General features: G+C 44.9%; 1 protein-coding gene across 1 annotated transcript; it reads right to left on the reverse strand.

Annotated features, from left to right (window-relative positions):
* Nucleotides 1-20232: 20232 nt before the first annotated feature.
* On the reverse strand, nucleotides 20233-214777 carry LOC132834860 (nuclear receptor ROR-alpha A). Its single transcript, XM_060853956.1, has 10 exons — nucleotides 214630-214777; nucleotides 102849-102934; nucleotides 76270-76411; nucleotides 48728-49114; nucleotides 42628-42749; nucleotides 42388-42520; nucleotides 38346-38453; nucleotides 30298-30408; nucleotides 21906-22018; nucleotides 20233-20512 (listed from the first exon to the last, which is right to left on the reverse strand). The coding sequence occupies exons 1-10, from the start codon at nucleotides 214658-214660 to the stop codon at nucleotides 20348-20350; spliced, it is 1398 nt and encodes a 465-aa protein (XP_060709939.1). The 5' UTR covers nucleotides 214661-214777; the 3' UTR covers nucleotides 20233-20347.
* Between the last annotated feature and the right edge of the window lie 73581 nt (nucleotides 214778-288358).

Below are 288358 nucleotides of genomic sequence, written 5' to 3' on the forward strand. Positions count from 1 at the left end.
TTTGTTAGCTTTTTAATAATCTCCGGCAGTTTTCTGACATAAAACACAATTCTGGCTCACCACTAATTTTCGTTGCTTTGTATGCTTAGATTTTGGTCTAGTACTCTCCTTAACAGCATCTGTTAACCTCAGTCACTCATCCTTCTCGGTGACCTTCTTTTTGACTGGAATAAGTATTTGCTGTACATTATATATTTGCTGTATGTTATAAAGGTATCGAGTGCAGGAATAGGAAGGTAGGTCAGATGAATGCATGGCTGGTGCTTTTGTGGATTCACAGGGATAGTGCTTGGGGTAGGTGGGACTTATATAAGCCGGATGGATTTCACCTGAACCAGAATGGCTTCAATACCTTACTGGAAGGTTTGCTCAAACTGTCGGGGAGGTTTTAAACCGATCCAGCAGGGGAATGGAGCACAGAGTAGATATAAAGTCGGGAGTGAGGTCCAATCACTTACAGAAGGAATACCAGGACAGTCCAGTAGGCAAGGAGCACACGAGCAGGATAAAGCACATGGGAGGACCAGAAAGCTAAACTGTATCAATTTTATTGCAAGGAGCCTGCCTGGTAAGGCCAATGAACATAGAGCACTGATCAGCACTTGGGAATATGATACTGTTACAGCCACTGAAGCACAGGACTGGCAGCTCAATATTCCAAGGTATAGAACGTTCAGGTAGGAGGGCGGGGCCATATATGAGAGGTGGAGCCATTGCATTATTGACAATGGAAACCATCAATCCAGGAGCGAGGGAGGATATCCTAGAAGGGTGTTCAAATAAGGCCATCTGGGTAGACCTTAGAAATAAAAAAAAGGTGGTTACTTTGCTGGGATTATGTGATAGGTCTTCCAATAGTCAGAGGCAGATAGGGGATCATACGTAGAGTAAAGAGATGTACAGCATGGAAACAGCCCCTTCAGTCCAACTGCCAACCAGATATCCTAAATTAATTTAGTCCCATTTGCCAGCACTTAGCCCATATCCCTCTAAATTCTTCCTATTCATAAATCCATCCTTTTAAATGTCACCACTTCCTCCGTAGCGTATTCCATACACACACAACCCTCTGCATGATAAAAGTTACCCCTTAGGTCCCTTTTAAATTGCTAAGACTGGCTCTCCCTCTAACAAATCCAAGCTGACTATCCCTGATCATTTATGCCCTCCCTGTTTGGAGTCCCCTTCCCTGGGAACAAAAGACCTTGCCTATTTCCAATATCCATGCCCCTCATGATTTTATAAACCCCTCAGCCTCCGACGCTCCAGCCTATTCAGCCTCTCCCTGTAGCTCAAACCCTCCAACCCTGGCAACATCCTTGTAAATCTTTTCTGAACCCTTTCAAGTTTAACAACATCTTTCTTATAGCAGGGAGACCAGATTTAAAGGCAGAGTAGGTAAATCTCAGAGAGGTTTGAGAGGAATAGAATTATAGCAGGGAGGGGATTTCAACTTTGCTAAGATTAACTGGGATCACCTTAGTGTGAAAGGAGTAGATAGGGTGGAATATTTAAAGCACATCCGGGAGAGCTTTTGTGCCAGCACGTAGATCATCCTAATCGAGATGGGACAGTACTAGACCCAATCCCAGGGAATTAATCTGGTCACGTGGTTGATGTCTGCTGTGTTCCACAAATCCGGGCGACACAAGTTTTCTGCACAACGGCAGGAGCTTTTTTATCGGACAGCCGGTGAGAGATTCAAAATGTCCACAAAGTAGCCATGTGTCTCCTTGTGGTGACACTTCTCCACAAGTTTCTGCCCTACACACACACACACACAGACAGTATATTTTATAGGAATTAAGCATAGGTTTATCAGTCACATGGGCAGTTGTCATCACATAGTTTAAAGTAGGTAATTTTCAAAGCCCGATGAATGTTCATGTCCTGTGATAACGCGTGAATGGATCATAGAAACCGATTGTCTTATTCTTCTTGATTATGTGTTGATGGGAAGAGGTTAAGGCTGAAGGGTTTTGCCTGCCGTAAATGAGGGATTCACATACCTATGCTCATGTGGAGGGGAAAAAGACAATGGGAGTGGGAAGCAGGGTTGTGGCCAAGGCTATCAGTCTTGTCTAGAAATGGCAAGTACTTCTGTCTGTCGCTATAGGGGAACCCACAGGTTGGCTCCACCAGGTTCTATGTTTGAGATTCAGTCAGCCTCCCCCCTACTGAGATGTCCTGTCTGTATTGTAAGAGTACAGGCTTTCAATTGATACTGCAGTTCGTCCTTTGGTAGTGGAATGTTTAACCCTTGAGTTCCCCAATGTGTCCTGAAAGAGAAGTAAAGCATGGAACTGACCCCTCAGTGGCATTTCAACTTCCTCAGAAGAGTCAAATGGTTAGCATTTTGGGAATAGTGATCATAACTCTGTAAGTTTCAAAGTCATAATGGAAAGGGATAAGGATTGTGCGGAAGTTAAGTGTCTAAAGTGTGGAAAGGTCAATCTTAGACATGATCTGGCAAACATAGACTGGGAATAGTTACTTGCGGGTAGGGCTACATTTGAAAAGTGAGCGTTTTAAAAAATTAATAAAATGAGAATTCAGGGCCAGTGTGTTCTTCTAAGAGTGAAGGACAGGGGCAGGAACCCAAGATGTCATGGGATATTAAGAGTTTGATAAAGAAAGAGTAAGAAACTTATGTCAGGTACAAGACATTAAAAACAGGGGAGGCCATTCAGGTGTACAGTGAATGTAGGGGACGGTAAAAACAAAGGATGGCAAAGAGGGGTCACAAAATATCTTTGGCAGCTGGGATTAAGAAAAGCCCCAAGGAATTTTATATGTATATTATGAGCAAGAGGATTGCAAGGGAAAGATTGGGGCCTATTAGGGATCAAAGGGGAAATCTGTGTGGGGAACCACAGGATGTGGGTGAGGTCTTAATATTTCTTACCTTTGTATCGCAGGGCCTGATGGGATGTATCTCAGGCTGTGATGGGAGGCAAGGGAAGAGGTTGCTGGGGCTCTGGCAAAGATATTTAATACTTCACTGGCTACAGTCAGATAACTGGAGGATAGTGGAGGAAAGCTAATGCAGTTCCTATGTTCAAGAAGGGCAGCAGGGATAGAGCAGGTAATTAGAGACCAGTTAGTCTGTCAGCAGGTATTCGGAAATTATTGGAAAAAGTTCTGAGGGAATCAACACTTGGAAAGTCAGAGACTGATAAGGGATAAACAGCTTGGATTTGTTCGAGAGAGAGTCTGTCTTAGCAATTTTTGAGAAGATTTGCAGCTCTGGTTGATGATATTTATGTAAGTTTGCTCACTGAACTGGAAGACCTTTCAGACTTTTTGTCACCATGACTAGGTAGCACCATCGGTGAGAGTCTCTGGTGAAGCGCTGGTGGCATGTCCCACCTCTCTATTTATAGATCTTGGTTTCTTAAGGTGGGTGATGTCATTTCCTCTGACTAATTGAGTTTTTCGAAAAGTGATTAAATATACTGATGAGGGTAATGTAGTTGGTGTGGTTTACATGAACTTCAGTGAGGCCTTTGACAAGGTCCCACATGAAGTCTAGGCCAAAGGTAAGAGCCCATGGGATCCATGGCAAGTTGGAAAAACTCTGCCCCAAACCGGGGGCCAAGGGTGATGGTGGAGGGTTGCTTTTGTAATTGGAAGCCTGTGACCGGTGGTGTACCACAAGAATCAGTGTCGAGACCCTTAAAATATGTTATGCACATTGACAACTTGCATGTGTATGTAGAAGGTTTGCAGATGCCATGAAAATTGGTGGGTGTTGTTTATAGAGAAGAGGATGGTCTCAGGTTACAGTCTGATATTAATCAGCTGGTAAATTTGGCAGAGCAATGACAGTTGGATTTTAATCCTGATAAGCGCGAGGTAATGCATTTGGGAGGTTTAATAGTGAATGGAAAGTCAGAATGAATGAAGAAGTACGAGGAACAAAGGGACCTTGGTGTGTAAGCCTCTAGATCCCTGTAGGTATTAGCACAATTACATTGGATGGTGAAGAAGGCATACGAAACGCTTGTCTTCATTTGCTGGGGTTTGGAATACAGGAGCAAGGATGTCTTGTTATGATTATATAGAGTATTGGTTTGTTCACAGATGGAAGATGGGTTGCGAAGCAGTTTGACGCCAACAGCGTGGGTTCAATCCCCACACCGACTGAAGTCACCATGAAGGACTCTTCATCTCAACCTCTTCCCTTGCCTGAGACATGGTGACGCTCAGGTTAAACCACCACCAGGTGGCTCACTCTCACTCTCCTGCCTCTTCGTAGGATATGTGGAACAGTCCGTCTTCCGCAGCTAAACTGGCACCACTCCCCACCTTTTCCTCCGCTACATCGATGACTGTATCGGCGCTGCCTCATGCTCCCACGAGGAGGTTGAACAGTTCATCCACTTTACAAACACTTTCCACCCCAACCTCAAATTTACCTGGACTGTCTCAGACCCCTCCCTCCCCTTCCTAGACCTCTCCATTTCTATCTCGGGCGACCGAATCAACACGGACATTTACTATAAACCAACCAACTCCCACAGCTACCTAGACTACACCTCCTCCCACACTGCCCCCTGTAAAAAATGCCATCCCATATTCCCAATTCTTTCGCCTCTGCCGCATCTGCTCCCAGGAGGACCAGTTCCAATACCGAACAACCCAGATGGCCTCCTTCTTTAAAGACTGCAATCCCCCCCCGGACGTGGTCGACGATGCTCTCCACCGCATCTCCTCCACTTCCCACTCCTCCACCCTTGAGCCCCGCCCCTCCAATCGCCACCAGGACAGAACCCCACTGGTCCTCACCTACCACCCCACCAACCTCCAAATACATCGTACCATCCGTCGTCATTTCCGCCACCTCCAAACAGACCCCACCACCAGGGATATATTTCCCTCCCCTCCCCTATCAGCATTCCGAAAAGACCACTCCTTCCGTGACTCCCTCATCAGGTCCACACCCCCACCAACCCAACTTCCACTCCCGGCACCTTCCCCTGCAACCGCAAGAAATGCAAAACCTGCGCCCACACCTCCCCCCTTACTTCCCTCCAAGGCCCCAAGGGATCCTTCCATATCCGCCACAAATTAACCTGCACCTCCACACACATCATTTACTGCATCCGCTGCACCCGATGTGGCCTCCTCTATATTGAGGAGACAGGCCGCCTACTTGCGGAACGTTTCACAGAACACCTCTGGGACACCCGGACCAAACAACCCAACCACCCCATGGCTCAACACTTCAACTCCCTCTCCCACTCCACCAAGGACATGCAGGTCCTTGGACTCCTCCATCGCCAGACCATAGCAACACGACGGCTGGAGGAAGAGCGCCTCATCTTCCGCCTAGGAACCCTCTAACCACAAAAGATGAACTCAGATTTCTCCAGTTTCCTCATTCCCCCTCCCCCCCACCTTGTCTCAGTCCCAACCCTCGAACTCAGCACCATCTTCCTAACCTGCAATCTTCTTCCTGACCTCTCCACCCCCACCCCCACTCCAGCCTATCACCCTCACTTTAAACCTCCTTCCACCTGTCGCATTTCCAATGCTCCTCCCTCAAGTCATTCCTCCCTACCTTTATCTCAGCCTGCTGGACACACTTTCCTCATTCCTGAAGAAGGGCTCACGCCCGAAACGTTGAATCTCCTGCTCCTTGGATGCTGCCTGACCTGCTGCGCTTTTCCAGCAACACATTTTCAGCTCTGATCTCCAGCATCTGCAGTCCTCACTTTCTCCTGACTATAAGTCAAGGCTACATTGTGTCTCTCTGACTGAACCCTTCATGTTTTAGCCTCCTTAGTGACGTATGAATGTGGAGAAAATGAAAACATATGCAAAACATTTCTCACAGTCTTGAAAGGAGTGGTGGATTAATTTGTGACATCCCAAACTTTTTTTTCACTGTTAAAATTCATTTGACGATAGATCTCAATGTGTTTCAGATCCAAAGCTTTTACTTTCAGATTTTTCAGTTCACATTTAACTATTTCAATAGCTCACTCTTTTAGATGTAAATTTCTTATGGTTCAATGTCTTAGATTTTGGAGTTCAGTGTTGTGTTTTATTACTCAGTGTTGGTGAATTGATTGACAGGTCAGTAGAGGGGTATATTCATGGACATCTGTTCTTTGGCAAATCCCATGCATCCTGGATGACCAGCTTAAGGTCCGAGACCGTGAGGAAGACTGGAGTCACTGCAGCGCTTCCAGGAGTCTGAGAGTTTTGCAAAGGTAACGTTCCAGGAGCAGCACAGCCCACAATGACAGAAGCTGCAGAGGATGAAAGAATGGTGACCATCAGGAAGGCAGTGCAGGTTTCCTAAGGCTGTAGCACCCACGAGCCAGTTTTCAGATTGGAATTTGTCGAGTTGGAGACCACCTCATGATGAGGTTGAGTTGGATCTTCCAGGAGAAAGTGAGGTCTGCAGATGCTGGAGATCAGAGCTGAAAAATGTGTTGCTGGAAAAGTACAGCAGGTCAGGAAGCATCCAAGGAGCAGGAAATTCGACGTTTCAGGCATAAGCACTTCATCTGGAATTGGATCTTCCACTCAGTATTTCTGGCTGGGTAGTTATTTAGGTTTGTCTCTTGCACTGGTGTGCTGGGCTCCCCATCTTTGGGGATAGAGATATTTGTGGCAAGTCCTCCATCATCATACACAGCTGGATTTGGATAGGCTGAAGAGCTTGGAGCTGATTTATTGGCTGTGGGATCGCTGAGCTGCCTATGGTCGCTTGGAGACCTGAGTTGTATTCCATCCAGGTCGATACATCATTTTTATCCCGTCTGGCCCTACATATAGCGTCAGACCCATGGCAATGTGATTGACTCTTAAATGTCCCTTGAAATGGCCAAACCAGGCACTCAGTTATGGGGAAATTATTTCGGATTCCTCATTCCTCATTCAAACACAGTGGATCCCCTTGGCACTGATGTCAGGGCAAAGTGTGGGACATACTGTTACTGCTAACTGAGCCCAATGCCTTGTGATCGCCAGCTTTGAGTTGCTATATGTTTTCTGAGTCTATCCCATTAGCATGGTGAGAGTACCACATGTCGTAGAGGCTATCCTCAGTGTGAAGACAGGACTTTGCCTCCACAAGGATTTTGAGGTAAAGTCACTCCTACCAATAATGTCAGAGATAGATGCAACTGTGAGGGGTGAAGTGGTGGATGTGAAATCAAACTGGACTTTCTCATTTATTGGTTCCCTTGCCACCTGGGCAGCATGGTGGCACGGTGGTTAGCACTGCTGCCTCACAGCGCCAGAGACCTGGGTTCAATTCCTGACTCAGGCGACTGACTGTGTGGAGTTTGCACGTTCTCCACGTGTCTGCGTGGGTTTCCTCCGGGTGCTCCAGTTTCCTCCCACAGTCCAAAGATGTGCGGGTCAGGTGAATTGGCCATGCTAAATTGCCCGTAGTGTTAGGTGAAGGGGTAAATGTAGGGGTATGGGTGGGTTGCGCTTCGGCGGGTCGGTGTGGACTTGTTGGGCCGAAGGGCCTGTTTCCACACTGTAAGTAATCACTGTTGCACATTCTTTAAGGTACACAAATTCACAAACGTAGCAGGGCACGTTGACAAGGGAGCAGATGATTATTTAGCAATAAAAAATGAAAAGAACAAGTGAGTAATTAGCCATAATTCACAATATTATAGAGAGACAGAATCGCTGGTATAGTTTGAGGAATTCCATTACATCAACCCTGGGACAAGATGAGAAGACAGTCTCTAGGAACAAGTACGATTTGTATAGAGTTTAAACACATTTTGCACCATAGGTAGACTGAGTGGTTAAGACAGCGTTTAGCACGCTTGCTTTCATTGCTCAGACCTTTGAGTATTGGAGTTGGGATGTCATGTTGAGGTTGTATAGGACATTGGTGAGGCCCCTTTTCAAATAGTATCATCAGTTCTCGTGGCCTTATTATAGGAAGGCTATTGTTAAGCTGGAGAGGGTTCAGAAGAGATTTACCAGGATGTGCCGGGAATGGAGGGTTTGAGTTATAAGGAGAGGCTGGATAGGTTGGGACTTATTTCACTGGAGCGTAGGAGGTTGCAGGGTGACCTTATAGAGGTTTATGAAATCATGCAGCTTTTCCCTCGGGTAGTAGGTTTCAACAACGGGGAATATTTTGAGGGTGAGAGGAGAAAGATTTTAAAAAGACAAGGGGGCAACATTTTTCCACAGAGTGGTTCATGTGTGGAGCAAACTTCTAGGCGAAGTGGATGGATGCGGGTGCAGTTACAACATGTAAATGACATTTGGATAAGTGCACGAACAGGAAACATTTGGAGGGATATGGGCCAGGAGCAGGCAGGTGGGATGAGTTTAGTGTGGGATTATGGTCAGCATGGACTGGTTGGACTGAAGGGTCTATTTCTGTGCTGCATGACTCTATGATTCAAAGTGGCTCCACACTTGAAGTTTAAAAGATCATGGTTAGACATGTGTATTTTTCTTTAGTTCAATCACGGATGTTTCTGGCTAAACTTCCATTTCTTGATCATCACTAATTAAGGGTCAACCCCATTGTCAGGTGTAGGCCAGACTGGGTAAGGATAACAAAATTCCTTCCCTAACGAATGTTACTAAACTATCTAAGGTTTTTACCAACCATTAAAGTGGTTGAGAGTAGTTCTGAGGAAGGGCCACTGAACTCGAAACGTTAACTCTGTTTTCTCTCCACAGATGCTGCCAGATCTGTTGAGTTTCTCCAGCACCTTCTGTTTTTGTTTGTTTCTGATCTCCAGCATCCACAGTTCTTCATTTTATATCACCATTAGATTAGTGTTTTACTCCAAATTTTTATTGAATTCAAATTTCATTGTTAGCTGTGGTGGGATTTGAACCCAGGTCACTAAAACAATAATCTGGTTTTCACAATTGATAGTCCCATGACATTATCACTACCCCATCACCTCCTACAGGTAAGAGACTTTAGGAAAGGTGGTAAGGCTTCAGAAAGGGCATAGGTGAGGTTCATCAGGATAGATTACTTACAGTGTGGAAACAGGCCCTTCGGCCCAACAAGTCCACACTGACCCGCCAAAGCACAACCCACCCAGACCCATTCCCCTACATTTACCCTTCACCTAACACTACGGGCAATTTAGCATGGCCAATTCACCTGAACTGCACATCTTTGTGACTGTGGGAGGAAACCGGGGCACCTGGAGGAATCCCACGCAGACACGGGGAGAATGTGCAAACTCCACACAGTCGGTTGCCTGAGGCGGGAATTGAACCCAGGTCTCTGGCGCTGTGAGGCGGCAGTGCTAACCACTCTGCCATCGTGCCAGGAATGAGGGTCTTCAGTTTTGAGGAGAAGGTGGAAGATGTTAAATTGTTCCTCTAGAACAGATTGGAAGAAAGGTTGGATAGACTTGGACTATTTTCACTGGAGTCTCAGAGGGTGACTTTATAGAGGTTTATAAAATCATGAGAGGCATCATGAGAGGTGAGAGAGATTTAAAAAGGAAATGAGCAGCAAGTCTTTTACAGAGACACTGGATTGTGTGTGGAATGAATTTTCTGAGGAAGTCACAACGTTTAAAAGACACTTGGATAGATGCATGGAAAGGTTCGGAGGGATATGGGCCATACAGAGGCAGGTGGGCCCAGTTTAGTTTGGGATTATGTTTGGCATGGACTGGTTGGACCGAAGGGTCTGTTTCCGTGCTGTATGATCCTATGACCTAATCGAGTGAGGAGAGGTTTCAATAGAGAGATAAAAAAAATTTCCTTTGATGTGGGTTTCTAATCGGGGTCATGGATTTAAAATCATTGGTAAAAACTCTAGAGGGGGAGATGAGGAGCATGTAATTCACTTTGGGAGATCTGAAAAGCTTGACCTGAAAAGGGCTGTTTCCATAAATAATGTCAAAAAAGGGGTTAGATAGGGACTTGAGAATGTCAAGGGTCAAAGATAACATATGGAGAACATAGGACCAAGCATGACTTCCTTTAAAGAAACAGCACAGACATGATCACCTTCTTCAATGCTTTTGTAGTAAGTCCCACAAGATGGTGTAGGTTTAGGGTGAGAGGGGAAAGATATAAAAGGGACCTCAGGGGCAACCTTTTCACCCAGGAGTGGTGCATGTATGGAATGAGCTGCCAGAGGAAGTGGTGGAAGCTGGTACAATTACAGCATTTAAAAGTCATTTGAATGTTTATATGAATAGGAAGCTTTTAGAGAGATATGGACCAAGTGCTGGCAAATGTCTGTGTGGAGTTTGCACATTCTCCCTGTGTCTGCGTGGGTTTCCTCTGGATGCTCCGATTTCCTCCCACAGTCCAAAGATTTGCAGGTTAGGTGAATTGGCCATGCTAAATTGCCCGCAGTGTTGGGTGTAGGGGAGTAGGTCTGGGTGGGTTGCTCTTTGGAGGGTCGGTGTGGACTTGTTCGGCCGAAGGGCCTGTTTCCACAGAGCAGTGAATCTAATCTAATCAAATGGGACCAGATTAATCTAGTATATCTGGTCGGAACATACGGGTTGGACCGAAGAGTCAGGTTCTGTTCTGTATATGTCTATAAGCCCCCTTTTAGCCTTCCCTTTCTGAAAGAAGCAAGCTTATTTACTAACTGTTGTGGTTCTGTTCGCCGAGCTGGGAATTGCAGACGTTTCGTCCCTGTCTAGGTGACATCCTCAGTGCTTGGGAGCCTCCTGTGAAGCACTTCTGTGTTGTTTCCTCCGACATTTATAGTGGTTTGTCTCTGCCGCTTCCAGTTGTCAGTTCCAGCTGTCCGTTGCAGTGGCTGGTATACTGGGTCCAGGTCGATGTGTGTCTGTGGATGAGTGCCATGCCTCTAGGGATTTCCTGGCAGTTCTCTGTTTGGCTTGTCCTATAATAGTAGTGTTGTCCCAGTCAAATTCATGTTGCTTGTCATCTCCGTGTGTAGCTACTAAAGATAGCTGGTCGTGTCGTTTCATGGCTAGTTGGTGTTCATGGAAGTGGATCGTTAGCTGTCTTCCTGTTTGTCCTATGTAGTGTTTTGTGCAGTCCTTGCACCAACGTAGTGTACAAAATCCCATTTTGTACACTATAAATAAACCACTATAAATGCCAGATGAAACATCACAGAAGCGCTTCATAGGAGTTGTCACCTAGACAGGGGACGAAACGTCTCCAACACAAATTCCCAGCTCGGCGAACAGAACCACAACAGTTAGTAAATAAGCTTGCTTCTTTCAGAAGGGGAAGGCTAAAAGGGGGCTTATAGACATACACAGCACAGAACCTGACTCTTCGATCCAACACAACGAGCACCCGAGCTACAAATCTTCTCACAAACCTTATTTACTAACGACCTCCCCACTGCCGACAGAGAGGAGAAAATAGACAGACGGAGACAGACAGGGGTACACATGATGGGCCGCAAAGACTGAGAGACCTTTGGGCTGTATTTAAGACAGTTAAGGTGGTTAAAAAGGCAAATTCAGGACAAGGCTAAGGTACCCCCTCAGTTAGGATGTGATCCAAAGACTTAGAATCCAGCACAAGATCAGCAACATTGAGCCAAGTTACTGTGAACAGAGTGAGTAGGATCGAAATAAAAAGACATCAGGCAGAGCCCATTATAAGCAATAATTTTATTATAGGATAACCGCACATAAAGCACATCTAAAATTGATGTGTTGCCTGCAGTTTTTATTAAAGGTAATATTAAAGATAACCATTTCTAAGTACAATATAACAACATTCATATTAGAATGAAAATCTGGGTATTTAAAAGACAACATTAAATCTCTTATATTTTTTACAGTTTTATTTACAAAACAAATCAAAATACTTCTTTATTTAGGAATCAGTGAAGGAGCAACACTACTTAGGATAGGCAGACTGTAGTTAAAGAGAATCTGGAAAGATACAATTAAAGGAAATTGACACTGTCCTTGGCAAAAAAGGACTGGTTTCTTCAGTCCTTGGACATATCCCAAGTCTAGTCCTCTAGATGCACCTATCTGTGGCTGATCTACTCAGTGAAAGTAAGGTGACCGAAGGGTGGCATCGTTTAGGAATAAAGGTATTTGTTCACAAAGCAACTTGTCTATCACCACACAGCAGAAAACACAAAATAGCACACCCTAGTTTGTAACTATGGCTAAGATAGCATATACTGAAAGAGATATAATACACTTATAATAATGCAGTCTTTAATAAACAGGTAAATATTTGCACTGAGCAGCTTGATAATACCATTTCCTCTCTTATCTATACAGAAACAAACAGAGAACTTTAAAAAGATAGCTGTATACAGGGTGATAGAACTTTAAATATTGCGAGAGAAAAGCAGAGAGCGAGGAGAGACTCCAAATGGGCCACTGCAACGTTTTTAGTTAGAAACAAAAGAGTCAGTCATTTATAAGGAAGAAAGTGATAAATAACAGGTTGCATTCACACGCTCAAGTCTAAGTCTTACTATGCACAGAAAGTGATTAATTTTATATTTTATTGCTCAACATGGTGTTATGGCTAGAGTTTTATCTATTATTATTATTATTATTGGTACTTTGGAGACAAGAAAATTGCTAAAATTCCATAAAAAGAGGATTAAATCCTATTTGAAAGTTTCCCACCTGACACAAACAGTAAAAGCCTTGTCTGGGCTTGCCCTATTAACGCATTTCTTTCGACTGGGAAGATATAGTACAACTGGAAAGGTCCACATAGGCCCAAACCCACAACACAGAACAGCTCCTTCACAAGGGGGAAGGAGTAACACACACATAAAGGACACAGAGAGAGAGAAGCAGTCCGCTGAGGTCTGACATGTTAACGACAAAATACCAGGCCATTGTTTGGATGAGTTTAAAATACACAGCAACTCAAACAAATATCTAGTTAAAAATATTTTTTTTTAAAAAAACCCTTTCAACGTTTTCGCCGTATAAAATATTCATTTTTATTGCTCGCGATTGAAAAATCGTTTACGCGCTAAAAATTGTTTTGAAATGTTCTAAAGTCCATATTCTGTTAATGAAAAAGAGACTGACTCTATTGCTCATAGGAACTATCAGAGAACACCTCTATGGATACTTCTTGGGAAGCTTATCATTGCTGAGAGCAGACAGTAGGTGCATGGTAAGGAATATCGATGGAACAATAGTGCTGTGATATAGAGGTCATCTGTTAGAGGTAAGTGACTATGAAAGGGAAAAATGCATCAGTAAAGTTGAGGTGTACATTTGACCTGTAGCATGTCTATGCACAAAGAACTATAGCTGTGAATGGTTGATAAATATCATTTTATGTAGATAAAGGTTTACCATCAGTAAATGTTTAGGGCAGTTGTTAAGAAAAGCAGTGACATTTGAAACAAAATTAATATTGCACACTGCATCCTTTCACCATTCTGGTGGAGAACAGGCATGTGGGCTGGGCTTGCCCTATTATGGGCTTGCCAGTGTTGGGATGCCATATCTGAATTGACACTGTGGTTGGAATTCAAGAACAAATTCAGATTAGTAATACAGAATAATGCAGTGTAACCGAGGTTGCCTTATTTTTCCTTTGCATTTTACAGTCAATCTGTCCCGAAACACCACTGAACAGCTCTGGAGCAGATGGGACTTGAACTCAGGTTTCCTAGCTCAGAGGTAGGTACACTACCACGGTACCACACAAGCTCTATTCACACTGAATTGTTTCAGATTAGATTAGATTAGATCCCCTACAGTGTGGAAACAGGCCACACGGTGGGCGGCACAGTGGCTAGCACTGCTGCCTCACAGCGTCAGAGACCAGGGTTCAATTCCCAACTCAGGCAACTATGTATGGAGTTTGCACATTGTCCCCGTGTCTGTGTGGGTTTCCTCCGGGTGCTCCGGTTTCCTCCCACAGTCCAAAGATGTGCAGGTCAGGTGAATTGGCCAAGCTAAATTGCCCGTAATGTTAGGTAAGGGGTAAATATAGGGTATGGGTGGGTGCGCTTCGGCGGGTCGGTGTGGACTTGTTGGGCCGAAGGGCCTGTTTCCACACTGTAAGTAATCTAATCTAATCTAGGCCCTTTGGCCCAACAAGTCCACATCGACCCTCCGAAGAGTAACCCACCCAGAACCATTCCCCTCTGACTACGAGCGATTTAGCATGGCCAATTCACCTGGCCTGCATATCTTTGGACTGTGGGAGGAAACTGGAGCAAACCCACGCAGACACAGGGGGAAAGTGCAAATTCCACACAGTCAGTCATCCAAGGCTAGAATTGAACCTGGGGCCCTGGTGCTGTGAGGCAGCAGTGCTAACCACTATCTTTAGTCGAATCAACCTGATGTTATTACACACCTCTGGAGCAGATGGGACTTGAACGCTATCCTTGTTAGTCCAGAGGTGGGGGCACTACCACGATGTCACAAGTGCCCCGTCCCAGGTAGCTTTATTATTCAAGTCCAAATCGATCTCAGATGGTCTACTCAGCTGAAAGATTTCTTTTAAAATCAATGTTAATAACTTGACATTACCCACTCTTCAGAACAGCATTTTGCAAAGTCGGCAGACTAACTTCAGCTGTGGATTTGCGCTGTTTGAAAGTAATTACGGAGGCCGGTTGGTAATTTATTGTTGAATAAAATTATTCTTTTTGAGAAGTTGTGTTTCTTCTTGGGGGGGGGGGGGGAAACGGGAGAGCTAACAAATAATTGATAAAAGTGTGAAACAAGAAAAGTCAAAAAACTCTTCCTGCCTCATGTCCCTTCCAGGCCTGGATCTGGAGTCCCCCTCAGGCCTCCTGGATGGCCTGGTCTGTAGTCCTGGCTGCCAGATGCAGACAGTGTGACTCTCAGCCACTGGGGGGCGCTGCTTTATGACCATAGGGCAGGCTTGTTCTGAATTGGTGAGTGCGCTGCTGACTTCTTCAATGGGGGAAGAGAGGTGTAAGCAAGGCATTCGCCCCTCTTTGTGCAATTTTTCCATCCCTCATCAAATGGCGAGGCAGGCTTGAGGGGCCATTTCCTGTTCCTACTTCCTTGTATATCCTTTGTTTCTGTGCACGGCTAGCTCGGTTGGTTGGATGGCTGGTTTGCAATGCAATGTGATGGTGTGGGTCCAATTCCTGCTCCAGCTGGGGTTAGCATGAAGGACCTCTTCACCAACTCCTCTCACCTGAGGCACAGCGACCCTCAGGTTAAACCACCACCAGTCATCTCTCACTCTCGTGACAGAGCAGCCTGATGGTCTGTGGGGACTATGGTGACTTTAACTGTTCATTCACTACCTGCTTCCAGTAGCTTCACCCATCTCAGTTCATGAAGTGTACAGTCAGCATTGAAATCCCACTCACAGGAATGATTGAATATAGATGATTCATGTGAATGTTTAAATATCTCTGGAAAGGCTTGCTCAGTTTATTGCTTATTTGCAGTATCTTTGTTTGGTATAGTTTCAATGAGTTATACATCTGAATCCGTAGGTCTCTCTGTTCCACAACATTGTCCAAGACCCTATTTCTAAACGTGTAAATTCTGCCCTTGGTAAAACAAACAAGGGTAGGACATATACATTTAAATATAGGGTCCTGGGTAGTATTGTATAACAGAGAGACCTAGGGGTTTGGGTACATAATTCTTTGAAATTTGTGTCACATATAGATAGGGAGGAAGAACAGGAAATTCAACGTTTCGGGCATAAGCCCTTCATCAGGAATGAGGAGAGTGTGCAGGAACATATAGATAGGTTGTTTAAGAAGGAGTTTGCCTTCATTGCTCAGACCTTTGAGTACAGGAGTTGGGATTTTATGTTGAGGTTGTACAGGACATTAGTGAGGCCTCTTCTGGAACACTGTGTCCAGTTCAAAACTAGGGAGCATCTTTTTAAGGCGAGAGGAGAAAGATTTACAAAAGACACGAGGGGCAATTTTGTTTACACAAAGAGTGGTTCAGGTGTGGAATGAACATCCAGAGGGAGTGGTGGATGCGGGTACAGTTACAACGTTTAAAAGACATTTTGATAAGTTCATGAATAAGAAAAGTTTGGAGGGATATGGGCCAAGCACAGGTGGGTGGGATGAGTTTAGTTTGGGATTATGGCTGGCGTGGATTGGTTTAGACCGATGGTCTGTATGACTCTATGTTTACTTGCAGTATTGTTGCTTACTTTTCTGTTCTTGTATTAAAGGTGCTGGACTCTCAGGTGACTGTGGAAACACAGGACCAAGGAGCCGGTGACTGTGGAAACACAGGACCGAGGAGTATGTGACTGTGGAAACACAGGACTGAGGAAACACTGGACCGAGGAGCAGGTGACTGTGAAAACACAGGACTGAGGAAACACAGGACCGAGGAGCAGGTGACTGTGGAAACACAGGACTGAGGAGCCGGTGACTGCGGAAAGACAGGACTGAGGAAACACAGGACCGAGGAGCAGGTGACTGTGGAAACACAGGACTGAAGAGCAGGTGATGTGGAAACACAGGACCGAGGGGTATGTGACTGTGGAAACACAGGACTGAGGAAACACAGGACCGAGGAGAGGGTGACTGTGGAAACACAGGACTGAGGAGCCGGTGACTGCGGAAAGACAGGACTGAGGAAACACAGGACCGAGGAGCAGGTGACTGTGGAAACACAGGACTGAGGGGTATGTGACTGTGGAAACACAGGACTGAGGAAACACAGGACCGAGGAGCAGGTGACTGTGGAAACACAGGACCGAGGAGCAGGTGACTGTGGAAACACAGGACCGAGAAGCCGGTGACTGTGGAAACACAGGACTGAGGAAACACAGGGCCGAGGAGCAGGTGACTGTGGAAACACAGGACTGAGGAGCAGGTGATGTGGAAACACAGGACCGAGGAGCCAGTGACTGTGGAAACACAGGACTGAGGAGGAGGTGACTGTGGAAACACAGGACTGTTGAGCAGTGTGGGTCAATCTGCCCTTTGATCTGCTTCCCCAGTCAAAAAAGGTCCTGGTTGATCTGGTTGTGGTCTCAGCTCCACACCCCTTTCTGCCCTCCATAATTCTTGTCGATTAACATTCCACCTAACTCTGTCTTCAATAAATCCCACGACCCAGTCTCCAGTGCTTTCGGTGGAGGAGAACCCACTTCAACCCATTACAAGATGGACTGCCCGCAATGAGGACCTCCCCTCATTGAGGTAGGCAGGTCACCTTTGGGAAGCTAGAGGGGCAAACTTTGAACTACATGTTCGGACTTCTGTCGGTCACATGTCACACAGTCACAACAACCTAATGGGCCAGAAAATTGAGTTCAAGCCCCAGGAGTGGCACAGAAATGGAAACAGTAATTAGAAGAATATGGGTAGTATTGGCTTCTAATGAATGATGAGTTGCTAATGCTCTAAGTTGCTTTGAGAGATTCAGGAATTAAATACTATTCCCTGCGTGCTGCTGCAGACAGCTGAAGGAACAAATGTCATTGTACACAGATAGAGGAATGGGGACCGTTTCCACATTATCTTTGAACACTTCTGATTCTGAGTTACAGAAAATATTTGGTGTGCGGTTAAATGCCAAGTGGGACAACACAGTGGCTCAGTGGTTAGCACTGCGGTCTCACAGAGCCAAGGACCTGGGTTCGATTCCAGCCTCGGTTCCAGTCTGTGTGGACTGTGCACATTCTCCCCGTGTCTGGGTGAGTTTCCTCCATGTGCTCCCACAGTCCAAAGATTGGTGGATTGGCCATGTTCAATTGCCTCATAGTGTCTAGAGATGTGTAGGTTAGGTGGATTAGCCATGGGAGATGCAGGGTTACCAGGATAGGGTGGGATGCTCTTTGGAGGGTTGGTGTGGACGTGATGGGCCAAATGGCCTCCTTCCACACAGTAGGGGATTCTATGGTTGGTTGACTCTCACAGATTATCCACATGTGCAATGAAGAGCCCTTTCACTTGACACTGTGTGCCAGGAGGGGGCGATGTGACCAGTCACTGCATTGGAGCATTGTGAGGGGGAAAGGGTGGCATCAAGGGGTCCAGGCTCCATGAGGAGGGATATTGTGGTGGGTGGGCGCAACAGCAGGTTGCAGGCATGGGGATAGATGGGTTGGGGTAGCAGGAGAGAACAGTTGGAGGAATCAGTATGGAATAAAAGCTTCTGGAAATGCCCAGGTGATGACCCTTGTTGTATAGATAAAATTCCTGGGGAATTTCAGCCTCCTCTAACTGAGAGCTGCACTTCGGTGATAAACAGCTCTAAACCTGTGTGGCTCAGACTTGCTCATTCCACTTAGGGTTAGTTTCTTGGAGATAAAGTTGACACTGGTGACTGGACTCCTTCTCTGCAGGACTGAGTCTACCTGCCACCCTTGCCCCCTCACAGTGCCCCATCGCACCGCTTGGTCATATTTGTCTCCGGGATCTGGATCCTCTGTCCCAGGAGTGGGTAACAGATGAATCCAAGATCCAAATCGATTCTCCACACCGACTTAACTATTCCCTCTTTTTCCAGACGGGATCTTGGGTCTGAATTTGGAAATGCCCATATCGTCAGTTTCCCGGACTCGGGGAGATGGAAAATGCTAGAATGTTGTTGGAGCTGATGCAGTGTTGGTGAACATGAGAAAGATAGGGACCTACATGTGCTCTCATTTAACATGCATCAGTAAATGGTGAAAAGAGCAAATCAAATCTTTTGATTGCTCCAATTACAAATCTAGGGTCAGCCAGTATTCCATAGAAGCCTTCACTAACAGCTCTCCCTCTACAAAAACAAAATTGCAACTGCCTGTAATAACTCTAGTGGATTCCAGACACTGTCCAATAAATTGCCTCCAATATTAATTGTCGGCAATATTCTTGTTGATTCAGTTTGCAACTTCTAAGGGTCTGAATGCCTTTGCTGTGTTTACTGTTACAGGAACTACTGACCATTCCACACCTTCATTATAATCTAAGTTATCCCTGAGCTAAAAAAAAGTTCAAACCCTCTGTCTGATTTCTGTCGGACCTTCAAGATTTTCTTCCTAGGATTCTTATCATTTAATCAGAATTCTGGATTGTCTTTCACAGTAACAGCAGTTGTCAGGAGTGTCGCACAGTTATGGAGCATTTCAAACAAACAGTGGCCTGACTCCTGAATCCAGACTCACTCCAGGATTAGAGCCAGACTGACTGCCTCACACACAGACACACAAAGTGATCTACTCAACAGCCCTTAGCAGAATAAGAGACTGTACAAACAGTTTTTGTTTATCTTCCCTGAGGGGTTAAATGTACACTAGCAAGTACCCTTTGTACATATTGCACTACCAAGGAATGAAGTTAATGTGCAAAAAGCAACAGTGACACAGACTCATCATTCACACACACACACACACACACACACACACGCACGCACACACACACACACACACACACACGCACACACGCACAAACACTTCATTTAAATGTTTCTACATTTTTGCGTGTTTTTTTTGGAATGTTGTTTCACAAGGAAACCTCCATTTCAAGATTAAAAAGACTTGTGTTGCTTCATTAGCAGAAACATACTTACACTGTGGCACATTAATCGAAAAGATTTCACTAGGACCAGACATATTCTCACAAGAAAATAACACCAAGCTCTTAGAAAATAACACTTCTTTCTATTGTTGGCTTGCCTTACAAAAAAACATTGTCTTGCACAAATCACGTCTCTTTTATTGCAGGAATATTTTAAGTGCTTCCTAATATTCATACCAGGGTTATAAAAATAGAACTCTCTCTAAAATGGTCCAGACAAGGCTTCGTTTTTTTATAAATCATTTTGATTCCATTACCCTTCATCGCACCACTCTTAATCTGAATCAATGACACAATAATCAGCCGCACAGACTATGGAAATTGGAGTGCGTTTGTAAATCAAACTAAGTATGTGGGCATTCCTACTATAAACAAATATCAACCTTAAAGCAGCATCTAAAACTCCGAACCTCCCTCCATGTACTCAACTGTTAAACTTGTATTTCTTGTGCACGTCTATTAACAGAACTAATAAATACAACATATCATGTACAAATTGGGAAAAAAGTGCTTAAATTGCAGATTCATATTTTGTCTCACAGCACATCAAGTTTAAAATGATATACTGATAATAACTGTTATGTTCACTGTATTTACTCTATATACCCTGTAAAAGATTTGCTCTAAATTAGCTTCTCAGCATTATAATGTCACTGTGCGCTGTGCTCTACACAAACTAAATGCATGAGAAAAACAAGTTCAACTTTCACGAAGAAACTAATATTAATTCACCCCCCCCGCCCCATCCCCTAAACTCCCCGCCCAAGAAATTTGTTGCTTCATTAATCTCCTAGACTTGTGCACAGCCACTGCAGTGCAGCAAGGGGAAAATGTGAAATATCTTCAATTATCTGATGCAGGTACTTCCAGGGTTTCGATCTCCTCTGATGACAATATCTAACCATCCGTCGGCATCATTTGCTCAAACTCGGAGCTGAACAGCTCCTTATACAACGGAGGGAAATGTACCCGCACAATGTCTGGGTGTATTGCTTTGAACGAGGACAGCTTCTCAATGTGCCGATTACACAGTGTTCGTAACGTAGACACTTTAGATAACAGCTGGGGGAAAGAGGGAAAGCAAAGATTAAAAACAATTAGCAAACATTGTGAAGACTGGACAAACAGAGGTAAATCTGCAGAATGATTCTCACAGATCCTACTCACAGCACGAGGGCTGGGCCCCATCCCCGTGCAGATTTAATTGTTACGTTCCAAAGGGAATTGGATTGTGGGATATGGTAAATTAATGTCACTTCCGCAATTCTCAATTATTAGCTAAAAGCGTATGCGAGAAAGAAATGGGATTGTAAGACAATGGTTAAAAGGGCTTAGTGCTGTGAAGACAGGCCTGTATAAACAATAGGTATAAACATCTGTTTCCCACTTTTACAGAAACACAGGAACAAACCCTAATTAAAAGGGCTTCGTGATAAGATGCTGTGAAAAGGCAGGGATGTGCCCACAGCAGGATGAGGGCAAATGGCCTTGAGAACAACAATGAGCATTTTTGTCACAGACAAGGTCGGATAAGACACGAGATAAACAGGAGTAATGGGTACCGGTCTTAGGGAAGTGGAGGATGTAAACAGGGGAGGAGCAATGAAATAAGAAAAAAAATTGTGGGAACCAAATTATATAAATATCGAGTATTTGTTGAATTCGGTGTGTTTTGTCCCTGTCTTGTGGACATCACACACACTTGCAAGTGTGAAATAAAGGGCACTACTGATTCAGATCTGATCTCGGACTGAAATTATTGCAGTGAGTGAGCTTTGTTTTTCACATGGATGAATATGTAAAGAGGAAAATATTGTTGGTGTCTGGGGAAGAGGCAGTGGGTTGGTCCAACTGAATGGCTCTTTCAGCTTATGTGGACTGAATGGCCCTTTCCATAATTCCATGATTTATTAAACTGGGTGTAAGGTATGGAACTCATTCATCTGGTCCTCAAGGACCTGGTGGGTCAGCAACATGCAATCCCAGAGTAGTCCATGCACGTTCCATATTACTTTGCAGGGGATTTATCAATCTGATCCATAAATACTCAGAAGAACACAAGAAACGTGGGTGACAGTGGTTAGCACTGCTGACTCACAATGCCAGAGGCCTGGTTCGATCCCTCCCCCGGGCAACTGGGTGGGGTTTATACATTCTCCCTGTGTTAAGATCTCCATAAGATATAGGAGCAGAAACAGGCCATTTGGCAAAGCTTTCGGAATTGTGTTTGAGATTCTAGCTTTTAACATTTTGTCAAACTCATACTTTTGCAGCTATCTATTCTATTCTTGAGGTTCACCGGTTTTAAGGCGTGACCCTGAATGAGCAGCGTTCTGGATATAAATCTCTTAAATGCAGAACAGAAGGAAGCCATTCGGCCCATTGAACAGTTGAAGAGTATTCCAGCCAACCCTCTCTTCCCTCATATCCCTGCAGCTTTGAACTTTTTGATTACCTTTGTCAGAATGCCATCCTCTCTGTGATGTTTCTGCAAAATATGCTGGAGTGTTAATTGAATTCTCTGTTGCAGTTTTTCAACTTTTATCTTCTCCTGGAGCCAGAGACGATCTGAGTGGAGATACAATGAAATAACAAACACAGCAATTGAGCCATCAGCTTCCCCCTAATTATTTTCTCAAATTGCTTTCGTTGAGTGATTGCACAGAGCATGTGCCGTTCTGACACACAGTGGGAAATTGAGGATGCATTACTGATGGTCTCCACCTCCAAAGGAATACCTGGTCTGTGCTCGGAACTCAGTCAGCCCATAGTCAGCACTGCCGTGAAACTGCCAGTGATGCCACACCTAAGACAAGGCACCAAGTCCATAGTTGGCAAACACCCAATCGGACATCCAGCATTACTCTAGATCCAGTACGGGAAGGATATTGGCCTAGTTACGTTAACTCTACACTGTGAATCCAGAAACTTAGCTAATGCTCTGGGGACCTAGATTCAAATACTGCTACGTCAGATTTTGTAATTTGAATTCAATTTTAAATAACATTACCTGGAATTCACTCAACTGAAACTATTGATTTTTCTGTGGCTCACTAATGTCCTTCAGGGAAGGAAACTGCCATCTTTACCCTGGTCTGGACCCCCCCTACACGTGACCCCAGAACCACAGCTATGCGGTTGGCTCTCAACTGCCTTCTCAAAGTTACTACATTACACCAATTGCTATGAAATCAACAACATCGAGACACAAACAATAAATCCTGGCCGGCCAGTGATGTCCACATCCTGGGAATTAGTGAAGGAAAAGGTTTTGGGGTCACATCCTCTCCATGTCTCACATCCAGGCTGGAGCATGCTTGGATCAAATGTCTACTGTGGTCACACCTCCCCTCACCCTGCCCCCTATAAAACGCCATCCCATATTCCCAATTCTTTCGTCTCCGCCGCATCTAGTCCCAGGAGGACCAGTTCCAATACCGTACAACCCAGATGGCCTCTTTCTTCAAAGACCGCAATTCCCCCCCAGACGTGGTCGACGATGCTTTCCACCGCATCTCCTCCACTTCCCGCTCCTCCGCCCTTGAGCCCCACCCCTTCAATCGCCACCAGGACAGAACCCCACTGGTCCTCACCTACCACTCCACCAACCTCCATATACAGCGTATCATCCGCCATCATTTCCGCCAACTCCAAACGGACCCCACCACCAGGAATATATTTCCCTTCCTTCCCCTCCCCTATCAGCATTCCGAAAAGACCACTCCCTCCGTGACTCCCTCGTCAGGTCCACACCCCCCACCAACCCAACCTCCACTCCCGGCACCTTCCCCTGCAACCGCAAGAAATGCAAAACTTGCGCCCACACCTCCTCCCTTACTTCCCTCCAAGGCCCCAAGGGATCCTTCCACATCCGTCACAAATTCACCTGCACCTCCACACACATCATTTACTGCATCCGCTGCACCCGATGTAGCTTCCTCTATATTGGGGAGACAGGCCGCTTACTTGCGGAACGTTTCAGAAAACACCTCCGGGACACCCGGACCAACCAACCCAACCACCCCGTGGCTCAACACTTCAACTCCCCCTCCCACTCCACCAAAGACATGCAGGTCCTTGGACTCCTCCATCGCCAGACCATAGCAACACAACAGCTGGCGGAACAGCGCCTCATCTTCCGCCTGAGAACCCTCCAACCACAAGGGATGAACTCAGATTTCTCCGGTTTCCTCATTTCCCCTCCCCCCAGCTTGTCTCAGTCCCAACCCTCGAACTCCGCACCACCTTCCTAACCTGCAATCTTCTTCCTGACCTCTCCGCCCCCACCTCCACTCCGGCCTATCACCCTCACCTTAACCTCCTTCCACCTATCGTATTTCCGACGCCCCTCCCCAAGTCCCTCCCTCCTACCTTTTACCTTAGCCTGCTTGGCACACTCTCCTCATTCCTGAAGAAGGGCTCATGCCTGAAACATCAATTCTCCTGCTTCTTGGATGCTGCCTGACCAGCACCTGCTCTACACCTGGTCCACACACAGTCTATACCTGGTGTGTAGTTGCACTGTACTTATATCTAATCTGTATCCAAACCATGAGCGGTCCATATCCAGTCTGTTTTAACTCTTAATATGCACATAGTCCATTGCCAACTAGTATCTAACATCCAATCTCCAGACATCTCATCCCCAGTGCATTCCCTTACCAAATGTCAACCGCTTGCTGCAGCCAGCTGCCATGTAACACCCAGTTTGTACTCAATCCATACACAATCTTTATAATCTAGACTATCCCATGATTGCCTTAGACCTTAAGTCCCAAAAAAGCTTCCATTAAAATCACATCCTATGTGATTGTGAGCATACGGTAAACTGTCTGTTCTCATCCTTCTTGATATAGAAATCCTTACAGTGCAGGGAGGTGCCACTCAGACCATCCACACCAACCCTCCAAACAGCATCTCCCTCAGACCCATCCCCAGCCTTATCCCTGCAACCCTGTATTTCCTATGGCTAATTCACCTCACCTGTACATCCCTGGACAACTTAGTATGGCTAAATCTAAACCCCCACGGCAGGAGGAAACCGGAGCACCCGGAGGAAACCCACGCAGGCACAGGGAGAATGTGTAAACTCCACACAGACAGCTGGAATCGAACCCAGGTCCGTGGTGCTGTGAGGCAGCAGTGCTAACCACTGGGCCACCGTGCCGCCCACATCTCCGACGCTTGACAAACTTGACCATATCAATCGCCTCAAACACCTCCCCTCCTTATCTTTCCCTAGCACTGACGCCTGCCTCCCATAGCCTCCCTTCACCCACAAAGTTAACAAACAAATCCATCTATCCCTGTACTGAGTATGTGGCTCAGGAAACATTTGAGGTGTTGCTTTTAAATTTGGACTGTAATCCTCAAATTCTCTCAGCAAAACACCATTCCTTGTTATGTCAAAATCATTGGTCCCTGTGTGGACCATGATCCTCTCATTTCCACTCCAAATTCACCTTCAGCTACAAGGAAGGATCTTTAATCCTGGCAAGGGTCAATAACACAGCCTCTGAAGCTCTGTTCATAGCTATACGGAACAGCATGATTTCCACTAACTATCATGACCAGGTATATTTTCACTCGCTCCACTCGAATGGCTTCCTGCAGCCTGGTCAGTTTGCTCATTCACTCTACAGTCCTTGTCCTCAACCACATAGAGTCTTCATACCTCCCACCACTGTGGGGCAGTGTGGTGACTCAGTGGTTAGCACTGATGCCTCACAGCACCAGGGACCTGGGTTCAATTCCAGCCGGCTGCCTGTGTGGAGTTTGCATATTCTCCCTGTGTCTATGTGGATTTCCTCTGTGTCTTCCAGTTTCCTCTCGGAGCCCAAAAATGAGCAAGCTGGGGGGGGGGGTTGGGGTTGGCTATGCTTTCATGTGGGTAAGCCACGGGGATGCAGAGTTACCGGAACGGGGTGAGTCCAAGTCGGATGCTCTTCAGAAGATGAACTTAATGGCTGAATGGCCTGCTTCCACACGATAGGAATTCTAACTTCACTATATTTTGGATGCCATGATCTGCTGGACTCAGAGTCATAGCCTGAACTCCCTGACCACCAACTGCCCAACTCAAATGTTCTGCTCAACCTGAGGAGTGAGTGCATTCTGGAATAAAATGTCCAAGTAGCTCTCCCTCTCTCTGATGCAAGTAGCATAGGCCAACAACCCAGAACTGACATTGTTTGAGGTTCTGGTACTTACTGCAAATAGAGTTGTTCAGTTCATCCCTTATGGTTGGATGGTTGGAGAAACTCAGATTTCTCCAGTTTCCTCATTTCCCCTCCCCCCACCTTGTCTCAGTCCCAACCCTCGAACTCAGCACCACCTTCCTAACCTGCAATCTCCTTCCTGACCTCTCCACCCCCACTCCCACTCCGGCCTATCACCCTCACCTTAACCTCCTTCCATCTATCGCATTTCCAACGCCCCTCCCCTAAGTCCCTCCTCCCTACCTTTTATCTTAGCCTGCTTGGCACACGCTCCTCATTCCTGAAGAAGGGCTCATGCCCGAAACGTCGATTCTCCTGCTCCTTGGAGGCTGCCTGACCTGCTGCGCTTTTCCAGCAACACATTTTCAGCTCTGATCTCCAGTATCTGCAGTCCTCACTTTCTCCTCAAAGATATTTATTTATTTGGCTTGTTAATTTGTTACTTTTTTAAGTCAATTATTTATTAATTAATTAGTTTGCCTTGTTTAAGTAATACATTTTGTGAACTAACAGTGGGATGCATCTTTCTAGTTTAGAGACCAAAGAAAAATACACGCAACAGGAACTTCATTTAAAAACAAGCTCAGAATCCAGCTTCCTCTCCACGTCCGCACGGAGTTGACACTTACACCGAATTCTCCACTTTACCTGCAGCTTATTCCAACAATCCGCGCTGCCATCACACTCTGCTCCCCTTTCCCAGTCAAGCAACAGATTCCTTTTCAAACTCCCATCCTTATTTTCAATTCCTTCCATTGTCCTGGCTTTCCTCACCTCTGTAATCTCATCCACCCAACAGAGTTTGGCAAGATCTCTGGGCATCTCGAATTCTAGCCCCTCAATTTTCACCAGTTTCCACAGTTAGTGCCTTCAGCCTTAAGCTCTGGAGGTCCCTCACTATCTTTCTATCTCTGTTCCCTCCTTGAAGGTGCACTTAAAATCCCTGCCCAAACTTTAGCTCAACTATTATCCCATTATGTGGCTGGACATCAAGTTACGTTTCATTATGCTCCTTATAAAGTTTCTTTATGCATTCATTCATAGTTTTGCTGGCTGGGTCAGCATTTATTACCCACCCCTCACCGTTAAAGACACATTGCTATCACATGTAGGCTAGACTGGGTAAGGGTTTCCTTCCCTGAAGCACATATAATGGGTTTTTAAACATCAATCAACAGTGTTTATATGGACAATACTGGGTTAGCTTGTTACTGCATTCAAATTTCACCACCTGCCTCAGTAGAATTTGAACCCTCACCCCCCCCCCAGAACATTAACATAGCAGTCTGGTTTATTGACCCACGACACTACTGTCTTCCACTTAAATGAATGGGGTACTTTAAACATGGGAGTTGTCAACAAATCTTAACACAGTCAAGATTTGTGACAAAAAAAACCGAGGAAACACAGAGCTATATGTTATCACCTGCCCATCTCAGCTGTACTTCAAATGGAGAAACAGGAAAAATAAGGGTTTAAGTTAAAGGGAGAGGCTGAACAGGCTGGCGTTGTTTTCCCTGGAGCTCTGGGGTGACCTCATAGAGGTTTATAAAATCATGAAGGGTCCGGACAGGGTAAATAGACAAGACCTTTTCCCAGGGGTGGGGGAGTCCAGAACTCGAGGAAAGATGTGTTTAGAGGAAAAATTTAAAAGGGACCTAAAGGGCAACTTTTTCACACAGAGGGTGGTGCGTGTAAAGAATGAACTGTCAGAGGAAGTGGTGGAGGCTGGTACAAATACAACATTTAAAAGGCATCAGGATGGACACATGAATAGGAAGGGTTTAGAGGAATTTGTGCCAAGTGCTGGCAAATGGGACTAGATTAATTTAGGTCGGCATGGACGAGTTGGATTGAAGGGTCTGTTTCCTTGGTGTACATCTCTATGATTCCATGACTCTAAGTGGAAATGGCACTGTGGGTCATGTGCCTGGCATTCTGGCTAATAAATTTATGCATCGGTCTCTCAAGAAGGATTGTGGTTTCACAGAATCAGGCACAAGTTTGATGGCAGTGCCAAACTTTCCAGTAGTTGAAAGGATTGCTCACTGATCAGATCAGCCATGAATTGGCATTGAGGAGAAAGTGAGGACTGCAGATGCTGGAGATCAGAGCTGAAAATGTGTTGCTGAAAAAGTGCAGCAGGTCAGGCAGCATCTAAGGAACAGGAGATTCGACGTTTCGGGCATAAGCCCTTCTTCAGGAATGGGCATTGTCAATTTTCGGTCAGCATTACGCCTTGCAAAAATTCACATTTGACAAAATGCTGCATATTTGACATCTATCAGAACTGCACAATGATGACACTCATTTACACATGTGCAATTGGTTATCCGCAGTGCTTCAAAACATCCAATCCATGCTTCAAGCTCTTTTGCACAATTTGTTGACCTTTCCTCTAAGTCTACGGCCAAATTTAATCAATCAATCACAGTTAGCGTCAATAATAAACAGACTCAACATCAAACACAGATCAATTGAATCACTGAACAGTGCACAAAGCATGAAGGAAAATGAGTGGCAGAGAGGTAATGGGGTGAAATGACTGGAACAAAGTAATTAAATGAGGGTTTACTACTTTAGTCAATTGTGGGGAGTAATGTTAGAAGGTCATAGTTGGGCACTAAGTGAAATACAGGTAATCGGGCAGAGTCTGCATGGTCTCGTGAAAGTCAAATCATGTTTAACCAAGTTATTGGCGTTCTTTGAAGGTGCAGTATACACGGTGCACTAAGGGTGTGGATGCATTTGCAAAAGCATTTGACAGTGTACTACATCACCATTTATTGCAGAAGGTATAAGCTCACAGAAAGTGGGCAGAGATGGGTCTCCCTGATTGGTATGACGCGGGGTCCCTCGGGGTCTGTGCTCGAGCCTCATATTCTTAAAAGTAAAATAAGATAAAACTTTAACACTGAATGATTTTGATTACGGAAACAAAGGTACGGTGGTTAAATTTGCAGGTGATACCGAGTGACTGAAACAAAGGTAGGAGCTGAGATTGTGAAGGTGACATGAGGCAGAAGTAGCTGAGTGAGTGGAAATTGGAACATAACATGGAAAAATGTTATCCAGAGACAAAGAATGAAAAAGCTGTGTATCATTTAAATGGAAAACTACTTTAAAATTCCAAACTGCAGAGGGAGCTAGGTGTTCTGATGAGGAGTCGCATAAAGTCAGTGGGCAGTACAGCAAGTAATTCAAGAAAGCGAATAAAACACTATACCAAGAAAAAAACTGGACACTAATAAAAAGTATGGATGTTATGCTTCAGCTATGGAGGGCATGGGTGAGACCACAACTTGAATATTGTGTGCATTTTTGGTCTCCTTATCAAAGGAAGAAGGTAAATACATGAGAGTCAGTTCAGAGGAGGTTTACTGACTCCTGGGAATGAGCAGGCTGTCTTAGAACATAGAAAAATACAGCGCAGTACAGGCCCTTCGGCCCTCGATGTTGCGCCGACCAAAGTCTACCTAACCTACACTAGCCCAATAACCTCCATATGCTTATCCAATGGACTTATTTAAATCGGCATTTAGAAGAGCGAGGTACAAGATCTTGAATGGTCTTGACAAGGTGGATATAGAAATTAGGTTTCCTTTTGTGGGTGAGAAGAGAAAATTAGGGGGTCACCCTTTAAGGAGGAACGTTGGAGGCTGAGGGGTGACTATGTAGAGGTTTACAAAATCATGAGGAGAATATACCCATCTAAATGTCTTTTAAAGGCTGTACAATTGCAACATTTAAAAGACATTTGGATGGGTATATGAATAGGGAGGGTTTGGAGGGATATGGACCGGATGCTGGCAGGTGGGACTAGATTGGGTTGGGATATCTAGTCAGCATGGACAGGTTGGACCGAAGGGTCTGTTTCCGTGCCGTACATTTCTATGAGTCTATAATAGATAGAGTGAATGGCTAGGGTCTTTTTCCCAAGGTACATGAGTTTAAAACTAGACGACATAGAGTGAGAGAGGAAAGATTTAAAAGGGACCTAAAGGGCAACTTTTTAATGCAGAGGGTGGTGTGTGGAATGAGCTGCCAGAGGACGTGGTGGAGGCTGGTACAATTATATTTAAAAGGCATCTGGATGGGTACATGAATCGGAAAGGTTTAGAGGGATATGGGCCAAATGCTCACAAATAGAACTAGATTATTTGAGGATATCTGGTCGGCATGGACGAGTTGGACCGAAGGGTCTGTTTCCATGCTGTACATCTCTATGACACCAGGTTTTTGTCCAAAAGGTTTATTTGAAATCACAAGCTTTCAGAGTGTCGTTCCTTTTTCAGGTGAAGTTGTTTGACTTCTGACCTTGTCCACACCCGTCCAACACCGGCACCTCCACATCACTCTATCACAGAGCTGAGGAGACTTTGTTTACTCCCAAACGGTGTTGCCTTTGAAACTACCTCCCTCTGATGGCGATGGAGGTGCCGTCTTTGAATATTTTTTAAGGTGGAGGTCGATTATTGTTGGGCTATCAGGAGGGATTGAGGGATATCAGGAACAGATGGGAATGTGGAATTCTGAACACAAGCAGCCATGATCTTAATGAATGGCAGAGCAGGCTTCAAGGCCTACCTCTGCCCCAATTCTTATGTCGCTATGTCACGCAGAGCTCACCTGCAGAGATCAGCACGTAGGCAGAAAACAAGGCGATCTCGTCCTCCACGAGGTGCAACATACACAAACCTTTACCGAATTCAAAGATGGAGTTGATCAAGTCGTCACAACCTGCCAGGACATCAGAACAGGTGAAACACACAGCAAATCAACACATGCCTTAAAGGACCAGTTCTCTGGTACTCATCTAGGTTGGTATAAATGTCAGTCATGAGCTAAATGCAGAATGCCACACGTAGTGCGAACCCTGTGAACAAGATAATATTGAAAGATTGGGAGGATCTCCAAAGGGATGCTTCAACCTACATAGTGGCTTGTTGACGAATTCTCATTCACGATGCATTGGTGTGGCTGGAATAATGAGTGTCAGCCAGTAACTCTGACCCACATGGCTAATCGACTGTTTTATTATGACACGCCACGATTTTTTTCGCACAACTGACATTTTACCCTTTAATTAAATTCTTTGTGGAATGCTAAATCTGCAATTAAAAGGTATGAGTATCTTTTGACAACTTGCTAATCGTTCTTGTAAACTCTATGACTAGAAAAGGTAAAATCTCACCAGCTCATAATCTGTCCTTGGCAATTTTAAAAACATTAATTTAAAAACGTTAATTTGCCTTTTTTTGGCTCTTTTCCTCTTTCAATACTTTTGAGCCAGAGTCGTTTTTGATTCTCTGTACAGTTATCCCCTGTTGAAAACACATTCCAATCGGACATTTTCATTTCAGAGCAGCCTCCATTTTTGTTTTTGTGCGGTTATTGTGCATGGTCAGTCCTTTTTTAAAATCAAACTATTGCTTCACCATTTTCTTCCTCGACCTTCACACTCACTGATCCCCCTTTCCAGTAGATTCTGTCCAGCAATTGTCTCTCTCTCTCTCATTTCCCTCCCTCCAACACTCACTGCTTCAATAGACAATAGGTGCAGGAGTAGGCCATTCAGCCCTTCGAGCCTGCACTGCCATTCAATAGTGGGTGGCACGGTGGCACAGTAGTTAGCACTGCTGCCTCACAGCGCCTGAGACCCAGGTTCAATTCCCGCCTCAGGCGACTGACTGTGTGGAGTTTGCACATTCTCCCCGTGTCTGCGTGGGTTTCCTCCGGGTGTTCCGGTTTCCTCCCACAGTCCAAAGATGTGCGGATCAGGTGAATTGGACATGCTAAATTGCCCGTAGTGTTAGGTAAGGGGTAAATGTAGGGGTTTGGGTGGGTTGCGCTTCGGCAGGTCAGTGTGGACTTGTTGGGCTGAAGGGCCTGTTTCCACACTAAGTCTAATCTAAAAAAAATCTAATCTAATATGATCGTGCTGATCATTCCTAATTAGTATCTTCTCCCTGCCGTATCTCCATAACCCTTGATTCCACTATCTTTGAGAGCTCTATCCAACTCTTTCTTAAATGAATCCAGAGACTGGGCCTCCACTGCCTTCTGGGGCAGAGCATTCCACACAGCCACCACTCTCTGGGTGAAGAAGCTTCTCCTCATCTCTGTCCTAAATGGTCTACCCCGTATTTTTAAGCTGTGTCCTCTGGTTCAGCACTCACCCATCAGCGGAAACATGTTTCCTGCTGCCAGAGTGTCCAATCCTTTCATAATCTTATATGTCTCAATCAGATCCCCTCTCAGTCTTCTCACTCCCAACTCTTCCAACCATTGTTTCCGTCTCTGGACCTTTACATCCTCCGTCCCAGCTCTCACCCTGTCTTCCCAGCTTCCCCCTTCTAAACCCTGACTGTTTCTCCACTTACTTCATTGCCTACCATCCCCCCTCCCTCTCATGGCTTGCTATGGGCGAGAGGGAGGGAATATGCTGAGTGGCGGGAAGTGGAAAGTGCAAGGGCTTGTGAGGGAATTGGAACAAGGAGAGCAGCCAGATCTACATCAATAATTCAGCAGCATTGATTAGCTTTGTTTTATTATTGTCGCATGTACCTAGGTACAGTGAAAAGTTTTGTTTTGCGTGCAGTACAAGCAAATCATACCAAACAAAGAGCATTAGGATAATGAGAGGGATACAATATTACAGCTGCAGAGAAGGTGCACAAAGAATGATGTCAACATTAAATTCAAAAATGTGAGGTCCATTCAGAAGGCTAAAATCAGCGGGGAAGATGCTGTTCTTGAATCTGTTGGTCCGTGTGTTTAAGCTTTTCGATCTTCTTTCTGACAGACGAGGTTGGTAGAGATTATAAATGGGGTGGGAGGGGTCTTTGATGATGTTGGCTGCCTTTCTGAGCAGTGGGACGTGTAGATGGAGGCAGTGGATGGAAGGCTGGCCTGTGTGATGGACTGGGCTGTGTTCACAACTCTCTGTAGATTCTTACATTCCTGGGCAGAGCAGTTACTGTGGCGAGCCGTGATGCATCCAGATAGAATGTTTTCTATGGTGCATCTATAAAAATTGCTTAGAGTCTTTACAGACGTGCCAAGTTTCCCTAACCACTTGAGGAAGTGGAGGCGTTTGCTTTCTTGACCACAGCATCAATGTGGGTGGTGGACCAGGACAGATTGGTGGTGATCATCACTTGTGACAATTGCAGCTACTATCTCCCCAGCAGCGATAAAGATAGAGAGGCCTATCACAGAGCTGCAGCATGAAGGAGATGGTGTCCTTCACCAGGATAGACCATCAGGAGAATCGGCTTCCTCAACATAAACCTTCAGTGCCTCAGAAGGCTCACGCGTTCAGCGATGACATCTTCAACCTCCAGGAACAAGAGCTGCTCTCTCTCTGTTACAGCAACTGGGAAAGCATTGTCACTCGTTATCGTAATCACTAGAGCCCTGAATCTATTTATCTCCGCCTCCGTTCTGGGGTCAGCTGGTGACATCTGCATGATTTCACACGTTGTCTCTCCCAAGCGATCAGCACTGTGTTTGCAAAGGCCTCCACTTGGTCACAGTGAAGCCATATTTACTGCACAGACCCACAGACCTGGGGAAATCGACGGCTTCACACAAAAAGCGGTCAAAGCTCACTCTATTAATCAGAAGAGATTCATGCCCAGCTGGCATGAGGCAACTCAAAGACTGTCTTGCATCTCTGACGAAAATATGTGGACATGTGATGGTTTAGTGACAATATCACAGGACTAGCAGTCCAGAAAGTTAGATTAACGTTCTGGGGAAGTGTTAGATTTGAATTTAATTTTAAAAAAAAACATTTGGAATGCTTATGTCTTATGGTGCCCATGCGAGGAACAGGAAAATCGATGTTTCGACCAAAAACCCTTCATCAGGAAGCATCCATTCCTGATGCAGCGCTTTTGCCTGAAACGGCAATTTTCCTGCTCCTCCAATGCTGCCTCACCTGCTGTGCTTTTCCAGCACCACTCTGATCTCTACTCTGGTTTCCAGCATCTGCAGTCCTCACTTTTGCCCCATGCAAACACATTCTACTGTTGCAAAAACTCATTTGGTTCACAAATGTTCTTCAGGGAAGGAAATCTGCTGTCCTTACCCTGAATGGCCTACATGTGACTCCAGACGCACAGCAATGTGGTTCACTCTTAACTGCACTTGGGGAAATTAGGGATGGGCAATAAATGTTGGCTGGTATCCACATCCTATGAAGGAATCATTTAAAGACACCTGGAAGTAGCCATGGCTCCAGTCGCTTTGCTCACAAAAGGGATCCCTACATCTTTGGAGACATAAGCTACCCTCTGGGGACTGGGCTAATGACAACGGTAAGTAACTCTACCACTGCTCTCTGGGAAAGCTAGAACAGGTACTGTGTCACCGTGACATCAGTAAATAACTCTACCACTGCCCTCTGGGAAAGCTAGAACAGGAGCTGTGTAACCATGACAACGGTAAATAACTCTACCACTGCCCTATGGAAAAGCTAGAATAGGAACTGTGTCACCATGACAACAGTAAATAACTCTACCACTGTCCTATGGAAAAGCAGGAACAATGTCACCGTGACAACGGTAAATAACTCTACCACTGCCCTCTGGGAAAGCTAGAACAGGAACTGTGTCACCGTGACAACAGTAAATAACTCTACCACTGCCATATGAAAAAGCAGGAACTATGTCACCGTGACAACGGTAAATAACTCTACCACTGCCCTCTGGGAAAGCTAGAACAGGAACTGTGTCACCGGGAGGGTCATCTTCGAGCCAGTCATTGGGTTGCTGAGAACGTGACTCAGTACTCTTATTGGACACCCTTCAGTTTGTGCAGCAAAGAATCCACTGAATTCCTACAGTGTGGAAACAGGCCCTTTGTCCCAACAAGTGCACACTGACCCTCCAAAGTTCCTCACTCAGACCCATTCCCCTACCTGACTAATGCACCTAGCCTGCACTTCCCTGAACACAATGAGAAATTTAGCATGGCCAATCCACCTAATCTGCATATCTTTGGACTGTGGGAGGAAACCTGCGCACTCAGAGGAAACCCATGCAGACACGGGGAGAATGTGCAAACTCCGCTCAGACTATCACCTGAGGTTGGAATCAAAACCAGGTCCCTGGCAGAGTGAGGCAGCAGTGCTAACCACTGTGCCGCCCCATGGTGGGCAGAGTAGTCATCCCTTACTGAGAGGAATGGGGCCGTGGAAGGAAACAAGCTGCTGACCACTCAGTGTCCTCTGAGGAGAAAGGTTCTGATGTGCATGTGGTCCCTCCACCGCTTACCTTCCTGCCAGACTGATCCAGGCCTCATTCCAATAACATGAATGTGTTTGAAGATGTGCATTAGAACCTTCTGTTTTTCCAGCCTACTCCTCTTTTCCATCGCCCCGAACACATATTACCGCACAGTCTGAAAGTGCTTCCACATCCCATCACAGCATTTGGCTACTGCCTACTCTGGAGAAAGTGAGGCCTGCAGATGCTGGAGAACAGAGTCGAAGATTGTGGTGCTGGAAAAGCACAGCCTGTCAGGCAGCATCCGAGGGGCAGGAGAGTCGATGTTTTTGGCATAAGCTCTTCATCGGGAATGGAGATCCTCTTTCATAGCTCTTCGAATTAGCGTTCATTAGCAGAGGGATTGAATTCAAGAGTCGTGAGGTGATGTTGCAGCTGTACAGGACCTTGGTAAGGCCACATTTGGAGTACTGTGTGCAGTTCTGGTCGCCTCACTTTAGGAAAGATGTGGAAGCTTTGGAGAGGGTGCAGAGAAGATTTACCAGGATGTTGCCTGGAATAGAGAATAGGTCGTACGAGGATAGGTTGAGAGTGCTAGGCCTTTACTCATTGGAACGGCGAAGGATGAGGGGTGACTTGATAGAGGTTTATAAGATGATCAGGGGAATAGATAGAGTAGACAGTCAGAGACTTTTTCCCTGGGTACAACAGAGTGTTACAAGGGGACGTAAATTTAAGGTGAAGGGTGGAAGGTATGGGGGGATGTCAGGGGTAGGTTCTTTACCCAGAGAGTGGTGGGGGCATGGAAGGCGCTGCCTGTGGGAGTGGCAGAGTCAGAATCATTGGTGACCTTTAAGCGGCAATTGGATAGGTACACGGATAGGTGCTTAAGCTAGGACAACTGTTCGGCACAACATCGTGGGCCGAAGGGCCTGTTCTCTCTGCTGTTTTGTTCTATGTTCTATAAGAGGTAACGTTTGAAACGTCGACTCTTCTGCTCCTCGGATGCTGTCTGACCGGCTGTGCTTTTCCAGCACCACGATCTTCGATTACTGTCTAATCTGGTCGTCCCATCCTCTGAAAGATGAATGCCGCTGTGGAATTCGCAAGAGAGGTGACAGCACTGTGAATAGCCCCAATAAAGTATATGCTTTGTTAAAATTTTCTTCGGCCTGACAACACTGGCATTGCTGTAAACACTCGAGTGAATCCCCTTAAGCAATACAAAGATGACCCTTCCACTTCCCAAAGCTCCTACACGATACCAGTCCCATGGGTTCACTGAAGTTTGAGACTCACAGTTTGGGAGTGTCACGTAGCTACAGCCTAAAGCTGATGGCGACAGAAGTTCCTTGGACAAACCATTATGTTCATGGCCGTTCCCGAGACACTTGCCACCCAGTCAGCTCGACTGAAGGTGGGTTACAAGTACTGAAATTTGCTGACTTATAACACACGCCCGAACTGTTCAGATTAAAAACTGTTACAATGGAGCCCATTACTCGGGCTTAGTATTTCATGGAAGCATTCATTTTCCGTATCTGCTTTGAGTTCCGGGGATCACTTTGTTGCAGTCAGTAGATTTTAAACTGGCTGCAGTCATTTTTCATTTCAACCCATAACTGTCAGAATGAAGATTTCATCGGCTCCTTCCACCACTCACAGTGGCCTCTCTCCTGCAAGGTCGCACCATAATACACTTAAACCTACAGAGATTCCCTCGAGACTGATGGATCAGGTTTACATTAATAGTGTTTTCACATTGCAACCAGCCTCATGTCTTTCATTTGTGGAACTATTCCGGACGTATGTTAGAGATGGTTGAGGCTGCACCATTGGAGATAGAGTTTTTCATTGTCCAGGAAATCTGGACCCAGATCTTCCAGTTGGCGTCAGTGCGTTGCTATTGATGACGAGATCCAGCATTGCCTCAGTGTATTAGCACAGCCTTCAGCCACCTGAGGAAAAGGGTGTCCGAGGACAACAACATCAGCTCCAACACCAAGCTAATGGTATACAGGGCTGTGGTGGTTCCCAGCCTCCTGTATGGCTCCGAGACATGGACTGTCTACAGCAGGGACCTCAAGATGCTGGAGCTGTCCCACCAACGCTGCCTGAGCAAGATCCTGCCAATCCACTGGGATGCACCAACACCAGAGTCCTCGACCAGGCCAACATCCCCACCATCGAGGCACTGACCCCTCCCTCGATCGGCTGGGCACGTCGTCCCCATGACCGACACGAGCCTCCCCAAGCAGGTGCTCTCCTCCCAGCTCCGGAACAGCAGGCCAGCCCCAGGTGGGACAGAGGAAGGGCCTCAGGGATACCCTCAAGGCCTCACTGGGGAAGTGCAGCATTCCCACATTCACCTGGGAATCACTGGCCCCAGACCATCCCAAAGTGGGGGAAAAGCATCCGGGAAGGCATCGTGCTCCTCAAGACTCACCATCGGGAAAAAGCGGATTCCGGGTTGAAACAGTGAAAGGGGCGCGGTGCCACACCAATGCCCCACCCACCCCCTTCCTGTGACCACCACCTGTCCCCAGTGTAACAGAGCCTGGGGTAGCTGCATCGGGCTGTAGAGCCACCTACAGAGTCACCCTGAGAGTGGGAGAGAGTCACTCCTGTTTGCGAGGGACCACTGATAGTGATGATGATGTACTGTTAGCACCAGTGAAAATATCTTCAGCCCATACGTTCGGCTGTGTCGACTGGCTGAGTGCAGCATCCACGGAGAAGACGGGTGAGTCAAGAAAAACTGTCAAAGAGGGAGGATGCATCCCGTTTCCATGACATTGGCCTGTCGCGTTCGGACGCACTCTTACAGCTTTCGAGGTTTTCGGTGAGTGAATGGGTCAATGAATATATGAGTGGGTGGTGAATGAGCAGTCAGGGGTAAGGGAATGGAGGCACGGGGTATCCATGTTCAGAAGGAAGGGGCTATTCCAGTGGGGGAAAACGTAAGAACACAATAAAGAGGAGAGGGAGTAGGTCTGGAGCCTGCTCTGCTATTAATGTACGATCGTGACTGGTCTCATCGCAGCCTCAACTCCACTTTCCTGCCCGCTCCCCATAACTCTTCTACCTAATACTCATTACAAATCAATCTACCTCATCCTTAAATTTACTCAATGTCCCAGTACCTGCCTCACTCTCGTGTGGAGAATTCCACAGATTCACAACCCTTGGGGAGAAGCGATTCCTCCGTACCTCTGGTTTGAAATTTGTCACCCACCCCTTATCCTAAAATTATGATGTGTCATTCTAGATTTCTTGACAATAGGAAATATTTGATGAACAAGGAACACTGAAAATTAGAACTGGCCCATTTAAGTTAGAAAACATAAAGTGCAACATGGTTATTCAGCTGAAAGGATTAAAATATTAAACAATGCTTTAAAAGAGTTAATGTCTGTCTAAGTGTCAGGGATATTTACACCTTACCTAATGATTTGAAGATATCTGGACCAGCATATTTGCCATCAAAATAAACCGTGTTATTCTGTGGGTCAAAGGCTCGACACATTCGGACAAACACAACTTCTAAAGAACCTGTGAAAGTGGAGAACATTTCATAAGTTCACAAGTTGAAGAGATCTTTGTAGGAATTGACAGCATACAGCCATAGAGTCGTAGAGATGTACAGCATGGAACATTTGGTCCAACTCATCCATACTGACCAGATATCCTGAATAAATCTAGTCTCAGCGAGTTTTGAGAAGATTTCTAGTTCAGGGTGAGGTTCTGGATGTAAGTTTGCTCGCTGAGCTGGAAGATTCATTTTCAGACGTTTCATCACCATACTAGGTAACATCCTAACAGATGAAGCACTGGTGGTATGGCCTGCTTTCTATTTATGTGTTTAGGTTTCCTTGGGTTGGTGATGTCATTTCCTGTGGTGATGTCATTTCCTGTTCTTTTTCTCAGGGGATGGTAATGGGATCCAAGTCGATGTGATTGTTGATAGAGTTCTGGTTGGAATGCCATGCTTCTATGAATTCTCACACGTGTCTCTGTTTGACTTGTCCTAGGATGGATGGTGGCCATTAAAAAGTGGGCCAAACCACCAGTGCTTTACTGGAGGTTCACTGGTGATATTACCTAGTATGGTGATGAAATGTCTGAAAACGAACCTTACAGCTCAGCGAGCAAACTTACATCCAAAATCTAGTCCCATCTGACAGCATTTGGTCCACATCCCTCCAAACCCTTCCTATTCATAAAACCATCCAGATGCCTTTTAAATGTTGTCATTGTACCAGCCTCCACCACTTCCTCTGGCAGCTGATTCCATGCACGCACCACCCTGTGTGTGAAAAGGTTGCCCCTTAGGTCCCTTTTATATCTTCCTCCTTTCACCATAAACCTATGTCCTCTAGTTTTGGACTCCCCTACTCTGAGAAAAAGACATTGCCCCCCATGATTTTATAAACCCTTATAAAGTCACCCCTCACCCTCCGAAGCTCCATGGAAAACAGCCCCAGCTTGTTCAGCCTCTCCCTGTAGCTCACATCCTCCAATCCTGGCAACATCCTTGTAAATCTTTTCTGAACTCTTTCAAGTTTCACAACATCCTTCCGAAAGGAGGGATACCAGAATTGCACGCAATATTCCAAATGAAAAACAATAGGCCAGCTAGGTTACAGATCAGATGGATCTCTTTATTCACATCTTTGTCTAAACTGATCTATTTCACCTAAACCCTCATGTCTCAGTCTGAGGTAAAGTCACTGTACTCATAACCAATCATAGGGCTGCTCTCTCATTGAAGGGAAAGAGAGAGATGACTGGTGGTGGTTTAACTTTGAGGGTCACCATGCCTCAGGTAGGGCGGGGTAGTTTGAGAAAGACAGTCCTTCATGCTAACTTCAGCCCGTGCAGGAATTGAACCCATGCTGTTGGCATTATTTTGCATTTCAAACCATATGTACAGCCAACTGAGCTAACCCAAACACCTAATCCTTAGCTACTGATAGCCTAAGCTGATGCAGTGTTGCATGGCACGGTGGCTCAGCAGTTAGCACTGCTGCCTCACAGCACCAGGGACCTGGATTCGTTTCCAACCTCGGGCAACTGTCCGTGTGGAGTTTGCACATTCTCCCTGTGTCTGTGTGGGTTTCCTCTGGGTGCTCCAGTTTCCTCCCACAGTCTAAAGATGTGCAGGTTAGGTGGATTGGCCAGGCTACATTACCCGTAGTGTTAGATACAGTAGTCAGGGGTAAATGTAGGGGAATGGATCTGGATGGGTTACTCTTCGGAGGGTAGGTGTTGGGCCGAAGGGCCTGTTTCCATACTGTCATTAATTAATCTAAATTGCCATAGTGTGCAGGGATGTGTAGGTTAGGTGCGTTAGTTAGTCAGGGGTAAATGTAGAATAATAAGGTAAGGAAATGGGTCTGGATAAGTTTCTCTTCAGAGGGTTGGTGTGGATTGTTGGGCTGAAGGGCCTGTTTCCACACTGTTGGGATTCTATTTTTGTTTTCTTTTAAGAAAAACAGAAACCCAACCACTGATTCTATTTGTTTTTCCTTTTTTTTTAGTTGCTTGTGCATCCAATTACAGCCCAGTAACTGGAGGGATTCTATGAGATGTGCCGGTTAGGGTGATTTAGCCAGGATAAATTGCTCCATAATGTCCAGGGATGTGCAGGCTAGGTGGGTGAGCCATGGGAAACGCAGGGTTACAGGGACAGGGTTGGTTCTGGGCCGGATGATCTCTGGAGGGTCACTGTGGACTTGAACGGCCTGCTTCCACGTTGTAGGGATTCTATGATTCTAAACCTAACCCTATCAGCTTATTCTTAACACTATCATAAGAAGTGGAGGTGGGTACTGCAGATGTTAGATGTTAGGGTCAAGATTAGAGTGGAATTCCTGATGAAGGGTGTTTGCCTGAAATGTCGATTTTCCTGCTAGTTAGATGCTGCCTGACCTGCTGTGCTTTTCCAGCACCACTCTAATCTTGACAATCATATTAAGCCCAACCCTATCATTCTAACTATCATTCATTGTCATGTACTGACCTAGTTTCCCAATAAATGCAGCAATGACCTTCATCTTAGTCACCTCCACCAGCTTTCACCTGATACGGGAGTGTTGTGTGTCGTCCTGATCACTGCGCTATCGCAAGGACGGGATCGCACTGGATAGGGGTGCGGAGAGGATTCACCAGGATGCTACCTGGGATGGAGCGAGGGAGAAGGGCTGGATAAGCTCGAGTTGCTTCCTTCAGAGCAGAGAAGATTGCAGGGCGAACAGACTGAGCTGTTGAGATTATGACAGGCACGGACAGCGGGATTAAAAAGCAGCTGCTGCCCTTGGTTGAAGGGCCAGTAATGAGGCAGCAGAACTTAAGATGAAGAGCAGAGGGGAGTTGAGGAAAAAAAACATCTCTCTCCCAGACGGAAGTGAGGGCAGTAGAGGCTGAAAACCTTATAAGGGCTTTAGAAAATACTTGAATGGGCACTTAAAACATTCTAACACGCAAGGCTATGTAGATTTCAAATCAATGGACCAAAGGACTTCTCTGTGCTCCATCATCTTTTGAGTCTAAAGGAGTATTATTGAGTACTCAAGGTGAGTTAATTGTGATTGTCTCTACTTATTGTCTCTGTTTCTAATGAGTAAAAGAACACTCAGTGTTTAATGCAAGTCTTGCCTACTGGCTGGATAGCCAGTGAAAGTCCTGTGTCACCACATCTGGGGAAGATCCACTGATGTCGACTGCTTCAGGAGTGCAGGCCCGTTTACGGGAGCTGCTAGAGGACTGGAGACCGATAGCCGCCCATTGCAGGCAGGGCCGACTGTGGGAAGCGCACACACCAGGATCAACGGGAAACCCATACCACAGGTAACTGAAGATGGCCTGGAGTTGGACGGGGGTCATAGAAGAGGGATTAGAGGGTAATTGGCAGCATGGGCAGCTGAGGTCCCAATGTTAGGCCCCTTCATCAGGTCCTTGCAATGAGGGCCCACTTAGAAGCCTGTCAGCGAACAGGATAGGGCTTATGCTACGGGCTTCCCAGACAGAGAGAAACATCGGAGTTTGAGTTGAGGTCAATCTGTCGGCATTAAATACGAACATCATGGTGGGACAGGAGGAGTGATTTTATCAAGGCGGAGGTGGGTAGATGATGGGGGTCCCCACCTGCCATCCTCCCATGTAATTAACTGTCCACCCCGCATCTCACCCTGCCTCAGTTTAGAGGGCATTAAATTTTACCCATTGTTGTATGTTAATCCAACCTTTCTATTACACAGCACGGAAACAGACCCTTTGGTCCAACCAGTTCATGTCGAACATAATCCTAAACTAAACGAGTCCCACCTGCCTGCTCCTGGACCATATTTCTCCAACCCTTTCCTATTCACAAACTTATCTAAATGGTCTTTTCACCACTTGAAGCGCCCTTAATCTTCTCAGTTCGAGAGGAAATAAAAAGCCTGTAAAAACCCATAAAGGGCCTATCTTTGACAAGGATGAGTACCTGCTTTCAGAAGTACAATCTGATCGTTTTGACACAGTTCCATGAATCCATCGATCCGTTTCGCAAACTCCACCACATACTGAATCGCTTCAGTTATTTTGATAGCGCAAAGCTGCCACATCACCTCCCGGGGCTGCACGAGAAAGATTATCACGTGAACGTGGGCGTTTGGCGGAGGGAAGTCATGCGTGTCACCCGTGGTACTCACCGTTTTGACCTGGCACTTGTGATTCCCCTTACCTTATTCTGGTAAATCTCCACTTCTTCCTGCACATAGGCTTGCCATGTTATTTGTTGCAACTCTTCCCGCAGGTACTGGCAGGTCTCAATGTGGGACTTGGAGATGTTCTGTGCGAGGTGCTCTGCAGGGCAAAATATGCAGCAATTTATGGAGCATTCATAAAAGCAATTTGTGGTCACAGAATTAGCTAGGGTCAACAATTCTAAGCACATCATTGTCAGAATTTTGCAAGAAGGTAGAATGGCCTGCAGAAGGTATTTTGCTGGGAGCAGCAGTGCTGTGTATGAAAAGACAAAGCAAATGTCATCAGTTGACAATCTTTAACAATTTAATGTATCCTAAATTCCAACTGTTCATGAGACACCCACACACCTAGCATGGCTGCTGCTGTGGCCACTGTATCATAGTAGAGGTGGTATTAGATACACTTAGAACAGTCAATTGCAGAGTGGAAGCAGGCCATTCAACCCACTGACCCGCCAAACAGCATCCCACCCAGTAACCCTGCACTTCCCTCATTCCACCTAGCTTGCACATCCCTGGACACTTTAGCGAGGCCAATCCACCTTGGCTGCACAGATACCCACACAGACGCAGGGAGAATATGCAAATTCCATACAGATGGGATTCCAATGGATTCCAATCCACCCTCCTCTCTGACCTACCACCTTCATCCCTACCTCCATCCACCCATTGTACTCTTTGCTACCTTCTTCTCATGCCCCCACCCCACCATTTATCTCTCCACCCTGGAGGCTCCCTGCCTTCATTCCTGATGAAGGGCTTTTGCCCGAAACGTCGATTTTTCTGCTCCTCGGATGCTGCCTGACCTGCTGTGCTTTTCCAGCACCACTCTAATCAAGACTTTTGCCTTTTGCAAAGAAGGCATACAATGTGTTAGCTTTTATTGGTAGACGGACTGAGATTCGGAGGTCATTTTGCCGCTGTACAAACTCAGCTGTACATACTTGGAGTATTGTGTACACTTCTGGTCACCACATTATAGGAAGGATGTGGAAGATTTGGAAAGGGTTCAAGGATATTTACTAGGATGTTGTCTGGTACGGAGGGAATGTCTTATGTGGAATGGCTGAGGGACTTGAGGCTGTTTCATTACATAAGGTTGAGAGGTGACTTAATTGAGGAGAAAGTGAGGTCTGCAGATGCTGGAGATCAGAGCTGAAAATGTGTTGCTGGAAAAGCGCAGCAGGTCAGGCAGCATCCAAGGAACAGGAGATTCGATGTTTCGGGCATAAGCCTGAAGTAGGGCTTACGCCTGAAACGTCGAATCTCCTGTTCCTTGGATGCTGCCTGACCTGCTGCGCTTTTCCAGCAACACATTTTCAGCAGGTGACTTAATTGAGATATACATGATAAGCAGAGGGTTAGATAAGGTGGACAGTGGGAGCCTTCTTCCTCAGATAGTGATATCTAACACAAGGAGACATAGCTTTAAACTGAAGGGTGATAGACATGGAAGAAAATGAGGACTGCAGATGCTGGAGATCAGTGTCAAGAGTGTGGTGCTGGATGGGCACAGTGGGTAGGGCGGCATCCGGGGCGCAGGAGAATCGACGTTTCGAACATAAGCCAAAGGGAGGTAGATAAAGGACAGATGTCAGAGGTAGTTTCTTTACTCAGCAACAGTAGTAGACTCACCAACTTTAAGGGCCTTGAAATGGTCATTGGATAAACATTTGGATGAATATGGAATAGTGTAGGTTAGATGGGCTTCAGATTGGTTCCACAGGTCGGCGCAACATCGAGGGAGAAAGGGCCTGTAATTTTTTTCAAGCCTTCATTCCTGATGAAGGGACTTTGCCTGAAGCACCGATTTTCCTGCTCCTTGGATGTTGCCTGACCTGCTGTGCTTTTCCAGCACCACTCTAATCTTGACTCTGATCTCCAGCATCTGCAGTCCTCACTTTTGCCTCTCATATACCCCTTGCCAACTCAATGCCAATTCATCAAATTTCCACCACGGGCAAACTTCAGGAGCCGTGTGGAGATGAAAAATAAATAAACTTAAAAATAAACATGCAACTCACTTGAAAACTCCTACTCATGAATGCATCAAAGCTTCAGCTCACCTTAAAAACAAACAGTTGCTCTTACTTCAATCGTTAATAGCCTCTTTGCAGATTGTCATCACAACGTTAACTCAGAATTCTCTGCTGAGAGACCTGTAGCAAACTTAGCCAAATATTCATAGCCTTCAGGCAAAGGTCAACAATTAACTACTGAAACTACATGCAACAACCTCTCATGGTAGTGTCCCAGCCTCTGGATTAAGTTAAAATCCCACCTGGTCCAGAGCTGTGTAATTATGTTTCTGAACAGGCTAAAATAGGTTAATTTTTTTTAAAAAGTAGGCGGTTTAAGGTGTTTCAGATCATGAGAGTTACACAGAACTTAGAAACACTGTTAAATATGTTTACACCTATTGATTTGTGACTCCCACCCAAAGGGGGAAGACCTCCGCAACATCTAGAATTGGACTTGTTTGGACTCAGCACTAACTTCAAGTGACCTGCGGGGGCCAGGTATTTTCAAAACAGATCGATATGCTTTTGATTGTCAAGTGGATGAAACATTACAGGGGAAAGTGGGAGAATGGGGTTGAAAGTGCTTAGCAGCCACGATTGAATAGCAGTGGAGACTCGATGGGCTGAATGGCCTAATTTCTGCTCCTATGTCCTCTGGCCTTATGCAACTCCACAGACTCACTATCCTCCGAGTGAATAAATTCCTCCTCATCTCCTTCCTGAATGAGTGAGCCCTTGCTGGGATTTTATGCCCCCAGTTACAGAGGCTCGCGCAAGGGAAACCAAAGGAACTGGCAACAATATTTATTGCAGACAAGAAAATTGGGAAGGCCGTGGACAGTGAGGCTATCAAATGATGTCGCAGGATAAGGATCAGCTGGAAATTTGGACGGAGAGATGGCAAATTGAGTTTTAAGTTAGACAGGCGTGAGATGGTGCACTTTGGGAGGCCAAATGCAAGAAGAACGTTAGGAGACCGTGGAACTTTGATACTCACGAGGGATCCTGATGCAAGTCCATAGCTCCCTGAAAATGGCATCCCAACTGGGGAAGAAAGCAAATGGCATGCTTGCTTTCATTGGTCGCAGCGTTGAGTATAGAGGTTTACATGTCATGTTGTAACTGTTTGAGACTTTGGTTTGGAGTACTGTCTGTGGTTCCCATTGCCACACGGTAGGAAGGGTGTGGAGGATTTGGAGAGGGTGCAAAAAAGGGTTTACCAGGCATGTTGCCTGTGATAAGCTGTGTTAAGAGTGTAATAGCTACATGGAGAGGCAGGACAAATGTGAGTTGTTTTGTTAGAATATCAGAGGCTGAGGGGTGACCAAGTGCAGCTTTATAACATTAGGAGAGGCAGAGATCTGTCAGAAATGGGGATGGGATTTCTGCACGGGGTCCTACTCACCATTTTAAAGAAATCCGTTCCAGTCTAACCATGGATGATGAAACTGAGGGTGATGTGACAGAGGCTAGCATGAGAGAGAGAGAGAGAGAGGGTCATTTAACAGGAAGTTGTGTTGGCGGGGACAGGTCACTATGATTGCACGATGTGGGGTAGTTTAACAGGCAGACCGAAGCAGGCAAGAGAGGCGATCAAAGGAGGACCCTGAAATAGAGGAGGATGTTCAATCTGTCAGAAACGCAATGGGAGAAGATTGTAACAAGGGGAGAAGATTGTAACAAGGGCAGTGTCAGAGAAATTGAGTTGTCAGGAGTTGAATGGAAATAAGGTCAAAGAGGCTTAAGGTCCCATGAGCTCCTCCCACTTGTTAGAGGAGAGGGTGGAGGGGGCGGGGCTCTCAGAAGATGGTTCAGCAGAGTACAGGAGCACCTGGCATCACATAATTTGCTGGACCACATGAAACAATGAATCACCGAGACCCTAAGACCATCAGATGGAGGAGCGGAAGTAGGCCATTCAGCCCATTGAGAGTGCTCTGCTATTCAATGAGATCAGTGCTGATCTGATAATCCTTAACTCCACTCTCCTGCCTTTTCTCCATAACCCCTGATCCCCTCAATGATTAAAAATCTGTCTCTCTCAGCCTTGAACATACCCAAAGAGCCAGGCTTGACAGCCCCCGGTGGTAAAGAATTTCACATAATCACTACCATCAAAGAGCAGAAATTCTTCCTCAACTCTGTCTTTGATGGATAACCCCTTATTCTGAGGTAATGCCCTGTCCTACAAGGGAAAACAATTGCTCTCTATCTGCCCTGTCAAGCTCCCTAAGAATCTGATACAATTAAATTAGGTTTCCTCTCATTTTTCTAAACTCCAGTGAGTACATGCCCAATCTAAACACTTTTCTAAAAAAAAAACCTATTTTGCTAATCAAGAGATGTTATTATATACCTCTTGAGCAGGTAAGACTTGAACACAGGCCTCCCAGTCCAGGGATAGGGACACTACCACTGTGCCAGGAGAGGAGCCAATCTATGCAACATCTCCTCATAAGAAAATCCTTCCATAGTTGGGATGAAACTTCTTTGGACTGTCACCAATGCTAATATCTTTCCACAGACAATGGGATCAAAACTCTTTGTTATATTCTTGGTGTGGTTAAACCGATGGCTTGAATAGTTTAGAATTCGAATTAGATTCCCTACAGCGTGGAAACAGGCCCTTCGGCCCAACAAGTCCACACCGACTCTCCGCAGAGGAACCCATTCCCCAACATTTACACCTGACTAATGCACCTAACCTCGGCGAAAGTGAGGACTGCAGATCATGGAGATTAGTGTCGAGAGGGTGGTGCTGGAAAAGCACAGCCGGTCAGGTAGCATCCGAGCAGGAGAGTAGACGTTTCGGGCAATAGCCCTTCATCAGGAATGAAGGAATCGTGGTTCTCCTGCTCCTCCCTGACCTGCTGTGCTTTTCTAGCAACACACTCTAATGCGCCTAACCTGAAGAGTCCTGAACACTATGGGCAATTTAACATGGCCAATTAACCCTAACCTGCACCTCTTTGGATTGAGAGGGGAAACTGGAACACCTGAAGGAAAGCCACGCAGACACAGGGAGAACATGCAAACTCCACACAGACTGTCACCCAAGGTTGGGATTGAACCCAGGTACCTGGCACTGTGAGGCAGCAGTGCTAACCACTGAGCCACCGTGCTGCCCACTAGAGAAGTTTAACAAGACTTTTGTCTTCACTCCATCACTTTGAAATAAAGGGCAACATTTTAGTTGCTTCCCCTATTACTGACTGAACTTGATTAATATTTGGCCCGTCCAGGGGTCGACTTTGCAATCACACAAATGATCTTAGGCTCAAAGTCCCAAAGGATATAAATTCTATCCTGAATCAAGATGAAAGGACAATATAAATTTTGGGATGTGTTCTGTTGATCAGGTCTTCCAGATACAGACCTCTGGGTGGGATGCAGCAGTGTTGAGACACATAGGCATTATCCATGGCCAGGGGAGAAATAGCAGAAAGGTTCTGACTAGTGTCAGATTCTCAAAGACTCCTTCCTCCCAGTCAGAAACTTCCACCAATGTCAATGTATCTGAGACCAGCCCATTTGAGCATCCAATCAGTTCATGAACTTGCTGTTCTCACACTCCTTCTTATCTTTTTCATTTGTTCACAGGATAAGGGCACCATTATCTAAGCCAGCATTTAGTGCCCACTGCTCTAGAGGGCAGTTCAAGAGTCAACCACATCACTGTGTGTCTGGAATCACATGTAGGTCAGACCAGGTAAGGATTGCAGCTTCCTTCCCTGAAGGACATTAGTGAACCTGATGAGTTTTTACGACCATGATTTCATGGTCACTCTTAATTCCAGATTTGTAATGAATTCAAAGTCCACCATCTGTTACGGCAGGATTTGAACCTGGATCCCAAGAACATTATCTGCGTCTCTGGACTAACAGGCCAGCGATCCTATGACTAGGCCATCATTGCTCCTGCAAGTGCAGTACTCTTTTGAACATCTTTCCCTGAGGAGCATTTAGATATGGGTCATAAATACTGCCACGTCCCATGAACGAGAAAGAAATGCTTTGTCGTTATGCCTCCCTTTGCTTCAGGGCTGTAGCTTACCTAGTTCTGTCATTGAGACAGTGGGAGAGCTTTCACCGTTTGTGAAGGAGCAGTATGGAAAAAAGTCAGGGACCGCTGCATATTCACATATGGGCTCCTGTTTAATACCATTGATGTCTAGGCCGGACTGGTCGGGGGATGGCTGAATGTCCAGATAGAAGTTGTTCATTCCTGAGTCAGCTTTGCCCACTTCTGGAGTGTGCCCATCCATGTAAAGGTTGCTGAGGTCATTGTTCAGTTCTGTCAGCCCATTGTACGTTGGAGTCAGGGGTTCTGCTTCCCCAGGTTGCTGCTGGTGGTCTCGCTGTTGTTGCTGCAGACGATGTTTCTGGACCTCAGCATACAGACTGTCTCTCTGCTTCTTGGACATCCGACCAAACTTGACAGCTGCAAGAAAGCACACAAACCTCTGAATGAAGCAGCGTCTCCGGCTTGTCTGCAGAACAGAGCTAATCTCATCATCATCGGCTACACTGAAGTACACTTTGGGAAACAGGGAGTTTATATGATGCACCTCTAATAACACCTCGCCAGGTTATAAATAAACATACACACACACACACACCCGTGCGCATACACACACACACACACATACATGCACATGCACAAAGACACACACATATACATGCGTGCACGCACACACTCGCACAAACACATATGTACACGTGAGTGTATACACACACGTACAACACTCGTCCGTGCATGTACACACACACGTATACATGCGTGCACGCACACACTCGCACAAACACATATGTACTTGTGTAAGTGTACACACACGTACACACTCGCCCGTGCGCACGCACAAAGACACACAAACACATATGTACACTTGTGTAAGTGTACACACACATGTATACACTCGCCCGTGCATGTACACATACACGTATGCATGCGTACATGCACTCACACAAACTCATATGTACTTGCGTGAGTGTACACACACGTACACACTCACCCGTGCGCACGCACAAAGACACACATATATACATGCGTGCACGCACACACATAAACACATACGCACACTTGTGTGACAGTATATACACACACACACACAGACACACAGAGTCTTCCCCCGGGTGGATCACCAGCTGAAACGCCATGTTCTGAACTCTGAAACAGCAGTGGACATCATGGAATTCACCTTGCTCTGAACATCCTTCCCCTCCCACCACTTAAAGCCTCCCCACCAACCCCCATCACAACTCTCCCCAGTCTTGCTGAAGAATCCCAAAAATGTTCAAATTGGGCTATAGAGGGGGAGGAATTTAGAAAGCACAGCAATAGAGAATCTCATCTGAAACTAACTTCAAAGTTTTAAGGACATTAAATCCATTGATAACTGGTGTGTAACTTTGAGTATGTGGAGCTTTGTTTGCACTCAACAGTTCCTTGCTGTTATTTCAATTCTTGATAGAAAATTTGATAAGAATTGGGGAAAAATTCCACAATCTATGTCTCATAGTCCTGTGCATACGCTCAACAGTGAAGGTGCAGTGTCTTTCAGATGAGATGTTAAATTGTCATTCCATTCCCCATCTCTCAGAAAAAACACTGAGGCACTATTTAACAGAACAGTGCAGAGTTCCACCCAACATCCTGGTCAATATTAAATCCCACAACACCAGCTTATAGTTCAACAGGTTTATTCGGAGCACTGCTCTTTCATCAGGTAGCTAGTGGGGCGGGATCATAGGATACAGAAAATCTGAGTATTATAACCTGGTGTTGTGTGATTTTTAGGAGAAAGTGAGGACTGCAGATGCTGGAGATCAGAGCTGAAAATGTGTTGCTGGAAAAGCGCAGCAGGTCAGGCAGCATCCAGGGAGGAGAATTGACGTTTCGGGCATGAGCCTGAAGAAGGGCTCATGCCCGAAACGTCAATTCTCCTCCCTGGATGCTGCCTGACCTGCTGCGCTTTTCCAGCAACACATTTTCAGCTTGTGTGATTTTTAACTTTGTCCACTCCAGTCCAACACCGGACCTCCACATCAATACTAAACGTATAAGTAACATCGTTAAAAATGTATACTTGCCCGTTTATTGCTATGCAGTTTGTGAGAGCTGGCAGTGAGCAAATTGGTTACAACATTTTGTTCATGACACAGCAATCATGAAAGCTCAGAAAATAGTTCATTGATTAGAAAATGCTTAGGAACATGGTAAAAGTGCGATATAAATAAAAGTCACACTTTGAGATTAAAAGTAGTCAGAAACCCCGAAGGTTCAATGTTTACCTCTTGCAAAACTTACAAGGAACTATTGCCCATGTTAAAACTGAGCAAGAGGAGTGTCACTGAGAGACAGGTTTATCGACTAGCGCTATCATGATTCATTTCTACGCTATCTGTTTATTATTCCTCTTCTCTCCTGGTTATTCCTGGGACCAGACTTCGAGAAGCCTCCAGTATCTCATCCCTTCTCCACACAGGAACCAGTCCAACGGGCAGCACGGCCAAAGTCCAATTCTGGGATCTCACCAGACTCTCACTGAACTGTGACCTGAAGATGTCAGAGCAGAAACAGACCATTCAGCCCATTGAGTCCACTCGGCCATTCAATGAAGTGGATGCTCAGGCAGAACTGTATTTTCTTAATCATCTTTAGGCTAATTCCTGTGGCATTTTTTATTTCATAAGACCATAAGGCATAGGAGTGGAAGTAAGGCCATTCGGCCCATCGAGTCCACTCCGCCATTCAATCATGGCTGATGGGCATTTCAACTCCACTTACCCGCATTCTCCCCGTAGCCCTTAATTCCTCGTGACATCAAGAATTTATCAATCTCTGCCTTGAAGACGTTTAGCGTCCCGGCCTCCACTGCACTCTGCGGCAATGAATTCCACAGGCCCACCACTCTCTGGCTGAAGAAATGTCTCCACATTTCTGTTCTGGATTGACCTCCTCTAATTCTAAGGCTGTGTCCATGGGTCCTAGTCTCCTCGTCTAACAGAAACAATTTCCTAGCGTCCACCCTTTCCTAGCCATGTTTTATCTTGTACGTCTCTATTAGATCTCCCCTTAATCTTCTAAACTCCGATGAATACAATCCCAGGATCCTCAGCCGTTCCACGTATGTTAGACCAACTGTTCCAGGGATCATCCGTGTGAATCTCCGCTCGACACGTTCCAGTGCCAGTATGTCCTTCCTGAGGTGTGGGGACCAAAACTGGACACAGTACTCCAAATGGGGCCTAACCAGAGCTTTATAAAGTCTCAGTAGCACATTGGTGCTTTTATATTCCAACCCTCTTGAGATAAATGACAACATTGCATTCGCTTTCTTAATCACAATTCAACCTGCATGTTTACCTTTAGAGAATCCTGGACTATCACTCCCAGATCCCTTTGTTACTTTGGCTTTATGAATTTTCTCACTGTTTAGAAAGTAGTTCATGCTTGTATTCTTTTTTCCAAAGTGCAAGACCTCGCGTTTGATTTCAGTTTGAAGAACAAAAGTGAAGATGTCTGGCCAGTATAAAAACAGTACATTAGTAGATACAGCAGGTGAGATTTGACCTTTCTCAGAGAGGGGAGGGTGTTGGATAGAAATCCAATTGGTCCATTCACTCTGTCCTAGCCCACCAAACATTAGAAGGCCAATTAGTAACCATCCAGCAGCCAGGAGGCCCATAAAAGGGACCAGGGCTGGGGGACAGGGCTCAATGTCCAACCAAGTATTGTAGGCCAGGAGGCCAAACAACAGAGAGGTCATGCCACGTAGAGGATGTTGGTCACAGTTACAGGTTTAAGGGTCCCTGGCTCTCCGAGTCTTTAATTTTTCACAGCAGAAAATGTAAGCAAGTAAGATTAAACAAGGTCAGGAGTCACATGACATCAGGTTACAGTCCAACAGGTTTATTTGAAATCCCAAGCTCTCGGAGCGCTGCTCCTTAGTCAGGCGGAATCAGGACTTCTGGATCAGTGGTGCTGGAAGAGCACAGCAGTTCAGGCAGCATCCAAAGTGCAACGAAATTGACGTTTCGGGCAAAAGCCCTTCATCAGGAATAAAGGCAGAGAGTCTGAAGCGTGGAGAGATAAGCTAGAGGAGGGTGGGGGTGGGGAGAAAGTAGCATAGAGTACAATGGGTGAGTGGGGGAGGGGATGAAGTTGATAGGTCAGGGAGAGAGGGTGGAGTGGATAGGTGGAAAAGGAGATAGGCAGGTAGGACAAGTCCGGACTCCCCCTCCCACTCTGCCGAGGACATGGAGGTCCTGGACCTCCTTCACCGCCGCTCCCTCACGACCAGGCGCCTGGAGGAAGAACGCCTCATCTTCCGCCTCGGAACACTTCAACCCCAGGGCATCAATGTGGACTTCAACACTTTCCTAATTTCCCCTTACCCCACCTCATCCTAGTTCCAAACTTCCAGCTCAGCACTGTCCCCATGACTTGAACTACCTGCCTAGCTCCTTTTCCACCTACCACTCCACCCTCCTCCCTGACCTATCACCTTCATCCCCTCCCCCACTCACCTATTGTACTCTATGCTACTTTCTCCCCACCCCCACCCTCCTCTAGCTTATCTCTCCACCCTTCACACTCTCTGCCTGTATTCCAGATGAAGGGCTTTTGCCCGAAACGTCAATTTCGTTGCACTTTGGATGCTGCCTGAACTGCTGTGCTCTTCCAGCACCACTGATCCAGAATCTGGTTTCCAGCATCTGCAGTCATTGTTTTTACCTCAGGACTTCTGACCGCGTCCTCCCCAGTCCAACGCTGGCGCTTCCAAATGAGATTAAACAACCAGTTGAGTAAAAAATGAGGTCTGCAGATGCTGGAGATCAGAGCTGAAAATGTGTTGCTGGTTAAAGCACAGCAGGTCAGGCAGCATCCAAGGAGCAGGAAATTCAACGTTTCGGGCCAGAGCCTGATGAAGGGCTCTGGCCCGAAACGTCGAATTTCCTGATCCTTGGATGCTGCCTAACCTGCTGTGCTTTAACCAGCAACACATTTTCAGCTCTAAACAACCATTTGGACTGCCGCCATGGTCCAAGTGGTAGGCATTTTCAACCTCCCTCGTGCCACAACACTCCCCCACTTCTGACGCCCAATCAAACGTAGCGCGGTATCGAAATAAAAAGAACTGCAGGCAATTGGATGTTTGGGTTGTTAGCAAACCCAGTCACTAGTTGGCCATCTCAAAATGAGCTGCTGATTTCTACTGCTCCACTCAAGGTATGTGGTTTCACAGGTTGGCATGATGACCATGTCCTGCCAACCTGATGCCGCTTGTGGCAGTGAAAGTAACATCTGGCCCTGCAGCCAAACGTTGAGCGTTTGCCTTCAGGTAACAAGAACGCAGGGGTAGAGGTGGAGACCATTTTCTCTGAATACAAGCCAACTCTGGAGAGATCGCCTGGTAATAGGAATGTGCTCATTTTGTGCTGTATTGAAGCCAGTGGGTACCTTGCTTATGTTAGCCCGGTATTATCATCTGGTGCCACGAGTTAATTAGGTTTAGACAAATGTTCACTAAGAATTCTGCACTGATGGTTCTTCCCTGCATCAACAGTACCTGATGCAAACAGGATGGCCAGTTCCTATATTCCTTTATCTCTCTCTCTCCCTCCATCATCTGCACGCTTCCTCAATGTTAACCTGCTCTTTGGAACAAATGCATTTCATAACCCAGGAAAACAATTCACCACTTCTCTCACCTAAAACGTTTACTTTTACACCCTCTCTGTTCTACTTCATTGTGAATTTAATTGCAGGTTTGACGGCACACCATCAACAGTGTTCATGAAAAGTCTTATCTGTGATGTTCCTTGGGGGTGTTTAAAGCAAGAGGAATGATAGTATACTTTCTGTTAAAGTGAGGTAGGATTTCATAGTGATTCGATGGTGTGAGTTGGTCTGCATTGTGCAAAAACTCACACCTACAATTTGACTGCATTTGATAAACTTTACACATAACGCTTCCGGGAAAACAAAAACAGAAGCAAAGTTTGGAAAGGAGCCTTTATTTGTAGAAAGAATGTGCACCTTCCACACACCTCCCATACACACACACAAACATCAACATGGATTCCACAAAGGGTTAAAGTTTGTAACAATCTGATGTTATACATTTGCTGAATTGATGGTCCAGGTTTTAGATCTGATGAGACATGAGGTGTATGTCGCATTTGAGATATCGTTAATACCACTGTACAACCAGAGTTAACCATCATGGTTATACCTGCAGCTGGGAAGGAGAGTGCTTCAGGTGGGTCACACTGCCAGTGAAGTTAACTTTAACATGAGCAAGGGCTTCCCTGTTGGGTGAGGCAACTGAAGCTTCGGAAAAGTTCGGAAACTGAATCAAGCGCCCCGCAGTCTGACAATATCATCCTGGCTCAGGGGGGGATCATTTGGGGATCTCATGTATCTCCAAATATCTGATTCACAATGTTTATCACACTTGTATAGATAGCTTTAATCAACCCGCCATTAAACACTTTTGGAGATAAGTCATCCAAGTCCCAGAGGGCTGCTCTCCCATTAGAGAGAGCGATGACTGGTTGGCGGTTGAACCTGAGGGTCAAAGTGCCTCAGGTGAGGGGAGAGGTTGAGAAGGAGGGTCTTTGCAGGTAACCTCAGCCAGTGCGGGAATTGAACCCACACTGATGGCATCGCTCTGCATCCAACCAACTCTCCATGCCATTGCAGCCAGTAGAACTTGAACCTGGGCATCCTGGCTCAGAGGTAGGGACACTACCACCGCACCACAAGAGTTCCCATCTTACTAATATACATTATATGATAGCTATAATACAATGAACTACAGGTCGCTATGCTATAATGCGTTTCTTTAATGCAAATTCACTGTAATGCGATTGATGAATTGGGGACAATGTTTCTACAGTGTGAACTTTTAAAACGTGTGTTGGCGGGAATGCGATTACATTGCCAACACTTTAAATGCTGTTTCTAAAGCACGATTTTTCTGTAACACGAGGTTGTACAAGAACACAACCATTGTGTTATAGAAGAAGCACCTATAGATTATGTTAGATAAGAGCTGCTTCTAGTTCAGGCTAACTGGTGGTTTATATAAACAGGAGTCGAGAGTGTGGTGCTGGTAAAGCACAGCAGGTTAGGCAGCATCCGAGGAGCAGGAGAATCGATGTTTTGGGAATGGCCCATCCTGATGAAGGGCTTTTGCCCGAAATGTCGATTCTACTGCTCCTCGGATGCTGCCTGACCTGCTGTGCTTTTCCAGCACCACTCTCTCAACTCTGACCTCCAGCATCTTCAGCCCTCACTTTCTCCTAGTTTATGTAACCCAACCCTTTGCCCCTGTTACTTGGGTGGCAACACCCTTCCAATACCACATTCCTGATTGGTAAACCTGATGTTTTCTCTCAAGTAACATACACTGGAAAGAAATTTAGACAGAAAGTATTTAAATATGATATTTATTCAGTTCTGCTTGCTTGAACCAGGACAAAGACACACACAAACACATACAATCCAATTATTTTCCATGAAACAGGAAAGATTCCCATTGTGAGCCTCCAACCTTTGGGGAAAACAGGAGCAGATTTAAATAAAACAGAAAATTCAGGAAATATTGGGCCATTCTGGCAGCATTTGTGAAAAGAGAGGACGAAGGAGCAGCACTCCGAAAGCTTGTGTGTTTATGTAAGCCTGTTGGACTATAACCGGGTGGTGGGTGTCTTCTCTCTTTGCCCACCCCAGTCTGACACCGGCACCTCCACATCAATGGTACACTGGGAGTTGCTCAGCCCATGTGACCGTTTTTAATCTAGGGAGAGAGGAAGGGACATCTCAGAAAGACCAAACGGGAAGGTCTGTGATCGGCTGGTGCGGGGGAAGCAGTGAGGAGAGATTAAGTGGCCAAAGGATGATAAGGGAAAGACAGCTGGCAAGATGCACCAGGGGGAGATATAAACGTGAAAACAATCACCAGCAACTGCTTCTGCCACCACCTCCCCCAGCACAACCAAACATGTGAGGGGTCTGACCTAGTGTTGATGGACTCAACGGAGTTTGGAAGCTGTAAAATGCCGAGTGCTAAGATTTGGTTGTTTCTCAGATTTCCAACAAGTTTCACCGGAACAGTGTTGGAGGTCAAGGATAGAAAGTTGGGGGTGGGGGTGGGGGGGGGGGGGGGGGGGGGGGGGGGGAGTATGGTGGTGGTGTGAGGGAGGTGAGGGCTGTGGAGTGTGACAGAAAAGTAAATGGACAAGGCTGAAAGCTTATGGTCATGCCTGTGGAGTGAACAGAGATGGTCAGCGAAGCAACTGACCAGTCCCAAGGGACAGCAGACTACCTGATGGGTAGTAAATATTAAATTGGAAAATATCCCCAAGTACCCAATAAATCACTGTTTCAACAGGAAGGGCTGTTCCAGAACTTAGGTGATAAGAAGCTAGAAGGTAAAAGGGCAGAGATCAATGAGATTATGGATGCTCTGATAATCCTTAACTCCAGTGTCCTGTTTTTTTACCCATAATTCCCTTATTGATTAAAAACTTGTCTCTCTCAACCTTGGCTGTACGGAATGACCCAGCCTCGACAGCCCTCTGTGGAAAGAATTCCACAGATCCAGTCCCTCTGAGCAAGAAAACAATCCTCCTCACTTCGGTCTTTTAAAGGTGTTGTACCCCTGAGGCATTCCCAATCTGACCCAAGAGTCATCAATTTAGGGCGGCTCAGTGGTTAGCATTGCTGCCTCACGGTACCAGGGACCCAGGTTCGATTCCAGCCTCAGTCGACGTGGAACTTACATGTTCTTCCTGAGTCTGCGTGGGTTTGCTCTGGTTTCCTTCCACAGATTAGGTGGATTGGCCCTGGTCAACTAGTGTGTAGGTTAGCCATGGGAAATGCAGGGTCATGGAGATAGGATAGGGGTCTGAGTCTGGGTTGGTTGCCCTTCAGGGGGGGTTGGTGAGACTCAATGGGCTGAGTGACCTTTTTGATTCGAGTGGTGCTGAGAAAGCACAGCTGGTCAGGCAGCATCCGAGGAGCAGGAAACATCGTCCTGATGAAGGGCTTTTGCCCGAAACATCAATTTTTCCTGCTCCTCGGATGCTGCCTGACCTGCTGTGCTTTTTCAGCACCACTCTAATCTCGACTCTGATTTCCAGCATCTGCAGACCTCACTTTTGCCTGAGCGACCTCTTTCCACCCTGTAAGAATTCTACAGGCTTTGAAAATTGTTTCTCACTGCACAGAGATGGACAGACCTGTTCAGTACTTCCAGCATTTTTCTGTTTTGTCTATATCTGCCCTCAGATTCCAAACTCAGCCGTACTTGCAAGGCCAAGACTAAAGTTAGGGTCATAAGCGCTGAATTGGGTAAAGAGAGGAGTACCACCCGCAGTCTGTTGGCACTGCATGCCCAACGGGCAAAATGATGTCACATCTCACCAGCTGGCTCAGTGTTTGCCAACGCTCTGAGGGGATGAAAATGGGCAAACTCTCGCGGGTTTCGACAAACCCAGTCTTGGACCGAAGGCAGACCCTAGTGGCTCACGCCAAGAGCAACTGTTCTCCTTCATGAGAACATCAACTCTTCAAAGGCTGGCAGGAGCTGGCCACCGGGTGCTCCGCACTGCGGGCTCCCCTTTCTGCATCCCACATTCCATGCTGTCTCCTCTCTACCTCTGCCGCAGCCATCTCCTCTCCTCCGGGCCCGAATCTGGGAAAGGGGAAATAAACCATCATATTAATAAAATAATGACATCCACTCAATTCACAACACAACATGTCAAAATTCACTTGGCCAAATTCGAACGGGAGAACCTGCCAAGGCGGGAAGTGGCTTTGAGGCAATTTTTCACAGTCTCTGCTAACAATCCATTCCTGATGAAGGGCTTGTGCCTGAAACGTCGAATCTCCTGCTCCTTGGATGCTGCCTGACCTGCTGCGCTTTTCCAGCAACACATTTTCAGCTAACAATCCATTCCCCCAATATCACAGCAGAGATGCAGATTATGTTTAGAGTACAGGTATCCCCCCACTATCCGAACGTAGAGCGTTCCTACGAAACCTTTCATAAGCCAAAATGACGTAAAGAGAGGGAACATGAATTTATGTGGGAAAAATTCTACAGGTATTATGGGTGGGCAGTCATTTGAAGTGCTCGCCATTTCCACAGTGACATCAGCCTCCCTTCAAAGCCAGCCAGTGGGGGTGGGAGACACTGTCTGTTGACATGGCAGGTATATAGACTCTCATCGCACAGGAGAACAGTTGGCCAATTGTCCATCCCCTGCCTCAGCTCATCTGACACTGAGATCCTCAGCTATGCCTTTGTTAACTCTTGACTTGACCAATTCAAAGCTCCTCCATGTTCTAGTCTGAAAATTCACCCATTCACCCATCACCCCTATGTTTGCTGGCCTACATTGTTAAAGGTGCTATAGTGCTGACCCTTTGAAAATGCAGCTTGTCGGATGGCAGTGTCTGTCCAGGCACATTCCGAAGGGCAGGGAGAGACGGGTGATAAATGCTGACCTTACCAGTGACACTCACGTCTCACAAAACAAGCTCTTGCTGCCTTTCTCTTTTCTAGGAGAGAGCGAGGACTGTGGAATGATTCCTGATGTCCGAAATGTCGATCCTCCTGCTCCTCGGATGCTGCCTGGACCTGCTGCGCTTTCCCAGCACCACGCTCTCGACTCTGATCTCCAGCACCTGCAGTCCTCACTTTCTCCTACATTATTTTAACAAATGCAAGACTCCTGAGCCAAGTGATAACCACGACATTTGCTGAGTTGAGAGTGATTCGTCTGCCACTCCACCTGTAGAGGGGGCACTTCTTGGGAAGGGGCAGCATTGTCTGTGCCTCTCCATGAAGGGGTTTGTGAAGTCCTTGTGGTGGGGGGTGGGGGGTTGGGGGGTTGGGGGGTCGGGGGGTCACGGCGGAGCAGGGCGGGTACTGGCTGTGTGTGGAGTCACTAGTTTATCCAGTTTAGCAAGAACCACTCCCACTTTGGTACCACTCTCTCTGGGTGGCATTAGCGTGCTGCCTCAGACTGCCATTGACCCAGGTTTGATTCAAGCTTTAGGTGCTGGCATTGGTGGCTTTGCGGTAGAATTCTTGTCTGCCACACAGTAGTTTGTTTACCAGCCAATGCTTGGTACTCCTTTGTTAGGCGTGGCACGGTGCCTCAGTGGTTAGCACTGCTATCTCACAGCGCCAGGAACCCAGGTTCAATTCCCGCCTCAGGCGACTGTCTGTGTGGAGTCTGCACATTCTCCCCATCTCTGTGTGGGTTTCCTCCAGGTGCTTTGGTTTCCTCCCACAGTCCAAAGACGTGCGGCTTAGATGGATTGGGCCATGGGAAATTACCCCGTAGTGCCCAGGAATGTGCAGACTAAATGGGTTGGCCATGCGAAATGCAGGGTGATAGGGCAGGGATGTGGGTCTGGGTGGGATGCACTTCGTCGGCGATGGGCCGAATGGCCTGCTTCCACACCGTGGGGATTCTATGACTGCCTGTGTGGAGTTTGCACATTCTCCTCTCATCTGTGTGGGTTTCCTCTGGGTGCTCCGGTTTCCTCCCACAGTCCAAAGATGCGCAGGTTAGGTGGGTTAACCATGGTAAATGTCAGGTTGTGGGGATGGGTGGGGTGATGCCCTTCACAGGGTTGGTGCAGACTTGATGGGCTGAATGGCCATTGACAGGTGAGATTTGTCAAAAGAAAGTGACTTCCCTTGATCCCTTGAGAAGAATGTCCATTGGTGGATCTTGTTCAGGGAATGTGCTGCATATCAGCCACTGAGGCGGGATTTAATAGATCATTACTAAGTGGAAGCTGACGTCATGCTTTATGAAGCTTTGCATAATGTCCTTGCTTTTGGACTCCATACCTCTATTTAAATAGTCCAGGGTGAAGCATGCTCATAAGAATATCAGCATTCAGATTGCTGGTCCAAATGGTTCCTTGAGCTGACTCCAGCATTCAGTCTCAACGTCATTCCCCTCACAATCTCGTGTGTTCACAGGGGCTGGAAACCGGCCAATCCTCAGCCTCAAATGTACTCAAAACACTGAGCATCAACAGCTTTCTGAGCTAAAGAACTTTCACAATTCATAAATTCTGCTCGTCGCCTTCCAAAACTTCAGACCATTCTCCCTCGTTCCACACTTGCAGCCAGAGGAGAACGAATCTCTACATGTCGTTTGGCGCAAGTGAGTTCTGCAGATGCTGGAGATTAGAGTCAAGATTAGAGTGGTGCTGGAAAAGCACAGCAGGTCAGGCAGCATCCGAGGAGCAGGAAAATCGACGTTTCAGGCAAAAGCCCTTTATCAGGATTCCACAGGGAGGTTTTGCTGAGACTACACCAGGAATTTTCTGGACAGGTTAGGGCTCCTGACTGAAGGCAGGATATACACTTAGCTTAGAGCAGATACAATGAAGGTTCTCTCAATCGATTCTTGGGATTGAAGAGTTTTACTGTGAGGAGAAATTAAATCAGATGGGCCTATATTCTACAATTCTATATTCTATTCCTGCTCCTCGGATGCTGCCTGACCTGCTATGCTTTTCCAGCACCACTCTAATCTTGACCCCACATGTAGCTCTCTGAATATATGCTTCAATGACTTGGAGGAGCCAGCGTTGGACTGGGGTCAACAAAGTTAAAAATCACACAACACCAGGTTATAGTCCAACAGGCTTATTTGGAAGCACTAGCTTTCGGAGCGCCGCTCCTTCATCAGGTGGTTGTGGAGAATAAGCAATTCAATGTTTCAATAAGATCACTTTTTATTCTTCTGTACTTCGTAGAATATAGGCCCATCTGATTTAATTTCTCCTCACAGGAAAACGCTTCAATCCCAAGAATCAAGCTTCATTGTATCTGCTCTAAGCTAAGTGTATATCCTGCCTTCAGTCAGGAGTCCTAACCTGTCCAGAAAATTCCTGGTGTAGTCTCAGCAAAACCTCCCTGTGCAATCGCAGCCGGTCACCCTCACTGATTTGCTTTGCAAATTGCTTGATGTACTTTCAAATTAACTTTCTGTCTTTCTGGTAAAGGTCACTCAAACCCCACTATATTAATATTATGTGCCATCAGCACACTTGATTACATTACACTCTGCCCCTTGATCTAAGCCATTAATAATAATTGCAAATCGCTGAGGCCCCAGCACTGATCCTTGCAACATTCCATCAGTAATAACCTGGCAATTTGATCCACTTATTTCTGGTCTCAGTTTCCTGTCCTTCAGTTGATCTCCTTGCATGCTACTATATCACCTTAACGCAAGTCCTTATCTTTCATATGGCATCGGATTCAATGGCTTTTCAAAACTAAATTTTATCACTAGTTGTCCTTTATCCATCCTTACAGTTACACCTTAAAAATAATCCCGTGGTGGATTTTATCAAACATGGTTTTCTTTCCTTAAAAACATGTAGATTCTGTCGAGCCATGTTAGAATTTTGGAAATGCTGTGCTATCACTCGCATGGAGGAATCTCATAATTAGGAACATAGTTCCAGGATAAGGAGGTTCCTGTTTAAGACTGAGGAATTTATTCTCCCCTCGGGACATGAATCTTTGTCATGTCTCACCCCAGAGACTTGGTTACTCAATCACAGATTCAAGGCTGAATTGGACAGATCTTTGGTCCACCAGGAAGAGAACAGTTATGAAGAGTCCAATCAGATCAGCTATCATCCTATTCAATTGGACAGCAGGCTTGAGGGGCCAAATGGCCTACTCCTGACTCATATGCTACTATCATGAACTGCAGCATTTTCCTAATTGCTGACATTATGGCTTGTAGACCTCTGTCATTCTTTTCTCTCTCTCTCTCTCTCTCTCTCTCTCTCTCTCTCTCAGATAGCAGTAAAAATTGTGAACTTCCAAACCATCGGGACCATTCCGGAAGCTCGGAATGTTTAGACACCACAACCAGTGCATCCATTCTCTTTGCACTGTCGTCTTAACAAAGTTAGGATGTCTACCATCTGGGTTGTCAATTTTGAGGGCCATTAATTTGTCCAGTATCGTTTTTTTGCTAATTATTTCAAGTTCTTCACACTGAATGGAGCCATGATTCTCCACTTTTCTTTGAGATCATTAAGGATCTGGGCACTTAGACAAGCTCAAAGTCATGAGGAAAAGCCAGTATTGTTTGTGAAAGGGAAATTACATTTAACCAATTTATTTGAACTCCGAGTTACAGAAGTGTTTGATTTTCTAGTCAATGAATCGCAGAATATTAAGTACGGAGGAACATCAAGTAAATAATACGGTTAATGGAATGTCATCCTTTATTATGAAGATTTGATCCATATCCTTCTAGAACTTTCTATTCATGTACCCATCCAGATGCCTTTTGTACCCAACATCCACCATTTCCTCTGGCAGCTCACTCCATACACGCAGCACCCACTGTGTGAAAAAGTTACCCTTAAGCCCCTTTTAAATCTTTCCTTTCTCACCTTACACCTATGCCCTGTAGTTTTGGACTGCCCCCAGCTAGGGAAAAGACCTTGGCTTTTCAACCAATCCATGTCCCTCATGATTTCATAAACCTCTAGAAAGTGACCCCTCAGCTTCTGCCACTCCAGGGAAAACAGCCCCAATCTGTTCAGCCTCTCCCTGTAGCTCAAACCCTCCAACCTTGGCAACATCCTTGTAAATTTTTTCTGAACCATTTCAAGTTTCACAACATCCGACAGTTGGGAGTTCAGAATTGAATGCAGTGTTCTAAAAATTGCCTCATTAATGTTCTGTACAGCTGCAACATGACCTCTCAATGCCTATACTCAATACACTGACTAATAAAGGAAAGCATACCAAATGCCTTCTTCACTATCCGATCTACCTACGACTCCACCTTCAAGGAACTATGAACCTGCACTCCAAGGTCTCTTTGTTCAGCAACACTCTCCAGATCCTTACCACTAAGTGAATAAGTCCTGCCCTGACTTGCCTTTCCCAAATGCAGCACCTCACATTTATCTAAATTAAACAGATGGGAATATGATATTCAAAACACAGACAGATGTACCTTGAGCTTATTGAATGGCAGAGCCAGACTCAAGAGTTAGAATGGCCAATTTATTTTCCTACTTGCAGGTTTGTACAATATTCTGAGTTTTTAACTTTCGACTGTGAATTCAAACACAAAACATTTGCTTAAAAACGTTATAATTTCTTTTCTCCTAGTGATAATTTCTCCTGTTTCAGACTGTAAGGATGCCATTCTAACTTTAGCTTGATTTTAATATTCCTTGCTAGTTTCCTTACATTTTTGCAAGTCACCCCGTTCTAGTTTCTCAGTCTCTCTGAATCCACAGGCTTGCTACTCTACATCACAAACCCCTTCTTTTTATCCAACACTGACCTTAATCTCTTTAATTTCCTGGGGAAGCTTCATTTCTTAATGAAATATACATGTGTTAAGAATTGTGAAACATCTCACTGAGCATCCAACATTGGTTATCCATTCTCATCTGTTCAAGTACAGCTTCTTCCCTGCTGTTATAGACTGCTGAATGGACCTCTCTAATTTCAAATCTCATGTTGATCTTAGTCTTGTACACCTCTTGGGCATCGAGAATGTTGTCTGCCTCACTCTGTGTAAGCATGTGTGTGTCCTTGTTTGCTGTGATCTGCTTGTATTGCTTGCAAAACAAAACTTCTCACTGTACTTAGGTACCAGTGACACCAATAAATCAAATCAAATCAAAATTCCTCAGTCAATTTTCCCCTTTATACTTATTCAACTGGCTTTAAGTTCAATGCTCTAGTTTCAAACATAGACATGTCAGTCTCAAACTTAGTTATGATCACTCTTCCCCAGAAAACTCCTGACTGTAAGGAATTCAGAACTTAGCATTAGTACAGAACAAGGTCTAAAATATAAATTTAAAGTGGAAGGCGATGGAGAAACTCAGCAGGTCCGGCAGCAGCTGTAGAGAGAAAGCAGGGTTGATGTTTCGAGTCCAGCATGACTTTCCTTTGGTTTGGAAGTTCTGAAGAGGAGTCACATTGGACAAGAAGCATCAACTCTGTTTCTCTCTCCATAAGTGCTGCCAGACCTGCTGAGTTTCTCCTGTACTTTTCGATTTTATTTCACATTTCCAATGTACAAAATATTTTGCTTTTGCTTAAGATCGAAAATAACCTCTCCTGTGATTGGTTCAACGAAATAGTTACCCTGAAATTCTCTTCAATATATTATTTGAACTCACAAACTACGTATTTCCAACATGATTTATGCTGTCTATATGAAGATTAAAATCCCTTATGATGAGAACATTCCCAACATATCTTCACATTTCATGCTGTCCAACAATTTTGACCCAGCAGTTCTGATCTTAATTATTTCTTATCACCATTCACTCTAAATCCAACTCTGATTTTTATAAACTTAAGCCTTTCTGTACTACAGGTTCTAAGTATGTGTCACTTGACCTGAAACATTCACTCAGATTTCTCTCTGCAGATGCTGCCACACCTGCTGAGTTTCTCCAGCAATTTCTGTTTGCATATTTAAGACCATAAGACATAGGAGTGGAAGTAAGGCCATTCGGCCCATCAAGTCCACTCCGCCATTCAATCGTTGCTGATGGGCATTTCAACTCCACTTACCCGCATTCTCCCCGTAGCCCTTAATTCCTTGTGACATCAAGAATTTATCAATCTCTGCCTTGAAGACATTTAGCGTCCCGGCCTCCACTGCACTCTGCGGCAATGAATTCCACAGGCCCCCCAACTCTCTGGCTGAAGAAATGTCTCCGCATTTCTGTTCTGAATTGACCCCCTCTAATTCTAAGGCTGTGTCCATGGGTCCTAGTCTCCTCATCTAACGGAAACAATTTCTTAGCGTTCACCCTTTTTGCTCCTTCCCACACGACTGCTCTGTATTATTGGAACAAACCACTTTCCTTTTGATTTAATCCATGTATTTTCGAAGCACCAAGTGCCACAAAATTTGCCAGCCTTGGTTACATGCGATTCTACAACAGTCTCCTCAACCTTTTTCAGTACGGTGGGCGTGTGTAAACCATTTCATTTTACTAAGGCACCCAAGGGCAACTTGCTACCATTTCTCCCGCACGGCATAAAAGAAATAGCATAGGTTATTTACCTGTCGAAATGAAGAAAAGCCATTCCATTAACTTCTGCAGCAGAATCCATCTTCTTCCATCCATGAGCAGGTTACCACTGTGACATTAAGATTAAGAACACTGCCAGGGCAGTCAGATCTGTTCGGTATTCTGTTTACCAGACCCTCTGCATCCTTCCTTTCTTCTTCCTGTACATTTTAAGGTGGTGGTCCACTTTGAATCAGGATGTTTAGCGAAAAAAAGGTCAGGAGGGTCTCCACACTCTATTTTTGCTAACTTCTTCTGTAAATAAACTACGCTCTCTGCATTAGAAGTAGCTTACAAATAAAACCACACACAGGCATTGTTAACTTCAAAAGTGACAGCTTTACTATGGGACACAAGAGTTTCAGAAAGAATCCCATGGGACAAGTTCCATTTCCAGCCCCTTGCTAAACTGCTGAATTATCTGCATCATGCTGCAAAGAATCCTGATGGTTTCACTCGGTGAAACAACGGGCAGGATGATCCAAAGGTGTGGCGATCACACGCAGATAGAAACTCAGTCCCTTCTCTTTCGTGAAAGCACAGAGCTCTGCATTTTTGCCCAGAGGTTCCACTCAGGGGCTCCCTCAGAAACTGGGGGCCACAATGCCTTTATGACAGTCCTGTCATAGTGTAGGACAGTTACAGGAGGGTGATCCATGACCTTTTTCACAGTGGTCCATATCCTGATAGTGTAAGGAACTGGCAGCCAATTTGACAGCTGCTGTCAAACTGCACGTCTATCAGGTAAGTATAATCTTAGGGCGCTCAGAGGGCAAGGTGCGATAGGGTTAGAGTACCATAGGGTTATTGTGGGATAGGTTTAGGGTGTGATCGCGTTAGGGTGCAATTGAGTTAGGGTGCAATAGTGTGGGGATGTGATCAGATTAGGGTGTGATAGGGTTAGGGTGTGATCAGATTAGAGTGCGATAGGGTCAGGGTGTGATCGGGTTAGGGTGCGACAGGGTTAGGGTGTGATACGGTTAGGGTGCAACTGGGTTATGGGAATGACAGGGTTAGGGTGCGACTGGGTTAGGGTGCGACAGGGTTAGGGTGTGACAGGGTTAGGGTGTGACAGGGTTAGGGTGCGACAGGGTGAGGGTGCGACAGGGTGAGGGTGCGACAGGGTGAGGGTGCGACAGGGTTAGGGAGTGACAGGGTTAGGGAGTGACAGGGTTAGGGTGCGACAGGGTTAGGGTGTGATAGGGTTGGGGTGTGACAGGGTTAGGGTACGATAGGGTTAGGGTGTGACAGGGTTAGGGTGTGATACGGTTAGGGTGTGACAGGGTTAGAGTGCAACTGGGTTAGGGTGCGACTAGGTTAGGGTACGATAGGGTTAGGGTGTGACTGGGTTAGGGTGTGACAGGGTTAGAGTGCGACAGGGTGAAGGTGCGACACGGTTAGGGTGTGATACGGTTAGGGTGTGACAGGGTGAGGGTGCGACAGGGTTAGGGTGCGACTGGATTAGGGTGTGATAGGGTTAGGGTGCGACAGGGTTCGGGTGCGACAGGGTTAGGGAATGATTGGGTTAGGGTACGACAGTGTTAGGGTGTGATACGGTTAGGGTGTGACTGGGTGAGGGTGCGACAGGGTTAGGATGTGACAGGGTTTGGATGTGATTGGGTTAGGGTGTGACAGGGTTAGGGGGCGATTGGGTTAGGGTGTGATAGGGGCAGTGTGTGATAGGGTTAGGGTGCGATAAGGTTCGGGTGTGATAGGGTTCGGGTGCGAATGGATTAGGGTGTGACAGGTTTAGAGTGTGATAGGGTTAGTGTGAGATAGCATCAGAGTGTGACAGGGTGAGGGTGTAATTGGGTTAGAGTGTGATAGGTTTAGAATGTGATAAGGTCAGAGTGTGATAGGGTTATGGTGTAATAGGGTTAGAGTGTGATAGGGTCAGGGTGTAATAGGGATAGGGTGTATTTGCAGTAGACAGTGGAAAGCACAGCAGGTCAGGCAGCATCTGAGGAGCAGGAGAATTGACGTTTTGTGCATAATCTCTTCATCAGGAATGAGCCAGATGAAGAGCTTATGCTCGAAACTTCAGTTCTCCTGCTCCTCGGATGCTGGCTGACCAGCTGTGCTTTTCCAAAACCACACTCTTGATTCTGATCTGAATCAGCAGACCTTATATCCTCCCTTAGGGTGTAATAGCTTTCAGGCTTGGTGGGGTTAGGATGTGATAGGATTAGTGTGTAATAGGGTTATTGTGTAATCGGGTTTGGGTGTAATACGGTTCACGGGGTAGGGGATAAAATGCCAGATGAGGGACAGAGCAGATGGCCAGAGGTTTGCGGGACAGGGATGGAATGACACGTGATCAGAGGGTATAGGGAACAGGCTAAGAATTCTGGGTTTGGTTGCAGGCTGTAGATTGTAAAGGGGCAAGGTGAATGGTGCAGTGTAGATTCTTGTGGGTACAAAGAATCATGTCTAGCTCGGAGGGGCAGGGGTGGGTGTGGTGGTGGTAGTGGGACTAGAGTCAGTGTCAGGTAAGGGGTTTGGGACAGTTCCAGTGGAGAGTGGAATGGTTGGCTAGGCCTGGCTGTGTTTGGGTGAGAGATTCAGCTCCAGTGGCATTGGGAAGGTGGGGAACAGAGGTGTGGGTGTCCAGTCAGGCTGGAGGGATTGGGGACGGGAGGGGAATAATGCTTTAGGTGACAAAAGGATGCAGGATCTAGTCAGGGTCTGGGGGTGTTTCAGGGATATGTAGTTGGGGCTGTGTGAGGTCCGTATGGGGTCAGTTGAACACTTATTCAGGGATTAGACCGTGTATTTAATATGCTAACATTTCCTGAATAAACATTCCATTTAACTTCATTGGAACCTTTCAAACTTTCGGATTTAGATGGAGGTAGTCAGGTTGGGGGCTCCAGGTGTAGGGAAATCGCTCAGTGAAAAATCAACTTCCCGGTGAATTCTCTCAGAGTGCTCCGATACAGATTCGCCAAGATCCCTGTACTCTGGAGAAATGACTGCGTGGCTCTTGGAAAATCCAAGCCATTATAACCGAGGTCATCTGTCAACAGGTTATACTAACTTCCATATCGACATGTCCAGGGTTGCAGAAAGATTTGGACTAGCTTGTTCAATAACACGTTTCCTGGTATTTGGCTTTAACCTGATCTTCGTGCAGTTGACCGTGTTACTTGGGTTCTTTAACTAACAGCAAGAGCCCTGAAATAAGCACTCTGAAGGTAAAGTGAATATTAAAATTATCAAGACGAGAGGTAATAATTCCATCTGAATAATTGTTGTGGTGCGTTTGTGAAGAATGTGTTGATTTGCACACCAGACTTAAAAGGGTTTCTCAGCATCAGGAGCCTGTTTTCGTATTGAGCGATATTCAGAGTACTCCAGACCCCCATCTCCCATTCTGCCTTATCTCCTTCAATTACATCGCAACCATTTGAACAAAACTGTTCAAAACACAAAACGTAAAATTAAAGGAGACTTTAAATTAAATCAGCCCTGAAGTTCAGTCAGTGTGTGTGTTTTTTTTTTGTTTGGAGTCGGGGTGAGTTAAAAGCAGAATTCCAAGGACTGGATGTTCCCAGGTCTCATTATCACAGGCTCCTTCAAAGTTGCCCACAATCAGCAGAAAGTGGTACAGCAACAGGGTTGGAAGCATCAGTTTGGTTTTGACACAGAAGAACACCATTCGAGCCATCATCTCGGTACTGGCCCCCTCTGGAGGAGCAATTCACCGAGTCTCACCCCCTCCCGGCTTTCCTCCGGTAACTCGAGAAATGTTTTTTTCAGTTGATGACCCAACCCCTTTTTGCAAGTTCCAACTGAACCTGCCTCTGCCACACCCTCATGTAGTACGTTCCAGATTCAAAACATGAGAAACCTATTCTTTGATAACATATAGAGACACATTCTTAGAGTCATAATATCATAGAGTTATAGTGTCATAGAGTCATGGAGTCATAGTGTCATCAAGTTATAGGGTCATAGAGTCACAGAGTTATAGTGTCGTCAAGTTATAGAGTCATAGTGTCTTAGAGTCAGAGTTATAGCATCATAGAGTCATACAAAATAGACCCGGCATTCTAACCAGTCCATGCCTACCATAATTCCAAACTAGACTCTCCTGTGGATGTAGATTTGCTCGCTGAGCTGGAAAGTTTTTTTTCAGTGAGTAAACCTACATCCAGAACCTCAACCTGAACTACACATCTTCTCAAAGCTCACTAGACTTGCCTATGCTTGGTCCATATCCCTCTAAACATTTCTTATTCATATATTTATCTTAATGTCTTTTCACCGTTGTAACTGTACCCGCACCCACCACTTCCTCTGGCAGTTCATTCCATCATGAAACACTCCGTGTAAAAGAAAGCCCCTCAAAATGTCTTCTTTAAATCTTTTGCCTCTCGCATTAAAATATGCATGCTAGTACTGAAATACCCCACCCTCAGGAAGAGATATCTTATTGAAACCCCTCGTGATCTTATAAACCCCTCAACCTCCCATGCTCCAGGCTATCTAGCCTCTACCCATATAACTCAAACCTTCCAATACCAGCAACATCCTGGTAAATATCTCCTGAACCCTCTCCAGCTCTAATAATATCCTTCCCATACCAGAGTGATCAGAACTGGACACAGTACTCCAGAACAGTTACCTTCAAACTCTCTGATCCTTCCACCCATAGAAACAGTTTCTCCTTAACTCCCTGCTCTTCAGTTCCACTTCTCTGAGGAGAACACTCCCAGTTCCTGCGATCTATTAACATGATTGAAGTTTCTCATCCCTGGAACTGTATTTCTGAATTTTTCATTCATCCTATCTAACACTTTGACAAAATCCTTCCTCAGGGTGCTGGCAGGTGAGACTAGATTGGTTTGGGATATCTGTTCGGCATGGACCGATGTTTCCATCTCTACGACTCTATGACTCTCTAAGCATGGATGTAACAGTCCAGCTGAGGTCAATCCAGTGTCTTATGCAATTGTAAATTGATTTGCTTTTGTACTCTATGCTCCTATTAATGAAGTATTAATGGGATGGCATGGTGCATCTATTTTACTGTATTACTAGTCTCTGGACTAGTAATATGGAATCTCAGATTAATGCACTGGGGATATGGGTTTAACCAGGAACATTTGGGAATAGAAATCTGCAGGTTGTTAAAAGCTGAGAAAGCCCTCCAGGTCAGGTGATAAAGTTGGGGGCCTGAGGTCACTGTGAGGCAATGACAGCCATGGCAGCCAAGGACCCGAACAGTTTTGGGCAGCTCTCCTTGCTGCCTGTTAAAATAATGGACGGTGGAATTTCAAGAGATGTACAGGTCAGTCAGTCCAGTCTGTCTGCCCCCTCGGTTTGCATTGAGCTAATATGGTTTAAACTGTATCTCCCCTCCCCCTGACCTTTCCCACTTTAAAATTTGAAAGGGATAGCACCGAGGGAAAGACCTTCAGAAAATTCCAATGAATTCTGTTCATAATTTTCCTTTCTTTTGTGATTTTTAAGCATTGAGGGAATGTGATTCATTAGTCCTGAAATGGTGCACTTTGTGTACATGTTTCGGCGTGGTGGTTAGCACTGCTGCCGCATAGCACCAGGGACCCAGGTTTGATTCCACCCTCAGGTGACTGTGTGGAGTTTGCATATTCTCCCCGTGTCATGTGTGGATTTCCTCCCACAGTCCAAAGATGTGCCAGCTAGATGGATTGACCATGCTAAATTGTCCCATAGTATCCAGGGAGGTACAGGTTAGTTGGATTAGCCATGGGAAATGTAGGGTGACAGGTATAGAGTGAGTCAGGGTAGGATAATTGGTGTGGGCTGAATGGCCTGTTTGTACACTGTCAGGATTCTATGCTTCAAATCTCCTTTAAACTACAACACCTTTAGTATGTGTCAGATACTGCAATTGATATTTAAATTCTTTATACGCTCTTCCAGGTTCTGGTGGCTTTGGATATTATGTTCAGGGATGTGTCCCACCTCCCCTGTAAATGTTAGCAATACCCTGGGAATAACCGAATTGTACATTTTAGTGTCTGTGTATGCCTCTCTCCTATTGTTCAATACGCAGTTATAAAATCCCTGCAGTGCTTCACCTTCCTAAGCTTGGCAGATGCTGGAGATTAGAGTCAAGATTAGAGTGGTGCTGGAAAAGCATAGCAGGTCAGGCAGCATCCGAGAAGCAGGAAAAGGTCCTGCCTGATGAAGGACTCCTGCCTGAAATGTCGATTTTCCTGCTCCTCGGATGCTGCCTGACCTGCTGTGCTTTCCCAGCACCACTAACCTTGACACCTTCCTAATTTACAGGCAGCAAGTGAACCAATGTCAGAACATATGAAGTAGGAGCAGGAGTAGGCTCCTCAGCTGTTCAGACCTGCCCCACCACTCAGTAAGACCATGATGGACCTGCCCCAGGCCTCAACTCCTCTTCAATGCCAGCTCCTTGCGGCCTTATCTCTTAGATACTTCCAACTAAGAATATGAGAAATAACAAGTAACAGATAAAGAACGCTGACTTACCTAGCTTAGTTTCTAACTGCTTAAAAAAAAATGCAACCACCTTTAGGGCTCTGGGAGGGATACCCTTTGAGGAATGATGCGGATTTCATGGGCTGAATGGCCTCTTTCAGCACTGTAGGGATTTGTGAGGTTTTCCCTTGTGTTTGGGAGGATTTATTGGGGTGACAAAAGTTGATTTTTTTCACTGACATCTTCTCACTCACTCCATGGAACTCAACTGCCGTGGTGTAGGTCTTGATGGCAGTCCCAGAAATGGGTACCATTACTGACCTGGACTGAAGCAGCGAGCTGAATGCCACCTCGTGATGCCTGGTCAATTAACATCAGGAAAGCACTGGGTCTATCCAATCATAAATGGGTCTGGCAGCTGGTTGGGGATCTCTGTTGTTGGCGCCATTTTTGAAACAGCTCCTTGACTGCTCAGGTCTGGATATGGACGTCTGGAATGTCAGCCATGACTAGACATCGAAGCTTGGCTGGGAGCCCAGACACCCATTCTGCTCAGGAAACATCTGAGCCCCTTCTTGATTTAGAGTCATGGCTGTCTGATCCCTGTAATCCATTTCACAATATTTAATTAAGGGGTTTCAAGTGCCTGCAGTTTAAGTGATTGAAACTTTGAAAATTCTGGGTGATTGACACTTTTATTGCCTTCAGCAGAAGGGAGCTTTTAATCGTGGAAACTTCTGAATGAGGGACTTTTTAAGATTAGATTAGATTCCCCACAGTGTGGAAACAGGCTCTTCGGCCCAACCAGTCCACACCGACCCTCCGAAGAGTAACCCACCCAGACCCATTTCCCTCTGACTAATGCACCTATCCCTGTGGGCAATTTAGCATGGCCAATTCACCTGACCTGCGCATCTTTGGACGGTGGGAGGGAACCGGAGCACCCGGAGGAAACCCAAGCAGACACGGGGAGAATGTGCAAACGCCACACAGACAGTCACCCAAGGCTGGAATCGAACCTGGGACCCTGGTGCTGTGAGGCAGCAGTGCTAACCACTGAGCCACCGTGCCGCCCATTCTTTTTAAAGTTTACACACATTCTACTATCATTATAGTGTTGATTGTTTCTATGGAAGGTGAATGGGCATGGATTGACTTTGGGAGGGTTGAAGACTTGGAGGCATATGTCTATGGCTGGGTTGGCGGTTGGGGGCTGGTGGTGGTGATGAGGGGGCTGGGGGTGTGGTGACATGACAGCTGTGTTGGTAGTTAAAGAGGGCATACCTTGGGAGGAACAAGGCTGACTTTTCGAGCTTAATTAAACTTGAAGGTCTTGAGACGCCGGGACCATAACCCCTTATAAAGCTGACCCAACTCTAGGAAAACTGCACTGGAGCAGGCCATGTCTATCTCTGCCCAGTCAGGACTGCAGGCTGCAGTTTGGCCCAACCTGCAACCTTAAGGGGTCCCATGAATAACAGAAAACCCAGGATTGCAGTTAGGGAATTTAGACCTGGCCTTCAGTTTTAAAAGAGCTCCCAACTTAGCAAAGAAATCCAAGTCAAAAACACCATCAGACATATGCAACTGTGATTTGACGACTTGCTAAAGAAGCACATTTCGCCTCCTGTTGTTTCCATACTGTGTTATCTGCTTCAGTTCTCTCCCAGTGCAGTACCATCATCCATTAACAGTACACCCTGACCAAATTCGACCTTCTCCTCCAGCCTCATGTCCCATTCAAACAGCCTTCAGTAAATTCCACCCAGAGTAGGCCAGTGAGTGACATTGTCCTCTCCCAATATTACAGTACTGGGATAATTCCTGATATTTAAAAAGGACTGACCTGACCGAGTAAACCTGGGAATACCAGTGCTGTGGAAACTAAGCAAGGGCGCGTTGAGAAGAAACTAGGCCGAGGATAGAATGCACCAGAGACATGGCAGAGGCAGAGTGAGGTGAGACATTCAAGAGAGACATTCGGATGATTATTCGGATAGAAACAGGGGCACTGGTGTCTGGGGAACGGGCAGGAGTTGACACTAAGATGATAGAACCAGTGCAAGCTCAATGGGCCAAATGGCTTCTTCTGTGCTGTAACTATTCTCTGATTCTGACTCTCACTGTCTCATCTTGATATAGTTCTCGGTGCTAAAGGGATCAAGGCGAGGGGGGAGAAAACGGGGACAAGGGACTGAGTTGGATGATCAGCCATGATCGTATTGAATGCTGAAGCAGGCTTGAAGGGCTGAATGGCCTACTCCTGTCTAGTGATTGGAACGAGGTCAGCCAGGTGGACCTCACAGAATGTGAGTCCCTTGACTTGGGCTGTTAACCTGGCCCAATCAGGGAGCCCTGGCTGACAGATAGAAACAGGGCGAAAGTGAGGACTGCAGATGCTGGAGATCAGAGTCAAGAGTGTGGTGCTGGAAAAGCACAGCATGTCAGGCAGCATCCGAGGAGCAGGAAAGTCGACGTTTCAGGCAAAATCCCTTCATCAGGAATGAGCCTGATTCCTGATGAAGGGCCTTTGCCCGAAATGTCAATTCTCCCGATCCTTGGATGCTGCCTGACCTGCTGTGCTTTTCCAGCACCACACTCTTGATTGATAGAAACAGGAATGTCAGAAGCTGGCTCTGAGCTAGCTGGGTCAGTGTCACAAACCGTGCACACGTCAGTAAAGGCTGACTTCGTGACAGGATACCAGCCTCTGTGGAGTTATTTCATTTGTTCCTACTGTCTATGTTTCTATGTATTATTTTGAAGCAGACTGTGAACCACAACATTTCAGAACTGGCCTGGCAAAGCTTGACTATACATTGTCAGTGCCTACCCCAGCAAATCCGGCCCTTGCACAGGTCACTGTATTCTGGAGGGAGTTGGGTAGGATCTCTGGGTAGGATCTCTACCTCTGGCCCAGAAACTCTTGGTTCAAGTCTCACCTCAGGACCCGATGGTGACCGAGGCTAGCTCACAACGCAGTCACACAGTTTGATTAGCAAACCCGAAATCCTGCTGAAGTGCTTCTGTCAGGCAGTAAGCCTGGCAGATTTTCCTGTCCAGCCAAGAACCATTTAGTAAGTGCATCACTGCAGCATCTCCCACATGAAAAGACTCTGTGACCAAACCTCTCTTTGTTCTGAAGGACTAACACACACATACCATAACTCTTTACAGTCTACAATTTTAATTGATTTTAAAGTATAACATTTGAACATCATTGCCTCTAAAGATTTTCTTCAAGAACAAAATGCGATCAATAAACTCTGAAAAATTATAACATAACTGTTCTGAATTTATCTTGTGGAACTTTACAGCTACAGTGTGATTTTATCATTTTTAACAGCAGTTCTAGCCATTACACCAACCTTTTATAGTTATTTTCTAACCAATCCGTTCAGAGCTATTATTAAACACTTCTGAATGGGTGGGACACGAATCCAGATCTCCTGGTCCAGAGGCAGAGCCACTACCACTGTACCACAAGAGCCCTCACCATCATAACTCATGCATAATAAATGTGGTCAGGATTAATACCACCTTCTCTGCTCTTTTCTCCACATTTAAGCAGCTCTTAGTATTGACCTTTCACGAGGTATTAAGAGGCACGTTTTTCAGCTGTTTAGAGTGAAAACAGAAGTAGAATAATTATGGACAAAATGTGGCGCGGTTTTCAATTCGTTTGTCTCATGCACTAAATCTCTCTGCTTCTGTCAAAAGATTTTGAACACCTTTCAGTTCTGAAGAAGCCTCGACATTTAAAGCTGTTTCTCTCGGCCAGACCTGCTGAGTTTCTCCAGCTCTCTCTGTACATGTTTCCGATTCCCACGTCCACAGTATTATGGATTTTTACAGTGTTCACAGCGGCCTTACTTACTAGTCTTTCGTTACCATGACATTTAATGCCCAGCGGAACACGGGGCTCATGTGCTTGTGCAACCGCTTAAGCTCACGTGTGTGAAACACGGTCAGTACAGGGGAGGCACAGCCTGGATAAAGCAGAGTGACTGTAGACAGCTTACCATCTCGAGACATTCCCACTGTCAAACACTTCTGTAATCGGCAGTGCTGGCATCGATTGCGGCTTGTTCGGTCGATGAGGCAGTTCTTTTGTCGAGGGCATGAGTAGGTAGCATTGCTCTGTTGGCTTCTCCTGAAGAAACCCTTCGGTACAAATAAAACATTCACATCAGACACAGTCTCACACTAAAATCCAGCTTCACCCTCTTTATGGACAGACTCCAGTTTCTATTCTTTGTTCAGCATTGTCAATATGATAAGGCTACAGGACTACTAGGTTGGCACGGTGGCTCAGTGGTTAGCACTGCTGCCTCACAGTGCCAGGGGCCCGGGTTCGATCCCAGCCTCGGGCGACTGTCCTTGTGGAGCTTGTACACTGTCTGCGTGGGTTTCCTCCCACAGTCCAATGATGTGCAGATTAGGGTTTGGTTGGCCATGCTAAATTGCCCACAGTGTCCAGGGACGTGCGGATTAGGTGGGTTCAGCCATGGTGAAGGCAGGCTTACAAGGTCTGGGTGAGATGCTCTTGGGAGGGTCAGTGTGGACTCGATGGGCCAAGTAGCCAGCTCGCACACTGTCGGGATTCTATGAGAAAAGGCCATTCAGCCCTTCAAACCAGAACCGATCCAACTGGTACATGGACTCTCCAATTTAAATATCCATTTGAGAAGTTGCTTCTCCAGGAGAGTCTAGGACCCTGAGGGGGGAATCTCAGAACAACAAGTCGCGCATTGAAGACAGAGAAGAGCAGGAATTTCTTCCCTCAGAGGGGCTGATACTGTGAAATTCCTTACCACAAAGGCTGTCAAAGCTAGGTCAGTCAGGATGTTCAAGGCTAGGTCAGTCAGGATGTTCAAAGCTAGGTCAGTCAGGATGTTCAAGGCTAGGTCAGTCAGGATGTTCAAGGCTGGGACAGACAGGATGTTCAAAGCTAGGTCAGTCAGGATGTTCAAGGCTAGGTCAGTCAGGATGTTCAAGGCTAGGTCAGTCAGGATGTTCAAGGCTAGGTCAGTCAGGATGTTCAAAGCTAGGTCAGTCAGGATGTTCAAGGCTAAGTCAGTCAGGATGTTCAAGGCTAGGTCAGTCAGGATGTTCAAAGCTAGGTCAGTCAGGATGTTCAAGGCTGGGACAGACAGGATGTTCAAGGCTAGGTCAGTCAGGATGTTCAAGGCTAGGTCAGTCATGATGTTCAAGGCTGGGACAGTCAGGATGTTCAAGGCTGGGACAGTCAGGATGTTCAAGGCTGGGACAGTCAGGATGTTCAAAGCTAGGTCAGTCAGGATGTTCAAGGCTGGGACAGTCAGGATGTTCAAGGCTAGGTCAGTCAGGATGTTCAAGGCTGGGACAGTCAGGATGTTCAAAGCTAGGTCAGTCAGGATGTTCAAGGCTGGGACAGTCAGGATGTTCAAAGCTAGGTCAGTCAGGATGTTCAAGGCTGGGACAGTCAGGATGTTCAAGGCTAGGTCAGTCAGGATGTTCAAGGCTGGGACAGTCAGGATGTTCAAGGCTGGGACAGTCAGGATGTTCAAGGCTGGGACAGTCAGGATGTTCAAGGCTGGGACAGTCAGGATGTTCAAGGCTAGGTCAGTCAGGATGTTCAAGGCTAGGTCAGTCAGGATGTTCAAGGCTAGGTCAGTCAGGATGTTCAAGGCTAGGACAGTCAGGATGTTCAAGGCTAGGTCAGTCAGGATGTTCAAGGCTAGGTCAGTCAGGATGTTCAAGGCTAGGTCAGTCAGGATGTTCAAGGCTAGGTCAGTCAGGATGTTCAAGGCTAGGTCAGACAGATTTTTCTAATCAGGAAGGAAATCAAGGGTTTGGGGAAAAGGCAGGCAAATGGAGTGGAGGGTTATCAGATCACTCACTGAATGGCGGGGCTGACTCGATGGTCTTATTTCAGATTAATTTGTTACTTTCCTTGGTAAATTATTCCAGACATTTTTTTACTCATTAAAACAAAATAAAATTGTCACACATGTCGTTTTAAATCTACTTTCACTCAATTTCAATGCGATTCAACTTAGAGTCAGAGTTATACATTATGGAAACAGACCCTTCGGTCCAACTCGTCCATGCTGACCAGAAATTCGAACCCAATCTAGCCCCATTTGCCAGCATTTGGTCCATAGCTCTCTAAATCCTTCCTAATCATGTGCCCATCCAGATGCCTTTTAAATGTTGTAATTGTACCAGCCTCCACCCCTTCCTCTGGCAGCTCATTCCATACATGTCTGGGTATATGAATAGGAAGGGTTTGGAGGGATATGGGCCGGGTGCTGGCAGGTGGGACTAGATTGGGTTGGCATACCTGGTCGGCATGGACAAGTTGGACCAAAGGGTCTGTTTCCGTGCTGTACATCTGTATGACTAAGATTCTAAAACTCTATTTCCTCCTTCAAAGTATTCAGTGTACCAGCATCTGCCACACTCTGATTTCCACAGATTCATGACCCTTTGATTGAAGTAATTTCTCCTCATCTCTGTCTAAATCTGTCATCCTTTGTCCTAAAACCATGACCCTCTTCTTCTAGGTTACCCCTCAAGAGTAAACATCTTCTCTATGTTTAGATTAGTTTAGATTACTTCCAGTGTGGAAACAGGCCCTTCGGCCCAACAAGTCCACATCGACCCTCCAAAGAGCAACCCACCCAGACCAATTCCCCTACACTTACCCCCTCACCTAACACTATGGGCAATTTAGCATGGCCAATTCACTTGACCCACACATCTTTGAGTGCGGAAGGAAACCGGAGCACCCGGAAGAAACCCACACAGACACTGGGAGAATGTGCAAACTCCACACAGACAGTTGCCTGAGGTGGGAATTGAACCTGGGTGTCTGGCACTGTAAGGCAGTGGTGTTAACCACTGTGCCGCCCATATGTCTGCTTTGTCAACCCCTTTAGCATCTCATATACCTCTCATTCTTCTAAACTTCAAAGAATATTAGTCTAAACTGCTCAATTTCTCACGTCTCAAGCCTTTCAGCTCTGGAATTAACCGAGTGAACCTCCACCGAACTGCCTCCATTGCAATTACATCCTCCCTCAAGTAAGCATACAAAAAGTTATCACAAATAAAAATGAATGTTATTGTAAAAAGCCTTGTGACACAGATTAAAAGCTGGGGGAGGCAGGAGAGAGACAGCGATGATAACCGGCTAAGACTATGATTGATGAGGTAGAGCGAGTTACGTTCTCTTGGGTTTTGCACAGGGAGCAAATCCTTGCAGCTGATTTATCACTGAATGTGGACAAAGGATAGAGAGCAGTGCATCCAACTATGAAGATGACCCCGAAGGTCCACAACACACTGCGTGAATGAAAGTAGGATGTTACACACAGCCAAAGTTGGAGAACTTAATGTCCGCTCTCAAAGCAAATTTGGAGGCAAGATAGTTTGGGTTAGTGTTCGGCTTTGGGTTAGGATTAGGGTTAGTATTAGTGTGAAGGTTAATGTTAGCGTGAGGGTTAGGGATGGAGTTAGAGTTGGAGTTAGGATTGGGGTTCACCTTAAGGTTAGACTTAAGTTTAGAGTTTATTTTAGGGTTAAGGTTAGGCTAAGGATATAGTTAGGGATTGGAGTTAGGGTTAAGGTTAGGATTAGGGCTGGGGTTCAATTTAAGGTTAGAGTAAGAGTTAAGGTTATGTTTCAGGTGAAGGTTCATCAGGCAGCATAGGGTCAGAGTTAGATTTAGGATTAGGGCTAAGATTAATCAGTCAGGATAGGGTCAGGGTTAGGTTTAGGGTTATGGCTAAGTTTAATCAGGCAAGTTAGGGTCAGGATTAGGGCTAAGGCTAATCGGGCAAGTTAAGGTCAGGTTTAAGGCTAAGGTTAATCAGGCAGGACAGGGTTAGGGTTAAGGTTAATCAGGCTGGACAGGGTTAGGGTTAGAGCGAAGGCTCACGTTAATCAGGCAGGACAGGGTTAGGGTTCGGGGTAAGGCTAAGGTTAATCAGGCAGGACAGGGTTACGATTAGCGTTAGGGTTAAGGTTAATCAGGCAGGAGGTGCCAGATGGAAACTCTGTCACTTGCGGGCCTCTGCCATGATTACGATCTATCAGGAAAGACCCATGGATAGCTTTCCTGTCCTGCTGCAAGTAAAAGCCCGAAGTAGGTAATTAATGCCCACTTAATGGCCTCACCCCCAATCCTCCAAGGTTTGCAAAAGGCAAAGCTACAGAATTCGCAGTCATCTGCAGCTGAAAGTGCAGATGCATTTTGATCTCATGATGCCAGTGTGTGGGATGAAGAACCAGCTGAAGATTTCAGATAGTGCGAAAACTATGGGCCCCGACAACACCCTGGATTACAGGACTGAGGGTTTGTGCTCCAGAACTAAAGATACCCATAACTAAACCGTTCCTGCACACCAACATGGAACATTACCCTGATAAGGCCTAGACATGGTAAATAGGACAAACAAATCCTGCCAATTAACACTCCATCAGCCTTCCCTCGATCACCAGCAAAGTGATGACAGGTATCATCGACAGTGCGATCAAGCAGCACTTACACATCAATAGCCCACTCACTGAACTCAAACTGGGTGTTGCCAGGGCCACTTGATTCCTGACCTCATTATAGTTTTAGTCCAAACATGTTCTAAAGAGCTGAACTCCAGAGGGGAGGCGAGAGTGATGGCCTTTGACCTACACATCACTGGGAGAGGCATCAATGAGCCCCGGCAAAACCAAAATAAATGGAATATTGGCATGTCCTAGGTTCAACCATCTTGAGTTGCTTCATCAACGACGCTCTCCGCATCATAAAGTCTGAGGTGGGGATGTTCACAAATGATCGCACAGTGTTCAGCACCATTTATGACTCCTCATGTACTGAAGCAGTCCGTTCAAATGTATCAAGACCTCGACAAAGCCCTGATGGGTGGCAAGTAACACTCATATTACACAAGCATCAAGGAGGCAATGACCATCTCCAATAGAATATCTGATTATCACCCCTTGCCTGTCAATGTCATTGCCATCACTGTGTCCTGGGGGTTACCATTGACCAGAAGCTGACCTGGACTGTTCATATCAATACTGTGGCTACAAGAGGTCAGAGGCTGCAGCAAGTACTCAACTCCTGTTGCCCCAAAACCTATCCACCACCTACAGGCACATGCCAGGAGTGTGAAGGAATACATCTGGATGAGTGCAGCTCCAACAACACTCAAGAAGCTCAATACCATCAGGGATAAAGAAGCCCAACATATTGGCACTACATTGACCACTCTCAACAGTCATCCCTATCACCAACAGCACCAGCTCCCAGCATGCATGACAACAACTCACCAAAGTCCCTCCAACAGCACCTTCCAATATTGTGACCTCTACCATCTAGACGTTTATGACTGTGTTGGAAAACTACCACCTGAAACCCACCCCCCTCCCCCCCAACTCACACACACACACACACACAACTCTGACTTGGAACTGTATCAACACTCGTTCGGTATCACTGAGTCTAAATCCCTCTCAGCATCAGGGATGTATATACATGATATGGGCTGCAACAGTTCAAGGACACCTTGCTCTCAAGGGCAATTAGGGATGGGCAATAGATTCTAGTCTTGCCAGCGATGCCAACAAACTATGAATAATCAAATAAAAAGAGCAAACTAGTACTTGCGAATTCTGATGTGGAGAGGCTGGTATTGGACTGGGGTCAGAAGGTTATAGTTCAACAGGTTTGTTTACAACCACAAACTTTTGGAGCGCTGCTCCTTCGTCAGAGAATTCTGAGGGGTCTCACCTTCTGACCAGTGGAAGCCTATTCACCATTGAAAAGGCACAAGTCAAGACTGTGATGGAGAACTTCCCACTTGTCTGGATCGATGCTCAAAAGGCTCATTGTTATATTAGAGAAAGCAGTCCCCTTCACCAGCATCACCGGCCAGAAATGGCTGATGCCTGTACTGTATACAAGATACACTGCAGGACTCCACTAACCCCAAACCTACAACCTCAACCATCTAGAAGCAAAAGGGCAGCAGATGTACAGGAACACTAGGAAATTTCCCATCATGCCTCACCCTGACTTAACACCATATCGTTGTTCTTTCACTATGGTTGGACCAAAATCAAGGGAGAAACTATTTCCTGTAGCAGAGGCAGTCCATAAAAAAAAAGAGGGCCAGTCCTTGAACTGAAAGGTAAGCCATTTACAGTGGAGGACAGGGACTGACTTTGCCCATGGTAGTGGAAACCCAATACTGAATCCCCAAAATGCCCAAATAGGGAGGTTTGGATTAGACTCTGCCTTTTTATAGCCAGAGACACCAAACATAGAAAAACAAAGTACTGTGAATGCCAGAGAACTGAAAATAAAACACAAAATGATGGAGAGACTCAGTAGGTCTGGCAGCATCCGTGGAGACAGAAACTGAGATAGCATTTCAAGTCCGGTATGATTCTTCCAAGGAATCTGAAGAACACTCATGTTGGTCTCAGAACAATAATTTTACTTCCCTCTGGCAGGGAGGAAGTGATAAGGTAAGGGAACCAGGGTTTACTGAAGAAATTGTATCTCTTGTTAAGCGGAAGAGGGAGGCTTATTTGACGTTGAGACGAGATGGTTCAGATGAGGCGATGGAGAGTTACAGATTAGCTAGGAAGGATTTAAAGAGAGAGTTAAGAAGAGCAAGGAGGGGACATGAGCAGTCTTTAGCAGGTAGAATAAAGGAGAACCCTAAAACTTTCCAAAGGTATGTGAGGAATAAAAGGATGACTAGGGTAGGAATAGGGTCAGTCAAAGACTGAAGTGGGAAGTTGTATGTGGACCCTGTGAAGATTGGAGAGATGCTAAATGAATATTTCCCATCTGTTTTCCCTCAGGAAAAGGAGAATATTGTAGAGGAGAAGAATGAGATACAGGCTATTAGAACAGAAAGGATTGAGGTTAGTAAGGAGTAGACGTTAGCAATTCTAGAAGGTGTGCATATAGGTAAGTCTCCTGGGCTGGATGGGATTTATCCAAGGATTCTCTGGGAAGGTAGGGAGGAGATGGCAGAGTCTTTGGCCTTGAACTTTGAGTCGTCATTGTCTACAGGTTTGGTACCAGAGGACTGGAGGATTGCAAATGTTGTGGCTTGTTCAAGTGCAGCAGAGATGACCCAGGTAATTATAGACCAGTGAGGCTGACATCTGTTGTAGGAAAGTTTTGGAAAAGAATATAAGAGATAGGATTTATAATCATCCAGCAAGCAACAATTTGATTTCAGATAGTCAACATGGTTTTGTCAAAGGCAGGTCGTGTCTCACAAACCTCATTGAGTTTTTTGAGAAGGTGACCATGCATGTACATGAGGGTAGGGCAGTTGACATGGTATACATGGACTTCCGTAAAGCTTTTGGTAAGGTTCCATATGGTAGGCCATTGGAGAAAATGCAGAGGCATAGAATTGAGGGTGATTTAGCAGTTTGGATCAGAAACTGGCTTTCTGTCATAAGGCAGTGAATGGTGGTTGATAGAAAATATTCAGCCTGGAGTCTGGTTACTAGTGGCGTGCCACAAGGATCTGTTTTGGGACCACTGCTGTTTTATAAATGATTTAGACGCAGGCATAGGTGGATGGGTTAGTAAGTTTGCAGATGGTAAGTTTCTACTAAAGCCGGTGGAATAGTGAACAGTGTGGAAGAATGTTGCAAATTGCAGGGGGACTTGGATAAACCGCAGCACTGGGCTGAGAGGTGGCAAATGGAGTTGAATGCAGATAAATGTGAGGTGATTCACTTTGGGAAGAATAACAGGAAGGCAGAATACTGGGTCAATGGAAAGATTCTTGGTAGTGTGGATGTGCAGAGGGATCTTGGTGTGCATGTATATAGATCCCTGGAAGTTGCCTCCCAGGTTATTAGTGCTGTTAAGAAGGTATACGGGTGTGTTAGGTTTCATTGGTAGAGGGATTGAGTTCCGGAGCTGTACAAAACGCTGGTGCGGCCACACTTAGAATATTGTGGATAGTTCTGGTCGCCCCATTATAGGAAGGATGTGGAAGCATTGGAAAAGGTGCAGAGGAGATTTACCAGGATGTTGCCTGGTCTAGAGGGAAGGTCTTATGAGGAGAGAAGGCGGCTAAGAGAGGATTTAATAGAGACATCCAAGGTGATCAGAGGATTAGATAGGGTGGACAGTGAGAGTCTTTTTCTTAGGATGATGACGTCGGTTTGATGAGGGGCATAGTTACAAATTGAAGGGTGATAGATTTAAGACAGAAGTCAGAGGCAGGTTCTTTATTCAGAAAGTGGTAAGGGTGTGGAATGCCCTGCCTGCCAATGTTGTTAACTCAGCCTCATTAGGGGCATTTAAACAATCCTTGGATAAGCATTTGGATGATGATGGGATAGTGTAGGGGGATGGGCTTAGATTAGTTCACAGGTCAGCGCAACATCGAGGGCCGAAGGGCCTGTTCTGCGCTGTATTGTTCTATGTTCTGCATAGCTGCCAAACAGCGATGAGTCTGGGAAAGGCAGGCACAGGATGTGGAAAGGAATATAATTTTCCCAATAACTTACAGTATCTGCTGGAATTGACACAATCAGCCCAGTACTCATCTCCATTCCACCACATCTTGGTCTAAACGAAACTGTGAACCAATGTCTGGTCAAAATTTAAAACAAAAGCACTGTCTGACAAGAATCAAATATGACAAGTCTAGCTGAGCTCTGGTTATTCCTAATTCTGTGAGTGAAATACAATATTCTATTGTATTTTTAGGGTGACACTGTTGTCTCACTGCTGCCTCACAGTGCCAGGGACCAAGGTTCAAATCCAGCCTCAGGTGACTGACTGTGCAGGGTTTTCACATTCTCCCTGTGTCTGCGTGGGTTTCCATTGGGTGCTCCGGTTTCCTCCCACAGTCCAAAGACGTGCAGGTTAGGTGGTTTGGCCATGGGAAATTGCCCACAGAGTGTAGGGATGTATAGGTTAGGTGGGTTAGCCATCGAAAATGCAGGGCTACAGCGATAGGACTGGGGGTGGGGGGTGGGGTGAGTCTGGGTGGGATGCTTTTTTGGAGGGTCAGTCTGGACTCGATGGGCCAGAAAGCCTGCTTCTGCAATGTAGGGATCCTATGACATGGGCCATGTCAAGAAGTCACATGACACCAGGTCATAGTCCAACAGGTTTATCTAAAATCACAAGCTATTGAAGCGCTGCTCCTTCATCCCCTCTCTTCACAAAGGGTGGGGAGAGACTGCCAACATAGCTTTGTCCATTGACTAGTAATATGTAAGTTCAAATTCTATCACTGCTATCGGTGGTTAGTACTGCTGCCTCACAGGGAGTTGGTTCAATTCCTACCTCGGGCAACTGTCTGTGTGGAGTTTGCACATTCTCCCGTGTCTGCGTGGGTTTCCTCCGGGTGCGCCGGTTTCCTCCCACAGTCCAAAGATGTGCAGGTCAGGTGGGTTCGCCGTGCTAAATTGCCCATAGAGTCCAGGGACATGCAGGCTAGGTGGATTAGCTGTAGGAAATGCAGGGTTACCGCGCTAGTAGGTGGGTGGCCTGGGTGGGATGCTCTTTGGTGGGTCAGTGTGAACCCAATGGGCCAAATGGCCAAATTCCTCAATGTTGGGATCTGATGAGACGGCAAAAGTGAGGACTGCAGATGCTGCAAACCAGAGTCTAGATCAGAGTGGTGCTGGAAAAGCACAGCAGGTCAGGCAGCAACCGAGGAGCAGGAAAATTGACGTTTCGGGCAAGTGTCCTTCATCAGGCTATTCCTGATGAAGGGCTTTTGCCTGAAACATGGATTTTCCTGCTCCTCGGATACTGCCTGACCTGCTGTGCTTTTCCAGCACCACTCTGATCTGATGATATGGGCCAAGTCAAGAAGTCACATGACACCAGGTTATAGTCCAACAGGTTCATTTAAAATCACAAGCTATTGGAGCGCTCCGAAAGCTCATGATTTTAAATAAACTTGGTGTCATGTGACTTCCAACATCATCTGTGCCAGTCTGACACTGGCACCTCCCCGTCATGAGATGGGCAGTAGACATGGCACCAGACGGTGGTGAATGCAGAGAGCTCTGATTACAAATAAAAATGATGAGTTCAAATTTGACTTTGTTTGGTCGACTAATAACATTAGCTAAATGAATTGACACTAACAGCTAATTATCATACTGATCTGCCCCAATAGGCCCATATGTTTTAATTAGTTAGTCACTGGCTGTTTAATTAGGGGAAAAGGCAGCTGTCAGCTGTCAGGCTGTTTCTTCCAAATGTGCATTTGCAGGGGAATAGCCCGTGACTAGCGGGGCCGCTTTATTCTTAATACAGCGGAGTGATTTATCATCCTTCGTCTTTAATGGCATGCCTCACTAAATCCTTCTGTTTGTATTAAATCCTGTGTTGATAGAGTAACAACAATATCGGAGCACTGCACAGGCTTCCTCGCTGAGACAGTAATGAAGAGTGAAGCATTGATGAGGTGAAGAATGAGGAAGCTGTTTTCAATCGCTCGGAGTTTGTTCTCTGGCCTGCCGAGCACAGCCACCCAGCAGATGCATTTCTGACAACCCTACCTCTCGAGTTTTATTTCTTATTTTCCTAACTTACTCTACGTAACAGATATACACAGTGTAAGGCACTCTCTCCTCACCGGTTGTTAAAATGGGGATGAAGGAGCAGCACTCCAAAAGCTTGTGATTTTAAATAGGCCTGTTGGACTATCACCTGGTATCATGTGACTTTTGACTTGAGCCATATCATTGGATCCCTACATTGCAGAACTAGGCCATTCAGCCCATCGAGTCCACAATGACCCTCCAAACAGCATCCCACCCAGACTCAATACCTTTCCCACCCTATCGCTGGAACCTTGCATTTCCCATGGATAATCCACTGAGCCTACACATCTTTTTTTTCTCTGTTTTTTTTTGTACCGAGGTTCTTTGTACCTCAGGTAGTGCTGTGTGTTGGGATATTGCACACTTTTCCTGTACTCCTGATCTTCTGTACACTCGAGTACACGTGACAATAAGGCAAAAGTGGGTACTGCAGATGCTGGAGATTAGAGTGGTGCTGGAAAAGCACAGCAGGTCAGGCAGCATCTGAGGAACAGGAAAATTGATGTTTTGGGCAGGAGCCTCTCATCAGGAATGAGGCTGGGAGTCTCTGGGGTGGAGAGATAAATGGGGAGAAGGTAGCTCAGAGTGCAATAGGTGGATGGAGGTGGGGGTAAAGGTGAAAGGTTAGAGAGGAAGGTGGAGGGGATAGGCGGGAAGGAAGATTGGCTGGTAGGACAGGTCATGAGGAGCTCCACCCCGGAGGTTCCCAGCCTCATTCCTGATGAAGGGCTCCTGCCTGAAACGTCGATTTCCCTGCTCCAAGGATGCTGCCTGACCTGCTGTGCCTTTCCAGCAGCACTCTGATCTATATGTGACAATAAACCTAATTCTCATTCGCCTCTCCTTCCCCAATTTCACCTAACGGCTTGCAGTCCTCAAGCTCTTGTCTGTACCGGATCTAAATTTGCTTTTTCCACTTGTTTGATTTTATCGAGTCAGTTGTCAGCTTTCGGATAGTATTCTCGCCTTTGAGTGAGAAGGCTGTGGGTCTGGCCCCCACTCTAGGGAGAGCTGAAGACAAGTTGACAGCAGCACTGAGGAAATGCAACACACTCAGGGGTAGCAAGAAGGCGTCACTGTAAGAAGGTGGGAATTCTCTCTGGTATTCTGGACAAAACCTGACCCTCAATCAACACCATTGCAATCAGGTAACTCTGTGGATCTTGCGGTGTGTAAATTGAATTGAAAAATGTGTTGCTGGAAAAGCGCAGCAGGTCAGGCAGCATCCAAGGAGCAGGAGAATCGACGTTTCGGGCACGAGCCCTTCTTCAGGAAGGCTTTCCTCATTCCTGAAGAAGGGCTCGTGCCCGAAACGTCGATTCTCCTGCTCCTTGGATGCTGCCTGACCTGCTGCGCTTTTCCAGCAACACATTTTTCAGCTCTGATCTCCAGCATCTGCAGTCCTCACTTTCTCCTAGAAGTGTGTAAATTGAATGCCATGTTTCCAATGTCACAACAGTCACTATATTTTAAGAGGGTTTACCATTGAATCCCTACAGTGCGGAAGCAGGCCTTTCGGCCCATCGAATCCACACCAACCCTCCGAAGAGTATCCCACTCAGATCCATGCCCTTTCCTGACTAGTAACCCTGCATTTCCTCCTGCCTAATCCACCTAACACTATGGGCAAGTTAGTATGGCCAATCCACCTGACCTGCACATCTTTGGACTGTGGGAGGAGACCGGAGCACCCGGAGGAAACCCACACTGACATGGGGGAAAATGTGCAAACTCCACACAGAGAGTCACCTGAGGCTGGGATCGAACCCGGGTCCCTAGCGCTGTGAGGCTGCAGTGCTAACCACTGAGCCACCTGACGTCATTGGTCATTGTCCATTTTGGAATGTGGTGAAAAGAATGGGGCATAACACTGTAGGTTCCCTTCTTTGATTCAGTGCCCCCTGAACCTTTTCCCACAGTGATCCCCACCTCAAGTTTTAAAAACTGTCGTGACCAATCATTGTGCGACTGGATTGTTTGAGGGAGAAGCGGGATCCTTTTAGAGTGAGAGAACAGCTGATCTTACTCAGTTGTAGACCCTGTGACTGCATCGGGACTGATAGCACAAACGCTGAAGAAATAATTCTGACAACCCAGGCGTCCTGAACCGTGGGTCACAGGCTACAGGTTATACCTTAGACTGAGACGAGGAGAAATTTCTTCATCCTGAATTTCTGTGGCATTCTCTGCCAGGGAAACCAGTTAAGGCCAAACACTGAATGTTTTCAGAAGACAGATATAGGTCTCTGAGCAAAGGGATCAAAGGGTATAGGCGAAAAACTGGGAACAGAGGAGTGAACTGGATAATCAGCCATGATCGCACTGAATGGTGGAGCGGGCTCAAAGGGCTAAATGGCCTACTCCTGCTCCTTTTCTCCACCTAAAGTTTTAGCTCGTGATCCTTACCCCCAGCTTTCATTGATTTATTTATTGTCATGTGTACCCAAGGACAGTGAACAGTTTAGTTTACAAGCAGCACATACTGATCACAATAAGCAAGGACATACAGACCAAAAGACTTAGACAGAAGCATGCAGGTTACATTGCACAGGGCATCCAAGAGCAATCAACATGAGCAAGGTCAGCATTCTTTGAGGTTAGAGTCCATTCACCAGTCTAATAACAGCCAGGAAGAAGCTGTTCCTGAACCTGCAGGGGTGTGTGTGTTTAAGCTTCTGTACCTAGTGCCTGACGGAAGAGGTTGTAGGAGATCATTATTGGGGTGCGATGGGTGTTTGATGATGTTGGCAGCCTTTCCACGTCAGCGAGTTGTGTAAATGGAGCCCATGGATGAGAGATTGGCTTCTGTGACGGTCTGGGCTGTGCACACCACCTTCTGGAGTTTCTTACAGTCCTAGGCAGAGCAGTTGCTGTACTAGGCCGTTATGTACCTGGACAGTATGCTCTCACTGGTGCATCTGTAGAAGTTGGTCAGGGTCCTTATGGACATGCTGAATTTCCTGAGCCGCCTGAGGAAGAAGAGGAGTTGTTGTACCTTCTTGACCATCAGATCTACGTGGGGTGTCCAGGACAGGTTGTTGGTTATTGTCACCGAGGAACTTGACGTTCTCCACCCTCTCAACCTCAGTTCCATTGATGTAGATGAGGGTGTGTTCTCCTTTTTTCTTATTAAAGTCAAAGGTCAGTTCTTTAGTTTTGCCAATGTTGACAGAGAGAGCTGTGGTTGGGTCTGTCCCTGTGACAATATTGACAGATAAAGCTGCATTAACAGTGATCTCCCAAAGCCAGTGCTGATTGGGTGCTCAGTGTATGCAGCAGATCCACACAGCTCCCTCTCAGCACATGACAGATCCAGGACACGCCAAGGAGTGAGGGACACTGGGTACACCCTGGGCTTGAAGACACTGTTAAAATGGCAGGCCCAAACAATTTTAGGAGGTTTCAAAAGAGAGATGGATATATATTTGAAACTGGTGAAGTTAGAGGGCCACTGAGGTTGAGTTGGAGAGTTGAGCTAGCTGGGTAGCTCTTTCAGGAGCTGGTACAGATATGCTGGGTCAAATGGAGAAAGTGAGGACTACAGATGCTGAAGATCAGAGCTGAAAATGTGTTGCTGGAAAAGCGCAGCTGGTCAGGCAGCATCCAAAGAGCAGGAGCAGGATTCCTGAAGAAGGGTTCATGCCCGAAACGTCGATTCTCCTGCTCTCTGGATGCTGCCTGACCTGCTGCGCTTTTCCAGCAACACATTTTTCAGCTGCTGGGTCAAATGGCCTCCTTCAGTAACGAGGTAAAAACCCTCATGCGAGGTTTTAACCCAACTGCGAACCCTCTTGCAAGGATGCCTGCCTTGAAGAAGTTTTCCTCCTCTCTCTACAAGTATCTCAGGGAGTCCCTCTCCCACTGCAACTCCCAGGTCATTTCCTCTGCCCTGAAGCTCTTCAACCATGTCGCCAAACAAACTCGGTACCACAGCCACATTTGCTTCCTCAGTGCCTGCCTCCGTAACCAACTCATCCCACACGGACTCCAAACCACCTTTAAACCAGCAGAGTTCGGACCCGAACAGGACAGACTACAGATTCAAAAACACCAGCAACAGTTCTCTTTCAGGATCCTCCGCTCCACGCTTGCGGCAATGCGCCGGCACCTAACCTCCCTTTATTCCTGATGAAGGGCTTTTGCCCGAAACGTCGATTTCGCTGCTCGTTGGATGCTGCCTGAACTGCTGTGCTCTTCCAGCACCACTAATCCAGAATCCTTCAGTAATGTAAAATTCCACGATACTAACTTGTATCTATATCGTACCTCTAGTGTAATAGTCACTAAGATGCAAAGTGCAGCCAAGTAAAAATTAACACCAAACCACACAAAGATGGAAGTGACAACGTTTGGTCAAACAGGTAGGTTTAAAGGAGTCCACAGTCAAATTCATAGAGTGTTTGCACCGTGGTGGGGGAGAAACAGGGTCTTTAGTCCGGAGTACCACACATTAAGGATGACATAAAGGCAACAGCAAGGCTACAGAAAAGATTCATGCAAGTGGTCCTAGGGAAGTGGAACCTCAGGTGTGGGGGTTGATTCAGAATCCCAGACTGATCTCCTCAGGGAGAAGAGAATTAAGAAGAAGTAATTTGATGGAAGATTTTGAAATCAAGAGATCTGGGCTGACTTGGAAGTATATCGCCATTCCTTCATTGTCATACAGTCCTTCGACTGGGACAATCCATCCATCTTAGGACAAGCCAAACAGAGACAGGCACAAGAAATCCTAGCAGCATGGCATTCCAACTGGAACTCTATCAACAAACACAGGGAATTAGACCCCATCTACCACCCCCTGAGAAAAAGAACGGGAAATGACATCACCCGGGAAATGACATCACCAACCCAAACATATCAATTGAAAGAAGGAATCATGTACATTGCTTCGCCTGAGGCCCACTGAAGATGTTATCTAGTAGGGTGACGAAACGTCTGGAAATGAACCTTCCAGCTCAGCGAGCAAACTTACATCCAGAACTCAACCTGAGCTAAAAATCCACTCAAAACTCACTAAGACCAAAATATCTATCCACGCTAACCCCATTTCCCTGCATTTGGCCCCATACCCTTCTAATCCTTTCCTATCCGTGTATTTGTCCAAATGCCCTTTAAATGTTGTTAATGCACCCATCTCAACCACTTCTGCTGGCAGCTCATTCCTTATGTGTATCACCCTCTGTGTAAAAATGTTGTCCCTCAGGTTCCCTTTTATTCTTTTCCCTCTATCCTTAAACTGATGCCCTCTAGTCCTTGATTCCCCAACCCTGGGAAAAAGACTGAGTGCATTCACCCTATCCATGCCTCTCATGATCTTATCCACTTCTATAAGATCCCACTTCAGTCTCCTATGCTCGAAAGAAAAAATGTCTTACCTTGTCCAACTTCACCGTATAACTCGGACCATTCAGTCCTGGCAACATCCTTATAAATTTCTTCTGTCTCTCTACAGTTTAATAACATCCTTCCTATAGCAAGGTGACGAAAACTGAACACAATACTCCAAGTGCGGCCTCACCAACATCCTGCACAACTGCAGCATAACTTCTCAACTTCGATACTCAATGCCCGACTGTGACTCCACGTTCTGAGAACCATGCACCTGAACTCCAAGGTCGCTAGGTCAAAATCCTGGCATGCCCTCCCTCAGGGCATTGTGGGTCTGCCCACAGCAGGTGGACTGCAGCGGTTCAAGATGGCAGCTCGCTACCATCTTCTCAAGGGGCAACTAGGGATGGGCCACAGATAGTGATGCTCGCATCCCAATAATGAATCAAAAAACGTCACCAGGGAGAAGGTGTTTCCAATGTCGGAAGGTTGGTGCATCAGAGAACAATGATTTACGGTATTAAACTCAAGAAGCAGTCTATGGTTAGAATCTGGAAGTGAAGTGGAGGCCGTTTCAATGGGAGCTTTCAAAAAAATAATAAACTGGCGAATTATCTGAAGCACAAAAAGAGTCACAAGGGTGAAGGGAAAATGGAATAGTAATTTATTGGCACTTGTTTTCTTGACAAAATGTTTAAGTGAAAAGTGAAAAGTGTTTAAGTCGCCACACTCCAGCGCTGTTTTCATAACAACTTACATATATTTTTAAAAAAGGTAACATATAGACAAGGTCTATCTTAGTTCAATTCCGGCTGAGGAAACCCGACACCGAAGCCGGAAATTCTGGACCATCGGAATCCTGGACATGGACCCACCATGATGCTGAAGACGGTGCAGCAGATGCTGTAAGAAATTCTGGGCCAGTGGAACTCTGGACCTGGACCTCATCATCACAGATGTAGCCCACATGAGGCAGGACCCCTCCCCACCAGGAGATGGCCGTAATGGCCATGTGGAATGGCCAGAACCACACTGCATCCTCCACCACAGCCACCAAAAGCAGGTAAGATGAGTTTTGATGTTAGAAAATGATAATTTTTAAAAAGAACGATGTGGCAGGCCTGGTGATAGAAACATAGAAGATAGGAGGAAACCATTCGGCCCTGCTCCACCATGAATCACCATCATGGCTAATCATCTAACTCAACAGCCTAATCCTGCTTTCTCCCCATAACCTTTGATCCCATTTTCCCCAAGTGCTATCTCAAGCCGCCTCTTTAATACATTCAATGTTTTGGCATCAGCTACTTCCTGTGGTAATGAATCCCACAGGCTCACCACTCTCTGAGTGAAGAAATATCTCCTCATCTCTGTCCTAAAGGGTTCACCCTCTGTCCTCAGACTGTGACCCCTGGTTCTGGACTCACCCACCATCGGGAACATCCTCCCTGCACCTATCCTGTCTCGTCCTGAACAGAAACAGACGGTCCCGGAACCCGAACACTTCTACTTTTCTACCGCCATCTTGGTGAAAGAGTGGAACCAGCTGAGTTATTCTTCCTCAGAGCTAGAAGTTCACACACCACCAATTTACAGTCCAACAGGTTTCTTTAAAATCGCAAGCTTTCAAAATGCTGCTCCTTCACCAGGTAAAGTCTATACCTTGGAGCTGACAGAGATGTGATGGTTCGATTGGCCTCATTCTGAGCTGAAACATCCTTGATGGTCAGTGGGTTCTGATACCTGGCCATTATCTATGATTTTCTCCTTCTATTTGTATGGTGCATGGTTCATCATTTTACATCAATGTGCCTCGAAATCTTTTTTAGGTTAGATTAGATTCCCCTACAGTGTGGAAACAGGCCCTTTGGCCCAACAAGTCCACACCAACCCTCCGAAGAGCAACCCACCCAGACCCATTTCCCTCTGACTAATGCGCCTAACACTATGGGCAATTTAGCATGGCCAATTCACCCTGACCTGCACATCTTTTGGACTGTGGGAAGAAACCAGAGCACCCGGAGGAAACCCACACAGACACGGGGAGAATGTGCAAACTCCACACACAGTCACACAAGGGTGGATTTGAACCTGGGTCTCTAGCGCTGTGAGGCAGCAGTGCTAACCACTGAGCCATTGTGCCGCCCCACAGGAAGGGGAAAGATTTAGGAAGGACCTGAGGGGCAACCTCTTCATACAGAGAGTGGTGCGTATATGGAATAGGTTACCAGAGGAAGTTGAGGCAGGTACAATAGCAACATTTAAAAAACATTTAGCCAGGGACATGGATGGGAAGGGTTTCAAGGGCTATGGATCAAATGCAGGTAATTGGACTAGCTGTGTGGGCACCGTGGTCGGCATGGACCAGTGTGGGCCGAAGGGCCTATTTCCATGCTGTATAACTCTATGACTCTATAGCTGATCACCAGTTCAGTCACTTCCTTTCTTTGAAAAAGAAATTGTTCTTTTGTGGAATTTAGGTGTCACTCTCGAGTCAGCCTCTGTTGCTTTTCTCTAATTGGCCCGAACTGAGTAGCTGCCAAGACCATAGCAGAGGGCAACTCCGATTCCTGCAGAATTGGCTCCAATTTACCTCAGGGACTGGTTCAGAGCTTGGAGCTCATTCGATCCAGCCGGGAAAAGATGGGCAATTCCATAGCAGTGCCAATGCCTCAACTTCCATTTTGGAAGCTCAGACAGAAGTTATGAGATCCATGCTTGTTGCCACGGAAACCCTTGAACGTTTCGTAGCAGCAAATCTCAGCTAGATCTCACAGCACGCCCAATAATGGGCACTCCAGCAGGCCATGGGGATTGCTCTGGGCTTGCAGAGCCCTCATCCGACTTCAGCACGTCCCTATTCCACTGCACGTTGCTTTCGTTGGTCAGACAGCCACTACAGATCACTGCTTTCCCCTTGACAGGGACAGTGCAGTCCCATTGCCAGGCCCGCAAAAGCTGCTCGAGAGAACCCTCCAAGGGTCATCTGGCTCAGCCTCTGCCAGTGAAAAGCAGCAGCCTCCCACCATCCGCAGGGATAGCACATCGTCAGAGACGATTTGGCAGAGGCCCCCAGAAAACCAGCAGAGGCGGACGTAGAAGGGTGAGTACAGTTTTCTCTGCATATCACAGCTTAGTACGGCCAATGCTCTGACCAGGATCATAAGAAAGTGCGGAGAGTTGTGAACACAGCCCAGTCCATCACAGAAGCCAACCTTACATCCAGTGACTCCATCTACACTTCCCACAGCCATCATCATCAAGACCCCTCCCACCCCGGTTATAATCTCTTCCAACCCTATTCTGTCAGGCAGGAGATACAAAAGCTTAAACACATGGACCAACAGATTCAAGAACAGCTTCTTCCTGCTGTTTTCAGACTGATTGGACCTCTCAAATTTCCCATTTAATGCTGATTTCACTCTCTGTGCACCTTCTCTGAGCTGCAACATTGTTTTCCTCGCTCTGTTCTATTACCCTAATGCACTTTGTATGGGACAATCTGTACTGCACACAAACAAAACTTTTCACTGTACCTAGATACATGTGACAATTATAAATCAAATCAAATCAAATAGAAAACAATGTTATTGTATGGTTTTATTGCTGACGTTTGGTATTTCAGGATTTGTCCAAACGGATGCTGTGATAATCCATATCAGCTGGATTCAAAGATGGGTCACTAGTAACGATGGAAGTCGAGTCTCAGTGGAGGTTCAGGGACAGCCCGTGGAGAGTGAGTGGGCTCTGGGTGCCTCCTCCTCAGTGAACTGGCATGTTGGCAGGGGCTGTGGCGGCGAGGGTGAAACGGACCCATTCTGCTCGGTTCTGGAGAGTCTCACTGAAGGGACGAGATTAGATTAGACTTACAGTGTGGAAACAGGCCCTTCGGCCCAACAAGTCCACACCGACCCACCGAAGCGCAACCCACCCATACCCCTACATTTACCCCATTATCTAATGCTACGGGCAATTTAGCATGGCCAATTCACCTGACCCGCACATCTTTGGACGGTGGGAGGAAACCGGAGCACCCGGAGGAAACCCACGCAGACACTGGGAGAACGTGCAAACTCCACACAGTCAGTCGCCTGAGTCGGGAATTGAACCCGGGTCTCAGGCGCTGTGAGGCAGCAGTGCTAACCACTGTGCCACCGTGCCGCCCACTAAGGACGTTCTACCTTGTTCTCGATGGATGTGAGACTCTCAGCACTGGTGCACAGTTCTCACCACACCGAGGGGATTCAAGGGCCAGATGCGAAACAGGCCATCGGTCAGCCCTCTGTAGACCAGAGCTCACGATCAAATGGTGCAGGGTAAAAAGCATTCAGGACTGAGATGTGGAGAAACTGCTTCACCCAGACAGTGGTGAGACTGAGGAATACTCTGAGAAAGCAGTCAAGGCTAAAACACTGCATTGGAAGGAGTTGGGTGTAGCCTATAGGGCTAAAGGGATCAAAGGATGTGCAAGAAAATTGGGTACAGTTCGCTCATCTAGAACGCCATGGTTCCGTTCCTGTGCAACCCTGCATTATAGAAAAATTGTGCTTTAGAAACAGCGCTTAAAGTGTTGGCGATGTACTCGCGTTACCGCCAACGCATGTTTCTAAAGTGCGAACGTTTAAAACGATGTCCCCAATTCGTCAATTGCTTCCTAGCGGATTTGTGTTAACAAAACGTGCGTTGTAGCAGCACGACCGATACACGTTATTGAGTCGGATGATCAGCCATTAGTGGGCGGAGGAAGCTCAAAGGACCAAGTGGCCTACTCCTATTTTCAACATTTCCAGTGGCTTCAAGATGGTTGACTGTCTCAGGATGGTCACATTACAGAACCAGAGAGTCCCAGACCACTCAGCCTTGTGCTGACCCACCGAGCAGCATCCCATCCAATCCCAGACTCCATCTCTGTATCCCTGCATTTCCCATGGTCAATCCACCTGACCTGCACATCTTTGGACTGTGGGAGGTAACCAGAGGAGACTCATATCGACACTGGGAGAACATGCCAACTCCACACAGACAGTGACCCGAGGGTGGAATTGAACTCGCTCCCTGGTGCTGTGAGGTAGCAGTGCTAATTGTGAGTCACCATGCTGCCCTACTGTGGCTGGATTTGATCTCTGTGATTCTATGACGGTATAAGAAACAAATTCGCTCCTACTCAGCTCAGAGATAAAGTGTTTTTTTCAATTTGTGTCCATTAAAAATAGTTGCATTTGGAAGCTTGCAAGGTTAATTAAAGAGTAAGTCAGTCAGTTGCCCGATTACGGTTCATATTGGCCGAGAAATTCCAAGCCGCGGTGACTGATTTTGAACTGAACTGATTCTGGATCAGTGGTGCTGGAAGAGCACAGCAGTTCAGGCAGCATCCAAAGTGCAGCGAAATCGACGTTTCAGGCAAAAGCCACAGTGATTACAGTTCATATAAGCAGCACAGTAAAACCGGCTTTGCAAACTTTACTTTGACATAACTCTCACAAAGATCAGAGAAATGTGGTTTAATAAACAAGACAAAAGAGTGGGAACAGAGTTGAAAAACTAGATTACCCTTTTATTCAGTCAACATCATCTGGCCTCCCTCTTGAATATTTATTTGGGTTTCTATGGGTAGTCATTAATATTCTGCTCAAGTGGATTACGTTGGAGTGGTTTCCAGTTTCAATCTCACAATGGAAGCTGTCCCAGTCCGAGAGAGATATGTTCTCCCAGTCCACAGGGAAGTGTAATCACTGTGAAGCACTTGTTGAAAGTGTTTGAATGTCCTTTTGCTTTCACTCCATTCTTGAACCACAGATGAACTCTCAGCACAAATATTAGATTAAATTAGATTCCCGACAGTATGGAAACAGGCCTTTCGGCCCAACGAATCCACACCGACCCTCCAAAGAGTAACCCACCAGACCCATTGCCCTACCCAATATTTATCCCCGATTTATTCCTGATGAAGGGCTCCAGCCCAAAACGTCGATCCTCCTGGGATGCTGCCAGACCTGCTGCGCTTTTCCAGCAAAACACTCTCGACTCTGATCTCCAGCATCTGCAGACCTCACTTGCTCCTATCTTTACCCCTGACTAATGCACCTAACACTGTCATGGCCAATCCAACCTGACCTGCACATCTTTGGCTGTGGGAGGAAATTGGAGCACCCAGAGGGAACCCACGCAGACACAGGGGAGAACGTGCAAACTCCACACCGACAGCCGCCCGAGGCTGGAATCGAACCTGGGACCCTGGGGCTGCGAGGCAACATTGTGCCGTTGTAAATCAGTGACAAATTGATCTTGTGCCCAAAATATAATGCATATCAAAGAATGAGCAATTGAAGAGAATTGCATTGGTAGGTTACTATTCCTTCTCACTTCAGGCTTTAGTTACTTGCCCCAGCTACAAAGGGGCCTCGGATAATTTTTATTGCACACCATGCTCATTGCAGTTGAGCTAGAAAAAATAATGTTTAAAATCACACAACAACAGGTTATAGTCCAATAGGTTTACTTGGAAGCACTAGCTTTCGGAGCGCTGCTCCTTCGTCAGGTAGTTACTGGAGCAGGACCATAAGTTCCACAGCTATCTGAAGAACCAGTGCTCTGAAAGCTAGTACTTCCAAATAGACGGACTATAACCTGGTGTTGTGTGGTCTTTTTTTAAACTTTGCCCACCCCAGTCCAACACCAGCACCTCCACATCATAGAAAAGTAACATCATTTACCAGTAATTTTGTCTTCCTGACCTATCAAGCACCCTCTTCTGGGCATACACTGGGTGAACTAATCTTACAGAAGGGTTTGGTCGATATTCACTGAAGTTTAGAAAAATAAAGGGGGGATATCTCATAGAAATCTAGTGTTCTAACAGGGAAGGTGTTGTAAAACTTGAAAGGTTTCAGAAAAAGATTTACAAGGATGTTATCAAGGTTGGAGGGTTTGTGCTAAAAGGGAGAGGCTGAATAGGCTGGGGCTGTGTTCCCTGGCATGCGGAGACTGAGGGGTGACTTTATAGAAGTTTATAAAATCATGAGGGGTATGGATAGGGTACATAGACAAGGCCTCTTCCCCAGCTGAGGGGAATCCAGTACTAAAGGGCATAGGTTTGAGGTGAGAGGAGCAAGGGACCTAAAGGGCAACTTTTTCACAGAGGGTGGTGCGGATATGGAATGAGCTGCCAGAGGAAGTGGTGAAGGCTGGTACAATTACAACATTTAAGAGGCATCTGAAAATGTAAATGACTGGGAAAGGTTTAGAGAGATATGGGTCAACTGCTGGCAAATGGGACTAGATCGGTTTAGGATATCTGGTTGGCACAACTTGGACTAAAGGGTTTACTTCCGTGCTGTACATCTCTATAACTTTCTGACTGGACAGGGTAAATGCAGGAATGGTATTTCCAAAGATTAGGGAGCCCAGAACCAGGGGTCACAGTCTAAGGACTTGGGATAGACCAACAAAGACTGAAATGAGGAGGCGCGTCTGTACCCAGAGAGAGAGAGTGATAAGTCTGTGGAATTCTCGGAACTAGAAAGCGGTTGAGGCCAAAACATTGAATATTTTCTAAATTAGATATTGTTCTCTGGGGCAAAGGGATCAAAGGTCATGGATAAAAACAACAGGCTACTGAGTCGGATGATCAGCCATGATCGTACTGAATGACATCGCAGGTTCGAAACGTCGAAAAGCCTACTCTTGCTCCTTTTTTGTTTTTAAGGATTTTGGAGAGATTAATAGCTGCAGATATTTGTCATTAAGCAGTAGGATTAGTTACCCAACCTTTACCAGGAAGACTGTCGACTTAATGCGGAGTCTGATGGGAGACTATGTGGAAGTACCTTTGATGAATATTGGGGTTTTGACAAATATAGCTGATGTCTGAATGGTTTGTGAACCAATGACACAAAACCGATTTACAATCAATTGTATATTTAAAAACATGCTCTGAAAATTGCAAACACACCTTACTGATCATTTGAATTTGTTCACATTAATTTAGCATTTTGAATCAATTTACTGATCTGAACAAAATAAGTAACAAAGGGAAGTAGGAATTTTTAATCGACTGAATTTAAGCAAAGCACTTCTGATTTAAATTTAAAACGTTTTGAAATTATGTGCTTCAAGCCGTTCATAGAATGTTACAGAGGACAACCCATCAAATCCATGGAAGTGTTTTCTCCATAATTAAACTCGACTCATCCCAGCCCTCAGTCTCACAACTTTTAATGTTTCTTCTATAAGAATCTCCTTTGTAAAAACAAAATTGTATATTAGATCAGGGCAGCATCCATGGAGAGAAAGCAAGCTAATGTTTAGAAACGTTAGTTTGCTCTCTCTCCAGGGACGCTGCCTGATCCACTGTGATCTCTGGCATTTGTTGTTTTCAGTTCAGATTCCAGCTTCTGCAGTGAGTTACTCCTTCATTGTCTATGGGTGCATTGTACCAACCTGTTGTACCATTCAATGTTGTCATGACTGATCTGCAACTCGCTCTACCTTTGTCCCCATCACCTGATACCCTGAGTTCACAAGAAATTGTCAATGTCCTAAGCAGAAAGATAATCTGCCTTACATTTCATGAACTTCACGTTGAGCTAATAGCCTGCTATGAGAGATTTTATCAAATGCTTAACGGAAGTCTGCATACACAACAACCTGGGACATTTCCTGACCACTATTTCAGTTGCCTCAGCAGACATGGCCCATTGTTTGTAAACCTATGCTGGTGTCTGCTTCAACAAGAATGAGGGGTGGCCTTATTGAGGTGTACAAGATCATGAGGAGCATAGATAGGTTGAATGCAGGTATTTTGCTCAGGGATGGGAATTGAAAACTAGAGGGCATGGGTTTAAGGTGAGAGGGAAAAGATTTAGGAAAGACCTATAAGTTTCAAAACAATGCAACTAATTACAAGGATGTTGCCAGGGTTGGAGGATTTGAGCTGTCGGGACAGATTGAATAGGCTAGGGCTGTTTTCCCTGGAGTGTTGGAGGCTGAGCGGTGACCTTATAGAGGTTTATAAAATCATGAGGGGCATGGACAGGATAAATCGCCAAAGTCTTTTTCCTGGGGTAGTGGAGTCCAGAACTAGAGGGTATAGGCTTAGGGTGAAAGGGGAAAGATTTAAAAGAGACCTAAGGGGCAACTTTTTCATGCAGAGGATGATACGTGTGTGAAATGAGCTGCCAGAGGAAGTGGTGGAGGCTGGTACAATTGCAACATTTAAAAGGCATTTGGATGGGTATATGAATAGGAAGGGTTTGGAGGGATATAGACCAGGTGCTGGCAGGTGGAACTAAATTGGGTTGGGATATCTGGTCAGCATGGACAGGTTGGAGCGAAGGGTCCGTTTTCGTGCTGTAAATCTTCAGGACTATGACCTGAGGGGCAATATCTTCACGCAGAGGAGTGGTGCATATATGGACTGGACTGCCAGAGGAAGTGGTTGAGGCAGGTACAATAACAACATTTAAAAAAAACATTTGGATAGGCACATGGATGGGATGGGTTTAGAGGGATATGGAACAAACGCGGGCTATTAGAACACGCCGAATGGGCACCATGGTCAGCATGGACCAGTTTGGGCTGAAGGGTCTGTTTCCATGCTGTATTACTCTATGACTATAACTGTGTGGGAAACCCTTCCACGTGCAAATTACATTTTTTCAAACCTTTTAATGGTTGTGTTTGATTTGTGCCCTCAATCATCTCCCAAACCAACCAAAATCATTCTTACTGCTCTTATCTCAATTTTGAAGACATCAGTTAGGTCAACACAAACACAATTTCAGACATTTTCCATATCAAATTGTTCAGAGATGGTATTGCATAACTCTGGGGTTTGAGCACAGGTCTCCTGCCTCAGAGATAGGGCCACAATCACTGTGTCAAAAGCTTTCCTACATTTTGAATTCCACCGTCATCATCAACATTTATCTCCCAACCCCTACTGTCAAACAGATTATCTGCTCAGTCATGCCATGGCTGTTTGTGGGAACTTGCTGTGTCCAAGTTGTGTCCGGCTATGGAAATTTATCATGTTGTCAAAATAACTCCGAAAGCTAGTGTGCTTCCAATTATACCTGTTGGACTATAACCTGGTGTTGTGTGATTTTTAACTTTGTACACCCCAACACCGGCATCTCCAAATCAAAATTACACCTTTTTCAAAAGCACTTTGGCTGTGAAATGTTGCATAAACAATTTTCCATTTGTGCTGTCACATTCCCTTTAATAATCATAGAATTCCTACAGTGTGGGAGCAGGCTATTCAGCCCATACCAACCCTCCAAAGAGCATCCCACCCAGACCCATGGTTAAACCACCTAGCCTGCACATCCCTGGACAATTTAGCATGGCCAATCCACCTAAGCCAAATGTCTTCGGACTGTGGGAAGAGACCTGAGCACCTGGAGGAAACCTATGCAGACACAGGGAGAACGTGCAAACTCCACAGAGACAGTCGCCTAAGGCTGGAAACAAACCCGGGAACCTGGCGCTGGGAGGTGTTGACATTAACCACTCAGCCACCCCAATCTAGGCTTTCTGGCAAGGATAATTCCTTCTTTGCGGTGACTTACTAAAAACACTTTAAGAAATTCTATAACACTGACTCTCCACATTTTTCACGACACTTTCCCCAAATTCCTCAGACAAGTTCGACAAACAGCGGGCTATTACCTACCTTGCAGCCTTCACAGGTAATGACGCCATAATGGATTCCTGACGATTTATCTCCACAGATCTTGCATGGGATAATTTCAATTTGAGCTGGAACAGAATAAAACATGTTTGATCACAACCTTAGTTTTTATGTCCTTCAAACCATTTCCAAAGCAAATTTTTTCTCACCACAGAACGATCTAATATCCTGTTAAACATTGCCCATGTGAAAACGTCATTGTGAAACAGTATGGATAAATTGATGGCTTTCAAGATTTCTGACGTTGTCAAGCCAGACAGTAAGTTTTTGTTTAATGCAGAACACCCTGACCTACAGTGTTAGGTAACTACTCATTTTTAGTTAAGAAACAAAATCATGGGGTCAGATTGCTTAAGGACTTTTGGCGAATGCATGAGGGAGCAGAGTTGAGGATGAGCACCAATAGTGTGATAAATTCTAGCTCAACAAAACCACTTCTCTTTCAGAACGATAGAGTGGCCGAGATTTTGCATCAGCAGAGAAGTGGAGACAGCCACCGTTCACCATCACTGGAATGGAAGACAAATGGAGTCCATACTTAACTTGGACATGACGTTATGAATAAGTTTTAGAATCCCTACAGCGCAGGAAGAGGTCATTCATCTGCACCGACCTTCCAAAGAACACTCCACCTAGACTCACTCCATCCCTGTAACCCTACATTTAGCAAGTCCAATCACCTAACCTGCACATTTTTGGACTGTGGGAGGAAACCCAACACAGGGAAAACATGGAAACTTCACACAGACAGTGATCCAAGGCTGGAATCGAACCTGGGTCCCCAGTGCTATGAGGCAGCACTGTGCAACCCCTATTGAGTTGCTCTCCATAATTCTCAGCTTCTGTGAAGTGGACTCTGTCGATGTCCTCTTAGAGGCAAATCAATGGGAAGTCAATGCAATCACTAAGAGCTCTCATGCTTACACATTTTGTTTTCATGTAAACATCTTTGAAAACATTAAACTATTGTTGTGGTTCTGTTCGCCGAGCTGGGAATTTGTGTTGCAGACGTTTCGTCCCCTGTCTAGGTGACATCCTCAGTGCTTGGGAGCCTCCTGTGAAGTGCTTCTGTGATCTTTCCTCCAGCATTTATAGTGGTTTGTCTCTGCCGCTTCCGGTTGTCAGTTCCAGCTGTCCGCTGCAGTGGCCGGTATATTGGGTCCAGGTCGATGTGCTTATTGCTTGAATCTGTGGATGAGTGCCATGCCTCTAGGAATTCCCTGGCTGTTCTCTGTTTGGCTTGTCCTATAATAGTAGAGAAGACTACTGTACACTCATCCACAGATTCAATCAATAAGCACATTGACCTGGACATTCTCCCAAACTTTGAGCACTACAGATAATTTAGCATGGCCAATTCACCCAACCTGCACATCTTTGGGTTTGTGTACATGTCATAGTGTCTGATAGCACGGAGACAGGCCCTTTGGCCCTAACTGGTCCATACTGATCAAAATGCCCGTCCACACTAACCCCATTTCCCTGCACTTGATACATATCCTTCTAAACTTTTCCTATCCTTGTATTTGTCCAAATGCCTTTTAAATGTTGTTAATGTACCAGCCTCAACCACTTACACTGGCAGCTCATTCTATATGCATACCACCCTGTGTGTAAAAAAGTTGTCCCTCAGGTTCCCTTTTATTCTATTCCCTCTAACCTTAAACTGATGCCCTCTAGTCCTAACTTCCCCAACCCTGGGAAAAAGACTGAGTGCATTCACCCTATCCATGACTCTCGTGATCTTAATCACTTCCATAAGATTCTCCCTCAGTTTCCTACTCTCTAAAGAACAAAGTCCTAGTTTGTCCAGCCTCTCCCCATAACTCAGATCCTTGAGTCCCAGCAACATCCTTTAAATTTCTTCTGCATTCTTTCCAGTTTAATAACATCCTTCCTATAGCAAAATGATCAAAACTGAACACAATACTCCAAGTGCGGCCTCACCAACACCCTGTACAAATCCAACATAACTTTCCAACTTCTCTACTCAATGTCCTGACTGAAGATCAGTGTGCCAAAAATCTCTTTCACTGCCCTGTCTACCTGGGACTCCACTTTCAGAGAACCGTGCACCTGAACTCCAAGGTCCCTCCACTACACTCCTTTAGGCCCTGCCAATCAAGATGAAACTCTTACCTTGATTTGACTTTCCAAAATGCACTTATCTATTAAACTCCATTTGCCATTTCTCAGCCCACTTCCCAAATGATCAAGGTCCTGCTGCAATTTCCGTTCACCTTCCTCACTGCCCACATATCGCCTATTTTAGTATCATCTGCAAACTTATTAATCATGCCTTCTACATTCTCACCCAAAAAGTTGATACAGATAACAAACAGCGCTGGGCCCAGCACTGACCCCTGAGGCACTCCATTAGTCACAGACCTCCAAACCCAACAGCATCCTTCCATTATTCCCCTCTGCTTCCTACCAACAAGCCAATTGCGTATCCAATTTGCCAGCTCCCCCTGGATTCCACGCGATCTAATCTTCCAGAGCAGCCTACCCTGTGGAACCTTACCAAAGGCCTTACTGAAACTTATATAGACGATGTATCAATGATTAAATTCACTAAATATTGATCTGGATTTGAAACCCACAAATCAGGCAGACTCATACCCCGTAGGTAAATGAAAAATAAAGTGTAGTGATGTTGGGTTGGTAATCCTACCAGGCCCAGATAGCAAGTGGGTGCTGAAATCAGTTGCTCGCCAACGTTCTGAAATGGTGACGCTGCAAACTTTTGTACTTGCGAAAGACCCAGTTATCTGCAAGTTTTCACTGTCCACTGCAGTTTAAGGACATCAGACATGAGAAGGTGACAAAGGATGAGAGGCCATTTCATTGAAACATGCGAGATTCTAAGGGGACTTGACAGGGTATACACAGAGAAGCTGCTTCCCCTTGTGTGGGACAGTTGAAGCCAGAGGGTACAATCTGAGAGTAAGGCAGAAGTGAGGAGGTTGTTAATCTGCGGAAACCTTTACCACAGAGGGCTGTCAAGGCTGGGTCATTAGGCACATTCAATGAGACAGACAGATTTTTAACCAACAAAGGGAATCAAGGGTTGTGGCAAAAGGTGGGAAAGTGGCGTTGAAGATGATCAGATCCACCATGATCTCATTGATGGCACAGGACACTCAGGGGCTGAATGGTCTACTCCAGCTCCTAAATCCTAGGGTCCTCAGCAGTTTCAGAGTGCCCCTTGATGACTGCAACAGACGAGGCATCACAAGGGCAAAGGAAAGGCCTCCTAGCACGGCCATCGCTAACAGTACCCGGCCAGCGATCTGAAAAAGGTTAATGTGAACTCTGTTCCTCTCTGCACAAACTCAAGCAATTTCTATTTATACTCGAGGCTTCCAGCATCTACAGTGTTTTGTTGTTACTCGGGTGGAAAAGTGTGGCGCTGGAAAAACACAACAGGTCAGGCAGCAGCCCAGGAGCAGGAGAATTGACATCTCAGGCATGAGCCGCACCGACCCTCATTCCACCTACTCCCCCACCTCCCCATATTCCTGATGAAGGGCTTATGCCCAAAGTGTCGACTTTCCTGCTCCTCGGATACTGCCTGACCGGCTGTGCTTTTCAGGATGCCACACGTTTCGACCCTGATCTGCAATCCTCATGTTCACTCATTTTGCTGTCACTTCTCAGCAGATTTCGCTGGGGAAAGTGACAGTGCCTCTTTCATATAACTTTGACTTTCAATAAAGACTGACTCTGAGATCAACCGGCTTTTGTAGCCTACTCCCTGTGTGTGACTATTACCCCTTGCTGGATGGCATTCTGCCTAGGGAACGGAGACGACCTTTGACCTTCTAGTTGGCCTCCTTCCTGCTGAATGGTCACTAATTGACCATCTGACACGTGACTGGCCAAACAGGCAGCCAACCTGGGGGCAAACTGACACTTGGTTTTTGTTCCATAGGCCTCACTCTGCCAAGAAACATGAAATCCACTCTGTTATTTTTGGGTATTATATTTTAGATTACTGGTTTGCTGTCTGTGGTAATATTTCACTGCCAGGTTGTTTGAATGACATCACTGTTGTTCGATGCATGGAGATCCCCCTAAGTTGCTGTTAGATTCAAACTGCAATGGGAAATGGTGAGTTTATGTTGCTGAGACTGAGAGATCCTTGTGATCTTTCCCAATGACCCTGGCTTCACCACGACCTGGAAAATCCAGTCAATGAGTACTGTGCACTTAGGTGTCCAAGCATACATAGGGTCTGCTCTCTCAGCACTGTCCAGGGTCATTTACACGTGTGCGCATCCCGTGACACTGCACATTAGGGTTGGGAACTCCTTTGGACACATGACCAGAAGCACAACCAATCAGCGTGCAGTTCGAAATCACTTAGCTTAAAGATCTGGAAATCTGGGGTAATGGACTGTGCAGGTAACTACAACATACCTGACTCTCATGCACGTACTTCTATTTACTAAACCTTCCTTCCAAACATATTTCTTCCTGTGAAAGCAGGTCACACTCACAATCCCATTACAAACAGACCGTACCTACACCCCCATCACAAATAGAGAACACCCACATCCCCATTACAAACAGATTGCACCCATCTCTCCATTACAAACAGACTGCACCCACATCCCCATTACAAACAGACTGCACCCACATCCCCATTACAAACAGACTGCACCCACATCCCCATTACAGACCACACCCACATCCCCATTACAAACAGACCGCACCCACAACCCCATTACAAACAGACCGCACCCACATCCCCATTACAAACAGACCACACCCACATCCCCATTACAAACAGACCACACCCACATCCCCATTACAAACAGACCACACCCACATCCCCATTACAAACAGACCATACTCTGTGCAGTGACTGTAACAAGGTCAGCCAGGTGGACCTCATAGAATATGGGTTCCCTGATTGGACCAGATTAACAGCCCCAATCAGAGAGCCCTGGCTGACAGATCTAAACAGGAGGGTCAGAGTCAAGAATTCTTCTCGTGTGAATGAAGAATGACTTAGTGATGGGATACCGGCCCCTGTGGAGTCATTTCAGCAGACAATGGAAACAATTTTACAAGGTCTCCCCCCTCGGTCACCATTTACTGACGTGAAAAAACAAACAAAAAATAAACATGAGGGTCAGGGGTTCTGACCCTCTGGGCGCTGACTCTGATGAGGCTGTGCTAGAGTCAAGGACTCTCCATGTGTACATAAAGGGTGACTTGGTAATGGGACACTGACTTCAGCACTTGGAATCATGCTTGTTACTTTGTCACAAAGTGTGGCGCTGGAAAAGCTCAGCTGGTCAGGCAGCATCTGAGGACCAGGAGAGTCGACGTTTCGGGCATAAGCCCTTTGTCTGAAACGATGAAGAGCCTGTGCTCGAAACATTTTGACTCTGACCTCCAGCATCTGCAGTCCTCACGTTCTCTGGGTTGTCACCAGATTCCCCTGACATATCAGCTGTCTATCTACTCACCTCTCAGTGACCAGCTCTGAGACACTTTTACTGCAGGAACACTCCATAATATTCACTTGGCTAACTCATGGGATGATTTATCGAAATTAGCTTCACTGGTCAGAACTTTATTCATTACAGTCTGGAAGAATGTGGGAGGGGGGGGTGATCTTATTGAAACATACAAGATTCCGAGGGAACTTGACAGGGTCGATGTTGAGAAGTTATTTCCACTAATAGGGGAAATCTTGAACAAGGGTATACGGTTACAGAATAAGGGGTGAAAAATGTGTTGCTGGAAAAGCACAGCAGGTCAGGCAGCATCAAAGGAGCACGAGAATCAACGTTTCAGGCATAAGCCCTTCTTCAGGGCTTATGCCCGAACCGTCGATTTTCCTGCTCCTTTGATGCTGCCTGACCTGCTGCGCTTTTCCAGCAACACATTTTTCAGCTCTGATCTCCAGCATCTGCAGTCCTCACTTTCTCCTACAGAGTAAGGGGATACATATTTAAAACAAAGAGGTGTCTGATACATTCAAAACATCTCTCATTGTACACAGCACGAACACACTATTTGGGGTGTGGTTGTCAGTCCCATGGTGAGATCCCTCTTAGGGAGGTTAAACTGGAACCAGTCACTGCCTTGAATGTATAACCATCGCTAACATTCTGCAGCAAGACATTGATGACGCTCCCTGGAACTGGCAAAGGAGTCTGATCCGCTCCTCAGGTCAAAGAAATGCTCAGTTTGCATTTTCTCTCCCTCTACTATTTCCTCGCTCAAATCTCCTTACCCTCCCTCCTCGAGCTCTCTTCTTTCCCTCCCTTCCTCGACTCATTCTTTATCCCCTTCACCGCCAAGACTTGTCACCTCAACCCCTCACCACTTCCTCCTCCTTGTTTCCCCAATCATTTTCTGGCCTTCTCTCCTTTTCTTCTCCGCACCTCCCCCTCAAAGGACCCTCTGCTCTCAGTCCAGTCTGGTGGTCTCTCGGTGGCCCGGCATGGCACTCTCTCGATCCGACATGGCCTCAGCATGGACACCTGGCGTCAAGATGATTCCAGAACAGTCTCCCAACCTCGATAGTCTCAAGGCGCAGCCTGGAGTCAGGGCTGGTGCGGCCTGGAGTCAGGGCCCGGTGTGGCTTGGAGTCAGGGCCCGGCGCAGCCTTGAATCAGGGCTGGTGCGGCCTGGAGTCAGGGCCCGGTGTGGCCTGGGGTCAGGGCCCGGTACAGAATGGAGTCAGGGCTCTGTGCGGCCTGGAGTCAGGACCTGGTGTGGCCTGGAATCAGGGCCTGGTGCTGCCTGGAGTCAGGGCCCGGTGTGGCCTGGGGTCAGGGCCCGGTGCGGCCTGGGGTCAGGGCCCGGTGCGGCCTGGGGTCAGGGCCCGGTGCGGCCTGGGGTCAGGGCCCGGTGCGGCCTGGGGTCAGGGCCCGGTGCGGAATGAAACCAGGGCTGCTGTTGCCTGGAGGTGAGGTGCCATTGTGAACTGGGCTGGAAGGGCTGTTATTCTGAACTTTTTAGTTCTTTATTTTTCTAATTCTTTTCTCCCTAAGAATGTAGATGTAAGAGTCTGTACCCAGTCATCGTGAGTGGCGATTCCTCATGTGAGGACATGAGGCAATGAAGCTAATCCTAAATTCTAACTCCACACAGACAAGAACGTACGAGTTAGAAGTTACATTTCAGTCGCTCGAATCTGCAGTGGATTAGCTCTTGGTCAATTTGATTGTGGTCTCTACTCCATTTTCCTGCCTCACCCCCACCATGCACAAATCCTCTGTCGACTTAATCAGTCCTCAACCTTGAACGACCCAGCCACTGCGGGGGCTGAGGAAAAGAATTCCACAGACTAACAATCCTCCAACAGAAAAATATTCCTAAGTCCTAAGTGGGAGATCCCTAGGTTTTGAAACTTTGACCCTTCAGTCTGGATGACCACAAGAGGAAACATTCTCCTGGCATCACCCAGTCAATGCCTGCAGGGCAGTTCCTGTTAAGATCCAGCCAGCTTTGTTTTCTTCTGCAGTTACAAGGAGACAGCAAGAGGTGGCAGTGTAGCTCTGAAAATGGTTATTGAGGCTCCCATAGGGCAGCTGCCAAGCCCAGCTGGAAAATGGCATTCGGTTAAGCAGTAGCTTACCTGCAATTTGCATTTGCAAAGTTGCAAATCTGACAGCATGCTAAAATCGCGAGGTTTCATTTCGTAATATTTCAGCTCAAACACCTGAGTTGAGCCCAGTGTCACAGATGTCACCCGAGAAGCTGCTGGGAACCAGGTTTAAGAAAACCACACTGAATACATTCCCAAGTCCCACGTGGCGACATGACAACTCAAGGTGTGTTTGACCGGCTGCAGGTAACTCAGTGGTAATTACGGTGTCATTGAGTCATGCAGCACGGAAACAGGCCCTTCGGCCCAACTCATCCATGCTGACCAAGTTTCTCAGACTACACTAGTCCCATTTGCCTGCCTTTGGTCCATCTCCCTCCAAAAGTGGCCTCACCAATGTTCTGTACAACTGCAACGTGGCATTCCAATTCCTTTACTCAATGAAGGCAAGTGTGCTGAATGCCTTCTTTACCACCCTGTCTGCCTGTGGTGCACATTTCAATCAACTATGTGCCTGAACGTCTGGGTCTCTACATTCTATATTAGTTTCCAGGGCCCCACCATTTATTGTATAAATCCTGTCTTTATTCGTCTTACCAAAATGCAACACCTCGCATTTATTTAAATTAAATTCCATCTGCCACACTTCAGCCCCTTGGCCCAAATGATCAAGATCCCATTGTGGTCTTAAACAACCTTCCTCACTGACGACTACACCACCAATTTTGGTGTCATCTGCAAACTTACTAGCCCGGTTTCCTATATTCTCATCCAAATCATTTGTATAAATGACAAACGACTGTGGACCCTAATGGATCCCAGCTTGTAAAGGTCTCTTTTCAAATCAGCTTGTTCAGAGATGTTATGAACCACCTATGGAGCAGGTGTGACTGGAATCTAGCCCTCCTAGTCCAGAGGTAGGGTAGCTATCATGGAGGTGAGTCACTGCTATTGCTGCCATGCCCTCTAATCAGCGATGAAACCGGCCATTCTCCTGTTCCTCGGATGCTGCCTGACCTGCTGTGCTTTTCCAGCACCACACTCTCACCTCTAACCAGGTCCATTACCAACAGCGTAACTGACCAGTGTGACACCTCAGATTATAGAGTTGCAGTTTCTCTTTCCCAGTTGGCTGACTGTGTATTTCCAGAGCTGAGGAATGTGATGACAGTCCTCAATTTGACTAGCAGGAAGGCGAGATTGAAGCCTCACCCTCCCTAGAGACGAAATGGACAAGCACAGAAATGATTTGACCAAAACTACTCAAGTAGGAAAGTATCGGTTCCAAAACTGCAGCAGCTGCCCCTTGTTGATCCTAGTTAATACTGTCACTCCCTGAAGCTTTTAAAGTTCCTATCGAAAAGTCTGCCTTGAATTTTCATTGCCACTCGCTGCTCTCTGATCCTTTCTATTACTGCAAAGAGGGGAAAAAAAAACAGCTTGCATTACAGATGGAAAGTGTCTGTGTCTCTGCCTCAGTTGTCAGGTACAATTGTCAGTTTGGAAGAGTGTGGTGCTGGAAAAGCACAACCGGTCAGGCAGCATCCGAGGAGCAGGAGAATCGACGTTTCAGGCATAAGCCCTTTATTTGCACTTTCTCACTTTTTTTTGGTTGAACCTGAGAAATACAAATGATTCCATCCCCAGCACAGAGTCAGTGCACTTGTCACAAGTAGTCCCTAACCTATGTCTAACCTGAGAGCTGCTCTACATTCTATTCCATGTAATATTGGCACATTCCAGCCTGCTAGTGGGGGGCCACAATATCAAACTAACAGGAAATCAAATCAGTGATGCTTCCTCGTGTTTGAGTTAAAGTTTGAGTTCAAGTCACACTTAAGTGTGTGATACTGGCTGATATTCCAACCCATGATTGAGAGAGCGATCGGAGGAGGGAGTGCTACAATGTCATGGGGCATATAATATCTGAGGGGCAGTATGGATCTACACTGTTGGAGGGGCAGTGCAGAGTGCTGTACTGTCAGAGTGGCAGTACAGATGGAGTATTATACCGTCACAGACTCTACACAGGGAGTGCTGCACTGTCATAGGGGCAGTCTGGAAGGACTGTTGCACTATTAGAATGGTAATACCTTATTTTACTCTTTTACAGCATATGAGCATCACTGGCAAGTGGTGTTGTCCCCATGTATGTACTGCCCTTCCCCTTCTCGATGGTAGAGGTCATGGGGTTTGGATGGGCATTTACTGCCCATCCTATCGAGGAGGTGGTTGTGAGATGCCTTACTGAGTGGTACACATGCAACCTCAATGCTGATTAAAAAGGGAGTTCTCAGTTTATGACAGAGTGACAACGAAGGAAGAGTGAAATATTTTCAAGCCAGGATGAGTCTGAGGAGAACTTGCAGATACTTGCATTCCCACATGCCTGCTGTCCTTGCTGGTCTCTATGGTAGAGGCTGTAGTGTTGGTGATATTGGATGCTAATCAAATTTACTGTCTTGTCCCAGATGCTGTCAAGCTTCTCGAATGTTGTTGGAGCTGCACCCATCCAGACATGTAGGGAGTATCCCATCACACTCCTGACTTGTGCCTTGTAGATGGTGGAGAGACTCTGGGGCATCAGGAAGTGAGTTACATTCCCTAACATTCCTAGCCTCTGATCTGCTCTTGTAGCCACTGTGTTTATAAGGGCTGATTCTGTTCGTTTCTAGTCACTGACAACTTCCAAGGTGCGGATCATTGGATAAGATCACTGAATGTCAAGGGGAGATGGTTAGACTCTCTCCTGTTGGACGAACCCATTATCCGACACTTGTGTGGTGCGAATGTTGCTTGCCACTGATCAACCTGAGCTGGCTGTCGTCTGGGTCTTGCTGCAACGAGACTTGAGCCGCTTTGAGGAGTCATTAATAACACTCAACATGGTGCACTCATCGACAAGTCCTTTAAACTGATTTGTTCATGGGATGTGTGGCCATCACTGGCTAGGTGAGCATTTGTGACCCACCCCAATGAGCTGCCAGAGGAAGTGGTGGAGGCTGGTACATTTGCAACATTTGAAAGGCATTTGGATGGGTATATGAATAGGAAGGGTTTGGAGGGATATGGGCCGGGTGCTGGCAGGTGGGACAAGATTGGGTTGGGATATCTGGTCGGCATTGACGGATTGGACCGAAGGGTCTGTTTCTGTGCTGTACATCTCGATGACTCTATTCTGACCTGAGGAGGTTGAGGCTGAGCTGGCTTGTTGAGCGGTTGCAATACTTGGGGATGTCAGCACGCCCACAATGCTCTGAGAGAGTTCCGTGATTTGGACCAATGACAGCACTGGGAAGATAACATCGTTTCAAGACCACGTGACTTGGAAGGAACTTGCAGGTTGGGTTGTCTCCATGTATCGACTGCCCTTCTCGATGGTAGAGGTCATGGGGTTTGGACAGTGCTGTTTCAAGGAGTCTTGGTGAATTATTGCCGTGTATCTTGTCCGTGGAGCAATCAAAACAAGGTCAGCCAGGTGCACCTCGCAGAATATGAGTTCCCTGATTGGGGGCTGTTAATCTGGACTAATGAGAGAGCCTTGGCTGACATACGGAGTCGAGAGTGTGGTACTGGAAAAGCACAGCATCCTCAGATGCTGCCTGACCGGCTGTGCTTTTCCAGCACCACACTCGACTCTGATCTCCAGCATCTGCAGTCCTCACCTTCTCTTATAAGTGACAGGAGTGTCAGGGGAGGTTCTGCTCACTCTGGGGGAGCTGGATCAGTGGCAAAGATTCTCCACAAGTCAATAAAGGGGGAGTTATGAGTTATTTCAGTGGAGTTATCTTCGTACGCACTGCTGAGCATCAGTGGTGGAGGAAGCGAATCGTGTTGGATGGGGTACAAATCAGGTGGGATGTTTTTCTGTAGATGGTGTCAAGCTCCTTGAGATGCACTCATCCCTTGTATTTCACTGGATTCTGATTTGAGCTTTGTGGATGGCGGACAGGCTTTAGGGAGTCAGGAGTGGAGTTAGATTAGATTAGATTAGATTCGATTACTTACAGTGTGGAAACAGGCCCTTCGGCCCAACGAGTCCACACCGACCCGCCAAAACGCAACCTACCCATTCCCCTACATCTACCCCTTCACCTAACACTACGGGCAATTTAGCATGGCCAAGTCACCTGCACAACTTTGGATTGTGGGAGGAAACTGGAGCACCCGGAGGAAACCCACGCAGACACAGGGAGAATGTGCAAACTCCATACAGTCAGTCGCCTGAGTCGGGGATTGAACCCGGGTCTCTGGCGCTGTGAGGCTCTGACCTGCTCCTGCAGCCATCGTGTTATATGGCTGGTTCAGTTCAGTTTCTGGCCACTGGTAACCCCTAGGATGCTGATGATGGGAGACTCGGGTGAAAGGGGTGGTGGTTAGATTCCATTGTTTAGAATATGGTCATTACCTGGCACCACGTGGTTTGAAAGTTACTTGCTGTATCAGGCCAAACCTAGACATTGTCCAGGTCAAATGGGACAGGTGTATTTCAGTGTCTGAGGAGTCGTGAATGGTGCTAAACACTGTGCAATCATCGGTGCACAACCCTATATCTGACCTTATGATGAAGCAGCTGAAGGCAGTTGGGCTTAGGACCCTACCCTGAGGAACTCCTGCAGAGAGATAGGACGCCAACCAGCAGAGAGTTTACCCGGATTCCCCATTGACTCCAGTTTTGCTCAGGCTCCTGGATGCCACACTCTCCTCTCTCCCCTGGAATTCAGCTGAGTGGCCCTGGCAGAACCCAAACTGCACGACACCGAGCAGTTTACTGCTGAGCAGGTGTCACTTGGTAACACTGGTGGCCTATTCCATTTCATTGCTGATGAATGAGTGTAGACTGAATGGGCAGTAAATCGGGTCTGTCCTAAAAACAGATATGGCTGGAGAAACTCAGCAGGCCTGGCAGAATCAATGGGAAGAAAGCAGAGCTAATGTTTCAAATCCAGTGACTGTTCATCCCAGATTGAACCACAGGAGGAAACACCCTCTTACATTATCAATCGCATCTTATTCACCTCAACTACATCTCCTCTCATTCATTCAAACACCAGAGAGTACAGGCTTAAGCTGCTCAATCTCTCTTCAAAAAACAAACTCCTCAACCTCTGGAATTAATTCAGTGAACCTTTTTGGAACTGTCTCCAATACAACTGCATTCCTTTTCAAGTAAAGGGACCCAAAAAAATGTACAGACGCCACGGATGCAATCTCACTAATACCTCACGATTTGGAGATGCCGGTGTTGGACTGGGGTGTACAAAAGTGAAAAATCACACAACACCAGGTTATAGTCCAACAGGTTTAATTGGAAGCACTAGCTTTCGGAGCGACGCTCCTTCATCAGGTGGTAGTGGGTCACAAACAAATGATGAAGGAGTGTCGCTCCGAAAGCTAGTGCTTCCAATTAAACCTGCTGGACTATAACCTGGTGTTGTGTGATTTTTTAAACTCACTAATACCTGGTACAATTGCAGTGACACTTTCATACTCTGTTCCTTTTGCAATAAATGCTGAAATTGCACTTGCTTTCTTCAGTGTCTTGCTCATTACTTTTCCCTCAATCAACATCATTAAAAACAGATTAACTGATGATTATGTTTGTGCCACCTTGCTGTGTACTAATTGCTTACAGCCCAACTGTGATCACTCTTCCAAAAAGTCTCTCTTTCGTTGCGGTTCACTTCGGGAGATCTTGAGATTCTGCAAAATGCTGTGTCAGTGAAAGCGATTTCTCATTTTTGTTTTCCACGACTGAAATATCATGACTTTCAATAAAGAGCCCAACTGTCAACTCAGATCAATCACCATCTATCATTTGAATCAAAATATTCAGTAAGCATGCGTCATTTGGTGGGAATTGAACTGACAGTGTGTGTACGAAATATAATCAGGACACTCTCTCGTGTTCCTGTTGATGCAGCTCAGGTTTAGCAGGTTGGAGAGAATTTGCCAACTTGCATCACAACCATTGAGCCCACTGTAACCTCTATTCCTTCTCCATAATGTTTCCCTTCCAGCAGCACAGCAATAACGTCACTGGATTGGCGATCCAGAGAGACATGATAATGTTTCAGGGGTGCAGGTCACCGCTGATTGAACGTCACGTCAATAAATGCTCCTGGAGTATAACACTAATTTCAGTGACATTGAAAGCTTCGATTGCTGGCCGTTTATTAATGTCCCATAGGGAAAGAAAATTGGCCATACTTATTGATCTGATTCACAGCCATGTGGGTAACTTTGCATCATTTCAGAAGACAATGAAAAGTTCAAGGGAAGGGCAGGAAAGATTGGTTTTGCCAATGATGCCCACATCCATTAAAAAAAAATTAAAAATAAATTATCTATTGAATTCCCTCTTAGAAGATCATGCTCAACCTGCTTCCATCTTTCATAGAATCCTTAAAGTGTGGAAGCAGGTCATTTGGCCCATTGAGTCTGTACTGACCCTCTGAAGGGAACCCCCACCCACACCTTTTCCCTATATTTCCCATGGTTAATCCACCTAGCCTACACATCACTGGACACTCTGGATAATTTAGCATGGCCAGTCCATCTAATCCTGCACATCTTTGGACTATGGGAGGAACCTGGAGCATTTGGAGGAAACGCAAGCAGACTCGGGGGGTGAAAGTACAAACCCCACACAGTCACCCGAGGGTGGAATCGAACCTAGGTATCTGGTACTATTGGGCATTAGTGCTAATCACTGAGCCAGCATGCCATCGCCACTTACATGCTATCTTAAGAAATGACTGTGTAAAACCAGTTCTCATAACCCACACTCTGATTCTTTAGCTCATGACCTTTAACCTGCATCATCTGATTTATCCCATTGGCAGGAATGACTCTGTTAAAATCTTTCATAACCTCAAAAGCAGGAATTGCTGGAGAAACTCTGGCCATGGCTGCGGAGAAAGCAACAGAGCTAACATTTCGAGTCCAGTGACCCTTCTATGGAATATGTTGGTTGTTCAACTTGACGTTGGCTCAGTTTTAACATTGCAATCTTGTGCAGTTTGCAGTTGTACTTCAAAAGACAGATTATTCTTCGAGGGTTCTGCCCCTGATGGAGAATACATAAATGCTCCCAAAGGTCTCCTTTTTTAAGTGGATGTTTCATAATAAGCTGCAAAGAGAACCTTTACTGTTTTCTTTCAGTTTTGAAATCAAACAAGTCAAAAGGGAATAAAATATAGTCAGACAAGCCTCTGAATTATTGAGTGAACGTTAAGTGGCTATCAAGAACACATCACACCATAACTCGTTGTAAAATCCTGGTCAATAATCAAAACCTCAAATTCATTTTTATATGCTTGGGTTACGAAACTGAGTAACTCTGCATTTCCACTGCTTGATCAAAAGTGCCTTCTATTTAGAGGAGTAAGCTGATGCAAAGAGTTATCAAAATGTAAAGAGTGTTTCGATAGCATGAACACCTGCCCCTCCAATTCTCCCGCCTCCCTGTCTTCGGAGGCATATACTAGCCCATCTCCTTTGGGGAGGCTGATGGGTCTGTGTGTGATGCAGGTGCATCTTTCACTCACCAACACGCGAGTGCATTCCCTGTCGACAAAACCTCACATCCTGTTATTATATTCTGATCATACTTTGGTGTTAGCTATTTGCCTTTCACATCTTGTTATGTCCACATCGATCATGGGAAGTGTCCCTAATAGCACCCAAGGGAAAGTGTACATGTGCAACACATTACCATGGGGGGTGTGTGTGTGTGTGTGTGTGTGTGTGTATGTGTATGAGGGAGCATGTCTATGTGATAGAGCGTGTCTGTGTATGAGAGAGAGAAAGAGAGAGAGAGAGAGAGAGAGAGAGTGTGTCTCTGTGTGTGAGAGAGAGTGTATGTCTGTGTGTGCGTGTGTGTGTGTGTTTGTGTGTGTCTGAGGATATGTACGTGTGTGTGTGTGTGTATGTATATGTTTGTGTGAGAAATAGTGTGTGTGTGTGAGAGAGAGAGAATGTGTGTGTGTAAATATGAGTGTGTGTGTGTGTGTGTGTGTGTATGTACGAGTATGTTTGTGTGTGAGACAGTGTGTGCGTGAGAGAGGGTGTGTGTATGGGAGAGAGTATATGCGTGAGTGAAACTGTGTGTGTTGAGAAAGTATGTGTGTGTGTGAGAGTGTATGTGCGAGACGGAGAGAGAGTGTGTGGGTTTGTGAGCGAGCAAGTGTGTGTGTGTGTGTGTGTGTGTGTGAGCAACAGTATATAAGTGTGTGCGTGAGAGAAAGTGTGTGAGTAAAAGTGTGTGTGTGTGACAGAAAGTACGTGTGTGTGAGAGAGAGCGTGTGCGTTGTGTGCGTGTGTGAGGACGTGAATGTGAGAGAGTGTGAGTGTGTATGAGTGGATATATGAGTGAGAGAGTGTGTGTGTGTGTGTGTGTGTGTGTGTGTGTGTTTGTCTGTGAGAGTGAGGGTTTGAGTTTGTAAGAGAGTGTGTGTGTGAGGATGAATGTGAGAGAGTATGAGTGAGTGTATTGAGTGAATGCGTGTGTGTCTGTGTGTGCGAGTGTGCGTGCGAGTGTGTGCGTGCGAGTGTGCGGAGATTGCAAACTGTTTATTCCATTCTGTGTGCAGTGGGAGTCCTGTTACCATCACATTGTCAGCTTGGTGCAGTGTGGCAGTTTAAATTGATGTGCAGAATTTCTACAAAGATTGCTGACGAAGCTGTAAAGGATGAATCAACCTGGCTACTTTGATAAGTGAGGAAACCACATGCTGTCCTATAAAGGCAGGTGTCTCTGAGGAAACAGAAAGGGCAGCTTCATATCACTGCAGCTGATCTGTGCTCGCTGCCGTGCGCTTCCTGTGTTCGAGTGCTCTGATGAACTTGCCTGCACTGCAGTTACCATGGCAGCACACTGACAGTGCAGCTCATTCCTGGGAATCTGAAATTTGCACTCATTCATTCAACCACCTCTGTGAATGGGAACATGTGGTACTCCTTACTTCTCCTGCACCGCCAACAGCAGGGTTAGAGAGACTCTGTGTGTGTGTGTGTGTGTGTGTGTGTGTGTGAGAGAGAGAGTGCGTGTGACTGAGAGAGAGAGAGAGAGTGTGTGTGTGAGTGAGTCAGTAAGTGTGTGAGAGAGAGAGTGTGTGTGTATGGGCATCTGTGTGCGAGAGAGTGTGTAAGTGAGTGTGTGTGTGTGTGGGTATCTGCGTGTGATAGAGTGTGAGCATGTGCGTCTGTCTGTGTGTGAGTGTGTGTGGAGAATTCGGAGGGAATGTGGAGATCACTCCGAGCACAGCATCCCCCAGGAGTGAGCTCTCCATGGGATAGAGGGACAGGGATTGTGTGCCAGTCTCCTGCCACCTCCACCTTTCCCTGCGAACTGGAATGGGTGATGGCCTCTCTGAAACCCACATGGATAAGCTCAAACTTCCTGGACACACAACCCACTTCGGGCTGACTCCAATCCGAAGTCACTCACTGAGCCAGGAGATGCACACCCACAAGGAGAGCACATCCTGGACACCAGCATCTCACTTCTCCCCAGTTTCTTCCTCTCCTTTCCACTCCAAACCATCTCTTTACTGTCAATCGGAACCAGAATCAGACACAGAGTGCATCATTTACACTGTGGATATACACTCCTCTCTCAGCTTCAGGGTGGAATTCAACATCAGTCATGTCTTCAAAAACCCTTCCCATGGTGTTACCCCAATGCAGTAATCTTCCCAGTCATATGTCCCACTTCAACTCCACTATATTTCTTAGTCTGGATTCTCCTTCACCGTTCTCTCGACCTCGTTGTCGACTTCTGTCTGCTCTTCTCTGCCTTTGGTAATTTTATCCCAAATGACTTTCTTCTCTTTCTCTACCCTCTGATGGTGAAAATCTGGGGGTTGGAACGCCAATGAGCCTGGTGTTTTGTCATTAATGCATCAAATGGAGAGTGTCAGAATCATGGAGATCTACAGCACATCCACCATTCGCTACATCTCCCCACTTTGTTCTTTGCACTAACACATACTGTTTCTGAACTCACCTTATCTCATTTTGGAAAGCCTCCCACTTTCCAACCATGCAAACAGCCTCTCCCAATCAACTTTTGAAAGTTCCTGCCTAATACCATCAAAATTGGCCTTATGCCAATTTCAAACTTTAACTTTTAGAACAGGTCTATCCTTTTCCATCACTTTTATAACTAATAGAATTATAGTCGCTGGCCCAAAGTGCTCCCCCACTGACACCTCAGTCATTTTGCCCTAGCTTATTTCCCAAGGGAAAGTTTTGATCCTGATCAAGTAGATATATCCACATATTGAATAAGAAATTTTCTTACACACTCTTAACAAACTGCCCTCTAACTAAGCCCTTGACACTATGGCAGTCCTAATCTGTGAAGGGAAAGTTAAAATCTTCTTTCATTATAACCCTACTTTTCTTCTTGATATCTGAAATTTCCATATCCGCTTTTCAATTTCCCGCTGACTATTAGGGAACCTATCGTACAGTCACAACAAGGTGATCATCCCCTTCCTATTTCTTACTTCCACTGATGCAACTTCATTGGATGATCACCCAGGAATATCCTCCCGAGGTACAGCTGTAATGTTACCCTTAACCAAAAAATGCCACTCCTCTTCCTCTCATTCCACCCCTTCTACCCTTCCTGTAGCATCTAGACCCTGGAACATGAAGCTACCAATCCTGTCCATCCCTGAGCCACTTCTCTGTGATTGCTGTGATATCCCAGTCCCACGTTCCCAAACACTGAGCCCTAAGTTCATCTGCCTTCCCTGTCAGGCTTCTTCCATTGGAATAAATGCAGTTTAACTTAGCAGTCCTATCTCATTCTCTGCCTTGTTCTAGCCTGCTTTGATTAGTTAAACTTGCTCCTTTTCGCTACTGTACTAGCCATAAACATCTCTCTTCTCACTATCTCTTTGGTTCTCTCCCCAATCCCCTCCTTCACCTGACTAGTACAACACCTCCTGAATAGCACTAGCAAATTTCCCCACAAAGATATAGTCCCTTTACAATTGAGATGGAACCTATCCCTCTCATAAAGGAACCAAGACAAAGTATTAGAAAAGAGTACGGTGTTCTTTAAATTCTTGGACGAGATAGATAGGACTGGCAGAGGGAATAGCAAGTTCATCGGCGAAGTCAGAGTATGGGAAAAAAATAATCAAGTGTGGGGGGGGGGGGTTACTCTGCATCTGTATGAATGCACAGAGAATCAGAAATAACATCAGGGAGCTACAGACATGGGGAATTACGATCGTATTCCTGCTCTAAATATCGACTCTCCTGCTCCTCGGATGCTGCCTGACTAGCTGTGCTTTTCCAGCACCACACTTTTTGACTCTGATCTCCAGCACCTGCAGCCCCCACTTTCTCCTATGGGGAATTACAATGTCATAGAATCCCAACAGTGCAGAAATCAGACCATTCAGCCCATCAAGTCTGCACCGACCCTTCAAAGTGTCCCATGGAGATTCACCCCATCCCACGGCTAACCCACCAAACCTGCTCATCTTTGAACTGCAGGAGGAAACCCACACAGACACAGGGAGAATGCTTAAACTCCATGTAGACACAGTCACCCAAGGGTGCACTTGAACCCAGATCCCTGGCACCGTGAGACAGCAGTGCCAACCACTGAGCCACCATGCTGCCTATCTTGTGGTGGCAACAGAGTTCTGGCTTTAGGAAGGGTAAGACTGATGTTAAATATTCCGGGTCAGAAAAGATAGAATGGAACGGAAAGGAGAACGACTGGCAGTGTTGGATAGGGGAGCATTGCAGTGCTGGAGAAAGGGTGCCTCAGAGCGTTCAAGGACAGAATCAATTTGGCCAGAGTAAAGGATCATTGTCAATGTGGTTCTGTAGTAGACAGGCAGGAGGGTGGAAGAACACAGCAAGCCAGGGAGCATAAGGAGCAGGAGAAGTTGATGTTATGGGCCCTTCTTCAGGACTGGGGATGGATTGAATTGAATTGAATTTATTGTCACGTGAACCAAGGCACATTGAAGAGCTTTGTCTTGCGAGCAATAGAAAGTGTGGGGGTGTGGAGGGAGCTGCAGATAAAGAGGGTGGAGGGGGCAGGATGGTGAATTGGGGATAGGTCATACCAGGCAGAGGGTATGACCTGGTTGGTCAATGAATCCAGTAGATGGTTGGGAGGAATGGAAGGGAAGGGGAGGGGCTTAGAAGGGAGTTGGGGTGGGGGGGGGGGGGGGATGAGAAGGGAGGCTATTTGAAATCAAAGAACTCAACGTTGTGTCCTCCCTCCTTCAGGAAGGAGATACTGCGATCTAGCCCATTATCATCCATCTTACGCGCTCGATCCCACTGACTGCAACATTTCAGAAGCACCAGGGACAAGGACTATGTGCTGCGGGACTCCTCAAACTGCTCCCCCACCCCCCCTCCCACCCCACCACCACCACTCTCACCTGTGGTTGCAGTCTGGTAACACCAAGATGCTTCAGCTTGTTTAACTGTGCAAAGCAAAGGATCGCCCCCCCCCCAATGACATACAATTGGAGAGTTCCACTAAAGCCACACATCAACGCACCACGATTGCCAACAATGATGCAACCAACTGAGATGGCATCGTGCCCATATTTGTCAATAAAACTGCCTGCCATGGGCCAAGTGCTGGAAAGTGGGTCCAGTGTAGACTTCGTGTCTGCACCAAGAAAAACTGTTAACTGAAGGGCCTGTTCTGTAGTGTCTGATTCTATGATAGGCCCAAACCGCTCAAACTCTCCTCATATGTCAAACCTTACACCTCTGGAATTAATGTAGTGAACATTCTCTGTACTAGCTCCAATGCAATTCCATCCTACTGGGAATATAGACAGAAGAATATCAGACATTCCAATCAATGTCATTATTCTAGAGATAAGAATAATGCCACACATTGACAACTAATTTCGGGAACAACACATGGACAGGCTTCACTGTTCACTAGATGGGAGAGAGTGTTCATCACCAGGGATTGCCTCTGCTCACTGTTACTCATTCCAGGCCACAGGAGACCCCTATTTACTGAGCAACTGCAGGCTCTGTCAATGTGAACAATTTGGATTCAGCCGTACTGTTGATATTTGTGGAAATGAATCCAAACTGGCAAACTATCTCTGCATAATATCCAGGGCAGTCATGAGTGGTCAATGAAGCATCCACTGCCCTGAAGGGGAGAGAAGGCCAGTTACGGCAAGTTATTTCCAGGGAGTGACATGGTGAGGTGTGTGCAGGAGAGAGGAAGGAGGCAGCTTTGGCAGGAGAGTTCAATTCACTGGTTGGTGTTTGGGGTTTTGCCTGTGTGACTCATTGTCAAGGCAGACTGGCAGATAGCTCCCAAGTGCGGATGCTCCTGAGAAAGTGCGTATTAAAACCATGTGTCTGAGTGATCTCAGTCTATACACCCACACTGTGTCACTATTCTGAGCTGCTAGATAACGTCGTCAGTCAACCCAAGGGCAGTTTCACTGTGTAGTCAAAAAATCTTGGATGCCTCCAGGGCAACACAGTGGCTGGCACTGCTGCTTCATAGCACCAGGGACCCAAGGTCAATTTGAACCTCAGGTAACTGTGTGGAGTTTATACGTTCTCCCTGTGTCTGTGGAGGTGTCCTTCCACAGTCCAAATGTGTGCAGATTAGGTGGATTGCTCATGCTAACTGTGGGGTTATGGTTTAGATTAGATTAGATTACAGTGTGGAAACAGGCCCTTCGGCCCAACAAGTCCACACCGACCCGCCGAAGCGCAACCCACCCATACCCCGACATTTACCCCTTACATAACATACGGGCAATTTATCGTGGCCAATTTACCTGACCTGCACATCTTTGGATTGTGGGAGGAAACCGGAGCACCCAGAGGAAACCCACGCAGACACGGGGAGAACGTGCAAACTCCACACAGTTGCCTGAGGCGGGGATTGAACCCAGGTCTCAGGTGCTGTGAGGCAGCAATGCTAACCACTGTGCCACCGTGCCGCCCTTCGGCGATAGGACTGGGGGTGGTGGGTCAAGGTGGGGTGCTCTTTGGAGGGTCAGTGCAGACTTGATGGGCTGAATGGCCTCCATCTGCACTGCTGGGATTCTAACTCTCAATCCTGTTTGTCTGATACATCCCATACTCCGCTACATCTTCCCTCCTCGCCTCTCCCCTTCTGCCTTCCCCAACAACTTGACTTCCCCTCCCTCTCTTCTCTCATCTTCTCACTCCTCCCCTCTCCTTCTTTTCTCCCTCTCCTGGCCCTCATCCCCGTTCTTTTCCATCATCTCCCTTCCCTCTTCTCGCCCCCTCTTTTTTTTTAAGCCTTCCCTCACTTCTTCCCGATCTCTCCTGCTCCCCATCCTTTCCTCCTCTCTCCCCTCCCATCCTCTTTCTCTCCCTCTTCCAGTCAGTGAGTTTTACTCCCAAATCCTTCAATTGGAACTGCAAATGAATCCAAGATGAATCAGTTATTCCTGTGCATTGCAAATAATGCTCACAATGAATGGTAGCCTTCCAAGCCTCAACATGCAAGATGTACAGATGCATAAACTTACAGCCCTAAATTCTTACTTAGCTTTCTCAATAGGCAGGGTTTATGAGTTCACTTGGTAACTTGCATGCATGGAGAATATAGTCAGAGTCATAGAGATGCACAGCACAGAAACAGACCCTTCGGTCCAATTCGTCCATGCCAACCAGTTATCCCAACCCAATCTAGTCCCACCTGTCAGCAACTGGTCCATATCCCTCCAGATCCTTCTTAATCATAGAAGATGGGAGTATGGTCTCTCAGATTTACTCCTTGACCCTACAGTCTGCATTTGCTGTCAAGTGTTGTAAAACTACTGTAAAAGTGGACGGCATGGTGGCACAGTAGTTAGCACTGCTGCCTCACAGTGCCAGGGACCTGGGTTCAATCCCCGCCTCCCATCCTCTGTCTCTCCCTCTTCATATGAGATGTTAAAGGGGGTTGACAAAGCAGAAATAGTGGACTGGCACAGTGGTTAGCACTGCTGCCTCACAGCGCCAGAGACCCGGGCTCATTTCCTGGCTCAAGCAACTGTATGTGTGGAGTTTGCTCAGTCTCCCCGTGTCTGTGTGGGTTTCCTCCCACAGTCCAAAGATGTGCGGGTTAGGTGAATTGGCCACGCTAAATTGCCCGTAGTGTTAGGTGAAGGGGTAAATGTAGGGGAATGGGTCTGGGTGGGTTGCGCTTTGGCGGGTCGATGTGGACTAGTTGGGCCAAAGGACCTGTTTCCACACTGTAAGTAATCTGAGTAATCTAATCTAAACCACTCTCTGTTTCTGGGAGAAAGTGAGCACTGCAGACGCTGGAGATCAGAGTCGAAGAGTGTGGGGCCAGAAAAGCAGTCAGGCAGCATCCAAAGAGCAAAACAGTCGACGTTTCGGGCATAAGCTCTTCATCGCGAATGACGTTCCAGATGAAGAGCTTTTGCCTGAAACGTCGATTCTCCTGCTCCTCAGATGCTGCCTGACTGGCTGTGCTTTCCCAGCGCCACACACTTTGACTTCTCTCTGTTTCTGTTCCTGGGAATCCTCCTTTGTTCATTTTCAAATTGTTAAGATCACATCAGCTTTCTGGAGGTAAAACAGCGTTACGAGGACAATGCTTTGAGAGAGTGAATTGTTGAGATCTGGAATCTGAAGGGTCAGTGGGAACAGATTCAATAGGAACTTCCAGAAGCAATACTTGAAAAGAAAAATGGTCAAGATTGGGACCAATTGAATAGCTCTTCCTGAGAGACAGCATGAGTACAGTATGCCAAATGGCCTCCCTTTATGCTGCATGATTCTATGATGAATGTCACTGGTTGACAGATGAGATCCAGTGGATTAAGATCCAGAGTAGGGGAGTTCAAAACTTGAAGGCATACGATTAATTGATTGATTGATTTATCGTTGTCACATTTAGCGACATACAGTGATAAGTTTTGTTCTGTGTGTTATACAGACAGATTGTACTATACAAAATGTATCAGCAGAACAGAGTGCAGGATACAGTGTTACAGCCACAGAGAAGGTGCAGAGAGAAATCAATATTAACATTTCAGAGGTCTATTCAAATGTCTGATAACTGCAGGGAAGAAGCTGTTCTTGAATCTGTTGGTACGTGTTTTCAAACCTTTTATTAATCTTCCCCCCACCCCCAAGGTCAGAGGGGAACGATTTAAAAGGAATCTAAGGGGCAATGTTTTCATTCAGAGGGTGGTGTGTGTATGGAGTGAGGAAGTGGTGGAGGCTGGTACTATTATAACATTTAAAAGGCATCTGGATGGGTAGATGAATAGGAAGGGGTTGGAGGGATATGGGCCAAATGCTGGCAAATGGGACGAGATTAATTTAAGATCGGCATGGACAAGTTGGACTAAAGGGTCTGTTTTCATGTTGTACATCTCTATGACACTATAAAACCTGTGGGAAACCCTGGATGAATCAGAACCTGCTAAAGAACAGGCGTGAGGCCTTTAGATCGGGAGATCCACTCAAATATAAGGAATCCAAGTATGACCTCCGCAGAGCCATTAAGACAGCCAAGGACCAATACTGACCCAAACCAGAGACCCAGACAGTCACCCGGTGACTATGACAAGGGCTGAATGACATCATAGCTTCTAAAAAGAGGCAGTGCAAGATAGCAGACGATGACACATCCCTCCCAGATCATCTCGACGCCTTCAATGCTAGCTTCGAGCAGAATTTCGGCGGAGAGGTGACACCTATTCGGACAAGTCACTGCATCAGAGGTCAGATCAGTTTTTCTTGGTGTGAATCCAAGGAAAGCGATGGGGCCAGACGGAGTACCAGGCCGTGCACTCGGAGCATGCGCAAATCAACTGGCAGAGGTCTTCTCAGACATCTTCAACCTCTCCCTGTAGCAGACGACAGTCACTGCCTGTTTCATTCTCTACCAGGGAGAAGGTACAGAAGCCTGAACACACGCACCAGCCAGTTTCAAAACATTTTCCACCTCACTGTTGTTAGAATACTGAATGGACTCACAAACTCTTAACATTCACCCGTACCTGGGTTTTTGTTTTTGCCGCTGTTTCCCTATTATTTATCTATACAACTTAACTCTGATCTGCCTGTACTGCTCGCATAACAAAGCAGCTGCCCAACTTGCTACGCCTCCGTGCATGTGACAATAAATTCAATTCAATTCAATTCAAGTTGATTGGCTTCATGATAATAATCATGAAGAAGGGCTTATGCCCGAAACATCGATTCTCCTGTTCCTTGGTTGCTGCCTGACCTGCTGCGCTTTTCCAGCACCACATTTTCAGCTCTGATCTTCAGCATCTGCAGTCCTCACTTTCTCCTCCTTCATGATAATAATGCATTGCATCACCTACAGAGAGAAGATTAGAACCGGGAGCTTTGCAATGTTTGGAACATCCTGGGCACCATTCACCGAACCAAGGCCTGGGAACCAGATCTATCAGTAACAACTTGTAAAATGTGGACCAAATTACAGGAAGCCTTATGTTTTGCTGTTAATGATATACCCTGCAGCTTACATTAATCACAAGAACATCAAACGAATCCAGTCCAGCAACTCTCGTCAGGAGAATCTCTGTCAGATGGCAGTGTGGATATTACACCATAATCCCCTTAAGTAAATCAATAGTTGCAACAAACATAGTGCAAAGACTTCATTAGATGCAATATTATGGTTTTTTTTTAAAAGTACTTAAAAAATCATAGGACCACAGAAAGATACAGTGCAGAATGAGGCCATTCATTCCATTGTGCCTGTGCTAGCTCTTTGGAAGAGCTTCTCCTACTCCTTTTTCATCCTCGATACATTATTCTGTTTCAAGCATTTATTTGATTCGCTCTTGTAAGTCATTAATGAATCTGCCTCCACCACCCTTTCTCGGTCGTAACAACATGCACAGAATCCCTAGAATGAGGAAGGCGGCGATTCAATCCATTGAGTCCACACCAACTCTCCAAAGAGCATCCCACTCACCTACCCTATAAACATGCATTGCCCATAGTTAACTCACCCTGGACACCATGAGACAATTTAGCATGACCAATCCACCTAACTGGGACATTGTTGGACTGCAGGAGGAAACCGGGCCGCATGGAAAAAAACCCACGCAGACACAGGGAGAATGTGTAAACTCCACACAGTCAGCTGAGGCTGGAATCGTATTTGGGTCTTTGGTGCTGTGAGGCAGCAATGCTAAACACAGCCACTGTGCCACCCAACTTGCTGAATTGAATGGGTGCTAAAAATGCAGGAACAATCCTACAGTGTGAAAGCAGGCCACTTAGTCCAGACCAACCTTCTGAAAAGTATCTTATCATGATTGACTCCCCCTAACCTTTCCCTGTAACCCTGCATTCCCCGTGACTAACTCACCTTGCCTGCATATTCCTGGACACTATAGGGTAGTTAGCATGGCCAATCTACCTAACCTGCACATCTTTGGACTGTAGGAGGAAACCGGAGCACCCAGAGAAAACCCACACGGAAATGGTGAGGATGTGCAAACTCCACACAAGAGAGTTATCTGAGGCTGGAATTGAACCTGGGTCCCTGGTGCTATGAGGCAACATTGCTAACCACTGAGCCAGTGTTATAGACTCCTAAACAATCAGAGGGATAGAACAGCAAGCACATAGGCAGCTTTCTAAAAAACAAATAAAAATCTGGACAGGAATAAAAGAGGATTTTGATTTACTCCAATTTTAATTCAAACAATCATTCAAATATGAACAAAATGTTACAGAGGTGAGGTCAGAGTGATTAGTCTTGACATTAAGGAGCCAATCGAATTGGGGTGAAAACTCTGTTGGTTGAGTCATACATGGGGCATAGGAAGATGGTTGTGGGTATTGGAGATTAGCCCTCTCAGCTCCAGGACATCTCTGCAGGAGTTCCTCAGAGTAGGCCCAACCACCTTCAGCTGCTTCATCAATGACCTTCCCTCCATCATAAGGTCAGAAGTGGGACTGTTTGCTGATGATTGCACTATGTTCAGCATCATTCACATCTCTTCAGATATTAGATTAGATTCCCTACAGTGTGGAATCAGGCCCTTTGGCCCAACCAGTCCAAACCGACCCTCCCAAGAGTAACCCACCCAGACACACTTCCCTCTGACTAATGCACCTATCCCTATGGGCAATTTAGCATGGCCAATTCACCTAACCTGCACATCTTTGGGCTGTGGGAGCAAACCGGAGCACCCAGAGGAAACCCACGCAGACACGGGGAGAATGTGCAAACTCCACGCAGACAATCGCCCAAGGCTGGAATCGAACCTGGGACCCTGGTGCTGTGAGCCACCGTGCCACCCCAAATATTGAAGGTGCCCATGTTGAAATTCAGCAAACCCTAGACGATATCCAGTAGCAAGTGGCAAGTAACACATGTACCACACAAGTGCCAGCCAACAGACATTTTCAACTAGAGAGAATCCAACTACCCTACCTTGTAAAGCTACGTCTACACAGCCCCCAGTCAAACACTCCCAGGACAATGGAGCATTATGTTTGCTGAATCTTCACTATCAACAACCTGGAGGATATCATTGACCAGAAACTGAATTGCATTTGCTTTATAAACACAATGATGACAAGAGCAGTTCAGTGGCAAGACCTCCTGCGGCAACTAACTCACTCCATGTCTTCCCCCAAAGCATGCCCACCATCTACAAGGAGTGAAGGAATATTCCCCATTTGCCTGGATGGGTGCAGCTCCAACAACACTCAAGAAGCTTGACACCATCCAGGTCAAAGCATTCTGCTCGATTGGCAGCAGATTTACAAGCACCCATTCCCTCTACCACCAATGCTCAGTTGCAGCAGTGTGTACTGTCTCCAAGATGCACTGCAGAAATTCACCAGGACTCCTTAGACAGCACCTTCCAAACCCATGACTACTTCCATTTTTTGATTTGGAGGTGGTGGCGTAGGACTGGGGTGTACAAAGTTAAAAATCACAACACTAGGTTATAGTCCGACAGGTTTATTTGGAAGCACTAGCTTTCGGAGCGCTGCTCCTTCATCAGGTGGTTGTGGAATATCCATAACTACCTGATGAAGGAGCGTCGCTCCGAAAGCTAGTACTTCCAAATAAACCTGCCGGACTATAACCTGGTGTTGTGTGATTTTTAACTTTGTACTTCCACCTCAAAGACACAGGCGGCAAGCAAATGGGAATACTGCTCCCTGCAAGTTGCCTAAGCCGTTCACCATCCTGGCTGAGAAATATATGGCCATTCTTCCAGTCAGTCACTGGGTTAGAATCCTGGAATCCCCTCCCTAACAGCGCTGTCGGTGTACCTACAGCAAATAGAATGCAGTCTTTCAAGAAGGCAGCTCACCAATGCCTTTGGAAGGCCAACGAGAGATGGGCAATACATGCTGCCCCTGCCAGTGATACCCACTTCCCATTCATGAATGAATGGAATTAAATAAAACCAGCACTGGAAGTGCAGAGGATGCAAAACTCTTAAACTGCTTTTTGGTGGACATTTTGTTTTTAAAGCCAGTATTTAGCAACCCCACAGGAGAAAGGGGCATCTGTGGACTTAGTTTTCGGAAAGAATGCTGTGAAGTTTGAAGGGATATCAATGTGGGAGCCTTTTGATAAAACTCATCACAATTCAGTGAAGTTATGGAAACGTCTAAAAGTAGAGACTAAAAGTTCTAAATTAAGTAAACAACAGTTTTGGAACGTTGAGATGGAAAAACAGATGCAAAAAAACCAGACTGGAATCAACCTCCTGTGGTAGCACATACTGGCAACTGATCTGCCGTATACCTTTAATCAATAACACTGATTGCAAGTGTCTCCAAAGTTTAACTGCGTAACATGCACAAGGTAACAGTAAGGTTTTGTTCATGAAAGTCCTGCTGCACATTATATTTGGATTGCGCCATATTCGGAAAATTACTATACATCAGATGCCAATATTGTCTGAAGCCCAGAGAAATAGATGGAAATTGGTGGGCGGCACGGTGGCACAGTGGTTAGCACTGCTGCCTCACAGCGCCTGTAGACCCGGGTTCAATTCCCGACTCAGGCGACTGACTGTGTGGAGTTTGCACGTTCTCCCTGTGTCTGCGTGGGTTTCCTCCGGGTGCTCCGGTTTCCTCCCACAGTCCAAAGATGTGCGGGTCAGGTGAATTGGCGAAGCTAAATTGTCCGTAGTGTTAGGTAAGGGGTAAATGTACGGGTATGGGTGGGTTGCGCTTCGGCGGGTCGGTGTGGACTTGTTGGGCCGAAGGGCCTGTTTCCACACTGTAAGTCTAATCTAATCTAATCTAGAAAGTGTCAGGGGTGAAACTAAAAAGGAGATTAGGAAGGCAAGAGAGAACATGAGAAAATACTGGCAAGAAAATCCGAGTAAACCCAACCTTATTTTATAATCATGGAGCTATAAAGCACGGAAACAGACCCTTTGTACTAACTCATTGCTCACACCAGTGAATATATGAGTTGGCAAGTCACAATGAGGTTACACAGGACGATGGAGAGGCCTCTTCTGGAATACTGTGCCCAGTTCTGATCTCCCAGTTATAGGAAGGGTTCAGAAAAGATTTCCCAGGATGTTGCAAGGATTGGAGGACTTGAGTTGCAAAGGAGAGGCTGGGACATTTTTTCACTGGAGCATAGGACGTTGAGTGGTGACCATATAGAGGTTAATTATATCATGAGGGACATTGATAAGGTCTTTTCTCTAAGGCGGGAGGAGTTCAAAATTAGAGCGCATAATTTTAAGGTGAGCGGATAAAGATTTAAAAGGGACCTCAAGGGCAACGTTTTCACACTGATGGTGGTTGTTATGCAGAATGAACTGCTAGAGGAAGTGGGTAATGCAGTTACAACATTTAAGAGAGTTTTGGACAGTTACATAAACAGGAAAGAGAGATATGAACCAAACACAGGCAAATGGGATGAGTTTAGTTTGGGAAACTTGGTTGACATGGACAAGTTGAACTGGAGGGTCTGTTTCTATGCTGAGTGACTCTATGACTCTAAATGATTCAGCACAGAAGGGGGCCATCTTGCCTCTGCCAACCCAAAGACAACCAGATCTCTTTCTAATCCTATTTTCCTGGATACAGTCCATAGCCCTGCATCTTGCAGCACTTAAGATGCAGATCCAAGTATTTTTTGGGAAGAGTTTAGGGTCTCTGCCTCCGCCACCAGCTCAGGCGCCCACCACCCTTTGTGTAGAAAAGTGTCTCCTCGTGGTGCCTCTAATCTTCTGCCACTTCAACTGAATCTATGACGCCTAGCTTTTGAACTCTCTGCCAAGGGAAACACACTCCTCCGGTCTGTCTGTCTATTGGGGCGGCATGGTGGCTCAGTGGTTAGCATTGCTGCCTCACAGGGACCTGGGTTCAATTCCCACCATCGGGCAACTGTCTGTGTGGAGTTTGCACATTCTCCCCATATCTGTGTGGGTTTCCTCCACGTGCTGTGGTTTCCTCACACAGTCCAAAGATGTGCAGATTAGGTGAATTGGCCATGCCCGTAATGTTAGAGGTAAATGTAGGGAAATGGGTTTGGGTGGGCTACGCTTCAGAGGGTTGGTGTGGACTTATTGGGCCGAAGGGCCAGTTTCCATACCGTAGGGAGTCTAATCTAATTAGACCCCTACAATTAACCCTGACTCATGCACCTAACACTATGGGCAATTTAGCATGGCTAATTCACCTGACTTGCACATCTTTGGATTGTGGGAGGAAACCAGAGCAAACCCACGCAGACATGGGGAGAATGTGTAAACTCCACACGGACAGTCACCCGAGTCGGGAATCGAACTCAGGTCCCTGGCGCAGTGAGGCTGCAGTGCTAACACTGAGCCACCGTGCCGCCCATAATAATGTTATCACATAGTGGTGTAAGTATGCAGTTCTTAAAAATGTGTTGCTGGAAAAGCGCAGCAGGTCAGGCAGCATCAAAGGAACAGGAGAATCGACGTTTCGGGCATAAGACCTTCTTCAGGAATGAGGAGGGTGTGCCAAGCAGGGTAAGATAAAAGGTAGGGAGGAGGGACTTGGAGGAGGGGTGTTGGGAATGCGATAGGTGGAAGGAGGTTAAGGTGAAAATGATAGGCCAGAGAGGGGGTGGGGGCGGAGAGGTCGGGAAGAAGATTGCAGGTCAAGAAGGCGGTGCTGAGTCTGAGGGTTGGGACTAAGATAAGGCGGGGGGAGGGGAAATGAGAAAGCAGGAGAAATCTGCATTCATCCCTTGTGGTTGGAGGATTCCTAGGCGGAAGATGAGACGCTCTTCCTCCAGGCATCGTGTTGCCATGGTCTGGTGATGGAGGAGGCCAAGGACCTGCATGTCCTTGGCGTAGTGGGAGGAGGAGTTACAGTGTTCAACCACGGGGCGGTTGGGTTGGTTGTTGCGGGTGTCCCAGAGGTGTTCTCTGAAATGTTGCGCAAGTAGGCGGCCTGTCTCCCCAATATACAGGAGGCCACATCGGGTGCAGCGGATGCAGTAAATGGTGTGTGTGGATGTGCAGGTGAATTTCTGATGGATATAGAAGGTTCCCTTGGGGCCTTGGAGGGAAGTGAGGGGGCAGTGTGGGCGCAAGTTTTGCATTTCTTGTGGTTGCAGGGGAAGGTGCCAGGAGCTGAGGTTGGGTTGGTGGGGGGGGTGTGGACCTGATGAGGGAGTCATGGAGGGAGTGGTCTTTCCAGAACGCTGATAGGGGAGGGGAGGGAAATATATCCTTGGTGGTGGGGTCTGTTTGGAGGTGGCGGAAATGACGAAGGATGATACGATGTATCTGGAGGTTGGTGGGGTTCTGTCCTGGTGGCGATTGGAGGGGCGGGAAGTGGAGGAGATGCGGTGGAGAGCATCATCAACCACGTCTGAGGGGAAATTGCGGTCTTTGAAGGAGGAGGCCAGCTGGGTTGTTCGGTATTGGAATTGGTCCTCCTGGGAGCAGATGCAGCGAAGGCGAAGGAATTGGGAATATGGGATGGCATTTTTAGGGAGGGAGCAGTATGCAGTTCACTGTGAATCTGCTGCTGTTGATGTTAGTGCCATCTGCTGCCTACCAGTAAGAGTCCTGGCGGATACTCAATCCCAATCCCCTTTCAGATATTTTCTAATCCACCTGCTTTGAGATGTTATGACATACCTCTGGAGCAGGTGGGACTTGAACCCAGGCCTCCTGGCTCAGAGGTAGGGACAATACCGCTGTGCCACAAGCATCTCTACCCCTCAATCATGTCGCCCCTTTAGCCATCTCTGGCCAAGGAAAACAACGTCAGCCTCCCCAATCTCTCCTCATAGCAACAATTCCCCAGCCCTGGCAACATTCTCGTCAATTTTCTCTGCACTCTCCCCACAGCAATTATATCCTTCCTGTAATGTGTCGACCAGCATGGCACACTATACTCTAGCTGTGGCCTCCTTGGCGTCTTATACAGTTTCATCAGTCTATCCCTCGGAACAGGAGTAGGCCATTCATCCCATTGAGCCTACTGCCCCATTTAACATGATCATGACTGATTGAATACTATCTCCACAACCCTTAACTTCATTGATTAAAATAAAAGTACACTCAAAGACCAAGGACTCAGCTTCCACACCCCTGGAGAGAATTCCAAAGATTCACCATTGTCTGGGAAAGAAAAATTCTCATCTTACTGCCATTTTAAAAAAATGCTTCCTGGTTCTAGACTCGCCTGTTTATACCTTTAAATATATTATAGGTTTCAATGAGATCACCTCACATTCTTCAAAACTGGCAACACAGCAGAATTAAGTGGAAGTTCTGCTTAATCTCCTTTCATAGACCACTAGATGTTGACAAGTCTATAAGAGACAGATTTCAATGTGCCAGCATTTACAAGTTCAGCACAGACTCGTCAGTGATTTGAAATGCACTGAAGAGAATATAGGCCCAGTTGACCTAATCTCTCCTCATAGACCAGTCCCAGTATTGTGGCAATGGGTCTGGGGAACCTCCATTGCACTCCCTCTATGGCAAGACCTTCCCTGACAGCAATCCTTCCTTCCCTAGTCTCGCTGTATCACTTGAGTACTGCTAAATAAAAAACACATTTTGTCAAAATTGCACTCTGGAGTTTAGAAGAATCATATAATCCCTGAAGTATGGAAGCAGGCCATTCAGCCCATCAAGTCCACACTGACCCTCCAAAGTGCACAGACCCACCCCTTCAACCTACATTTGACATGGCCAATCCACCTAACCTGCACATCTTTGGACTGAGAGATGAAACCAGAGCACCCAGAGGAAACCCAGGCAGACATCGGGAGAATGTGCAAACTTGACACAGAAGGTCGCCCGAGGCTGGAATCGAACCCGGGTCGCTGGCGTTGTGAGACAGCAGTGCTAACCACTGAGTCACTGTGTCGCCCATCACAAAAGTTTACAAGAATGCCAATTCAAACCACCATTACTGTATGAGAATCGATGGATGATTTTTTGCAAGTGGAGTTTGACTGGGATAGGTATTGCCATGGAGATTAAATCCAACAATTCTGATTAATAGTTAATTGCCAGGTGTTGTTTCCAAATTAAACCAGGCAGGCTCAATCTGATTGGACAGAGCATTGTCCTCAGAAGTGAACCAGCCAAAGGCTGCCACCTAGGTTGTTACGTTGGAACAGGTACAGTGTAGTTCTTTCTGTTTGCAAAGAACAGGGTCCTGTGCATAAATAAATGTAGCTTCTGCTCTATACACATAATTAAAGCTCCTCATCCTTTGCACCAACTTAGGAAATGTCCTTCTTGCCTCATCTCCCTCATGTTGGATGTGGAGAGATTTCCCAGTTCAAAGTAGAAATGAAAGCCTGCAATTTTTACAGATGTTCATTTACCAACCGTCTGATTGGGATTTCCTTCTTTCTAACACCAAAGAAAATTTGGAGCAGGAGTAGGCCATCCAGCCCTTTGAGTCTGCTTTGCCATTCAATATGTTCATGGCTGATCATCCAACTCCTACCCTGCTCCCACTTTCACCCTTTGATCTCTTTAGCATTAAGAACTGCATCCAATTCTTTACTGAACATGTGTAGATTAGGTGGATTAGCCATGGTCAATACGGAGTTAAGGGTTGCTCTGAATGGCCTTTATCATCACAGTAGGGATTCTATGAAAACATTCAACTGTTTAGTCTCAACTGCTTTCTGTGGCAAAGAACCCACTCTCAGGCTCTGCACTCTCTGGATGAAGACATTCATCCTCAGCATATTTTAAATCATCGAGGGGACTGTTCTGAACTTGTAATGGTTGGCACACTGAAACCTACCCAATGTCGTTCCCTTGTTGACGTGTCAAAATCTAGTGGTCTACGAAGAGAGATGAAGCATGACTTTCATTTAAACTCTGCTATGTTGCCAGGGCTGTTGGTTTAGTTTCGCTAAGAGTGAAACTTCATTGTGAATTCTGTGGCATTTGTACTCTGCTTTGGTTCCATATGCTGAGTGGGACCATCTCAACCACATAATTACAAGCTGCCTTCAACATATTTAATTTCTGCTCAAGTGATAATATCTTTTAAACAGTGTAAATAGGTGCTTAAAGCACAGTAGTTTTTAAATTCACAAATGTCAATAGGAAAATTCATATCAAAACATGTAACACAATCGAGTCATAGATGTTTGCAGCATGGAAACAGGCCCTTCGGTCCAACTTGTCCATGCCACCCAGTTTTCACAAACTAGCCCCATTTGTCTACATTTGGTCCATATTCCTCCACACCTATCCCATCCACGTACATGTCAAAATGCTTCTTAAATGATGAAATTGTCTTCGCCTCCAACACTACCTACCAACATAGCCTGTTTCAGACACTCACCACCCTCTGTGTGAAAAACTTGCCCCTTTTGTACCTCATCCTTCTCACCTTAAACCTATGCCTTTAGGTTTTGACTTCCCCGTCGTGGGGAAAAGCTGTTGGCTATCGACCTTATCTAAGCCTCTCATGATTTTATAAACCTTTAAGGTCACCCTTCAGTCTCCTACTCTCCAGAGAAAAAAGTCCCAGCCGAACCAGCTTCCCCTTATAACTCTAATCTTCCAGTCTTGGTAGCATCCTAGTAAATCTTTTCTGTACTTTTTCTAATTTAAAAATATCCTTTCTCCAGTCGGGCAACCAGAACTGTCCTCCAAATGTGGCCTTACCAACGTCTGTTCAGCTGCAACAAGACATTCCAACTCCAATACTCAGTGCTCTGACCAACCATGCTGAGAGCCTTCTTCAGCATCCTATCTACCTGTGACTCCACTGTCAAGGAAGTATGAACCTGTACCCAGAGATCTCTTTGTTTTATAATATTAACTGTGTAAGTCATGCATTGCTTTGACCCCCCCCCTCCTAAAATGCAACACCTTGCATTTATCAAAAGACATATTGCAGCTAGATACGCTCACACTAAAACTTTCTTCTTTAAAGTAAACTCTTCACACTCTAAGATACAGGGCTTTCCCATTCTCGGCGAACTCAATTTAACTCTCAGAACAGTCTGGGAATATTTTTAAAACCAAATGTCATTAAGTCTATCATGTACACTGTTATTGTAATCTTTCAACATGCCTCTAATAAGGTATTACTGTCTGCATGCTTTATTAAGAGCTGCTGTTTACATTTCATATATCTACACTTGCCTATTAAATTTCTCTTTTAATTCAATAGACAGTAAGGTATTAAAAGTTTCAATATTAATTTGGCAGCCAGTTTTTTTTCACAGCTCCCTGGTATAGCATGATAGATGACACGGTGAAGTGTTATCTCTCAGTGACAGAATCAGTCAAAACGCTTTCCAAAAACAAAACACTTGCTCACAACTACTGAAATTTTCAATGATCAATTTCGATTTACCTTTAAAACAGACTTTATATATTTGACAGTAGGATGTAAATCTATCTCTTGCATTGATTTGCTGAATGTTTCTGAGCTTTCATTGAAGGCATCAGTTTCTACAACAAGTTTAGCTGCAGAGTTCTCCCCAATTGTTTTGTAGATGCACCATAGAAAGCATTCCACCTGGATGTATCATGACTGATGCGGCAACTGCTCTGCTGAGGACTGTAAGAAACTACAGAGAGTTGTGAACGCAGCCCAGTCCATCAGGAAAACCAGCCTTCCATCCATTGACTCCATCTACACCTCCTGCTGCCTTGGGAAGAGAGTCAACATCAAAGACCCCTCCCAGCCTGGTTATAATCGCTTCCATCAAGCAGAATATACAAAAGCTTCAACATGTACCGACAGATTCAAGAACAGCTTCTTCCTCAGTTATTACACTCCTGAATTGACCCTTCACATTTTAAAGTTAATGTTGATCTCACTCGATATGCAGTGGTGCTAACCACTGAGCCACCGTACCACCCAATTTTAGCATAGGAAGAATTACTCCTGTCTAATTAATTGAATTTTGGCAATTTTTTTTTCAGATTCTCTCAGCTTCTACTCAGTTGCGTTTTGAAAACTATTGGGTGAAAAGGGGCTATTTTCCCTGGAGCGTTGGAGGATGAGGGGTGACCTGATAGAGTTTTACAAAATCATGAGGGGCATGGATAGGGTAAATAGGCAAAGTCTTTTCCCTGGGGTGAGGGAGTCCAGAACTAGAGGGCATAGGTTTAGGGTAAGAGGGGAAAGATATAAAAGAGACCTACGGGGCAACTTTTTCACACAGAGGGTGGTACATGTATGGAATGAGCTGCCAGAGGAAGTGGTGGAGGCTGGTACAATTGCAACTTTTAACAGGCATTTGGATGGGTATATGAATAGGAAGGGTTTGGAGGGATATGGGCCAGGTGCTGGCAGGTGGGACTAGATTGGGTTGGGATATCTGGTCAGCATGGACAGGTTGAACTGAAGGGTCTGTTTCCATGCCGTACATCTCTATGACTGCCGAAATCTTTACACAAGTAAAATTTATGCTGACCGTGTGTTTAAAGAGTGCGGGGAGAGAGAAAGAAATGGCAGACAATCATTCACGCAAACAATTGTCACATTTGTTTTAGAATATCTTTACGTCAGAAAATGAAATAATTTGAGTGCCTTCCCTAATCTGGATTAATCTTTCGATGAAAGGCATGTGCTGTAGTTTGAAGAAAACGAGCATGTTCAATTAGCTACTACAGTAAACATAAACAGTCTGATTGCTGTTACTTATCAGGAAGAAAGGGGCTAAAAATAGAACTTGAATCTGGAATGTTATTTGTTAGGGGTGTCTATAGCACTTGCAGTCTGGAAACGTTATGGAGTATGCAGCCCTGATGGTGTCATGTAGCAATCCAAGATACATACCTGAACTTACTGCAGACTAGAAAGAATATTTAGCAGAAATGTCAACATCCCTGGTCATTGGCAATGACTGGGTTGACTGTACCCACTCACTATAGATTAAAGGCACACTTTGATCAGAAACAATTACATCACTATTAATCTAAAGAGCATCTGAATCTCAAATATCACTCGCCAGTCGGAACAACTCATAGATAGAATCAGAGAGCACGGAAACAGATCCTTTAGTCCAGCTAATCCGCACCAAAGTAAACTGGTCTGCGCTTGGCCCATATCCCTCCAAACCTCTCTTATTTATCTACTTATCCAAATAGGTTTTAAATGTAGTCACCGTACTCGCATCCACCACTCCCTCTGGGCGTTCATTCCACACAGGAGCCACCCTCTTGCCAAAAATCGAAAGAGAAAATGCTGGAAAATCTCAGCAGGTCTGGCAGCATCTGTAAGGTGAGAAAAGAGCTGACGTTGAGTCTAGCTGACCCTTTGTCAAAGGGTCAGTTAGACTCGAAACTTCAGCTCTTTTCTCTCTTTACAGATGCTGCCAGACCTGCTGAGATTTTCCAGCATTTTCTCTTTCAGTTTCAGATTCCAACATCTGCAGTAATTTGTTTTTATCCTCTTTCCAAAAATGTTGCCCCTCTTGTCTTTTTTTTAATCTTTCTCCTCTCACCTTAAAATATGAAGCCTGGTCTTGAAATCCTCCACTCTAGGGAAAAGACACCTGCCATTCACTTCATCTGTAACCCTCTGATTTTATTAACCTCTGTAAGGTCAGATCTCAACCTGCTGCAGTCCAATGAGTGAAGTCCCATCTTATCCAGCCTCACCTTTTAACTCAAACCACTTTGATGGACAGCATCTTCCAAACACGCAAACACAAGGGCAGCATCATCATTTGCATTTCAAAACCCCTAATGCATCAATAACACCCCCAAGACACACATCATCATTATTAGACAGGAATAATTCTCCCTGGTAAACTGGAATACTAAAAGGCTGAGATGACATTGTTCTATTAGCAGAATTATAGATCCAAGGTATGAAATCTGTAGCCAGAATTACAGAGCCATAGAGTCATACATCACAGAAACACACCCTTCCATTGAAGTAGAAACTTCAGCAGAAACTCAAAAACATTCATAACTTAATTCAAGATACACATAAAGTCATAGAGCTGTATAGCACAGAAATAGGCACTTCAGTCCAACTCGTCCATGCCCAACAGATATCTGAAATTAATCTAGTCTAATTTGCCAGCACTTGGCCAATATCCTTCTAAACCCTTCTTATTCATCCATCCATCCAGATGCCTTTTAAATGTTGTAATTGTACCACCCTCCACCACTTCCTCTGGCAGCTCATTCCACACACGCACATGTCTTTCTTTGAACCATTTTATTGTTCCTTTATTGTTGGTGGCTAAAAATCCCAGAACTCCATCCCTCTCACCCGAAGGATCAGAGTGGAAGCTCAGTGTCATTTTCCGAAGGGCAATTACATCTGGACAACCAACGCTGGTTTAAAAGCCCCATACCACTACAGACGCTGGAAATCAGAAACAAAACCAGAAATTGCTGCCAAAACTCCACAGGTCAAGGTAACATCTGATGAGAAAGCAGAGTGAACATTTCCAGTCTGGTGACCCTTCGTCAGAATAAATGCTGAGAAACTCACAAACACCTTTTCAAAAAAAAAGGAGGATTTTTAACTTGGGTTCTAAGCATGTAACTTATTTTTGCAGTCAATGATAAACTCTGTAGGTTCTTGATTGTTCATCTCTTAGACTAAGCATCCTGGTGGCAGGGCTTTGGCACTTAATCTGAACTGACAGTGCAGGCAATGACGTGTTGGAAAGACCTGCTTTCTAAAAGGGAAACCGCATCTTAATTCACAGTGAGAAGAGGAATACAGAATTCTCCCTCAAACACCTCCATGAACCCAGAGGTTCGCTGCTGTTGTACCTTGAATTATATACATTGGCTGCTGACTGTCACACGAATAGCTGCAGAAGTTATCGATTAGCAGAGATGCACTTTAGGAATGCCTGTAGATATGGCAGAAAAATTTCCTTTGGTTATACAGCGAATGTGCCACACCCCTTCCTTAGCTTGCTGTTAAGTGTGTGTAGAGATTTTAAAGATTTTCTAGTGATTGCGGTGAAAATGTGGGACTTGATTCAGAGGTGAACAGTGCAGATTCATTCAAAGGGGAACAGTACACAAGAGAGAAAGGAATTGGGGAGATGCTGATGGGGTCGGGTGCAGTGGGATGGAAGGACGTTTCTGTGCAAGGTAAACACTTGCCCTTGAGCCTAATGTAAACAAGATGCAACACGATGTCATTGTTCATCGTCACCTCTTGCTGCAATCTTGTTCATTGTAAATGGAATTGCTTCAATGTTAATTTCTCTTTTTGTCACAGCAAGCCAAAATTGCAGAGCACAAGAGGTTCTGTCATGAGTATGCCAACTTCACAGTTACAGAATCTTTCACAGCATTGCCAATCTTCTTTAAAACCTTGCTGGCTACAAAAAATCAACATGGAAGAAGTTACCTGAATGATCCAGTCTATACTGGTAGTGTGTTGGGTCCCAGAATGCACGAGGCGTTAAAGAGCATGTGCAGTAATGGTGATCCCACTTGGCTTTCTGACTTGCGTGTTGTTCAGGAACAGCGTGTGAGCCACTCCCAGGACACTAAGCTCCGAGGAAGGGTCACTGGACCCAGAGTGTTAACTCTGAAGTGAAGAGTGGAGGGACAGCACTGACACTATTGTTCGGGGAGTTGGTGGTGGGGGTAGTGGGTGTAGGGTGCTGGTGGAGAAAAGACGTTCGTAGTTTTTATTAAGTAATTGGAATGTGAAAATGGCAGAACAATGATGTGTCTCCTGCCAGACTTGAAGGCAAGTGGAATTGGGGGATGCTGCCCCCTCCATACTTCACTTCAGCTCTGATGAAGAGTCATCTTGACTTGAAACATTATAGAGTCACAGAGATGTACAGCATGGAAACAGACCCTTTGGTCCAACCTGTCCATGCCAACCAGATATCCCAACCCAATCTAGTCCTATCTGCCAGCCCATATCCCTCCAAACCCTTCCTATTCATATACCCATCCAAATGCATCTTAAATGTTGCAATTGTACCAGCCTCCACCACTTCCTCTGGCAGCTCATTCCATACACATACCATCCTTTGTATGAAAAGGTTGCCCCTTAGGTCTCTTTTATATCTTTTCCGTCTCACCCTGAACCTATGCCTTCTAGTTCTGGACTCCCCTACTCCAGGGAAAAGACTTTGTCTATTTAATCTATCCATGCCCCTCATGATTTTATAAACCTCTATAATGTCAGCTCTCAGCCTCCGTGCTCCAGGGAAAACAGCCCAGGCCTATTCAACCTCTCCCTATACCTCAAATCTTCTAACCCTGGCAACATCCTTGCAAATCCTAGCTTGCTCTCTCTCCATTGATGCTGCCTGACCCACTGTGATCTCCAGCATTTGTTGTTTTCAGTCCAGACTCCAGCATCTGCAGCAATTTGTTCATATATTAGCTCTGATTTTTCTCCATAGATGCTGCCAAACCTGCTGAGCTTTTCCAACAATTTCTGGGTTTGTTTCCAGGGAAACCAAACTCGGCCAATTGAAACCATCAAATTTCTGAGTCTTGTTTACAAAATTAAAGAGCAAAACAAATGAGGTGCAAAGTTTGTAAAGTGGCCACACATTTTGACATTTAGGTATATTAACTGTTATTTACTTACACCTGGGTTTTAAAGGAAGGAAGGAAACACCTGTGTTTCTATCAGACCTTTTATAACTTCAAGACCTTCGCTTTTGAATTCTAATGTCTATTGTTATAATGTAGGGAACACGCCAGTCAAATTACAGATAGCAAGGTTAATAAACAGCAATATGATATGGTGATGTGTTTTAAATAACTTGCTTGAGCAACAAAATATTAGCCAAAACATAGCAGAGCTAATCTTTCCTGCATTCTAATTACCTTAACATAGAACCACACAGTTTTACAGCACAAAAGAAATTATTGCCCTTGTGTATATTTAAGGATGAGGTAGATTCTTAGGTTAGATTACTTACAGTGTGGAAACAGGCCTTTCGGCCCAACAAGTCCACACGGACCCACTGAAGCGCACCCATCCAACCCATCCCCTACATTTACCCCTTCACCTAACACTAAGGGCAATTTAGCATGGCCAATTCAACTAACCTGCACATTTTTGGACTGTGGGAGGAAACCAGAGCACCCGGAGGAAACCCACACAGACACGGGAACAATGTGCAAACTCCATACAGACAGGGCAGAGGCAGGAATTGTACCTGGGTCTCTGGCGCTGTGAAGCAGCAGTGCTAACATGTGCCACCATGCTGATCAGACAAAGGTTATGAGGAAAGGACAGGAAAGTTGACATGAAGAATTTACTGCTCCTCAGATGCTGCCTGAACTGCTGTGCTCTTCTAGCACCACTAATCCAGAATCTGTTTTCCAGCATCTGCAGTCATTGTTTTTACCCCGTGAGGAATGTTGGATCAGCCTAAATGTCAAAGCAAGCTCAAGGGGCCAAATGGCCTAATCCTGTTCCCATTTCTTCTGGTCATATAGACCATAAGATCTTAAGACATAGGAGTGGAAGTAAGGCCATTCGGCCCATCGAGTCCACTCCGCCATTCAATCATGGCTGATGGGCATTTCAACTCCACTTATCCGCATTCTCCCCGTAGCCCTTAATTCCTCGAGACAACAAGAATCTATCAATCTTGGCCTTGAAGACATTTAGCGTCCCGGCCTCCACTGCACTCTATGGCAATGAATTCCACAGGCCCACCACTCTCTGGCTGAAGAAATGTCTCCGCATTTCTGTTCTGAATTGACCCCCTCTAATTCTAACGCTGTGTCCACGGGTCCTAGTCTCCTCGCCTAACGGAAACAATTTCCTAGTGTCCACCCTTTCCAAGCCATGTATTATCTTGTATGTCTCTATTAAGTCTCCCCTCAATCTTCTAAACTCCAATGAATACAATCCCAGGATCCTCAGCCGTTCCTCATATGTTAGACCTGCCATTCCAGGGATCATCCGCGTGAATCTCCGCTGGACATGTTCCAGTGCCAGAATGTCCTTCCTGAGGTGTGGGGACCAAAACTGGACATAGTACTCCAAATGGGGCCTAACCAGAGCTTTATAAAGTCTCAGTAGCATATCTCTGCTTTTATATTCCAACCCTCTTGAGATAAGAGACAACATTGCGTTTGCTTTCTTAATCACGGACTCAACCTGCATGTTTACCTTTAGAGAATCCTCGACCAGCACTCCCAGATCCCTTTGTACTTTGGCTTTACTAATTTTCTCACCATTTAGAAAGTAGTCTATGCTTTTATTCTTTTTGCCAAAGTGCAAGACCTCGCACTTGCTCACGTTAAATTCCATCAGCCATTTCCTGGACCACTCTCCCAACCTGTCTAGATCCTTCTGTAGCCTCCCCACTTCCTCAGTACTACCTGCCTGTCCACCTAACTTGGTATCATCGGCAAACTTCGCTAGAATGCCCCCAGTCCCCTCATCCAAATCATTAATATATAATGCGAATAGCTGTGGCCCCAACACTGAACCCTGCGGGACACCGCTCGTCACCGGCTGCCATTCTGAAAAAGAACCTTTTATCCCAACTCTCTGCCTTCTGTTAGACAGCCAATCCTCAATCCATCCCAGCAGCTCACCTCGAACACCATGGGCCCTCACCTTGCTCAGCAGCCTCCCGTGTGGCACCTTATCAAAGGCCTTTTGAAAGTCTAGATAGACCACATCCACTGGGTTTCCCTGGTCTAACCTACTTGTCACCTCTTCAAAAAATTCCAACAGGTTTGTCAGGCATGACCTCCCCTTACTAAAACCATGTTGACTTGTTCTAATCAGACTCTGCTCTTCCAAGAATTTAGAAACCTCATCCTTAATGATGGATACTAGAATTTTACCAATAACCGAGGTTAAGCTGATTGGCCTATAATTTTCCATCTCAACAGGTTTAGATTGTGTTCCACATTCTGAGAAGTGGGCCCAGCATTGACCCCTTGGGTTCATCACCCCAACATCCTTTCATCCAAGCATCATTCATTTCCAGCAGAACCTAGTCCCCGGTGAACCCCAGCTCAATCCCACCTCAACTGAAACAACTGATCCATTTACCCAGACACTTAATTCCTGGATACACAGTCCTCAGCTCTCCGACCTGCCAGACAAAACTAATTTATCTCAACACTGACTCCTGAGCATCTCACCCTAATTACTTCCATCTGAACAACGCCCATTTGACCCCATACTCTAATCCCTCAATCAGTTGCCTATCCTCACTGTGATATTTCCTCTAATAGCTGAATTTTTCAAATATGTCTCTTATGAGCCTTGTTTTGAAAATTCCACCCAAAACTGACATTTTCTTTTGTTTATTCATGGGACGGGGGCATCATCATCTAGACCAGCATCTATTGCCCAGAGAGCAGTTAAGAGTCAACGACATTGTTGTGGGTCTGGACTCATGTTGGCCAGATCAGGTGAGGATGGCAGATTTTGTTCCCCAAAGGGCATTAACGAATCAGATGGATTTTCCAGTTTGGCGCTGGAAAAGCGCAGCCCGTCAGGCAGCATCCGAGGAGCAGGGGAGTCGACATTGCGAGCATAAGCTCTTCATCAGGAGCTTCGGCCCATCGAGTCCACACTGATCCTTCAAGCAGCAACCCACCCAGACTCTTCATTCCAGATTCCGATTTGAATTCAAATTCCACCATCTGCCACGGTGGGATTTGAACCCGGAACTCCAGCACATTAGCGGCATTTCTGTATTAACAGGCCATTGATTATACCACTAGGCCACTGTCACCCTTACAGATCAATGCCATCTCCTTCATGAATCGTAGAATCCCTACAGTGTGGAAGCAGGCCATTCGGCCCATTAAGTCCACACTGACTCTCCAAAGAGTAATCCGCTCAGACCTACCGTTGTAGCCTGTCCTTTATTGATCCAATCATTCCTCTTCGCATAGTAATTATGTTGAATTGGAATGCAAGGGGTGGGCATTAACTCGATCTTTATTAAGCAGAACAAACTGAATTTGAGGTTTGAGATTAGGAGCCACGTGCTTATAAGGTGCTTCTCTGTTAACAGATGGTTGCAACAATATGTGAAGATGTCTTCTGTTTTATCCTTCACCACTTCAAAGTAAGCTGCATAAAATTTGTCAATTCTTTTTAACTAACCACACCGGCTGTCTTTGATTAACCCATAGTTTGGTTTTGTATGAGGGGAAAGAAGTCAAAAGTGAACTCCCCCCATTTCTCAGTCAATGGAAATGAGGCAATGTGATACATTGAATGCTAACTTTTCTTTGTGAATTGACGCTTCCAAGGTGAAGATGCGTCATGGACTCTTGTTTGTTTGGATTTCTGATGGTTTGCAGTTATCTAAAAAACACAGAATCAATGGGGAGAGGGGAATGATATTTGTTGTACTTTTCAATGAAGTGATGATCCAGCGGGGAAAGATGGCGCCTTTGACAATGGCTGGATCCAGTGTAGGGGCAGCGAAATGGTGGGGGAATGGTAGCACAGCCATCATCGATGATACGCTGGCTCAAGACTGTCTTTCAGCTCCTCCTTTTTTTTTCATCAAAGTCCTCATTCGTAAATGATTCAAAATGCTGCCGAAGCATGGCAACAAATGAAAGTTTTCACTGCATTTCATTATATTCTGACCTTAAAGAACCTGAGACAATAAAATCATTCATTCACACTGACGGAGAATAGGAGAGACAGCAGGACAGCAAGGACTATAGTATTGGGAGGAAAACGCAATGAGGCTTGTTTCTATCCCGATGTTTTTTTGCTTTCAGAGGCATTCCTCCCGCTGGCCATACCAATCCATCCATTCTCCCTTACAGCCACGATGTTACCCACTTATCTCGTGCCCAGTTTAATTTCTGCCTTTTCTCTTTGTCTGATTGGATCTTCCGGCAGATGGGTTGTCAAAACAGTTTTGATAGTGTGACCATAAGACATAGGAGTGGAAATGAGGCCACTCAGCCCTTCGATTCTTCTCCGCCATTCAACCACGGCAGCATCAGGTGGTGGAGAAGTCAACGTTTGACCTCTCCACCTCCTGAAGTTCCCTGGCACACTGAGTTCTTCCAGCCTTCTACTCGTCTACCTTGTATTTTTTTTTATTTCAGTTTTTTTTTATTAATTTCAAATTCCATTGGCCACAGTAGGATGTGAAACCATGTCTCAAGACCACTAGACTGGGGTTCCAGATTACTAGCCTTTTGACATTGCCACTGCATCACCCATCTCCACCTCGTCCACCTTGTATTCAAGCATGTAGAGTTTTTTTTTTGTCTCTGCCATTCAAACACAGCAGATACAAGGATGTTGCCAGGGTTGGAGGGTCTGAGCTATAGGGAGAGGCTGAACAGGCTGGGGCTGTTTTCCCTGGAGCGTTGGAGGTTGGGGGAGACCTTATAAGGTTTATAAAATCATGAGGGGCATGGATAGGCTAAATAGATAAAGTTTTTTCCCTGGGGTGAAGGAGTCTAGAACTAGAGGGCATAGGTTTAGGGTGAGAGGGGAAAGATATAAAAGAGACCTAAGGGGCAATTTTTTCACGCGGAGGGTGGTACGTGTAGGGAATGAGCTACCAGAGGAAGTGGTAGAGGCTGGTCCAAATACAACATTTAAAGGGTATTTGGATGGGTATATGAATAGAAAGGGTTTGGAGGGATATGGGCCGGGTGCTGACAAGTGGGGCTAGATTGGGTTGGGATTTCTGGTCGGCATGGACGGGTTGGACCGAAGGGTCTGTTTCCGTGCTGCACATCTCTATGACTTTGCAGTGATGCTGGAACTGGAGATGGGGCTAGCAGCTATATGATTGGGACAGTAAAATTCTAAAGAAAATGCTGATAATCTCACCACATAGAACCAGTCTTCTGCAAAACAGCCTGATTAAAGAAGCCACAACACCACGTGTTGGCAGACGGGGTTGTTTAGATAAAGGTAAATCAGAAAGTGAGGTATCATGAAATTCCGAACCTGCTGTGCCCAGTACGGGAAGGGATGGACCAATCAGACGCAGGGAAGCGGGGATCATATCAAATTCCCATGGGCACTAAGCCGTAAGACTCTGCTCTCTGTGAGAACCACTAGCTCGCTCAGCGCTCTCACTCCATGTGCGATACAAGAAACATAAACACAGCAAAAATGTCTCCGACACCAGGGAGCACAGAACCAGGTGGCCACATAGTCTAAGGAATGCAGGATCAGCCATTTCGGACTGAGATGAGGAGAAATGTCCTCACCCAAGTGTGGCAAACCTGGGGAATTCTCTGCTGAGGTTAAAAAGATGAATGTGCTTAAGAAGCCATTAGATATGGTTTTTAGGGCTAAAGGTATCAAAGGATGTGGGGTGAAAATCAGCCATGATCATAATATATGGCACAGCAAGTTTGAAGGGCTGAATGGCCTACTCCTGCTCCTACTTTCTATGTTACTATGGGATACAAAATAGACCTGAGCTTGAACCCTCACATTCCAGCTTATGAAAGTCAGAGGCAACTACTCAGGGCAAAACTATTTTGGAGTTATTGCTCAGGATAAGGTGGAGTGCAGAATTCATGTAACACTCACTGTGCAATGAGCTGATACTGCCCCAACACCAGACTCCCAACAGTCAACTCCCCACCCTCATGTTTCACTTACACCCACACACGTGCAGACACCACCCCGCAGACACACTTCCACAGAGAGAAAGAGATAGGGAGCGAGTTTGCACATTCTCCCCGTGTCTGTGTGGGTTTCCTCCCACAGTCCAAAGATGTGCAGGTCAGGAAAATTGGTCATGCTAAATTGCCCATATTGTTAGGTGCATTAGCCAGAGGGAAATAGGTCTGGGTGGGTAACTCTTAGGAGGGTTGGTGTGGACTGGTTGGGCTGAAGGGCCTGTTTCCACACTGTAGGGGAATCTAATCTAATAATAACACATACATGAAGATAGATATCCACAGAAATATGCACACAGATGGAGACAACCCCTCCTGCAAATACACCTCCACAGAGATACACAAACAATTCACTCTCAGATGTTAGGAACCCGTTCAGACGCCATTAGTTTGATTCAAAGAGCTCTAAAAATCAGTTGTAAATCATTGCATGACTAACTGTCGGATTCCTGTGAATCTCTCCTTACACTTCAACGTATACTCACCCAAATTTTCACTCAGCATTCTCATTAATTCACTCACTTATAAGGTCTTCTGGCATCCAATCACAAAACCCTCTGATACCCAATGGGAGTCTACTGCCAATTCCCATGGGATCCACTCACAGACCTGGGAATCCAGGTGACAGGTTCCTGGAGATCCCCTCATGCATGAAGATATTCTCCACACTCATTTTGCATGAGTCAGCAAAAGATCCTGGAATGTTCTGAAGAACCAATCAACATTGCCCATTTTCAGAACTTTAAATTGTATTGAAGAGGAGGAAGAGGTTCGTATTTTCAGCCCAGTTCAGGGCCTTGCAAATCTGTACGGTACAAGACATCTCCATTGATATCTGACAGCTCCATATTCAAGTTTGTGTCAAATATCGATAAGGTGGTTAAGAAGGCCTTTAGCGCACTTGCCTTCATTGCTCAGACCATTGAGTAAAGGAGTTGGGATGTCATGTCGAGGTTGTACAGGACATTGGTGAGGCTCCTTCTAAAATACTGTGTCCAGTTCTGGTAGCCCATTTACAGGAAGGATATTATTAGAATGAAGAGAGTTCAGGAAAGATTTACAAGGATGTTGCTGGAATGGAAGGTTTCAGCTTTGAAAGTAGATGTGGATTTTCTTTATTGGAGTGTAGAAGACTGAGGAGTGGCTTTACAGAGGTTTATAAAATCATGAGGTGGATAGATAATGGTTGGGTTCTGCTCCCTAGGCTGGCAGATTTCAAGACCTGGGAGCACCCTTTTAAAGAAAGAGGAGAAAGATTTAAAAAGGACATGAGGGCAACTTTTTTTAAACACAAGGTGAAATCAACTTCCAGAGGGAGTGCTTGGGTGTGAGTACAGTAACATTGTTTAAAAGACGTTGGATAAGTTCATGAATAAGAAATGTCTGGAGGGATATGGGTCAAATTCAGGCAGGTGGGACTAGTTTAGTTTGGAATTATGGTCAGAAGAGAGACTGGTTGAATTGAAGGGTCTGTTTCCGTGCTGTATGACTTGATGACTCTGACAAAGAAAGACATTGATCTTACACTTAAGGAGGCATAACAATGGCCAAGGAAAGCTGTTAAAGAGAAACCACAGCAGGAAAGCAGACTTCGTTTGGCTGAAAGCACTGGGGAAACCTCAACACAGTGCAATAAAAACTTGCTTTTGATATTTGAATATCAGCCGCACCTATCCTCTGAAACAAAGCCACAAACGAAGAGACAAACACGTGAATATACAGGAAAGCAGCCATTGTCAGGAGCCTTTGGCACGTCCCTGGAATGGAGAGAATGGAAATGAAGTTCCAAACCCGTTAGAAGGGACTATTCAGGCATTACCCCTGAAACAGTCAGTCAAGAGATTGTGCATGAGAAAATATTCCAGAGTAAAATACAACAATATGATTGGAAAGTGAGGTTGGCCCTTAATGTCATTTGCCTCAGTTGAAAAATTAACAAAGCAAAAGTGATGATCAGCATTTGGTGGTGCAATCTGCAATGCACTTTCTGAAGGAGTGGTGCAGGAAGGATCAATGATAGCATTCAAAAAGGGATTGAATAAACACTACAAGGGGAATAAAAATAACATCGCTTTGAGTAAAAACCAAGGGGAGTGGCACCAACAAGATATAGAACATAGAAAAATACAGCGCAGTATAGGCCCTTCGGCCCTCGATGTTGCGCTGACCGAAGTCTACCTAACCTACACTGGCCCAATAACCTCCATATCTTAGATTAGTTTCCAGTCGTGTGGAAACAGGCCCTTCGGTCCAACAAGTCCACACCGACACTCCAAAGAATAACCACCCAGACCCGTTTCCCTCTGACTAATGCACCTAACACTATGGGCAACTCACCTGAGCCACACATCTTTGGACTATGGGAGGAAACCGGAGCAAACCCATGCAGATATGAGGAGAACACGCAAACCCCACACAGACAGTTGCCCAAGATGGGAATCGAACCAGGGTCCCTGGCGCTGTGAGGCTGCAGTGCTAACCACTGTGCCACAGCAAACAGCTAGCACAAATAATGGGCTGAACATCTTCATTCTGTGCCGTACAATTTGGGGAGAAGATTTCCCTGCTAAACTGAATGACAGTGACAGAGAGATCTGGAATGTTATTTTAGGAATAGTTTGATTGGAAAATGCAATGGCTTTTGAAATATCGAAATGGAATTTACATGCGGATTAAATTTTAAAGAACGTCAGATTTCTATAAATATTTACTCGGGCTGAGGGGACAGGATGACTGATTGGTTCAGCTTCCCAAGCTCAGTGACCACTGGGAGTCACGGGGTTTCCTTCCCCGGACTGCAGGGAGTGTACAACAGCAAAACTAGTTGCACACAAGCATCATTAAAACTATTTTGTTCAAGGCCCCTCTTCTTTCGGCTTGATGAGCTGACCTCATTCACTGCAGTCAATATTCAAGAGGACCAATTACATCCTTCGCTCCAAGTCACAGATTTAACGGCAGATCAATGTACTTTACCAAATGGAAATTGCGTAATTGCACACAGTCTGTGGCCTAAACCAAATAAACCATTCCAGGACAGTTGGTGGAAAAGTATGTTGCAGCCGTCAGACAGCTCGCTTGGCTGTGTTTTAACAGCTTAGCTGCTGCAGAGGATCAGCAATCTACCTTGAAACAACAACCAAATGAACTGTGGATGCTGGAAACCAGAAACAAAGTCAGAAATTGCTGGAAAAGGTTGGCAGCTCAATTGGAGAGAAGTCAGAGTTAACCTTTCGGGTGCAGTGACCCTTCCTCAGAACTACTAGAAGGGTCACGGGACCCGAAACGTCAACCCTGACCTCTCTCTAACAGATGCTGCTGAGTTTTTCTGATTTTTGCGGCATTCTATGTCTGCTGAGTAAAGCTCAGTATGTGCTGTGCTTTTAACCTGGTCCTAGTGGTATAATGTGTGCTTTGACAAAAGTGAACTGAATGCAAGAAGTCAAGATTGCTGGAAAAGCGCAGCAGGTCAGGCAGCATCCCAGGAGCAGGAAAATCGTTTTTCAGGCAAATTCCCTTCATCAGGAATGAGGCTGGGAGCTGCGGGAGTGGAGAGATAAATGGGAGAGGGGTGGGGCTGGAGGGAAAGTAGCTGAGAGTGCAATAGGTGGATGGAGGTGGGGGTAAAGGTGATAGGTCAGAGAGGAGGTGGTAGACAGTGGAGTCTGCAAATGCTGGAGATCAGAGTTGAAAGTGTGTTGCTGGAAAAGCACAGCAGGTCAGGCAGCATCCGAGGAGCAGGAAAATCAACGTTTCGGGCCACAGTCCTTCTTCATGACACATTCTTGATGAAGCACTCACACCTGGAATGCCGATTCTCCTGCTCCTCGGATGCTGCCTGACCTGCTGTGCTTTTCCAGCAACACACTCTCAACACAGAGGAGGGTGGTTTAGGGTAGAGGAGATGACCGGGGGGGGTCATCGCAGGAATGCGAGAAGTCGTGGCCTCAAATCTCAGACAAGCCTTGAGTGGCCCTCCTGTGGCACAATGGTAGTGTCTGTAACTCTGGACTGGGAGCTCTGGATTCAAGTCCCACCTGCTCCAGAGCTGTGTTATAACAGGTTGATGAGAAAAATAGGTTAAATAATGCACATCATTACTGGCACGCTATTCTATAAAAGTTATTTGTGTCAGTTCTCAGTGCAGCCTTACTGTGGTCGGAGTGCACCATCTAGACTGACCCTCCAGTATGTTACTGGGAAGAGTGCAAGACGATGGAAGGAGCCAACGTTTTGGAGACCCCAACTCTTGTCTCTCAATCAGAAGAGAAGCTTGCTGCTTTCCCCGGGCCCTGCTCAATCACCTCTCTCCCTCAAAAACAGGCAAGCTGGTGATCCAACTCAGAGTTTGCAGTGGGATCTTGCCATGCTGTTCTTACATTTGCCTTCAAAATGGTGGCTGCGGTAGTTCCGAGTCACTCATCGTACATTAAGATCTTTGAGAAGAAAGAAGAAGCGAGAGAGATTTAAATTGATGAGCAAAAGGAGCGAGGGTGATGGGAGGTAAAATCTTCCCACTCAATGAGTAGTTGGGAGTACAAAATGCATTGCCTAGAAATGTGGGGGAGATAGATTCAACTGAGGCATTCAAGAGGAACTTTGTTGGATTATTTGGACAGAAATCTTTTGACACGGCAGTAGTGCCCCTACTCTGGGCCTGGAGACCCAAGTTCAAGTCCCACCTACTCCAGCGGTGTGTAATAACATTGTGGACAGGCTGATTTGAAAATACCATCATCGCTAAAGTGTCAGGATCTGATGGTGCAACGGTAATGTCCCGAACGCGAGGCCTGGGTTTGAGTAAAGGACACGGGTGAAAGGCAGGAAATTGGCATTGTTTACAGGCACGATGGGCCGAAAGGCCTCATTTTGTACTGTAACAATTTCCTGGCTCCCTGTCTCACACTCTCAGGAGAAGGGGAGGCTCTTTAGGACTCTGTCTTCACCCAGACAACGGACAGTTTGTGGAATTCACCCCGACAAACAATGATTGAGGCTAAAACATTGAATGCTTTTAAGGAGGAATTAGATATCATTCTCAGAGGTAAAGGGATCAAAGGATTTGGGGAGAAAGCGGGAACAGGGGATTGAGTTGAATGATCAGCCATGATCATATTGAATGGCGGAGCAGTCACAATGGGTCAAATGGCTAACTCCTGCTCCTATTTTCTATGTTTATACCTAATTCTGTGATGTTTCTGAAAGATACAATCTGATTCTCCTCTTCAGGACTCTGTAATTGAATGGATAATCAGAACTGGAGTTGAATAATTCTGTGGAGGGCACTATTCTGAGCCACTTATAGAGATAGTCTCAAGGCCAGCTCGCTTCCACAACTTGTACCTTCGCTCGACAGGGATATGACAGATTTGATTCAAAACGCAAGGGGTCGAGGACATGGGACAGTGCAGCTCCGAGTCATTTACTGTCTATCACAATCGCACTAAGTGAGGCTGTCTGTAACGGCTCTCCGTGTCTGTTATTACACACCTTCTGACTCACAGTCTCAGAAACAAGTGTTACCGGGGAGTCTTCCTGGAACATCTTGTGTAGTGTCATTTTGATTGAGAAATCGCTGAGAATAAAAACAGCCTGCCAATCACAGAGTGCTCAGCTCTTCACTCCACCACATACGGTGAAACCCGCTAAAAATGTACGGTGTGACCCAAAGACTTGTCTTAATTGTAAATTAATTGTGTGATAATGATCAACCGATGCTTCACTTTATTCCCTGAAATAAGGATAAACTCATAAAATTGAGCCAGGCGATATGGACTTTTAATTATTAAGTCTGCTAATCAATAACTGCATGTGGAAAGATTGGCTCCAGTTCTATCCTTCACCAACTGCATTCTTGATGTATAACAAAGAGCAGTTTGCCTCTGTGTAGGTGGAGGAAAAAGTGAGGTCTGCAGATGCTGGAGATCAGAGCTGAAAATGTGTTGCTGGAAAAGCGCAGCAGGTCAGGCAGCATCCAAGGAACAGGAAATTCGACGTTTCGGGCATAAGCCCTTCATCAGGAAGGGCTTATGCCCGAAACATCGAATTTCCTGTTCCTTGGATGCTACCTGACCTGCTGCGCTTTTCCAGCAACACATTTTCAGCTCTGTGTAGGTGGACCATAGGTTCAAATACCTATCCAAAACTTGACCACCAGATAGGAATTAGAATCCTTACAGTGTGGAAACAGACCTTTTGGCCCAACAAGTCCACACCGATCCTCTGAAGAGTAGCCCACCCAGATCCATTCCCCTACATTTACCCCTGACTAATAGCCTACACTATGAGCAATTTCCCATGGCCAATTCATCTGACCTGCACCCCTGTGAGATTGTGGGAGGAAACTGGAACATCCGGTGGAAACCCATGCAGACACAGGGAGAATGTCTGTGTGGAGTTTGCACAGTCGCCCAAGGCTGGATTCAAACCTGGGTCCCTGGTGCTGTGAGGCAGTAGTGCTAACCCACTGACAGCAAAGGCAGTTCTGAGGGAGTACAGCATGGTTGGATAGATTGTTACTACTACCATCAGTGAATCCTCCATTATCAACATCCTGGGGGTCACCATTGACCAGAAACTCAACTGGATTCATCACATAAACACAGTGGCTACAAAAGCAGGTTAGAGGCTAGGAATACTGTGGCAAGCAACTCACTTCCTGACTCCCCAAAGTCTATCCACCATTTACATAAGGTACAAGTCAGGAGTGTGATGGAATACTCCCCACTTGCCTGGATGGATGCAGCCCCAACACTCAAGAAGTGCAACACCACCCAAAACAAAGCAGCCCACTTGATTAGCACCACTTCCACAAGCATCCACCCCCTTAATTCACCAAAGATCCTCAGACAGCATCTTCTCAACCCACGACCACTTCCATCTTGAAGGACAAGGGCAGCAAATACATGGGAACACCACCCCCTGCAGGTTCCCCTCCAAGCCATTCACCAGCCTGACTTGGAAATATATCGTTGTCCTGTTGCTGGTTCAAAATCCTGGAATTCCCTCCCCAAGGGCATTGTGGGTCAACTCACAGCAAGTGGGCTGCTGCCGTTCAAGAAAGCAGCTCACCCCCACCTTCTCAAAGGGAAGGAACGGGCAATAAAATGCTGAGCCCAGCCAGTGATGCTCACATCCCACAAAATGAATAAATAAATAATTGAGGCCTACATCTCAGGCAAATGTGAACTATCCAATTCCATGATTTGAAAAGGAGCAGTCTCTCCTGCATGGACAGTATTTATCCCTCCACCAGCAAAAGAGAGAATTATTTCATTGCTGTGGGTGGATTCTTGCTTTCAAATTGGCATCTCTGTTTCCTGTGTGATAACGATGCAGAGAAGTAAACCTTTCTGTCTCTACCTCGGCGACTGGGAGAATCGCTGACTGTCACTGACATTCTACTAATCTGTGACACCAGGTAGCTACGCCAACAAGGATTTGTACCAATGAGCCGTCGACACAGACGGTCAACCTGACATCTCATAATCCGATTGCTGGATAGCAGTGATTTAAAGTACAGATCTGCTTAGTAGCTACCATAAAACCTGCACAGCCAGCTACCCAAATTTAAAAAGGAAAAATACTGACAACATTTGAAGAATGCATTTTTTTACAGCAATACTTTGTTATGCACACTATTTTTTTTGTTGTAACGAGGTAGGGTTTTCTCTATTACATCAGTTCCCCTAAGCCTAAAACTGGAGGGAACTTTATTTAGGTGCAATGCAGTAAACTCATTACCTAACCTCAAGGGGGCATCTAAGGTAACACTCATTCAGTAAACAGTGCCAAGGGTGCAGTTGCTTTGTATTTATAACGTACTAAACACACATCTGATGCAATGTGCATGGAATGCATGTAAACAATCTTTTAAAAAAATGTTGTCGCACTCTCAAAGCAAATCTGAGGACATAATACCACAGCCAGTGTCGCTGGATCTTACAGTTGCATGGACACGTAGTCCAAGTAAAGGAAAATAATATTAGTCAGCTACCACTAGGCTGTGACTGCAAACTAATTAGAGAGACAGGCTTTTTGGAAACTCTCCCAGCTTGCTTGAAAGTAAAAGTGGCACATGTGTTTTCAAGCTGTAAGTGTGGTTCTGGCCACCAGAAGAAGACACAGGAAAAAGTAAGTTGGTCTTGCCAACACATTAAAAATAAACCTCAAATGCAGAAGTGTACCAAGGCAAACAACCAAAATTATGAACCAAACCTATCTCCCATCTCCCACCTCACTCAGTGTGACAATATAACCTTATCCTGAAAATTGGAGCTACAACCGAGAAGACCAAAAGGATATAGGAGCAGAATGAGGCCCTTGAGCCCATCGAGTCTGCTCTGCTATTCGATCATGGCTGAAACGTTTCCCATTCTCCTGCCTTCTCCCTATAACGTTTGATCCCCTTACTAACCAAGAAACTCTCTATCTCTGTCTTAAAGACACTCAATGAGTTGGCCTCCACATCCCTTTGTGGCAATAAGTTCCACAGATTCACTCCCCTCTGGTGAAGATACTCCACCGCATCTCAATTCTGAATGGTCATCCCTTCACTCTGATGGTTGGGTCCTAGCCTCTCCTATCAATGGAAACATCTTCTCCACATTCACTGCATCCAGGCCTCTCAATATTCGCTAAGTTTCAATGAGCTGCCCCCTCATCTTTCCAAACCCCGAGTACAGACCAGAGTCCTCAACTGCCCCTCATATGACAAGCCCTACATCCCCTGGATCGTTTCTGGAAACCTCCTCTGGATCCCCTCCCAGGACAGCAGACCTTCCTTAGACACGAGGCCTAAAACCGCTCACAATATTCCAAATGCAGTCTGATCAGAGCCTTATACAGTTTCATCAGTACATCCCTGCTCTTGTATTCTAGCCCTCTCAAAATGAATGCTCACATTGCCTTTGCCTTCCTAACTGCCAACTGAATCGGCATGTTAATCTTAAAGGAATCCTTAACTAGGACTCCCAAGTTCCTTTGAGCTTCAGATTTCCAAAGCCAGTCAATGCCTCTAATCTTCCTGCCAAAGTGCATAACCTCACACTCTCCCACACTGTATTTCATCTGCCACTTATTTGGCCACTCTCCCAGCCTGTCCAAGTCTTTCTGCAGCCTCTCTGCTTCCTGAACACTACCTGTCCCTCCACCTATCTTTGTCTCATCTGCAAACTTAGCAACGACACCCTCCGTTCCTTCGGGCAGATCATTCACGTACAATGTGAATGGCTGTGGTCCCAATATGGACTCCTGTGGAACTCTACTAGTAACTGGGTGCCATCTTGAAAAAGACCCCTTTATCCCCCTCTGCCTTCTGCCAGTCAGCCAATCCTCTATCCATGCCAGTTCCTTGCTCCTAACATCATGGGCTCTTATCTTCTTCAGCAGCCTCCTGTGTGGAACTTTGTCAAAGGCCTTCAGGAAATCCAAATCGATCACATCCACACACTCTTGTCTCACTTGCTCATTACCTCCTCAAAACATTCAGACAGATTTTTCTCTACTTGATGAAGCCTTGCTGACTCAGCCCTATTTTACCATGCACTTCCAAGTACTTCTCAATCTCATCCCTAATAATGGACTCTCAAATCCTACCAGCGACTGAGGTCGGGCTAACTGGCCTATAATTTCCTGCCTTCTGACTTCATCCCTTCTTAAACAGGGATGTTACATTATCCATTTTCCAATCCTCTGGAAGCCTTCCTGACTCCAGTGATTCCTGAAAGATGATCAACAATGCCTGCACAATCCCCTCAGCTCGGCGAAATGGCTACTGCAGATTAGAGTCAAGATTAGATGGTGCTGGAAAAGCTCAGCAGGTCAGGCGATTTTCCTGCTCCTTGGATGTTGCCTGACCTGCTGTGCTTTTCCAACACCACTCTAATCTCCTCAGCTACCTCCTTCAAAACTCTGGGGTGCAGTCCATCTGGTCTGGGTGACTTATCCACCTTGAGGTGTTTCAGCTCTCCCAGCACCTTCTCCTTAGTGATGGCGACTACACTCACTCTGTCCCTGACTCTGATACTTCTGGTCTGCTGCTGGTGATCACTTCTACTCAAATATATTTGGTGCCTGGGTGTGAGTGAGCTCAGTGGCTGGCTTATGATGCAGAGTGACTGAAAGCAACATCGGTTCAATTTCGATCGTGACCGAGGTTACCACAAAGGTCTCACCATCTTGACTTTGTCCCTCACCCGAGGCTTGGTGCCCCTCACATTAAACCATCACCAGTCGCCTCTCTCGAATGAGAATGTGGGATTATGACGACTTTGTTTTTGGTTAATACTTACTCAACATTGGTCAGGAGCTGGATTTGGTAGGAATTGAATTGAATTGATTATCACGTGTACCAAGGCACAGTGATAAGCTTTGTCTTGCGAGCAATACGGGCAGAATTAACTCAGTCATGGTGTATCTTAGCTGTGACATCAGCTACAAACGTACAAGTTAGCTGCAAGGATAGGCCATTCTGCCTCTCAGGCTGCTCCTCTTCCATTTTATAAATTTATGGTTGATCGCTTTAACTCCACCAGCCTGCCTACTCCTGATAACCTTTTCACCCTCTTGACCTACCATCCAACTTTGTGCAATTATTTGACTTGATTTGATTTATTATTGTCACATTTACTGAGGTACATGAAAAGTTTTGTTTTGACTGCACTACAGCAAGATTATACCATATGAAGTGCATTAGGATAATAACGAGGAATGCAATGTTACAGCTGCAGAGAAGGTGTAACGTTGAGCAAGATCAACATCAGATTTAAAATTTGAGAGGTCCACTCAAAAGTGTAATGACAGCAGGGAAGAAGCAGTTCTTAAACCTGTTAGTGCACATGTTCAAGCTTTTATATCTTCTGCCTGACCGAAGGGGCTTGGAAGAGATTATAACCGGGATAGGAGGGGTCTTTGATGGTGGTGGCTGCCTTCCTGAGGCAGTGGGAAGTGTAGATGGAGTCAATGGATGGAAGGTTGGCTTGCGTGAGGGACTGGACTGTCTGAACTTCTTATCGTCCTGACCAGAGCAGTCGCCGTACCAATCCATGGCCTCCAGATAAAATGCTTTCTGTGAGCATCCATTAAAAAAAGTAAGAATTCTTGAACATGTCAAATTTCCTTCACCTCCTGAGGTATTAGAGGCGCTGCTGAGCTTTGCCTTGAAGTTTGATATGAACTTAGTCTTTTGTTCGTTAACTACCAACGATGGATCTGCCCTTTAGAACTTAGAACAATACAGCATAGAAGAGGCCATTCGGCCCTTGATGTTGCGCCAACCTATGAACTAATCTAAGCGCATCCCCCTACACTATCCCATCATCATCCATGTGCTTATCGAAGGACTGTTTGGTACTTTTTTTCCTCATTGGAACGTAGCTATTGTATTTTCTGAACTTTTAAAAAATTCATTCATGGGATGAGGGTGTCACTGGCCGGGTCAGCATTTATTGCCCATTCCTAATTGTCCAGGGGTAGTTAAGAGTCAACCACATTGCTATAGGTCTGGATTCACATGTAGGCCGGACCAGGTAAGGATGGCAGTTTGCTTCCCTGAATGACATTAGTGAACCAGATGGGGTTTTTCCGATTCTTAATTCCAGATTTTTATTGAACTCAAATCCCTCCACGTCCTGTCATGACAGGATTCAAACTCAGGTCCCCAGAATATTACCCGGGTCTCTAGAGTAACAGTGCAGCGATAATACCACTAGGCTCTTGCCTCCTCCTAACATTAATATCTAATATCTAACTTTACTGCCTGCCACAGCATCTCCACTGATCTATCCCTCAAACAAACTTGCCAATTCACTTTAACTTGCTCTGTTTTTACGTGCTGATAATTGCCCTTATATAAGTTTACAACACACTTCGTGGACAGATTTGTCTCACTCTCAAATGGAGTGTAAAACGCCATTGTACTATGATCACTGCTGGTCTTTGAGACGTGGTTGCGAGCTGAAAGCTCATGTGGTCTGCTTGAATTTGTGTACAAATTCTAGTTTTGCATTTAGAATTTGTACACACATTGCACCTTTCTCATAGAAAGAAAGAATCATAGAATCCCTACGGGAGGCCATTCAAGTCCAAACCAACCTTCCAAGGAGCTCCGACACAGATCCACCCCTCCTGTAACCCTACATTTCCCAAGGCTAACCCACCCAGCACACACCCAACCCTGAACACTATGGGCATTTTAGCATGGCCAATCCACCAAACCTGCACATCTTTGGACTGTGGGAGGAAACCGGAGCACCCGGAGAAAACCCACGCAGACACTGGGAGAATGGTTGTTTGCATGGCATTTGCACAAACATGGAACGGAACCTGGATCCCTGGCACTATGAGGCAGTAATATTAACCAACAAGCACCATATCATCCCAGGGATGAAAAGTAATTTTGATTAAACATCTGGAATTGAGTTTTGTGATGACTATGGGATTATTGTTGTCAGGACAGAAAAATTAATGTGAGGTACTGCATTTTGGAAAAGCAAAATCAGAGCAGGACTTATACACTAAATGGGAAGTTACTGAGGAGTGTTGCTAAACAAAGAGACCTTGGACTGCAGATGCATAGCTCCTTGAAAGTACAGTCCCAGGTAGATAGGATAATGAAGGCAGCATTTGGTATGCTTTCCCTTTTGGTCAGAGTATTGAGTATAGGAGTTGGGAGCTCATGTTGTGGCTGTACAGGACATTGGTTAGGCCACTTTTGGAATATTGCATTCAGTTATGGTCTCCTTCCTATTAGAAGGATGTTGTGAAACTTGAAAGGGTTCAGAACCCCATCCAATTCTATTTTGATTTAGTCCCTGCCCTCCCTTTACTGTTTGATCACACAGCATTGCCCTTTGATGTGAAGGGCTCTGCTTGTCACTGGCCACTCGGGTGTTTCTTTTCTTCCTGGTGGTGGAAACTGAATAAAGATTCATGCACCTTGTGTCTTTCACTGTGTCTCACACTTGCACACACACACACCATGGGTGCGAGGGAAAATTAAGCACTACTGCAGTTAGGTGGTAGTGTGTGGTAATACAAATAAAGAAAAAGGATTCAGAAAAGGTTTACAAGGATGTTACCAGGGTTGGAGGGTTTGAGATATAGGGAGAGGCTTAATAGGCTGGGGCTGTTTTCCCTGGGGCGTCGGAGGCTGAGGGGTGACCTTATAGATGTTTATAAAATCATGAGGGGCATGGATAGGGTAAATACACAAAGTCTTTTCCCTGGGATAGGGGAGTCCTGAACAAAAGAGCATAGGTTTAGGGTGAGAGGGGAAAGAGAGAATGGGCCCTAAAGGGTAACTTTTTCACACACAGAGGGTGGTGCGTGTGTGTGGAATGAACTGCACTGCCAGAGGAAGTGGTGGAGGCTGGTACAATTACAACATTTACAACATCTGGATGGGTATATGAATAGGAAGGGTTTAGAGAGATATGGGCCAGGTGCTGGCAAGTGGGATTCAAAGAGGTTGGGATATCTGGTCGGCATGGATGAGTTGGAGCGAAGGGTCTGTTTCTGTGCTACAGATCTCTATGACTGGCGGCACGGTGGCACAGTGGTTAGCACTGCTGCCTCACAGCGCCTGAGACCTGGGTTCAATTCCCGACTCAGGCGACTGACTGTGTGGAGTTTGCACGTTCTCCCAGTGTCTGCGTGGGTTTCCTCCAGGTGCTCCGGTTTCCTCCCACAGTCCAAATATGTGCGGGTCAGGTGAATTGGCCATGCTAAATTGCCCGTAGTGTTAGGTAGGGGTATGGGTGGGTTGCGCTTCGGCGGGTCGGTGTGGACTTGTTGGGCTGAAGGGCCTGTTTCCACACTGTAAGTAATCTAATCTAGACTATGACCTTATGCTCTTTAGGGTTTACTGGGGCTCTTTCAGGAAGGAAATCTGCCGACCTTACCTGGTCTGGTCTATGGCTAACACTTAACTGCCCTCGGGACAGTAAATATTCATCTGACCAGTGCCATCAGCGTCTGAAGAATGATTTCTTTTAAAATCACAAAATAGATCTGTAGGTTTTTATTGCATTGTTGTTTGTGGGCCTTTGCTGTTTTGTTATTAAATTGACTACTGCTTTTGCTTAAAGTTGAGAATACAAATTCCCCAGAGGAGAGAAAAAAAGCTGTAATTATATAATATCAATACGACAATGCTTCTCTATAGCCTTCTATGGCATAGTAATAGTGTCCCTACCCCTAGACTGGGAGGGCTGGCTTCAAGTCCCACTTGGTGTTTAATAACAACTCTAACCCGGTTCCTTGGGAAAAAAAAATTGCTGTCAGAAGCAAACTTCAGTGGCTGCCTGGATATAAATTCCTCACCCATATCTTTCTGAGAACATACACACACATCCAATACAGAACGGACAAGTTCTATCAGAATACTCTTTTTTATCTTGTCATTTTCTGTTGTATCCCATCCATGAAGGGATGGAAGAGAGAGAGTGAACAAAAAAAAATCGCAGAATTTTATTAATTCCTGGCTGATGTCAGCTTTTTGAAAAAAACGTGTCGGTGGTTAATTTGTTTCAGCCACTCCATGGTCGTTTGATTGCGTGATTAAGATTCTCTGACTCAACACTGTACAGTACTACTTTAACAATTCATAAGTAGAAACTCTTTCTATTGTCTCACTGGTTATGGAAGCATCACTCTCGCACACATCATGGCCATAACTGTATTTGTTACCACCTGTGTGCATACCAATTCCGGTGGTTATTAATGGTATTTGCTTGCTGTGTCTAAGACACACCCAGCCTCCCTAATAACTTGTTCTGTAATCGAACCCACTGATTAGTTGAGCATGATAATGAGTTGGCTCGGTCTGACTAAATATAGCTCAAATGAAAGCACAGGCTACACAGAGCTGCCTGCAGCGTTTGCACCCTTTCCAACCGCTGGCAGAGTTCGGAGTGTTCGAGACTAATCTTCACACGTCGAGTTCACGCTTTCACACAATGCAAATATGCAAAACCGACATTACTCAACTTCCCGTCCAATTCACTCTCAGATTGCCGAGTGTCACTAGAAGGTGCTCAGCTATTTCTTTTGAGGCGGGGGTTGCTGGGGTGGGAGAAGATGTTGGAACAGTCACAAATCTTCTCAAGACCCATAGTGCAGGGACTACAATACAGGCCATTCAGCCCCATCGGTCAAAGCCGGTGTTTTTATTTGTCTGTGTGGGTGTCACTGGTCAGCATTTGTTGTCCATCCCTAAGTAAGAGTCAACCACATTGCTGCGGGTCACATATAGGTTCAGACCAGGTTAGGACAGCAGTTGTAATGATGTGGAGCAGATTTGGACTGCAATGTTGACTATCCTGCTCCTCGGATGCTCACTGTGCTCACTGACCTGCTGTGCTTTTCCAGCTTCACATCTATTGACTCCAGCTTCCAGCATCTGCAGTCCCTTACTGTCTTGAGGACGGCAATATCCTTCTCCAAAAGGACATCAGTGAACCAGATGGGCTTTTTTTTTCTGACAATCAGCAATGAATTCACAGTCATTTAACTCTTAAATACAGATTTCTATTGGAACCAAATTCCGCCACTGCCATGGTTGGATTTAAACCAGGTCCCCAGAACACTACTTGGGACTCTGGATTAAAAGTTCAGTGATAGGACCACGAGATCATCACTGCCCCATGCTCCACTGAATCTCCTCCTCGTTCAATTCTACATTGCCAACATCTTCATGCAATATCTTTCAATTATTCCTACAATATGCACCTCTGCTAATAACTCCCACATTTACAATGAATTCTTTACTTGATTACTTTATGATGAGTTGACTTTAATTGCCTCTTGTTGTGTTCTTCTGCACTAGGAAGCACAAAATCTCAGTATCCATTCTTTCAAAACCATTCATAATTAAAATAGAAACAATCTTAGGCTTCTGTAGAGGGAAACCAAATGTCAATTTTTACATATTACTAAATGTATTTAACAATGCAATGTCATTGGCTCCCTCCTCCCGAAGTGATACATGGTGCCCCAGAATTCCATTTTGAAATGTGCTTAAGATACTTAATCAATGGTTTATTCTTCCATCCTTAACCTTAAGAATGCAATTAGCATACTATTAACAGATTAGCCTTACTTCAAATTAAAATGTTAGAACATGTAAATTATATTTTAATATACATCAAAAAAGAAGGGAAAAAATGATTTTTTGATATTCTGTACATCACCAATAGAAAACATCTCTTCTCTCGGAACTCCAACAGTGTCACTGCACAGGCATTCTGTTTTGTAAAATGATCTGAGAATTGACACCTTGCATCTAAGTATCAACTTGAAAGCTTTTATTCTTCCTAGCACCTCTCATTGACGAACAAGCTCAATCACACCTATTGTCAAAAGCACATTATCCTGAAAGGATTATTTTCACTGAAGCGTAGGAGGTTGAGAGGCGACCTTACAGGAGTTAATAAAATCATGAGAGGCAAAGATAAGGTTAATGGGAGGTGTCTTCTCCATAGGATGGGGGAGCCCAAGACTATGGCGCACATTAAGGTGAGAGGAGAGACATAGTTAAAAAAATCACACAACACTAGGTTATAGTCCAACAGGTTTAATTGGAAGCACAATTTGTCAACCACCTGATGAAGGAGCAGCACTCCGAAAGCTGGTGTGCTTCCCATTAAACCTGTTGGACTATAACCTTAGTGTTGTGTGATTTTTAACTTTGTGCACTCCAGTCCAACACTGGCATCTCCAAATCATGAGTAGAAAAGACATGAGAGACAATTTTTTTTTTACACAGAGGGTGGTTCGCGTGTGGAATGAACTTCCTGTGGAAGTGGTAGATGTGGGCACAATTACAATGTTTAAAAAACATTTGGATAGGTACATGAATAGAAAACGTTTTCAGAGACATGGGCCAGGAGCAGGCAGGTGGGACTAGTTTAGTTTGGGGTTATGTTCAGCATGGACTCGGAAGGTCTGTTTCCATGCTTTATGACTCTATAACAGCATTCAATGGGCAAACTATTCCTTCCTTGTGTAGAATTTACCTGAAAACTTTGGACAATATTAGTATTACCATTGACCAAAAACTGAACTGGAGTCAAAAGAATCATGTGACTACAAAAGCTGATCAGAGGCTAGGAATCCTGCAGCAAGAAACTCAACCCCTGACTCCCCACCAGCTGTCCACCATCTACAAGACACAGGTCAGGAGTGGGGTGGAATACCCCCTGGACGACTGCAGCTCCAACAACACTCAAGACGACTGATAGCATGGAGAACAAAGCAGTCTGCTTAATCAATAGCCCATCCACCACTTCAGACAAGCACTCACTTCCCCCATCAACGCATAATAGCAGCAACCTTACAATTTCAGAAGGCTGAGGGCATTAGATTCATGGGAACACCAGCTAGTTCCACTCAGGCCGCACACCAGCCCGACTGCGAAGCATATCACCATTTCTTCACTTTCAAAATCCTGGAACTTCCTCCTTGAAAGTGCTCTGGGTACAACTGGGTTGGGTGACACGGTGGCTCAGTGGTTAGCACTGCTGCCACACAGTGCCAGGGACCCAGGCTTGATTCCAGCCTCGGGTGACTGTCTGTGTGGCGTTTGTACATTCTCCCCTTATCTGCATGCGTTTCCTCCGTGTGCCCCAGTTTCCTCCCACAGTCCAAAGATGTGTAGGTTAGGTGAATTGGTCATGCTAAAAATTGTCCATAATGTTCAGGGATGTTTAGGTTAGGTGCATTAATCAGGGGTAAACACAGGGGAATGGGTCTGCATGAGATACTCTGCAGAGGGTCGGTGTGAGCTTGTTGGACCAAATTGTTGGGCCAAATGTAGGGATTCTACGAACTATACCACGTGAAGTGCACAGGTTGAAGGAGTTGCCTTTCCATCACTTTCTCAAAGGCATCTAGAGATGGGCAATCAATCCTAGCAGTGCCAACAATGCTCACATCCTGTAAATTAATAAATAAAACCAGCATCTGGTCTCTGCCTGAGTGCACTGCCAAAGCAATTCCCCATTTGAGCTTTTCAATTGCCATGTCTCTTCTTTAGATGTAATGCCATCTTCCTGAGATTCCTGGCATGATCTGTCTGCCAGTACCTTTTGATTGTTAAATAAACTTTACTCTAGACCTATTCTGCTTAATATCAGAGCTTTTCGATTTAAAGCTTGAATTCTAATCTTCCTATGACCTCGCCACGCCTTCTGTTTTACAGTTTTCTCAATCCCCAGTATTAAGGTTTACCCCAGATGGCCTTATAACTCCAAATTCTTCTCCCAGAGTTCACATTTTGATGGATTTTCTTTTCATCAAGGATTCACGGATGAGGGAAATAATTGAACTGATTGGAGGCCCTTCTAGGGGCTGGGGGACTATCCCAGAGTGTAGAGGTATCTTAGAATCTTCACAATCTTAGAATTGCTACAGTGTGGAAACAGGCCCTTCGGCCCAACAAGTCCACACCCACCCAGACCCATTCCCCTTCCCTATATATGTACCCATGTCTCACGCATCTAACCTACACATCCCTGAACACTGTGGGCAATTTAGCACGGCCAATTCACCTAACATGTACATCTTTGGATTGTGGGAGGGAACCCACGCTGACATGGGGAGAATGTGCAAACTCCACACGAAGCTGGAATCGAACCCAGGTCCCTGGCGCTGTGAGGTAGCAGTGCTAACCACTGAGCCACTGTGACACCCGTATTGTGGGATTTGGAATTCCTTCCCGTCAGTGAAGATGACACCTCCCAAGCATCTGAAGAAAATCCTTTGCATGGACCATCCACAACAAGGCAGCTGTGCCCTTGCAGTTTGGTTGATTAGATCACTTCTCATGGAGAATCCATTGCTAAAAGAAACCATAATAGCAGGGGGGCTCAGTGGTTAGCACTGCTGTTTCACAGTGCCAGGGACCTGGGTTCGATTCCACCCTCAGGCAACTGTCTGTATGGAGTTCGCACATTCTCCCTGTGTCTGTATGCATTTCCTTCCACTGTCCAAAAATGAGCAGGTTAGATGAATTGGCCATGCTAAGTTGTCCATAGTGTTCAGGGATGTGTAGGTTAGGGGCATTAGTCAGGGGTAAATGTAGAGTAACAGGGTAGGGGAATGGGGTCTGGGTGGGTGTCCCTTCGGAGGGTCAGTGTGGCCTTGTTGGGCCGAAGGATCTGTTCCCACACTGTAGGGATTCTGGGATTTATATTTCCACATATGTTATGGTTTGCTAATGTCCTTTGGAGAACGAGACAACCAATCTTTTCTGGTCTGGTCTATGTGTAACTCCAGACTTGCTTGATCTTTAACTACCTTCAGGAATGGACAATAAAAGCTGCCCTAGCCAGCAACTCTGTGAATGAATTAAACAAAAGAACTTCTAAAATCATTATGAGCAACTCCACCCTGTGTAACACTCCCCTACCCCTGCCCATTTTCAGTCAGAAATTCAGGCAGTGCTTTAAGATTGGTGCCTGTTCAATTTACCATCGCATTATCTAAAGTCATCCCATTGTCATTAGCATGATTAAAAATCTGGTTGCCACATCATTAAAGTAGAAGGTGAAATTGGGCTGGATTTTACAGCCTATCAGTGGCTTACATACAGTATCCCTGTAAAATGCAGCATGCGGTCTGCAATCTACACCTTCCCATTGGCTTCCAGCCTGTCCCCCATTTTACAGCATGTTGTGGAAACATCAGGGGCAAGATTTAGCAGATTTAAGTATCCAGGGAAATTTGAAAATTATTTCATTAATGGTCTGTACAGTTTAGTTGAAAAAAGTGAAGGTTTGAAATCAAAATACAAAAGAGACCAATTTCATAGAATCCCTACAGTGTAGATGGTAGCCATTTGGCCCATCAAGTCCACACCTACCCTCTGAACAGAATCCCACCTATTCTCACCCCTTCTTACCCTGTAACCCTGCATTTCCGGTGGGTAATCATCCAGCCTACACATCCCTGTACACTATCAGCAACTTAGCCTGCACGTCTTTAGCCTGTGAGAGGAAACTGAAGCACCTGGAGGAAACCCATGCAGACACGGGGGGAAAGGTGCAAACTCCACTCAGACAGTCACTAGAGGTTGGAATCGAACCTGGGTCCCTGGTATTGCAAGGCAGCAGTGTTGAGTGTTGTTGGAAGTATTGATGAGTTATTGTCATATTAATTCCAGTCCAAAAGAAGATTTGGCTTTGGAGAAAGCTATTCAAATTGCACGATAAGCAGAAACAAGGACGACTCACGAACAAATCAGGAGAGGCAAAGGGCATCCTTGTCACAGGATGGCAACAGAGTCCATCCACTCTATAGGCCACGTACACTCTACAGAAATTTGTGATAGGCCAACACAATGAATAGGCCTTGCAACAGATATTAAACATCAGTGCCTACCTATGACCAAAGGATGTTGTATCTGCAAAACTCCAGGTTACTTCCAGAAAGTGTGCAGACATAAGAATCAATTTCAGAGCAGCAAAACAACAAAGGCTTACTCTTACAAAGATGCTGAAACAATAGAATCACCATTGGAAAAGGTACCCAAAAGGGAGAAATCGATGATTGAACTGACTGGAGTTTGGCACGGCCTGTTTAAGTCAATGAATACCACATTAATTTAAGCTTGGTGCAGGGGTGAATTTCACCTCCTATCGGATCTAATGGCCAGAGAAACAGAAGTCACAGCCTACAGTCATGATGCAAGTGGAGTAACTCTTAATGTGACAGTTATTCTACAAGTTAAGTACAACTTGACAACTATCAAACAGAAGAGAATGCTGACATAATACATCATCAGGAAATCACATGACAGAGTCATACAGCATGGAAACAGACCCTTCAGTCCAACCAGTCCATGCCGAACACAATCCCGAACTAAACTGTCCCTCTTGCCTGCTCCTGCTCCATATCTGTGTAAACCTTTCCTATTTATATACTTATCCAGATGTCTTTTAAACATTGTAATTCTGCCTGCCTCCACTACTTCCTTAGGAAGTTAATTCCCCGTGCAAAACATGCCCTCTGTAAAACAAAATTGCCCCATGTGTTTTTAAATCTTTCTCCTCTCACCTTAAAACTATGCCCCCTTGAAATCCCCCAAATGAGGGAAAAGACAATTACCATTAACCTTATCCATACCCTTCATTATTTTATAAATTTCTATAAGGTCACCTCTCAACCTCATACACTCCAGTGAAAAATCTCAGTCTTTATAACTGAAACCTTCCACACCCGGCAAAATCCTGGTAAATATCTTCGGAACCCTCTCCAGCCTGGTAATATCCTTTCTATAACTGGGCGATCATAACCGGACACAGTATTCCAAAAAGAGGCCTTGCCAATGTTCTGTACAACCTCAACATGAACAGCCCAACTCTCTGAACAGGTTAGCAGGTTTTGTCCTTAAACCTACTCAAAAGGTTGAAAAATTTGAAGAACAGAACTCTAAAAGGTCCTTTGAGATGGGATATCCTAAACTGCTCACAGGACTAGAGCAAGATCGAGTGTGTGGTGCTGGAAAAGCACAGCAGGTAAGACAGCATTTGAGGAGTAGGAGAATCAACGTTTCAGGCATAAGCCCTTCATCAGGATTAGGGCAACTCAATACTGAATATGGCATCATTTTAGGAAAGGGTGCTCAACTGTACTTTGGACCAGACTAGATTCCCTCAAAATATATCAAGAAGATCTTCTAGACTCTACCTTTTTCTCATTTTAAAAGGTCAATATAAGGTATTGCATTCCAGATGCAATTTGATTGGTCAAACTACCAGATTTAAAGGAAAACACACTTTATTCATACACTGTAGATAAAATAGAACAAAAGAAAACAATAATGAAAAAGATTGGCTTAGCTGTAACTCTGTTGAAATGCTTAAATAATAGATAAAATAGCTGCTAAACAGTAACTGCTAGAATGTAGTAACATCCCATAAACACACCTTTGGCAAAAGGAAGATCAGAACACACATTTGAGTCCAACAGCTTAGGAGGAAAAACCGTAAAGAGAAAACTCAGAGAGAGTGTAGCAGCAGGGAGAGATGAGTTGCAGCTTCCAACCCCGCTGAGACCCCAGCAACAACAGCGAAAACTAAGAAATCCTGGCTCTGTGGGAATCTGACCACACCCATTCAGGTTGCTTCTATTGTTCCAACTTTTCAAAAAAAAAATCCAAGGCCTTACAAACTGTTTGCTTTATTGGCTTTTCAAATAGAAAGCTCGGCATCTTTATCGAGGGATAAAACAGGGCGTACATGCAATATTAAAATGTTCACGGGCTGAAAGACGTACCCTCAAGAAAATGTGCAAATTTCCTAAGGAAATTACTCACACCTTGGCACACGTTGTTGACGAGGATGGAAGAAGGCCAGGCCGACAGAAAATGAAGGTCTTTTCAGAGCTTTCTGATCCAAAGTAGGTGCATGACCTGCAGAGGTTTCCTGGTTTGGTAAACCAGTTGGCAGAGTTGTTGCTTTCACTTAGCCATGCCCACTGAATCCTTGAGAGACCTCTGCTAGAAGGCACAAGGATGGCGCTGGGACTCAAAGGAAGATGCTTTCTGAAGATTCATGGACATACATCTGCAAGACTTCTTGGCATACTCCAAACCACCTTGGCATGTTACGAACCATCCTTTCTAATTGCCATAGCTGTGAGCGCTTCAACACCAGGCACAGGAGCATTGATCTTTCAGGGGCAACCAAACCGATATTGGCAACCGGTGTATGATGCTTCAAGATAGACTGCACAGTTAAGAAGGATCTTTCTTGGGGTTATAAGGCCTGGGCATAGAGAGCTGTAGCTCCCCAAGAGACCACGGCCAAGAGTGAGTGGCAACTGCTTATGTTTGACCTACTGTGTTGCTGCAAACCATCACTGTGGACAGGGATAAAGACGTTATTTGCCACCACAAAGAAGAGATGTCAGGGTAGGGCATGAAATGTTCACCACACGTGGGGATCCTCTGATCATGTCAGACAATAGATTGCAGTTTGCTAATGAGGCCTTTCAGCCATTTTGGATTGGAGCTTTGGTGGAAAGATGAGGTAGGATTCAAATGGACAAATTTTTTTGGGAGAAAAATTAGGTTTCTATCCAGCTTTGTGTAGTTACCAGGGACCGGCCCACCCCAGTCACTGGGGTCCTGCACACCCCGGTCACCGGGGTTCGATCCAGTCCAGTTACTGGGGTTTGGCCCACACCATTGTGGGTTGTTGCTAACAACATTGTTGATGGAGAGAAAACTAAAAATTACTACTAAAGAGGTTGACTCAAAGTTGAGTCCACGGTGATACAAAACTGTTTGTAAGAATATTACAAACATCATCACTCTGCTGAGCATAAAAAGTCACCTTGGACAATAGGCTTGCTCTAGTCTGAGAGAGATGACTGGTGGCAGCTGAACCAAAGGGTCCTAACCCTGAAGATGAGGGGAGAGGCTGAGAAGGAAAGTCCGTGATGGCACTTCAGCCTGTGTGGAAATATAATCCAATGCTATTGGTATCGCTCTGCATTACAAACCAACCATCCAGCCAACGAGCTAACAGCCAATTCCAGATTCCTGCATTGTCTTCCTGCATACAGTGCATATTCCACTTGTATAGCTTGTGTGTCCCTGTGCATTGCATGTGTACTGGTTGTTCCATTGTACAGTCTATCCTTATTATTGCATAGAGTGCATGTGTTCCTGTGTGTGTTTCAATACGCTGTGTGTGTACAATCAGTTCCTGGTTCCAGCATATACTGCACTGAAGTGTGCCATGTAGTTACATGTTCAGTGTTCCTGTATGCAGTGAGTGTGCAGGGTGTTCCTGTAAGCAATCTATGTTTCCATGTTTGTTAATTGGCGATTACTATGCACAGTCAATTCCTGATTTCTGTGTGCACTGTGCTATTGTTGTACCATGTATTCCTGTGTAACACGGGTATACCGGGTTTTCCGACCTACAGTCTATCCCGATTCCTGCGTGTGTTCCCGCATACCAATGTGTGCAGTGTGATTTTCTATGCAGTGAGTGTGCTCCTGTGTGCAATGTGTGTTCATGTGTAACACGGGTGGAGCAGCTTTTCCTGAGTACAGTCTTTCCCTGATTCCTGTGTACCATGTATTTATCTTTGCTGTGTGCCTGTTCCAGTGTACTGGGTGTGCACACAGAGCCTATTTCTGACATTGGTGTGCACTGAATTTCTGTGTGCTGTGTATGTATTGCCTGCTCCTATATGCAGCATATTCCAGATTGCCTATGGTGTTCCTGTGTATGCAGTGAGTGTGTTCTAACACCGACTGTAATAGAATGGTTGCTACACTTGGGCCATGGTTAATGAGGGAACTCAAGGGAAATATTTTAGTCATTCATGGCACAGGTGGTTCTGTGGTTAGCACTGCTGTCTCACAGCACTAGGGACCTGGGTTCAACTCTTGCCTTGGGTGGGTGTCTGTGTGGAGTTTGCACATTCTCCCTGTGTCTGTGTGGGTTTCTCCGGGTGCTCCAGTTTCCTCCCACAATCCAAAGATGAGCAGGTTAGGTGAATTGACCATGCTAAACTGCCATGCTAGACTAGGTGCATTAGTCAGGGTAAATATAGGGAAAGGAGTCTGGGTGGGTTACTTTTCAGAGGGTCAGAGTGGACCTGAAGGGTGACAATGGCCTGTTTCCACACGGGAGGGATTCTGATCTAATATAATCAGCAGATCAGCAGTGACCATACCTGATCTGTGGAGGAATCACAGGAACCTTGTCTCACTGCAGAATTATTGGTTACATCCCACTCCGACATTAACGGACAAGGAGGAATCATCACGAACAAGATTGTAGAACAATCAGGGTCAAGCTCAGAATCAAGGTCAACACTCCTCAAGTGAAAGACCTGTCAATCCTATCACATCTGAGGAGAATACACACTAGATGAATGGTGACCACCTGGATTTGTAATGTTAGAGACTTGGTGACGGATAGGGTAGTGGTAAATTTAAATGTTGGCACGAACAAGAGTGCCCAATAATAACTATGGGGGTGGGGGTGGTAGTTCTTGAGGGCTAAATGCGCATTACATAATAGTTCTGATAGGATTAACGTTTGAGCCTGCGTTAAGCTCCACCCAATCAGATGTACGAACTTGGATGGAGAGGAATTTAGCTCAAGACCCCAATGGGATTCATGTGTCATCAGTGGTCTTTTAGAGTCAGAGATGTACAGCATGGAAACATACCCTTCCGTCCAACCCGTCCATGCTGACCAGATATGCCAACACAATCTCGTCTCACCTGACAGCACCCGGCCCGTATCCCTCCAAACCCTTCCTATTCATATACCCATCCAAATGCCTCTTAAATGTTACAATTGTACCAGCCTCCACCACTTTCTCTGGCAGCTCATTCCATATACATACCACTCTGTGTGAAAAAGTTGTCCCTTAGGTCTCTTTTATATCTTTCCCCTCTCATCCTAAACCTATGCCATCGAGTTCTTAACTCCCTTACCCCAGGGAAAAGACTTTGTCTATTTATCCTATCCATGGTCCCTCACAATTTTGTAAACCTCTATAAAGGTCATCCCTCAACCTCCAACACTCCAGGGAAAACAGCCACAGCCTGTTCGGCCTCTCCCTATAGCTCAAACTCTCCAACACTGGCAACATCCTTGTAACTCTTTTCTGAACCTTTTCAAGTTTCATAACATCTTTCCGATAGGAAGACGACCAGAATTGCATGCAATATTCCAACAGTGGCCTAACCAATGCCCTGTACAGCTGCAATAGGACGTCCCAACCCCTGTACTCAATACTCTGACCAATAAAAGAGAGCATACCAAACACCACCTTTTACCTGCGACTCCACTTTCAAGGAGCTATGAACCTGCACTCCAAGGTCTCTTTGTTCAGTCTTCAGGCACCTCACCTGTGACTATCGATAACACAAATATCTCAGCAAGAGGCCAGCAATCACTTCTCTAGCTTTCCACAAAGTTCTAGGGTACACCTGATCAGGTCCTGGGGAATTACCCAGCTTTATGCGTTTTAAGACATCCAGCACTTCCTCCTCCGTAATATGGGCATTTTGCAAGATGTCACCATCTATTTCCCTACAGTCTATATCTTCCATATCCTTTTCCACAGTAAATACTGATGCAAAATATTCATTCAGTATCTCCCCCATTTTCTGTGGCACCACATAAAAGCCGCCTTGCTGATCTTTGAGGGCTCTATTCTCTCCCTTGTTACCCTTTTGTTCTTAATATATTTGTAAAAACCGTTTGGATTCTCCTTAATTCTATTTGCCAAAGCTAACTCATGTCCCTGTTTTGCCCTCTTGATTTCCCTCAAGTATACTCCTACTTTCTTTATACTCTTCTCAGGATTCACTCGATCTATCCTGTCTATACCTGACATATGCTTCCTTCTTTTTATTAACCAAACCCTCAATTTCTTTAGTCATCCAGCATTCCCTATACCTACCAAGCCTTTCCTTTCACCCTGACAGGAATATACTTTCTCTGGATTCTTGTTTTCCAGCCGTTCCTTTACCTGCGAACATCTGCCTCCAGTCAGCTTTTGAAAGTTCTTGCCTAATACCATCAAAATTGGCCTTTCTCCAATTTAGAACTTTAACCTTTAGATTTGGTCTATACTTTTCCATCACTATTTTAAATCTAATGGAATTATGGTCGCTGGTACCAAAGTGCTTCCCCACTGACACCTCAGTCACCTGCCCTGTCTTATTTCCCAACAGTAGGTCATGTTTTGCACCTTCTCTGATGGGTGCATCCACATTCTGAATCAGAAAATTTTCTTGTACACATTCAACAAATTCCTCTCCATCTAAACCCTTAACACTATGGCAGTCCCAGTCTATGTTTGGAAAGTTAAAATCCCCTCCCATAACACCCTATTATTATTACAGATAGTGGAGATCTCCTTACAGGTTTGCTTCTCAATTTCCCTCTGACTATTAGGGGGTTTATAATACAATCCCAATAGGGTGATCATCCCTTTCTTATTTCTCAGTTCCACCCAAATAACTTCCCTGGATACTTCCAGGAATATCCTCGCTTAGCACAGCCGTAATGCTATCCCTGATCAAAAATGCCACTCCCCCTCCTTTCTTGCCTCCCTTTCGATCCTTTCCGTAGCATTTGCATCCTGGAACATTAAGCTGCTAGTCCTACCCATCCCTGAGCCATGTTTATGTATTTGCTATGATATCCCAGTCCCATGTTCCTAACCATGCCCTGAGTTAATCTGCCTTCCCTGTTAAGCCACTTGCATTGAAATAAATGCAGTTTAATATATTTCTCCAACCTTGTCCCTACCTGCCCTGACTGTTTGATTCTCTTCTCTTCTCAAGTGTACCAGTCTCAAATTGATCTCTTTCCTCACGATCTCCTTGGGTCCCACCACCACCGTTTCCCCCCCCCACACCTTACTAGTTTAAATCCTCCCAAGCAGCTCTCGCAAATTTCCCTGCCAGTATATCAGTCCCCTTCCAACTTAGGTGCAATCCGTCCTTCTTGTACAGGTCACTTCTACCCCAAAAGAGATTCCAATGATCCAAAATTGTGAATCCTTCTCCCATACACCAGCTCCTCAGCCATGCATTCACCTGGTCTATCCTCCTATTCCTGCCCTCACTAGCTCGTAGCACTGGGAGTAATCCAAATATTACTACCCTCGAGGACCTCCTTTTTAAATTCCTGTCTAACTCTCTGTCATCACCCTTCAGAATCTCAACCTTTTCCCTTTTTATGGCCTTGGTTCCAATGTGGACAATGACCTCTTGCTGGCCCCTCTCCCCCTTGAGAATATTCTGCACCCTCTTGTAGCTATTATATTTAACTAGACAATGGAATTTGGACCTATTGGTGTCATGGAATAGACAATACCTAAAGAAGACAAGTGCTTCGCCTTGTGAAGACTCACTTGTGGATCATCCTTATTTTTGTGAACTGAATAAGCCCTTAGACCCATTTGTAAACTTGTGGTGCTCTGGTAGTGTCAGTACCTCTGGCCTAGTGGGTCTGTGGCACTTATGGGTACATCATAATGTGTTCAAACAGGTTGGTTTTAGCTAGAAGTTGTTGGCGGCAGCTCCCTACCCCAAAGATAAGTTGTTAGTTGGTTCTACAGCACATTCAACATTCTGACTAATCAGTACTATCTTCTGTGTATTTCCTCTTGTAAATTACAGATTTCCAATGTGTGCCATCTGTTTCAGTTTTACCTCAGAGATGAATGACTGAGTTTTAAAGTGAATTAGATTGCTACATTGTACAAGGCAAATAATGAGCCTGCATCTCTGCAATTGCTACCAACTCAAATCTATTCTCTGGCCTATCCTTGTACTCTTTCTGACTCTTGATTTTCTTAAAATTATTCATTTCCATTTTCAAATCTATCATGGACCGTATGTAACCCACATGTTTTGGTCAGACACCCTATAAGTCCTAATAAACTTCTATCCAGAACTAATTCCTCCTAATCTCTCTCTTCATTTTGCAGCTGATAAGATTACCCTTTATAACTCTCTAAGATTTCCATGCTCCTCCAATTCTGACCTTATGGGTATCCCCAGTTTTAATCAAGCCAAGATTAAATCATCTGGAAGTCTCACTCTACAGGCTCTCTCTCTCTCTCTCTTACACACACACACAGCTCCTTTAACGTTGCTTTTTTTACTCAAGTCTTTGCCCAATTTTTCAAGTATCTCCTCACAATGGCTCGGTGTCACATTTTGGCTGCTAATGCTCCTGCAAAGGGCACTGAGATCCTTTATTATATTAAAGCTGTTGTAATATGAACAGAAGTGATGAGCAACTCCATTATTGAGACAGAATATTGTTTTAGATCAAAATCATGCAGTATTCTCTTGACTGTAAATAAACAAATCCTGTCGAAACATCTACATCATCCTTTTCTATTGTTACCAGGTTTTCGTAAAAGCCAACCCAACTGGCTTGGTGTCTCTCTAATATTGCCAATTATTAACGTGAAGTCAGAAGCACCAATTTCCCTGTGTACAGCGAGTGTATTGCTTTGAAAAGTGTGTAAAGTAATGTGTACAGTAATGTGTTTCTGTGTGCATGTGTCTGTTTATTTTGATTGAGCAGACTAATCCTTATTGCTGTGTGCACATGTTTGTGTACTGTGTGTTCTTATGTGCGGTGAATTCCTCTATGCAGTGTGTTCCTATATACTGCATATGTACCAGCTAACCGTGTGTGGTCAACTCCTCATTCCTGTTAGCACCATATTCCTGTAGTGTGTATCCCTTTTGTATAGCTTGTATGTCCCTGTGCAGTGCACCGAGTGGGTATTCTTCATTATTGTGTACACATGAATTCCTTTCTAGATCATGTGTGTTCCCATGTACCCAATGTACACAATCAGTTCCTAGTTCCAGCATACATTGTGTTCTCATGTGCTACGTATTTCCTGTATTCAATGAGTGTGTGCAGTGTGTTCCCCACGTCTATGTTTCTGTGTACCTTTTCTCTGTTGGTGATTTCTAGACACAGTCAATTCCCGATTCCTGCGTGCGTTATTTTATTGCTATACCATTATTCCTGCGTGCAGTGGACTCCTCCTGAAGTGACAGTGTTTCTGTGTAACATGGGCCCACCAACTTTTCCTGTGTGCAGTCTATTCCTAATTCCTGCACAGTGTGTGCCATGTGTCTTTTACAGTGTACTGGGTGCATAGTCTCGTACATTGCATTTGTATGTATAGCCTGTGTACTGGCTATTCCTATACACAATATATACTGTGCACATAGTGTTCCTATGTATTGTGTGCAGAGTGAGTATGTTCTTATATCCAATTTATCCCTGATTCCTGTGTGCAGTGTGTCCCTGTATCCAGTTTATCCCTTATTCCTCTGTGCAGTGTGTCCCTCTATACAGTTTATCCCTGTTTCCTGTGTGCAGTGTGGCTCTGTATCCCTGATTCCCATGTGCAGTGTGTCCCTGCATCCAGTTTATCCCTGATTCCTGTGTGCGGTGTGGCTCTGTATCCCTGATTCCCATGTTCAGTGTGTCCCCGTATTCAGTTTATCCCTGTTTCCTTGTACAGTTAGAGTTCCTGTACACCGTATTTATTATCCATCTTTCACAGATTTACATTCTGTTGAGTTTAGAAAATTGAAGGTAATCCAACAATGGCTATAATGATCAAGTGACTTATTAGCACAGATGATGACAAATATCACAGGTAATATTTGCTTTGTGGATGCCATCAGAAAGAGAGTACCATCTTTGGAGTGGAGATAGTTAGGCAGGGGTAAAGTTAGGAAGCACCTTATCATACAAAATTTCTTTAGCATTCCAGACAAATTGGAGTCCTTAAGGCTGCTGTGATAAGATTCTTAATAGGTACAAATTTGTTGGGGTATGGAGCAAAGGTAGGCATTGTTCATAGCTATCCAAAACCTTGACTGTAACAAAATGTTGGAATGGGGAGCTGTGCTAAACGGCCTCCTGTTGTTTCTGTTCCCAACCACCACACAGTAATTATAATCTGCTAGCTTGCAATGTCAAGACTTAACCTCCACCCAGTTTTTCTTCATGACCTGACGTGTAACGCTGGGTTGACAGACAGGGTGGTGGAATTAAAATGGAGACTTAATTCAGATAAAAGCGCTCGCAATGAGCTACAGAGCCACTTCAAACTTTCTCCTGTAGGTGAAGTCCTGTTTTCAATAGGTGTCCTGTTTGAATGGTTTTGTTGTTCGTTGCTAAGCAACTCTTTTGTGAGTCATCTTTTCATGAGCCTGCAGGGGCCTCCCTTGACACCGAGCGTGCCTCTCTCACTCTCTGCCCACTTTCCAAGCACAGCTCCTAGTGGCTAACACCTGTTGACGGATCCCCGTAGCACCCAGTACATGCTGAGGCCAACACCAAAGCCTCAGAGTATACATTTACAACATGATGTTCCATCAGAGCTCTGCAGCATGGGAAGCTCAAACACATTGTGTTCAGCTCTGAGAGCCTGCTGCGATCCAGATAATAAAACAAACTCTCTGCTCAGGGAGAGGTGGGCTTCACAGGGAAGTGGAATGTTTTATTTCCCCCTCCGACTCTATTTTGATTTAATCCCTGCCCTCCCCTTTGCATTTTCATCGTGCAGCACTGCCCTTTGATGAGAAGGGCACTGCTTGTCACTGGCCACTCTGCTGTTTCCTTTCTTCCTGGTGGTGGAATATAAGTAAAAGAAAACTCCCACTCTAGCCATAGCCATTCCCTCGGATGCTAGGAAATCTTTCACTCTGTTCTGGCACAGTGGGTCAGTGGTCAGCGCTGCTGCCTCACTGTGTCAGGGACCTGGGTTCGATTCCAGCCTCCCTGTCTCCCTCCAGGTGCTCCGGTTTCCTCCCACAGTTCAAAGATGTGCAGGTTAGGGTGGATTGGCCAAGATAAATTGCCCATAGTGTTCAGGAACGTACAGGCTAGGTGGGTTGGCCATGGGAAATGCAAGGTTACAGGGACAGAGTAGGGGTAAGTAGGATGCTCTTCAGAGGGTCGATGTATAGCCAATGGGCTGAATGGCCTGCTACCACATTGATGGGAATCAGGTCCCAACAGTCAAGTGGCCTTCCCATTCACTCATATGCCCCCTCAGGCGAGTGGGATAGCTAGAAAAGAGCTTGGCCCATGGCTGAGAAAGTGGCTCATCCACTGACGAGGATTCAGGCGTCTGGTGCTTCAGGTCACAAAGTGTTACAAGGGCCCACATCCCCGCCTTATGTCCTGCCAGCCTTCAGGCTGGGCATGTACAGTGTACGTGCATGAAATAGTCTCAAAAGACATGATAATCTTGAGTGGCACTGTCAGAAGAAATGCTGGTTTCAAAGGTGTGGTACACTGGAGTGTAAGATTTGGCCATCAGTTCAGGCTGTCTTGCTGTTGTTGAAATATCTAATCACAATGAATACACTCACCCCCAGAGACTAATAGACACTTAACGACTTTATGCTTCTAACAATGCAAATTGCTCTAAGATCAAGATCAGTCAGTTTTAAATATTGCATTCAAAATTATCCAATGAAGTGGTGTGAATCCCCGTCGACAATTCATACCATAGCTACACAGTCTCCTTGCTTGGAAAATAAATAAATCCTTTGGGAAAGACAGATTTAGTTTTTTTTTAGCTGAGAGAATTGCGATGCCAAGTTCAGCTCCTGTCCAATTAGGTTGCAAGTGAGCTCAATGCTATCTCGCAGTTTGAATAGTTCCACTGTGAACTGCTGGCTGGTCCCACACGGGCCAGGAGATGCTGCAAGGCCAGCACATATTTCAATTTGCTGGGACATCCTAAAGGGGAGAACTTTACTCCATCGTAAGGTCTGAAGGCATATTTGCAAGATATGAAGAAGGGCTCATGCCCGAAATGTTGACTCTCCTTCTCCTTAGATGCTTCCTGACCTGCTGCGCTTTTCCAGCAACACATTTTCAGCTCTGAAGGCATATTTGCAAGATATGAAGAAGGGCTCATGCCCGAAATGTTGACTCTCCTTCTCCTTAGATGCTTCCTGACCTGCTGCGCTTTTCCAGCAACACATTTTCAGCTCTGAAGGCATATTTGCCCATCGAAAAATGAGCAGTACCACTCAGAGCTCCTCACTGCAAAAAATCATATCCATGCCGAGCTAGACCCGTCCAAAATTTACATTTGAGCAAAATAGCAAATAATATTCCTGCCACATAAATGCCGAGCAATGATGGCCTCCAACAAGGTAGAGGAGTCCACAACTAGAGGGCATAGGCGAGAGGGGAAAGATTCACAAGTGTTGGGGATTGAGTAGTGATAGTGCTATTGAATGTCAAGGGGAGATGGATAGATTCTCACTTCATAGGGAGTCATAGAGATGTACACCATGGAAACAGACCCTTTGGTCCAACTCGTCCATGCCAACCAGATATCCAAAATTAATCTAGTCCCATTTGCTAGCATTTGGTCCATATCTCTCTCACCCTTCCTATTCACATACCCATCCAGATGCCTTTTAAAAATGCTGTAATTGTATCAGCCCCCACCACTGCCTCTGGCAGCTCATTCCTTACACATTCCATTCCTGATGAAGAGCTCCGGCCCAAAACGTTGATTTTCCTGCTCCTCGGATGCTGCCTGACCTGTTGTGCTTTCCCAGCAACACACCCTTTACTCTGATCGCCAACGTCTGCAGACCTCACTGTCTTCCATCCCATGCACGCACAATCCTCTGTGTGAAAAAGTTGATTCGTAGGTCCCTTTTATAGCTTTCCCCTCTCACCTAGAAACCTAAGCCCCCACAATAGTCACGGGAGGGTAAACTTAAACATAACTCACCAACAGACCAGAGCAGCATCTTTGTGCACCTATTCCTAGACATGAACACTGTAACACTGGTAAATGAAATCCCTTTGCCCATCTCAACAGATAACTCATTCTGACAAAGAATTGTAATTAGAACAGTTTTCACAGTGGATGGGATGAAGGCTTTATTTTGTGCTGTTGATCTCTATGACAAAGTCAAAAGGTCACTATTTCTTCCCACAGTTGAGTTGAATTTCCAATGGGAATGTGGTGAACGTGTTCACTGAAGACTATGTGTCGTGCAACAGTACCACTGGTTTCTCTGTAATCCAGTGCAGGAAGGAACTCACAACAGATGCTCAAAAACCTAATATTAGGACCACAGTCTGGCATGTAAACAGCGCTCACCTGCTTGTAGCCACTTTTCATTCCTCTCACTAATGGCACGTCTACTGCACTCAGCAAAGCTGCCACACAACAGGCAAGTCAAAGCCACCTACAACAGATGGCTGTGATTGAACAGAATATCCAGCTCATAATCAGAAACAATTTGAGCTTTCTGTCCTCGTGATCTCTCCCTCGATGCTGGCATCAGTTGAAGCTATACCCACTGCACTCACTTTTCACATTCTTCATCATTCAAAATCCGTATCCCAAAATCCGAGAATCAGTCGATCACCAGTTTAACTGTAAACACCACAACAGCAGCCTATTGGAAAGACGTTGTGAAACTTGAAAGGGTCCAGAAAAGATTCACAGGAATGTTGCCAGGTTTGGAGGATGAGAGCTATAGGGAGAGGCTGAATAGGCTGGGGCTGTTTTCCCGGGACCTTATAGAGGTTTACAAAATTATGAGGGGCATGGATAGGATAAATACAACAAAGTCTTTTCCCTGAGATGGGGGAGTCAAGAACTCGAGGGCATAGGTTTAGGGTGAGAGGGGAAAGATATAAAAGAGACCTAAGGGGCAACTTTTTCACACAGACGGTGGTACATGTATGGAATGAGCTGCCAGAGGAAGTGGTGGAGGCTGGTACAATTGCAACACTTAAAAGGCATCTGGATGGGTATATGAATAGGAAGGGTTTGGAGGGCTATGGGCCGGATGCTGACTAGATTGGGTTGGGATATCTGGTCAGCATGGACAGGTGGGACCGAAGGGTCTGTTTCCATGCTGTACATCTCTATGACTCTAAAAACATGATCAAGCAATCAACCGAGAATTCTGAAAATCAAGTCCCACAATTTTAAAAAAAATTAATTGATCATGAATGAACGGTGGCTCAGTGGTTAGCACTGCTGCCTCACAGCACCAGGTTTCCAGGTTCGATTCCAGTCTCGGGTGACTATGTGGAGTTTGCACATTCTCCCTGTGTCTGCATGGGTTACCTTCATGTGCTCCAGTTTCCTCCCACAGTCCAAAGATGTGCAGTTCAGGTGAACTGACTATGCTAGAATGCCCATTATGTTAGGTGCATTAGTGGGAGGGAGGTGAGCCTGGGTGGGTTACTCTACGGAGGGTCGGTATGGACTGGTTGGGCCAAAGGGCCTGTTTCCACACTGTAGGGAATCTAATCTAATTTACAAAACAGCATAAACAAATCACAAATAAGTTCGTAAACAATGAGAGAGCTGCGGATGCTGTCAATCAGAACCAAAAACAGAAATGGCTGGAAACATCTGTGGAGAGAAATCAGAGTTCATGTTTAGGGTCGAGTGACCCTTCCTCAGAACCTGAAAGTTAACTCTGATTTCTCTCCACAGATGCTGCCAGACCTGCTGAGCTTTTCCAGCAATTTCTGTTTTGTTTACAAATAACCTCAGCTTGGTCTTTGAACTCTTCCATCTTCAATCAGGTAAAGTGCATACATGTAGAAATAGCGTCACAATATGACACAGTTGTGAAAGGGACCACCATGAAGGCAATCATTTCACGTTCGAGTGGTTTCAGGAAGACTGTTCCACTTGGGCCTGTCTTGCTGTTAGGAAGCGAAGACTCAAAGTGAAAATTGTCTCCCGACCTGCAACACTGCAGACTTTCAGCTGCACTGATCTTTATACTTTGTGAGACAAATATGGTGGAAGTTATCGTTTTCACAATTTTCTTCTGGAATTAGAAAATCACAAGTTAATTATTGTGTTGGCTCATGTCAAGTGGGATAGGGGTCTTGACAAGCATAGTTCCTATGAAAAATTACCCACATGTCCATATGCACTGGAGGAATAGAGACAGGGAGAGCAAGGTAGAAAGAGAGAGAGGAACGAGGGAGAGAGACGGATAGAGACGGAGAAAAATAGATAAACAGATCCAGAAGCAGACAGAGACAGAGAGATAGTGAAAGCAATTAAAGAGGCATAAAGAAAGAGAGAAGGATATAGGGAGAGGACAGAGGGATAAAGACAAGAGTGTGAGGTAGAGAGAGGGAGAGAGGTGGGGAAAAGAGAGACAAAACAAGGAGAAAAACAGAAAAGATACTCACTCAGAGGGAGGAACAAAGAAAATTACAGCACGGGAACAGGCCCTTCGGCCCTCCAAGCCTGCACCGATCCATATCTTCTATCTAAACCAGTCACCTATTTCCGAAGGTTCTGTATCCCTCTGCATCCTGTATATTCATGTATTATATCTTAAATAACATTATTTGCCCACCTCTCACATTCCAGGCACCCACCACCCTCTGCGTAAAGAACTTTCCATGCATACCTCCCTTAAACATTTCCCCTCTCACCTTGAGCTCATGACCCCTAGTAACTGAGTCCCTCACTCTGTGATAAAGCTTCTTGCTATCCACCTTGACTATACCTCTCAAGATTTTGTAGGCCTCAATCAGGTCCACCCTCAACCTCCATCTTTCTAATGAAAATAATCCTAATCTACTCAACCTCTCTTCATAGTTAGCGCCCTCCATACCAGGCAACATTCTGGTGAACCAGCTCTGCATCCTCTCCAAAGCATCCACTTCTTTCTGGTAATGTGGCGACCAGAACTGTACGTAGTATTCCAAATGTGGCCGAACCAAAATCCGAGACAACTGTACCATGACCTGCCAACTCTCATACTCAATACTCCATCTAATGAAGGAAAGCATGCCATATGCCTTCTTGACCACTCTATCGACATGCATTGCCACCTTCAGGATACAAAAGGACCCAAACACTCAGATCTCTCTGTACATCAATTTTCTCCAGGACATTTCCATTTACTGCATAGTTCACTCTTGAATTGGATCTTCAAAAATACATCACCTCACATTTGCCCGGACTGAACTCCATCGGACATTTCTCTGCCCTACTCTCCGATCTATGTATATTTTGCTATATTCTCAGTCAGTCCCCTTCACTATCTGCTCCTCCACCAATCTTAGTGTCATCTGCAAACTTGCTGATCAGACCTCCCATACCTTCCTTCAAATTATTTATGTTTATGACAAACAACAGTGGTCCCAGCACAGATCCCTGTGGAACACCACTGGTCACAGGTCTCCATTTTAAGAAACTCCCTTCCACTACTACTCGGTCTCCTGTTGTCCAGCCACTGCTCTATCCATCTAGCTAGAACACCCTGGACCCCATGAGACTTCACATCAGCCTACCATGGGGAACCTTATCAAACGCCTTACCAAAGTCCATGTATATGGCATCTACAGCCCTTCCCTCATCAAACAACTTTGTCACTTACTCAAAGGATTCTAATAAGTTGGTAAGCCATGACCTTCCCTGCACAAAACCATGCTGCCTATCACTGATAAGCCCCTTTTCTTCCAAAATGTAAATAGATCCTATCCCTCAGTATCTTCTCCAGCAGCTTCTCTACCACTGACATCAGGCTCACAGGTCTGTAATTACCTGGATTATCCCTGCTACCCTCCTTAAGCAAGGGGACAACATTAGCAATTTTCCAGTCCTCTGGGACCTCACCCATGTTTAAGGATGCTGCAAAGATATTTGTTAAGGCCCCAGCTATTTCCTCTCTCGCTTCCCTCGGTAACCTGGGACAGATCCACCTGGACCTGGGGACTTGTCCACTTTGATGTCTATTAGAATACCCAACATTTCCTTCCTCCTTATGCTGAGTTGACTTAGAGTAACCAAACACCTCTCCCTTACTTCACCATCTGGCATTCCCCTCTCCTCGGTGAATACTGAAGCAAACTTACCCATTAAGAATCTCATCCATTTTCTCTGACTCCACACAGAACTTTCCTCCTTTGTCCTTGAGTGGGCCAACACTTTCTCTAGTTACCCTCTTGCTCCTGAGAGACGAATAAAAGGCTTTGGGATTTTCCTTAACCCTGTTTGCTGAAGATACCTCATGACCCCTTTAGCCCTCTTAATTCCTCATTTCAGATTCATCTTACATTCCCGGTATTCTTCCAAACCTCAATCTGTCTTCAGTCATCTAGACCTTATGCATGCTTCCTTTTTCCTCTTAGCTCATCTCACAATATCACCTATCATCAATGGCTCCCTAATCTTGCCATTTCTATTCCTCATTTTCACAGGGACCTGTCTGTCCTACACCCTAATCAACCTCGCTTTAAAACCCTCCCAAATTCAGATTGACTTTGAAACCGCTGCTCCCAATCCACATTCCCCAGCTCCTGCCGAATTTTGGTACAGTTGGCTTTCCCCCAATTTAGCACTCTTCCTTTAGGGCCACTCTCGTCTTTGTCCATGAACATTCTAAAACTTACAGAATTGCGATCACTATTCTCAAAGTAATCCCCTACTGAAACTTCAATCACCTGGCCGGGCTCATTTCCTAACATCAGGTCCAGTATGGCCCCTTCCTGAGTTGGACTATTTACATACTGCTCTAGAAAGCCCTCATGGATGCTGCTTACAAATTCTGCTCCATCTAGACCTCTAACATTAAGTGAATCCCAGTCAATGTTGGGAAAATTAAAATCTATCACCACCACCCTGTTGCTCCTACATCTTTCCATGATCTGTTTACATATTTGTACCTCTATCTTACGCTCGCTGTTGGGAGGCCTGTAGTACAGTCCCAACATTGTTACCACACCCTTCTATTTCTGAGCTCTGCCCATATTGCCTCACTGCTTGAGTCGTCCATAGTGCCCTCCTTCAGCACAGCTGTGATACCCTCTGACCAGTAATGCAACTCCTCCACCCCTTTTACCGCCCTCTCTATCCCACCTGAAGCATCCATATCCTGGGATATTTAGTTGCCAATCATGCCCTTCCCTCAACTGAGTCTCAGCAATAACAATATCGTACCCCAGGTACGAATCCAAGTTCTAACATCTGCCTTATCTAATACATTTCTTGCATCAAAACAAATGCACCTCAGACAACCAGTCCCTTTGTATTCATCATCTCTCCCTGTCTACTATTCCGCTTAGTCACGCTGACTTCACATCTAGTTCCTTACAGGCTTTAGTTACTACCTCCTTACTGTCCATTAACCTCCTCATTTGGTTCCCATCCCCCAGCCACATTAGTTTAGCAAAAGCACTCAAGGACATTGGTTCCAGTCAGGCCCAGGTGCAGACCATCTAATTTGTAGACCACCTCCCCCAGAACTGGTCCCAATGTCCCAAAAATCTGAGGCCCTCCCTCCTGCAGCATCTCTCAAACCACACATTCATCCTGCCCATTCTTTCATTTCTACTCTGACTAGCGCGTGGCAGTAGTAGCAATCCTGAGATTACTACCTCTCAGGTCCTACTTTTCAACTTGGCTTCTAACTCTCTATATTTTGCTTGTAGGACTTCATCCACCTATATCATTGGTGCCTGTATGCACCACGACAGCTGGCTGTTCACCCTCCCTCGAGAATGTTCTGCAGCCGACCTGAGAAATCACTGATCCGTGCACCTGGGAGGCAACGTTTCCAATAAGGGAGTCTCGTTTCCAACCACAGAAACGCACATCTACTCCCCTTACAATTTAATCCCCTATGATTCTAGCCCTTCCATTCTTTTCCTGTTCTTCTGCACAGCAGAGCCAGCCACAGTGCCATGACCCTGGCGAGCCATCTCTGCCAACAGTATCCAAAATGACCTCACCCACAGCTCCAGAGCTGTCATGCGGTCTAACGAGTTGCAGTTGGACACACTTCCCGCACGTGAAGGAGTCAGGCACACCAGCCGTGCCCCTGAGCTCCCACATTGAGCAAGAAGCGCATAACACAGGTCGGAAATCTTCTGCTACTTTTAATCTTAAAACTTAACTTAGGGTAAATGACAAAGGAAAAATGTTTTCAACAAATCACATGATTTAAAAAAGAAATAGAAAACTCTTAACTTATCAATAAAGAGTCCTTTTTTTTAATTAGAGCAGGGCCGCGGGGAGAGACACTACACGTAGGTAGAGACAGAGTGTAACAGGCAGAATAACAGAGTCACAGAGATGTACAGCACATCGAACCCGTCCAGATATCCCAACCCAAGCTAGTGCCACCTGCCAGCACCTGGCCCATATCCCTCTAAATCGTTCCTATTCAAGGATTCAGAGGAACAGAGACAAGGATAGTGAAAAAATGAAAGGCAGTGAAGGACAGAGCTAGAAAGCGAGAGAGATGGAGACAGCAACAAATAGACAGGGAATCAAAGAGAGACAGCACAAGAGAGAGACACCAATGAGAACTAGGGAGAGAAACCGAAGAGGAAGGGACAAAGGGAGAGAGACAGAGAGGGAAGCACAGAGACTGAGGGTATGAATTTAAGGATTGTTTGGGTTGGGGTTGGGGGGTGGAGGACGGACCGGATGGTGGTTTTTCTCTCGCTACCTGCAGAGTCAGTTACAAATGTAACACCATCGCTCTGGCTACCAGACAGTCACTTCATGCTGCAAGGAGTGGTCATTGCAAGGCAATGCGACTTCTGCACCAGTGGTTGTACTGGACAGAGCAGGGACTGCAAATCATTCCTAGAGTCTAAGTTCCAGGAGTACAAGAGCAGCTAACGGTACGTCAGGGATTCAGGGCAGGGACAGGATCGGTGGGGTGGGGTGGGGGTGGAAGTGGAAATGCCATGATGGAACGAGATGGGATGTTGTTGGTGCAGAGATTGGTGGGAGAGGGAACGCTGGGAGTGAAATGGCCTAGGGCGAGGTTGGGGGTGGGGTATGAAATGGTATCCAATGCAGGAAGGAAGGAAGCTATTGATAGAGGCACCCACTCACCCCTTTGTGTAATAAAGAGTTAACCAGAGCGTCAGGATGTGGCAAAAATCTGTATCGTAGTGATGGCAGAACACAGAGATAAAGGCAAAGTCTTCAGGTTTCTAGACAATGCCATCCTTATTAATCTTTCTGTATTGCTCTGTTCAGTGATGCCTCTTCATGTTTCCTCTTACTACATGATGGCACACAGTGGTCAGGCCAATGGAGCTGGAGCAGGTCAGGCAGCATCCAAGGAACAGGAGATTCGACGTTTCGGGAATAAGCCCTTCTTCAGGAATCAAATCATTCTTTGGATGCTGCCTGACCTGCTGCACTTTTCCAGTAACACATTTTCAGCTTTGATCTCCAGCATCTGCAGTCCTCACCTTCTCCCCAATGGAGCTTGAGTCAAGATTAGAGTAGTGCTGCAAAAGCAGAGCAGGTCAAGCAGCATCCGAGGAGCAGGAAAATCAACGTTTCTGGCAGGAGCCTTTCATCAGGAATGAGGCTGGGAGCCTCCGGGATGGAGAGATGAATGGAGGGGGATGGGTCTGAGCAGAAGGTAGCTAAGAGTGCAATAGGTGGATGGAGATGGGGATAAAAGTGATAGGTCAGTGAGGAGGGTGGAGCAGGTAGGCAGATTGGCAGATAGGACAGGTCAGCGAGAAGCACCTAAAATGAAGGCCAGAGACAGGGCAATGAAGAACAAAGCTAGCCCAGTGATCCAACCCCTCAGCTGGGGAGGGGGGGGAACGGGACACATTTCACTGACAATCATTCCCTCTTGTCCTTGATGAAGTCCAAACTGCCTAATCTAAGGAGCCTGTCCACATCCTGGACTAAAGTGCTCCAGCATTAAGTTTTAAATGTAATGTTGATCTCACTCTTTGTGCACCTTCTCTGCAGCCGTAACATTGTATTCCTCGCTCTGTCCTGTCACCCTGATGCACTTTGTATGATATGATCTGTACTGCAAGCAAAACAAAATCATTCACCATACCTAGGTACATGTGACAATAATAAATCAAATCAAAAACGTGTCCAGGTAACTTTCTCCCTGCCTGGGCGGTACGGTGGCACAGTGGTTAGCACTGCTGCCTCACAGTGCCAGGGACCTGGGTTCAATTCCCGACTCAGGCGACTGACTGTGTGGAGTTTGCACGTTCTCCCCGTGTCTGCGTGGGTTTCCTCCGGGTGCTCCGGTTTCCTCCCACAGTCCAAAGATGTGCGGGTCAGGTGAATTGGCCATGCTAAATTGCCCGTAGTGTTAGGTAAGGGGTTTATGTAGGGGTATGGGTGGGTTGCGCTTTGGCGGGTCGGTGTGGACTTGTTGGGCCGAAGGGCCTGTTTCCACACTGTAAGTAATCTAATCTAATCTAAGTGTCTACAGTTCAAAGATGAGTTCCTCAACTCAGCTCCAAAGTGGCTTGATCTGCAAACATTTTTTTTTATTTCAAAAATATACTTTATTCGTAAATATTCATAAAATAATTTGATACACTGTACATTGGGTAATGCCATACATATGTTCACATTAACATACACAGTTTAGAATTTCCTTTTTACATGCAAGTCTGTGCATTTCTCGCTCCTATGCCCATATATTGAGCTGAGGCGTCAGCAGAGCCCAAATGACTGCATGGGCCCCCTCATCTTCTTCAGACAGGCAGATGTTAAACGGTGGTCTTTCCCCACCGCGCCTTGGTGGCAGCTGCCCCAAGCTTCAGCGCGCCCCTCAACACGTAGTCTTGGACCTTGGAATGTGCCAGTCTGCAACACTCAGTCGGGGTCAACTCCTTCAGCTGGAAGATCAACAGGTTGCGGACCACCCAGAGAGCGTCCTTCACCAAGTTGATGATCCTCCAGGCGCAGTTGATATTCGTCTCGGTGTGCGTCCCGGGGAACAGGCCGTAGAGCACGGAGTCCCGCGTCACGGCGCTGCTCGGGATGAGCCTCGACAAATACCACTGCATTCCTCTCCAGACTTCCTCTGCATAGGCACATTCCAGAAGGAGGTGTGTGACAGTCTCGTCCCCCCCCGCAGCCGCTTCGAGGGCAGCGTGCGGTGCGGCTGAGAGACCGGGCGTGCATAAACGATCTCACAGGTAGAGCCCTTCTCACCACCAGCCAAGCCATGTCTTGGTGCTTGTCAGAAAGTTCTGGCGATGAGGCATTCTGCCAAATTGCTTTGACAGTCTGCTCAGGGAACCACTCAACAGGATCCGCCCTCTCCTTTTCCCGAAGGGTCTCAAGGACGCTACGTGCTGACCACTTCCTGATGGACTTGTGGTCAAAAGGTGTTTTTCTTCAGAAATTTCTCCACGAAGGACAGGTGGTACGGAACGGTCCAACTACTTGGAGCGTTCCGCGGCAGCGAGGCCAGGCCCATCCTTTGCAACACCGGGGACAGGTAGAACCTCAGTACGTAGTGACACTTGGTGTTTGCGTACCGGGGATCCACGCACAGCTTGATGCAGCCACACACAAAGGTGGCCATCAGGGCGAGGGTGGCATTGGGAGTGTTTTTTCCCCCATTGCACCAGTCTTTGTACATGGTGTCTCTTCGGACCCGGTCCATCTTTGATCTCCACATGAAGTGGAAGATGGCCCGGGTGACTGCGGCAGCACAGGTTCTGGGGATAGGCCAGACCTGTGCCACATACAACAATACTGAGAGTACCTCGCACCTGATGACCAGGTTTTTCCCCGCGATGGAGAGCGACTGTTGCTCCCATCTGCCTAGTTTCTGTCTCATCTTCCTGATCTTTGCTCCAAGTGTGGATCACCTTGGTGCCCAGCAGTTCCCACATGCTGCAGCTGCAACACACCACCAACCTGCCACCTCACTGCATTTTAGTTGGTTAAATCATGAATTAAATCAGGATAATATGCCTGCTCTTTAAGTTTGATTAATCCCCATTCTGAACACAAAATCCATCCTTCAGGAACACAACAAGCTTACAACTATTTGTAAGAAAACCAAGAGAGAAAAAAAGTGGAGACCGGAACACAAACTGAATGCTTACTTTCATGTTACATCTAGAAATACTCACCAATCAGCTGCTTTGTTTAGAGAAAAGCAACCAAAACCTGTCTCTTTCCTCTGACTAATTCATTCTAACAACTTCCACAGCTCTCATCAAGTTGCATTTCCAAGTGCTAAGTTGCACTACGTTGGCTACTCACATGCACCCAACAGAAAGGGCCTTGCTGAGTCATTTACGGAGGATCAGGTTTCAGCTTAATAACACTGCTGTTTCCGTGCAACCTTTGAAAACAAACCTGATCACAACTGTAGAATTTCACAACTGCAGATTTGCGCAAATTAAAGATTTAGCCTCTTTGTTACCCAACACAACAGTGCAACGAAACAAATACAAATGTTCAAATAGCAAACTGGTTAGGCAACTGCAGGGTACAGCTGGGCACAGTGGGCTGCAGCTGGACACTCTGAGCTGCAGCTGGACACAGTGGGCTGCAGCTGACACTCCAGGTTACAACTGGGCATGGTGGGCTGCAGCTGGGCACTGCAGGCTGGGGCTGGGCACTTTCAGTTACTACAAGACATTTTAGTTGACAGCTAGACACTGCAATTCATCCTGCTGCATCTTCAAAAATAAACATTTGCAACCAACGTGTAAGGACTGATGAATAAAGCTTCTCTGTGTCCTTATGCATTCTGCTGCCAATTAATACCAATCCACCTTTGCAAACACAGCTATGTTATAGAGACTGGAACAAACTAGACTGAACACAGTTGATCTAGCTGCTGATGTTTTGAGCGTTTGGTGTTTTCGAGGAGTGCTGCTGCTCGAACGGCTGGCTCCACACTCACCGCGCTCTGTGCACGTAATTAAAACTAGGCACAGCTGTTGCTACTCTTCTTTGCCTAACCAACAGCAAATTGAAATGCTTCCCTTTACGAGGTGCTTATCTATTCTAAAGTGAACACGGTTCCAGTGATTAATCACCAAATGAGACAGAACACACCTGGAATTACATGATTCCTGTGTAACATCAGTCACAGTCAGTGGTTATTTCCACAATGACTGCAGAGAACACAGGAGAGGCCTTTTGTGGCACAGATTCAGAGGCCACACCTCTGGATCCAGAGGCCTAGATTCAAGACCCACCTGCTTCAGAAGTATGTAATCGCATCTCTGAACAGGTTGATCAAAACATAAATAGCTAGGGACTGGACGCTTATGGTGTGGTGGTAGTGTCCCTCTTCTGAGCCGGGTTCTAGAATCACAGAATCCCTACCGTGTGGAAGCAGGCCATTCAGTCCACTGATCCTACAAAGGGCATCCCATCCAGACCCACCCCATCCCTATAACCCTGTGGCTAACCCACCTAGCCTGCACATGCCTGGACACCATATGGGGCAATTTAGCATGGCCAATCCACTCTAACCTGCACATCCTGGACTGTGGGAAGAAACCAGAGCACCCAGAGGAAATCCACGCACTCAGCGTGTCACCCGAATCGAACGTGGGTCCCTGGTGCCGTGAGGCAGCAGTGCTAACCACTGAACCAGTGATGTGTACTAACTGCTCTGAACAGGCTGATTCAAGTATCTAGGGAGTCAGATATCAAGCTACATTTATTTGAATAAATATTAAAGTAAACAAAAGATGGCCAAGCAAAAGAGAACAATCTGCACTGCGATTATGCCTGAAACATTATGCGTGCCTCTTTAAGAGTGACTTGAGTTCACCCCATCCCCCAAGCAGTGAGCTCCCCCTCCGTAGGTGGCTGACAGCAGATTCAGAGCCTGCCAAGCCTTCCATGACCACAGAGTCAATCCCACTGCAGGTATCTTCCAAGAGAAACAGAATTTACCACAGATCATGAGCCTTCATCCTTCAGTCAATCCAGAGGTGGGGGAGGGCGAGCCCATGTGCTCCATTACTTACCATCGAGTGTCCCTCAACAAACACACAGATCGCACCAGCCCTTGCTTCACACCTAACCATGAGCCTACCTTGTGCTTTTTTTCAAAAAAATACAGTTTGGATCTTGAAAAGCCAAGCTCACATATTGAACCATCACACATAATGGATGTGACCTGATTTCCGTGTCTTCATCTATGATCTGCTCTCGACTGTAAAATCTAGCACCATTCGTAACTCTGGAGATGCTGAAGCAGTTCAGGTCCACAGCACTTCAGTTTGGGCTTGATAAATGGCAAAGTAATATTTCCCTCACTTATAAACAACACCAGTAAGGAACAGGAATAGGCTACTAGGCCTTTAAATCTGCTCCCTCATTCAATAAGATCATGACGAATCTGATTTTAACTTTGACTCCTTGACTCACACATATCCCCCGCTAATCTTTCATTCCCTTGGTCATCAAGACCAAGACGTTCATTTTTCTTTCTCTTCTCTCTGTACCTTAACTTACCTCTTGAGCTCGGACAGCATTGGTGATAGTGGTGAGAGCCCAGCACACAGGCCTCGAGAGACCCTACTGTGGACATTGTGATGGGCTCCAGCCCGGAGGAGAGCGAGTGGGCCCTTAATCACTTTTCCCAGATGAGCGTGGGACCTGGCATCAGAAAATCCGCAGCTGCTAGATTGGCAGAAGTTACATCAGTGAGGTAGACCCAGTGACACAAATATGGTGCCTGAGGATTGGCGACTTCCTCATTTGGTTGGGTCGAGTGGTGAAGGGGTGGCAGCTGTGCATCACAGCAACATTGACGAGGTGGGCCCAGAGGCGAGGTCTGTGACTTGGGCATTAGTTTGGTGTGGAGCAGGCAGCAATGGGGAGGCACTGACAGAGGAGAAACATGCTAAGGGTGAAAGATAGCACCTGAAAATCAGCAACTTTGACACTTGTCTGATAGATGGCAGTGGAGGAGGGATGGCGACGTGGGCCATCACTGACGGTGACGAGCTAGCTTAGTACTGATGGATTCTCTGAGGCTATATCATTCCTTATCTCCTCCTTATTCTTCAGTTATTCAAAATGGCACCAAATTGTAGTAACAGGTGAAAGCTTTTCATTGTATTTTACTCCATTCTTTCAAGTGACCATAAAATCATTCAAGGATCCACCTACCTCTGCCTGAAGAATATTTAAAGATACTATTATCCATTGCCTTTTGGGAACGGAATTCAAATACACTCAACCCTTTAGAAAGGGTTTCCCAGTCCTGAAGAAGGGCTACGCCTGAAACATTACCTTCTCCACCTCCTGATGCTGCCTGGCTTGCTGTATTCTTCCAGCCTCCTGCTGGCCTACTCTTGCAGTTTGGCAGCTGTGTGTACCACATACAGAAAAGGAGTGCAGCAATCACTCCAAGACTCCTGGAATCTCTCCTGCCTATAGACACAAGGCCAGCAATTGCATGGGAACACAACTACCTGATAGCTGCCCCTTGAAGCCACAGACTATCCTGATATGGACCTACATCGCTGTTCCTTCACGGTCATTGGGCCAAAATCCTGGAGCTCCATCCTACAGATACAGTGAGTATACCGGTCTTGCATGGACTACTGCTGTTCAAGAAACATGGTTTACTACTACCTTCATAAGAGCAATTAGGATTGCTCGCAATTCAAAATTTAAACAGAGCTTGGCAGTTAACTGCCTGTCATCATTTCCTGGTGCATTCTTCTTAGCAACACCTCTACCAGAGTTATTCCAATAAACAAGTAAAAATAACATAGCTGAGGATGAAAGCGAACTGTGTTAGAATAATCAAGCTATTAGACAATATTTCTTACATAATCCCGAACGTATGAAGAATGATGGCAGCAATTAATTCAGAATTGTCAGTCAGACTCGGAATATGGTGTACTTATTTGCACAGAAAGTTGCATGTATTAACACAAATGGCCTTGTCCATTTCAGGAACATGTACACATACTGTGTTTCAAAACAACAAAGTGGGTGTCAGCCATTCTCTGAGTCATATCCCAAGCCAATGTCTGATCCAATCAGAGTCAATCTACTTTCCTCAAAGTTTAAACAGAGCTGGTCGGTTATCTGTCTGTCATCATTAACTGGTGCATTCTCCTGGGCAACACCTCTACCAGAGTCCATTCTGCAAACATTCTCTTCTCATTGAGTATGGTATTGTCCCTGATGAGTGTAAGAGAAAATGCTACCACAAAATGTGTCTTTTGTCAGCACAATCAAGTAACGACAAATGGGAGGAGTGGGCTTCAGGAACAGTGAGGCAAGGTTACAGCAGTCTGATATCATAGGTAGAAGCAGACCATCTTCCCAGTGATGGGGATGGAGCTTACCTCAGGGGCAAATAGAACATCAATCTGAAAACAGTGTAGTTCCACCTCCTACAGTTGCCCGGGAGACGGATTATTGGGGTGGCAAAAGAATAAGGTTTCTGACTCCTTCCCAGGACAATAGCTTGAATCTCCCAAATAACTGATCAACTGGAGACAGTTCCTAATCAGCCAGGAACTGGCTAAGCAGGGTGTACATTTAGAGATAGGGCAGAGATCCCAATGAGGCAAAGCTGGGCACAATGTGCATGTGGAAAATGATGCCATGATTTAACTTGACGTTACTGAGGGCAACACATTTTGTGGCATTGTGGGGATGCAGAGGCATTGGTGCTGGATGAGAAGACATCACCAATGAATCGTTAGTTTTAACTGGATCAAAGTTAGAGTCAAAAGGGGTGGTGCTGGAAAAGCACAGCCGGTCAGGAAGCATCCGAGGAGCAGGAGAGTCGACGTTTTGAGCATAAGCCCTTCATCATTCCCGATTTGATTTACACACAAAATTTAAAAGTAAACAGCTAGTAGATGGTTGCAAATTACTTGATTCAAAACAAGGCAATTTGTGTTTCATTAATGTGAAACTTTGATCCAGTTAAAACTAACGATTCATTGGCGATGTCTTCTCATCCAGCATCAATGCCTCTGCATCCCCACAATGCCACAAAATGTGTTGCCCTCAGTAACGTCAAGTTAAATCATGGCATCATTTTTCCACATGCACATTGTGCCCAGCTTTGCCTCACTGGCATCTCTGCCCTATCTCTAAATTTACACCCTGCTTAGCCAGTTCCTGGCTGATTTTATTTATTCAATAAAGTAACCATGCAATATATTTATAACTACAATCAAAGCATTTAAAGCTCATTAAACTCATTGTCAGTAGCATCTGCTCAAAGAGGATTCATGTCTTAAACTCCTGCCTGCTTCTGTCACACAGCTTTTAATGCCAGTCTGATCTTTTGTTCCCAGTCACGAGACACTAATATATAAAATGCCCTTTTAGAATCCCTACAGGGCAGAAAGGGGCCATTTGGCCCATTGAGTCTGCAGTGACCCTCTGAAGGGCACCGCACCCAGACCTCTACCTTATTATCCCACATTTCGCATGGCTAACCCACCTAGCCTGCACACTAGGGGCAATTTTCCATGGCCGATGCACCTAACCTGAATACCCTTGGACTGTGGGAGGAAACCAGAGCACTCGGGAGGTAACCCACGCAGAACACCTTTATGGAGTTTGCACAATCACCGAAGGGTGGAATCGAACCTGGCACTGTAAAGATAGCAGTGCTAACCACTGAGTCACTGTGCTGTATCCATTAGTAGGGGGCAAGTTGAGCATGCCAAGACTGAAAGGATGGGCTGATTTAAATTCTGAGTGTGTAAAAAATGGGACTGTCTTAAATCTCAGATGACATTTATGCCATAACTTACAGCACGGACTATGAGCCAATTCCTTCTATTTACCACAGCTTTCTGTGTTGCTGTCATTTCTACATCCACCCCCCACCCTGCCAAATACAGTTTGCAATGGTTTCCATTCACCTTGCCCTTTGTTGTGACCAGACAAATGCAGAAGGTACATGCACACAAATCTCACAAATGATAAATACGTAACAAAGGCCCCCCCAAAAAACTAAATAAGACAGTATATATGTTAAGAGTAAAATGCAGTTTTTAAAAGAAAAGAACTTTTTAAAAATAAAAGATTTAATAATCTACTTTATATTGTACCCTCACAGTTTGAAAATATTGAAGGTGAGCAGGTACAATTGGTCTTTCTGGGTGATGTTAGCAGAAGTTTTTTAAACTTGAAAAAAGATAAGGCTGACTTCCTTGTATAAAGATATTAGCTCCATCTTGAATACGTAACCAATGTCATCATGACTGGCACCAGCTCCCAATTCCGAATTAGTTTTTAAAAAAAAACCTGAATTTAGATTCCACTAGTGGCTATCGAATTTGGACCTGCTTCCCCCAGTCCATTATATAGTTTAGGCCTTTAGTACCAGGGATTCAGGTTTGACCACAGCTGTGGGTGACTGTGCAGAATTTGCACGTTCTTCCCCTTTCTTGTGGATGCTCTGGTCTCCTCCTACAGACTAAGGATGTGCAGGTTAGGTGGAGTGCCCGTGGAAAAGGCAGGGTGATAGGGCAGGGCAGCGTTTCTGGGTGTGATGCTCTTTGGTGAGTCAGTGTAGAGTTGATGGGCTGAATGGCCTGCATCCATACTGTAGGGATTTTATGAAAGTATGCCACCCTGTTGGATAAAAGCAAAACCCTGCAGATCCTGGAAAACTGAAAAAAAAACCAAATTGCTGGAGAAACTCAGCAAGTCTGGCAGTATCTGTGGAGAGCCCACTATCAGCTCCAGGTCATTAAGTCATACAGCATAGAAACAGGTCTTTTGGCGTAAACTTGACAATGCCAACCAATTTTTCTAAACTGAACTAGTCCAATTTGCCTGCATTTGGCACAAATTCCTCCAAATTTTTCCTACTGATTTGGACAGCTCCAAGGGTAGGGAAGGTTTAGAGGGACATGGGCCTAACAAAGACAAATGGGACTAATTCAGTTTCGGAAACATAGTCATCATGGACGAGTTGGACCAAAAGATCTGAAGAAGGGTCAAACCAGACAAGAAACGTTAACTCTGTTTCTCTCTCCACTGATGCTGCCAGACCTGCTGAGTTTCTCCAGATTTGTGTGTTGATTAGTGACTCTGTTAAAACACAAGCATGTCTACAGGATAGAAACTGGAAGCGTAGCCAAGTGCTCCCTACACAGTGGGCTGACTGCAGCAGGAAAACAAGTCTCCACCTTGACAAAGCTGACAGGAATCTTACGAAAGCCTGAAACATCAACAGTCCCACCATCGAGTCACCAGCTGGTGAGAGAGGAAAATGGCAGCCACCACCACCCCTCCATTGATCACTATGGACCATCAGTGGCTGAACAAACCCACCAACTCCCACAGCTTCCTGGATTACACCTCTTCCCAACCTACCTCTTGCAAAAATGCCATCCCGTACTCCCAACTCCTCCGCCTCCGCCGTATCTGCTCCTCCACATCCAAAGTGTTACCTGCACATCCACTAATATCATTTATTGTATCCGTTGCTCCCGATGCGGTCTCCTCTACATTGGGGAGACTGGGCGCTCCTAGCAGAGCGCTTTAGGGAACATCTCCGGGATACCCGCAGCAATCAACCACACCACCCCGTGGCCCAACATTTCAACTCCCCCTCCCATTCTGCCGAGGACATGGAGGTCCTGGGCCTCCTTCACCGCCGCTCCCTCACCACCAGACGCCTGGAGGAAGAATGCCTCATCTTCCACCTTGGAACACTTCAACCCCAGGGCATCAATGTAGACTTCAACAGTTTCCTCATTTCCCCTTCCCCCACCTCACCCTAGTTCCTAACTTCCAGCTCAGCACTGTCCCCATGACTTGTCCGGACTTGTCCTACCTGCCTATCTCCTTTTCTACCTATCCACTCCACCCTTTCCTCCTTGACCTATCACCTTCATCCCCTCCCCCACTCACCCATTGTACTCTATGCTACTTTCTCCTCACCCCCACCCTCCTCTAGCTTATCTCTCCACGCTTCAGGCTCACTGCCTTTATTCCTGATGAAGGGCTTTTGCCCGAAACGTCGATTTTGCTGCTCCTTGGTGCTGCCTGATCTTCCAGCACCACTAATCCATCAGTGGCTTGGCAACCGGACCCCTACCAAAAACAACCACCCACTATGCCATGTCACAGTGTCATGTGGTTGTGACAGACCCCACCTCGCAAGGATTGGTCTTCATAGCTATGCATCAAATGAAGATATTCCATTTTAAATGGATTGTGTGTGGTGTGTCCATCACCGCCCACAGATGATGACAATGGTAGGATCAGGATTGTTAATGCTCCCCAGAGTAATACTAAAAGCCGTTGCTTTTGGGTTTGTTTTATGCTGAACTTAAAACAATCGACTGACAGTTTTGCACTGGCTTTTGCATTTCGAACTCAACTGCAGAATGAGATTATTCGGCCCATCACTGACGTTTCTCTAATTGCTATCCCCTTTCAAAATAAAAGCCCAAATAATTAGCCAGTTTCGATTTTTGACATTGTTCTGTAATGTGTCTAAATAAATAATGGGGCCTGTCAACATCATGTTTCATGTACATGGTCACGTGCGTTATGAAGATCTAAGAGGACTTATTGTATCTCTGCGCCAAATGCATTGCTTTGAACAGGAAGAAAGAAGCATTTGTTTTAATGTTCAATGGGCCCAATAATGATTGCAAGCTATCTGTGTTTTGAAGGTTTCTCTGTTCTTTATTTGTATGGTTTTCTTGATGAGGTTTCTCTCTCTCTTTGCTCTTTACCTTTTTGTTGGGCACTTAGAATCATCAAGAACTTTGTAAAGGATGCCATTACCTACATCGGAATCTATACAGCTATTTAACTGTGAGACAAGTTGCTTTCAACCCCATACCTGTCACTGCACAACATCCACATCGATCAGTGAGTCATGGTCAGGAATAGGAGCTGCTAATATCGGGGTGGAGGGCAATTGTATGATTTATTTCCTGCCACTCGATCATGGACGTGGGGGTATCATTCACTGCTCCAGCATTGAATTTTCGTCTCTAACTGGCCTTTAAAAAGTGGTGGACAGCTGCCTTCTTGAACCGCTGCCAACTGATGGAGTAGGTACGTCAATAGGGAAGAGAGTGTTCCAGGATTTTTGACCCAGTGTTAATAAAGGAAAGGAGATTAAGTTCCCAGTAAGAATAGTGGATGACTTGGAGTGTGACTTCCAGGTGGTGGGATTCCAAGCATTTGCTGTCCTGGCCTTTGTTGGTTGGTCTCAGAAGGTGCTGTGAAAGGAGCCCTGGTGACTGGCCACCCTGCTTTTTATAGCTGATGTGCAGCAGACTGACAAACTGGTGAAGGACTACAATGGTCTTCTGCACAGGTTTGCACATTACAAATAGACGCCAGTTCCATCGCTGGACAGAAAGAGTGGGCGGCACGGTGGCACAGTGGTTAGCACTACTGCCTCACAGCGCCAGAGACCTGGGTTCAATTCCCACCTCAGACTGACAGTGTGGAGCTTGCACGTTCTCCCTGTGTCTGCGTGGGTTTCCTCCGGGTGCTCCGGTTTTCCCCCACAGTCCAAAGATGTGCGGGTCAGGTGAATTGTTAGGTAAGGGGTTAATTGTAGGGGTATGGGTGGGTTGTGCTTCAGCGGGTCAGTGTGGACTTGTTGGGCCGAAGGGCCTGTTTCCACACTGTATGTAATCTAAATCTAATCTAAGCTTGGCTTGGAGTGTGACAAGTTCGGAAACACAAGTCTTCAGTACTATTGCCGGAATATTGTCAGGGCTCCTTGCACGTTGCCTCCAGCTGTTTCTCGATATGAATTAAACTGGCATCTGTGATGCCGGGAGAGTGTGAGCACTGCAGATGCTGGAGAATCAGAGTCAAAAAGTGTGGCACTGGAAAAGCACAGCAGGTCAGGCAGCATCCGAGGAGCAGGAGAGTCCATGTTTTGGCCATAAGCCCTTCATCAGGAATGTGGTGAGGTGGGGGTAAGTGAAAGGGTCTGAGAGATAAACAGGGAAAGGGGACACGGCTGGGAGGTGAAGGAATGTGGAAAGGCGATAGGTAAATGCAGGTTGGGGAGGTGATGGTGATAGGTCGGAGGAGAATGTGGTGCAGACAGTAGGAAGGAAGATGGACAGGTCAAGAGGGCGGTGCTGAGTTGGAGGGTTGGATCTGGATGACGTGGGGGGACAGTAGATTTGGAAACTAGTGAAATCGATGCCGTGAGGTTGAAAGGTCCCAAGCCGGAAGATGAAGTGTTCTTCCTCCAGCTGTTGGGTGGTTAGGATTGGATGATGGAGATGGCCCAGACTTGCATGTCCTTGGCAGATTGGGAGGGGGAGTTGAAGTGTTCAGCCACAGGGCGGTGGGGTTGGTTGGCGTGTGTGTCCCAGAGATGTTCCCTGAAATGTTCCACAAGTTGTTGTCCTGTCTCTCCAATTTAGAGAGCACAGCGAGAGCAATGGATACAGTAGATGACATGTGTGGATGTGCAGGAAAATCTCTGCCAGATGCGGAAGGATCCTTTGGGGCTTGGATGGAGGTGAGGGGGGAGGTGTGGGTGCAGGTTTTACACCTCTTATGGTGACAAGAGAAGGTGCTGAGAGGGCAGAGCGTGTTGGTGGGTGGCATGGACCTAACGAGGTACTCACGGAGGGAATAATCTCTGCAGAACGCTGATGGGGGTGGGGAGGGAAATATATACCTGGCGGTGGGGTTTCACTGTAGGTGGTAGAAATGGTGGGGGATGATGCGATGGATCTAGAGATTGGTGGACTGGAAGGTGGGGGGGTTCTATCCTTGTTGTGATTGGAAGGGTGGGGTTCAAGGGCAGAGGTGCGAGAAGTAGAGGAGATGCACTGGAGGAAATTGTTGATCTTGTGGGAGGGGTAATTGCAGTCCTTGAAATAGGAGGCCACCTGGGATGCCCTGGAGTGGAATTGCACCTCCTGGGACCAGATACAGCAGAGGCAGAGGAATTGTGAGTAAGGAATGGCATTTTTACAGAAAAGGGTGGGTGGGATGAGTCTAGTCCAGGTAGCTGTGGGTGTTGGTGGGTTTGAAATAGATGTCCACATTGAGTCGGTCGTCAGAGACAGAGAGGTCCAGGAAGGGGAGGGAGATGTGCAGATGATTCACGGTGAAATTGAGGTCAGGGTGGAAGTTATTGAACTGTTCAACCTCCTCATGGGAGCATAAGGTGGCGCCAATACAGTCGTCAATGTAGCAACAGAAAAGGTGGGGAATGGTGCCAGTGTAACTGCGGAAGAGGGACTGTTCCACATATCCCATCAAGACGCATGGAGTCCACGTGGGTGCTCATGGCTACCCCTTTGGTCTGAAGGAAGTGGGAGGATTCGAAGGAGACGTTCTTGGGGTGAGGACCAGTTCCGCCAATTGAATGAGTGTGTCGGTGGAGGAGGACTGGTTGGGTTGGTGGGAAAGGAAGAAATGGAGAACTTTGAGGCCTTGGTGATGGGGGTGTAGGGATTGTATGTCCATGGTGAAGACGAGGTGTTGGGGTCAGGGAATTGAAAGTCATGGAAGTGGTGGAGGGCATGCATGGTGTCCTGAACGTATGTGGGAAGTTCCTGGACCAAGGGGGACAGGACAGCGGTGAGGTATGAGGAAATACTTTCAGTGGGGCAGGAGCAGGCCGAGATGATCAGTTGACAGGGGCAGTCAGGTTTGTGGATTTTGAGTCAGGTGGCAGAACTGGGCAGTGCAAGGTTGGGGAACATTGAGGTTGGAGGCTGTGGATGGGAGATCTCTGGAGATGATAAGGTTGTGGATGGTTTCTAAGATGATGGTTTGGTGATGGGGGGGGGGGGGGGGGGGTGTCGTGGTCAAGGAGGAGTCGGAGGAGATGTGTTCAACTTGGCGCCTAACTACTACTGTGCCGCCCCCCCCACCCCACCTTTGTCTGCTGGTTGATAGTGAGGTTGGGGTTGGAACGGTAGGCTGCATGTGGTGAGGGCAGGAGGCTGGAGTGGGTGAACGGGTGGACAGGTTGAGGTGGATCCTCTGGAGGCGGAGATAGTGGGCGGCACGGTGGCACAGTGGTTAGCACTGCTGCCTCACAGCGCCTGAGACCCGGGTTCAATTCCCGACTCAGGCGACTGACTGTGTGGAGTTTGCACGTTCTCCCCGTGTCTGCGTGGGTTTCCTCCGGGTGCTCCGGTTTCCTCCCACAGTCCAAAGATGTGCGGGCCAGGTGAATTGGCCATGCTAAAATTGCCCGTAGTGTTAGGTAAGGGGTAAATGTAGGGGTATGGGTGGGTTGCGCTTCGGTGGGTCGGTGTGGACTTGTTGGGCCGAAGGGCCTGTTTCCACACTGTAAGTAATCTAATCTAATCTAATAGATCAACAACTCAGCACATCTGGCTCCAGATGGATGCTTCCAATATCTATGATGTGCTGGACTCCTGTCATCGCCGAGGAGGGGGTTTTTTTGTGGAGTATCACCTTCCTATTGGTTTTTATTTATCCACCACCATTCACAGCTGGATGTGGCAGGACTGCAGAGCTTAGATCTGATCTGCTGGATATTGGGATCATATCGCTCGATTACATGCTGATTCTGCAGTCTGACATGCAAGTAGACCCGTGTTGTATCATCACCAAGATAACGCCTCAAATTTTAGATTAATAAAGCATGCAAGTAAAGATGCCATCTTGTCACCTGACCACAGGACTCCTCTCTCATTCGAGGGAAAGAGAGAGAAACGAGTGGTGATGATTTAACCTGAGGGTCACCATGCTTTAGTTAAGGGAAGGCGGTACAAGTCCTTCATTGTAACTTCAGTTGGGGTGGAAATTCAACCCACATTCTATGACACAAACCTGCCTCCCGCCAACAGAGCTAACTATCCTCCAAAACAAAAAAAGGTATGGTAGGAGCTGATACATTACTGGCAGCTATGTTCGTCTTGAACAAATTATGAAATACTTTCTGAATTTGGATGCGTACTAAATGTACTGAGGTCTAAGCAGGATCACTCTTCTTTCTCTCTCTCTCTCACACACACACACACACACGTTTGCACAGAGTCATACAGCAGGGAAGTAGACCCTTTAATTCTACCAGTCCAACCATAATCCCAAACTAATGTAGTCTCATCTACCTGCATATGGCCCATATCCCTCCAAACATTTCCTATTCATGTACTAATCCAAATGCCTTTTAAATGTTATAACTATACCCATATCCACCACTTCCTCATCATACACACCAACCACCCTGTGTACAAAAATGTTGCCCCTCAGGTCTTTTCTAAATATTTCTGCTCTCACCTTAAAAATATGCCCTAGTCTTGAAATCCCCCATCCTAGGGAAAAGATGCATGCCATTCACCTTTTCTATGCCCCTCATGATTTTAAAAACCTCTATTACACCACACCTCAACCTCCTATACTCCAGTGAAATAAGTCCCAGCCTCTCCTTAGAACACAAACCCTCCATTTCTGGCAGCATCCTGGGAAACTTTTTCAGTTTAATGATATCCTCTCTGTAACAGAGTGACCAGAACCAGACACAGGACTCCAGAAGAGGCCTCACCAACATCTTGTACAACCTCAACATAATGTTCCAATGTTTATACTCTGAGGTCTGAGCAATGAAGGCAAGTGTGCTAAACGCCTTCCTAACCACTCTGTCTACATGTGACGCAAACTTATGCACCTGAACCCCCAGGTCTCTTTGTTCTAAACATTAACCAATTTCCTCCCCTTTAACCTACGCCACCAGGATGGGGAATGTTGGGGCACATTACCACTTCCAAATTTCTCTCCAGCACACAGAATGCCCTGACTTGGAAACATCACCCATTTGTCACTGAGTCCAAATCTTGAAATTCCTGACTTAAACTCCCTCCCTACCTGACATTCCTGCATTGAGTTTCAAAAAGACAGTTTACCACTAGCATCTGGAGGTCAATTAGATTTGGGAATTGAATGGTGGACTTGACCCACAGAAGAAATAAAATGAATTGATGACTAATCAGGGACTGAACATGCTACTGTAATATTCTGAAGCCAAAACGGAAGCAAACTGGTAATGCAATAAATTCACTTTGATGGGATTTCTTGCAAATGCAACTTTTTCGATGATAACTGCCTCAGCTCTATTTAAGCAGGGACACAGATGTTCCATCCCTATGCGAAGGGTGCAAGGTCCTTAATTCACAACTTTCAATTTTATTCCTTATTACTGTGATGAAAGCCATTCACTGGTTCCTAAGGCTCCTTGTAACTGTGTTATGCTGTTAAGTTCCCAACCTGCAGAGTCCTGCCTTTGACAAATAAATCACTTCTCACACAGAGAAGCACAGAATTGTCACAGCACAGGAGGAGGCCAGTCTACTGTGTCTGCACTGGTTCTATTACCCACTGCCAATCTCCTGCCTTTTGCCTATATCCCATTTCTCTCCTAACAATCATCCAATATCCTTTTAGTATCCACCACATTTACATATGTGCATTCCTGACCTTAACTACTTGCTGCGCACAGGAGGTTTTTTTTCTTACGTTTCTCTAGAACTTCTCTTCCGTTGTATCGGAGTGTTGTGGTCATTCTGTAGGTCACTAAATTACAATTTGAAATGAAAGCAATGCAGAACTCGGAGCAGACTGCAATGGAAGTAAGATTCTAATCTTAAAATAAAACATGTCAATGGCATGCTGCCAGTATCACCATGATGCTTGCTTGTTATGGTGACAGACACAGCCCTAGCCACAAATATTGGTAAAATCACTGACATTTTCCCTGTTTTTTATCTGCTGAAAGTCTTGGACATGCAACAAATCAAATGCATTGGGGATTGTCTACATATGCCACAGCTTTGTTGACGAATGAAGAGAGCAATCTATGAGAAGTGGGTTCTGCCACCCGTTGTGTATATGAGGTAGTTACCACTTGATTGTTGTTCTTTCAAAGTTGGCACCCATAGCCATTTCTCATCATGGTGGCACAACAGCGGCTCACAAATGGTGTTCCATTTTCCTCTGACATCAGCTAGTCATAGTCAGAGATCTACAGCAAGGAAAAAAGGCCCTTTGGCCCATCGAGTCTGCATCCACCTAACTACTCCAATCCCATTCTCCAGCACTTGACCCATGACCTTTTATGCTTTGGCATTACAGATGCACATCAGAATGTGATGTGCCTCTATCACCCTTACAGGCAGTCAGTTGCAGCGTCCCCCCCCATCCTCTGGGTGAAAAGGGTTTCCTCACATCACCTCTAAACCTTCTGTCCCTTACCGTAAATCTATGCCCCGCATCATTGATCCCTCCATCAAGGGGTGGGGGTATGTTCCTTCCTCTCTACCCCATTTATGCCCCCTATAAATTTTCTACATCTCAATTGTGAGACTCTCAGACTCCTCTGCTCCAAGGAAAACAATCTCAGTCTGTCCAACCTGTCTTCAATGATTAAAATTCTTCAGCACAGGCAATATCTCCTCCGCACCCTTTATAGTCACGTGACGTTCTGAAAGCTAGTGCTTCCAAATAAACCTGTTGGATAATAGCCTAGATGTTGTGAGATTTTTAAACTTTGTACACCCCAGTCCAACACCAGCACCTTCAAGTCCTAGTATTTCTCAGTTGTGTGAATCGATGTTTAGCATTTCCTTGTTATACAAGTTCTCTCAATGCAGCAGGTGTTCCCATTGAGAAAATTCTTGCACATGCGATTACCTTCCATCCTGTTAATGTGACTGAGTCAGTGAAGACATCTTGTAAATGGAAACATACCTGGGAGCTTTACCTTTGAGGGGACTGTTAAATTCATGGTTGTATCCTTCTGTAAGATGCCTGGAATACACCACATTCTACAAAGATAAAAGTTGTTGAACTTCCCTTCTTGGTGGCTGTGAATTGCCTGTGTATCACACTCATACAACAAGGTGCTGAGAAAACAAGTGTCATAAACCAGCATCACGTTTCCTGTTATGAAAGATTCTGGCCACTATTTTGAAATTACCACCACGATTACTGCCACAATTATGATTCAAGCCACAATTATATCCACATTTACTAATATGTTTCTTGCCACAATTACTGCTGTGGTGACAAACAGAATTATTGCTGTATGTATTACAACAATCACTAGCTTGTTTGGTAACACAATTACTCAAATGATTACTGCAATGAGTACTGCACTGGAGACTTCAATCATTGCTCTAATGGTGCTGCCACAACAACTGGAATGATTGCATCATGAATACTTCAATGATTACTTCCACGTGTTCTACAACAGTGACATCAACGAATGCTGCCACAATCCCAGCAAAGATTACTCCAATGATTACGCCTACAATTATTGCCACTATTGATTACGGTCACAATTTGTGCAAGGATCACCACGATGATTGCTCCAACAATTTCTGAAATGACTGCAAACCACATTTACTGCAATGATTAATATCATAATGACTGCAATGCTTGCTCTCCCAACTATTGCCACCACAACTATTTCAGTAGTACTGCCACGATTATTGCAATGATTACTCTAACAGCTTCTGCAATGGTTTCTGTCATAGTCAATTACTGCAGTGAACACTGTCACAGTTGGTACAATGATTATTGCCACAATTCCTGCAATGATAACTTCCAGCATCATTGCAATGATTACTCTCACAATTTTTGCAATGATTACTGTTACAGTTTTTTGCAATGATCATTGCCACAACTACTGCAATGGCTATTGACACAAATACTGCAATAACGGCTGCCAAAATCACTCTAACAATTACTGCAATGATTACTTGCAGACTTTTTTGCATTGACGTTTGCAATGATTACTGCTACAATCTTTGCAATCACGCCTGCCACTATTACCACAATGAATGCTGCCACAATTATTGCAAATCATTACTGCCATGATTACTAAAATAAACATCTCTGCACAATTATTGGCATGCGGTTTTATTACTGTCCCATTGACTGGCAAGGCTTCTGCTCCACTTCCTGGCAGAAATAGTGAGGCTTGCCTCCTTACCTTGCCCTAGGCTTACTGTACAGCGGTGATCGAACAATGCAACCAATTCTATCTCTCTATAGAACAGAGATTTCTGGTCCTTTGTGTAATGAGGCTAATTACTAACTCAGATCACATGATATGCCTTCCAAGGATAATTGTTGTATGAACTTTGTGTGCGATTACTTGTGTACGACAGGTTTCTCCAAAACCCCTATTACCTTCTGATTTTTTCAGCAAGTTTAATTTCATGACTAAAACCAGATTTTTGAGTAATTTGGTTTTTCATTACATTTTCTTTCGATAATCTTCTGGAGTTACAGTCGACAGCTTTGATAAGATTTCTTTCTGATTGAAGGGGTGGGCACAATTCATATTGCAAAATAGGGCGGCACAGTGGCGAGTACTGCTGCCTCACAGTACCAGGGTCACAGGTTCGATTCCAGCCTTGGGTGACTGTCTGTGTGGTGTTTGCACATTCAACCCGTGTCTATGTGGGTCTTCTCCACTCTCCAAAGATGTGGAGGGTGGGGTGAATTAGCCATGTAAATTGTCCATAGTGCTAGGTGCATTCATCACTATTAATCAGGGGTAGATATCAGGGTAATGGGTCTGGGTGGGTTACTCTTTGGAGGGTCAGCGTGGACCCGCTGGGCTGAAGAGCCTGTTTCCATACTGTAGGGATTCTAATCTAAAGAAAAAAAATCATTACACTGAATTCTAGACAGCCTCTGAAAGAGGTCTGGCCAATTAGAATTAAATGGAAAAGAATTTTATCTCAATTTGATTTTACTGAAGTTGTACAAGATGGTGGTGAAGCCTCTTCCAGAGGACTGTGTCCAGAGGACTATTATTAAGCTGGAGAGGGTTCAGAAGAGATTTACCAGGATGTTGCCAGCAATGCAGGGTTTGAGTTATAAGGAGAGGTTGGATAGGCAGGGACTTCTTTCACTACAGCGTAAGAGATTTTGGGGTGACCTTGTAGAGGTTTATAAAATCATGAGGGGCCTAGATAAAGCGACTAGCCAAGGTCTTCTCCCAAGGGTGGGGGAGCCCAGAACTAGTGGGCATAGGTTTATGGTGAGGGGAAAAATAAAAAAAAAACAGACATGAGGGGCAATTATTTTTGCACAAAGAGTGGTTTGTGTGTGGAATTAACTACCAGAGGAAGTGGTGGATGTGGGTACAGTTACAACTTTTAAATGATATTTCGATGAGTACATGAATATGAAATGTTTGGAGGGATATGGGGCAGGGCCAGGCAGGTGTGACTAGTTTGGTTTGGGATTATGTTCAGCTTTGCTGGACTGAAGGGTCTGTTTCCATGCGGTATGCCTCTATGACAGCTTGAATTTTCATGAAGGTACACAGTGCATATCACTTAACCTGTGAAGACCATCCCACTGGTTCCCTATCCCTCCCATGTCTCTATGTCTAAACTATCCAACAAAAGTCCATCCCTCGATTTCTCTATTACTGCACCATTTGAAACATTTTCCTTTAGTACACTAATTCCAGTGTTAAAGATTTCCTCTAATGCTCCAACTCTCTTATAAAAGCCATTTCTCCAGTAAAGAACATCCTTTAACTAGCAAATACCACCAAAATTCATTTTAATGGCCCCCTAACTCTTGCAGCCAAACTTGATTTCCTATTACTAACTCATCACTCAACACACATAAGATAGGAAACGGATTAGAGAGACTGATGTAATGACCCTCGGTTTAAAAAAAGATAGTTACCATAGTCCCAGCGGAACATACAGCTACTCACTGATTAGAGAGAGATAACTGGTGGTGGTTTAACCCAATGATGACCACACCTCAGGTGAGGGGAGAGGTTGTGAAGGAGAGTCCTTCATGGTAACCCCAGCTGGCGCAGGAATTGAACTCACGCTGTTCGTTTCATTCAGAAGAATTGCTGGGCTAACCAATCTCTTACCCCGGCACCTCCCCTTCTCAACCTCTTCTCTCACCTGAGGTCTGGTGGCCCTCAGGTTAAATCACCACCAGTCACTTCTCTCTGTATTGAGGGAGCAGCCCCTATGATCTGGTAAGACTATGGTGACGCAACACAACAATGACCCACTGTTTCTTTCCCCCAATAGAGGCAGAACACCTGTGAAATGCAATCGCTCTTTCATGTGCCTGTGGGATTTCATCGCAGTCTATTGACCACATTTACCTTGCTAATATGTGTACATATATTACTGACCGAATCAAATCACTCTGTTCAGAGATGTTATTACACAGTTGCAGAGCAGTCTGGGACCTGAATGCAGACCACCTGATTCAGAGGCAAGGACACTACCACTGTCCCCACAAGAGCTCTACAAACCAGATCACAAAAAACCCACAGTGTTTTTGGCCCATTGAGTTCACACAAACCCTTCAAAGAGCAACCTAATTCCTACCCCATCCCTACAAACCTGCATTTCTCATGGCCAATCCACCTGACCTGCACGACTTTGGACTGTGGGAGGAAACCAGAGCACCCGGAGGAAACCCACACAGACACAGGGAGAACGTGCAAACTCCACACAGACAGTCACTTGAGGCTGGAATTGAACCCAGGACACCGGGGCTGTGAGGAAGCAATGTTAATGACTGAGCCACCGTGCTGCCCCAAATGAAATCATAACAGATTTGGCAGTCTGCTTTGGAATGTAGTCTAGCTGGACGGGATAAATATATCCTCTATCTGTTGATTATAAGGCTGTTGAATGGGAAACAATTGGCATTGCTGGGGAGAAAGGGAAAATGGTACCCTTGTATGGTAGAGGGAGCTCTTTGCTAAGGCTGAGGGTTAGGGTCAAGGCAGAGGGGAGGGAATGTGACTAGTTGTTTCATGCACTGTAACGTCTACAGAACTGCTCAATGCTAACGTTTGCCATGCAGAGGAAAGGAATAAAAGGGGAGACAAATGTACTTCTGCTAGTGTCCAGAACATAGTCAAAACTCCGTCTGCAAAGACGAGAGTTTACAATTTTGCTTCAACTAATCCAAAGAGAAGGTCGTCTTTTCACTCTCTCTACTGTTTAATGCACTCAGCAAATGACAATTAATCAAAGAGCTCACTATTTAAGCCAACAGTGCGTCTCCCTTTCCTGTCCACATTGAGCCAGTGGGTATTCTTAACACAACAATGAATTACAATTTATAAAAGATTGAAATGAAAAGAATTCTCAGAGGTATAATAAAGAACCAAGAATTAAAAAAGCTATTAGTTCAAAGTGTGGTCAAAGTAGCAGAGTTTTAGGAGGGTCTTACAGGAAGAGAGGGTGGTCGTGACACAGAGGGGTTTAGGAAGTGAATTTCAGAGTAAAGCATCAAGACATCTGTACATGCTGATGCCAATGCTATAGCAAGGAAGGGAGGGTTTGGAGAGTTGGAGTTGGGTGGGGGATGAGTTAGGGCAAGATGTGATTCAAAGACAAAGATATGAATCTTTCTAATTGAAAGCACTGGGAAACCAAGGGCTCATGTACGCTAAGAGGACTTGGGATAGTTTGCATGACAGGATGGGGCTAGAGGGTGAACTGAATTTTAAGGAGAATGGAAAACCAAACAGTTTTGGAGGGAAATGGAGTGCAGATCTTGGGATGGATGAACTATAATGAACAGCTTTTATTACCCATGCTATTGGGGTTTGTCTACGGGATAAAGGCCACCTGCTTGTTTGACAGGGCATTGAAAATTTGATGCCCTATTTATTGATAACTGCTTATAGAAATAATTTAAAAAGGTGTAACCATCACACAATATAGCGGGCAGCCACCTCCCCCAGTCCAGATCTCTCACCTCCAAGACAACTCACACACCATTACAGCATCTGAAACTAGAAGGGATGTTCTTATGAAGCTGCTGTCTCAGTTCATCATTTCTTCTGACAGGCACTCAGATCAGGGAACAGGCCACAGAGGTTGCCATGTGCTGGGGTCTGTGATGCTCCTGATAAAGCCATGATTCTCTGAGGTATTATTCCAGTTGAGTGCGACTTTGCGCTGACAAAATGCAATCTGTAATGTCACCCCCGGCTTCCCTCGCCTTTACAAAATATCCAGGCCGTCCGAGATTCAGAAGTTCAGAGTTCAAAGGACAACGACCATTTACATCAAACAGAACTGACTGTGCCTTCTGTCCACAACTGGGGTCGACACACTTGTTTCTCCCTCTGTCTTGAGTATATCAACCTCAAATACTTTAAACGACATTCTGCCATAGCTGAAGACTGATGTTTCTGCAGCAAATTACCCCACACCTTGTCTTTTACTGCTCAAACATCTGAGCAGGACAAAACCCAAAATGAATCACACTCCTTCAAATCTCTTTAACCTGCTTCTTGAAGCACAAGCAGACAGCAAGTAGTTTCAGGGTTAACCGCCCGGTCTAATACAGTTTCAGATCCCCTTGGTTTGGTTGCTTCATGTCACTGCACTGACAGCATGCCAGTGTCCCCCAGCAGACAGATGAAGTCATACAGCAAGTTCACACACTGTCCCCCCCACCACACACACACACACACACACACACACACACGAGCTGACCCAGCCCCCCCACCTCCCTCAGAAAAAAAAGCTGACATCTCGTTCAAGCATCTTCCTCCCTGGAACCACTCACTCAGTGGATTTATGCCGAAAGCTGGGGGCACCTCGAAAGCTCAGAAATTGCTGTCGTTTCTGAGCTGCCGGTACCACCCCCACCCTCTCTCTCTGGGTGTACTGTGTGAAATGAAGCCTGGATTCCTCTTCCACCCCTGCGCTGCGGCTCAACAGGAACTGAGCACAGCAGGAGCCAAACGGGAGCAAGTCGTCAATCTGAGGATGAACCATCTTTAATCAGGCTGCCTGAAGCCCACACTCTCTAGGAGCTGCCACTGAACAGCAGCGCTCACAAAATTGCTACCTACCTTTCATGGCTGAGCACAGAATATACATCATTTGACGACTGCGCGGCCAAGGATTTAGATCATGCCCGAGTCTCTCTCTCTCTCTCTCTTTGCCTTTTCAGCAGCTATGCTCTGCTACAGCATTGCCCGACAACACAACCATCTGAGAATCCACGTGATCCAGTCATCTGTTCGCTCTCCACCCACTGCTAGTGATTGGCAGCCTCTACAGAAGTCTCATTCAGCCCAGGAACCTGCCTCCCAGGCACTACGCTGCAGTCTCAGCCCAGTCAGCAGGGGGTAATGCAGCTAACTCCACCGGACCGACCACTCCAAAGCAGCCTTCCAACTTCGGTTTCCCTCGCGTTCATCTGTGCAATGGTTTTCCTCTTGGCAACAACATGGCCATTATATATTAGTGCAGGGTTCCAGGGGAAATCACACCAAGGCAGTGAGGGGGAATTTGCTTTCAATGAGATAAATAGAAAGACCATCCAACTACTGTAAAACCAACCCTCCCCGACTCACTGGAAATCCACCAGTCTGAGGTCGACTCAGGTGCTGATCTTGCTAATGTTGATCTTGCTTTGTGCACCTCCTGTGCAGTTGTAACCCTGTACGCCTCGCTCTGTCATAAGGAACCTTTTGCTCTTAGGGGTGGCACGGTGGCTCAGTGCTTAGCACTGCTACTTCACAGCACCACGGACGTGGGTTCGATTCCCACCGAATGGCCATGCTAAGTTGCCCATGGTGATAGGTGCTAAAAATGTGTTGCTGGAAAGGCGCAGCAGGTCAGGCAGCTCTCCAAAGAGCAGGAGAATCGACGTTTCGGGCATGAGCCCTTCAGGATGCTGCCTGACCTGCTGCGCTTTTCCAACAACACATTTTCAGCTCTGATCTCCAGCATCTGCAGTCCTCACTTTCTCCTCCATACTGATAGGTGCATTAGTCAGGGGTAAATGTAGGGGAATGGGTCTGGGTGGTTTACTCTTTGGAGGGTCAGAGCGGACTTGTTGGGGCCTGTTCCTACACTGTAGGGAATCTAATCTGGATGTACCTGTTGCTATGATCTGCCTGTACTGCTGGCAAAATAAAGCTTTTTGCTGTAATTAGGTACATGTGACTACATTAAGATTCATTCACAGGACGTGGGCATTGCTGGCTAGGCTATCCATTATGGTCCAGCCAGCACTTTGGAATAGCCACAATCCTGTGGGTCTGGAGTCACATATAGGCCACACCAGGTAAGGATGGCAGTTTCCTTACCTAAAGGGAACCAGATGGATTTTTTTCAACAATCAATAATGGCCGTCATTAGACTCTTAAGATTTTTGAAAATTGTCTTCAGTTTCCATCATCTGCCACAGCAGGACTTGAACTCTGGTCCCTAGGATTAATAGATCATAGAATGTACAGCATGGAAACAGATCCTTTGGTCCAACCCATCCATGCCGACCAGATATCCAAACCTAATCTAGTCCCATTTGCTAGCACTTGGCCCATATCCCTCTAAACCCTTCCTATTCATATACCTATCCAGACGCCTTTTAAATAAGGTAATTGTGCCAGCCTCCACTTCCTCGGCAGCTCATCCCATACACGCACCACCCTCTGTGTCAAAAAAGTTGCCCCTTAAGTTTCTTATTTCTTCCCTCTCTCACCCTAAACCTATGCCCTCTAGTTCTGGACTCCCCCACCCCAGAGAAAAGACTTTGCCTATTTAACCTATCCATGCCCCTCATGATTTTATAAATCTCTATAAAGTCATCCCTCAGCTTTTGATGCTCCAGGGAAAACAGCCCCGGCCTATTCAACCTCTCCCTGTAGCTCAAATCCTCCAACCCTGGCAACATCCTTGTAAATCTTTTCTGAACCCTGTCAAGTTTCACAACATCCTTCCAATTGGAAGGAGACCAGAACTGCATGCAATCGGATTAATAGATTAATAGTCTTGTGATAATAACACTGACCCACCACTTCCACAGCGTATTTAAATGTACGGACTGCCAAATTATTTTTACTGTCTGGCCATACATAATGGAGCCTGCATACTTACTTTTGAGCTGTTGCATGGGATCAAGGAATACAGCTCCTTTTCTGGTCTGACTCCAGACTCCACAGCAACACAGTGAACTCTTAATTCCATAACAACCTTGTCAGTTTTCGAGGTAGCAGCTAACCTCTTTGTTTTGAGACAATTTTGGATGGACAATAATTTCTGGCCCTGCCAACGACGGCTGTATCTCGCAAATCAATTTTAAGAAAAAGCAAGAAATGTAAAATTGCAGAATCTTTGGAAGAGATTTAGAAGCCTGATGTACTTTCTGTTGGCAGGAATAAAGATTCTGTTTCCTGATTCGGGCAAGGCAATGTTTATTGTTAATTTTGCAATCGTACTCTTTGAATTCACTGCATTGACAGAATAATAGGATCCCTAGAGCACAGAAAGAGGCCATTTGATCACTGAGTTTTCACTGCCACTCCTGTTATTAGAATGGACTCAGAAACTCTTAACATTTGCCTATACCTGTGTTTTTGTTTTTGCTGCTGTTTACCCATTATTTACTAATCTATGCTACTTAGCTCTATGATTTAATTGTATTGCTCGCAAGACAGAGCTTTTCACTATGCGTCCGTACATGTGACAATAAATTAAATTCAATTAAATTCAAGATCATCCCAACCAGACAATCATCTCAGCCCAACTAACTCTATCCCCAACACGACAGGGCAATTTTAAGAATGGCCAGTCCACTTACCTGCACATTTTTGGACTGTGCGGGGAAATCCACACAGAAATGGGGAGCATGTTCAAACTCCACACAGTCACTAGAAGTGGGGCAGCACTGCAGTTCAGTGGTTAGCACTGCAGCCTCACAGCGCCAGGGAACCGGATTTGATTCCAGCCTCGGGCAACTGTCTGTGTGGAATTTGCACATTCTCCCTCAGTCTGTGTGGGTTTCCTCTGGGTGATCTGGTTTTCTCCCATGATCCAAAGATGTGTAGGTTAGGTGAATTGGCCATCGTAAATTGGCCATATTGTTAGGTGCTTTAGTCAGAGGGAAATGGGTCTTGGTGGGATACTCTTTGGAGGGTCAGTGGACTGGTTGGGCCAAATGGCCTGTTTCCACACTGTAGGGATTCTGATCTAAAAGTTGGAGTCAAACTCAGGTGCCTGGTGCTGTGAGGCATCAGTGCTCACCACTGAGCCAGCCCTGTACAGAAAGATTGAATTCTACCCATTATGTCTCCTCTGGTTCTCTGAATGAACAGTTCACTTTGTGCCATTCTCCCCCTCTTTCCCATGTAATCCAACAGATTCCTCCTTTTCAGGTTACGGTCTCGGTGTCTTTTGCATGTTGCAAATGAACCTGTCACTACCCCGCTCTCAGGCTAGTCATTTCAAACCTTGTACATTCTCTCTCTGGAAGTTTTCCTTTGATCCATCATTCCCCGAGGCAAAACAGCCCCAGCTTCTCAAATCTGTCTTCACAACTGAACTTCCTGAAACATTTTGGCAAATCTTTTTGTGCACTTTCTCCAAAGCCTTTACTTCAATGATTTATCATGCAGAGGCGCGTATGTTCTTCATGAATGCCTTCACCTGATGAAGGAGCGTCGCTCTGAAAGCTAGTGTGCTTCCTGTTGGACTATAACCTGGTGTTGTGTGATTTTTAACTTTGTATACCCCAGTCCAACACCGGCATCTCCAAATCATGAATGCCTTCAATATGGATCAATGGAACAAGTCGTAATCAATGAGTAATATGGTGTATGCCCAGACTTTAATTCAGACTGAAAACATTAGGGGGTAAAAACAATGACTGCAGATACTGGATACCAGATTCTGGATCAGTGGTGCTGGAAGAGCACAGCAGTTCAGGCAGCATCCAAGGGACAGTGAAATCGACGTTTCGGGCAAAAGCCCTTCATCAGGAATAAAGGCAGTGAGCCTGAAGCGTGGAGAGATAAGCTAAAGGAGGGTGGGGGTGGGGAGAAAGTAGCATAGAGTACAATGGGTGAGTGGGGGAGGGGATGAAGGTGATAGGTCAGGGAGGAGAGGGCGGAGTGGATAGGTGGAAAAGGAGATAGGCAGGTAGGACAAGTCCGGACAAGTCATGGGGACAGTGCTGAGCTGGAAGTTTGGAACTAGGGTGAGGTGGGGGAAGGGGAAATGAGAAAACTGTTGAAGTCCACATTGATGCCCTGAGTTTGAAGTGTTCCGAGGCGGAAGATGAGGTGTTCTTCCTCCAGGCCTCTGGTGGTGAGGGAGCGGCGGTGAAGGAGGCCCAGGACCTCCATGTCCTCGGCAGAATGGGAGGGGGAGGTGAAATGTTGGGCCACGGGACGGTGTGGTTGATTGGTGCGGGTGTCCCTAAAGCGCTCTGCTCGGAGGTGCCCAGTCTCCCCAATGTAGAGGAGACCACATCGGGAGCAACGGATATAATAAATGATATTAGTGGATGTGCAGGTAAATATTTGATGGATGTGGAGGCTCCTTTAGGGCCTTGGATAGAGGTGAGGGAGTAGGTGTGGGCGCAGGTTTTACAGTTCCCGCGGTGGCAGGGGAAAGTACCAGGATGGAAGGGAGGGTTATAGGGGGGCATGGACCTGACCAGGTAGTCACAGAGGGAACGGTCTTTGTGGAAGGCGGAAAGGGGTGGGGAGGGAAATATATCCCTGGTGGTGGGGACTTTTTGGAAGTGGCAGAAATGTCGGCGGATGATTTGTTTATGCAAAGGTTTGTAGGGTGGAAGGTGAGCACCAGGGGCGTTCTGTCCTTGTTACGGTTGGAGGGGTGGAGTCTGAGGGCGGAGGTGTGGGATGTGGACGAGCGCGTTGGAGGGGACCTTTAACGACGTGGGAAGGGAAATTGCGGTCTCTAAAGAAGGAAGACATCTGATGTGTTCTGTGGTGGAACTGGTCCTCCTGGGAGCAGATACGGCAGAGGCGGAGGAATTGGGAATACGAGATTGCATTTTTGCAAGAGTTAGGGTGGGAAGAGGTGTAATCCAGGTAGCTGTGGGAGTCGGTGGGTTTGTTAAAAATGTCAGTGTCAAGTCGGTCATCATTCCTGATTCATTCATACTGAACACCATCAACACTCATCGTATTCCAGCTTCATTCACACTGAACAATATTAATACTCACTGTGTTCCTGCTACATTCACACTGAACACCATTAACAGGCACTGTGTTCCTGCTACATTCACACTGAACACCATTAACACGCACTGTGTTCCTGCTACATTCACACTGAACACCATTAACAATCACTGTGTCCCAGCTTTATTCATACTGAAACCCAACAACACGCACTGTGTTCCTGCCTCATTCACACTGAAAGCCATCAATACTTACGGTGTTTCAGCTTCATTCACAGGGAACAACATGAACACTCACTGTGTTCCTATCTCATTTACATTGAACACCACTGACAATCACTGTGTCACTGCCTCGTTTATGTTACTGCTGCATTCACACTGAACACCGTTATCGTTCACTCTGTTCCTGTCTCATTCACACTGAACAACTTTAACATTCACTGAGTTCCAGATTCATTTGCACTGAACATATTAACACTCACTGTGTTCCTGCTTCAGTGACAGTAAACACCATTAACACTCACTGTGCTCCAGCTTCATTCACACACAACACCATTAATACTCATTGTGTTCCTGCTACATTCACAGTGAACACCATTAAGACACACTGTGTTCCAGCTGCATCCGCACTGAACACCATTAACTCTCACTGTGTTCCTCTTTCATTCACACTGAACACCATTAACACTCACTGTGTTCCAGCTTCATTCGAACTGAACACCATTAACACTCACTCCATTCCTGCTACCTTCACAGTGAACATCATTAGCACTTACTGTGTTCCTGCTTCATTCGAACTGAACACCTTTCACACTCACTGTGTTCCTGCTATATTCACACTGAACACCACTAACACTCACTGTGTACCTGCTTCATTCGCACTGAACACCATTAACAATCACTGTGTTTCAGCTTCATTCCACTGAACATCATTAACACTCACTGTGTTCCAGCTTCATTCGAACTGAAAACCTTTAACACTCACTGTGTTCCTGCCTCATTCACACAGAACACCTTGAACACACTCTATGTTCCTGCTACATTCACAGTGAATACCATTAACTCTCACCTGTGCTCCAGATTTATTCTCAGTGAAAACCATTAACACTCACTGTGTTCCTGCCTCATTCACACTTAACACCATTAACAATCAACGTATTCCAGCTTCATTTACACTGAACACCATTAACACTCACTGTGTTCTTGCTTCATTCACACAGAACACTTTGAACACTCACTGTGTTCCAGCTTCATTCACCCTGAACACCATTAACACTCACTGTGTACCTGCTTCATTCCCACTGATCACCATTAACACACACTGTGTTCCTGCTTCATTGACACTGAACACAATTAACACGCACTGTGTTCCTGCTACATTCACACTGAACACCATTAACTCTCAGTGTCCCAGCTTTATTCATACTGAAACCCAACAACACGCACTGTGTTCCTGCCTCATTCACACTGAAAGCCATCAATACTTACGGTGTTTCAGCTTCATTCACAGGGAACAACATGAACACTCACTGTGTTCCTACCTCATTTACATTGAACACCACTGACAATCACTGTGTCACTGCTTCGTTTATGTTACTGCTGCATTCACACTGAACACCGTTATCGTTCACTCTGTTCCTGCCTCATTCACACTGAACAACTTTAACATTCACTGAGTTCCAGATTCATTTGCACTGAACATATTAACACTCACTGTGTTCCTGCGTCAGTGACAGTGAACACCATTAACACTCACTGTGTTCCTGCCTCATTCACCATTAACACTCACTGTGTTCCAGCTTCATTCACACACAACACCATTAATACTCACTGTGTTCCTGCTACATTCACAGTGAAAACCATTAAGACACACTGTGTTCCAGCTGCATCCGCACTGAACACCATTAACTCTCACTGTATTCCTCTTTCATTCACACTGAACATCATTAACACTTACTGTGTTCCTGCTTCATTTGCACTGAACACCTTTCACACTCACTGTGTTCCTGCCTCATTCACACTTAACACCATTAACAATCAACGTATTCCAGCTTCATTTACACTGAACACCATTAACACTCATTGTGTTCTTGCTTCATTCACACAGAACACCATTAATACTTACGGTGTTCCTGCTACATTCACACTGAACACTTTGAACACTCACGGTGTTCCAGCTTCATTCACCCTGAACACCATTAACACTCACTGTGTACCTGCTTCATTCCCACTGATCACCATTAACACACACTGTGTTCCTGCTTCATTCATGCTGAACACCATCAACACTTACTGGGTTCCTGCGTCATTCACACAGATCCCCATCAACACTCACTGTGTTCTTGATTCATTCACATTGAACCCCATTAACACTCACTGTTTTCCTGCTAAATTCACACTGAATACCATTAATACTCACTGTGTTCCTGCTACATTCACAGTGAACACCATTAACAGTCACTATGCTCCAGCTTCATTCACATTGAACACCATTAACACTTATTGGGTTCCTGCTGCATTCATGCAGAACACCATGAACACTGACAGTGTTCCAGCTTCATTCACACTGAACACCATTAACATTCACAGTGTTCCCGCCTCATTCAAACTGAACACCAGTAACACTCACTGTGTCCCAGCTTCATTCACAGTGAACACGATTAAGCCACACTGTGTTCCTGCTGCATTCACACTGAACACCATTAACACTCACTGTGTTCCTGCTTCATTCACAGTGAACACCATTAACACTCACGGTGTTCCTGCCTCATTCAAAGTGAACACCATCAACACTCACTGTGTTCCTGCTGCATTCACACTGAATACCATTAATACTCACTGTGTTGCAGCTTTATTCACACTGATCTCCATAAGCACTCAATGTGTTCCAGCATCATTCACACTGAATATGATTAACACTCACTGTGTTCCTACTTCATTCACGGTGAACACCATTAACACTCACTGTGTACCTGCTTCATTCACACAGATCACCATCAACACTTACTGTGTTCCTGCTACATTCTCACTGAACACCAGTAACACTCACTGTGTTCATGCTACATTCACACTGAACACTATTAACACGGACTGTGTTCCTGCCTCTTTCACACTGAAGACCATTAACAATGTCTGTGTTCCAGTTTCATTCACACTGACCATCATTAACAATCACTGTGTTCCTGCCTCATTCACACTTAACACCATTAACAATCAACGTATTCCAGCTTCATTTACACTGAACACCATTAACACTCATTGTGTTCTTGCTTCATTCACACAGAACACCATTAATACTTACGGTGTTCCAGCTTCATTCACCCTGAACACCATTAACACTCACGGTGTTCCAGCTTCATTCACCCTGAACACCATTAACACACACTGTGTTCCTGCTTCATTCACGCTGAACACCATCAACACTTACTGGGTTCCTGCGTCATTCACACAGATCCCCATCAACACTCACTGTGTTCTTGATTCATTCACATTGAACCCCATTAACACTCACTGTTTTCCTGCTAAATTCACACTGAATACCATTAATACTCACTGTGTTCCTGCTACATTCACAGTGAACACCATTAACAGTCACTATGCTCCAGCTTCATTCACATTGAACACCATTAATACTTATTGGGTTCCTGCTGCATTCATGCAGAACACCATGAACACTGACAGTGTTCCAGCTTCATTCACACTGAACACCATTAACATTCACAGTGTTCCCGCCTCATTCAAACTGAACACCAGTAACACTCACTGTGTCCCAGTTTCATTCACAGTGAACACGATTAAGCCACACTGTGTTCCTGCTGCATTCACACTGAACACCATTAACACTCACTGTGTTCCTGCTTCATTCACAGTGAACACCATTAACACTCACGGTGTTCCTGCCTCATTCAAAGTGAACACCATCAACACTCACTGTGTTCCTGCTGCATTCACACTGAATACCATTAATACTCACTGTGTTGCAGCTTTATTCACACTGATCTCCATAAGCACTCAATGTGTTCCAGCATCATTCACACTGAATATGATTAACACTCACTGTGTTCCTACTTCATTCACGGTGAACACCATTAACACTCACTGTGTACCTGCTTCATTCACACAGATCACCATCAACACTTACTGTGTTCCTGCTACATTCTCACTGAACACCAGTAACACTCACTGTGGTCATGCTACATTCACACTGAACACTATTAACACGGACTGTGTTCCTGCCTCTTTCACACTGAAGACCATTAACACTGTCTGTGTTCCAGTTTCATTCACACTGACCATCATTAACACATCACTGTGTTTCTGCCTCATTCAACCTGAACAACATTAACATTCACTGTGTTCCTGTTTCATTTGAACTGAAGACCTTTAAAACACACTGTGTTCCAGCATCATTCACACTGAACACGATTAACTGACACTGTGTTCCTCCCTCATTTACGGAGAACACCATTAACACTCACTGTGTTTCTAGTTCATTCACACTGAACACCATTATTATTCACTGCATTCCAGCTTCATTCGAACTGAACACCATTAACACTCAATGTGTTCCCACCTCATTCACACTGAACACTATTAACACTCACTGTGTTCCAGTTTTATTCACACTGAACACCAATAGCACTCACTGTGTTCTAGCATCATTCGCACTGAACACCATTAAGACACGCTGTTTTCTAGCTTTATTCACACTGTACACCATAATCACTCACTGTGGTCCAGCTTCATTCGAACTGAACACCTTTAACACACACTGTGTTCGATCTTCATTCACACTGAACACCATTAATACTCACTGTGTTTGTCCTACATTCACACTGAACACCAATAACACTCACTGTGTTCCAGCATCATTTGCACTGAACAGCATGCACAATCACTGTGTTCTAGCTTCATTCACATTGAACACCATTAAGACACACTGGGTTCTAACTTCATTCACACTGAACACTACGAACATTCACATTGAACATCATTAACACTCACTGTGTTCCAGCATCATTCGCACTGAACAGCATTAACAATGACTGTGTTCCAGTTTCATTCACACTGAACACCTTTAACACTCACTGCGTTCCTGCCTCATTCACAGTGAACATCATTACCACTCACTGTGCTCCTCCCTCATTCATCTTTAGCAACATTAACACTCACTGCCTTCCTGCCTCTTTCACACTGAACACCATTAACACGCAGTGTGTTCCTCCTATATTCACGCTGAACAACTTTAACACTCACTGTGTTCCAGCTTCATTCGAACTGAACACCTTTGACCATCACTGTGTTTGAGTAATTCACACTGAACACCATTAACACTGACTAACACAATTGCCACTCACTGTGTTCCAGCTTCATTTGGACTGAACTCCATGAACACTCACTGTGCTCCTCCCACATTCACCTTTAGCAACATTAACACTCACTGTGTTCCAGCTTCATTCCCACCGAACACCATTAACACTCACTGTGTTCCAGCATCATTCGCACTGAACCGCATTAACACTCACTGCGTTCCAACTTCATTCACACTGATCACCATTAACAATCACCGTGTTTCAGGTTCATTCACACTGAACATCATTATCACTCACTGTCTTCCAGCTTCATTCACAGTGAACAGCATTAACAATGACTGTGTTCCAGTTTCAATCGCACTGAACACCTTTAACACTCACTGAAATCCTGCCTCATTCACAGTGAACATCATTACCACTCACGGTGCTCCTCCCTCATTCATCTTTAGCAACATTAACACTCACTGTCTTACCCCTATATTCACACTGAACACCAATAACACTCACGGTCTTCCTGCTATATTCACGCGGAACAACTTTAAGACTCACTGTGTTCCAGCTTCATTCGACCTGAACACCTTTCACACTCACTGTGTTCCTGCTATATTCACAGCGAAAATCATTAACACTCACTGTGTACCTGCTTTATTCCCACTGATCACCATTAACACACACGGTGTTCCTGCTTCATTCACGCTGAACACTTAACACTTACTGGGTTCTAGATTCATTCAAACTGAACACCATTAACACTCACTGTGTTCCTGCCCCAATCACCTTTAACCCCATTAACACTCACTATTTTCCGGCTAAATTCACACTGAACACCATTAACAATCACTGCGTACCTGCTTCATTCACAAAGCTCACCATCATCACTTACTGTGTTCCTGCTTCATTCACATGAACACGATTAATGCTTGCTGTGCTTCTGCTGCATTCACTCTAAACACGGTTATCATTCATTGCATTCCTGATTCATTCACACTGAACAACAATAACACTCATTGTGTACCTGCTTCATTCACACTGAACATGATTAACACTCAATATGTTCCTGATTCATTCACACTGAACAACAATAACACTCACTGTGTATCTGCTTCATTCACACTGAACTCGATTAACACTCACTATGTTCCTGCCTCATTCACCTTTAAGACCATCAACACTCACTGCTTTCCCGCCAAATTCTCACTGAACACCATTAACACACACTGTTTTCCTGCTTCATTCGTAGTGAACACTGTGAACACTCACTATGTTCCTGCTTCATTCACACTGAACACCACTAACACTCACTGTGTACCTGCTTCATTCTCACTGAACACCATTAACACTCACTGTTTTCCTGCTAAATTCACACTGAACACCATTAACACTTATTGTTTTCCTGCTTCATTCGTAGTGAACACTGTGAACACTCACTATGTTCCTGCTTCATTCACACTGAACACCATTAACTCTCACCTGTGCTCCAGATTTATTCTCAGTGAAAACCATTAACACTCACTGTGTTCCAGCTTCCATCGCACCGAACACCATTAACATTCACTGTGTTCCTGCCTCATTCACACTTAACACCATTAACAATCAACGTATTCCAGCTTCATTTACACAGAACACCATTAACACTCACTGTGTTCCTGCTTCATTCACACAGAACACTTTGAACACTCACTGTGTTCCAGCTTCATTCACCCTGAACACCATTAACACTCACTGTGTACCTGCTTCATTCCCACTGATCACCATTAACACACACTGTGTTCCTGCTTCATTGACACTGAACACAATTAACACGCACTGTGTTCCTGCTACATTCACACTGAACACCATTAACTCTCACTGTGTCCCAGCTTTATTCATACTGAAACCCAACAACACGCACTGTGTTCCTGCCTCATTCACACTGAAAGCCATCAATACTTACGGTGTTTCAGCTTCATTCACAGGGAACAACATGAACACTCACTGTGTTCCTACCTCATTTACATTGAACACCATTAACAATCACTGTGTCACTGCCTCATTTATGTTACTGCTGCATTCACACTGAACACCGTTATCGTTCACTCTGTTCCTGCCTCATTCACACTGAACAACTTTAACATTCACTGAGTTCCAGATTCATTTGCACTGAACATATTAACACTCACTGTGTTCCTGCTTCAGTGACAGTGAACACCATTAACACTCACTGTGTTCCTGCCCCATTCACCATTAACACTCACTGTGTTCCAGCTTCATTCACACACAACACCATTAATACTCACTGTGTTCCTGCTACATTCACAGTGAACACCATTAAGACACACTGTGTTCCAGCTGCATCCGCACTGAACACCATTAACTCTCACTGTGTTCCTCTTTCATTCACACTGAACACCATTAACACTCACTGCGTTCCAGCTTCATTCGAACTGAACACCATTAACACTCACTCCATTCCTACTACATTCACAGTGAACATCATTAACACTTACTGTGTTCCTGCTTCATTCGAACTGAACACCTTTCACACTCACTGTGTTCCTGCTATATTCACAGCGAAAATCATTAACACTCACTGTGTACCTGCTTCATTTGCACTGAACACCATTAACAATCACTGTGTTCCTGCCTCATTCACACTTAACACCATTAACAATCAACGTATTCCAGCTTCATTTACACTGAACACCATTAACACTCATTGTGTTCTTGCTTCATTCACACAGAACACCATTAATACTTACGGTGTTCCTGCTACATTCACACGGAACACTTTGAACACTCACGGTGTTCCAGCTTCATTCACCCTGAACACCATTAACACTCACTGTGTACCTGCTTCATTCCCACTGATCACCATTAACACACACTGTGTCCTGCTTCATTCACGCTGAACACCATCAACACTTACTGGGTTCCTGCGTCATTCACACAGATCCCCATCAACACTCACTGTGTTCTTGATTCATTCACATTGAACCCCATTAACACTCACTGTTTTCCTGCTAAATTCACACTGAATACCATTAATACTCACTGTGTTCCTGCTACATTCACAGTGAACACCATTAACAGTCACTATGCTCCAGCTTCATTCACATTGAACACCATTAACACTTATTGGGTTCCTGCTGCATTCATGCAGAACACCATGAACACTGACAGTGTTCCAGCTTCATTCACACTGAACACCATTAACATTCACAGTGTTCCCGCCTCATTCAAACTGAACACCAGTAACACTCACTGTGTCCCAGCTTCATTCACAGTGAACACGATTAAGCCACACTGTGTTCCTGCTGCATTTACACTGAACACCATTAACACTCACTGTGTTCCTGCTTCATTCACAGTGAACACCATCAACACTCACTGTGTCCCTGCTTCATTCACACTGAATACCATTAAGACACACTGGGTTCCTGCAGCATTCACACTGAACACCTTTAATACTCACTGTGTTGCAGCTTTATTCACACTGATCTCCATAAGCACTCAATGTGTTCCAGCATCATTCACACTGAATATGATTAACACTCACTGTGTTCCTACTTCATTCACGGTGAACACCATTAACACTCACTGTGTACCTGCTTCATTCACACAGATCACCATCAACACTTACTGTGTTCCTGCTACATTCTCACTGAACACCAGTAACACTCACTGTGTTCATGCTACATCACACTGAACACTATTAACACTGACTGTGTTCCTGCCTCTTTCACACTGAAGACCATTAACAATGTCTGTGTTCCAGTTTCATTCACACTGACCATCATTAACACATCACTGTGTTTCTGCCACATTCAACCTGAACAACATTAACATTCACTGTGCTTCAGTTTCATTCGAACTGAAGACCTTTAAAACACACTGTGTTCCAGCATCATTCACACTGAACACGATAAACTGACACTGTGTTCCTCCCTCATTCACGGAGAACACCATTAACACTCACTGTGTTTCTAGTTCATTCACACTGAACACCATTATTATTCACTGCGTTCCAGCTTCATTCGAACTGAACACCATTAACACTCAATGTGTTCCCACCTCATTCACACTGAACACCTTTAACACTCACTGTGTTCCTGCTTCATTCACACTGAACACTATGAACATTCACATTGAACATCATTAACACTCACTGTGTTCCTGCATCATTCGCACTGAACAGCATTAACAATGACTGTGTTCCAGTTTCAATCGCACTGAACACCTTTAACACTCACTGCCTTCCTGCCTCATTCACAGTGAACATCATTACCACTCACGGTGCTCCTCCCTCATTCACCTTTAGCAACATTAACACTCACTGCCTTCCTGCTTCTTTCACACTGAACACCATTAACACGCAGTGTGTTCCTCCTATATTCACGCTGAACAACTTTAACACTCACTGTGTTCCAGCTTCATTCGAACTGAACACCTTTGACCATCACTGTGTTTGAGTAATTCACACTGAACACCATTAACACTGACTAACACAATTGCCACTCACTGTGTTCCAGCTTCATTTGGACTGAACTCCATGAACACTCACTGTGCTCCTCCCACATTCACCTTTAGCAACATTGACACTCACTGTGTTCCAGCTTCATTCCCACCGAACACCATTAACACTCACTGTGTTCCAGCATCATTCGCACTGAACAGCATTAACACTCACTGCGTTCCAACTTCATTCACACTGATCACCATTAACAATCACCGTGTTTCAGGTTCATTCACACTGAACATCATTACCACTCACTGGCTTCCAGCTTCATTCACAGTGAACAGCATTAACAATGACTGTGTTCCAGTTTCAATCGCACTGAACACCTTTAACACTCACTGAAATCCTGCCTCATTCACAGTGAACATCATTACCACTCACGGTGCAACTCCCTCATTCACCTTTAGCAACATTAACACTCACTGTCTTACCCCTATATTCACACTGAACACCAATAACACTCACGGTCTTCCTGCTATATTCACGCGGAACAACTTTAAGACTCACTGTGTTCCAGCTTCATTCGAACTGAACACCTTTCACACTCACTGTGTTCCTGCTATATTCACAGCGAAAATCATTAACACTCACTGTGTACCTGCTTTATTCCCACTGATCACCATTAACACACACGGTGTTCCTGCTTCATTCACGCTGAACACTTAACACTTACTGGGTTCTAGATTCATTCAAACTGAACACCATTAACACTCACTGTGTTCCTGCCCCAATCACCTTTAACCCCATTAACACTCACTATTTTCCTGCTAAATTCACACTGAACACCATTAACAATCACTGCGTACCTGCTTCATTCACAAAGCTCACCATCAACACTTACTGTGTTCCTGCTTCATTCACATGAACACGATTAATGCTTGCTGTGCTTCTGCTGCAGTCACTCTAAACACTGTTATCATTCACTGCATTCCTGATTCATTCACACTGAACAACAATAACACTCATTGTGTACCTGCTTCATTCACACTGAACACGATTAACACTCAATATGTTCCTGATTCATTCACACTGAACAACAATAACACTCACTGTGTATCTGCTTCATTCACGCTGAACACGATTAATACTCACTATGTTCCTGCCTCATTCACCTTTAAGACCATCAACACTCACTGCTTTCCCGCCAAATTCTCACTGAACACCATTAACACTCACTGTTTTCCTGCTAAATTCACACTGAACACCATTAACACTTATTGTGTTCCTGCTTCATTCGTAGTGAACACTGTGAACACTCACTATGTTCCTGCTTCATTCACACTGAACACCACTAACACTCACTGTGTACCTGCTTCATTCGCACTGAACACCATTAACAATCACTGTGTTTCAGCTTCATTCCACTGAACATCATTAACACTCACTGTGTTCCAGCTTCATTCGAACTGAAAACCTTTAACACTCACTGTGTTCCTGCCTCATTCACACAGAACACCTTGAACACACTCTATGTTCCTGCTACGTTCACAGTGAACACCATTAACTCTCACCTGTGCTCCAGATTTATTCTCAGTGAAAATCATTAACACTCACTGTGTTCCAGCTTCCATCGCACCGAACACCATTAACATTCATTGTGTTCCTGCCTCATTCACACTTAACACCATTAACAATCAACATATTCCAGCTTCATTTACACTGAACACCATTAACACTCATTGTGTTCTTGCTTCATTCACACAGAACACCATTAATACTTACGGTGTTCCTGCTACATTCACACTGAACACTTTGAACACTCACGGTGTTCCAGCTTCAATCACCCTGAACACCATTACCACTCACTGTGTACCTGCTTCATTCCCACTGATCACCATTAACAGTGTTCCTGCTTCATTCACGCTGAACACCATCAACACTTACTGGGTTCCTGCGTCATTCACACAGATCCCCATCAACACTCACTGTGTTCTTGATTCATTCACATTGAACCCCATTAACACTCACTGTGCTCCTCCCTCATTCACCTTTAGCAACATTAACACTCACTGTGTTCCTGCTACATTCACACTGAACACCATTAACACTCACTGTGTTCCTGCATCATTTGCAATGAACAGCGTTCACAATCACTGTGATCCAGCTTCATTCACAGTGAACACCATTAAGACACACTGGTTTCAACTTCATTGACACTGAACACCATGAACACTCACTGTGCTCCTCCCTCATTCACCTTTAGCAACATTAATACTCACTGTGCTCCTGCTGCATTCACACTGAACACCATTATCACTCACTGTGTTCCCACCTCATTCACACGGTACACCATTAACACTCACTGTGCTCCTCCCTCATTCACCTTGAGCAACATTAACACTCACTGTGTTCCTGCTATATTCACACTGAACACCATTAACACTCACTGTGTTCCCGCCTCAGTCAAACTGAATACCATAAATACTCACTGTGTTCCAGCATCATTCGCATTGAACACCATTAACAATGATGTGCTCCAGCTTCATTCACACTGAACAACATTAACTGACACTGTGTTCTCCCTCATTCACGGAGAACACGATTAACACTCACTGTGTTCCTGCCTCATTCCCACCAAACACCATTAACACTCACTGTGTTCCAGCTTCATTCACACTGAACACCAATAATACTCATTGTGTTCCAGCTTCATTTACACTGAACACCATTCACACTCACTGTGTTTCTGCTTCATTCACATTGAATACCATGAAGACACACTGGGTTCCGGCAGCATTCACACTGAGCTCCATTAACACTCACTGCGATCCTGCTTCATTTACACTGAACACCATTAACACTCACCGTGTTCCTGCTACATTCACACTGAACACCATTAACACTCACTGTGTTCCTGCTTCATTCACACTGAACAACGTTAAAACTCACTGTGTTCCTGCCTCTTTCACACTGAAGACCATCAACACTCATTGTGTTCCCGCCTCATTCGCATTGAACACCATTAACAATGACTGTGTTCCAGCTTCATTCACAGAGAACACCATTAACACTCAGTGTTCCTGAGCATTCACACTAAATACTATTAACACTTACTGTGTTCTGCTTCATTCACACTGAACACCATTAACACTCACTGTGTCCCAGCTTCATTCACAGTGAACACGAATAAGACACAGATGTATTCAAGCTTCATTCGCACTGAACACCATTAATACTCACTGTGTTCCAGCTTCATTCACACTGAACACCATTAACACTCCCTGTGTTCCAACATTATTCGCATTGAACACCATTAACAATGATGTGTTCCAGCATCATTCACACTGTACAACAGTAACTGACACTGTGTTCCTCCCTCATTCACAGAGAACACCACTAACACTCACTGTGTTCCTACTTCATTCACACTGAACACCATTATTATTCACTGCGTTCCAGCTTCAGTCGAACTGAACACCATTAACACTCACTGTCTTCCAGATTCATTCACACACAACACCATTAATACTCACTGTGTTCCTGCTACATTCACAGTGAACACCATTAAGACACACTGTGTTCCAGCTGCATCCGCACTGAACACCATTAACTCTCACTGTGTTCCTCTTTCATTCACACTGAACACCATTAACACTCACTGTGTTCCAGCTTTATTCGAACTGAACACCATTAACACTCACTCCATTCCTGCTACCTTCACAGTAAACATCATTAACACTTACTGTGTACCTGCTTCATTCGCACTGAACACCATTAACAATCACTGTGTTTCAGCTTCATTCCACTGAACATCATTAACACTCACTGTGTTCCAGCTTCAGTCAAACTGAAAACCTTTAACACTCACTGTGTTCCTGCCTCATTCACACAGAACACCTTGAACACACTCTATGTTCCTGCTACATTCACAGTGAACACCATTAACTCTCACCTGTGCTCCAGATTTATTCTCAGTGAAAACCATTAACACTCACTGTGTTCCAGCTTCCATCGCACCGAACACCATTAACATTCACTGTGTTCCTGCCTCATTCACACTTAACACCATTAACAATCAACGTATTCCAGCTTCATTTACACAGAACACCATGAACACTCACTGTGTTCCTGCTTCATTCCCACTGATCACCATTAACACACACTGTGTTCCTGCTTCATTCACGCTGAACACCATCAACACTTACTGGGTTCCTGCGTCATTCACACAGATCCCCATCAACACTCACTGTGTTCTTGATTCATTCACATTGAACCCCATTAACACTCACTGTTTTCCTGCTAAATTCACACTGAATACCATTAATACTCACTGTGTTCCTGCTACATTCACACTGAACACCATTAACACTTATTGGGTTCCTGCTGCATTCATGCAGAACACCATGAACACTGACAGTGTTCCAGCTTCATTCACACTGAACACCATTAACATTCACAGTGTTCCCGCCTCATTCAAACTGAACACCAGTAACACTCACTGCGTCCCAGCTTCCTTCACAGTGAACACGATTAAGACACACTGTGTTCCTGCTTCATTCACACTGAACACCATTAACACTCACTGTGTTCCTGCAGCATTCACACTGAACACCATTAACACTCACGGTGTTCCTGCCTCATTCAAACTGAACACCATCAACACTCACTGTGTTCCTGCAGCATTCACACTGAACACCAAGAACACCCGCTGTGTTCCAGCTTTATTCACACCGAACACCATAATCACTCACTGTGTTCCTGCTATATTGACAGTGAACAATATTAACACTTCCTGGCTTCCTGCCTCATTTACTCTGAACAGAATTAACAATCACGGTGTTCCAGCTTCATTCACACTGAACACCATCAAGACACACTGGGTTCCAACTTCATGCACACTGAACACTATGAACACTCACTGTGCTCCTCCCTCATTCACCTTTAGCAACATTAACACTCACTGTGTTCCTGCTATATTCACACTGAACAACAATAGCACTCACTATGTTCCTGCCTCATTCACACTGAATACTATTAACACTCACTGTGTTCCTGATTCATTCCCACTGAACACCATTAACACTCACTGCGTTCCTGCATCATTCGCATTGAACACCATTAACAATGACTGTGTTCCAGCTTCATTCACAATGCACACCCGCCATTAACTGTCACTGTGTTCCTGCCTCATTCACAGAGAACACCATTAACACTCAGTGTTCCTCAGCATTCACACTGAATACTATTAACACTCACTGTGTTCCTGCTTCATTCACACTGAACACCATTAACACTCACTGTGTCACAGCTTCATTCACATTGAACACGAATAAGACACAGATGTATTCCAGCTTCATTCACACTGAACGCCAATAACACTCCCTGTGTTCGAGTTTCATTCACACTGAACACCATTAACACTCACTGTGTTCCAGCTTCATTCACACTGAACACCATTAACACTCCCTGTGTTCCAACATTATTCGCATTGAACACCATTAACAATGATGTGTTCCAGCTTCATTCACACTGTACAACATTAACTGACACTGTGTTCCTCCCTCATTCACAGAGAACACCATTAACACTCACTGTGTTCCTACTTCATTCACACTGAACACCATTATTATTCACTGCGTTCCAGCTTCATTCGAACTGAACACCATTAACACTCACTGCGTTCCAACTTCATTCACACTGAACAACATTAACACTCAGTGTTCCAACTTCATTCACACTGAACACCATTCACGCTCATTGTGTTCCAGCTTCATTCACACTGAACACCATTAAGACACACTATGTCCCACGTTCATTCACATTCAATGCCATTAACACTCACTGTGTTCCTCCTACGTTCACACTGAACACCATTAACAATGTCTGTGTTCCAGTTTCATTCACACTGACCATCATTAACACATCACTGTGTTTCTGCCTCATTCAACCTGATCAACATTAACATTCACTGTGTTTCAGTTTCATTCGAACTGAAGACCTTTAAAACACACTGTGTTCCAGCATCATTCACACTGAACACGATTAACTGACACTGTGTTCCTCCCTCATTTACGGAGAACACCATTAACACTCACTGTGTTTCTAGTTCATTCACACTGAACACCATTATTATTCACTGCGTTCCAGCTTCATTCGAACTGAACACCATTAACACTCAATGTGTTCCCACCTCATTCACACTGAACACCTTTAACACTCACTGTGTTCCTGCTACATTCACACTGAACACTATTAACACTCACTGTGTTCCAGTTTTATTCACACTGAACACCAATAGCACTCACTGTGTTCTAGCATCATTCGCACTGAACACCATTAAGACACGCTGTTTTCTAGCTTTATTCACACTGAACGCTATGAACACTCACTGTGCTCCTCCCTCATTCACCTTTAGCAACATTAACACTCACTGTGTTCCTGCTTCATTCACACTGTACACCATCAAGACACGCTGTCTTCCAGCTTTATTCACACTGAACACCATTAACACTCTCTGTGTTCCTCATACATTCACATTGAACATCATTAACACTCACTGTGTTCCAGCATCATTCGCACTGAACAGCATTAACAATGACTGTGTTCCAGCTTCATTCACACTGTACAACATTAACACTCAGTGTTCCAACTTCATTCACACTGAACACCATTCACGCTCATTGTGTTCCAGCTTCATTCACACTGAACACCATTAAGACACACTATGTCCCACGTTCATTCACATTCAATGCCATTAACACTCACTGTGTTCCTACTTCATTCACACTGAACACCATTATTATTCACTGCGTTCCAGCTTCATTCGAACTGAACACCATTAACACTCACTGCGTTCCAACTTCATTCACACTGAACAACATTAACACTCAGTGTTCCAACTTCATTCACACTGAACACCATTCACGCTCATTGTGTTCCAGCTTCATTCACACTGAACACCATTAAGACACACTATGTCCCACGTTCATTCACATTCAATGCCATTAACACTCACTGTGTTCCTCCTACGTTCACACTGAACACCATTAACAATGTCTGTGTTCCAGTTTCATTCACACTGACCATCATTAACACATCACTGTGTTTCTGCCTCATTCAACCTGATCAACATTAACATTCACTGTGTTTCAGTTTCATTCGAACTGAAGACCTTTAAAACACACTGTGTTCCAGCATCATTCACACTGAACACGATTAACTGACACTGTGTTCCTCCCTCATTTACGGAGAACACCATTAACACTCACTGTGTTTCTAGTTCATTCACACTGAACACCATTATTATTCACTGCGTTCCAGCTTCATTCGAACTGAACACCATTAACACTCAATGTGTTCCCACCTCATTCACACTGAACACCTTTAACACTCACTGTGTTCCTGCTACATTCACACTGAACACTATTAACACTCACTGTGTTCCAGTTTTATTCACACTGAACACCAATAGCACTCACTGTGTTCTAGCATCATTCGCACTGAACACCATTAAGACACGCTGTTTTCTAGCTTTATTCACACTGAACGCTATGAACACTCACTGTGCTCCTCCCTCATTCACCTTTAGCAACATTAACACTCACTGTGTTCCTGCTTCATTCACACTGTACACCATCAAGACACGCTGTCTTCCAGCTTTATTCACACTGAACACCATTAACACTCTCTGTGTTCCTCATACATTCACATTGAACATCATTAACACTCACTGTGTTCCAGCATCATTCGCACTGAACAGCATTAACAATGACTGTGTTCCAGCTTCATTCACACTGTACAACATTAACTGACACTGTGTTCCTCCCTCATTCACAGAGAACACCATTAACACTCACTGTGTTCCTACTTCATTCACACTGAACACCATTATTATTCACTGCGTTCCAGCTTCATTCGAACTGAACACCATTAACACTCACTGCGTTCCAACTTCATTCACACTGAACAACATTAACACTCAGTGTTCCAACTTCATTCACACTGAACACCATTCACGCTCATTGTGTTCCAGCTTCATTCACACTGAACACCATTAAGACACACTATGTCCCACGTTCATTCACATTCAATGCCATTAACACTCACTGTGTTCCTCCTACGTTCACACTGAACACCATTAACAATGTCTGTGTTCCAGTTTCATTCACACTGACCATCATTAACACATCACTGTGTTTCTGCCTCATTCAACCTGATCAACATTAACATTCACTGTGTTTCAGTTTCATTCGAACTGAAGACCTTTAAAACACACTGTGTTCCAGCATCATTCACACTGAACACGATTAACTGACACTGTGTTCCTCCCTCATTTACGGAGAACACCATTAACACTCACTGTGTTTCTAGTTCATTCACACTGAACACCATTATTATTCACTGCGTTCCAGCTTCATTCGAACTGAACACCATTAACACTCAATGTGTTCCCACCTCATTCACACTGAACACCTTTAACACTCACTGTGTTCCTGCTACATTCACACTGAACACTATTAACACTCACTGTGTTCCAGTTTTATTCACACTGAACACCAATAGCACTCACTGTGTTCTAGCATCATTCGCACTGAACACCATTAAGACACGCTGTTTTCTAGCTTTATTCACACTGAACGCTATGAACACTCACTGTGCTCCTCCCTCATTCACCTTTAGCAACATTAACACTCACTGTGTTCCTGCTTCATTCACACTGTACACCATCAAGACACGCTGTCTTCCAGCTTTATTCACACTGAACACCATTAACACTCTCTGTGTTCCTCATACATTCACATTGAACATCATTAACACTCACTGTGTTCCAGCATCATTCGCACTGAACAGCATTAACAATGACTGTGTTCCAGCTTCATTCACACTGTACAACATTAACTGACACTGTGTTCCTCCCTCATTCACAGAGAACACCATTAACACTCACTGTGTTCCTACTTCATTCACACTGAACACCATTATTATTCACTGCGTTCCAGCTTCATTCGAACTGAACCCCATTAACACTCACTGCGTTCCAACTTCATTCACACTGAACAACATTAACACTCAGTGTTCCAACTTCATTCACACTGAACACCATTCACGCTCATTGTGTTCCAGCTTCATTCACACTGAACACCATTAAGACACACTATGTCCCACGTTCATTCACATTCAATGCCATTAACACTCACTGTGTTCCTCCTACGTTCACACTGAACACCATTAACAATGTCTGTGTTCCAGTTTCATTCACACTGACCATCATTAACACATCACTGTGTTTCTGCCTCATTCAACCTGATCAACATTAACATTCACTGTGTTTCAGTTTCATTCGAACTGAAGACCTTTAAAACACACTGTGTTCCAGCATCATTCACACTGAACACGATTAACTGACACTGTGTTCCTCCCTCATTTACGGAGAACACCATTAACACTCACTGTGTTTCTAGTTCATTCACACTGAACACCATTATTATTCACTGCGTTCCAGCTTCATTCGAACTGAACACCATTAACACTCAATGTGTTCCCACCTCATTCACACTGAACACCTTTAACACTCACTGTGTTCCTGCTACATTCACACTGAACACTATTAACACTCACTGTGTTCCAGTTTTATTCACACTGAACACCAATAGCACTCACTGTGTTCTAGCATCATTCGCACTGAACACCATTAAGACACGCTGTTTTCTAGCTTTATTCACACTGAACGCTATGAACACTCACTGTGCTCCTCCCTCATTCACCTTTAGCAACATTAACACTCACTGTGTTCCTGCTTCATTCACACTGTACACCATCAAGACACGCTGTCTTCCAGCTTTATTCACACTGAACACCATTAACACTCTCTGTGTTCCTCATACATTCACATTGAACATCATTAACACTCACTGTGTTCCAGCATCATTCGCACTGAACAGCATTAACAATGACTGTGTTCCAGTTTCAATCGCACTGAACACCTTTAACACTCACTGCCTTCCTGCCTCATTCACAGTGAACATCATTACCACTCACGGTGCTCCTCCCTCATTCACCTTTAGCAACATTAACACTCACTGCCTTCCTGCTTCTTTCACACTGAACACCATTAACACGCAGTGTGTTCCTCCTATATTCACGCTGAACAACTTTAACACTCACTGTGTTCCAGCTTCATTCGAACTGAACACCTTTGACCACCACTGTGTTTGAGTAATTCACACTGAACACCATTAACACTGACTAACACAATTGCCACTCACTGTGTTCCAGCTTCATTTGGACTGAACTCCATGAACACTCACTGTGCTCCTCCCACATTCACCTTTAGCAACATTGACACTCACTGTGTTCCAGCTTCATTCCCACCGAACACCATTAACACTCACTGTGTTCCAGCATCATTCGCACTGAACAGCATTAACACTCACTGCGTTCCAACTTCATTCACACTGATCACCATTAACAATCACCGTGTTTCAGGTTCATTCACACTGAACATCATTACCACTCACTGGCTTCCAGCTTCATTCACAGTGAACAGCATTAACAATGACTGTGTTCCAGTTTCAATCGCACTGAACACCTTTAACACTCACTGAAATCCTGCCTCATTCACAGTGAACATCATTACCACTCACGGTGCAACTCCCTCATTCACCTTTAGCAACATTAACACTCACTGTCTTACCCCTATATTCACACTGAACACCAATAACACTCACGGTCTTCCTGCTATATTCACGCGGAACAACTTTAAGACTCACTGTGTTCCAGCTTCATTCGAACTGAACACCTTTCACACTCACTGTGTTCCTGCTATATTCACAGCGAAAATCATTAACACTCACTGTGTACCTGCTTTATTCCCACTGATCACCATTAACACACACGGTGTTCCTGCTTCATTCACGCTGAACACTTAACACTTACTGGGTTCTAGATTCATTCAAACTGAACACCATTAACACTCACTGTGTTCCTGCCCCAATCACCTTTAACCCCATTAACACTCACTATTTTCCTGCTAAATTCACACTGAACACCATTAACAATCACTGCGTACCTGCTTCATTCACAAAGCTCACCATCAACACTTACTGTGTTCCTGCTTCATTCACATGAACACGATTAATGCTTGCTGTGCTTCTGCTGCAGTCACTCTAAACACTGTTATCATTCACTGCATTCCTGATTCATTCACACTGAACAACAATAACACTCATTGTGTACCTGCTTCATTCACACTGAACACGATTAACACTCAATATGTTCCTGATTCATTCACCTTTAAGACCATCAACACTCACTGCTTTCCCGCCAAATTCTCACTGAACACCATTAACACTTATTGTGTTCCTGCTTCATTCGTAGTGAACACTTTGAACACTCACTATGTTCCTGCTTCATTCACACTGAACAACACTAACACTCACTGTGTACCTGCTTCATTCACACTGAACACCATTAAGACACACTATGTCCCACATTCATTCACATTCAATGCCATTAACACTCACTGTGGTCCTCCCTCATTCAGCTTTAGCAACACTAACACTCACTGTGTTCCTGCGATATTCACACTGAATACCACGAACTGACAGCCAGACTACTGCGACCCTTAGGACTCATAACAGCACACAAGCCAACTTCCACACTCAGACAACACCTCACTAGAACAAAGGACCCAATAGCCAGCACGAGCCAAACTAACGTAGTTTACAAAATACCATGCAAGGACTGCACAAAACACTATATAGGACAAACAGGAAGACAGCTAACAATCCGCATCCATGAACATCAGCTAGCCACAAAACGACACGACCAGCTATCCCTAGTAGCCATACACTCAGACAACCAGGAACATGAATTTGACTGGGAAAACACTACCATCATAGGACAAGCCAGACAGAGAACAGCCAGGGAATTCCTAGAGGCATGGCATTCATCCACAAACTCCATTAACAGACACATGGACCTGGACCCCATATACAAAACACTACAGCTGAAACTGACACCCGGAAGCGGCAAGAACATCCATCAACAGACACATCGAACTGGACCCCACATACAAACTACTACAGCTGAAACTGACACCCGGAAGCGGCAAGAACAAACCACTATAAATACCGGAAGAAACATCAAAGCAGCGCTTCACAGGAGGCTCCAATAGCACTGATGATGTTCCCTAGCCAGGGAACGAAACGTTTGCAGCAAAAACTTCCAGCTCGGCGAACAGAACCACAACAACGGACACCCGAGCTACAAATCTTCAACCAGACTTTAAACACCAATAATACTCACTGTGTTCCAGCTTCATTCACACTGAACACCATTCAGACTCACTGTGTTCCTGCTTCATTCACACTGAACATCAATAACACTCACTGTGTTCCAGCTTCATTCACACTGAACACCAAGAACACCCGCTGTGTTCCAGCTTTATTCACACTGAACACCATAATCACTCACTGTGTTCCTGCTACACTCACATTGAACACCATTTAGACACACTGGGTTCCTGCTGCATTCACACTGAACAGCATTAACACTCACGGTGTTCCTATTATATTGACAGTGAACTATATTAACACTTCCTGGGTTCCTGCTTCATTCACTCTGAACAGCATTACCAATCACGGTGTTCCAGCTTCATTCACACTGAACACCATTAACACGCACTGTGTTCCTGCCTCATTCACGCTGAACACCATAATCACTCACTGTGTTCCAGCTTCGTTCACACTGTACACCATTAACACTCACTGTGCTCCTCCCTCATTCACCTTTAGCAACATTAATACTCACTGTGTTCCTGCTATATTCACACTGTACACCATTAACACTCACTGTGCTCCTCCCTCATTCACCTTTAGCAACATTAACACTCACTGTGTTCCTGCTATATTCACACTGAACACCATTAACACTCACTGTGTTCCTGCTACATTCACACTGAATACCATTAACACTCACTGTGTTCCTGATTCATTCCCACTGAACACCATTAACACTCACTGTGTTCCTGCATCATTTGCAATGAACAGCGTTCACAATCACTGTGATCCAGCTTCATTCCCACTGAACACCATTAACACTCACTGTGTTCCCGCCTCAGTCAAACTGAATACCATAAATACTCACTGTGATCCAGCATCATTCGCATTGAACACCATTAACAATGATGTGTTCCAGCTTCATTCACACTGAACAACATTAACTGACACTGTGTTCCTCCCTCATTCACAGAGAACACCATTTACACTCACTGTGTTCCTACTTCATTCACACTGAACAACATTAACACTCACTGTGTTCCTGCCTCATTCACACTGAACAGTATTCATGCTCACTGTATACCAGCTTCATTCCAGTGAACAATATTAACACTCACTGTGTTCCAGCTTCATTTACACTGAACACCATTCACACTCACTGTGATCCTGCTTCATTCACACTGAACACTTTGAACACTCACTGTGTTCCAGCTTCATTCACCCTGAACACCATTAACACTCACTGTGTACCTGCTTCATTCCCACTGATCACCATTAACACACACTGTGTTCCTGCTTCATTCACGCTGAACACCATTAACACTCACTGTGTACCTGCTTCATTCCCACTGATCACCATTAACACACACTGTGTTCCTGCTTCATTCACGCTGAACACCATCAACACTTACTGGGTTCCTGCGTCATTCACACAGATCCCCATCAACACTCACTGTGTTCTTGATTCATTCACATTGAACCCAATTAACACTCACTGTTTTCCTGCTAAATTCACACTGAATACCATTAATACTCACTGTGTTCCTGCTACATTCACAGTGAACACCATTAACAGTCACTATGCTCCAGCTTCATTCACACTGAACACCATTAACATTCACTGTGTACCCGCCTCATTCAAACTGAACACCAGTAACACTCACTGCGTCCCAGCTTCATTCACAGTGAACACGATTAAGACACACTGTGTTCCTGCTGCATTCACACTGAACACCACTAACACTCACTGTGTTCCTGCTGCATTCACCCTGAACACCATTAACACTCACTGTGTACCTGCTTCATTCCCACTGATCACCATTAACACACACTGTGTTCCTGCTTCATTCACGCTGAACACCATCAACACTTACTGGGTTCCTGCGTCATTCACACAGATCCCCATCAACACTCACTGTGTTCTTGATTCATTCACATTGAACCCAATTAACACTCACTGTTTTCCTGCTAAATTCACACTGAATACCATTAATACTCACTGTGTTCCTGCTACATTCACAGTGAACACCATTAACAGTCACTATGCTCCAGCTTCATTCACATTGAACACCATTAACATTCACTGTGTACCCGCCTCATTCAAACTGAACACCAGTAACACTCACTGCGTCCCAGCTTCATTCACAGTGAACACGATTAAGACACACTGTGTTCCTGCTGCATTCACACTGAACACCACTAACACTCACTGTGTTCCTGCTGCATTCACACTGAACACCATTAACACTCACGGTGTTCCTGCCTCATTCAAACTGAACACCATCAACACTCACTGTGTTCCTGCTTCATTCACACTGAATACCATTAAGACACACTGGGTTTCTGCAGCATTCACACTGAACACCATTAATACTCACTGTGTTGCAGTTTTATTCACACTGATCTCCATAAGCACTCAATGTGTTCCAGCATCATTCACACTGAATATGATTAACACTCACTGTGTTCCTACTTCATTCACGGTGAACACCATTAACATTCACTGTGTACCTGCTTCATTCACACAGATCACCATCAACATTTACTGTGTTCCTGCTACATTCTCACTGAACACCAGTAACACTCACTGTGTTCATGCTACATTCACACTGAACACTATTAACACTGACTGTGTTCCTGCCTCTTTCACACTGAAGACCATTAACACTCACTGTGTTCCTCCTACGTTCACACTGAACACCATTAACAATGTGTGTGTTCCAGTTTCATTCACACTGACCATCATTAACACATCACTGTGTTTCTGCCTCATTCAACCTGATCAACATTAACATTCACTGTGTTTCAGTTTCATTCGAACTGAAGACCTTTAAAACACACTGTGTTCCAGCATCATTCACACTGAACACGATTAACTGACACTGTGTTCCTCCCTCATTCACGGAGAACACCATTAACACTCACTGTGTTTCTAGTTCATTCACACTGAACACCATTATTATTCACTGCGTTCCAGCTTCATTCGAACTGAACACCATTAACACTCACTGTGTTCCTGCTACATTCACACTGAACACTATTAACACTCACTGTGTTCCAGTTTTATTCACACTGAATACCAATAGCACTCACTGTGTTCTAGCATCATTCGCACTGAACACCATTAAGACACGCTGTTTTCTAGCTTTATTCACACTGTACACCATAATCACTCACTGTGGTCCAACTTCATTCGAACTGAACACCTTTAACACACACTGTGTTCGATCTTCATTCACACTGAACACCATTCACACACACTGTGTTCCTGCTACATTCACACTGAACACCATTAATACTCACTGTGTTTGTCCTACATTCACACTGAGCACCAATAACACTCACTGTGTTCCAGCATCTTTGCACTGAACAGCATGCACAATCACTGTGTTCTAGCTTCATTCACATTGAACACCATTAAGACACACTGGGTTCTAACTTCATTCACACTGAACACTATGAACACTCACTGTGCTCCTCCCTCATTTACCTTTAGCAACATTAACACTCACTGTGTTCCTGCTTCATTCACACTGTACACCATCAAGACACGCTGTCTTCCAGCTTTATTCACACTGAACATCATTAACACTCTCTGTGTTCCTCATACATTCACATTGAACATCATTAACACTCACTGTGTTCCAGCATCATTCGCACTGAACAGCATTAACAATGACTGTGTTCCAATTTCATTCACACTGAACACCTTTAACACTCACTGCGTTCCTGCCTCATTCACAGTGAACATCATTAACACTCACTGTGCTCCTCCCTCATTCACCTTTAGCAACATTAACACTCACTGCCTTCCTGCTTCTTTCACACTGAACACCATTAACACGCAGTGTGTTCCTCCTATATTCACGCTGAACAACTTTAACACTCACTGTGTTCCAGCTTCATTCGAACTGAACACCTTTGACACTCACTGTGTTTGAGTAATTCACACTGAACACCATTAACACTGACTAACACAATAACCACTCACTGTGTTCCAGCTTCATTTGGACTGAACTCCATGAACACTCACTGTGCTCCTCCCACAATCACCTTTAGCAACATTAACACTCACTGTGTTCCAGCTTCATTCCCACCGAACACCATTAACACTCACTGTGTTCCAGCATCATTCACACTGATCACCATTAACAATCACCGTGTTTCAGGTTCATTCACAGTGAATAGCATTAACAATGACTGTGTTCCAGTTTCAATCGCACTGAACACCTTTAACACTCACTGAAATCCTGCCTCATTCACAGTGAACATCATTACCACTCACGGTGCTCCTCCCTCATTCATCTTTAGCAACATTAACACTCACTGTCTTACCCCTATATTCACACTGAACACCAATAACACTCACGGTCTTCCTGCTATATTCACACGGAACAACTTTAAGACTCACTGTGTTCCAGCTTCATTCGAACTGAACACCTTTCACACTCACTGTGTTCCTGCTATATTCACAGCGAAAATCATTAACACTCACTGTGTACCTGCTTTATTCCCACTGATCACCATTAACACACACCGTGTTCCTGCTTCATTCACGCTGAACACTTAACACTTACTGGGTTCTAGATTCATTCAAACTGAACACCATTAACACTCACTGTGTTCCTGCCCCAATCACCTTTAACCCCATTAACACTCACTATTTTCCTGCTAAATTCACACTGAACACCATTAACAATCACTGCGTACCTGCTTCATTCACAAAGCTCACCATCAACACTTACTGTGTTCCTGCTTCATTCACAAGAACACGATTAATGCTTGCTGTGCTTCTGCTGCATTCACTCTAAACACTGTTATCATTCACTGCATTCCTGATTCATTCACACTGAACAACAATAACACTCATTGTGTACCTGCTTCATTCACACTGAACACGATTAACACTCACTATGTCCCTGCCTCATTCACCTTTAAGACCATCAACACTCACTGCTTTCCCGCCAAATTCTCACTGAACACCATTAACACTCACTGTTTTCCTGCTTCATTCGTAGTGAACACTGTGAACACTCACTATGTTCCTGCTTCATTCACACTGAACACCACTAACACTCACTGTGTACCTGCTTCATTCGCACTGAACACCATTAACACTCACTGTGTTTCAGCTTCATTCCACTGAACATCATTAACACTCACTGTGTTCCTGCCTCATTCACACAGAACACCTTGAACACACTCTATTATCCTGCTACATTCACAGTGAACACCATTAACTCTCACCTGTGCTCCAGATTTATTCTCAGTGAAAACCAGTAACACTCACTGTGTTCCTACTTCATTCACGGTGAACACCATTAACATTCACTGTGTACCTGCTTCATTCACACAGATCACCATCAACACTTACTGTGTTCCTGCTACATTCTCACTGAACACCAGTAACACTCACTGTGTTCCTGCGATATTCACATTGAACACCATTAACACTCACTGTATTCCAGCTTCATTCCAGTGAACAATATTAATACTCACTGTGTTCCAGCTTCATTCACACTGAACACCATTAAGACTCACTGTATTCCAGCTTCATTCACACTGAACACCACGAACACTCACTGTGGTCCTCCCTCATTCAGCTTTAGCAACATTAACACTCACTGTGTTCCTGCGATATTCACACTGAACACCACGAACTGACAGCCAGACTACTGTGACCCTTAGGACTCATAACAGCACACAAGCCAACTTCCACACTCAGACAACAACTCACTAGAACAAAGGACCCAATAGCCAGCACGAGCCAAACTAACGTAGTTTACAAAATACCATGCAAGGACTGCACAAAACACTATATAGGACAAACAGGAAGACAGCTAACAATCCGCATCCATGAACATCAGCTAGCCACAAAACGACACGACCAGCTATCCCTAGTAGCCATACACTCAGACAACCAGGAACATGAATTTGACTGGGAAAACACTACCATCATAGGACAAGCCAGACAGAGAACAGCCAGGGAATTCCTAGAGGCATGGCATTCATCCACAAACTCCATTAACAGACACATGGACCTGGACCCCATATACAAACTACTACAGCTGAAACTGACACCCGGAAGCGGCAAGAACAAACCACTATAAATACCGGAAGAAACATCAAAGCAGCGCTTCACAGGAGGCTCCAATAGCACTGATGATGTTCCCTAGCCAGGGAACGAAACGTTTGCAGCAAAAACTTCCAGCTCGGCGAACAGAACCACAACAACGGACACCCGAGCTACAAATCTTCAGCCAGACTTTAAACACCAATAATACTCACTGTGTTCCAGCTTCATTCACACTGAACGCCATTAAGACACACTGGTTTACTGCTGCCTTCATGCTGAACACCATTAATCCTCACTGTGTTCCCGCATCATTCACACTGAACATCAATAACACTCACTGTGTTCCAGCTTCATTCACACTGAACACCAAGAACACCCGCTGTGTTCCAGCTTTATTCACACTGAACACCATAATCACTCACTGTGTTCCTGCTACACTCACATTGAACACCATTTAGACACACTGGGTTCCTGCTGCATTCACACTGAACAGCATTAACACTCACGGTGTTCCTACTATATTGACAGTGAACTATATTAACACTTCCTGGGTTCCTGCTTCATTCACTCTGAACAGCATTACCAATCACGGTGTTCCAGCTTCATTCACACTGAACACCATTAACACGCACTGTGTTCCTGCCTCATTCACCTTTAGCAACATTAACACTCACTGTGTTCCTGCTATATTCACACTGAACACCATTAACACTCACTGAGTTCCTGCGACATTCACACTGAATACCATTAACACTCACTGTGTTCCTGATTCATTCCCACTGAACACCATTAACACTCACTGTTTTCCTGCATCATTTGCAATGAACAGCGTTCACAATCACTGTGATCCAGCTTCATTCACAGTGAACACCATTAAGACACACTGGTTTCAACTTCATTCACACTGAACACCATTAACACGCACTGTGTTCCTGCCTCATTCCCGCTGAACACCACAAACACTCACTGTGTTCCAGCTTCGTTCACACTGTACACCATTAACACTCACTGTGCTCCTCCCTCATTCACCTTTAGCAACATTAATACTCACTGTGCTCCTGCTGCATTCACACTGAACACCATTATCACTCACTGTGTTCCCACCTCATTCACACGGTACACCATTAACACTCACTGTGCTCCTCCCTCATTCACCTTTAGCAACATTAACACTCACTGTGTTCCTGCTATATTCACACTGAACACCAATAGCACTCACTATGTTCCTGCTTCATTCCCACTGAACACCATGAACACTCACTGTGTTCCCGCCTCAGTCAAACTGAATACAATAAATACTCACTGTGTTCCAGCATCATTCACACTGAACAACATTATCTGACACTGTGTTCTCCCTCATTCACGGAGAACACTATTAACACTCACTGTGTTCCTACTTCATTCGCACTGGACACCATTAACACTCACTGTGTTCCAGCTTCATTCACACTGAACACCAATAATACTCATTGTGTTCCAGCTTCATTTACACTGAACACCATTCACACTCACTGTGTTTCTGCTTCATTCACATTGAATACCATGAAGACACACTGGGTTCCGGCAGCATTCACACTGAACACCATTAACACTCACTGTGTTCCCACCTCATTCATACTGAACTCCATTAACACTCACTGCGATCCTGCTTCATTTACACTGAACACCATTAACACTCACCGTGTTCCTGCTACATTCACACTGAACAATGTTAAAACTCACTGTGTTCCTCCCTCTTTCACGCTGAAGACCATCAACACTCATTGTGTTCCCGCCTCATTCGCATTGAACACCATTAACAATGACTGTGTTCCAGCTTCATTCACAGAGAATACCATTAACACTCAGTGTTCCTGAGCATTCACACTAAATACTATTAACACTTACTGTGTTCCTGCTTCATTCACACTGAACACCATTTACACTCACTGTGTCCCAGCTTCATTCACACTGAACACCATTAACACTCACTGTGTTCCAGCTTCGTTCACACTGTACACCATTAACACTCACTGTGCTCCTCCCTCATTCACCTTTAGCAACATTAATACTCACTGTGCTCCTGCTGCATTCACACTGAACACCATTATCACTCACTGTGTTCCCACCTCATTCACACGGTACACCATTAACACTCACTGTGCTCCTCCCTCATTCACCTTTAGCAACATTAACACTCACTGTGTTCCTGCTATATTCACACTGAACACCAATAGCACTCACTATGTTCCTGCTTCATTCCCACTGAACACCATGAACACTCACTGTGTTCCCGCCTCAGTCAAACTGAATACAATAAATACTCACTGTGTTCCAGCATCATTCACACTGAACAACATTATCTGACACTGTGTTCTCCCTCATTCACGGAGAACACTATTAACACTCACTGTGTTCCTACTTCATTCGCACTGGACACCATTAACACTCACTGTGTTCCAGCTTCATTCACACTGAACACCAATAATACTCATTGTGTTCCAGCTTCATTTACACTGAACACCATTCACACTCACTGTGTTTCTGCTTCATTCACATTGAATACCATGAAGACACACTGGGTTCCGGCAGCATTCACACTGAACACCATTAACACTCACTGTGTTCCCACCTCATTCATACTGAACTCCATTAACACTCACTGCGATCCTGCTTCATTTACACTGAACACCATTAACACTCACCGTGTTCCTGCTACATTCACACTGAACAATGTTAAAACTCACTGTGTTCCTCCCTCTTTCACGCTGAAGACCATCAACACTCATTGTGTTCCCGCCTCATTCGCATTGAACACCATTAACAATGACTGTGTTCCAGCTTCATTCACAGAGAATACCATTAACACTCAGTGTTCCTGAGCATTCACACTAAATACTATTAACACTTACTGTGTTCCTGCTTCATTCACACTGAACACCATTTACACTCACTGTGTCCCAGCTTCATTCACACTGAACACCATTAACACTCACTGTGTTCCAGCTTCATTCGCACTGAACACCATTAACACTCCCTGTGTTCTAACATTATTCGCATTGAACACCATTAACAATGATGTGTTCCAGCTTCATTCACACTGTACAACAGTAACTGACACTGTGTTCCTCCCTCATTCACAGAGATCACCATTAACACTCACTGTGTTCCTACTTCATTCACAACGAACACCATTATTATTCACTGCGTTCCAGCTTCATTCGAACTGAACACCATTAACACTCACTGTGTTCCTGCCTCATTCACCATTAACACTATTAACACTCACTGTGTTCCAGCTTCATTCACCGCTAACACCATTAACACTCACTATGTTCCAGCTTCATTCACACTGAACACCATTAACACTCACTGTGTTCCTGCTACATTCACAGTGAACACCATTAAGAGACACTGTGTTCCAGCTGCATCCGCACTGAACACCATTAACTCTCACTGTGTTCCTCTTTCATTCACACTGAACACCATTAACACTCACTGTGTTCCAGCTTCATTCGAACTGAACACCATTAACACTCACTCCATTCCTGCTACCTTCACAGTGAACATCATTAACACTTACTGTGTTCCTGCTTCATTCGAACTGAACACCTTTCACACTCACTGTGTTCCTGCTATATTCACAGCGAAAATCATTAACACTCACTGTGTACCTGCTTCATTCGCACTGAACACCATTAACAATCACTGTGTTTCAGCTTCATTCCACTGTACATCATTTTTTTTGTAGATATTTTTATTGAAATTTAACATTTTTGCAAATTTACAAAAATAAACAAAACTCTCAAATACAAACATTGATGTACAATTAAATCATATATACAATAGTCACAATTTAACAAAGAAAAGAGAAAGAAAGAAAACAAAAAAAGAAAAAAAAAGAAACGAAAAAAGATAGAAAAAAATAACTCAACTTTCTACTAATCTAACCTATAACTAACCAGAGTGTATACCTAAGTCTCTTACATGCTCGGAATGTATAAACATCAAATATAATAAAACCCGTATTCGCGCAGGATTCCTCTCCCAAGGGGCCCCGGAGCAGCCCGGTCTGAAATCTTCACTAAATAAAAGCCCTTGTTAGGATAGCCGAAATATCTGCATTTATATAATTCAAAAAGGGCTGCCATATTTTATAAAATAATTCAGTCTTTCGGTGCACCATATTTGTGAGGAAGTCAAGGGGGATATATTCCATAATTAATCTGTGCCAATTTGAAAGTCCAGGGGGGCCCTCAGCCACCCAGTTCACCAAAATATTTTTCCTTGCACAGAAAGAGAGAATAGAAAATAGTCTCTTCCCGTGCATATCCAGAGATGAGAGGTTCGAAAAGCCCAAAAGGAGAGATACAGGGTCCACCCTAATTTCCGTTCCTAAAATTTCTGTCAGGGTATTTGCCACTTTAGTCCAGTATCTGCGGATTTTCTGACAAGTCCACAGACAATGTACAAGAGTACCCACCTCTATTTTGCATTTGGGACACATTGGAGATGCTCCTGCCTTAAATTTTGCCAGTCGAGCCGGAGCTATATGGGCCCTATGAAGTAGCTTTAGTTGGATAGCCTGAGTTCTGTTACAGATAGCAATTCTTCTAGCATTTTCCCAAATGTCATTCCACATATCCTCAGAGATTTCTAGCCCCAAGTCCTACTCCCATGTTTTAAGCAGGTCATCCATATCTCCTGAGACTCCTTCATGTAGCAAATGGTATATAGTACTAACGGAGGATGCCCCCGCTGGTCGTAAGACATTACATTCTCTGTCTGATTTATAAAGACTATCTACTAATGTAGTCTTCCTCTGTATATAATCTCGAAGTTGGAAGTATCGAAAGAGATCCCCATTAGGTATTCCGAATTTCAGACGCAGCTGCTCAAAGGACATCAGGATCCCATCTTTAAATAGGTCCCCTAAGCATGAGATGCCCCTGGATCTCCAGAGTTTAAAGGTGGCATCTGTAATCCCCGGTTGGAATCCCCATGCGCCTACTATTGGTGCATGGGGGGATGTTTTATGTGAGTTACCCTCATTTTGCCGCATTATATTCCAGGCCTTAATTGTGTTTAATATTATGGGATTTTTACAGTGGTCTGTAATGATTTTCCTCTTATCTGAAAATAAAAGGTTAATAAGTGGGTATTTTACTTGGGAGGCTTCGATATCCAGCCAAATTGATTGTGGATCAGATGAAACCCAATCAGCTATGTAACTTAGTAGGGAGCTTAACTGATATTTCCTAAAGTCTGGGAAGTCCAGTCCTCCCCTTGCCTGTGGAAGCTGTAGCTTCTTCAGCTTAATAAGGGGCCGTCTATGGTTCCAAATAAAGGAGCCCAACCAGCCATATAATTTACGTAGGGCTAGCCTTGGCAGCATCAGCGGGAGCATTCTCATAGGATATAAGAGACGGGGCAGAACATTCATTTTAATTAATGCTATTCTCCCTAGCCAGGAAATCGGAAGGTCTCTCCATCGCTGGAGGTCCTGCCTTATCCTTTCCATTAATTGTACAAAATTAGCCCTATACAGCTGATCAAATACTGGCGTGATAAAAATACCTAAATATAAGAAGCCCTCCAGGGACCAACGGAAGGGAAAAGGGGATCCGTCCATTAAGTGGGGTATCATAGCCAGACCACCCATTGGCATGGCTTCCGATTTTGAAAAATTAATTTTATAGCCTGAGAATGCACTAAATGTATTAATAACTTGAATTAGACGAGGCACTGACATTAAAGGATTACTGAGGAATAAGAGAATGTCATCTGCATAGAGGGTAATTTTGTGTTTACCTGTACCAATCCTCGGGGCCATTATATTAGGATCAGTCCGGATGGCTTCTGCTAATGGTTCGATTATCAGTGTAAACAACAATGGTGAGAGAGGACATCCTTGACGGCAGCCCCTACCCACATTGAAGCCATCCGATCTTAACCCATTAGTAATAACAGCTGCTTTGGGGTCATTATACAATGTTGAAACCCATTTGGTAAACACCTGTCCAACGCCAAACCTTTCCAATGTGTAAAATAAATATGACCATTCAACCCTATCAAATGCCTTTTCCGCATCCAATGAAATTACTACTCCTGGTATCTTTCCCTGATGACAGGCTTGGATCATATTCAAGACCCTTCTGATATTATTGGATGATCTGCGGCCCTTAATAAATCCCGTCTGGTCCTCCTTTATAATATATGGCAGTACCCTTTCTAGTCTTAGTGCTAACATTTTTGAGAGAATTTTAAAGTCTACATTTAGTAAGGATATTGGTCTGTAAGATGCACAATCTTCTGGGTCTTTTCCTTTTTTGAGGATAAGAGAAATATTTGCTTCTTTCAGCGTGGGCGGGAGACAGACCTGACTATGCGCAAAATTATACATATCCATAAGTGGGTCAACCAATATTCCTGTAAATTCTTTATAGAATTCAGCTTGAAAACCATCCGGGCCCGGTGCTTTTCCGCTCTGAAGTTGCCTAATTGCCTCAAGTATTTCTTGGACTGTTAAAGGGGTATTTAGGGCCGACACCTGTTCCGGAGTCAGGCCCGGGAAGGTCAAATTTTTAAAAAATGACTGCATCCTCCTAATCCTATCTTCACAATCCTGCGATCTATATAGTTCAGAATAAAATTCTTTAAAGGTCGCATTGATCTTTTTATGATCATGAGTCAGGGTACCTGTACTTTCCTTGATGGTCGGAATAGTTTGAGGGGCTTTCTTTTTCTTTGCAAGAAATGCTAAGTATCTACCCGGTTTGTCGCCATATTCATATAATCTTTGTTTCGCAAATAATATTTCCCTTTTAGCCGTTTGAGTAAGCGCGGTGTTTAAAGCTGTCCTAAGAGCTGTAATCCTCTGCAATTTTGTGATAGAAGGTCTATCAGCGTATGCTGTTTCGGCTGCTTTTAGGCGAGCTTCGAGCAGACGCTGTTGCTCTCCCTTCATTTTCCTCTGGGTCGCTGAATAGGAGATGATCAAACCTCGTGCATAAGCTTTGATGGTCTCCCACATCATTGACGGATTGCTAGCCGTACCAGTATTAATTTCTAAAAAAGTTTTAAGTTCTTGGGAGAAGTACTTTAAAAATTTGCTATCTTTTATCAGGAAGGGGTCCATACGCCAATGCCGAGCAGATGTCCCATTGTTCTTTACCTTAGTTTCCATGTATACAGCGGCATGGTCAGAGATTGCTATAGTACCTATTTTACAGGTTGCTATAGAGTTTAGAAAAATCGATGGGGCAAAAAACATATCAATTCTTGTGTGACATTTATGTGGATTAGAGTAGAAAGAAAAATCTCTACCCTGTGGATGGAGACATCTCCATACATCTACCAATCCTAATTCTTTATTCAGGTCTGCCAGTTGTCTAGATCTGGGAGATACTCCAGCGGCACTCTTGGGAATCCTGTCTATTTCCGGATCCATAATACAATTAAAGTCTCCCCCTATAATTGTATGACGGGCACCAAAGGCCATCAGTTTTGAAAAAGCTTCCGTTATGAATTTAAAGGGGTGTGCCGGGGGGCAGTATACATTTAAGATCCCATATTCCTCTCCATTTATGAGGGCTTTAATCAAAATATATCGTCCAGATTCGTCTTTTATCTGATTTAGAATTTTCAAAGGGAAGTTCTTCCGGACAAGGATAACGACTCCCCTGCTTTTTGAATTAAAAGAGGAAAAAAAGGCCTGATCAAATCCGCCCTGTCGTAATTTTAAGTGTTCTTTATCCGACAGGTGTGTCTCCTGTAGGAGAGCTATATCAACTCTCTCCTTCTTAAGATTTGATAATATTTTCTTCCTTTTAACTGGTGAATTACTCCCCCTGACATTCCAGGTGCACCACTTAACCGACTGTTCAGCCATAATCATCTGGACAGATCCGAGACCCCTCGGGAGGGGAAACCCTATCTAGGACATCCCGAGCATGGAGCATACAAGATTTACAAAAGTAAAGATTCTCTGATACACTCAAAACAATATAACAAAAAACGCTTTCTAAGTATAAAAAATATAAAACATTCCGAATTGGAGATTTTCTCCCTTGTTCCCAGGGAGCGTCACTTCCTCTCCCACAGTCCATCTTACCCTCTTCCAACCAGTGCCCCACCCTTGACCCAGGTGTTCCTCAATAAAATGAGGAGAATTCAAATATAATATAAAGCTAGAGTTAACAGTGAACACCCCACCCCCACCCACACCTAAATATATTTGGGAATATTAATACCATATATAACTATAAGATTACAATCTCAACACGTAATACTTAAATATAATACCACAAAATAACAGGGGAAAGAAAAACAACCCCGCTCCTAAAAACAGAAGTAAAATAGAATAAGGTAACCACCTCCCCCCATCAACATTAACCAAACGCCCCAACATATATATATATACATACACACATAGGGGGAAAGATAAGAAAAGATGAAGGGATGTAAACCAAAATAATGGGAAAGGCAGACCAGCGTCCACAATCTCTTACAGCTTATTTAAGAGAGTCCAAGAATTCCTTAGCCTTCTCCGGTGATCCGAAGTTATATATGGATCCTTCGTGGCTAAGGCGCAGCGTCGCTGGATATCGTAAGGAGTACTGGATATTTAAGTCCCTTAAACGCTTCTTCGCCTCATCGAATGCCTTCCTCTTTCGGACCAAAGCTGGGGAGAAGTCCTGGAACAGCATGATCCTGGATCCTTTGTGGGTCATAGCTTGGGGATCTTTTCCCAGATTTCTTGAGGCTTCCAGGAGCATCTGCCTCTCCCTATAGCTCTGCAGCTGGAACAGGACCGGGCGTGGGCGCAGGGTTGAGCCGGGCCCACGTACTGTGACCCGGTAGGCCCATTCTACCCTTACCTGGCCTGATCCAGCCTGCAGATTTAAAAGTTGTGGCAGCCAATGCTCTAAGAATGCTGTCAGCTGGCCTCCCTCTTCCTGCTCGGGAAGGCCCAACAACCGAATATTTTTTCTACGACATCGATTTTCGAGGTCATCAATGTGGTTTTCTAGGTTCTGGACTCGATTCTTGAGAAAACGGATGTGGTCGGCTGTTGATTTTATCCCAGTGTCTGAGGCTGCGGCCTTCGACTCCACCTGTCTGACTCGGCACCCCAATTCCTGAATGTCTCTGCCCTGCTTCTGCAGCTCGGCTGATAGTGCTTCTCTGCTCTGCCGAGACACATCGATAAAAGCATCAATCTTCGCCTCCCACCTGGCAAACATCTCCTCAAAGCTCATCTTCATTGGTAAATCTCCTGAAGTAGCTGAAGACACCTTTGTTGCAGATGAAGAGGGAGAGGGTGGGGGAGGGGTCCCTGCTTTCTTAGAGCCGCCTGTTCCCTTCCCTTTACTCATTTTCCAGCTAGTATTAGACTATTTAAATGTACTAATAGGTAACTATTTAAGGTTAACAACTATTATAAATGGTTTAGTGAGTGTGGTGGGGGTGGATAGCCCACTTTTCCCAAGTTTTGGGTAGAGCACTGTGGACTCAGTCTTGCTGGGTCGCCGCCATCTTGGATCCCCCCCACTGTACATCATTAACACTCACTGTGTTCCAGCTTCAGTCAAACTGAAAACCTTTAACACTCACTGTGTTCCTGCCTCATTCACACAGAACACCTTGAACACACTCTATGTTCCTGCTACATTCACAGTGAACACCATTATCTCTCACCTGTGCTCCAGATTTATTCTCAGTGAAAACCATTAACACTCACTGTGTTCCAGCTTCCAGCGCACCGAACACCATTAACATTCACTGTGTTCCTGCCTCATTCACACTTAACACCATTAACAATCAACGTATTCCAGCTTCATTTACACTGAACACCATTAACACACACTGTGTTCTTGTTTCATTCACACAGAACACCATTAATACTTACGGTGTTCCTGCTACATTCACACTGAACACCATTAACACTCACTGTGTTCCAGCTTCATTCACCATGAACACCATTAACACACACTGTGTTCTTGCTTCATTCACACAGAACACCATTAATACTCACTGTATTCCAGCTTCATTCACCATGAACACCATTAACACTCCCTGTGTACCTGCTTCATTCCCATTGATCACCATTAACACACACTGTGTTCCTGCTTCATTCACGCTGAACACCATCAACACATACTGGGTTCCTGCGTCATTCACACAGATCCCCATCAACACTCACTGTGTTCTTGATTCATTCACATTGAACCCCATTAACACTCACTGTTTTCCTGCTAAATTCACACTGAATACCATTAATACTCACTGTGTTCCTGCTACATTCACACTGAACACCATTAACACTTATTGGGTTCCTGCTGCATTCATGCAGAACACCATGAACACTGACAGTGTTCCAGCTTCATTCACACTGAACACCATTAACATTCACAGTGTTCCCGCCTCATTCAAACTGAACACCAGTAACACTCACTGCGTCCCAGCTTCATTCACAGTGAACACGATTAAGACACACTGTGTTCCTGCTTCATTCACACTGAACACCATTAATACTCACTGTGTTCCTGCTATATTGACAGTGAACAATATTAACACTTCCTGGCTTCCTGCCTCATTTACTCTGAACAGAATTAACAATCACGGTGTTCCAGCTTCATTCACACTGAACACCATCAAGACACACTGGGTTCCAACTTCATTCACACTGAACACTATGAACACGCACTGTGCTCCTCCCTCATTCACCTTTAGCAACATTAACACTCATTGTGTTCCAGCTTCGTTCACACTGTACACCATTAACACTCACTGTGCTCCTCCCTCATTCACCTTTAGCAACATTAACACTCACTGTGTTCCTGCTATATTCACACTGAACAACAATAGCACTCACTATGTTCCTGCCTCATTCACACTGAATACTATTAACACTCACTGTGTTCCTGATTCATTCCCACTGAACACCATTAACACTCACTGCGTTCCTGCATCATTCGCAATGAACAGCATTCACAATCACTGTGTTCCAGCTTCATTCACACTGAACACCATTAACCCTCACTGTGTTCCTGCTACATTCACACTAAACACCAATAATACTCACTGTGTTCCCACCTCATTCACACTGAACACCATTAACACTCACTGTATTCCTGCATCATTCGCAATGAACAGCCTTCACAATCACTGTGATGCAGCTTCATTCACAGTGAACACCATTAAGACACACTGGGTTCCTGCTGCATTCACACTGAACACCATTATCACTCACTGTGTTCCCACCTCATTCACACTGTACACCATTAACACTCATTGTGCTCCTTCCTCATTCACCTTTAGCAACATTAATACTCACTGTGTTCCTGCTTAATTCCCACTGAACACCATTAACACTCACTGTGTTCCCGCATAATTCGCATTGAATACCATTAACAATGATGTGTTCCAGCTTCATTCACACTGTACAACATTAACTGACACTGTGTTCTCCCTCATTCACGGAGAACACCATTAACACTCACTGTGTTCCTGCCTCATTCACACTGAACAGTATTCACGCTCACTGTATTCCAGCTTCATTCCAGTGAACAATATTAACACTCACTGTGTTCCAGCTTCATTTACACTGAACACCATTCACACTCACTGTGTTCCTGCTTCATTCACACTGAACACCATTAACACTCACTGTGTTCCTGCTTCATTCACACTGAACAACGTTAAAACTCACTGTGTTCCTGCCTCTTTTAGGCTGAAGACCATCAACACTAACTGTGTTCCCGCCTCATTCGCATTGAACACCATTAACAATGACTGTGTTCCAGCTTCATTCATAATGCACACCCCCCATTAACTGTCACTGTGTTCCTGCCTCATTCACAGAGAACACCATTAACACTCACTGTGTCCCAGCTTCATTCACATTGAACACGAATAAGACACAGATGTATTCCAGCTTCATTCACACTGAACGCCATTAACACTCCCTGTGTTCTAGTTTCATTCACACTGAACACCATTAACACTCACTGTGTTCCAGCTTCATCCACACTGAACACCATTAATACTCAATGTGTTCCCACCTCATTCACACTGAACACCTTTAACACTCACTGTGTTCCTGCTACATTCACACTGAACACTATTAACACTCACTGTGTTCCAGTTTTATTCACACTGAACACCAATAGCACTCACTGTGTTCTAGCATCATTCGCACTGAACACCATTAAGACACGCTGTTTTCTAGCTTTATTCACACTGTACACCATAATCACTCACTGTGGTCCAGCTTCATTCGAACTGAACACCTTTAACACACACTGTGTTCGATCTTCATTCACACTGAACACCATTCACACATACTGTGTTCCTGCTACAATCACACTGAACACCATTCATACTCACTGTGTTTGTCCTACATTCACACTGAACACCAATAACACTCACTGTGTTCCAGCATCATTTGCACTGAACAGCATGCACAATCACTGTGTTCTAGCTTCATTCACATTGAACACCATTAAGACACACTGGGTTCTAACTTCATTCACACTGAACACTATGAACACTCACTGTGCTCCTCCCTCATTCACCTTTAGCAACATTAACACTCACTGTGTTCCTGCTTCATTCACACTGTACACCATCAAGACACGCTGTCTTCCAGCTTTATTCACACTGAACACCATTAACACTCTGTGTTCCTCATACATTCACATTGAACATCATTAACACTCACTGTGTTCCAGCATCATTCGCACTGAACAGCATTAACAATGACTGTGTTCCAATTTCATTCACACTGAACACCTTTAACACTCACTGCGTTCCTGCCTCATTCACAGTGAACATCATTAACACTCACGGTGCTCCTCCCTCATTCACCTTTAGCAACATTAACACTCACTGCCTTCCTGCTTCTTTCACACTGAACACCATTAACACGCAGTGTGTTCCTCCTATATTCACGCTGAACAACTTTAACACTCACTGTATTCCAGCTTCATTCGAACTGAACACCTTTGACACTCACTGTGTTTGAGTAATTCACACTGAACACCATTAACACTGACTAACACAATTACCACTCACTGTGTTCCAGCTTCATTTGGATTGAACTCCATGAACACTCACTGTGCTCCCCCCACATTCGCCCTTAGCAACATTAACACTCACTGTGTTCCAGCTTCATTCCCACCGAACACCATTAACACTCACTGTGTTCCTGCTACATTCACACTGAACATCTTTAACACTCACTGTGTTCCAGCTTCATTCACAGTGAACAGCATTAACACTCACTGTGTTCCAGGTTCATTCACACTGAATACCATTAATACTCACTGAAATCCTGCCTCATTCACAGTGAACATCATTACCACTCACGGTGCTCCTCCCTCATTCATCTTTAGCAACATTAACACTCACTGTCTTACCCCTATATTCACACTGAACACCAATAACACTCACGGTCTTCCTGCTATATTCACACGGAACAACTTTAAGACTCACTGTGTTCCAGCTTCATTCGAACTGAACACCTTTCACACTCACTGTGTTCCTGCTATATTCACAGCGAAAATCATTAACACTCACTGTGTACCTGCTTTATTCCCACTGATCACCATTAACACACACGGTGTTCCTGCTTCATTCACGCTGAACACTTAACACTTACTGGGTTCTAGATTCATTCGCACTGAACACCATGAACACTCACTGCGTTCCTGCCCCAATCACCTTTAACCCCATTAACACTCACTATTTTCCTGCTAAATTCACACTGAACACCATTAACAATCACTGCGTACCTGCTTCATTCACAAAGCTCACCATCAACACTTACTGTGTTCCTGCTTCATTCACAAGAACACGATTAATGCTTGCTGTGCTTCTGCTGCATTCATTCTAAACACTGTTATCATTCACTGCATTCCTGATTCATTCACACTGAACAACAATAACACTCACTGTGTACCTGCTTCATTCACACTGAACACGATTAACACTCACTGTGTTCCTGCTACATTCACACTGAACACCATTAACAATCACTGTGTTTCAGCTTCATTCCACTGAACATCATTAACACTCACTGTGTTCCAGCTTCATTCGAACTGAAAACCTTTAACACTCACTGTGTTCCTGCCTCATTCACACAGAACACCTTGAACACACTCTATGTTCCTGCTACATTCACAGTGAACACCATTAACTCTCACCTGTGCTCCAGATTTATTCTCAGTGAAAACCATTAACACTCACTGTGTTCCTGCCTCATTCACACTTAACACCATTAACAATCAACGTATTCCAGCTTCATTTACACTGAACACCATTAACACTCATTGTGTTCTTGCTTCATTCACACAGAACACCATTAATACTTACGGTGTTCCTGCTACATTCACACTGAACACTTTGAACACTCACTGTGTACCTGCTTCATTCCCACTGATCACCATTAACAGTGTTCCTGCTTCATTCACGCTGAACACCATCAACACTTACTGGGTTCCTGCGTCATTCACACAGATCCCCATCAACACTCACTGTGTTCTTGATTCATTCACATTGAACCCCATTAACACTCACTGTTTTCCTGCTAAATTCACACTGAATACCATTAATACTCACTATGCTCCAGCTTCATTCACACTGAACACCATTAACACTTATTGGGTTCCTGCTGCATTCATGCAGAACACCATGAACACTCACTGTGTTCCTGCTTCATTCACAGTGAACACCATTAACACTCACGGTGTTCCTGCCTCATTCAAACTGAACACCATCAACACTCACTGTGTTCCTGCTTCATTCACACTGAATACCATTAAGACACACTGGGGTCCTACAGCATTCACACTGAACACCATTAATACTCACTGTGTTGCAGCTTTATTCACACTGATCTCCATAAGCACTCAATGTGTTCCAGCATCATTCACACTGAATATGATTAACACTCACTGTGTTCCTACTTCATTCACGGTGAACACCATTAACATTCACTGTGTACCTGCTTCATTCACACAGATCACCATCAACACTTACTGTGTTCCTGCTACATTCTCACTGAACACCAGTAACACTCACTGTGTTCATGCTACATTCACACTGAACACTATTAACACTGAATGTGTTCCTGCCTCTTTCACACTGAAGACCATTAAGACACACTGGTTCCTGCTGCATTCACACTGAACACCATTAACACTCACTGTGGTCCTACCTCATTCAGCTTTAGCAACATTAACACTCACTGTGGTCCTCCCTCATTCAGCTTTAGCAACATTAACACTCACTGTGTTCCTGCGATATTCACATTGAACACCAATAACACTCACTGTGTTCCTGCCTCATTCACAGAGAACACGAATGAGACACACTGGTTTACTGCTGCCTTCATGCTGAACACCATTAATCCTCACTGTGTTCCTGCATCATTCACACTGAACATCAATAACACTCACTGTGTTCCAGCTTCATTCACACTGAACACCAAGAACACCCGCTGTGTTCCAGCTTTATTCACACTGAACACCATAATCACTCACTGTGTTCCTGCTATATTGACAGTGAACAATATTAACACTTCCTGTGTTCCTGCCTCATTTACTCTGAACAGAATTAACAATCACTGTGTTCCAGCTTCATTCACACTGAACACCATCAAGACACACTGGGTTCCAACTTCATTCACACTGAACACAATGAACACTCACTGTGCTCCTCCCTCATTCACCTTTAGCAACATTAACACTCACTGTGTTCCTGCTATATTCACACTGAACAACAAAAGCACTCACTATGTTCCTGCTTCATTCACACTGAATACTATTAACACTCACTGTGTTCATGCATCATTCGCAATGAACAGCATTCACAATCACTGTGTTCCAGCTTCATTCACACTGAACACCATTAACCCTCACTGTGTTCCTGCTCCATTCACACTGAACACCATTAACACTCACTGTGTTCCTGCTACATTCACACTGAACACCAATAATACTCACTGTGTTCCCACCTCATTCACACTGAACACCATTAATGCTCACTGTGATCCTGCTACATTCACACTGAATACCATTGACACTCACTGTGTTCCTGATTCATTCAAACTGAACACCATTAACACTCAGTGTTCCTGCATCATTCACACTGAACAATGTTAAAACTCACTGTGTTCCTGCCTCTTTCACGCTGAAGACCATCAACACTCACTGTGTTCCCGCCTCATTCGCATTGAACACCATTAACAATGACTGTGTTCCAGCTTCATTCACAATGCACACCCCCCATTAACTGTTACTGTGTTCCTGCCTCATTCACAGAGAACACCATTAACACTCAGTGTTCCTCAGCATTCACACTGAATACTATTAACACTCACTGTGTTCCTGCTTCATTCACACTGAACACCATTAACACTCACTGTGTTCCTGCTTCATTCACATTGAACACGTATAAGACACAGATGTATTCCAGCTTCATTCACACTGAACGCCATTAACACTCCCTGTGTTCTAGTTTCATTCACACTGAATACCATTAACACTCACTGTGTTCCAGCTTCATTCACACTGAACACCATTAATACTCACTGTGTTCCAGCTTCATTCACACTGAACACCAATAACACTCACTGTGTTCCAGCTTCATTCACACTGTACAACATTAACTGACACTGTGTTCCTCCCTCATTCACAGAGAACACCATTAACACTCACTGTGTTCCTACTTCGTTCACACTGAACACCATTATTATTCACTGCGTTCCAGCTTCATTCGAACTGAACACCATTAACACTCACTGTGTTCCTGCTACATTCACACTGAACACCATTCACACTCATTGTGTTCCAGCTTCATTCACACTGAACACCAATAAGACACACTATGTCCCACGTTCATTCACATTAAATGCCATTAACACTCACTGTGTTCCTCCTACGTTCACACTGAACACCATTAACAATGTCTGTGTTCCAGTTTCATTCACACTGACCATCATTAACACATCACTGTGTTTCTGCCTCATTCAACCTGAACAACATTAACATTCACTGTGTTCCAGTTTCATTTGAACTGAAGACCTTTAAAACACACTGTGTTCCAGCATCATTCACACTGAATACAATAAACTGACACTGTGTTCCTCCCTCATTCACGGAGAACACCATTAACACTCACTGTGTTTCTATTTCATTCACACTGAACACCATTATTATTCACTGCGTTCCAGCTTCATTCGAACTGAACACCATTAACACTCAATGTGTTCCCACCTCATTCACACTGAACACCATTATTATTCACTGTGTTCCTGCTACATTCACACTGAACACTATTAACACTCACTGTGTTCCAGTTTTATTCACACTGAACACCAATAGCACTCACTGTGTTCTAGCATCACTTGCACTGAACAGCATGCACAATCACTGTGTTCTAGCTTCATTCACATTGAACAACATTAAGACACACTGGGTTCTAACTCCATTCACACTGAACACTATGAACACTCACTGTGCTCCTCCCTCATTCACCTTTAGCAACATTAACACTCACTGTGTTCCTGCTTCATTCACACTGTACACCATCAAGACATGCTGTCTTCCAGCTTTATTCACACTGAACACCATTAACACTCTCTGTGTTCCTCATACATTCACATTGAACATCATTAACACTCACTGTGTTCAAGCATCATTCGCACTGAACAGCATTAACAATGACTGTGGTCCAATTTCATTCACACTGAACACCTTTAACACTCACTGCGTTCCTGCCTCATTCACAGTGAACATCATTAACACTCACTGTGCTCCTCCCTCATTCATCTTTAGCAACATTAACACTCACTGCCTTCCTGCTTCTTTCACACTGAACACCATTAACACGCAGTGTGTTCCTCCTATATTCACGCTGAACAACTTTAACACTCACTGTATTCCAGCTTCATTCGAACTGAACACCATTAACACTCACTGTGTTCCTGCTACATTCACACTGAACATCTTTAATACTCACTGTGTTCCAGCTTCATTCGAACTGAACACCATTAACACTCACTGTGTTCCAGCATCATTCGCACTGAACAGCATTAACACTCACTGCGTTCCAACTTCATTCACACTGATCACCATTAACAATCACCGTGTTTCAGGTTCATTCGCACTGAACAGCATTAACACTCACTGTCTTCCAGCTTCATTCACAGTGAACAGCATTAACAATGACTGTGTTCGAGTTTCAATTGCACTGAACACCTTTAACACCCACTGAAATCCTGCCTCATTCACAGTGAACATCATTACCACTCACGGTGCTCCTCCCTCATTCATCTTTAGCAACATTAACACTCACTGTCTTACTGCTATATTCACACGGAACAACTTTAAGACTCACTGTGTTCCAGCTTCATTCGAACTGAACACCTTTCACACTCACTGTGTTTGAGTAATTCACACTGAACACCATTAACACTGACTAACACAATTGCCACTCACTGTGTTCCAGCTTCATTCGCACTGAACACCATTAACACTCACTGCGTTCTAACTTCATTCACACTGATCACCATTAACAATCACCGTGTTTCAGGTTCATTCACACTGAACATCATTACCACTCACTGTCTTCCAGCTTCATTCACAGTGAACAGCATTAACAATGACTGTGTTCCAGTTTCAATCGCACTGAACACCTTTAACACTCACTGAAATCCTGCCTCATTCACAGTGAACATCATTACCACTCACGGTGCTCCTCCCTCATTCATCTTTAGCAACATTAACACTCACTGTCTTACCCCTATATTCACACTGAACACCAATAACACTCACGGTCTTCCTGCTATATTCACACGGAACAACTTTAAGACTCACTGTGTTCCAGCTTCATTCGAACTGAACACCTTTCACACTCACTGTGTTTCTGAGTAATTCACACTGAACACCATTAACACTCACTGCGTTCCTGCCTCATTCAAACTGAACACCATTAACAATCACTGTGTTGCAGCTTCATTCACACTGAACACCATTAACACTAACTGTATTCCGCCTTCGTTCACACTGAACACCATTAACACTAACTGTGTTCTCATGGTCAAGTCACACTTAATATCATTAACACTCACTGTGTTCCAGCTTCATTCACATTGAACACTATTAACGCTCAATGATATCCAGCTTCATTAAAGCTGAACACCTTTAACACTCACTGCATTCCAGCATCATTCGTAATGAACACCTTTAACACTGACTGTGTTCCAGCTTCATTCACACCGAACACCATTAAACTCAGTGTTCCAGTATCGTTCACACAGAACACCATGAACACTCGCTGTGTTCCTGCTTCATTCTCACTGAACACCATTAACACTCACTATGTTCCTGCTACATTCACAGTGAACACCATTAACACTCACTCAATGTTTCCCAGCTTCATTCGAACTGCATACCTGTAACACTTCACTGTGTTCCAGCTTCATTCCCACTGAACACCATAAACAATCACTGTATTCCAGCTTCTTTCACACTGAATACCATTAATACGCACTGTGTTGCAGCTTCATTCACACTAAACACCATTAGCACTCATTGTGTTACTGATACATTCACACTGAACACCATTAACATTCACTGGGTTCCAGCCTCATTCACAATGAGCACCTTGAAAACTCACTGTGTCTTCATGCTGAAACCACACTTGACATCATTAACACTCACGGTGTTCCAGCTTCATTCACACAGAACACCATTAAACTCACTGTGTTCCTGCTACATTCACACAGAGCACCATAAACACTCCATGGCTTCTGCTACATTCACAATCAACACCACGAACACTCACTGTGATCCTGGTTATTTCACTGTGTATTTGTGACATTCATACTGAACACCATTAACATTCACTGTATTCCAGCTTCATTCACACTCAACACCATTAACACTCACTGTGATCCTGCTTCTTTCAGAGTGAACACCATTAACACTCACTGTGTTCCAGCTTCATTTGCCCTGAACACCATTAACAATCACTGTGTTCCTGCTACATTCACACTGACCACCGTTAACACGAACTGTGTTCCAGCCTCATTCACATTGAACACCATTAACAGTGTATTCCTGCTTCATTCACTCTGAGCAGCATTAACACTCACTGTGTTTCAGCCTCATTCACACAGAACACCATTAACACTCATTGTGTTCTTCCTACATTCACACTCAACACCATTAACAATCATTGTGTTACTGCAATATTCAGACTGAACACCATTAACACTCACTGGGTTCCTGTCTCATTCACACTGAACACCATTAACACTCATTGTGTCCCTGCTACATTCACACTAAACACCATTAACAATCATTGTGTTACTGCTACATTCAGACTGAACACCATTAACACTCACTGGGTTCCTGTCTCATTTACACTGAACACCATTGACAATCACTGTGTTCCAGCTTCATTCAAACTGAACACCTTTAACACTCACAGCGTTCCAGCATCATTCGCACTGAACACCATTAACAATCACTGTGTTCCTGCTACATTCACATTGAAACACTATTAACACTCAATGATTTCCAGCTTCATTCGAACTGATCACCTTTAACACTCACTGCGTTCCAGCTTCATTCGTAATGTACAATTGGACTGCATTCTGGGGAAGGTGGGACCTGTACAAACAGGACGGGTTGCACCTGAACCAGAAGGGCACCAATATCCTGGGGGGTAGGTTTGCTAGCACTCTTCGGGGGGGTTTAAACTAATTTGGCAGGGGGATGGGATCCGGACTTGTAGTCCAGCAAGTAAGCTAGCTGTGTGTCAGGATGTCCAAGAATGTAGGGAGGCTGTGGAGAAGGTAGCACTGACAGGGAATACTTGCGGACACAGAGATGGGCTCAAGTGTGTATACTTCAACGCAAGGAGTATCAGAAATAAGGTGGGTGAACTTAAGGCGTGGATCGGTACCTGGGACTACGATGTTGTGGCCATCACGGAAACGTGGATAGATGAGGGACAGGAATGGTTGTTGGAGGTTCCTAGTTACAGATGTTTCAGTAAGATTAGGGAGGGTGGTAAAAAAGGAGGGGGGGGGGGTGGCATTGCTAATTAGAAATGGTATAACGGCTGCAGAAAGGAAGTTTGAGGGGGATCTGCCTTTGGAGGTAGTATGGGCTGAAGTCAGAAATAGGAAAGGTGTAGTCACCTTGTTGGGTGTTTACTATAGGCTCCCCAATAGCAGCAGAGATGTGGAGAAACAGATTGGGAAACAGATTTTGGAAAGGTGCAGAAGCCACAGGGTCGTAGTCATGGGTGACTTCAACTTCCCAAATATTGATTGGAAGCTCTTTAGATCAAGTAGATTGGATGGGGCGGTGTTTGTGCAGTGTGTCCAGGAAGCTTTTCTAACTCCGTATGTAGATTGTCCAACCAGAGGGGAGGCCATATTGGATTTGGTACTCGGTAATGAGCCAGGACAAGTGACGGGCTTGTTAGTGGGTGAACATTTTGGTGATGGTGACCACAATTCTGTGACTTTCACCTTGGTTATGGAGAGAGGTAGGTGCGCACAACAGGGTAGATTTTACAATTGGGGGAAGGGAAATTATGATGCTGTAAGACAGGATTTGAGGAGCATAAGTTGGGAGCATAGGCTGTCAGGGAAGGATGTGGTGGAAATGTGGAACTTTTTCAAGGAGCAGATACGACGTGTCCTTGATATGTATGTACCTATCAGGCAGGAAAGAAATGGTCGTGTGAGGGAGCCTTGGTTGACAAGGGAGGTTGAATATCTAGTAAAGAGGAAGAAGGAGGCTTACATAAGGTTGAGGAAACAGGGTTCAGACAGGGCAGTGGAGGGACACAGGATAGCCAGAAGGGACCTGAAGAAAGGGATTAGGAGAGCTAAGAGAGGGCATGAAAAATCCTTGGCGGATAGGATCAAGGATAACCCCAAGGCATTTTATGCGTATGTGAGAAACATGAGAATGACGAGAACGAGGGTAGGTCCGATCAAGGACAGTAGTGGAGATTGTGTATTGAGTCGGAAGAGATAGGTGAGGTCTTGAACAAGTACTTTTCTTCAGTATTTACGAACGAGAGGGACCGTATTGTTGAAGAGGAGAGTGTGAAATGGACTGGTAAGCTAGAAGAGATACTTGTTAGGAAGGAAGATGTGTTGGACATTTTGAACAACTTGAGGATAGACAAGTCCCCCAGGCCTGACGGGATATATCCTAGGATTATGTGGGAAGCAAGAGAGGAAATTGCAGTACCGTTGGCAATGATCTTTTTGTCTTCACTGTCAACGGGGGTGGTACCAGGGGACTGGAGAGTAGCGAATGTTGTGCCCCTGTTCAAAAAAGGGAATAGGGATAACCCCGGGAATTACAGGCCAGTTAGTCTTACTTCTGTGGTAGGCAAAGTAATGGAAAGGGTACTGAGGGATAGGATTTATGAGTATCTGGAAAGACACTGCTTGATTAGGGACAGCCAGCACGGATTTGTGAAGGGTAGGTCTTGCCTTACAAGTCTTATTGAATTCTTTGAGGAGGTGACCATGCATGTGGATGAGGGTAGAGCAGTGGATGTAGTGTACATGGATTTTAGGAAGGCATTTGATAAGGTTCCCCATGGTAGGCTTATGCGGAAAGTCAGGAAGCATGGGATAGAGGGAAATTTGGCCAATTGGATAGAAAACTGGCTAACCGGTCGAAGTCAGAGAGTGGTGGTAGATGGTAAATATTCAGCCTGGAGCCCAGTTACAAGTGGAGTTCCGCAGGGATCAGTTCTGGGTCCTCTGCTGTTTGTAATTTTTATTAATGACTTGGATGAGGGAGTCGAAGGGTGGGTCAGTAAATTTGCAGATGATACGAAGATTGGTGGAGTTGTGGACAGTGAGGAGGGCTGTTGTCATTTGCAAAGGGACTTAGATATGATGCAGAGCTGGGCTGAGGAGTGGCAGATGGAGTTCAACCCTGCCAAGTGTGAGGTTGTCCATTTTGGAAGAACAAATAAGAATGCGGAATACAGGGTTAACGGTAGAGTTCTTAGTCAGGTGAAGGAACAGAGGGATCTTGGGGTCTATGTACATAGATCTTTGAAAGTTGCCACTCAGGTGGATAGAGCTTGTAAGAAGGCCTATGGTGTATTAGCGTTCATTAGCAGAGGGATTGAATTCAAGAGTCGTGAAGTGATGTTGCAGCTGTACAGGACTTTGGTTAGGCCACATTTGGAGTACTGTGTGCAGTTCTGGTCGCCTCACTTTAGGAAAGATGTGGAAGCTTTGGAGAGGGTGCAGAGAAGATTTACCAGGATGTTGCCTGGAATGGAGAATAGGTTGTACGAGGATAGGTTGAGAGTTCTCGGCCTTTTCTCGTTGGAACGGCGAAGGATGAGGGGTGACTTGATAGAGGTTTATAAGATGATCAGAGGAATAGATAGACAGTCAGAAACTTTTTCCCCGGGTACAACAGAGTATTACAAGGGGACATAAATTTAAGGTGAAGGGTGGAAGATATAGGGGAGATGTCAGGGGTGGGTTCTTTACCCAGAGAGTGGTGGGGGCATGGAATGCGCTGCCCGTGGGAGTGGTAGAGTCAGAATCATTGGCGACCTTTAAGCGGCAATTGGATAGGTACATGGATGGGTGCTAAATCTAGGATAGATGTTCGGCACAACATTGTGGGCCGAAGGGCCTGTTCTGTGCTGCTGTATTGTTCTATGTACACCATTAACACTCACTGTGTTCCAGCTTCATTCACACCGAACACCATTAAACTCATTGTGTTCCAGTATCATTCACAGAGAACACCATTAACACTCGCTGTGTTCTTGCTACATTCACACTCAACACCATTAACACTCACTGTGCTCCTGCTTCCATCACATTGAACACCATTAACATTCACTGTGTATTTGGAACATTCATACTGAACACTATTAACACTCACTGCGTTCCAGCTTCATTCACACTGAACACCATTAACAATCACTGTGTTCCAGCTTCATTCATATTGAACACTATTAATACTCCTGTGTTCTAGCATAATTCACACTGAACACCATGAACAATCTCTGCGTTCCTGCTGCATTCACACTGAACCCCATTAACAATCACTGTGTTCCTGTTTCATTCACACTAAACACCATTAACACATTGTATTCCAGCTTCATTCGCACTGAACACCATTAACAATCACTGTGTTCCAGCTTCATTCGAACTGAACACCATTAACAATCACTGTGTTCCAGCTTCATTCGAACTGAACACCATTAACAATCACTGTGTTCTCGCATAATTCATACTGAACACCACGAACAATCTCTGCGTTCCTGCTACATTCACACTGAACACCATTAACACTCATTGTGTTCCTGCTTCATTCACACTGAACCTCATTCACTGTCTTGTATTCCTGCTGCATTCACACTGAACAATTTACACTCTGTGTTCCAGCTTCATTCACAGTGACCACCATTAACACGAATGGTATACCAGCCTCATTCACGCTGAACACCATTAACAGCGTATTCCTGCTTCATTCACACTGAACACCATTAGCACTCACTGTGTTCCAGGTGCATTCACACTGAACACCATTAACACTCACTGTCTTACTGCTACATTCACAATCAACACCATTAACACTCAAAATGATCCTGGTTCTATCACTGTGAACACCATTAAAACTCACTGTGTTCCAGCCTCATACACACTGAAAACCATTTACACTCACTGTGTTCCAGCTTCATTCGCAATGAACACAATTAACACTCACTGTGTTCGACCTTCATTCACACAGAAAACCATTTCCAATGACTGCTTTCCAGCTTCATTTACACTGAACACCATTAACACTCACTGTGTTTCTGCATCATTCACACTGAACACCATTAACACTCACTGTGTTCCTGCTTCATTCACGTTGAACACCATTAACAGTCAATGATTTCCAGCTTCATTCGTACTGAACACCTTCAACACTCACTGTGTTCCAGCATCATTCACACTGACCGCCATCAACCATCACTGTGTTCCAGCTTCATTCGCACTGAACACCATTAACACACACTCTGTTCCTGTTTCATTCACACTGAACTCCATTTACACTCCCTGTTTTCCTGCTACATTCTCAATGAACACTATTAACATTCACTATGTTCCTGCTTCATTCACACTGAACACCATTATCAATCACTGTGTTGCAGCTTCATTCACACTGAACACCATTAACACTCACTGTGTTTTCATGCTCAAGTCACACTTAACATCATTAACATTCACTGTGTTCCAGCTTCATTGAAACACTGTTAACACTCAATGATTTCCAGCTTCATTCGAACTGAACACCTTTAACACTCACTGCGTTTCAGCTTCATTCACACTGAACACCATTAAACTCACTGTGTTCCAGTAGCATTCACACTGAACACCATTAAACTCAGTGTTCCAGTAGCATTCACACCGAACACCATTAAACTCACTGTGTTCCAGTAGCATTCACACAGGACACCACCAGCACTCACTGTATTCCTGCTGCATTCACACTGAGCACCATTAACACGAACTGTGTTGCTGCTTCATTCACACTGAACACCATTAACACTCACTGGGTTCCTGTCTCATTCACACTAAACACAATGACCAATCACTGTGATCCTGGTCCTTTCATAGTGAACACCATTAACACTCACTGTGTACTTGCGACATTCACACTGAACACCATTTACACGGACTGTGTTCCTGCTTCATTCAAACTGAACAACATTAACACTCACGGTGTTTCAGCTTCATTCACACTGAACACCATTAAACACACTGTGTTCCAGTATCATTCACACAGAACACCATTAACACTCGCTCTGTTCCTACTACATTCACACTGAACACCATCAACACTCACAGGGCTCCTGGTACATTCACACTGAACACCATTAACACTCACTGTGTTCCTGGTACATTCACACTGAACGCCATTAACACTCACTGTGTTCCTGCCTCATTCACGTTGAACACCATTAACAGTCAATGATTTCCAGATTCATTCGTACTGAACATCTTCAACACTCACTGTGTTCCAGCTTCATTCGCACTGAACACCATTAACACACACTCTGTTCCTGTTTCATTCACACTGAACTCCATTTACACTCCCTGTTTTCCTGCTACATTCTCACTGAACACCATTAACATTCACTATGTTCCTGCTACATTCACAGTGAACACCATTACCACTCAATGATTTGCAGCTTCATTTGAACGGCATACCTGTAACACTCACTGTGTTCCAGCCTCATTCGCACAGAACACTGTTAACCATCAATGTGTTCCAGCCTCATTCACACTGAACACCATTAACACTGACTGTGTTCCAGCTTCATTTACACTGAACACCATTAACAATCACTGTATTCCAGCTTCATTCACACTGAATACCATGAACACTCACTGTGTTCCTGGTACATTCACACTGAACACCATTAACACTCATTGTGTTACTGCTACATTCAGACTGAACTCCATTAACACTCATTGGGTTCCTGCCTCATTTATACTGAACACCATTAACACTCACTTCGTTCCAGCATCATTTGCAATGAACACCATTACCACTCACTGTGTTCAATCTTCATTCACACTGAACACCATTAACAATCACTGGCTTCCTGCTTCATTAACACTGAACACCATTAACAATCACTGTATTCCAGCTTCATTCGCACTGAACAACATTAACACTCATGGTGTTTCAGCTTCATTCACACTGAATTCTATTAAACGCACTGTGTTCCAGTATCATTCTCACAGAACACCATTAACATTCACTCTGTCCTAGTATATTCACATTGAACACCATCAACATTCACAGGGTTCCTGCTTCATTCAGACTGAACACCAAAAACACTCAGTGTTCCTGCCTCATTCACGCTGAACACCATTAACACTCACTGTGTTCCTGCTACATTCACACTGAACACCATTAACACTCACTGGGTTCCTGCCTCATTCACGCTGAAGACCATTAACACTCACTGTGTTCCTGCTACATTCACACTGAACACCATTAACACTCACTGGGTTCCTGCCTCATTCACACTGAACACCATTAAAACTCACTGTGTTCCTGATTCATTTACACTGAACACGATTAACACTCACTGTGTGACTGCTACATTCACACTGAACACCATTAATGCTCCATGCTTTCCTGTTGCATTCACAATCAACACCACTAACACTCACTGTGATCCTGGTTATTTCACAGTGAACACCATTAACACTCACTGTGTATTTGTGACATTCAGACTGAACACCATTAACACTCATTATGTTCCTGCCTGATTTATATTGAACACCATTAACAATCACTGTGTTGCAGCTTCATTCGCACTGAACACCATTAACAATCACTGTGTTGCAGCTTCATTCACACTGAACACCATTAACACTCACTGTATTCCATCCTTCGTTCACACTGAACTCCATTAACACTGTGTTTTCATGCTCAAGTCACACTTAACATCATTAACATTCACTGTGTTCCAGCTTCATTCACACTATTAACACTCAATGATTTCCAGCTTCATTCGAACTGAACACCTTTAACACTCACGGTGTTTCAGCATCATTCGTAATGAACACCATTAACGCTCACTGTGTTCCAGCGTCATTCACACCAAACACCATTAAACTCACTGTGTTCCAGTATCATTCACACAGAACACCATTAACACTCACCATGTTCCAGCTTCATTCACACTGAACACCATTAACACTCACAACGTTCCAGCATCATTCGCACTGAACACTATTAACAATCACAGTGTTCCTTCTTCATTCACATTGAATACCATTAACATTCTCTGGGGTCCAGCTTCATTCGCTTTGAACACTATGAACACTCACGGAGTTGCAGCATCATTCGCTGTGAACACCATTAACACTCACTGTTTTCCTGCGTCATTCACACTGAACACATTAACACTCAATGATTTCCAGCTTCATTTGAACTGTATACCATTAATACTCACTGTGTTCATGCTCAAGTCATGCTTAACACCATTAGCAATCACTGTGTTACTGCTTCATTCACATAGAACACCATTAACATCACTCTCTTCCTGCTACATTCTCACTGGACGCCATTAACACTTACTATATTCCTGCTTCATTCATTCTGAACACCATTAACACTCACTATGGTCTTGCATAATTCGCACTGAACAACATTACCAATCACTGTCTTCCAGCTTCATTCACACAGAACACCATTAACTCTCACTGTGTTCCTGCTACATTCACACTGAACACCATTAACACTTCTTGTGTTCCAGCATAATTCGCACTGAAGACTATTAACAATCACTGTGTTCCAGCTTCATTCATACGGAACACCATTAACACGAACCATGTTCAACCTCATTCACACTGAACACCACCAGCACTCACTGTATTCCTGCTACATTCATACTGAACACCATTAACACTCACTGGGTTCCTGACCGAGTCACCCTTAACACCATAAACACTCACTGTGTTACAGCTTCATTCACATTGAACACCATTAACACACAATGATTTACAGCTGCATTCAAACTGAACACCTTTCACACTCACTGCACTCCAGCATAATTCACACTGAACACCATTAACACTCACTGTGTTCCAGCTTCATTCACACTGAACACCATTAACAATCACTGTGTTCCAGCCTCATTCACACTGAACACCATTAACATTCACTGTCTTCCTGCTACACTCACACTGAACACCATTAACACTTACTGTGTTCCAGCATAATTCACACTGATAACCATTAACAATCACTGTGTTCCAGCTTCATTCAATCTGAACACCATTAACACTCACTGTGTTCCAGTCTCATTTACAATGAAAACCATTAACACTCATTGTGCTCCAGTTTCATTCACACAGAAAACCATTTACACTCACTGTGTTCCTGCTACATTCATACTGAACACCATTAACATTCACTATGTTCCTGATGCATTCACAGTAAACACCATTAACACTCAATGATTTCCAGCTTCATTCGAACTGAATACCTGTAAAACTCACTGTGTTCCAGCTTCATTCACAATGAACACCATTAACACTCACTGTGTTCCTGTTTCATTCGAACTGAACACCATTAAAACTCACTGTGTTCCTGCTTCATTCACACTGAACACGATGAACACTCACTATGTTCCTGCTCAAGTCACACTTAACACCATTAACGCTCACTGCGTTCCAGTTTCATTCACACTGAACCACTTTAACAATCACTGTTCTTGCATCATTCGCACTGAAGACCATTAACAATCACTGTGTTCCAGCTTCATTCGCACGGAACACCATTAACACGAACTATATTCAACCTCATTCACACTGAACACCACCAGCACTCACTGTATTCCTGCTGCATTCACACTGAGCACCATTAACACGAACTGTGTTGCTACTTCATTCGCACTGAACACCATTAACACTCTGTGTTCCTGCTTCATTCAAACTGACCACCATTAATACTCACTGTGTTCCTGCTCAAGACACACTTAACACCATGAACACTCACTGTGTTCATTATACTGAACAACATTGACACTCACGGTGTTTCAGCTTCATTCACACTGAACACCATTAAATGCATTGTGTTCCAGTATCATTCACACAGAACACCATTAACACTCGCTCTGTTCCTACTACATTCACACTGAACAAGATCAACACTCACAGGGTTCCTGCTTCATTCACACTGAACACCATTAACACTCACAGTGTTCCTGCCTCATTCACGCTGAACACTATCAACACTCACTGTGTTCCTGCTGCATTCACACTGAACACCATTAACACTCACTGGGTTCCTGCCTCATTCACACTGAACACCATAAACACTCGCTGTGTTCTGTCTTCGTTCACACTGAACACCATTAACACTCAGTGTGTTTTCATGCTCAAGTCACACTGAACATCATTAACACACACTGTGTTCCAGCCCATTCACATTGAACACCATTGACACTCACGGTGTTCCACCTTCATTCACACCGAACACCATGAAACTCACTGTGTTCCAGTATCATTCACACAGAACACCATTAACACTCAATGATTTCCAGCTTCATTCAAACTGCATAAATGTAACATTCCTATGTTCCAGCCTCATTCGCACAGAACACCATTAACAATCAATGTGTTCCTGCTTCATTCACACTGAACACCATTTACACTCACTGCATTTCAGCTTCATTCACACTGAACAGCATTAACACTCACTGTGTTCCTGCTACAATCACACTGTACACAAATTCACACTCACTGTGTTCCTGCTGCATTCACACTGAACAGCATTAACACACACTGTGTATTTGGAACATTCATACTGAACACCATTAACAATCACTGTGTTCCAGCTTCAGTCACACTGAACACCATTAACACTCACAGTGTTCTCGATTCATTCACATTGAACCCCATTAACACTCACTGTGTTCCAGATTTATTCACATTGAATACCATTAACACTCACTATGTTCCTGCTACATTCACAGTGAATACTATTAACAGTCAATGATTTCCAGCTTCATTCGAACTGCATACCTGTAACACTCATTGTGTTCCCGCCTCGTTCGCACAGAACACCGTAAACCATCAATGTGTTCAAGCTTCATTCGCCCTGAACACCGTTAACACTCACTGTGTTCCAGCTTCAGTCATACTGAACTGCATTAAGACTCACTGTGTTCCTGCTACATTTACACTGAACACAACGACCAATCACTGTGATCTTGGTTCTTTTACAGTGAACACCATTAATACTCACTGTGTATTTGTGACATTCATACTGAACACCACTAACACGGACTGTGTTCCAGCTTCATTCACCCTGAAACCAAGAACACTCACTGTGTTCCTGCTACATTCACACTGAACCCGATTAACACTCACTGTGTGACTGCTACATTCACACTGAATACCATTAACACTCCATGGCTTCCTGCTGCATTCACAATCAACACCACTAACACTCACTGTGATCCTGGTTATTTCATAGTGAACACCATTAACACTCACTGTGTATTTGTGACATTCAGACTGAACACCATTAAATCCATTGTGTTCCAGTTTCATTCACACAGAACACCATTAATACTCGCTGTGTTACTGCTACTCGCTGTGTTACTGCTACATTCAGACTGAACACAATTAACACTCACTGTGTTTTCATGCTCAAGTTACACTTAACACCATTAACACTCAATGATTTCCAGCTTCATTCAAACTGAACACCTTCAACGCTCACTGCATTCCACCATCATTCGTAATGATCACCATTAACACTGACTGTGTTTCAGCTTCATTCACACCGAACACCATGAAACTCACTGTGTTCCAGTATCATTCACACAAACCACCATTAACACTCACTGTGTTCCTGCTACATTCACACTGAACACCATTAACACTCACTGCGTTCCAGGTGTCTTCAAATTGAATACAATTAACACTCACTATGTTGCTGCTACATTCACAGTGAACACCATTAACACACAATGATTTCCAGCTTCATTCGAACTGCATACCTGTAACACTCATTGTACTCCTGCTTCATTCGAACAGAACACCTTTTACACTCACTGTGTTCCTGCTACCTTCACTCTGAACAACATTAACACTCACTGTTCTTGTATAATCCACACTGAACAACATAAACAATCACTGTCTTCCAGCTTCATTCACAAAGAACACCATTAATACTTCTTGTGTTCCAGCATAATTCGCACTGAAGACCATTAGCAATCACTGTGTTCCAGCTTCATTCGTATGGAACACCATTAACACGAACTATATTCGACCCCATTCACACTGAACACCACCAGCACTCAATGTATTCCTGCTACATTCGCACTGAACACCATTAACACTCACTGTATTCCAGCTTCATTCAAACGGAATACCATTAACACTCACTGTGTTCCTGCTACCATCACATTGAATACCATTAACATTCAGTGTGTTCCTGCTGCATTCACACTGAACACCATTAACAATCACTGTATTCCAGCTCCATTCACATTGAACACCATTAACACTCACTGTGTTCCTGCTTCATTCACACTGAACACCGTAAACAATCACTGTATTCCTTCTTCATTCACATTGAACACCATTAATATTCACTGGGTTCCAGCTTCATTCACTTTGAACACTATGAACACTCACTGAGTTCCAGCTTCATTCGCCGTGAACACCATTAACACTCACTGTGTGCCAGCTTCATTCACACTGAACACCATTAACACTCACTGTGTTCCTGCTACATTCACATTGAAACACTATTAACACTCAATGATTTCCAGCTTCATTCGAACTGAACACCATTAACACTCACTGTGTTCCAGCTTCATTCACACTGAACACCATTAACACTCAGTGTTCTTGCCTCATTCACATTGAACACCATCATCGCTCACTGTGTTCCTGCTTCATTCACACTGAACACCGTAAACAATCACTGTATTCCTTCTTCATTCACACTGAACACCATTAACTTTCACTGGGTTCCAGCTTCATTCACTTTGAACACTATGAACACTCACTGAGTTCCAGCTTCATTCGCCATGAACACCATTAACACTCACTGTGTTCCTGCATCATTCACACTGAACACCATTAGCACTCACTGTGTTCATTATACTGAACATCATTAACACCTACTGTGTTCCTGCTACATTCACATTGAAACACTATTAACACTCAATGATTTCCAGCTTCATTCACACTGAACACCATTAACACTTACTGTTCTTGTATAATCCACACTGAACAACATAAACAATCACTGTCTTCCAGCTTCATTCACAAAGAACACCATTAATACTTCTTGTGTTCCAGCTTAATTCGCACTGAAGACCATTAGCAATCACTGTGTTCCAGCTTCATTCGTACGGAACACCATTTACACGAACTATGTTCGACCCCATTCACACTGAACACCACCAGCACTCACTGTATTCCTGCTACATTCGCACTGAACACAATTAACACTCACTGTATTCCAGCTTCATTCAAACGGAATACCATTAACAATCACTGTGTTCCAGCTTCATTCACACTGAACACCGTAAACAATCACTGTATTCCTTCTTCATTCACACTGAACACCATTAACTTTCACTGGGTTCCAGTTTCATTCACTTTGAACACTATGAACACTCACTGTGTTCCTGCTTCATTCACACTGAACACCGTAAACAATCACTGTATTCCTTCTTCATTCACACTGAACACCATTAACTTTCACTGGGTTCCAGCTTCATTCACTTTGAACACTATGAACACCCACTGAGTTCCAGCTTCATTCGCCATGAACACCATTAACACTCACTGTGTTCCTGCTTCATTCAAACTGACCACCATTAGCACTCACTGTTTTCCTGCGTCATTCACACTGAACACCATTAACACTCACTGGGTTCCAGGTTCATTCACACTGAACACCATTAACACTCAATGATTTCCAGCTTCATTTGACCTGAATACCTGTAACACTCACTGTGTGCCAGCTTCATTCAAACGGAATACCATTAACAATCACTGTGTTCCTGCTACCATCACATTGAATACCATTAACATTCAGTGTGTTCCTGCCTCATGCCCACTGAATACCATTAACACTCATGTATTCCAGCTTCATTCACACTGAAAACCATTAACACTCACTGTGTTCATTATACTGAACACCATTAACACCTACTGTGTTCCTGCTACATTCACACTGAACACTATTAACACCCACTGTGTTCCTGCTACATTCACACTGAACACCATTAACACTTAACTGTCTTCCTGCTACATTCACACTGAACACCATTAACACTCACTGTGTTCTTGCCTCATTCACACTGAACACCATCATCGCTCACTGTGTTCCTGCTTCATTCACACTGAACACCGTAAACAAACACTGTATTCCTTCTTCATTCACACTGAACACCATTAACTTTCACTGGGTTCCAGCTTCATTCACTTTGAACACTATGAACACTCACTGTGTTCCTGCTTCATTCACACTGAACACCGTAAACAATCACTGTATTCCTTCTTCATTCACACTGAACACCATTAACTTTCACTGGGTTCCAGCTTCATTCACTTTTAACACTATGAACACTCACTGTGTTCCAGCTTCATTCGCCATGAACACCATTAACACTCACTGTGTTCCTGCTTCATTCAAACTGACCACCATTAGCACTCACTGTTTTCCTGCGTCATTCACACTGAACACCATTAACACTCACTGGGTTCCAGGTTCATTCACACTGAACACCATTAACACTCAATGATTTCCAGCTTCATTTGACCTGAATACCTGTAACACTCACTGTGTGCCAGCTTCATTCAAACGGAATACCATTAACAATCACTGTGTTCCTGCTACCATCACATTGAATACCATTAACATTCAGTGTGTTCCTGCCTCATGCCCACTGAATACCATTAACACTCACTGTATTCCAGCTTCAATCACACTGAAAACTATTAACACTCACTGTGTTCATTATACTGAACACCATTAACACCTACTGTGTCCCTGCTACATTCACACTGAACACCATTAACACTTACTGTCTTCCTGCTACATTCACACTGAACACCATTAACACGAACTGTGTTCCTGCTACATTCACATTGAAACACTATTAACACTCAATGATTTCCAGCATCATTCGAACTGAACACCATTAACACTCACTGCGTTCCAGCTTCATTCACACTGAACACCATTAACACTTACTGTCTTCCTGCTACATTCACACTGAACACCATTAACACGAACTGTGTTGCTTCTTCATTCACACTGAACACCATTAACACTCAATGTGTTCCAGCATCATCACACTGAACTCCATTAACACTCACGGTGTTCCTGCTGAAGTCACACTTAACACTGTTAGCACTCACTGTGTTCCAGCTTCATTCACATTGAACGCCATTAACAGTCAATGATTTCCACCATCATTCGTACTGAACACCATTAACACTCGCTGTGTTCCTGCTTCATTCACACTGAACCCCATTAACAATCACTGTATTCCAGCTTCATTCGCACTGAACACCATTAACAATCACTGTATTCCAGCTTCATTCGCACTGAACAACATTAACATTCACGGTGTTTCAGCTTCATTCACACTGAACACCATTAAACGCACTGTGTTCCAGTATCATTCACACAGAACACCATTCACACTCGCTCTGTTCCTACTACATTCACACTGAACACCATCAACATTCACAGGGTTCCTGCTTCATTCAGACTGAACATGAAAAACACTCAGTGTTCCTGCCACATTCACACTGAACACCATTAACACTCACTGCGTTCCAGCATAATTCGCACTGAAGACCATTAACAATCACTGTGTTCCAGCTTCATTCGCGCGGAACACCATTAATACGAACTATATTCAACCTCATTCAGAACACCATTAACACTCACTGTGTTCATTATACTGAACACCATGAACACTCACTGTGTTTCAGCTTCATTCACACTGAACAGTATTAACATTCACTGTGTTCATTATACTGCACACCATTAACACTCACTGTGTTCCTGCTTCATTCACACTGAAAACCATAAACACTCACTGTGATCCTGCTTCATTCACACTGAACAGCATTAACACTCGCTGTGTTCATTATACTGAACACCATTAACACTGACTGTGTTCCTGCTACATTCACACTGAGCACCATTAACACCAACTGTGTTGCTGCTTCATTCACTCTGAACACCATTAACACTCACTGTGTTCCTGCTTCATTCACATAGAACACCATTAACACTCAATGTGTTCCAGCATCATCACACTGAACTCCATTAACACTCACGGTGTTCCAGCTTCATTCACTTTGAATACCATTAACAGTCAATGATTTCCACCATCATTCGTACTGAACACATTAACACTCGCTGTGTACCTGCTACATTCACATTGAATACCATTAACACTCACTGCGTCCTAGCATAATTCGCACCAAACAACATGAACAATCACTGTCTTCCAGCTTCATTCACACTGACCACAATTAACACTCACTGTGTTCCTGTTTCATTCACACTGAGCACAATTAACACTCACTGGGTTCCTGACCAAGTCACCCTTAACACCATAAACACTCACTGTGTTACAGCTTTGTCACTCACTGAAGACCATTAACAATCACTGTTTTCCAGCTTCATTCACATTGAACACCATTAACACTAACTTTGTTCCAGTCTCATTCACACTGATCATCATTAACACTCACTGTATTCCAGCATCATTCGCACTGAATACCATTATCAATCACTGTGTTCCAGCTTCATTCACATTGAACACTATTAACACTCACTGTGTTCCAGCTTCGTTAACATTGAACACTATTAACATACAATGATTTCTAGCTTCATTCACACTCAACACCATTAACACTCAATGTATTCCTGCTTCAATCACATTGAACACCATTAACATTCCATGCTTTCCTTTTGCATTCACAATCAACACCATTAACACTCACTGTGCTCCAGCTTCATTCACACAGAACACCATTAATACTCGCTGTGTTATTGCTACATTCAGACTGAACAGCATTAACACTGACTGTGTTCCTGCCTCATTTATACTGAACACCATTAACAATCACGGTGTTGCAGCTTCATTCACACTGAACACCATTAACACTCACAGTGTTCCAGCTCCATTCACATTGAAACACTATTAACACTCAATGATTTCCAGCTTCATTCACACTGAACACCATTAACACTCACTGTGTTCCTGCTTCATTCACACTGAAAACCATAAACACTCACTGTGTTCCTGCTACATTCACACTGAACACCATTAACACTCACTGTGTTCATTATACTGAACAGCATTAACACCGATTGTGTTCCTGCTACATTCACACTGAACACCATTAACACTCACTGTGTTCATTATACTGAGCACCATTAACACCGACTGTGTTCCTGCTACATTCACACTGAACACCATTAACACTCACTGTGTTCTAGCATCATTCGCACTGAACACCATTAACACTCACTGTGTTGCTGCTTCATTCACACTGAACTCCATTAACACTCACGGTGTTCCAGCTTCATTCACATTGAATACCATTAACAGTCAATGATTTCCACCATCATTCGTACTGAACACATTAACACTCGCTGTGTACCTGCTACATTCACATTGAACACCATTAACACTCACTGTGTTCTAGCATAATTCGCACTAAACAACATGAACAATCACTGTCTTCCAGCTTCAATCACACTGACCACAATTAACACTCACTGTGTTCTAGCATCATTCGCACTGAACACCATTAACACTCACTGTGTTCCAGCTTCGTTAACATTGAACACTATTAACATACAATGATTTCTAGCTTCATTCACACTCAACACCATTAACACTCACTGTATTCCAGCTTCAATCACATTGAACACCATTAACACTCACTGTGTTCCTGATTCATTTACACTGAACACCATTAACACTCACTGTATTCCAGCTTCATTCACACTGAACACCATTATCACTCACTGTGTTCCTGCTTCATTCGCCGTGAACACCATTATCAATCAATGTGTTCCTTCTTCATTCACATTGAACACCATTAACATTCACTGGGTTCCAGCTTCATTCACTTTGAACACAATGAACACTCACTGAGTTCCAGCTTCATTCGCCGTGAACACCGTTAACACTCACTGGGTTCCAGGTTCATTCACACTGAACACCATTAACACTCACTGTGTTCCAGCATCATTCGCACTGAACACCATTATCAATCACTGTGTTCCAGCATCATTCACACTGAACACAATTAACACTCACAGTGTTCCTGCCTCATTCATGCTGAAAACCATTAACACTCACTGTGTTCCAGCTTCATTCACACCGAATACCATTAAACTCACTGTGGTCCAGTATCATTCTCACTGAACACCATTAACACTCACTGGGTTCCTGCATCATTCACACTGAACACCATTAACATTCACTGGGTTCCTGCTTCATTCACACTGAACACCAATAACACTCGCAGTGTTCCTGTCTCATTCACGCTGAACACCATTAACACTCATTGTGTTCCTGCTACATTCACACTGAACACCATTAAACACTCCATGGCTTCCTGCTGCATTCACAATCAATGCCACTAAAACTCACTGTGATCCTGGCTATTTCACAGTGAACACCATTAACGCTCACTGCGTATTTGTGACGTTCATACTGAACAATTTTACACTCACTGCGTTCCAGCTTCATTCACATTGAACACTATTAATACTCACTGTGTTCCAGCTTCATTCACACTGAACACCAATAACATTTATAGCGTTCCTGCCTCATTCACGCTGAACACTATTAATACTCACTGTGTTCCAGCTTCATTCACACTGAACAATATTAACGCTCACTGGGTTCCTGCTTCATTCATACTGAACACTATTAACTCTCACTGTGTTCTATGTTTATTCACACTGAACACCATTAACACTCACTGTGCTCCAGCGTCATTCACACTGAACACCATTAACATTCACTGGGTTCCTACTACATTCATACTGAACACCAATAACACTCGCAGTGTTATTGTCTCATTCATGCTGAACACCATTAACACTCACTGGGTTCCAGCTTCATTCACATTGAACACTATTAACACTCAATGACTTCCAGCTTCCTTCGAACTGAACACCTTTAACACTCACTGCATTCCCGCATCATTCACACTGAGCAACATTAACAATGACTGGGTTCCTGCTTCATTCACACTGAACACCATTAATACTCACTGTGTTCTAGATTCATTCACACTGAACAACATTAACACTCACTGTATTCCAGCTTCATTCGAACTGAACAACATTAACATTCGCTGTGTTCCTGCTACATTCACACTGAACACCATTAACACTCACTGGGTGACTGCTACATTCGCACTGAACACCATAAACACCCCAAGGCTTCCTGCTGCATTCACAATCAACGCCACTAACACTCACTGTGATCCTGGTTATTTCACAGTGAACGCCATTAACACTCACTGTGTATTTGTGACATTCATACTGAACAATTTAACACTCACTGTGGTCCTGCTTCATTCACACAGAACGCCATTTACACTCGCTGGGTTACTGCTTCATTCACACTGAACACCATTAATACTCACTGTGTTCCAGCTTCATTCATACTAACAACATTAACACACACTGTATTCCAGCTTCATTCACACTGAACACCAATAATACTCGCATTTTTACTGTCTCATTCACTGGGTTCCTGCCTCATTCACGATGAAAACCATTAACACTCACTGTGTGACTGCTACAGTCACACTGAACACCATTAACACTCAATGGCTACCTGCTACATTCACAATCAACACCACTATTATTTCACAGTGAACACATTTAACACTCACTGTGTATTTGTGACATTCATACTGTACACCATTAACACGCACTGAGTTTTCATGCTCGAGTCACACTTAACACCATTAAAACTCATTGTGTTCCAGCTTCATTCCAATTGAACACCATTAACACTCACGGTGTTCCAGCTTCATTCACACAGAACACAATTAACACTCGCTGTATTCCAGCTTCATTCAAACTGAACACCATTAAAATTCACTATGTTCCTGCTTCATTCACACTGAACACGATGAACACTCACTGTGTTCCTGCTCAAGTCACACTTAACACCAATAACACTCACTGCGTTCCTGTTTCATTCACAGTGAACACCATTAACACTCATTGTGTTCCATCTTCATTCACATTGAACCCTATTAACACGCAATGATTCCTAGCTTCATTCGAACTGAACACCTTTAACACTCACTGTCTTCCAGCTTCATTTACACGGAAAACCATTAACACTCAAGTGTGAATTGACCAGCAACACAGTAACAACATTTACACTGATTGTGTTCCAGCATCATTCACACTGAACACCATGAACACTCACTGTGTTCAGGCCTCATTCACACTGAACACCATTAGCACTTACTGTGTTTCTGCTTCTCCTGAAGAAGGGCTTATGCCCGAAACGTCGAATCTCCTGCTCCTTGGATGCTGCCTGACCTGCTGCGCTTTTCCAGCAAAACATTTTCAGCTCATTCACACTAAACACCATTAACACTCACTGTATTCCAGTTTCATTTACACTGAACAATATAAACAATCACTGTGTTGAAGCTTCATTCACACTGTACACCATTAACAATCACTGTATTCCAACTTCATTCACACTGACTACCATTCACACTCACTGTGTCCCTGCTTCGTTCACACTGAACACCACTAACACTCACTGGGTTCCTGCTTCATTCACATTGAACCCTATTAACACTCAATGATTTCCAGCTTCATTCGAACTGAACACCTTTAACACTCACTGCTTTCAAGCATCATTCGTAATGAACACCATTAACACTGACTGTGTTCCAGCTTCATTCACACCGAACACCATGA

Source organism: Hemiscyllium ocellatum, chromosome 42 (genome assembly GCF_020745735.1).
Source record: "Hemiscyllium ocellatum isolate sHemOce1 chromosome 42, sHemOce1.pat.X.cur, whole genome shotgun sequence".
Classification (NCBI taxonomy): Eukaryota; Metazoa; Chordata; class Chondrichthyes; order Orectolobiformes; family Hemiscylliidae; genus Hemiscyllium; species Hemiscyllium ocellatum.

Excerpts from the sequence above, each read along its gene's own strand:
- LOC132834860 (XM_060853956.1), bottom strand. The coding sequence starts at position 214,660 with ATGATGTATATTCTGTGCTCAGCCATGAAAG. Across the intron at positions 49,115-76,269 it reads AGTGGGAATGTCTCGAGATG|CTGTCAAGTTTGGTCGGATG; the intron begins GTAAGCTGTCTA and ends GCTTTCTTGCAG. Across the intron at positions 22,019-30,297 it reads CTACGTGCTGATCTCTGCAG|ATCGTCTCTGGCTCCAGGAG; the intron begins GTGAGCTCTGCG and ends ATCTCCACTCAG.